Source organism: Telmatherina bonti (assembly GCF_933228915.1).
Source record: "Telmatherina bonti genome assembly, chromosome: 14".
NCBI classification, from domain to species: Eukaryota; Metazoa; Chordata; class Actinopteri; order Atheriniformes; family Telmatherinidae; genus Telmatherina; species Telmatherina bonti.
Genome location: NC_136612.1, coordinates 35,674,946 through 35,953,351, shown reverse-complemented (window position 1 = coordinate 35,953,351; position 278,406 = coordinate 35,674,946). Strand labels below are relative to the sequence as shown.

The following is a 278,406-nucleotide window of genomic DNA, read 5'->3' as shown; positions in this document are numbered from 1 at the left end:
AACTCTTGGAACTGGAAATTATTTCTGCTCAGGTGGGCATGTAGCTGAGCTGAAACTATTTTCTCCAGAATTTTGGACATCAACGGGAGATTAGATATAGGTCTAGAATTTGCTATCACCTCTGAATCCAGAGATTGCTTTTTAAGTAAAGGCTTGATTACAGCAGTTTTAAATGATTGTGGTACATATCCTGTCACTAAAGACATATTGATAAGATTTAATAGAGTTGTATCAACTAAAGGGAAAATGTCCTTAAAGAGGCTCGTTGGGAGAGGGTCTAAGATACAGGTGGATGGTCTAGATGAAGCTATTATTTTAGTTAATTCATGTTTTCTGCAGCCTGTCAGGATGTCTGATCAAAGAGGAAGGCTGTGCTTCTCTGGCCTCGGCTCTGACCTCTAACCCATCCCATCTGAAACATCTGGACCTGAGCTACAACCATCCAGGAGAGTCAGGAGTGAAGCTGCTGATGGCTGCACTGAAGGATCCACACAGACTCAGGTATGGAGACGCTGCTGCAGCCACACCATGTCTGATAGAGGAGGAAGATCTGTACATGTTTCTCTGTCCTTCACTCAGTCTGTCTGTCGGCTTCATGATGGACATGAGTGTCAGATGATGTCTGTTTTTATGGAAGTCATTTAACTGCAATTTAAAGTCCAGTTAATAGATGTTGTGACGCTGTGAGCAGAGTCCCGGCTGCTCTTACTGCATCAGTGTTTCCTGGAACGACTGAGGTTCCACCTGCATGTGTTTATTACATTACATGTGACAGCTATCAGTCACACACTAATGTATAATACAGAAGCTTACTTTCTCAGAAAACTTACTTCCGAAAAGTAATGCCACCTGCCATTTAACTGAAATTTAAAAAAATACAATAATACATAAAAATACAATGCAGATAAACTGTTAGACGTTTGACAAATGATGAAAAGGGTCTATTGTGGGCAACAGTTCATCATTAAGTCTGCAAGCAGGTTTTAATGTTTGAACAACAACCTTGCAAACATGAAGCTGAGTCTCCAATGGAAAACCTTTGCTCAGATGTAGCAGCACTCCACCTTAACTATTAGTTCCATCCAGTTAATAGATGTTGTGACGCTGTGTTTCAGTCAGCCTATCAAAACAAAAAAAAGTGACCATTAACAAGTTCAGCAGCTTTTTCTGGTGGCATCGGTCCAATATGGCGGCTGCATTTCTCCATCTCCAATAGCTAATGAAGCGTCTACAATATATTATGTCTATGCTGCTCACAACGCCGGCGCCTTTTAAAGATGTCCTCTGCACCAATACACCACCACGTCCTCCAAAGCCAAGATGCTTTCATTAGCTGGACAGCGTCAGTGGAGACGGTTACAGGACAAAGTGTAAAATGTGTCAGCGAGTGTTTGCATGGCGCATGGTGGTCTGTCTGATGTCACACATCATGCATCAGGAAGGCAACGCTGCAGACACGTAAGAACACAGAAGTGACCCGGTTCTGACTGATCCAGTGTGGGACATGACGTCCTTTTAGCAGAAGATGTCAGAACATGGTGGAGCTGCTGCAGGAGACTGTTGTGCTTTGATTGTTTACCATGTTGAGTTTTTACAGTTGATTAAATGATCATTTATTTAATATACAGTAGTATTCACCCATCTAAATATTATATATGTCCATTTTAACTATAAGTCAGACTCATGGATTAACAGTTAATAAATAAATGCTGTTCAGAGAAAACTTTTCTATTTTTAATAGAACTTTCATTTTAATAGTTTCATTAAGTTCTCAGATTTTTTGGATTCTAGTTTAAAAGTTCATTGTTGCTCCCTCCACACAAGCAGACCTGCTTTAGTTGCTGCTGCTGCTAGGGATGCACCGATACCAGTACCAGTATTGGTATTGGTGCATCCCTCAATTCCAAACGTGTGTACTCGTACCTGGTATTAATAAAAGTGTGCCGATACCACAACCAATACTGGTATCTGTATCGATACCAGTATCAAGCTAGCACAGATGTGTTTGATGACATGTTCCAGATGTGTTTTAAAAGAAATAAATGCCTTCAATGTTAAAATGTGACATTTTTTGTTCCACTAAAACAGTGATCCTCACTATTAATTCAACAAGAGCTGCACTCAATAAACTTAGACGAGGAGAACCGCGACACCCCCCCAGACAAACAGCGTTCCCACGCTACGTATCCTGCTACGTTGCCAAATCAGTAACATTCAGCTTTTTAGCAAGGAATGGTTATCCTAAATGTTGCACGGAGTAATGGTATTCTTATGCAACAGTATCTGGTGAAAATACAATAATGCCTCCAGAATGTGGGCGTTTCTTTTTCATTATATATACGGAGCTACCGACGGAGCAGCTCTTTGGTGGAGTTCGCTGCAGCTGAAATCAGCCAGAACTGGCAACTCTGACAGGGTCAGTTAGGGCCGTTAGGACAGCAAAGTTTCTGCAAACAGCCTGCAGCTCTTGTTTGTGGAGAGAACTGCAGCGTTGAGGATCATTATGACTTGTTTAGATGCATTTTCAGAAAGCCAGCGGCTGCTTCACGAGTCAGTGAGCCGCATGCGATGAGGAACACGACACTAAAAGCTGGATCTTTGTTTCAAAACCACACATTTATAGTTGTATTTAGGTAAAATGTGTCGAATCAGAATAAAACTTGTTGAAACTGTGAGACCTGTAATGTTATTATATTTGTATTGGTGAGGTAACTTCAGAAAGGATGGGTCATTTATTACAACCTCATGAAATCTTACACTGTTATAACAGCAGTAATAACCATAGTCACAATAATGTTCACATAAACACATCTGGTATCGGTAAATATTCAAAGGTCAGATATCGGTATCGGATCGGAACTCCCAAAAAGTGGATCAGTGCATCCCTAGCTGCTGCCAAATGCTCCATCATGCAGCTTCTCAGTAACCAGCTTCACTGATTCTGCAGTTTTTTCTTCTATATTTCCCTGTTATATATTAAATATAGAAGCATGTTATTACGGCTTTATGGAGCCTAATTAACAGCACTTTATAGACACAACATAAAAGCCAGCACTGCTGTGGGAGGGGGGCCGTGGTGGTCATGGCCCCGAGGAGCTGTGGTGGCCGTCCCTTATGTTCACTTCTGAAAGTTGGCAACGCTCGTAGATGTGAAGAGAGACGTTAAAACTGTGTCACTGACCAGTCTACTGGTGCACCGGGGTGTGGACTGGCCCCCGCTGGGTGGTCAGCTGTGGGTCCCAGTCCTCTGTGGGCGCTGTGTGGGCCCCCTACCTGTGGGGTAGGGAGGTTTAGGGGCCTGTGTCCTGTCCACCCTGGGTGCCTGGTACCCGGCAGGGTCTACATCTGCCAGTCTCGGCCCCCTGGGGCTTGTGCCCACTGACTGTGGGGGGGCTCTGGCCGGGGCCTCCCTCTGCCCCCTCGTGGCCGGGCGCCGGGCTGACTTCAGGGTGGGGGGCTGGGGTCTGTGGTCGGGGTGGCTACCGTTGGGTCTCAGGGTCCTCCTGGCCTGCCTCTGACCTTTGTGCAGGCGGGGTCACATTGGCATGATGACTCTTGTGTGAACACGTTTCACTCCGTGTGTTCTGCATGTGACACAGTCACTGAGTCGTCCTGCAGGTTTACTCACTAACACACATTTTCCCTTCCTTTACTTCTGTGTGTGTTTCTGCTTTTAGTTGAAATCCATTTTTCCACTTTGTTCATCTCTGGTGCTCCTTCAGTTGCTGACTTTGTCTTCCTGGGGGGGCCATGAGATGCCCTTTATGTCTCTGTACAGGTGCAGCAGATGGTCTAGAAGCTGTGATTGGATTGCAGTGTTTCCTTCCTGGTGTATTTCTGTCTCCTCTTTGTCTTCTGTTTACTTTCCTTTCTGTTCTCTTTCTATCCTTGTTCTGTCTTCTTCTCCGCTCAGGTCCAGCTGTACCATGGAAACTCAGTAAAACCAACATTTATTCTACATAAACTAATAAAATAAAAACTTAAATGATGAAGGGGATCTTTATATCTATGAAGCTCCTCTTTGCTCAGCAGAACACAGCAGCCAGACCATCATTCTGCTGCTTTCATGCTGGACAAGTTAAAAAAAAACTGTCAGTGAATGAGGCCGTCAGAAAAATGAACTTCTGAACGTGACTTTTTCTTTTCTTTTTTATAAAATCTATAGAATGAAAAGCTTTATCTGCATGACAAGCTCCTGCTTCTCACCGACAGAAAGATCCATCAAAGCTTGATCAGTTCCTAAATGTGTGATCTGGTTTTTCTGCTCTTCTTTCCAGAATTAGTGAGTTTTTTCTCCAACCTTTCTTCCATCGGTCGGCCTCTGCTGCAGCCTCAGTCCATCATGCTGCTTTTTATTTCCACAGCCTGTATTGTTGCCTGTTGGACACATTTCACTTCAGATTCCTTCTTCTAAAGTATTTCCATCATGTTTCTGTCACTACTTTATCCTCTTAACCTGTTTGCAGGTTTATTCCTGTCAGCGAACTGATCTTTCCATCAATGTGTGCCATTATTTCAGAGCCTGCATATGAGCTCCCGTCTCGTTCACACCAGACCCTCTTCACCCCCGTTCAGTCAGTTTCTTCTCTATACATGTGCTCCCAGAAATGACAAGCTGTCACTCATTTATTTAACCTTTATTTGAACTGGTTAGTCACTGAGGTTTCCCTCATTTACAGGGACGACGAGTTTACAGCAACACATCATAAACACAGAACAATAAAATCAGAACAAATCCAGATGACTTCACAAAGATAAATATAAATAAAAGTTTGAAGTCAATGACGTGGTTGTATAAAACTAATAAAAATACTTCACAACAACAATACCATGATGAATTTAAAAAGTCAGACATGAAACATTTAAAATCAGTAAAAGATGGGATGATCTCCAGTCCCAGAGATTACTGAAGTGTTCCATGTATCTGGAGCGTTAAAAGAGAAGGTCCAACTCAAACAAACGGGACTTTAAAGAGGTCAGGCTACTGGAACGACTGGGATCAAACCCACAGCTCCTCTCTGGTAGGGATGAAATGTATGGAGGCAGTTTTCCAGTCAGAGCCTTAAAAATAAAAAATAGCAGTGTTTCCTGCATCTGTCACTGAGAGAGGAGCAGCCAGCCTTCTGATAGAAGAGGCAGTGGTGGGTGTCATAGCTCTCCCCGGTAAGAAATCTGAGAGCAGAGAGGTAGATGGAGTCCAGAGGTTTGAGGGTTGTTGCTGCTGCATGTCTATAGATGATGTCGCCGTAATCCAACCCTGATAAAAAGACAGGCAACTGTTTTCTTCCTGCCAGTTAGGGATAGGTATGATTTGTTCCCATACAGGAAGCCGTAGAGTGTCGTAGAGTGGAGACAAGAGCATTGACATGGTACCTAAAGGTTCATTTTTCATCTCTCCAGAGGCCGACATACTTCTATTCAGTGACTCGCTGAATGCGAGAGCCGTCCCTGCTAGATAAAAATAAAAATGTGTTGCTGCCGTCCATGTTTCTGGAACGGGAAAATAACATCAATTTAGTCTTTTTGTCATTTAAAACCAGCTTTAAGCTGATAAGAGCCTCCTGAAGAATATTAAAAGAAAGCTGGAGTTTCTCTGTGGCCATGGAGTCAGCAGTACAATACAGGATAGTGTCATCTGCATATCAGCGGGCATGACAGTCACTAAGAGAAGGAATTATATTGTTAATATGTCACAAGTTGTGACTTCCAGTTGATCCCCGGGCCACACCAACACACACACGAATGACAGTGGAATTTAAAAACAAAGGAGTTTATTCACTCTCTTACTTAAAGCTAAAACGTGAATTTAAAAAGGATAAAAGAAATAAAATAGTCCAACCCAATAAATGGAGGGGACAGGGCACCCGGTCCTTATGAGTCCCTTGTAAGCCCCTGTCCACAATCCTCCTAGAAGGCGAACCAGCATCTTGAAAAAACCTATTTGTTACATGAAGAATTTAATAAAATCACAAAAAAAGATTTTGAAAGTAAATTTCTTGCTCATCCAAATTTGTATCTGCAATTCCAATCGCAATTACTGCGGTTGTGGATTAATTAATAACTAGGACATTTGTTAAAACTTTCATTTTGTGTCTCGTGTTTATTTTCAACTGTTCTTTACAGACCAAATTGTTGTTAGCTTTTGTCTTGCTGACTGAGTTTAAACCAGGTGTTGTACGAGACATCAAAACGAAAAATATGATCAGCCCACAACGTCAGAACTTAAAATTAGTAGTGTGACAAAGAAGCCTTGTGACACACCCTGCAGACCGACACCAAACACACACACACACACACACACCTGTACCTACCTGACGGTGGTCCTGAGGACCATCACGCCACCAGAGACACACCCACGGTACCGGTTAGCAGCCGCATTCCCGACGTTCCACCTACTGTTAGCAGATCATTAGGGGAGCACACCCAGTTGTCTCCTTACTAATACTGGGAATAAGCTGCTGGACAGTTACTTACCGTGCATCTCCAGGCCTGCTGGTAGTTTGTGAAAACCGAGGCAACGCTCGGGCCGCGTTTAAGACGTCAACCTGTCGCAATGCGGCAGTGACGTCACCGTCACGTGATGCACTGAAACGCCGTATCACATGAATAATCCTGTTTATTTTGACCTGTGTTATGATGATTCTACTGATGTTGGGAATGTTTAAATGTGTTTCCTTTGTGGAATGTTTTGGTATGCATATTTGTTATGGAGAACAAACGGTGTTTCAGAAAAAGCCTACTATCTGTGGTAACTGGGAAGCTTCCTGTTAGGGGAGGAGCTTGATGTTTATAAGGAGCTCATTTCTGAGCTGGCAGGGTGGCGAGTAGGTTGGAATGTGTATTGTGAAGCTGGCATCTAGAGAACTATTGGTGAGATCTTGTACATATTGTAAATATTGTACATACTGGGACGGGACACTGTATATATTGCTGCACTTTGGAGGAGTTAGGGCTGGAAGATGAATCAGATTTTAATCTCAGTGACGATCTGGGTTTCCAACGATGATAAAAATAAAAGGGTGTGATTTCTTTCCTCTCTGCAGTTTCCTCTCCTGCTGTCTTCAGCTGCTAATCGAGCGTCTCTGGCGTTGCAGCGCTGTGCTGTAAACTCCTCCCACAGCCGCTTTGCTTTCATTCAGACACTGTTGCCAACTTGGAGACTTTCTCTCTAAATCTGGAGACTTTCAAACCCCCTTGGTGACTTTTTTGTTCAAAGCGACAAATCTAGCGACTTTTACTGGAGTTATTGGAGACTTTTCTGGTGTTTTGGCGACTGACTTGAAGGCTCATATTGTTCTGCAGTTACTGTAAGGAAGGAGCAGCGGGAGCCTCTCCCCGTCCTAAAGCACCCGGCGGCCAGTCTCCCAGTCGCCTCCGGCTGCAGGTGCAATGTAGAATAATGGCAGTAGGTTGTGGAAGTTCACTACAGCATAGTTTAAATTTATCTATTGAGTTTACATCAGTATTTGAACTTTGTCAAGACAAAGCTTCATGTTGTTTGTTTTCTAAAAGATGTGGAATCCTAAAGACATTGTTTAAAAGCCTGTTTAATGTTAAATAAATTCATCTTGTTAAAGATAATGGAGAATTGTGTTAAATAATCCAGATCTCAGTTTCAGTCCAAATAATTGTGATGATTATTTTGACCATAATGGAGCAGCCCTAGGAGGAGTTGTAAATAAAGCACCTCAACGGAGCGATGACTGCACCATCATCCTTGTTAAGAGCACAGAACCGCGTGACAACCAGACTTTACACATTGACGCCTCGATGATAAGTAGTCAGAGAACCAATCACAGCCACTCGTATGGAAACCTAGATTGCGTAATCTATTCAGCAGAATATTGTGATCAACTGCAGATCCGGAGTGGGACTCATTTTCAGCCCTGGAGTTTTATGCCTCAGACCAGCCCACTATGACCTTTTAAAACCAACCAGTGATAACCTTACATGTTAAGTCTACACTTGCACACTGCTCTGCAACCCCTTTTAATCCAGTCTAGTTTTCTAAAATATCTCCAATTTAGTGCAAGTAAGGATTGTTTCATAATTCAGATTTATTTCAACTCAGATGTTGTTGAACATCTCCAACACATCTTTTAGAACAAAATCAGAATCTACATTCTGTTCAATAAATGTTCATAGATGTCCAAACCTTAAAGATAAAGTCATACATAAAATATTAAACATTAAATAGAAGATAATAGAAAGAGTTTTACTTTCTAATAACACTATAAACTCTTTTTTCACTGTAAGTAAACAGTTTCATCACAACTTCACAAAAATAAAAAGCAGAGTTAAAGGGGAAATCTCCAACTCTATTCTTTACATCAGAATTTCCTTTTCTGAATATTAAATATCAAGCAAATTAGTGTCCATGGAGATCTAATCCTTATGAATAAAGAATAAAAACTGCTCTGTTCTCTGCAGGTTTGTTATTAACAGTCTAATGATGCTTGGTGATAAACAAATGATAAATAAATAAATAGGAAAACCAGCGGCCCTTGCTGCCCAAACATAAGTCCGGCCCACCAGGAATTATCCCGGTCCTCCCGATCAGACACACACAATGCTTTTGATAAGTCAACAAATAAAGCAGCACAATAGTTTGTTCTGATCTAAAGCTGTGATTCTATCAGTAGTGATGAAGGTGATGGCTGAAGCAGTGCTGTGGTTGGGTCTAAATGAGAGACATGTCATGTCCATGTTAGCATGCTCTGACCCCCCTCCTCCTTTCAGGGTGGAGCCTGCTGGAGAAGCATGGTTGAGACCAGGTCTGAGGAAGTGTAAGTGTGTTTTTCACTGGATTCATCACATTCAACCATCTTCACACCGTCCCATCACTCATTCATCAGTCACATCAAAGTGTCAATAGATCAATAAGTGCAGCTGGATTGTGTTTGTTCTCTCCATCAGATTCCTGTCCACTCACCATCGACGTCAACACAGTGAGCAGAAGCCTCAAACTGTCTGACAACAACAGGAAGGTGATGCTTGTGGAGGAGCGTCAGTCATATCCTGGTCATCCAGACAGATTTAGTGATTTCTGTCCTCAGCTGCTGTGTGAAAATGTTCTGACTGGTCGCTGCTACTGGGAGGTGGAGTGGAGAGGAGTCGTTTATATAGCAGTGTGTTACAGAGAAATCAGCAGGAGGTCTAAGTTTGGACGTAATGATCAGTCCTGGAGTCTGATCTGCTCTGATGGTGGAGGCTACTCTGTCTGGCACAATAACAGATACACACCCATCTCCTCCTCCTCCTCCTCCTCCTCCTCCTCCTCCTCCTCCTCCTCCTCCTCCTCCTCCTCCTCCTCCTCCTCCTCCTCTGTCTCTAACAGAGTAGCAGTGTATGTGGACTGTCCAGCTGGCTCTCTGTCCTTCTACAGAGTCTCCTCTGACTCCCTGATCCACCTCCACACCTTCATCACCACATTCACTCATCCTCTCTATGCTGGGTTTAGAGTCTGGCCCTGGTCTGGTTCCAGGTCTGGTTCCTGGTCTGGTTCCAGGTCTGGTTCCTGGTCTGGTTCCTGGCCTGGTTCCTGGGTGTCTCTGTGTGGAGTGTAAAGACTCTGCTGGCAGCAGAGAAGCTGATGAACAGATGCTTCAGGCTGTACATGTCTGTCTCTTTCACTCAGAAACATCTTTTCAGATTCAGTTTGTGTGTGAAACTCTTCTAAATGATTCTTGGAAACTTCTTCCTCTTCAGTCCTTTAAAGATGGAAGCTGAGCTTCTTCCAGGATCCACATGTTGTTTTTCTGTCTGTTTCCAGTCAAAGCTTCACACTGAGTATCAGGATGTTGTGTTCAGCTCATGTCGGCTGCAGTTACATGTTGAATTAAAGATGCATTATTGATTTGTGTCACATTCTCCAAATGTTTCCTTTTATCTCAATAAAAACTCTCACAATCATTTCAGTCTTTATTTCTTCTAGTTTGCTCTTAATATCAGAAAGTGAAATGATTTCAGAGCATTTCATTCTAATGTTTGATGCTTCCTGGAATTACTTTCACTTTCATTTCTTCCTTTTTCTCAAATTCTACCTAAAGAAAGAAAAGAAAGGTTAGACGTCGTCATTAGCTTGGAAGTCAAACAAGTCAAAGTCCGTCCCACTTCTGGGACGTCCGTCTGTCCAGTTAGGACCTAACACTGATTGTGGATCAGTTCCACCTGATCAAACTGATCCACAATCTATGAAAGTATGAAACTACAAGTGTTGTGTTGTCAGTAAAAGCAGAAAGATCCAGCTGAAGATCTTAAGTCTTACTATTCCAGTACACATACTTAGTGGCCGATCACACGCACTTATCAATACTTTCCAGATGAAATCAGCAAACTGCCAGAAACATTCAAAGGGCTTTTATTGATTGAAAAGTGTCTTGTTTTAATGAGAAGGACAGGAGAGCGTCCGCTTGTCTGATGGCTGTGTTTAATGTTGTAGAAAAGGTGATCCAGACGCGACACGCTGGTTAGAACACACCGCTGCTGCAGAACACTGCTGCTGACGTTTTGTCATGTCTCAGTAAAGTGTGGGAGGAATTCCCAACAACATGACACAGCTGAGAGTTGAATGTGGACAAGAAGACAAAACAAAGGCCAACATTTCTAGCATCACTGACACAGACGCTACAAGCTGAGGAGCCTCCTCTCTGCTGACGTCTCTTTGTATTTCCAGCAGAAAAACATCCACAAGAGGAAAAGACTGGAAAGCCTTCTGAGAGGCTCGTCTCCTCCAGCTGATAGAAACAATCATAGTGAGCATCTGAAAAGAATCACTTTAGTGTACAAAGCATTGATGGGCCACCAGCTCTCATGTGAACGTGGAGTTGGGCTTTTCCAGTGTTTCCCTGCACGTCATTGGGGAGAGGCGTCCCGCCATGTGGCCTGTTTCTCTGGAACTTTGGCTGAAACTTTTAGCGCATATTTTCCAGGAATACGGCTTCTGGCCGCTGTGGCTTGGCATGTGGACGCTTCCCACTGAGACATTTTCCACAGGTGTGACAGGAAGAAGGCCTCTCACCTGTGTGGCTTCTCATATCAACAGTCAGATGACTTGTAGAAGAAAGCCGTTTTCCACAGGTAGTGCAGCTAAAAGGCTTTTTACCTGCATGGACTCTGCTGGGACAAGTCACTTTGCTACGCTGAGCCAAACTTTCACCACATATTCTGCATGAATATGTCTTCTGGCTTCTGCTGTGGGCCCACATGTTCTGTTCTGTGGAACGTTTAGCAGAGATTTTACAGGGAAACGCCGTCTCACCTGTGTGGATTCTTCTGTCTCATCATTTTAGATCTTCTAAAAACTTTTCCACCATCGTCACAGTTCACAAACTGTTCAGCCACGTCAGTCTGACATGGACTCTCTGTCATTCCAGAGTTTTCCACAGTCCTGCTGTGACTTCCATCACGCTCACTGTGGTTCCTGTCAATGTTCCAGTCCCGTCCTGTTCATCCAGATTCATTCATTACAAAGCCTGTTTCCAAGATTATTTTACGATTTAATTTGATTAAAATTCATTTAAGTGAAAAAAATGTTGCTTTTGGGACAAAATTTGTTCTGCCTTTAAAATGTAATTAATTGAGATTAATTAACTACAAAGTCTGCATTTAATTGGACAATTTCCTAATCAAGTCCCACCCCTATAAAAATATTTAAACTTTTGGTTAAATGTGTTCATAATTTTACACCTGAAGTTTTCCAGTTTTTTCCATTTCTTTGATTTTTTTTATATTTATATTAAAAAATTGTGTTTTTGATAATAATGAAACATATAAAGTGTCATGTTTATAACAATCTGCTGCTTGTGAGTTTTTCAGGTGAAATTTTTTTTCGCATTTTGTTCCAGATTCTGTTTTCTGTAATAAATAAAATAAACTCTTTTTTCTTCGATACAAATGAAGCTGAATCCTAAAGACTCAGGAAAGAAACATGTTTCAATTTATTTTACATAAATAAAAATAAAATGAAAAATACTTAATGTTTAAATATTTAGTAATATTTGATGACGTTACCGTCAGCTGCAGCGTTGATCTGGGACAGAACTGGACATGGTCCCTGCAGACCTGCAGGACCCGCTACCAGTCTGAGACTCCAGTGCTGGACTGTTGGATCCGGTCTGAGTCCCAGGAGCAGAAGGTGGACATAGAAAACCCGTCCAGGGGCCTCATTTATCAAACTGTGCGGAGCAACGCTGTCTACAGGTGGCGTACGTACGGAAAACAGGAAATGCGGCGCAAAAAAACTTCCCTTTACGAAGCAGTGTGCACCACATTCCACACCCGTTTCCCTTCATAAATCAGGATCAACACTAAATCTGGAGCAGGTGAGGAAGTGCATTCCTCTGCCCTCATGATGACTATAAAAGGTCAGTTAAACGCCTCAGATGAATATTCAGTATCTCATTTCCATGGTGGCTCAGCAGGGCAAAAGAACAAAAAATAGAAACTTCATGGAGTATGAGGTAGAGGTCATCATCAAAAACATTGAAAAACGTAAAAAGGTGTTATTTGACGGACATGGGACAGGCATCACCAATGCCAGAAAGGCAGAGAGATGGCAGCAGGTGGCCGATGCAGTAAATGCCGTCTCCTCAGAAGGCCGGACGGTCCCGGAGATAAAAAAAAAAGTGGTCCGACATCAAAGAGGAGGCAAAGAAGTGCATTGCTCTCCACAAACATAGTGTGTGCACCACAGGTGGAGGAAGGGAAATACCGCAGCTCACTCCCACAGCTGAGAAGCTGGCAGGGCTAATCGGAGAGTCCCTACTGAGTGGAGTGGTGTCTGAGGCAGAGGGGGACCCAGAAGCACACGTGCAACAGGCTCCGGATGATGCTGGTCATTTCAAATTATAAAATGAACATGTACAGACAACTTTTATATGAATGCCACCAGTTTATTTAGTGTCAATGCATTTCCACTATAGTTCCTGGGTGTTCAGCTAGAGCAGTAGTACCACAGCTGTGGTTGGAGATGGGGACGCCCCTGACGTCACGGCACCTCATGCGCCCCCTCGTAGCAGCCGTGTCCTCACAGAAGAAGTCCTGCAGGTGCAGAGGGACACAATCAGTGCCATAAAACAGGTGGCTACGGAGTTGAAAGAAAAATAAAGTCTGCCTTGAAAGACATAGGCACTGCACTAAAGAAACTTGTAAATAAATGAAAATTCTTTACCTCTTATGTCATAAGCATTGCATCACTTCCAGACGCTGTTGTACATCTGCAGCATTTGGTTCAAACACAAGGGGATGGGGTTCGAGGTCGGGGACAATAGTAGGGTCTGGTGTTGGCAGGGGAACGTTTGCATTTAGTGCCATGTTACGCAGCACAGCACATGCCCGCGCAATTTTTGACACATTTGCAGGTGAGTAGCACAAGCTGCCTCCTGATGCATCGATGGACCTCCACCTCCACTTTAGCAGCCTGATGGCCCGCTCCACAAGAGAGTGTGTCTGGTTGTGGCGCATGTTACATGCTTTACTTCATAAACCGGACTGTTTTCCCCTTTTTGGGAGACAACTATATGTATCTGTTTTTCCCAATGTGAGCGCAGTTTTCCAGGTCCTCCGCGCTCTGACATATTCCTTACAAGAACTCTATCACCTGGTAAAAGGACAGCACTTTGTCTTTTTTTATCATAGTACATTTTCCCTCTCGCTGTAGTCTTTTTGATGGTTTTGGATGCAATTTCATATGCCTCTTGCATTTGTTGTTGCCATTTCTGAGCATATTCCTGATGTGAGATGTACCCTTCCTTGTCATTGCTTTTTCCTGGATGGTACTTCAGCGTAATGTTGAAATCAGCTAACTCGGAGACCCAGCGATGGCCAGTTGCATTCAATTTAGCTGTGCTTTAGGACATAAGTGACAGGGTTATTATCACTGTACACTGTTACAGATGGAGCATAAAACAAATAGTCTCTAAACCTATCTGCAACAGCCCACTTGAGCGCTAGAAACTCCAGTTTTCCTGAATGCAGTCTGTAATTTTTTTCTGCTGGTGTCAATGTCCGTGAGCCATATCCAATGACTCTGAGTTTGCCCTCCTGTCTCTGATACAAGACTGCTCCGAGTCCCTCCTCTGAAGCGTCTACATGTAAAATAAATGGATCCTCAAATCTCGGGTAAGCCATTACTGGTGGGTTGGTCAACACATCAACTAGACGATTCAGGGCGTTCTGGTGGATTTCAGTCCACACTATTTTCTGATTTGTGAGGGACTGTCTCACCTTAGCTGAGTGGTAGCTGGTCTTTGAGTCCAAGTCTGGGGCTGCACCTGCTGACAGTAGATCATATAAACATTTTGCATGGCGAGAGAAATCTTGCACGTAACTTCTATAGTACCCCAGAAATCCCAGAAGTTTACGCAGCTCTCTGATATTAGTAGGAGGGGTTGTTTTTAATGCCACTTTGTCATCCATCTTGTAACCTTCAGCTGAAATCACTTTCCCAATGTAGCGCACCTCACTTTTAAAAAGGTCACATTTGTCTGGTCTCAGTTTAATGCCCCAGGCTTGCTGACGTTTTAGTACAGACCTCACATCCTCAACATGTTGTGCAAATGTCTTGCTATAAACTAAAACATCATCCAAGTATGGGATACATATTTTGTCCCTCAAACCTTCTAAGCTCTCCTCCATGCTCCGCTGAAAAGCTGAGGGGGTGTTTGTGAGTCCAAATGGAATTCTGTTCCATTCATACAGCCCCCATGGAGTTGTAAAGGCTGTGTATTTCTTGGAGTCCTCACTCACACTACCTTGATGGTAAGCTTTTCCTTGGTCCAACACACTGAACCATGCGTTTCCACCCAACCCATCAAGTATCTCCTGAATGCGTGGTATGGGGTGTCTATCTGGAATTGTCTTTTTATTTAGTCCCCTGTAGTCGATACAGAGTCTTAGACTGCCGTCTTTTTTCCTCACGCAAACTTCTGGAGACGCATACGGAGAGACGGATTTGCGGATGAAGCCCTTGTTCAGCAAGTCCTGGATGTGAGATTTTACCTCATCATACAACGGTCGGGGTATGGCATTATATGTTTTTGCCACTGGCACATTGTCAGTTAGTTTAATGTCCATTTTGAGGTTTTTAATATGCCCTACTTCGTCTTTGTCTCTGGCAAAAACACAAGATTCCTCTCTGAGCATTCTTTTAACCAGTGTTTGTTGTTCACTTGTCAGGTGGTCAACATTAACAGGTGGATCCCACAATTTGTCCAGGGGCTCATTCTGGGACTTTGCAGAGGTGGAGTTGGGCGTGGCCAATGAACTTTCAACTGTTACAGAGTTAACTTGTTGCTCCTCTGTAAGCAATGGAAAACAGTTTGTTATTCTCTGTATGCTACCAATCACGGTTCTACTAGGCACAGTTATATCATGGTGAGTGGTATTCCTGGCATAGATTTTCACTTTGCGGGACGAAGGTGGAATATCAATCAGTTGACAGGATATTTTGAGCCCCTCCTCCAAAGAAAGGTTCTCATCGGGTTCAAACAGCATTTCAGTGACCCCTTTAAGATCCGTGTTCACAGGACAGCTGATGCATTGTGTTTGACCTCCTGGAACTGCAACAGAAGTGCGTCCCGTCTTTACTGCATACGTTGCATTTTCATCTGTAACTTCCTGGATTAAGCTCAACAGTGTTTCTGCCTTTCTTGTGCCTAGTTTTAGTGAGTTTCTGAGCAAGGCTAGTCTTTCACTGGGCTGAACCCGGTCCTCCCTCTCTTTCATTATCTCTTCAATGGCATTAAACCCTATTATAGGTCTCTGTACAATGTCTCTACTCACTAATACTGGGACTAAAATATTATTTGACCCTGCGGATTTAGCCTTTGGGCCACACAGACTAAGATTAACCTCCACCCATCCCTCAAAAGGAATTTCTGAGCCATTTGCAGCTCTCAAGTCCAGGAGTTGAGTCTCGCTTAACAGATCACTGATAGGAAGGATTTTTGCATCAGGTAAGTTTTGGGACATCCATGCTTCACTCATTATAGTCACTTGTGCTCCTGTATCCCACAGAGCTTGAGTTTTAACATTGTTCATTTTGCACCAGACAAGACACTTCTTACCAATCAGTTGTGCAACCTTCATGTGTCTGGTGTGGGTGTTACATGAATTAGTTGATGGGTCTTTTTGTTTAATGTTCATGTTTGACTGTATGGGGGAAAGATTAACAGTAAGTTTATTTGTCTCCTTTTGAAGCATGTCTGCATTCCTGGTCATGGATTTTGGGATCAGTTTAGGACTTGGGTCACTATGGGACTGCAGCTCTCTGGTTGTGGCACGTCCCTCAGTCACAACCTCCGCCAGTTTCCCGACGGCTTCTGCTCTTTTGCCATCCTGCACCCTTTTGCTCAATGTGTTTCACTACCACACTTATAACAATGCTGACAATCAGTTTTGTCCTGTTGGCATGCTGCACATTGTCTCTTTGGTCTCTGGAAGCTATTTGCACGTGCTTTACTTTGGCTTTCATCAGAAGTCATTTTATCACGGTGGACACTTTGCAACAGGGAAGCTACTTGGCCTGTAAGTTCTCTTATTGCTGTATTATTCTCCTCTATTTTTTGTAAACAAGGGGTTTTCTTTAGTTGCCTTGTTTGGTTTTTCTGAGACTTGGGTGACTTGGGGGTTGTTTTCAACCCCTCCCTGCTCTACAGAGTTCAGACCTGCCTTGTACAAGGTCTTATTTGTGGTCTTTATCTTTTGAGCTCTCTCACTTTCATTATATTGAGCAATCTGCATCTTTTGTAGCAGCAGCTCATCACTGTTGTTCTCATCCTGTAAATACATCCACATCTCTGCTCTAATATTGGCGTTCGCCAAGCCTGTCATGATGGACTGAAAACACTGGCTCTGGACTAGCTCTTTGTTATATTTCAGGCCAGATTGTGCACGACCAGATGCACACAGGACTTTTTGATGCAGATCAAGCACTCGAATGAGGAAGTCAAGTGGTGTCTCACTAGGTCCTTGCACTGCTTTAGTCAGTTGATGATAAAGCATAGTTGCATCTTTCTCCACATAATGTGCTCTTAATATTTGTCTGAGGGTCATCAGAGTGAGATCTGGTTTACCTTCTAGATAGCTCCTTAGCTTCAGACCAGGACTCACAGATTGTATTACTGCTTCCACAATTTCCATTTCCGGATAGCCTTTCTTTAAACCGCTCACAATCTGATGTTCCAAGCTGCTGAAACTCAGGGTGTCTTTAGAAGTCAACTCACCAACATGTCCCTTTATTCTGAATTCTTTTCTGAATCCTGAAGGAATAGCACAGTATTGGTTGGTTAAGAATTCACTTTCTCCAACTCGAACCTCCTCGTTTTGAAGAGTTTCCTGGAGCGTCTGGTGCTCCAGCGATGACAAAGATGCTTTGCGGTCTTTCTGCTGTCCCCCGCATGAGAACACCGCTGACCGCGTCACCTCTGCCGCTTTCGCCGCTGCCGCCTCCTCCCCGGTGGATGAAGAGAAAGGTGCCGCTGCTCCCGCGACTTCACCCGCCGACCGGCCCTGCAGCAGATCCTCGAGCTTGTCATTCAGCTCCAAACGAACCGACACCCCTTCGTCCTCTCTTTCCAATAGTTCTTGCCGTTCACAAAACTTTATGACGTATTTAACGAGTGCACGACGAGTTTTGCTTTTAATGTCGTCATCTCCCGAAAGTCTGCAGAACTCACAAACATCGTGCAGTTCTTCCACTGACAGTTCAAACAGCTTCTTTTCAATTTCCAGAAGCAAATCCTCTCAGTGCTCCGACATCTCGTCGTTCGCTGATCTGTTCCAAGCTCTCCTGAAAATCACAGAAACGGTTCGGTGTCGTGCTCGGAATTAGCTCTATGCTACTTGCTTAGCTCTACACACACCGGTTGTTGCTTGTATTTCCAGTCTCTTCGTTGGTGATCTCGGTGGAACCTCCAAATTGTTACACCACTCAGACCAACGGCTCTGGGTGTATATATATAGTTCTTTATTCTTCACCGAACGAAGATTAAACATTTGACACGCTGTTAGATGCGACAGCACCGGGAGCATGCTTCAATCACCATTTTGTTCCACAGCGCACACACACACGCTTCTCTTCTTCTTCTTCGGTAATTATCACAGAACTGCTTGCCCTGCCCCCTAGCGGTAACATTGGTGAATCACATCACTAAGAAAGCAGATTACTGAGTGCAACAAACAGAAATAATTCTTATAAGGTGCTACACGCACATTGTAAATGTTTTCCTCTGCACTCTGAGGGTTGGGAAATGGAGTGAGCAGCCATCATTTCAGGGGATATCCAGTGTCACCTGCAAAGTTGGAGAATGTTAGATACTGCAGTAGTGTGCGGTAGTTATAACATGAATCCTTACCGATCAGCCAGCCATCCTGCACAGCTCCAATCTCAGGTCTGCATCCTACACTGCTGTTTCTTAGAATGAAAGAGTCATGGGTGGACCCAGGCCGACGGGCCACTACATTGGTGAGCAACATGTTTGCATCATATATGATTTGGACGTTTAGAGAATGAAAATGCTTACGATTAACGAAAGCAGATTCCTTCTCAGTTGGTGCCCTTATGGCAACATAAGTGCAGTCAATCACCGATTACATTTGGGAAACCGGACATTTCTGCAAATTGCATTTTTTGTTTGCTTGTTCACCCACAGTGTAAGGAAAGTTTATGTACCGTTGCGATAAGGTGATAATACCTTCCAACACCCCTGGTAGGATACGGCTGAAGGTGGGTTGTGATATCCCCGATCTATCAGCCACTTCCCTCTGGAAGGTGCCAGTTGCCAGGTAGCCCAGTGTTGTGAGCACTTGCAGAGGGACAGGTACTGCATGGCTCCTTCTGGTGCGTCTCTGTAAAGCCGGGCCCAACTCATCACATAGGCTCAACAGCACAGCACGAGGTAGACAAAACCTATGTAAGAGCCACTCATCATCATGAGCCAAAAATTCCTGTTGGTCTCTAAATAGTGCTCCCTCCGGAGACTTCCTGTTATGATGTGGTGGTTTGCTTTTTCCTTGGTTCTGGGTTCCTGTTTTATTTTGGTAGTATTTCCTGTTTGGTTCCCTTGTTTGTTTGTTTAGCTTTATTGATTTCCTGGTCATTGAGTTCACCTGCGTTCACTTAGTTAATTTGCTTCACCTGTTTCTTGTTTGGTTTTTCTGTGTATTTATACCCCTCGGTTTCAGTTGTGTTGGTTGGTTCATTGTCATTCTGTTAATTGTCAGTTTGTTGCTCTGCCCTGAGAATAAACCTGAGTTCTGTAGACTGGCGCCCCGACTCCTGCATTTGGGTCCACCTCCCTCCAGCCACCGTAACACTTCCATCCGCCACATCCTCCAGCAGTGCCAGGTATGCCATTGTGCATCTTTACGTTACTTTACGGTGTGTGCCTTTTATATCCAGTGAGTAAATCCTGAACAGCTACAGGTGGGAAAATAACCTTATTGTAGCATGATAAATGATGGGCATTTTGCCAGGTTACCGTGTGATTTAAATTGGATTTATTACCTCCACCAAGGACATTATGTTCTTACCGGTGCATATCTGTTTGTTTTTGTTCAAGATAACTCAGAAAGTTATGGATGGATTTTAATGAAATTTTCAGGATTTGTTGGAAATGTGAAGAGGAAAAACTGATTTAAATTTGGTAGTGATCCAGATCATCGTTTGGATGCAGGAATTTTTTAAATGCTTTGGCGGAGGTTTGGGCTCTCCGAGTGTTTGTCTAGTTGTTGATTTAGAACTTAATGTGTACCTTGTTTGGCGTCGAGTTGATTTGATAATATGTACTGTCGGCTTTGTTCCAGGAGGACAGACCATATTTTAGTGTTTCTTGATAACATGTAGGTTTTTGTTGTAAATCTTGATAATTTTTTATGTAACTTTTCCAAATTACTTTTACAACATTTAAGGGAAAACATATTAGATTTTACATTAATACCTTGCATATCACATCATTTTTATGGTTTTATTCCTCTGCCGTTGGTGTTGCCGTTTCCAGTTTCTCCAGATTTTGTGTGTACGCCAGGGTCAGAGTCGGCGTGGAGGTAGGGACATTTTACAACCAAGTCGTGTTTTGATAAATCCTAAAAGTTGACTTCAATTGGCGTGTGCTGGGTTTTGTGCATGTGACAGCTTCATAAATGAGGCCCCAGGTCTCTGAAGTCCTGCATCATGTGTAAAACTGCAGGTGGAAGCTGGATGGTGCGTTTCCTCCTGTGACCAGCAGAGGGCAGCATTTGTCTGAAAAATCGCCTCCAATGTTCCTCCAGTCAAGCACTGAGTTAAAACTTGAACCAAAGTGGCTTCAGTTTTCTTCCATTCATCATATTGGACTGATGTGTGACAGATTTGGGTTTGCAGAGCTGCACTCGATGCATCACTTTGTTTTGGATAAATGAGTGTCGGGCACAAAAACGGGAGGGTTTAAGAAAACTGTTAATACTTCATTTTTTATTAAGCTGAATGAAAGAGGACAAAACATTAATTAAATGTCTTATGTGTGATTTTTCCCGGTTCTCTCATTACACCGTGAAACCGTTGCATCAGGTTGGAAGATGCTCGTAATGAAGGATCCAAACTGAAAGCACTGACAACGAACACCATGCAGGATTAAAATCAGGCACTTTGTCAAATATATCAACATGCAATTAACTGCAAATTCATTAGAGCTGAAATGAAGTATAAATCCAAGATTTTATAACATGTTGGAGTTAAATGGACCCACTGATATCAGCCCACGTTTCAATCTGTATTTCTTCACAGAGAAAAGTAAAAATGTGCAGGTTTAAACCTGAATAGAAGCAGAAATCCCAGGTCAGTGGTCAAAAGGATGAATGTTTGGAGAAACATGTCAGTGAGGAATAAAGACAAGCAAGTCAGAAAACATGATGCTTCAAATTTAGCAGCATGTAACAAAACAGAAGATCAATGAGAGAAAAGAAACTGTTTCTGTTGGTATTTAAACCGTTGTTTTTCTTCTTCTGCAATGATCTGTTTATATCTACTAGCTGTGGGTCCACATACATGGCAGCCACCGCATTTATGTCACAGTTTCACTACGGTGTCTCTGGATGGACAAAATGTGTGAAGTGAGAACCCTCTGAGCTGTAAAAGTGCAGAACCTGCTGTGTGTGATGGGTGCTAGAGAAGCGTTGGGATAAGGGACCCTTAAAAAGGCACATAGAAGAACATATATACAGTTTTCAGGTCATCATGAAGACTTGAGCCTGGACACAACTAAGAGGGTCAATGACGCCTTTATTCCCAATAAATCTGTGCTATGATGTTGTCCAGTTTCTGTCCATACAGTTCCTTCCTCAGGTGATCTGCTAACCTGCAGCAGCATCATGTTACGGTCCATGTTTACAGGAAATGTCCACATATGAAGCAGAGGAGAAAGATGAAGACTGGATGGAAAGATGACAAGTCCTTGGCAGCTCTTTCTTTTTCCTTCTTACCTTGTTCTAATGAAATCAAAGAGAAAAGAAAGAGTCAGGTTTAGAACAATGTGATGGGGGGGGGGGTTCTATTGCTTGGTAAGGATGTTGGACTTTTATCACTATTACTAATTGTGGCCACCACGGGGCGTCTGGTAGAATCTATTGAGATGGACAACCAGAACCAGAGTTAACTTCAGCACAGATAACCTCCAACCTTGTTAGTCATCCAATAGCATCAACAGAACTTTCTCCTTTGTAGGCTGTGTGACATGGAACAGCTCACACACATCCTAAAGCAGCATCATGAACGAACACACAACTGTTCTGAGTAAACGTGTAATTAGATGTCAGACGTTCACTTCCTTTATTTCTAAAATAACACTCAGCCACTGAAACACATCGGTTGAGGAGGAACAAAATCTACTTTGAACATGACCTGAGTGTTTCCAGTTTGCAGTTTGGACTGATCTTCACAGCTTCTCTCTGAGAGACCACGTCTTTTATAGTTGATCCCAGCGACTCAAGGTGTTTTTCACACAATACAATTATTTCAGCGTAATCAGCGGAACTCATGTCCAGATGTTTCAGATGGGATGGGTTGGAGTTCAACGTCGAGGCCAGAGAAGCACAGCCTTCCTCTGTGATCAGACATCCTGACAGGCTGCAGAAAACACAAAAACTTTGAGAGAGTTGCATTGAAAATAAAGCTGACTGAAGAACAATGTTGTCTTTGTATTGCTGATAATTGTGGAGTGTTGTGGCCACCATAGATGTTCATACAAACAGCTTCTGTAGGTATCATGTTAGTCATGAATAAAATCTCCTTAAATACTCAGTGTGATGAATCCTGACCTGAGAGTTTCCAGTTTGCAGTTTGGACTCTTCAGTCCGCCGGACACTCCTGAATACTGCAGATTAAACAGTTCAGCAGCATAAAACACGATTCAACAGCCACCTTAGCACAACTTCCTCTATGGCAGCCAAAAGCAGACAGACACATAGAAAATCCTCATCTTACATATCCTGAAGCACAAGCTTTTTAAACGACATTTCCATCTCCTGCAAGTTTATTTTAATAGAAGAGCATCACACCACCAGATGAACACAGTTTTCTTTGAGAACAAATGCTGAAGTCATTAACAGCGTGCAGAAATAGCAAAAACAAAGCAAACATACCTGGAACAGAATGAGACCAAACACTTGAGCAGCATGAAAAATCTGCTGCAGCACACGTGGAGTCGGCTCAATGGGACACACACTGCTAACAAAGTCTAAAAGTCCATCATTTTGTAGGAAACAGCTTGGAATTATGCTAGCAAAGCAATTTAAGAAATGTTGCTCTTCTGACAGCTTCCAGGTGAGTTAGCAGGCGCTCTGAGCAAACTCCTCTTCCTCCACTGACAGAATGCAGGTTTACGTTGCAGCATTCGACAGAATGCCAAAGCCATTCAACAGAAAAGCAAAGATTTGAAATCATCTTCAAAGTGAAGCTTCTTTGCAGGCATTGCATCATTTTTCTACATGCTACATATAGAAATCCAGAAATAAGCAGCTGAGAATAGAAAAGTCTCCAGACAGATGAAAATGTTTGCAGCGCTTTAAAATCAGAAAGCCAAGCTGCAGGTTTTAGTGAAACCATCAACACCTGACCTGGACATCAAGAAGGTCAACAATGAGTCCATTGTTCAAGATAAAGCTGTGCTCCGATGAGCTGCTGTTTCCGTCCAGTTCCAAGCAGCTTTACAGTCCGTGTTGATGTGAAATGTCCACGTCTGATGATGACTAGATGAAGGAGGAGGCTGCTCTTCCAGCTGTGGACCACCTTCCTCGCTCCCTGCTGGAATGACACCATTTCAGCCATGCTTTCATAGATGGAGTAGGTAGTGTGTTCTGCTGACATCTGGAAATACTTCCAATCATGCTTTTCTTCATATTTAAGAAAGAATTTCATCACACAGTCTGAACTGATGGATTATTTCATCTCTATTTAGTAAATGAATATTAAGAGTAAAAAAACCAAGGAAAGGAAAATATCTTCCAGCCAGAGGGAAATGATGAACGGCTGCCTCTAAATACTGGAAGAATAATTTGCTTCTGCATGTATGTCATGTATTAAAGAAAAAAATCTCATCTATCATCTGTCTGCACATCTTTATGTCTTGGCTGAAGAAATAATCTGCTTGTTCTTCATCAGTGTCACAATATTAATAAAAGCAATTACTACTTTAAAGTAAAAACTAGGGCTGGGACTTTAACACCTTCATTAGCATTAATTCCAGAAAAGTGAAGACGTTAAAGCATTTAACTGCGGAACGTTTCAGTGCACGACAATTCCACTGATGCACACGGAAGACCTCCGTTAGTACTTTGGTGCTTCATGTTGGGATATTTCACATCCTTCCAGTGACTAAAGAAAAAGCAACTAACAAGTTGAGCAACTTTTTACAGTGTTATTGAAGACTTTTGGTGAGGAAGGTTTAAGTCCGAATGGTTTCCTCTTCTGTTAGCGGCAGCAACGGCTGCGTAAGCTCCTCCCCCGTCCAGAAGAACAGTCTAGAACAGGGGTCTCCAACTCCGGTCCTCGTGAGCTACCACCCTGCAGGTTTTAGTGTTTCCCCGCTGTGACACACCTGACGCAAATCAATGGCTCATTAACAGGCAGGTGCAGAAGATGAGAAGCTGCTGGAGAAGCTTTTCATTTGAATAAAGTGTGTTGTAGCAGGGAAACAGTAAAAGCTGCAGGATGAGCGCAGTTGGAGACGGCTGATCTAGAAGCTTGGTCCTCCTGCAGCATCCAGCTTCCAGCTGCAGGAAGAGCAGGAGGTGATGAGCTCTGCTGCAGGACCAGACTGAAGCCACAACACAGTGGGCTTTACTGTCACATGTTCATGTTTATTAATGAAGCGTGTGGACGGAAACATTTTACACCTTAAAAGTCCTGGAACATGTTTTACACTGGAGCGCTTAGATAAATGACTTCAAATGACTTTTTCATTTGAAGACTGTTCAGTTTTGCCAGGAAGATTTTCCTGTTTTTCTACTGTTGAACTGAAGCTGAATGAAATGGATTTCTTTGCAGACATTAATAGAGCCTGAGTTTACAATAATATTTGTGTCTATTTGAGTCAGTCGTCCACCAAAATCCAGTTCTATTAAAAAGATGCTGCTTTTGGGGGCAAGGACAATTTTACTGCTCAAAGGTTGCTCTTTTAGAGCTCAAGAGACAAATGTGAGATTCTCATCTCAGCCTCATTTTAGTTTCTATTTGCTGTAAAATGTTTCTCATATGTTTCTCCTAAAATTCACCAGGAGCAATAGGTGAGACAGAATAACTAGAGGGAGTCATACTGGAGACTTTAGGGAGATTCCTTGCTAGTTTCACTGCACTGCTTTTAATGGCTCCTTTATTTCTCCTTTGAAAAAGAAACTGAGCAATACTGGACACACACACACACACACACACACACACACCTGAGGTCCTACTATCAGGATGCTTAAATCATGTGACCTTCTCCTCCCACCTGACTGGATTTACCATCCTAAACACAGACCATGCACTTAATAACATCATGATAGAGCAATAAAACAACGGTGGTGAACTCTTTCTTTACCACACGACAGAGGGATGTAGCAGATGTACCCAACGCCATCAGGCTTTCTACTTCTACAGCACATGGCAGATGACTTCACATAAAAAAAGGAAGAAAGAAATCTGAAGCGGAGTCTTCATCTTTATTAAATTCCAACATAGTCATTGTACTTGAAAATTGACGACTGCTGAGTATTTGAAGTGGTTGCAAAGTTAACAATGACATGAACAACAAATGGAAGAAAGTTAAAGAGCGTTTACTGACAGCAAAAGCTCTTCTAACATTGTCATCATTATAAGATGGGAACTAGAAAGATGCATCTTCTTGGAAAGTTGTGTTTTGAAACAATTCTCTGAAAGCATTATGAGCAGTGTCAACAAGACTTTACAGCAATGCACAACACTGAACAGTCAAAGAGTCTCTGAGGCCAACATGCAGCATTTGCATTCAAGGGCTTTTCTGAACAGGCTCATTAAAAAAAGTCTCAGTATGCCACATTCTGTCATTTACAGTGTTGTGGCCCTTGTGCAGCGTTTGTTTATGAAGACTTTTATCAGCTTACTTTTCTCATCCGGTGTCCAACCATCCAGTGTACTACAGCGCATGATGTAAGCTGCAAGATTAAAGCAAAGAAAAAACACAAAGGACTCATTTTATCATGGAACAGCAGTTTCCACTAAGTATTAAGAACTTTTTTCCTCCATAGATCCAAAATTCACATTCTAATATGTTTCTGGTTCACACAGAAGGAAATCCAGTCAAACTGGGAGGACACTGAAACAATCCCAACATTAAAAGTAGGGATGTAATACTTGGAATACTTCAGAAACTCCATCAGATTTGGCCAGATATGGTGATTAATGTGAGAAGGGCCAGAAGAAGAAGAGGAAAACAAACTAGAAATAAACTCCAGGTCATGTTTGGAAAAGAAATGCTGCTTATTTGGCTTGAAAAAGCTGATGGTAGGATGCATGCTAAACAGTACATGGGGAAGGTAAAACATTGCTGAAAAACTAAATCTTATGTTGATGACAAACTGATTTTCTGCAGCTTCAACTATTAGCTGAGTACTTGTCAAGTAAAATGGTTTTATTTCCTGTTAGAAATATCACTCATGACGCCATGCAGACCATCTTCTGAGACGTTCTAAACTAAAGCAGTTGCCACGGTAACCAGTGGTTCTAGATGAGACTAAACTAAAAGTGGCAGAGTGAAAATATCAAGAATCAAGCTGAATAAAGCATTTGGAGAATGGTGACACCCCTATATGTAGGGCAGTGAAAAGCCATAGACAACTTAACTTCTGATCCCATGAACTGCATCAGCAGTTCCACATTATTCATATCCCTACAAATGCTTCCAGGATTAAAGAAAAAAGTCAGGTGAAACGGGCCAGTAAACTAAATGTAATCCTACACAATATGTGTGGCAGTCTGGGAAAAGCTGTCAGATGTGGCTGATGTTCATTTGTGGCAGCGAGACTAAATAGTTGCATGGTCACCACCAGGCATATATCATCCATCAGCATTAGCAGCCGAGCTCTGACGTGTTGATGCTGTGACAACTATTCTTTTTCAGCTGAAGCAAAGAAAAAACAGGGCTCAATGTGACCACATGGCGGAACAAAACACACAGGGTTTAGCGTTAACACTTGCTTCAGCAGCTCTGGGAAGAATGACGTTACTCAGGCACTTCTTGAGTGTGTGCTAACTTTTTTACTTGTAAATGTAGATTTTAAACTGAGAAATACGTGCCTGTGATGGACTGGCGACCTGTCTGGGATGAACCCCGTCTCTGGCCTGATGACTGCTGGGATAGGCTCCAGCTTAACTGGACTAAGCCGTGTAGAAAATGAAGGAAGAAAATCTAGATGTGGAATTCATGACAATTCAAGCAGGATCAAAACATTAATTGTCTCATGATTCACTGTCACACAGTTTTTTTCCACAATAAGATCCCAAGGGATCCTCTGTGGGGGGGACTTTGGCTCTCTATATTGGCTTCCCAGATATTTCTGCTGATGAATTTCCACAACTTTTCCACAACATTTCCAGAAATCATTCACTACCAAATGAGCCATATACTTCCTTCAAATTCCACTGACTTTGAACTGGTCCAGGACTGTCTTCCCATCTGGCACCTTCCGTGTTTCCCAAACGCCACAGCATGTCGGCACTCCGCTTCAGGAAAGAAGTTCTTGAAAAGAAGGTGGAATAAGCGAAGGCAGTCCTTTGCTTCTGCATGGATTGCAGAAGAAATATCACAGTGAGAGGAGGCGCAGATAAGTGAGAGAGGCGCAGGTAAGTGATGTGGCAGTGACGTAAATTTTGCGAGACGGCAGATTTAGTCAAGGCGCGTGAAAACAAATATTCATTCTACATCATATTCTTGCCAATATAATCTTAAAACTGTTTCTGGAAGCAAATAATTAAAAAGTCTTATTCAAGGTAAACTCTGGAGCAAAGCGAGGAGGATCTCACCAGCTTGTCGGAGTTTATTGACGAGTGTTTCAACCGCATCGTCATGGGCAAGACAAGCCAAACACCGACTCCGTCTGCGCCCAGATCCGCTTCAACCTCCAAGAGAAGCCGGAAAGAAGACTCACCCGGAGCGACGTCCTCTAACGGGGACGACACCTCGGACATCCTGATGTCCATTGACAAAAATCTCGCCAGCTTCGACGCTCGTCTGGGCCTGTTGGAAGTTCTCCACCGGGAGTTTCAGTCGCTGCGGGAGTCGCTGGAATTCAGCCAAAAGCAGGTGGAGTCTCTGGCCGCAGAGAACGCCAGCCTCAGGGAGACGGTGACTTCTCTCAACGAGGGAATGACTCGACTTACAGAGGAAAATAAAAAAATAAAGGAAACTGTGATCGATCTCCAGGCGCGCAGCATGAGGGACAACCTGGTCTTCGCAGGAATCCTGGAGCAACAAGAAGAGGATCCAGAGCAAACAATCAGATCCTTTATCCAAACCAAGCTGAAGCTACCCGAAGACGTGGTGAGGAACATCTCATTTCACCGAGTTCATCGCTTAGGTGGGAAAAGACCGGACAGCCGCAGACCCAGACCGATTGTAGCCAAGTTCGTGAGCTACAAGCAGAAAGAGCAGGTGAGGGATCGAGGTCCGGAACTCCGCGGGACCGATTTTAGTGTAAATGATCAGTTTCCCAAAGAGATTCTGGAGAGACGCAGGGTCCTGTTTCCCATCCGGAAGAAGCTCAGAGACGAAGGATCCCGTGCAGTCATCGCGGTGGACAAATTGTTCGTCAATGGACAGCTTTACCGTGACAAAAATACCACCCCCTGGCTCTACTAACCTCAGGTAATATCTATCACTCATACAGCTAATTATTGTTAAATTTCCATGTTAATCTGCTATAAGCACATTAATTATGGTAATTCAGAACTGTACATTTACTGCCAGTCTTTGTAAATTTGCTGTTGTTGTGTTCTGTTTTTGTTTTTTGGCCTTTTTTTTGAAGGTTGAAGGTGTTTAGCAGATTGAATGATCTACAGGCAGACATTGTCCTGCTACAGGAGACTCATTTATTAAAAACAACAGCTAACGTACTCTCTACAGTACAGTTCCCTCACGTGTACTCGGCCTGCTTCAACTCAAGACAAAGAGGAGTAGCCATTCTGATAAACAGGAAAATTCATTTTACTGCTAATAATATAATTTTAGACCCAGGTGGAAGATTCATAATAATGACATTATCTATCCTAAACATGAAGTTATGCATTGCAAATATTTATGGCCCAAACACTGATGACCCCTCCTTTTTTCATTCCTTCTTCTCCTTACTATATGATCACCTTGATAATACACTTATCATTGGGGGCGACCTCAACATGACCTTAAACTCTGGGATGGACAAGGGGGGCGGAGCAGGGAAACATAGGGTCTGGCAGTCAGCAAGAGTTGTTAAACAATATATGGAGGATTTTGGTCTTTGTGATGTCTGGCGCTCACAACACCTCACTGCTAGAGAGTACACTTACTTTTCATCTGTCCACCACTCATACTCCAGAATAGACTACTTCCTCACTAACAGCTCTATGATGAACAGTATCTCAGAAACTAAAATCCATTCCATCACTATCAGTGATCACGCACCAGTATCATTTACCCTAATGAATAAGAAAACTAAACCATCTTATAGCAAATGGAGACTTAATACATCATTACTTAAAGATCCTGATTTTATCAGTTACTTCAAACGGGAGTGGTCTTTGTATATAGAAAACAATGACATACCAGGAACATCAGCTTGTGTTCTTTGGGAGGCAGGAAAAGCAGTAATGAGAGGGAAAATAATTTCATTTTCATCACATAAGAAAAAGAAGGAGAGTTCAAAAATATCTGAACTAGAGCTTAAAATAAAATCACTAGAAGATGCCTACAAGGCTTCTCCAGAAGAGCAAGTGCTGAATCACATAAGAAAGGCTAAACTAGAGCTGAATGAAATAATTAACCAAAAAACCCAGTTTTTGCTACAAAGACTTCGCTTAGAGAATTTTGAACATAGCAACAAATCTGGAAGATTTCTCGCAAATCAATTAAAAGCAAACAAGGAGAAAACAACCATCTCCTCTGTTAAAGATTCAAGAGGAAATATCCTCCATGATCTTGATGGAATAAATGACACATTTAGGGATTTCTATAAAACATTATATTCCTCAGAAACAGATCCATCAGACAACAGCATTGAGGAATTTCTCAGCTACCTCAATCTTCCAAAGTTACAACAGGATCAGGAAATGGTTTTGGACGCACCCATTTCAGTAGGGGAACTACATGAAGCTTTAAAACACATGCCCAGCAATAAAGCTCCAGGACCAGACGCTTTTCCAGTTGAATATTATAAAGAATTTTGGTCTATACTAGCACCCACTTTTTATAAAATGGCTTCAGAAATTAAGGAAAAAGGTCGAATATCTCAAAACATGAATTTGGCTAGTATTACAGTAATACTAAAACCAGGAAAAGACCCCAAACTCCCATCTAGTTATCGTCCAATATCACTAATGAACGTAGATCTTAAAATAATCAGTAAAGTGCTTGCTACAAGACTAGAAAAAATAACTCCACTTATCATACATCCTGATCAAACAGGATTTATCAAGGGACGACATTCCACCACTAATACGCGCAGACTAATAAATCTAATTGATTATGCCACCATACATAACCTGGAAACTACAATAATCTCTCTAGATGCTGAAAAAGCATTTGACAGGGTGAACTGGAAAACAGAGATTTTCAGGAAGAGAACTTTTATTTTATTGAAATCCCATTTTTAAAATCTAATCCGAACCCCAAATGTAGCAATAATTGAACCAATATCTGTCAGTAAAACACATACAGTTCCAAGTGAGGGTTCCACTCCCTTTTCTTTAAAACATCCTGGAAATCAACATGTGGACCTCAAGCTGACAGTATATTAAGATTATTAATCCCAGTGATAAGAGACCACAGAGTGTTTAAGATGTTGCTTATTATAGTGTCCAAGGTAAGTTACAATATAACAATCAATATGAATTTAGAGCTAAATTGTGGATTGAAATAATAAGACAATTCCCAGCTGGGTTATCTCTTGGTGAGCCGCGGTCTGGTTCATAAAAACTGATCTTCTTCGGTGGCTTTCCCGCTCTTTTGGCCGTCTCTTTTTTATTATTTTCACATGCATTCATCCTGGAAAATAAAGAAGACATTTTCATTATTTAAACTGCTTTCACTGCATGACAAATCCACATTTTCCATGCACATACAATTTATGGAAGTGTCTAGAGGCCGCTGTAAACGCTCGCCATCTAAAATTTACCCAAACTGCGTTTAACAAAGATGCTGCTTCCCTTCTTTTTCCTCCTGCAAGATTCATTTCCTCCATTCCTTCTGCCAAAGACTCCACACGTTAAGCAAACAAAAAAAGAAGAAACGTACCACACGACCTGACGTTGTTAAGTCGCCTCACTACGTTGTGAAGTAACCAATCATGATACAGCATTAGCCACTGAGTAGCTCTCTTAACCAATGACCATGCAGCATTTGTGACTGATGGCTCTCTCCTAAATACTAAAGTTGGGTTGCATTACAGGGTTCAAAGTTCCGGGGTTTTGTGCCAAATGCAGTCAATATAATATAATATAATATAATATAATATAATATAATATAATATAATATAATATAATATAATATAATTTTTTATGTGGTTGATGAAACAAACTGTGAATTACATGCAATCTACTTCAAATTCTTTGTGGAAAACTGTTGGTTAATATAAAAGCAGATGCTATTTGCAGTAATTTTAATCAATTCATTCTGCATACAATCCAACATAGAAAAGAAATATTAATGTGGATTACAATAAAGTCAGCATGATATGAGATGATAGGAAAGAAGAAAACATTTCTCTAAGTGGGAGATTTCAGTGAGTGTTTGTGGAGAGCTCTTCCTTTGCTCTGTCTGAGATTAATATGAGAAGCATGAACTAAAGCCCGGATGAGAGGAGATTAAGTTCATAGAGAGAGCTCTCTGATTTCTCTGCCTGAGATCACAAAGAGAAACTAAAGTTGAGAAACTAGGAGAATCATATCAGAGCTTGTTGAGATCTCTTCTAAAACTTCAAATGAGACTACATTGAGATTTGGTGCATCTTATTTCTCCCGAGAGCAAACCGAGACGTAGGAGAAATAAACCTTAGTCTCAGTTTGCTTTCAAAGAAACCTCAGAGTTGTCTAGGAGAAAGAAATGAAACATTTTAGACATCTCTTTTCACATTTTCTTTTCCTCTTATGTGATCAAAAAAGATTTATTACAAAGCCTGGAATTTAATTTGTTAAAATAGATTTGCAGCCCTTATTAAAAGAAGCCATCATTTTTCTCCGTAGGTACATTTCAGTAGCTGACACATGCACCCTCACATGTTAAGCAGCAAGAAAAACCTGATAAATGTATCTCCCCTTGTAATGGAAGCAGAAAAACTGCTGCATTCACAGATGCTCATCACAACTTGCTCACAGTTCTGCGTATTATTCCTAAAAAAGGAGAGAAATTTCCACTGCAGTCCCGCATGTTTTAACACTTCCACAGGAAAACTGGCCAATTTGTGTCCAATAAGACGTATGAGGAGCTTCACTGCTAGCTTAGCAGCAAACAGATATGAGGAGAAAAGGGAGTTCTTTTGGTTTGGCGCTGTTGTCATTTCTCCTTTCCGAGGGGGGACGGTGGCGCATGACGAGGCACGTGCAGCCTGTCCAGACAGCTTAGCTTCCACGTGTACAAGCTTTAAACACAGAAAATAAAAGCACTCACTGTTCTTCGGCATAGTGCTTAATGATCAACATTCATATAAAGTAGGTCATTTAAATAAAGCTCACGTCATGAAAGCCCAGCACTCATGTACTTGATAAAACACGCTCACTTTTCTTCCCAAGTCTTCACTGCAGCTTGTCTTCACTCCTACTGATCCAGCAGCTCTGTCTGAATACCCATGATGCACTTCACGGTAGGGCTGCACCATTCATCGCAGTTTCATCCTCATCACGGTTTTAGTGGCCACCATTAAATAAACCTGATGGTCAACAATATTTCCATTCAGAAGGCCAGCTCTGCTGCATGCGTCTCTGATCAACTACCCCTGGCCGCAGTGTGCAGAGCGAGGCGTGTCTCAACGTGGGCGGGGTTAAACGCCTTCAGCTCCGCCCACTGGATGGGATTCTTCTTCCTCGCCGCAGTCGCCGTCTTCTTCTTCACATTTTACAAGTTTCCATGTGCCATATCTTCACCAAACCACCTGGAGATCATTTAATTAAGGCTCGTCGGCGACACAACGTCCAACTTTGCTAAATGGAGGTAAGCATCGATGAAAAAACGGCCAATTAATGACAATCAAAGTTTTATTGGGATTATTGCTGGATTTTCCAGCACATTTTCGCCTCACAGATGAGCTTATTTGCATCTTCAAATGTCTCCTGTTTGTTCTGCCGTTCTAATATTCACCTGGTTCAAGTTCTCCACGACGTTTTCCTCTGTTTTTTCCAGACACATTGCACACCTCCTCTCCCCTGGACCCCGGAGGACACTTGGCAGAAACGATGCTCCGCTTTGATATGTCATTGCATCCGCTAAAGTTTTCCATTTGCTGACTATCCTTTAATCCAAACCTTGTTTTCACACCTCCAGGGTCTGGCAAAGCAAGTGTGCTCAAACAACTGTGGCCTGTTCTAATGGTAAGACCAGGGCTGTTGTATTATTGTGAAGCAGGAGGATGAAGGAAAGTTAGCATGGTGGGTATTGGTAAGGGTGCATGAACCAAGAGATGGACTAAGGCTCAGGAAGCCCATGACTTATTGTCAAATGATTCAGTTAAATGCTCAACCAAAAATGGCTGTGAAAGAAAGCAAAGCAAGGATTAGAAATGATCAAGTCCATTAAATGTTCCCTTTGATAAAGATCAATACAATGTAGAGCTAACTTTATCAGAGTATCAATAATAAAGGTGCACATGTTGCCCTTAGCAGTGCTGCCGCCCTGTGAGAAGGACAAAGACTGAATAAATGTGTGTGCATGGCTTCCATAAGGAGGGGCTCAGGTGAGTGGGATGAAAAGCAATCAGGAGTGATTAGGAAGAAGGACAGGAAGGGAGGGAAGGGAAAGTGTGGAGAGATTCATTCCAATTAGAGCCTTTAATTCCACAGGATTTGCTTTTCTTTTCCATTAAAAAGCAGTTTAAAAGTCCCAACTATCTGATTGCTGATTTGTTCCTCTTATGCTGTACAAAGTGACAGCGAGGCAGCTACAGGGACAGGCAGGGTGTTTAACATGAATAAACTGATATACAGCAATGCAACTCTGGAGACAGGCAGGGGAAGTACAAGGATTGTGCAGACAAACAATAATACAGCAACAGAGACAGGCAGGATTATGCCTTGTATTATATATAGGTAACATTCAGAAATATGACATGTATACTAGGGATGTGGAGAAAATATTTCAACATGTACTTTTTGACTTTCAGTCCGCTCTCTACATTGTCATGGGGGCCAAATGTGATTCCAGTGAGGTATGTGGAAATTGGGATGAGTTTGTGCCCGGTGAATACAAGGCACTTTTGCTTCTGGCACAAATCAACCTATTGTGTTTTTATTTCTTCAAAGGAAAACATGCTGCAAATAAGAAGATGGTGGTGTCTTCTTCTGAGAAACTTTCCAATGCGGTAAATGCTCTTTACATGATCCTACTTTTCAAAGAGTTCTTTTAAACTCCACGTTTGACTGAAAACCCTGTGGATTGACTTTTCTTCAAGTTTTAATAGTGAACGTTCATTGTCATTGAATCAGCAAGGTGTGAAGAAGAGACTGCAGGCCAGAAAAAGGCATCGGGAGGAGCGGAAACTACAGGTAAGAGGAGCTTCATTAATTAGCCATGTATTTAAGCACTTGTTTGAAGACTACTGTTAATCCCTCTGCAAATTTCAGGATGTAGAAGATGCTCCAGTGAAAAAGATGCCTTCTGAATCCATCTCATCAGCTACTATTGAAGGTAGACTTGTTGTCCACACATACAGAAACTGCTTTTCCCTGCATGCTTTTATTCTCTGCTAGATTACCTCGGCTGACCTGAGATGCCCCTTCAAATATAATATTGGATTTCTTCTAAAAGTTGAAGAGGTGGGATGTCCAAGATCTTTTTTACTGTCATTTATCTCTTTTCATTCTATTCCCTCTGTAGGGGAAGGTGACATGAAGAGCAGCAGTGGGACAGGGAAGAGTGGATGCAGCCTTCCTACCTCAGCGTTTTGGGCCATCTCCAGTATCTACTTTGAGAATGAGCTTTTTTCTCTACAGGAAGAAGATGCTTTACTGCATGACACCATAAAGGCAGCCAAATGCTGCAGAACGCAGTCATTTCAAGGAAGAGATTCCCTGCCTGGAGTTGTTGAGATGGACGAAGGACAAGAAAAGGAAACAGTGAAAAAAGTCCAAAACTGTGACTTGATGAGTGAAGGTGAAGAGAGTCATGGAGCTGAGGGAGCCGTTCATGTTTTCCTTTCACTTCAGAATCCACTAGGAATCATTTGGTGCAGAAATGATGGATGTTCACAGCTTAAAGCTGTGTGTGTGTGTGTGTGTGTGTGTGTGTGTGTGTGTGTGTGTGTGTGTGTGTGTGTGTGTGTGTGTGTGTGTGTGTTTTGAGGAGCAATAAATCCAGTGTTTGCCGTTTCTGTTCCTTGAAAAAAAGTCTATATTATGTGTGTTGCATTCCAATGCTCCAGTCATTTCAATCTGTGAGAGCCTTTCAAATGTGCCTGTGGGACGGTGGTTAGATGTCCAGCATGGGGTGAGGGCTTTTACTGCTACTTTTAACTGGCCTGAGACCATGCACTCCTTGCTCAACTCAGCTCAAATACAGTTTGAAGGCCACAGAAATGATGACACAATATCTTGGTGGAACCTGGGTGTAATATAGGATCTATTTTATATCCTTATAGCCTTACTTTAATCATCTCAGGATACACTCCCGCATCGGGTAGGTGGCGGTTTTACATGTGGTCACGTGGAAAATGTGAAGAAAAAGACGGCCATGGTGGCGGCGAAGAAGAGTCAGAAAGTCAAAATAACATCATTTCCCACTTAAATCCGGTAGGTGGCGCTATTAAACGTGGAAAAAATGCAAAGAAGAAGAAAGCAGTTGCGGCGAGGAAGAAGAATCACATCCAGTGGGCGGAGCGGAACGCGTTTAACCCCGCCCACGTTGAGACACGCCTTGGTCTGCAGGAAGCTGCGTTCAGGACGCAGCTGGTTAACATGTCTGCCAGCTGCATGTGATGAAGCTGCTTAGTAAAGACTTTTCCTGCTAAAAGCCACACCTGACACACCTGAAGCCGTTTCTCACCTTTCAGGCTGGCGTGGAAGCTGAGCCACGTCAGCTTTGCGTGTTTAAGCTCCATCCCGCAGCAAACGCAGCTTTTCTGCAAGAACTGGAGCATGAGACTGAGTGTGGAAGTGGTGGAAAGCAGCTGTGGTGAGGCTGGAAAACTGACATCAGGAATGTGGAGCTTTCTGACCTGCTCACTGTTTTACACACACATGTGGACACATGTTGTCTTTCTTTCTAAATCAACCTGTTTCCATGTGATTTGCTGCTCTTCTTGGAAACATCTGCAGCTTTCCTGGAACACGCCTTTATGACTCCACTGGGGAAGAAACCAGTCTGACTGGATCTTTCAGAAGAAACAAGATGAGATTTGTGTTGACTGAAAGCTTCGAGCTGAAATCTGACCTTCGTCTCAACACGTCCCTCCTCAGCACAGAACACAAGAAAATAAAGCCAAAGCAACCAGATCCATCCATCCGCTTTCTGTCCCTGCTTAGACCAATGAAGGCTGGCAGGGGGCGGAGTCTGTCCCAGCAGCTAGCAGGTGAGAGGCAGGTACACCTGGACACATCACCTGTCCATCACAGAGACACAAACAAGCACTCGGTCCTGGAGAGGATCAGAAAAACTTTCCTGAAATGTAAAGATTCACTCAGAACTTTCTTCCTGTGAAGGAAGTAAAATGTAAAATAAAGAATAAAATATCTTGAATCTTTGCTTTTCTTTCCTCTGATGATTCTCTTTCCCCTAAATTCCTCATGATGAATGAAATGATGTGTTTTCCAGCTTTTCCAAGCAGATACGTTTTAGGATGGATGCTTCTGGCTCTTTGCTGCATCAGGACTCTGCTGCTTTTATTTTCCAGTCTGGCTTCCTAGTCCATGCCTTATTTGGTCATGTTTCCTCTCACCTCTCTCTGTTGGCAGCAACCAGACACTGATTCAGGTCTTCAGATAGAAACCATTGAAACGTTTGACCTCATGTCTGAGCAGAGTTTCTCCTCCAGCCTCAACAAGATCAATGTCCTGGTTTTAGATGGGAAAACATACTGAAAGACTGACAGCTGTAGAAGCCAGACAAGTGATGTGAGCTCAGTTTCCACATGATAAGATTACTCATGTAGAAAAAGTAGTTCAATACAAACATGTTGATGCATCATTTCAGCCCGGTGGTTCAAATCTAGGAACATGCAGAACAGGGTCCTGAAGAGCAGGATTTTGGAACACTGGTGGAAAATGTCTCAGTGCTGCAGCTGAAGCTGCTAAAGAGGAGGAGGAAGGTCTGATGTTGCTCCTCCTACCTGCCCTTCCTCCACAACAGGTAGGAATCTGCCTCAGAGCAGGAAGCAGCTCACCTGTGTGTCAGCTGTGTCTGTGGACCGTGTGTCCGTCTGTGGACCGTGTGACCGTCTGTGGACCGTGTGTCCGTCTGTGGAGTGGAGATTCTCCTTCTCTGAACAAACTGTAAGTGTCAACTTTCGTCGGTGTTTCTGAAATGTTTGGAACGTTTTCACTTCTGGTTTCAGCTGAAACTTTGATCTCTGCTGCTTGAAGACAAATCTCTTCCTGCTCTCGAAGAGGACGGACGCTTTTTCTCTCCCTCCCGTTCCCACTCTGACCTGCTGCTTCTCTGTATTGTCATCTATCTATCTGAGCCTTTTGCTCCATTTCCTTCTGAATTTAAATGGATCTGGTCTGCTGGTCTCTCAATGCAACTTTTAAAATCTTTTTTCCCAAAAGAATGGGCGAAGGGGAGCCCGCAGGTCCGGACGGAATGCATGCTGCTGGATACGTGATGAAGGTCATGTGCCTGCTGCTTCTTTCTGTGGAGGATTTCTACATGATTGGATTTATGATAAGTGGGTTTCTGCTGTTTGGTGTGTGCAGTTTCCTGGTGTCTCGCAAATTTTGGAAGATCTGTGATGGACTACGCCGAGTAACTAGCACTCGAACTCATGTGTGACAGCACTGGACCATGACTGGAGCTGGGCGTGGTTCTGGAGCTCATCCGTAAGTGGGAAACATCTTAGAGAAGCGGTTACTCGGTTTTGGTGGAAACTGATCCCCGATTCGGCTGTTTCAGAGTCCGACAGAGACCACTAAGGACTCAAAGCTGAGCCAAACGAAGCTTAGCTTGACCCAAAACAAAGTTATTATCTGAATCTGGCTCCCTGACTGGCCTTGGGCAGGCTGGTTATCACGTCTCCTGGAATGTAATGCTGTCTGATGCTCAGTCCCCTCCTAACCCCCCTCCCTCTCTCAGGTCTGTGGAACTTAAACTGAACTCAGCTCTCAAGGCCACATTTACATCAGGTGGTACAGATGAACTGGGGAAAGTTCACAGACTCACTCACTGAACACACACACTCACACTAGGGCTGGGCGATATGGCAAAAAAATAAAATCTCTGATTTTTTTTAAACCAAATCCGATTTCCGATTTTAATCGATTTTTTTTCACCTTTACTGTAAAGAAAAAAAATTACAAATGTCAAAAATGATTCTTTTTCAAAAATACTTTTATTGCAGTCAGCCTAAAATTTAAAGTGCAACTAAACAAACTGTTAAACAAGATTGTAAAAAGAGATGCAGGCGCTGCCACTGTAAATATTATAAGTAACAACATGTTTGTACTAAGTGCGTTTCCACTGTGAGATAGTTTTTAAGTTTTGATCATACATTTAAGAATAGGCCTCACTTCACTTGTGTAATTTTATTCTAAAATAAAAAACTGATAAATAAATAAATAAAAATGCCTCCTCTTGGAAGAAAAATAGTGATTCCTTTTAGAGTATTTTGACATTAAATAACCAAAACAATTTCCCACATTGGCAATGAGGTAATAAAAATGAATGTTTTTTTTACACTTAACATGTGTTTAGAGAAAATTTACCTCTTTGATACAAAATACTATTTTTAAAAAATCCCTGAATGTTATTAAAGCTATATTTCTAACATACCTGTATTATTACATTCTTGCTGTTTTTTTGTTTAATTTACACATTTTTGGCAGAAAGACGAGCCTGTCAGCTGCATCTGGCTTCAGACCCCAGTGGCATGTGACCCCTCCCACACTGAAAACCCTGCATTTCCATCACACTGTGGCAGAATAGGCCTCTACTAATTCTTAATTTATTAATTACCTCGGAGCACCACTCATCACTTTTAATTAACTTAAGATTCAGGCGGATGAGACACCTGAAATAAACTCAAATTCAATAAACAGTCTCAATTTAAAGGAGTAAATCCTAAGAACGAGCAAACCAGAAATTGTACATTCAGAAATTATGACAAGAACGGATGAATTGATTACATATTTATTGACAATGATGATAAACAACACAGTAGAAGAAACCAAACAATTAAAAAGGAGGTTATTAATGGAATGGGTTAATGGATGTCTGCATGGGTTTTCAATTCTGACATTGATAAGGAACGCTGAAATTAATTAAATGTGATGGAGCAGGAAGAAACTGGTTGGAATTAAGCAAATAAATCGGGATGATTATCTTACTTAAATCTTTGATAAGAGCGTGTTCAATAATTCTAAATTTGGATAAGAATTCAAATTTAATTATTTAGTTAGAATTTGATGTACTGGTTTGGGACATCACAAATGTCAGAGCGCTATCAGATCCTACTTGGACGCTGGATGTCCGGAGAGTGGGTCGAAACGGGTGGTTGATTCCCTATTCGGCGCGTTTCTGGGGGATTGGATCCCTGGAGCGTCAGGAGGAGTAGGTCTACGCAGCTACTCTGGGCTTCTGGGTCCGTTCAGCGGAGTTCCAGAGCGGCGTGATGATGATCCAGATGGTCCCAAAAATAGATAGTTCCAGATTTTACGTGTAAAGACGCAGTGGAAAAAGTTGGAGCTATGGTTCTAGTTAATTACTGATCTCGGGAAAAATGACTGGTTACAAATAAACACTTGTACTTTCTCCCGTTAGGAAGAACAGAGAGGTAAAAGGCTTATAACGAAATAAAACTAAAAAGGAAAAGAAGACGAAAGCTAAAAGAAGACAAAAAGCACAAAGAAGACTAAAACTAAAAAAAGACTAAAAAGACACTGAGGAAGTCAGGCTGCAAGTCTGATTTGAACAGACCCGCCTTTCGAACTTTCAGCCAATCATGAGTTGCTTCTGTCAGAGGCTGACCAACCTTATCCAATCAGGTCAGCTCTAGTTCCTTCCCTCTGCATCTTATTAATGTGAACATGATACTCAAAATTCTTTACTTTGTTTGACTCCAATACACATCAAATCACATATTTAAGAGTTATGCAGACTCCTAGTTTGGTGGGAAGAAAAGCATTAACTTATAGTATTACTTTCACACATGAAAAGATTGGCTACATGTATTTTTATTAAAGGTGGATTAATTAATTGTCACGACTCGTCTTCATTGGCAATAAATCCTAAAAAAGGAAACTCACATTTTATTCATTCACATTAGTAGCTTAAGAGAGGTCTGAAGCTTGGAAAACATAATCAAGAATATTTAATGCAGTGTTTTATGATTACTACACGTGTGTGATCAGTTCAAAGAATTAAATCACATATCAAGATAAAATAATGAAAAAGAAGAACTTCATCAAAACAATTAACCAAAGTCATTTAGACTAAGTTAAATCGGTTAGACAAACTTGTAAAATAAGATCAATCAGGTTAAGCATCTAAAGTTTCCTTTAATTGGGGAAAGAAGTTTGAATTTCTTTCCAGTCTCCTTCTCAGTCAGGGGAGGGGTTGTTCTGGCACCATGAAGTCTGGTACTTTGATGAAAGGTGTAATTTTTGACAAGAACCAGGGTTTGGTCAGATGCGACTCTCGGCATCCCCCCGACCTGCAACTATAAATTGCGTTAGATTTTCCACTTATGAACCTCCCTTTGTTGATGCAGCTGTATTCTGTAGAGAGGGGAGAAGGGTGTAAATCTCTGAGTGTCGTCCTCCTTTGGGTCAAATGGTCACCCTCCTGTTCTGTGTGGACCAGTCTTACTGCAGAGAGAAAGAGATGGGGACTATTGTTTAATCCAGTTCGAATGTCTTTTAATCCTGGAAGGCCAAGATCACTACAACAACTTCACAAAAGCTAAATATCACCATAAAACCCGCTGCTATAAAAGGTTTTAAGATCTCAAGAGTTGGTTTTTCAGACATTTCAATACAGAATGTTACATGTCTGTATGTCTGACCTTGGACGAGCTGGCTTGAACTCTGAATTTCCCCTCGGGGATGAATAAAGTATCTTTGATTGATTGATCACATTATTGATTATTGATCTGAAGAATCAAAGCGTCGTCTCCAGCAGTAAAGTCAGACACGTCAGCTTTCTCTGATACTTGTCCTGTTTAAATGTGAGTCCTGGGATCAAACTGGTTTCCAGTTGATGTGTAATGGATGGAGAATGCGGCTGTGGGGAGCAGCGTGAACTCTGAGCTTAGTTTTAGTTTTACAGTAACAGGAGTCGGACAGGTTTTTCAGGATTATTAAGTTCCACACTGAAATTTTTCTCCTTGATCATAATCCATCTTTCTGATATTTTACATTTAGTTTATGACAGGAAAGTAAATACTTGAACAGTTTGTCAACTAAATCCAGCTGAAAATGTCACCTGAATCTCAGGGAAATGATTCCAGACATTTTATTTCCAACATTTAATGAACAGTCAGTGTTGTGTCTGAAACATGATCAATATTTAAGCTCAATGATGAGAACATGTTTAATTGCCCCATTTTTTTCATCTCTGCATTTCTTCATGTATGATGTTGTATTTTGTCCTTGTAATCAACACTTGTATAGAAATAACATGTCTGTGTGAGAGAACTGAAGTAGATTGGAAGAAGAAAGCTCCACTGGTCAATGTGAGTGTTTTTAAACATCCAGGCTGGGTTTCATTTAGCCGACGTTGGCTGCTGCCTTTGTCTTGTTGTGTTTGGATAGTTGATCTCTGTTTGCTGTCTGCTACATCATGGACTTGGGATTGTTCTGCATTTCTTGGCCAGATCACTCTTAAAAAAGAGAAATGAATCAATCTGAGGCTGCACGGTGGCGCAGTGGTTAGCACTGTGGCCTCACAGCAAGAAGGTCACTGGTTCGATCCTTGGCTGGTTTGGTCAGTGGCCTTTCTGTGTGGAGTTTGCATGTTCTCCTCGTGTATGCGTGGGTTCTCTCCGGGTAGTCCGGCTTCCTCCCACCACCCAAAGACATGCATGTTAGGTTAATTGGTCACTCTAAATTGCCCCTAGGAGTGTGTGTGAGCATGAGTGTGGTTGTTCGTCTCTCTGTGTGTGGCCCTGCGATGGACTGGCGAGCTGTCCAGGGTGTATCCTGCCTGTCGCCCAAAGCCGGCTGGGATAGGCTCCAGCTTCCCCGCGACCCTGAATTGGAATAAGCGGTTCAGAAAATGAATGAATGACTGAATGAATCAATCTGACTCTGAGCCAATCAGAGGAGGAGATGATGGAGAGGAGGGCTTCAGCTGAATGATGTGTGTTTCCTCTGCAGGTGGAGGTAGAAAGTGTGTGTGAGCCGATGTGTGTTTCCTCTGCAGGTGGAAGTAGAAAGTGTGTGTGAGCCAATGTGTGTTTCCTCTGCAGGTGGAGGTAGAAAGTGTGTTTGAGCCAATGTGTGTTTCCTCTGCAGGTGGAGGTAGAAAGTGTGTGTGAGCCGATGTGTGTTTCCTCTGCAGGTGGAGGTAGAAAGTGTGTGTGAGCCGATGTGTGTTTCCTCTGCAGGTGGAGGTAGAAAGTGTGTGTGAGCCAATGTGTGTTTCCTCTGCAGGTGGAGGTAGAAAGTGTGTGTGAGCCAATGTGTGTTTCCTCTGCAGGTGGAGGTAGAAAGTGTGTGTGAGCCAATGTGAATCCAGCATCATGGATCAGGACAGAGAGGAGGGAGTCCCTCCCTCTAAAACCACTCAGAGGTCAGATATCCATCTCTAACTCTCCATGACTCTTCTCAGAAATCACAAAAACTCACATCAGCAAACATCTGGATTCACAGGAACCGACCTGGACCTGCACCTAAAGCCAGACCTGCACCTGGACCTGGACCTGGACCTGAGCCCAGCTGTGTGTCCATGAAGAGCGACTGGTCGATGGAGAAACTTATTGGTTTCAGCTCAGACCAGCAGTGAGTATCAGAGTCCAGTGGAGGTTCTGGATCAGGTTCCAGATGAAAACCAGTTTCTGTTGAATCATTTCTGGACGTCTGAGACGAATCTGCAGCATCATGTTTGTCGTGATGGATCTGATTTGTCCTCCAGAGTCTTCATCAAACTAAATGTTCAATTTCAGGATTCAGCTGTGAAACCATGAAACCATCTTTATTCACAGGAATCAACCTGGACCAGGACCAGAACCTAGACCTGGATCAGGACCTGGATCAGCACCCAGCTGTTTGTCCTTTAAGAGCAACGAGTCGAAGGAATTTTTTCTTGATTTTAAATCGGATCCAGAGAGGTGAGCTGTGTGTAAATGTTGCACCAGTTTGGTTTTATTCCAGCTTGTGTTTCACATCAATAATACCAGAGTATTATTCCGGATATACGGATCTATATATTAGTCCGGATATCTTCAGTATTTCCAGGTGAAATATCCAGATAAAGCTCTTATAATAAGCAGTTTTATGGGATGTTTCCTGTGAGCTGAGAATAAGCAGGAAGACTCTGTCTCAGTGCAGGAAACAGCATCTCCAGAATTCAGCTTTCTCATCTGTGGAACGTAGAAGCAAACGTCAGTTTTTCCTCCTCACATTCTGGACCTTTCCACAAGTTCTGCACATTCCCTGAAGCTCACTTACTAAGTGACCTGCAGTCACAACAAAGCAAACTTTTACTTGGTGAAAAACTCCAACATCAAACACATTTCTACTGGGAGCTGCCCAGTCTAACCAGTCTCATCCAAGCACATCCTGGCTGTGGCTGCCTTGCTCCAGGGCACCTCAGCACAGAGAGCACATCTCTCTGATACTGATTCCATCTTCCAGACCTGTAGTGTGCAGAAACAAAGCAAAACTAGAGCGTAGGGGTCTGGACCAAGAAGGCCACCGTATCTCTACAGGACTGCTTTGAGAGCACAGACTGGGAGGTTTTCTCTCAAGGATCTGGCTTGGAGGAGCACACCTCTGCTGCTTTGGATGACATCAGCTTTTCCACAGTGGAGCTACTGCCCACTAAAACAGTCCAGATCTTCCCAAAGCAGAAAGCTGCTTTAATGAGAGTGGGAGCTTCATGATGAAGGTGAGAGAGGCTGCTTGTAGGCCAGGAGATATGCTGACCTTTATGACCTCCCAGAAGAGCCTGGCAAAGAGTGTCAGAGAGGCAAAAGGCAGGTACAGGCAGCGGACTGAGGGGGACTTTGGAAACAAGGACCCCCGGGGCATGTGGAAGGGCATCAAACCCTTCATGACTGGAAGGACAACACCAACCTGGCCAGGTATGAGAGGGACCTTCCTGACACACTTCATGCTTTGGATGTTCTGATAAACAGCATTATGGGATGGAAATGGTGGGAGCTTCCACTCCAAACAGGACAAACAGTCATTTGTCCTTCAGAAGCATCAGGTGAGATCCACACTAAGGATTAACATCAATAAAGCAACTGGACCAGATGGACTTTCAGGCTGTGTGCTGAAAACCTGTGCTGACCAGCTAGCGGGGGTCTTTACCTCCATCTTTAACCTCTCCCTGCAACAAGCTGCACTTCCCTCCTGCTTCATATCCACCACCATTATTCCTGTGTCTAAACAGCCCTCCATCACATGCCTTCATGATGATTGTCCTGTTGGCCTCATCCTGCTCATTATGAAACGCTTTGAGAGGCTCATACTGGCTCACATCAACAGCAGCATCCCTGCAGACCTGGACAGTCCTCAGTTTGCATACAGAGCAAACAGATCTACAGAGGATGCATCTCCATCACACTCCACACAGCCCAGAAGCACCTGGACCAGCAGACAGCTACATCAGGATGCTCTTTGTGGATTCCAGCTCCGCCTCCAAGACTGTAATCTCCCATAAACTGCTCCAGAAACTCATCAGCCTTGGTCTCCTCACCTCACTCTGCATATGGATCATGGACTTCCTCACCAACAGGCCACAGGGGTGTGTTCTGGGTCTGGCCCTCTTCATCCAGGACTTGAAGCCCTCCATCCATTCCTCCAACACCATAGTAAAGTCTGCAGATGATAGCACAGTGGTTGGAGGCATCAGCAACAACGATGAGACCTCCTACAGCAGGAGGTCCAGCACCTGGTCGAGTGGTGTGCAGACAACAATCTGGCTCTCAACACGACCAGAACCAAAGAGCTTCTTGTGGATTTTAGAAGGACCAGTAGGACCATTCAGCACCCACTGTTCATCAAGGGAGAGGAGCTGGAAAGACCTGAATCTGTTCAGTTTCTTGGGAGCCACATAAGCAAAGACCTAACATGGTGGATTAACAGCTCCCATCTGGTGCAGAGAGCTCAGCAAAGACTCTTCTTCCTGAGGAAGCTGAAGCAAGCCGGTCTAGCAGCTCATCTCCTCACCAACAACAGAAAGCATCCTTTGTCAGGGCTGTACTGTGTGCTATGCAAGCTGCACGCCACAAAACAGATCTGTCCCGTGTGGTGAAGGCAGCACAGAGGATCATAGGAGCTGCACTCTGACCACAGAGGACGGCATGGTCCATCTTCAGAGACAAGACCCACCCTGCACACACTCACTTTGTTCCCCTTCCATCAAGGAAAAGATTTAGACATTTAAAACCCACAACCTCCAGATTGGCAAACAGCTTTTCCCCACAGAGCTGTTTCCTCCATCAAGCCTCTCCCCCCTCACTCCCCCACTCTCCCTCTTCATCCTCACTGAACTGCCAACATCATACTTGATCTGCTCCGTCTTCCTCTGGCCCACCTCAGCTTTTATTCCTCTCTTTTATTCTGATTTTCATTCTTCTATTGCTGTGTTTTACATTTAATGTCCATTTCATTCAATATGCATGTTGCTGTTTTTATTGCCGAGTGCCAACAAAATGCTGTTGCCATGGTGACGTTGATGCAATGACAATAAAGGTCCTGATGTCCTTACAGAGTGGAGCAGCAGAGCTCAGAGCTTCCCAGTGGTCAGTCTGCCCAGCAGCATCAGACACAGCTGGACTCCATATTTATGGTGTGTACATGTACAACAACTACTTCTCCATCTCTTCTGTTCACACTCATCTCCACGCTGCACTTTGTAGACCAGTGGATTGTCAGCGTGTCCAACATGGATCTGATGTTTGGCTCCATGCTTTCAGTCTGACTGTGTCCTTCATGTGGTTTTCTCTTCCAGCTGCTGGAGGACAACATCATCACTTTTGTGAAGAAGGAGCTGAAGAAGATCCAGAAGCTTCTGAGTCCAGATTACCCAGAATGCTCAGTGTTGGAGGGTGAGGATGAAGAGCAGAGGAAGAGCAGCAGAGAGGCATTAGTGAAGATCACAGTGGACTTCCTGAGGAGAATGAAGCAGGAGGAGCTGGCTGAGCGTCTGCAGAGCAGTAAGAGGATTTCTCTAAAGATTGAAGCTGCTGATAAATGAAACATTTACTGACGTCTCAACACGTGGAACATCACATGTTCACATCCTCCTTCTTCAGAGGCTTGAAATCTTTACTGACTCGTCTGATTTCTGCTTTTCATTCAGAACTTCTGGCTTCAGTTTGTGGCCGGAAACTAAAATCTTCTCTGAAGAAGAAGTTCCAGTGTGTGTTTGAGGGGATCGCTAAAGCAGGAAAGCAAACCCTTCTGAATGAGATCTACACAGAGCTCTACATCACAGAGGGAGGGGCTGCAGAGGTCAATGATGAACATGAGGTCAGACAGATTGAAGCAGCATCCAGGAAAGCAGACAGACCAGAAACAACCATCAGACTAGAAGACATCTTTAAACCCCCACCTGGAAGAGATGAACCAATCAGAACAGTGATGACAAAGGGAGTGGCTGGCATCGGGAAAACTGTCTTAACACAGAAGTTCACTCTGGACTGGGCTGAAGACGAAGCCAACCAGGACATCCAGTTGACATTTCCACTGACTTTCAGAGAGCTGAATGTGCTGAAAGAGAGAAAGTTCAGCTTGGTGGGACTTGTTCATCACTTCTTTACTGAAACTAAAGAAGCAAGAATCTGCAGCTTTGAAGACTTCCAGGTCGTCTTCATCTTTGACGGTCTGGATGAGTGTCGACTTCCTCTGGACTTCCACAACAATGAGATCCTGACTGATGTTACAGAGTCCACCTCAGTGGATGTGCTGCTGACTAACCTCATCAGGGGGAAACTGCTTCCATCTGCTCGCCTCTGGATAACCACACGACCTGCAGCAGCCAATCAGATCCCTCCTGACTGTGTTGGCATGGCGACAGAGGTCAGAGGGTTCACTGACCCACAGAAGGAGGAGTACTTCAGGAAGAGGTTCAGAGATGAGGAGCAGGCCAGCAGGATCATCTCCCACATGAAGACATCACGAAGCCTCCACATCATGTGCCACATCCCGGTCTTCTGCTGGATCCTTGCTACAGTTCTGGAGGATGAGCTGAAAACCAGAGAGGGAGGAGAGCTGCCCAAGACCCTGACTGAGATGTACACCCGCTTCCTGCTGGTTCAGACCAAAGTCAAGAAGGTCAAGTATGATGGAGGAGCTGAGACAGATCCAGTCTGGAGTCCAGAGAGCAGGAAGATGATTGAGTCTCTGGGAAAACTGGCTTTTGATCAGCTGCAGAAAGGAAACCTGATCTTCTATGAAGAAGACCTGAAAGAGTGTGGCATCGATATCACAGAAGCCTCGGTGTACTCAGGAGTCTTCACACAGATCTTTAAAGAGGAGAAAGGACTGTACCAGCAGGAAGAGAAGGTGTTCAGCTTCATCCATCTGAGTCTTCAGGAGTTTCTGGCTGCTCTTCATGTCCGTCGGACCTTCATCAAGTCTGGAGTCAATCTGTTCAGACAGAAGAGGTTTAAATTATTCAGAGATGATGTAAAAGATCTCCATCAGAGTGCTGTAGACGAGGCCTTACAGAGTCCAAATGGACACCTGGACTTGTTCCTCCGCTTCCTCCTGGGTCTTTCACTGGAGACCAATCAGAGACTCCTACGAGGCCTGATGACACAGACAGGAAGGAGCTCACAGACCAATCAGGAAACAGTTCAGTACATCAAGAAGAAGCTCAGTAAGAATGTGTCTGCAGAGAGAAGCATCAATCTGTTCCACTGTCTGAATGAACTGAATGATGGTTCTCTAGTGGAGGAGGTCCAACAGTCCCTGAGATCAGGACGTCTCTCCACAGATAAACTGTCTCCTGCTCAGTGGTCAGCTCTGATCTTCATCTTACTGTCATCAGAAGAAGATCTGGATGTGTTTGACCTGCAGAAATACTCTCCTTCAGAGGAGGTTCTTCTGAGGCTGCTGCCAGTGGTCAAAGCCTCCAACAAAGCTCTGTAAGTACATATATAGCAGGATGTGGAGAAACATACTGATGCTGCTTTTAATGGACATCATGGAACACATTACTGCTGGTCTATTTCCTCTCCAGACTGAGCAGCTGTTCCCTCTCAGATGGAGGATGTTCAGCTCTGTCCTCAGTTCTCAGCTCCCAGTCCTCCAGACTGAAGGAACTGGACCTGGACCTGAGCATCCAGGACTCAGGAATGAAGAAGCTGTGTGATGGTCTGCAGAGTCCACATTGTAACCTGGAACGTCTCAGGTCAGTTTCTCTGCTGCTCTCATGGTTTTCTCTGTGATGCAACAATCTGGAACATTTTCTAAACTACTTTGAAATATTGTGAATGAAATATGTGCAGAGTAACACATCATGCAACATGAAAGAAACATTTGTTTTATTTAGGACTTAAAGGAATAAATGAGCCTTTAGTTAATTAAAGATGTTCTACTTTATCTTCAGCTTTGGGTGAACCATGGCTCTGGTCCTGCTGCTTTATCACCTTGTTTCCATCCAGTGTTGCAGTCAGATAGTAAACAGAATGACCTCCAATGGTTTAGTCCAGGTTATTTTCCTTTTCCCTGATGGAAAACATGATGGAGTAAAGGAAAGGTGGTGGGATAAATTCAGAGGGAACCAAGAAAATATTCCAGCGTTGCATCGAGAATCCGACCACAATGACCCTCATCTGTGATTTTAGTCTGAAGCTCTTTAACGCAGATAAAAACCCATCAAATAAAACAGAAGAAAGTAGCGAAACAACATAAAGTATCATTTCAATAGAATATAGCAGAGAAGAATGTTTTAGTTACATGAAAACTGAAAATACTGAACATGGAAACAGGTGAGATCATATCTATCTGTATATAATTATAACTTTAGACGTGTGGTTGTTGTGAAACCAGCTGTACCTTTATACACTTTATCATTCCATGGTAAACTGAAGATGTATCATTGATTATTGATCAAATGAAAAATGTTTGCTGATTGTGAGATATTTGTAGCTGATGGGAGAAATTTGCACAATTTCGACAAAAAACTTGACTCAGTCCAATAAAACCTTCTGGATAAAGTAAAAACAGTGAAACTTTTCACAGCTCCTCATTAGAAGTTCAGCAGATATTCTGCCTTTACAGAACTTTTTTCTTTTTTAAAGGAATGTATCTTAGTTGTTCCTTAACATTAAATGTGGCAGAAATTTAACACAAATATTTTGTTCAATTCCTTCTCTTCAGACTGAGCAGCTGTTCCCTCTCAGATGGAGGATGTTCAGCTCTGTCCTCAGTTCTCAGCTCCCAGTCCTCCAGACTGAAGGAACTGGACCTGAACATCCAGGACTTGGAAATGAAGCAGCTGTCTGTTGGTCTGCAGAGTCCACATTGTAACCTGGAAACTCTCAGGTTGGTTTTACTTCTTCAGCTTCATAAAGTCTTTGTGATCCAATAATGTGAAACATTTCTGGACTATTTAGAAATAAACAGAATGGAATTTCTCCAGATGAACACATTAGCATGAAAAAGGTTCTTGTTATGTCAGTTCATTCAGCCTTACCTGATTTAGCTCATGTAGCTACTAACCGACTGGAAGATGGACAGAACAAGTCCAACATATCAACACTTATTCATTTAAAGGAAATACTACACAAAGCCCAAAATGTTGGCTGGTCTCTGGAATAAACTTAAAGCAATATTAGTCTTATATATGAAGAAAAGAATAGATGAGTGTTTGGCTTCATGTTCCTGTTTTTTCCTCCCAGAAGAAATTTTCATCATTTTTCTTTGTTGCATGAGTCTCTCAGCTCATCATCAGCATTTAATGTGGCATCATTTTAAGACAAATCTTCTTCATTTTCAGACTGAGCAGCTGTGTCCTCTCAGGTGAAGGGGTTGAGGTTCTGTCTTCAGTTCTCAGATCCCAGTCCTCCAGGCAGACAAGGCTCAACGTCCACGTTTCAAGGTTCCTTTCACACTCATTTGCATGTAAACATGAAACTAAATGTGTTCTCAGGACCAGCAGTGTAGAAAATCCTAAAATAACATCTACAATAGTTTAGTCCAGTGTTTGTCAGTCCTGGTCCTCCAGTACCACTGCCCTGCATGTCTTAGACGTGTTCCTACTCCAACACACCTGATTCAGATTCCTCAACTTCCTCATCAAGTTCTTTGCAGCCTGTAAATGAGCCGTTCATTTCATTCAGGTGTGTTAAAGTAGGGCTGCCTCTAAAACATGCAGGGCAGTGGAACTGGAGGAGCAGGACTGGAAACACTGGTTTAGATTTACACTGGTTCCCATCCATGTGACCCCACTCCACATCACCATGACAACCATGTAACACCAACCATCCACCCAGTGATGATTCCCCGTCTAAACTACATTTATGGCTCCTACAAATACCATCCTAGTGGGAGAATTTGGGCTTATTTGCAGACAAAAGTCTTCAGATCATTACTTGGTCAGTCTTCTCTATATATGACTCAGTTGCTTCAGCCTCAACATGCTGCCAAAGTCAGACCTCATCTGATCTTTTAATGCTCCCTTATACTTATTCCAGGACTTGACAAGACCTGTCTTTCCAGGCAGAAGCCCCCACTATAAGTCCCTGGAAGTACAGGCAGTATGTTTCAGTTATAAAAATGGAAATGCAAATAAAATAATTCATAAAGATCTTCAGTGATAACAAGAAAAGCAAGCCTTGTGTGGAGAACTTTATATTTGCTGCTTTGTTCGCTGCCTGTCTAGCTTCACATAGTCACGTGTTGTGAGGACAGCACACTGATGTCAGTTTGTTTTGGTTCATATTCACCTCCTATGTCTGTTTCTTTATTTTGTTTTTTCATTGTACTTGGAAAAAAAGTTAAAAAAATAGATTTATTTATGTACCAGATTTAAAACAAAACAGTGAAACATTTAAGATCCTAAACAGTAAAACCACAATGAAACTCTGCAGAGTTCAACCTGATTTTCTCTACAGGTGATCTTTGAGGAGACGTTCAACATGAGTCCTGATCTTGTCATCTTCTTCTCACATGTCTTATTTGCATTTTTCTCTGAAACTTTCTCGCCAGGCTGAGTGTGTGTGGTCTCTCAGAGAGAAGCTGTGAAGATCTGTCCTCAGTTCTCAGCTCCCAGTCCTCCAGTCTGACAGAACTGGACCTGAGTAACAACAACCTGCAGGATTCAGGAGGGAAGAAGTTGTCTGGTGGACTGAAGAGTCCAAACTGCAAACTGGAAACTCTCAGGTCAGGATTCATCACACTGAGTGTTTAAAGGAGTTTTTATTCATGACTAACATGATACCTGCAGAAGCTGTTTGTATGAATATCTACGGTGGCCCTGAAGTGTCATTGCAGTACAAAAACCACAACACTCCACAATAAGCAGCAACACAAAGGGAGCAATGTGAGACGGGTCCAGTTCTTCATTCAGCTTTACTTTCACTGCAAGTCTCTCTAGGTTTTTGTGTTTTCTGTTAAATTCAATTAAATTTAATTCAACTTTATTTATATGGCATCAAATCACAGCAATGCCATCTCAAGATGCTTTACAGACAGGAAAAAGAAAACATAATGAAAGCCAATTCATAACAGCTTATATAAGGAAACCAACAGATTGAGTTGAGTCCAACTCAATCTCCCATCCTGAGCAAGCACACTGGCGACAGTGGGAAGGAAAAAACTCTCCTTTAACAGGAAGGAAACCTCCGGCAGAACCCGGCTCAAGGACAGGCAGCCATCTGCCTCTGCTGTGTGGGGGGAAGAGGACAGAAAGACAACAGACAACAGGAACTGCTACTCCCGGCCAGGGAGACCTGCTGAGACGGGAGACATACATGTTAATGATGCAACACAGTTATTGGGGGGGATAGATCGAGACAGATAAAGAGAAAGAAGCTCAGTGTATCAGGAAATGTCCCTCAGCAGTCTAAACCTATAGCAGCATAACTAAGGGATGCTAACCATCACTAGCGATAGGACTTATCAAAAAGATAAGTCTTCAGCCAAGTCTTAAAGGTGGGGAGGGTGTCTGCTTCCCTAACACTAACTGGGAGCTTATTCCATAAGAGAGGGGCCTGATAACCAAAGGCTCTGCCTCCTGCTCGGTTCTTTGAGACTCTAAGAACCACAAGTAAGCCTGCAGTCTGCGAATGAAGTACTCCGCTTGGTATAGGATAAGTATATCTGAGTATCATCTGCATAACAATGAAAGTTTATTCCATGCTGTCTAATAATGTTGCCTCAAGGGAGCATATATAGTGTGAAGAGTATTGGTCCAAGTACAGAACCTTGAGGAGCTCCATGACTTACTGTAGTTTGTGAGGAGGACTTGTCATTTCCATGAACAAACTGAAGTCTATCAGATAAATATGATTTAAACCAGCTTAACGCTGTACCTGTAATTCCAACCACCTGTTCTAGTCTTTGTAACAGAATGTTATGACCGACTGTATCAAATGCAGCACTAAGATCAAGCAAGATAAGTACGGACAGAAGTCCTTTGTCTGAGGCCATAAGAAGGTCATTAGTAACTTTCACCAATGCCATCTCAGTGCTATGATGAGCTCTAAATCCTGACTGGAACTCTTGGAACTGGAAATTATTTCTGCTCAGGTGGGCATGTAGCTGAGCTGAAACTATTTTCTCCAGAATTTTGGACATCAACGGGAGATTAGATATAGGTCTATAATTTGCTATCACCTCTGGATCCAGAGATTGCTTCTTAAGTAAAGACTTGATTCCAGCAGTTTTAAATGATTGTGGTACATATCCTGTCACTAAAGACATATTGATAAGATTTAATAGTGATGTATCAACTAAAGGGAAAGTGTCCTTAAAGAGGCTCGTTGGGAGAGGGTCTAAGATACAGGTGGATGGTTTAGATGAAGCTATTATTTTAGTTAATTCATGTTTTCTGCAGCCTGTCAGGATGTCTGATCACAGAGGAAGGCTGTGCTTCTCTGGCCTCGGCTCTGACCTCTAACCCATCCCATCTGAAACATCTGGACCTGAGCTACAACCATCCAGGAGAGTCAGGAGTGAAGCTGCTGATGGCTGCACTGAAGGATCCACACAGACTCAGGTATGGAGAGGCTGCTGCAGCCACATCATGTCTGATAGAGGAGGAAGATCTGTACATGTTTCTCTGTCCTTCACTCAGTCAGATGGAGTGTTAGATGAACTATTACACACAGAATTTGTTTTTTCCTTCTACTCACAGCAGAAACATAAAATATCCATAGATGGTCTTGAAGAAGAATATCTGCAGGAGCAAGGAACAAGAGAGAAAGGAAGGAGAAAGAACATCAGATAGAAACTATTAAACATTATCAAGTTTAAAATAAAATCAAGTTTCTAATAAAACAGCAGATTTGGACTTTTAAATAAGAAATCTAGAAATGCAGCTGAGAACAGGAGGGTCTTTCACCTGGATGTTCCAGCTGATCTGAGGCTTTCTGGGAGTTTCTTCCAGACATGTAGAGCATAGAAGCTGAATGAAGCTTCTCCATCTGCTTGTGAAGGAAAAAAGAAAAAAAAAACGCCTGCACTAAATAAATATCTACATGCCTACATACCGTTACATTTAATCTGAAGCTGAGTCTCCAACGGAAAACCTTTGCTCAGGTGTAGCAGCACTCCACCTTAACTATTAGTTCCATCCAGTTAATAGATGTTGTGACGCTGTGAGCAGAGTCCCGGCTGCTCTTACTGCATCAGTGTTTCCTGGAACGACTGAGGTTCCACCTGCATGTGTTTATTACATTACATGTGATGGCTATCAGTCACACACTAATGTATAATACAAAATCTTACTTTCTCAGAAAACTTACTTCAAAGTAATCCCACCTGCCCTGTTTCCACCAGTCTGCAGACTGGAACAGGAATATGCTGCACAATACTCTGCCATCTTCTTGTTTGGCTGCTAGCTAGGAATGCTATCAGATTAGCTTCCGGTCCAATATGGTGGCTGCATTTCTCCCTCTCCAGTAGCTAATGCAGCGTCTACAATATATTATGTCTATGCTGCTCACAACACTGACGCCTTTTAAAGATGTCCTCTGCACCGATACGCCACCACGTCCTCCAAAGCCAAGACGCTTTCATTAGCTGGACAGCGTCAGTGGAGACGGTTACAGGACAAAGTGTAAAATGTGTCAGCGAGTGTTTGCATGGCGCATGGTGGGCTGTCTGACGTCACACATCATGCATCAGGAAGGCAACGCTGCAGACACGTAAGAACACAGAAGTGACCCGGTTCTGACTGATCCAGTGTGGGACATGACGTCCTTTTAGCAGAAGATGTCAGAACATGGTGGAGCTGCTGCAGGAGACTGTTGTGCTTTGATTGTTTACCATGTTGAGTTTTTACAGTTGATTAAATGATCATTTATTTAATATACAGTAGTATTCACCCATCTAAATATTATATATGTCCATTTTAACTATAAGTCAGACTCATGGATTAACAGTTAATAAATAAATGCTGTTCAGAGAAAACTTTTCTATTTTTAATAGAACTTTCATTTTAATAGTTTCATTAAGTTCTCAGATTGTTTGGTTTCTAGTTTAAACGTTCATTGTTGCTCCCTCCACACAAGCAGACCTGCTTTAGTTGCTGCTGCTGCTAGGGATGCACCGATACCAGTACCAGTATTGGTATTGGTGCATCCCTCAATTCCAAACGTGTGTACTCGTACCTGGTATTAATAAAAGTGTACCGATACCACAACCGATACTAGTATCTGTATCGATACCAGTATCAAGCTAGCACAGATGTGTTTGATGACATGTTCCAGACGTGTTTTAAAAGAAATAAATGCCTTCAATGTTAAAATGTGACATTTTTTGTTCCACTGAAACAGTGATCCTCACTATTAATTCAACAATAAACTCAATAAACTAAGACGAGGAGAACCGCCACACCCCCCCAGACAAACAGCGTTCCCACGCTACGTATCCTGCTACGTTGCCAAATCAGTAACATTCAGCTTTTTAGCAAGGAATGGTTATCCTAAATGTTGCACGGAGTAATGGCATTCTTATGCAACAGTATCTGGTGAAAATACAATAATGCCTCCAGAATGTGGGCGTTTCTTTTTCATTATATATACGGAGCTACCGACGGAGCAGCTCTTTGGTGGAGTTCGCTGCAGCTGAAATCAGCCAGAACTGGCAACTCTGACAGGGTCAGTTAGGGCCGTTAGGACAGCAAAGTTTCTGCAAGCAGCCTGCAGCTCTTGTTTGTGCAGCTGCAGCGTTGAGGATCATTATGACTTGTTTAGATGCATTTTCAGAAAGCCAGAGGCTGCTTCACGAGTCAGTGAGCCGCATGCGATGAGGAACACGACACTTAAAGCTGGATCTTTGTTTCAAAACCACACATTTATAGTTGTATTTAGGTAAAATGTGTCGAATCAGAATAAAACTTGTTGAAATTGTTAGATCTGTAATGGTATTATATTTGTATTGGTGAGGTAACTTCAGAAAGGATGGGTCATTTATTACAACCTCATGAAATCTTACACAGTTATAACAGCAGTAATAACCATAGTCACAATAATGTTCACATAAACACATCTGGTATCGGTAAATATTCAAAGGTCAGATATCGGTATCGGATCGGAACTCCCAAAAAGTGGATCAGTGCATCCCTAGCTGCTGCCAAATGCTCCATCATGCAGCTTCTCAGTAACCAGCTTCACTGATTCTGCAGTTTTTTCTTCTATATTTCCCTGTTATATATTAAATATGGAAGCATGTTATTACGGCTTTATGGAGCCTAATTAACAGCACTTTATAGACACAACATAAGCCAGCACTGCTGTGGGAGGGGGGCCGTGGTGGTCATGGCCCCGAGGAGCTGTGGTGGCCGTCCCTTATGTTCACTTCTGAAAGTTGGCAACGCACGTAGATGTGAAGAGAGACGTTAAAACTGTGTCACTGACCAGTCTACTGGTGCACCGGGGTGTGGACTGGCCCCCGCTGGGTGGTCAGCTGTGGGTCCCAGTCCTCTGTGGGCGCTGTGTGGGCCCCCTACCTGTGGGGTAGGGAGGTTTAGGGGCCTGTGTCCTGTCCACCCTGGGTGCCTGGTACCCGGCAGGGTCTACATCTGCCGGTCTCGGCCCCCTGGGGCTTGTGCCCACTGACTGTGGGGGGGCTCTGGCCGGGGCCTCCCTCTGCCCCCTCGTGGCCGGGCGCCGGGCTGACTTCAGGGTGGGGGGCTGGGGTCTGTGGTCGGGGTGGTTGGGTCTCAGGGTCCTCCTGGCCTGCCTCTGACCTTTGTGCAGGCGGGGTCACATTGGCATGATGACTCTTGTGCGAACACGTTTCACTCCGTGTGTTCTGCATGTGACACAGTCACTGAGTCGTCCTGCAGGTTTACTCACTAACACACATTTTCCCTTCATTTACTTCTGTGTGTGTTTCTGCTTTTAGTTGAAATCCATTTTTCCACTTTGTTCATCTCTGGTGCTCCTTCAGTTGCTGACTTTGTCTTCCTGGGGGGGCCATGAGACGCCCTTTATGTCTCTGTACAGGTGCAGCAGATGGTCTAGAAGCTGTGATTGGATTGCAGTGTTTCCTTCCTGGTGTATTTCTGTCTCCTCTTTGTCTTCTGTTTACTTTCCTTTCTGTTCTCTTTCTATCCTTGTTCTGTCTTCTTCTCCGCTCAGGTCCAGCTGTACCATGGAAACTCAGTAAAACCAACATTTATTCTACATAAACTAATAAAATAAAAACTTAAATGATGAAGGGGATCTTTATATCTATGAAGCTCCTCTTTGCTCAGCAGAACACAGCAGCCAGACCATCATTCTGCTGCTTTCATGCTGGACAAGTTAAAAAAAACTGTCAGTGAATGAGGCCGTCAGAAAAATGAACTTCTGAACGTGACTTTTTCTTTTCTTTTTTATAAAATCTATAGAATGAAAAGCTTTATCTGCATGACAAGCTCCTGCTTCTCACCGACAGAAAGATCCATCAAAGCTTGATCAGTTCCTAAATGTGTGATCTGGTTTTTCTGCTCTTCTTTCCAGAATTAGTGAGTTTTTTCTCCAACCTTTCTTCCATCGGTCGGCCTCTGCTGCAGCCTCAGTCCATCATGCTGCTTTTTATTTCCACAGCCTGTATTGTTGCCTGTTGGACACATTTCACTTCAGATTCCTTCTTCTAAAGTATTTCCATCATGTTTCTGTCACTACTTTATCCTCTTAACCTGTTTGCAGGTTTATTCCTGTCAGCTAACTGATCTTTCCATCAATGTGTGCCATTATTTCAGAGCCTGCATATGAGCTCCCGTCTCGTTCACACCAGACCCTCTTCACCCCCGTTCAGTCAGTTTCTTCTCTATACATGTGCTCCCAGAAATGACAAGCTGTCACTTATTTAACCTTTATTTGAACTGGTTAGTCACTGAGGTTTCCCTCATTTACAGGGACGACGAGTTTACAGCAACACATCATAAACACAGAACAATAAAATCAGAACAAATCCAGATGACTTCACAAAGATAAATATAAATAAAAGTTTGAAGTCAATGACGTGGTTGTATAAAACTAATAAAAATACTTCACAACAACAAGACCATGATGAATTTAAAAAGTCAGACATGAAACATTTAAAATCAGTAAAAGATGGGATGATCTCCAGTCCCAGAGATTACTGAAGTGTTCCATGTATCTGGAGCGTTAAAAGAGAAGGCCCAACTCAAACAAACGGGACTTTAAAGAGGTCAGGCTACTGGAACGACTGGGATCAAACCCACAGCTCCTCTCTGGTAGGGATGAAATGTATGGAGGCAGTTTTCCAGTCAGAGCCTTAAAAATAAAAAATAGCAGTGTTTCCTGCATCTGTCACTGAGAGAGGAGCAGCCAGCCTTCTGATAGAAGAGGCAGTGGTGGGTGTCATAGCTCTCCCCGGTAAGAAATCTGAGAGCAGAGAGGTAGATGGAGGCCAGAGGTTTGAGGGTTGTTGCTGCTGCATGTCTATAGATGATGTCGCCGTAATCCAACCCTGATAAAAAGACAGGCAACTGTTTTCTTCCTGCCAGTTAGGGATAGGTATGATTTGTTCCCATACAGGAAGCCGTAGAGTGTCGTAGAGCGGAGACAAGAGCATTGACATGGTACCTAAAGGTTCATTTTTCATCTCTCCAGAGGCCGACATACTTCTATTCAGTGACTCGCTGAATGCGAGAGCCATCCCTGCTAGATAAAAATAAAAATGTGTTGCTGCCGTCCATGTTTCTGGAACGGGAAAATAACATCAATTTAGTCTTTTTGTCATTTAAAACCAGCTTTAAGCTGATAAGAGCCTCCTGAAGAATATTAAAAGAAAGCTGGAGTTTCTCTGTGGCCATGGAGTCAGCAGTACAATACAGGATAGTGTCATCTGCATGTCAGCGGGCATGACAGTCACTAAGAGAAGGAATCATATTGTTAATATGTCACAAGTTGTGACTTCCAGTTGATCCCCGGGCCACACCAACACACACACGAATGACAGTGGAATTTAAAAACAAAGGAGTTTATTCACTCTCTTACTTAAAGCTAAAACGTGAATTTAAAAAGGATAAAAGAAATAAAATAGTCCAACCCAATAAATGGAGGGGACAGGGCACCCGGTCCTTATGAGTCCCTTGTAAGCCCCTGTCCACAATCCTAGAAGGCGAACCAGCATCTTGTGAATGTGTGTGGCGGCGTGCGACGGCGCTAAGTCCTTCCTCCTTCTGCATCAAGCGGAGGATCTCTTTGCTCTGCGGTGTCCGCGTTGCTTGGCCCCGCTGTGCCAAGAGTCTGAAGTCCTGCCAAGAGAAACCCGGAGTGAGATAATCGGCAACTGTTTGTCTCTTTTCTTAACGCATCCACACTATGTCCTAAGGGTTTGGTTCGTCCCTTTACTTATCCTGAAGGAGGCGTTTCCGTTTCTCCATTGCCGGTTGTCCACGCTCCAAGGGATCTCTTTCCGCTGATTGGTCTCACCTGTCGCTGAATCAGTCCTTTTTATTGTCCACCAATCCACCATAATTGGGAAAGGGGAAACGTAACAGGGCGGAGCTGCACTCCATTGTTCATAATCCATGGCCAAAAAGTCCATAAAAACAAACACTTAAACCACAGAAAAACATGCATTAAAAACACAAAGATAAAAACATGCGTTGGCCACAAACATCTAAAATACAAAGGCAGCTCCTATCGGCCCGAGACAGAAACGGTGAAAAGGTCCCGATACAGACCCTGGTGGTACACCTTTAGTTACAGGTACGATGTCAGAACTTAAAATTAGTAGTGTGACAAAGAAGCCTTGTGACACACCCTGCAGACCGACACCAAACACACACACACACACCTGTACCTACCTGACGGTGGTCCTGAGGACCATCACGCCACCAGAGACACACCCACGGTACCGGTTAGCAGCCGCATTCCCGACGTTCCACCTACTGTTAGCAGATCATTAGGGGAGCACACCCAGTTGTCTCCTTACTAATACTGGGAATAAGCTGCTGGACAGTTACTTACCGTGCATCTCCAGGCCTGCTGGTAGTTTGTGAAAACCGAGGCAACGCTCGGGCCGCGTTTAAGACGTCAACCTGTCGCAATGCGGCAGTGACGTCACCGTCACGTGATGCACTGAAACGCCGTATCACATGAATAATCCTGTTTATTTTGACCTGTGTTATGATGATTCTACTGATGTTGGGAATGTTTAAATGTGTTTCCTTTGTGCAATGTTTTGGTATGCATATTTGTTATGGAGAACAAACGGTGTTTCAGAAAAAGCCTACTATCTGTGGTAACTGGGAAGCTTCCTGTTAGGGGAGGAGCTTGATGTTTATAAGGAGCTCATTTCTGAGCTGGCAGGGTGGCGAGTAGGTTGGAATGTGTATTGTGAAGCTGGCATCTAGAGAACTATTGGTGAGATCTTGTACATATTGTAAATATTGTACATACTGGGACGGGACACTGTATATATTGCTGCACTTTGGAGGAGTTAGGGCTGGAAGATTAATCAGATTTTAATCTCAGTGACGATCTGGGTTTCCAACGATGATAAAAATAAAAGGGTGTGATTTCTTTCCTCTCTGCAGTTTCCTCTCCTGCTGTCTTCAGCTGCTAATCGAGCGTCTCTGGCGTTGCAGCGCTGTGCTGTAAACTCCTCCCACAGCCGCTTTGCTTTCATTCAGACACTGTTGCCAACTTGGAGACTTTCTCTCTAAATCTGGAGACTTTCAAACCCCCTTGGTGACTTTTTTGTTCAAAGCGACAAATCTAGCGACTTTTACTGGAGTTATTGGAGACTTTTCTGGTGTTTTGGCGACTGACTTGAAGGCTCATATTGTTCTGCAGTTGCTGTAAGGAAGGAGCAGCGGGAGCCTCTCCCGTCCTAAAGCACCCGGCGGCCAGTCTCCCAGTCGCCTCCGGCTGCAGGTGCAATATAGAATAATGGCAGTAGGTTGTGGAAGTTCACTACAACATAGTTTATATTTATCTATTGAGTTTACATCAGTATTTGCACTTTGTCAAGACAAAGCTTCATGTTGTTTGTTTTCTAAAAGATGTGGAATCCTAAAGACATTGTTTAAAAGCCTGTTTAATGTTAAATAAATTGATCTTGTTAAAGATAATGGAGAATTGTGTTAAATAATCCAGATCTCAGTTTCAGTCCAAATAATTGTGATGATTATTTTGACCATAATGGAGCAGCCCTAGGAGGAGTTGTAAATAAAGCACCTCAACGGAGCGATGACTGCACCATCATCCTTGTTAAGAGCACAGAACCGCGTGACAACCAGACTTTACACATTGACGCCTCGATGATAAGTAGTCAGAGAACCAATCACAGCCACTCGTATGGAAACCTAGATTGCGTAATCTATTCAGCAGAATATTGTGATCAACTGCAGATCCGGAGTGGGACTCATTTTCAGCCCTGGAGTTTTATGCCTCAGACCAGCCCACTATGACCTTTTAAAACCAACCAATGATAACCTTACATGTTAAGTCTACACTTGCACACTGCTCTGCAACCCCTTTTAATCCAGTCTAGTTTTCTAAAATATCTCCAATTTAGTGCAAGTAAGGATTGTTTCATAATTCAGATTTATTTCAACTCAGATGTTGTTGAACATCTCCAACACATCTTTTAGAACAAAATCAGAATCTACATTCTGTTCAATAAATGTTCATAGATGTCCAAACCTTAAAGATAAAGTCATACATAAAATATTAAACATTAAATAGAAGATAATAGAAAGAGTTTTACTTTCTAATAACACTATAAACTCTTTTTTCACTGTAAGTAAACAGTTTCATCACAACTTCACAAAAATAAAAAGCAGAGTTAAAGGGGAAATCTCCAACTCTATTCTTTACATCAGAATTTCCTTTTCTGAATATTAAATATCAAGCAAATTAGTGTCCATGGAGATCTAATCCTTATGAATAAAGAATAAAAACTGCTCTGTTCTCTGCAGGTTTGTTATTAACAGTCTAATGATGCTTGGTGATAAACAAATGATAAATAAATAAATAGGAAAACCAGCGGCCCTTGCTGCCCAAACATAAGTCCGGCCCACCAGGAATTATCCCGGTCCTCCCGATCAGACACACACAATGCTTTTGATAAGTCAACAAATAAAGCAGCACAATAGTTTGTTCTGATCTAAAGCTGTGATTCTATCAGTAGTGATGAAGGTGATGGCTGAAGCAGTGCTGTGGTTGGGTCTAAATGAGAGACATGTCATGTCCATGTTAGCATGCTCTGACCCCCCTCCTCCTTTCAGGGTGGAGCCTGCTGGAGAAGCATGGTTGAGACCAGGTCTGAGGAAGTGTAAGTGTGTTTTTCACTGGATTCATCACATTCAACCATCTTCACACCGTCCCATCACTCATTCATCAGTCACATCAAAGTGTCAATAGATCAATAAGTGCAGCTGGATTGTGTTTGTTCTCTCCATCAGATTCCTGTCCACTCACCATCGACGTCAACACAGTGAGCAGAGACCTCAAACTGTCTGACAACAACAGGAAGGTGACGCGTGTGGAGGAGCTTCAGTCATATCCTGATCATCCAGACAGATTTATTTATCCTCTGCTGCTGTGTGAAAATGTTCTGACTGGTCGCTGCTACTGGGAGGTGGAGTGGAGAGGAGGCGTTTCTATAGCAGTGAGTTACAGAGAAATCAGCAGGAGGTCTGGGTTTGGATGTAATGATCAGTCCTGGAGTCTGAGATGCTCTGATGATGAAGGCTACTCTGTCTGGCACAATAACAGAGAAACACCCATCTCCTCCTCCTCCTCCTCCTCCTCCTCCTCCTCCTCCTCCTCCTCCTCTGTCTCTAACAGAGTAGCAGTGTATGTGGACTGTCCTGCTGGCTCTCTGTCCTTCTACAGAGTCTCCTCTGACTCCCTGATCCACCTCCACACCTTCATCACCACATTCACTCATCCTCTCTATGCTGGGTTTGCAGTCTGGTCCTGGTCTGGTTCCAGGTCTGGTTCCAGGTCTGGTTCCAGGTCTGGTTCCAGGTCTGGTTCCAGGTCTGGTTCCTGGTCTGGTTCCTGGGTGTCTCTGTGTGGAGTGTAAAGACTCTGCTGGCAGCAGAGAAGCTGATGAACAGATGCTTCAGGCTGTACATGTCTGTCTCTTTCACTCAGAAACATCTTTTCAGATTCAGTTTGTGTGTGAAACTCTTCTAAATGATTCTTGGAAACTTCTTCCTCTTCAGTCCTTTAAAGATGGAAGCTGAGCTTCTTCCAGGATCCACATGTTGTTTTTCTGTCTGTTTCCAGTCAAAGCTTCACACTGAGTATCAGGATGTTGTGTTCAGCTCATGTCGGCTGCAGTTACATGTTGAATTAAAGATGCATTATTGATTTGTGTCACATTCTCCAAATGTTTCCTTTTATCTCAATAAAAACTCTCACAATCATTTCAGTCTTTATTTCTTCTAGTTTGCTCTTAATATCAGAAAGTGAAATGATTTCAGAGCATTTCATTCTAATGTTTGATGCTTCCTGGAATTACTTTCACTTTCATTTCTTCCTTTTTCTCAAATTCTACCTAAAGAAAGAAAAGAAAGGTTAGACGTCGTCATTAGCTTGGAAGTCAAACAAGTCAAAGTCCTTCCCACTTCTGGGACGTCCGTCTGTCCAGTTAGGACCTAACACTGATTGTGGATCAGTTCCACCTGATCAAACTGATCCACAGTCTATGAAAGTATGAAACTACAAGTGTTGTGTTGTCAGTAAAAGCAGAAAGATCCAGCTGAAGATCTTAAGTCTTACTATTCCAGTACACATACTTAGTGGCCGATCACACGCACTTATCAATACTTTCCAGATGAAATCAGCAAACTGCCAGAAACATTCAAAGGGCTTTTATTGATTGAAAAGTGTCTTGTTTTAATGAGAAGGACAGGAGAGCGTCCGCTTGTCTGATGGCTGTGTTTAATGTTGTAGAAAAGGTGATCCAGACGCGACACGCTGGTTAGAACACACCGCTGCTGCAGAACACTGCTGCTGACGTTTTGTCATGTCTCAGTAAAGTGTGGGAGGAATTCCCAACAACATGACACAGCTGAGAGTTGAATGTGGACAAGAAGACAAAACAAAGGCCAACATTTCTAGCATCACTGACACAGACGCTACAAGCTGAGGAGCCTCCTCTCTGCTGACGTCTCTTTGTATTTCCAGCAGAAAAACATCCACAAGAGGAAAAGACTGGAAAGCCTTCTGAGAGGCTCGTCTCCTCCAGCTGATAGAAACAATCATAGTGAGCATCTGAAAAGAATCACTTTAGTGTACAAAGCATTGATGGGCCACCAGCTCTCATGTGAACGTGGAGTTGGGCTTTTCCAGCGTTTCCCTGCACGTCATTGGGGAGAGGCGTCCCGCCATGTGGCCTGTTTCTCTGGAACTTTGGCTGAAACTTTTAGCGCATATTTTCCAGGAATACGGCTTCTGGCCGCTGTGGCTTGGCATGTGGACGCTTCCCACTGAGACATTTTCCACAGGTGTGACAGGAAGAAGGCCTCTCACCTGTGTGGCTTCTCATATCAACAGTCAGATGACTTGTAGAAGAAAGCCGTTTTCCACAGGTAGTGCAGCTAAAAGGCTTTTTACCTGCATGGACTCTGCTGGGACAAGTCACTTTGCTACGCTGAGCCAAACTTTCACCACATATTCTGCATGAATATGTCTTCTGGCTTCTGCTGTGGGCCCACATGTTCTGTTCTGTGGAACGTTTAGCAGAGATTTTACAGGGAAACGCCGTCTCACCTGTGTGGATTCTTCTGTCTCATCATTTTAGATCTTCTAAAAACTTTTCCACCATCGTCACAGTTCACAAACTGTTCAGCCACGTCAGTCTGACATGGACTCTCTGTCATTCCAGAGTTTTCCACAGTCCTGCTGTGACTTCCATCACGCTCACTGTGGTTCCTGTCAATGTTCCAGTCCTGTCCTGTTCATCCAGATTCATTCATTACAAAGCCTGTTTCCAAGATTATTTTACGATTTAATTTGATTAAAATTCATTTAAGTGAAAAAAAATGTTGCTTTTGGGACAAAATTTGTTCTGCCTTTAAAATGTAATTAATTGAGATTAATTAACTACAAAGTCTGCATTTAATTGGACTATTTTTCTAATCAAGTCCCACCCCTATAAAAATATTTAAACTTTTGGTTAAATGTGTTCATAATTTTACACCTGAAGTTTTCCAGTTTTTTCCATTTCTTTGATTTTTTTTATATTTATATTAAAAAATTGTGTTTTTGATAATAATGAAACATATAAAGTGTCGTGTTTATAACAATCTGCTGCTTGTGAGTTTTTCAGGTGAATTTTTTTTTCTCATTTTGTTCCAGATTCTGTTTTCTGTAATAAATAAAATAAACTCTTTTTTCTTCGATACAAATGAAGCTGAATCCTAAAGACTCAGGAAAGAAACATGTTTCAATTTATTTTCCATAAATAAAAATAAAATGAAAAATACTTAATGTTTAAATATTTAGTAATATTTGATGACGTTACCGTCAGCTGCAGCGTTGATCTGGGACAGAACTGGACATGGTCCCTGCAGACCTGCAGGACCCGCTACCAGTCTGAGACTCCAGTGCTGGACTGTTGGATCCGGTCTGAGTCCCAGGAGCAGAAGGTGGACATAGAAAACCCGTCCAGGGGCCTCATTTATCAAACTGTGCGGAGCAACGCTGTCTACAGGTGGCGTACGTACGGAAAACAGGAAATGCGGCGCAAAAAAACTTCCCTTTACGAAGCAGTGTGCACCACATTCCACACCCGTTTCCCTTCATAAATCAGGATCAACACTAAATCTGGAGCAGGTGAGGAAGTGCATTTCTCTGCCCTCATGATGACTATAAAAGGTCAGTTAAACGCCTCAGATGAATATTCAGTATCTCATTTCCATGGTGGCTCAGCAGGGCAAAAGAACAAAAAATAGAAACTTCATGGAGTATGAGGTAGAGGTCATCATCAAAAACATTGAAAAACGTAAAAAGGTGTTATTTGACGGACATGGGACAGGCATCACCAATGCCAGAAAGGCAGAGAGATGGCAGCAGGTGGCCGATGCAGTAAATGCCGTCTCCTCAGAAGGCCGGACGGTCCCGGAGATTAAAAAAAAAGTGGTCCGACATCAAAGAGGAGGCAAAGAAGTGCATTGCTCTCCACAAACATAGTGTGTGCACCACAGGTGGAGGAAGGGAAATACCGCAGCTCACTCCCACAGCTGAGAAGCTGGCAGGGCTAATCGGAGAGTCCCTACTGAGTGGAGTGGTGTCTGAGGCAGAGGGGGACCCAGAAGCACACGTGCAACAGGCTCCGGATGATGCTGGTCATTTCAAATTATAAAATGAACATGTACAGACAACTTTTATATGAATGCCACCAGTTTATTTAGTGTCAATGCATTTCCACTATAGTTCCTGGGTGTTCAGCTAGAGCAGTAGTACCACAGCTGTGGTTGGAGATGGGGACGCCCCTGACGTCACGGCACCTCATGCGCCCCCTCGTAGCAGCCGTGTCCTCACAGAAGAAGTCCTGCAGGTGCAGAGGGACACAATCAGTGCCATAAAACAGGTGGCTACGGAGTTGAAAGAAAAATAAAGTCTGCCTTGAAAGACATAGGCACTGCACTAAAGAAACTTGTAAATAAATGAAAATTCTTTACCTCTTATGTCATAAGCATTGCATCACTTCCAGACGCTGTTGTACATCTGCAGCATTTGGTTCAAACACAAGGGGATGGGGTTCGAGGTCGGGGACAATAGTAGGGTCTGGTGTTGGCAGGGGAACGTTTGCATTTAGTGCCATGTTACGCAGCACAGCACATGCCCGCGCAATTTTTGACACATTTGCAGGTGAGTAGCACAAGCTGCCTCCTGATGCATCGATGGACCTCCACCTCCACTTTAGCAGCCTGATGGCCCGCTCCACAAGAGAGTGTGTCTGGTTGTGGCGCATGTTACATGCTTTACTTCATAAACTGGACTGTTCTCCCCTTTTTGGGAGACAACTATATGTATCTGTTTTTCCCAATGTGAGCGCAGTTTTCCAGGTCCTCCGCACTCTGACATATTCCTTACAAGAACTCTATCACCTGGTAAAAGGACAGCACTTTGTCTTTTTTTTATCATAGTACATTTTCCCTCTCGCTGTAGTCTTTTTGATGGTTTTGGATGCAATTTCATATGCCTCTTGCATTTGTTGTTGCCATTTCTGAGCATATTCCTGATGTGAGATGTACCCTTCCTTGTCATTTAATCCAAATATCAGATCAATTGGAAGTCTGGGATTTCTTCCAAATAGCAGATAAAAAGGAGAGTAACCTGTTGCTTCGCTGATGGTGCTGTTGTAAGCATGTACAACTTTATTTACATAGTCACTCCAGTTCTCCTTTTTCTCCTCATCTAGGGTCCGCAGCATAGATAACAAGGTGCGATTAAATCTTTCTGCTGGGTTCCCCTGTGGATGGTAGGGAGTTGTCTTTGACTTTGCAACACCTGTGTATTCTTGCAGTTGTCTGAATAGCTGATTCTCAAATTCTTTGCCTTGATCGTGGTGTATTTTAGAAGGGAATCTGAATTTGAAGGCAAAATCATTAAAGATTTTATCAGCTGCTGTTTTGCCTGATTTGTTACGAGTCGGGTAGGCTTGAGCAAACTTAGTGAAGTTATCTAAGATCACTAAAATATATTCATACCCTCCCCTGCTCCTTTCAAGATGGAGGTAGTCTATTGAGACCATTTCGAATGGCGCAGTTGCATGTACATGACACATAGGTGCTCTGCTATGTACTGCAGGTTTCTTTTGAACGTTGCATTTGCAAACCTGGGTTATGAAAAACTCTACATCTGTTTGCATTCTAGGCCAATAAAACCTCTGCTTAGCTAGATGTAGAACCCTGTCTACCCCCAAATGACCCATCTCAGAATGGAGGTACTTATAAACCAAATCCTTGTACTGCTCTGGAAGCACAATTTGGGAACATGTTGCTGTTTTACGCTTTAATAAACCCTCTTGAGAGACATGCAGTCTTTTCCATTCATGTGACAGCTGCTTAACTTTTTCTGTTCTTATGTTACTGTCTCTCCTGTTTGGTTTTCCTCCCAACTTTTTCATTTGGAGAATATGGGATATTGCAGGGTCTTGCAACTGTGCCTGCAGTAAGTCCTGCTGAGTAACTTTAATGTCCAGATGACTATCCGCTGTCATCTCTTGAACATATGGGCTGCAGGAAATAGCTGAGATCCAGTCCACATCGCATTGATTGTGGGTTTCAGTTGCACTGAAAATGGCACCCAGCACTTCAGGAAGATACTTCTCTGTGCACTCAGACATGTAAGACTCCATACTCACAGGTGTCCGGGACAAGAAATCAGCATCTGCGTTGCTTTTTCCTGGATGGTACTTCAGCGTAATGTTGAAATCAGCTAACTCGGAGACCCAGCGATGGCCAGTTGCATTCAATTTAGCTGTGCTTTAGGACATAAGTGACAGGGTTATTATCACTGTACACTGTTACAGATGGAGCATAAAACAAATAGTCTCTAAACCTATCTGCAACAGCCCACTTGAGCGCTAGAAACTCCAGTTTTCCTGAATGCAGTCTGTAATTTTTTTCTGCTGGTGTCAATGTCCGTGAGCCATATCCAATGACTCTGAGTTTGCCCTCCTGTCTCTGATACAAGACTGCTCCGAGTCCCTCCTCTGAAGCGTCTACATGTAAAATAAATGGATCCTCAAATCTCGGGTAAGCCATTACTGGTGGGTTGGTCAACACATCAACTAGACGATTCAGGGCGTTCTGGTGGATTTCAGTCCACACTAATTTCTGATTTGTGAGGGACTGTCTCACCTTAGCTGAGTGGTAGTTGGTCTTTGAGTCCAAGTCTGGGGCTGCACCTGCTGACAGTAGATCATATAAACATTTTGCATGGCGAGAGAAATCTTGCACGTAACTTCTATAGTACCCCAGAAATCCCAGAAGTTTACGCAGCTCTCTGATATTAGTAGGAGGGGTTGTTTTTAATGCCAATTTGTCATCCATCTTGTAACCTTCAGCTGAAATCACTTTCCCAATGTAGCGCACCTCACTTTTAAAAAGGTCACATTTGTCTGGTCTCAGTTTAATGCCTCAGGCTTGCTGACGTTTTAGTACAGACCTCACATCCTCAACATGTTGTGCAAATGTCTTGCTATAAACTAAAACATCATCCAAGTATGGGATACATATTTTGTCCCTCAAACCTTCTAAGCTCTCCTCCATGCTCCGCTGAAAAGCTGAGGGGGTGTTTGTGAGTCCAAATGGAACTCTGTTCCATTCATACAGCCCCCATGGAGTTGTAAAGGCTGTGTATTTCTTGGAGTCCTCACTCACACTACCTTGATGGTAAGCTTTTCCTTGGTCCAACACACTGAACCATGCGTTTCCACCCAACCCATCAAGTATCTCCTGAATGCGTGGTATGGGGTGTCTATCTGGAATTGTCTTTTTATTTAGTCCCCTGTAGTCGATACAGAGTCTTAGACTGCCGTCTTTTTTCCTCACGCAAACTTCTGGAGACGCATACGGAGAGACGGATTTGCGGATGAAGCCCTTGTTCAGCAAGTCCTGGATGTGAGATTTTACCTCATCATACAACGGTCGGGGTATGGCATTATGTGTTTTTGCCACTGGCACATTGTCAGTTAGTTTAATGTCCATTTTGAGGTTTTTAATATGCCCTACTTCGTCTTTGTCTCTGGCAAAAACACAAGATTCCTCTCTGAGCATTCTTTTAACCAGTGTTTGTTGTTCACTTGTCAGGTGGTCAACATTAACAGGTGGATCCCACAATTTGTCCAGGGGCTCATTCTGGGACTTTGCAGAGGTGGAGTTGGGCGTGTCCAATGAACTTTCAGCTGTTACAGAGTTAACTTGTTGCTCCTCTGTAAGCAATGGAAAACAGTTTGTTATTCTCTGTATGCTACCAATCACGGTTCTACTAGGCACAGTTATATCATGGTGAGTGGTATTCCTGGCATAGATTTTCACTTTGCGGGACGAAGGTGGAATATCGATCAGTTGACAGGATATTTTGAGCCCCTCCTCCAAAGAAAGGTTCTCATCGGGTTCAAAAAGCATTTCAGTGACCCCTTTAAGATCCGTGTTCACAGGACAGCTGATGCATTGTGTTTGACCTCCTGGAACTGCAACAGAAGTGCGTCCCGTCTTTACTGCATACGTTGCATTTTCATCTGTAACTTCCTGGATTAAGCTCAACAGTGTTTCTGCCTTTCTTGTGCCTAGTTTTAGTGAGTTTCTGAGCAAGGCTAGTCTTTCACTGGGCTGAACCCGGTCCTCCCTCTCTTTCATTATCTCTTCAATGGCATTAAACCCTATTATAGGTCTCTGTACAATGTCTCTACTCACTAATACTGGGACTAAAATATTATTTGACCCTGTGGATTTAGCCTTTGGGCCACACAGACTAAGATTAACCTCCACCCATCCCTCAAAAGGAATTTCTGAGCCATTTGCAGCTCTCAAGTCCAGGAGTTGAGTCTCGCTTAACAGATCACTGATAGGAAGGATTTTTGCATCAGGTAAGTTTTGGGACATCCATGCTTCACTCATTATAGTCACTTGTGCTCCTGTATCCCACAGAGCTTGAGTTTTAACATTGTTCATTTTGCACCAGACAAGACACTTCTTACCAATCAGTTGTGCAACCTTCATGTGTCTGGTGTGGGTGTTACATGAATTAGTTGATGGGTCTTTTTGTTTAATGTTCATGTTTGACTGTATGGGGGAAAGATTAACAGTAAGTTTATTTGTCTCCTTTTGAAGCATGTCTGCATTCCTGGTCATGGATTTTGGGATCAGTTTAGGACTTGGGTCACTATGGGACTGCAGCTCTCTGGTTGTGGCACGTCCCTCAGTCACAACCTCCGCCAGTTTCCCGACGGCTTCTGCTCTTTTGCCATCCTGCACCCTTTTGCCCAATGTGTTTCACTACCACACTTATAACAATGCTGACAATCAGTTTTGTCCTGTTGGCATGCTGCACATTGTCTCTTTGGTCTCTGGAAGCTATTTGCACGTGCTTTACTTTGGCTTTCATCAGAAGTCATTTTATCACGGTGGACACTTTGCAACAGGGAAGCTACTTGGCCTGTAAGTTCTCTTATTGCTGTATTATTCTCCTCTATTTTTTGTAAACAAGGGGTTTTCTTTAGTTGCCTTGTTTGGTTTTTCTGAGACTTGGGTGACTTGGGGGTTGTTTTCAACCCCTCCCTGCTCTACAGAGTTCAGACCTGCCTTGTACAAGGCCTTATTTGTGGTCTTTATCTTTTGAGCTCTCTCACTTTCATTATATTGAGCAATCTGCATCTTTTGTAGCAGCAGCTCATCACTGTTGTTCTCATCCTGTAAATACATCCACATCTCTGCTCTAATATTGGCGTTCGCCAAGCCTGTCATGATGGACTGAAAACACTGGCTCTGGACTAGCTCTTTGTTATATTTCAGGCCAGATTGTGCACGACCAGATGCACACAGGACTTTTTGACGCAGATCAAGCACTCGAATGAGGAAGTCAAGTGGTGTCTCACTAGGTCCTTGCACTGCTTTAGTCAGTTGATGATAAAGCATAGTTGCATCTTTCTCCACATAATGTGCTCTTAATATTTGTCTGAGGGTCATCAGAGTGAGATCTGGTTTACCTTCTAGATAGCTCCTTAGCTTCAGACAAGGACTCACAGATTGCTTCCACAATTTCCATTTCCGGATAGCCTTTCTTTAAACCGCTCACAATCTGATGTTCCAAGCTGCTGAAACTCAGGGTGTCTTTAGAAGTCAACTCACCAACATGTCCCTTTATTCTGAATTCTTTTCTGAATCCTGAAGGAATAGCACAGTATTGGTTGTTTAAGAATTCACTTTCTCCAACTCGAACCTCCTCGTTTTGAAGAGTTTCCTGGAGCGTCTGGTGCTCCAGCGATGACAAAGATGCTTTGCGGTCTTTCTGCTGTCCCCCGCATGAGAACACCGCTGACCGCGTCACCTCTGCCGCTTTCGCCGCTGCCGCCTCCTCCCCGGTGGATGAAGAGTAAGGCGCCGCTGCTCCCGCGACTTCACCCGCCGACCGGCCCTGCAGCAGATCCTCGAGCTTGTCATTCAGCTCCAAAAGAACCGACACCCCTTCGTCCTCTCTTTCCAATAGTTCTTGCCGTTCACAAAACTTTATGACGTATTTAACGAGTGCACGACGAGTTTTGCTTTTAATGTCGTCATCTCCCGAAAGTCTGCAGAACTCACAAACATCGTGCAGTTCTTCCACTGACAGTTCAAACAGCTTCTTTTCAATTTCCAGAAGCAAATCCTCTCGGTGCTCCGACATCTCGTCGTTCGCTGATCTGTTCCAAGCTCTCCTGAAAATCACAGAAACGGTTCGGTGTCGTGCTCGGAATTAGCTCTATGCTACTTGCTTAGCTCTACACACACCGGTTGTTGCTTGTATTTCCAGTCTCTTCGTTGGTGATCTCGGTGGAACCTCCAAATTGTTACACCACTCAGACCAACGGCTCTGGGTGTATATATATAGTTCTTTATTCTTCACCGAACGAAGATTAAACATTTGACACGCTGTTAGATGCGACAGCACCGGGAGCATGCTTCAATCACCATTTTGTTCCACAGCGCACACACACACACACACACGCTTCTCTTCTTCTTCTTCGGTAATTATCACAGAACTGCTTGCCCTGCCCCCTAGCGGTAACATTGGTGAATCACATCACTAAGAAAGCAGATTACTGAGTGCAACAAACAGAAATCATTCTTATAAGGTGCTACACGCACATTGTAAATGTTTTCCTCTGCACTCTGAGGGTTGGGAAATGGAGTGAGCAGCCATCATTTCAGGGGATATCCACTGTCACCTGCAAAGTTGGAGAATGTTAGATACTGCAGTAGTGTGCGGTAGTTATAACATGAATCCTTACCGATCAGCCAGCCATCCTGCACAGCTCCAATCTCAGGTCTGCATCCTACACTGCTGTTTCTTAGAATGAAAGAGTCATGGGTGGACCCAGGCCGACGGGCCACTACATTGGTGAGCAACATGTTTGCATCATATATAATTTGGACGTTTAGAGAATGAAAATGCTTACGATTAACGAAAGCAGATTCCTTCTCAGTTGGTGCCCTTATGGCAACATAAGTGCAGTCAATCACCGATTACATTTGGGAAACCGGACATTTCTGCAAATTGCATTTTTTGTTTGCTTGTTCACCCACAGTGTAAGGAAAGTTTATGTACCGTTGCGATAAGGTGATAATACCTTCCAACACCCCTGGTAGGATACGGCTGAAGGTGGGTTGTGATATCCCCGATCTATCAGCCACTTCCCTCTGGAAGGTGCCAGTTGCCAGGTAGCCCAGTGTTGTGAGCACTTGCAGAGGGACAGGTACTGCATGGCTCCTTCTGGTGCGTCTCTGTAAAGCCGGGCCCAACTCATCACATAGGCTCAACAGCACAGCACGAGGTAGACAAAACCTATGTAAGAGCCACTCATCATCATGAGCCAAAAATTCCTGTTGGTCTCTAAATACTGCTCCCTCCGGAGACTTCCATCCGCCACATCCTCCAGCAGTGCCAGGTATGCCATTGTGCATCTTTACGTTACTTTACGGTGTGTGCCTTTTATATCCAGTGAGTAAATCCTGAACAGCTACAGGTGGGAAAATAACCTTATTGTAGCATGATAAATGATGGGCATTTTGCCAGGTTACCGTGTGATTTAAATTGGATTTATTACCTCCACCAAGGACATTATGTTCTTACCGGTGCATATCTGTTTGTTTTTGTTCAAGATAACTCAGAAAGTTATGGATGGATTTTAATGAAATTTTCAGGATTTGTTGGAAATGTGAAGAGGAAAAACTGATTTAAATTTGGTAGTGATCCAGATCATCGTTTGGATGCAGGAATTTTTTAAATGCTTTGGCGGAGGTTTGGGCTCTCCGAGTGTTTGTCTAGTTGTTGATTTAGAACTTAATGTGTACCTTGTTTGGCGTCGAGTTGATTTGATAATATGTACTGTCGGCTTTGTTCCAGGAGGACAGACCATATTTTAGTGTTTCTTGATAACATGTAGGTTTTTGTTGTAAATCTTGATCATTTTTTATGTAACTTTTCCAAATTACCTTTACAACATTTAAGGGAAAACATATTAGATTTTACATTAATACCTTGCATATCACATCATTTCTATGGTTTTATTCCTCTGCCGTTGGTGTTGCCGTTTCCAGTTTCTCCAGATTTTGTGTGTACGCCAGGGTCAGAGTCGGCGTGGAGGTAGGGACATTTTACAACCAAGTCGTGTTTTGATAAATCCTAAAAGTTGACTTCAATTGGCGTGTGCTGGGTTTTGTGCATGTGACAGCTTCATAAATGAGGCCCCAGGTCTCTGAAGTCCTGCATCATGTGTAAAACTGCAGGTGGAAGCTGGATGGTGCGTTTCCTCCTGTGACCAGCAGAGGGCAGCATTTGTCTGAAAAATCGCCTCCAATGTTCCTCCAGTCAAGCACTGAGTTAAAACTTGAACCAAAGTGGCTTCAGTTTTCTTCCATTCATCATATTGGACTGATGTGTGACGGATTTGGGTTTGCAGAGATGCACTCGATGCATCACTTTGTTTTGGATAAATGAGTGTCGGGCACAAAAACGGGAGGGTTTAAGAAAACTGTTAATACTTCATTTTTTATTAAGCTGAATGAAAGAGGACAAAACATTAATTAAACGTCTTATGTGTGATTTTTCCCGGTTCTCTCATTACACCGTGAAACCGTTGCATCAGGTTGGAAGATGCTCGTAATGAAGGATCCAAACTGAAAGCACTGACAACGAACACCATGCAGGATTAAAATCAGGCACTTTGTCAAATATATCAACATGCAATTAATTGCGAATTCATTAGAGCTGAAATGAAGTATAAATCCAAGATTTTATAACATGTTGGAGTTAAATGGACCCACTGATATCAGCCCACGTTTCAATCTGTATTTCTTCACAGAGAAAAGTAAAAATGTGCAGGTTTAAACCTGAATAGAAGCAGAAATCCCAGGTCAGTGGTCAAAAGGATGAATGTTTGGAGAAACATGTCAGTGAGGAATAAAAACAAGCAAGTCAGAAAACATGATGCTTCAAATTTAGCAGCATGTAACAAAACAGAAGATCAATGAGAGAAAAGAAACTGTTTCTGTTGGTATTTAAACCGTTGTTTATCTTCTTCTGCAATGATCTGTTTATATCTACTAGCTGTGGGTCCACATACATGGCAGCTGCCGGATTTATGTCACATTTTCACTACGGTGTCTCTGGATGGACAAAATGTGTGAAGTGAGAACCCTCTGAGCTGTAAAAGTGCAGAACCTGCTGTGTGTGATAGGTGCTAGAGAAGTTGTGGGATAAGGAACCCAAATTAAGGCACATAAGAACATATATACAGTTTTCAGGTCATCATGAAGACTTGAGCCTGGACACAACTAAGAGGGTCAGTGACGGCTTTATTCCCAATAAATCTGTGCTATGATGTTGTCCAGTTTCTGTCCATACAGTTCCTTCCTCAGGTGATCTGCTAACCTGCAGCAGCATCATGTTATGGTCCATGTTTACAGGAAATGTCCACATATGAAGCAGAGGAGAAAGATGAAGACTGGATGGAAAGATGACAAGTCCTCGGCAGCTCTTTCTTTTTCCTTCTTACCTTGTTCTAATGAAATCAAAGATAAAAGAAAGAGTCAGGTTTAGAACAATGTGATGGGGGGGGTTCTATTGCTTGGTAAGGATGTTGGACTTTTATCACTATTACTAATTGTGGCCACCACGGGGCGTCTGGTAGAATCTATTGAGATGGACAACCAGAACCAGAGTTAACTTCAGCACAGATAACCTCCAACCTTGTTAGTCATCCAATAGCATCAACAGAACTTTCTCCTTTGTAGGCTGTGTGACATGGAACAGCTCACACACATCCTAAAGCAGCATCATGAACGAACACACAACTGTTCTGAGTAAACGTGTAATTAGATGTCAGACGTTCACTTCCTTTATTTCTAAAATAACACTCAGCCACTGAAACACATCGGTTGAGGAGGAACAAAATCTACTTTGAACATGACCTGAGTGTTTCCAGTTTGCAGTTTGGACTGATCTTCACAGCTTCTCTCTGAGAGACCACGTCTTTTATAGTTGATCTCAGCGACTCAAGGTGTTTTTCACACAATACACGTATTTCAGTGTAATCAGCGGAGCTCATGTCCAGATGTTTCAGATGGGATGGGTTGGAGTTCAACGTCGAGGCCAGAGAAGCACAGCCTTCCTCTGTGATCAGACATCCTGACAGGCTGCAGAAAACACAAAAACTTTGAGAGAGTTGCATTGAAAATAAAGCTGACTGAAGAACAATGTTGTCTTTGTATTGCTGATAATTGTGGAGTGTTGTGGCCACCATAGATGTTCATACAAACAGCTTCTGTAGGTATCATGTTAGTCATGAATAAAATCTCCTTAAATACTCAGTGTGATGAATCCTGACCTGAGAGTTTCCAGTTTGCAGTTTGGACTCTTCAGTCCGCCGGACACTCCTGAATACTGCAGCTTAAACAGTTCAGCAGCATAAAACACGATTCAACAGCCACCTTAGCACAACTTCCTCTACGGCAGCCAAAAGCAGACAGACACATAGAAAATCCTCATCTTACATATCCTGAAGCACAAGCTTTTTAAACGACATTTCCATCTCCTGCAAGTTTATTTTAATAGAAGAGCATCACACCACCAGATGAACACAGTTTTCTTTGAGAAGAAATGCTGAAGTCATTAACAGCGTGCAGGAATAGCAAAAACAAAGCAAACATACCTGGAACAGAATGAGACCAAACACTTGAGCAGCATGAAAAATCTCCTGCAGCATACGTGGAGTCGGCTCAATGGGACACACACTGCTAACAAAGTCTAAAAGTCCATCATTTTGTAGGAAACAGCTTGGAATTATGCTAGCAAAGCAATTTAAGAAATGTTGCTCTTCTGACAGCTTCCAGGTGAGTTAGCAGGAGCTCTGAGCAAACTCCTCTTCCTCCACTGACAGAATGCAGGTTTACGTTGCAGCATTCGACAGAATGCCAAAGCCATTCAACAGAAAAGCAAAGATGTGAAATCATCTTCAAAGTGAAGCTTCTTTGCAGGCATTGCATCATTTTTCTACATGCTACATATAGAAATCCAGAAATAAGCAGCTGAGAATAGAAAAGTCTCCAGACAGATGAAAATGTTTGCAGTGCTTTAAAATCAGAAAGCCAAGCTGCAGGTTTTAGTGAAACCATCAACACCTGACCTGGACATCAAGAAGGTCAACAATGAGTCCATTGTTCAAGATAAAGCTGTGCTCCGATGAGCTGCTGTTTCCGTCCAGTTCCAAGCAGCTTTACAGTCCGTGTTGATGTGAAATGTCCACGTCTGATGATGACTAGATGAAGGAGGAGGCTGCTCTTCCAGCTGTGGACCACCTTCCTCGCTCCCTGCTGGAATGACATCAAGGAGAGAAAGAAATGGACCATTTCAGCCATGCTTTCTGGAGATGTCAAGTCATTTTACACACCTTGTCAGGTGTGTGTAGGAGCTGCGTCGTTACTGGAGGTGTGCAGATGAAGTCAGCTGAGGGGTCGGAGGTGTTCTGGCTTCGGTGGTCCCATTCTGGATCTCAGAGCGGCTGCCTCATCGCTGTCTGCACTTCTGGAATAAAAAAGACAAGATCTTTATGTCTTGGCTGAAGAAATAATCTGCTTGTTCTTCATCAGTGTCACAATATTAATAAAAGCAATTACTACTTTAAAGTAAAAACTAGGGCTGGGACTTTAACACCTTCATTAGCATTAATTCCAGAAAAATGAAGACGTTAAAGCATTTAACTGCGGAACGTTTCAGTGCACGACAATTCCACTGATGCACACGGAGGACCTCCGTTAGTACTTTGGTGCTTCATGTTGGGATATTTCACATCCTTCCAGTGACTAAAGAAAAAGCAACTAACAAGTTGAGCAACTTTTTACAGTGTTGTTGAAGACTTTTGGTGAGGAAGGTTTAAGTCCGAATGGTTTCCTCTTCTGTTAGCGGCAGCAACGGCTGCGTAAGCTCCTCCCCCGTCCAGAAGAACAGTCTAGAACAGGGGTCTCCAACTCCGGTCCTCGTGAGCTACCACCCTGCAGGTTTTAGTGTTTCCCCGCTGTGACACACCTGACGCAAATCAATGGCTCATTAACAGGCAGGTGCAGAAGATGAGAAGCTGCTGGAGAAGCTTTTCATTTAAATAAAGTGTGTTGTAGCAGGGAAACAGTAAAAGCTGCAGGATGAGCGCAGTTGGAGACGGCTGATCTAGAAGCTTGGTCCTCCTGCAGCATCCAGCTTCCAGCTGCAGGAAGAGCAGGAGGTGATGAGCTCTGCTGCAGGACCAGACTGAAGCCACAACACAGTGGGCTTTACTGTCACATGTTCATGTTTATTAATGAAGCGTGTGGACGGAAACATTTTACACCTTAAAAGTCCTGGAACATGTTTTACACTGGAGCGCTTAGATAAATGACTTCAAATGACTTTTTCATTTGAAGACTGTTCAGTTTTGCCAGGAAGATTTTCCTGTTTTTCTACTGTTGAACTGAAACTGAATGAAATGGATTTCTTTGCAGACATTAATAGAGCCTGAGTTTACAATAATATTTGTGTCTATTTGAGTCAGTCGTCCACCAAAATCCAGTTCTATTAAAAAGATGCTGCTTTTGGGGGCAAGGACAATTTTACTGCTCAAAGGTTGCTCTTTTAGAGCTCAAGAGACAAATGTGAGATTCTCATCTCAGCCTCATTTTAGTTTCTATTTGCTCTAAAATGTTTCTCATATGTTTCTCCTAAAATTCACCAGGAGAAATAGGTGAGACAGAATAACTAGAGGGAGTCATACTGGAGACTTTAGGGAGATTCCTTGCTAGTTTCACTGCACTGCTTTTAATGGCTCCTTTATTTCTCCTTTGAAAAAGAAACTGAGCAATACTGGACACACACACACACACACACACACACACACACACACACACACACACACACACACACACACACACACCTGAGGTCCTACTATCAGGATGCTTAAATCATGTGACCTTCTCCTCCCACCTGACTGGATTTACCATCCTAAACACAGACCATGCACTTAATAACATCATGATAGAGCAATAAAACAACGGTGGTGAACTCTTTCTTTACCACACGACAGAGGGATGTAGCAGATGTACCCAACGCCATCAGGCTTTCTACTTCTACAGCACATGGCAGATGACTTCACATAAAAAAAGGAAGAAAGAAATCTGAAGCGGAGTCTTCATCTTTATTAAATTCCAACATAGTCATTGTACTTGAAAATTGACGACTGCTGAGTATTTGAAGTGGTTGCAAAGTTAACAATGACATGAACAACAAATAGAAGAAAGTTAAAGAGCGTTTACTGACAGCAAAAGCTCTTCTAACATTGTCATCATTATAAGATGGGAACTAGAAAGATGCATCTTTTTGGAAAGTTGTGTTTTGAAACAATTCTCTGAAAGCATTATGAGCAGTGTCAACAAGACTTTACAGCAATGCACAACACTGAACAGTCAAAGAGTCTCTGAGGCCAACATGCAGCATTTGCATTCAAGGGCTTTTCTGAACAGGCTCATTAAAAAAAGTCTCAGTATGCCACATTCTGTCATTTACAGTGTTGTGGCCCTTGTGCAGCGTTTGTTTATGAAGACTTTTATCAGCTTACTTTTCTCATCCGGTGTCCAACCATCCAGTGTACTACAGCGCATGATGTAAGCTGCAAGATTAAAGCAAAGAAAAAACACAAAGGACTCATTTTATCATGGAACAGCAGTTTCCACTAAGTATTAAGAACTTTTTTCCTCCATAGATCCAAAATTCACATTCTAATATGTTTCTGGTTCACACAGAAGGAAATCCAGTCAAACTGGGAGGACACTGAAACAATCCCAACATTAAAAGTAGGGATGTAATACTTGGAATACTTCAGAAACTCCATCAGATTTGGCCAGATATGGTGATTAATGTGAGAAGGGCCAGAAGAAGAAGAGGAAAACAAACTAGAAATAAACTCCAGGTCATGTTTGGAAAAGAAATGCTGCTTATTTGGCTTGAAAAAGCTGATGGTAGGATGCATGCTAAACAGTACATGGGGAAGGTAAAACATTGCTGAAAAACTAAATCTTATGTTGATGACAAACTGATTTTCTGCAGCTTCAACTATTAGCTGATTACTTGTCAAGTAAAATGGTTTTATTTCCTGTTAGAAATATCACTCATGACGCCATGCAGACCATCTTCTGAGACGTTTTAAACTAAAGCAGTTGCCACGGTAACCAGTGGTTCTAGATGAGACTAAACTAAAAGTGGTAGAGTGAAAATATCAAGAATCAAGCTGAATAAAGCATTTGGAGAATGGTGACACCCCTATATGTAGGGCAGTGAAAAGCCATAGACAACTTAACTTCTGATCCCATGAACTGCATCAGCAGTTCCACATTATTCATATCCCTACAAATGCTTCCAGGATTAAAGAAAAAAGTCAGGTGAAACGGGCCAGTAAACTAAATGTAATCCTACACAATATGTGTGGCAGTCTGGGAAAAGCTGTCAGATGTGGCTGATGTTCATTTGTGGCAGCGAGACTAAATTGTTGCATGGTCACCACCAGGCATATATCATCCATCAGCATTAGCAGCCGAGCTCTGACGTGTTGATGCTGTGACAACTATTCTTTTTCAGCTGAAGCAAAGAAAAAACAGGGCTCAATGTGACCACATGGCGGAACAAAACACACAGGGTTTAGCGTTAACACTTGCTTCAGCAGCTCTGGGAAGAATGACGTTACTCAGGCACTTCTTGAGTGTGCGCTAACGAACTTTTTTACTTGTAAATGTAGATTTTAAACTGAGAAATACGTGCCTGTGATGGACTGGCGACCTGTCTGGGATGAACCCCGTCTCTGGCCTGATGACTGCTGGGATAGGCTCCAGCTTAACTGGACTAAGCCGTGTAGAAAATGAAGGAAGAAAATCTAGATGTGGAATTCATGACAATTCAAGCAGGATCAAAACATTAGTTGTCTCATGATTCACTGTCACACAGTTTTTTTTTCCACAATAAGATCCCAAGGGATCCTCTGTGGGGGGGACTTTGGCTCTCTATATTGGCTTCCCAGATATTTCTGCTGATGAATTTCCACAACTTTTCCACAACATTTCCAGAAATCATTCACTACCAAATGAGCCATATACTTCCTTCAAATTCCACTGACTTTGAACTGGTCCAGGACTGTCTTCCCATCTGGCACCTTTCCGTGTTTCCCAAACGCCACAGCATGTCGGCACTCCGCTTCAGGAAAGAAGTTCTTGAAAAGAAGGTGGAATAAGCGAAGGCAGTCCTTTGCTTCTGCATGGATTGCAGACAGGTGAGTGGAGGACAAGAAGAGGCCACTTCCTGGACACAGCTCTTGCTTCCCAGACCTGTTCTTTGGAGCCCAAGGACCAGCCTGAGGTTGGATCTGTTCCACTTTGTCCAGAAAAGCTTTTAATGCCTCCAGGTGCTCACCACCTGTAGCACAGCAGATGTTTTACCTTACAGGGACACAGCAGCAAGCACAAGTCAAGAAAAGGAAGAGACACGTTTAAAAAAGAAAAAACATCCCAATAATTACAGTTTTCATTTGTAAATAATGAGCAACTAAAACAGTTCAGCACATTGTCAACACAAGTATTCCATTCTAAAACCTGCAATGAAGTGAGAACAGAGTTTCTGCAGGGAACAACATTTTCAGACCCATTTTAAATCTAGTACCTGGAAAATAGAGATTTTCAGGAAGAGAACTTTTATTTTATTGAAATCCCATTTTTAAAATCTAATCCGAACCCCAAATGTAGCAATAATTGAACCAATATCTGTCAGTAAAACACACACAGTTCCAAGTGAGGGTTCCACTCCCTTTTCTTTAAAACATCCTGGAAATCAACATGTGGACCTCAAGCTGACAGTTATATTAATAATATTAATCCCAGTGATAAGAGACCACAGAGTGTCCAAGATGTTGCTTATTATACTGTCCAAGGTAAGTTACAATATAACAATCAATATGAATTTAGAGCTAAATTGTGGATTGAAATAATAAGACAATTCCCAGCTGGGTTATCTCTTGGTGAGCCGCGGTCTGGTTCATAAAAACTGATCTTCTTCGGTGGCTTTCCCGCTCTTTTGGCCGTCTCTTTTTTATTATTTTCACATGCATTCATCCTGGAAAATAAAGAAGACATTTTCATTATTTAAACTGCTTTCACTGCATGACAAATCCACATTTTCCATGCACATACAATTTATGGAAGTGTCTAGAGGCCGTTGTAAACGCTCGCCATCTAAAATTTACCCAAACTGCGTTTAACAAAGATGCTGCTTCCCTTCTTTTTCCTCCTGCAAGATTCATTTCCTCCATTCCTTCTGCCAAAGACTCCACACGTTAAGCACACAAAGAAAGAAGAAACGTACCACACGACCTGACCTCATTAAGTCGCCTCACTACGTTGTGAAGTAACCAATCATGATACAGCATTAGCCACCGAGTAGCTCTCTTAACCAATGACCATGCAGCATTTGTGACTGATGGCTCTCTCCTAAATACTAAAGTTGGGTTGCATTACAGGGTTCAAAGTTCCGGGGTTTTGTTCCAAATGCAGTCAATATAATATAATATAATATAATAAAACATAATATAATATAATCTTTTTTATGTGGTTGATGAAACAAACTGTGAATTACATGCAATCTACTTCAAATTCTTTGTGGAAAACTGTTAGTTAATATAAAAGCAGATGCTATTTGCAGTAATTTTAATCAATTCATTCTGCATACAATCCAACATAGAAAAGAAATATTAATGTGGATTACAATAAAGTCAGCATGATATGAGATGATAGGAAAGAAGAAAACATTTCTCTAAGTGGGAGATTTCAGTGAGTGTTTGTGGAGAGCTCTTCCTTTGCTCTGTCTGAGATTAATATGAGAAGCATGAACTAAAGCCCGGATGAGAGGAGATTAAGTTCATAGAGAGAGCTCTCTGATTTCTCTGCCTGAGATCACAAAGAGAAACTAAAGTTGAGAAACTCAGAGAATCATATCAGAGCTTGTTGAGATCTCTTCTAAAACTTCAAATGAGACTACATTGAGATTTGGTGCATCTTATTTCTCCCGAGAGCAAACCGAGACGTAGGAGAAATAAACCTTAGTCTCAGTTTGCTTTCAAAGAAACCTCAGAGTTGTCTAGGAGGAAGAAATGAAACATTTTAGACATCTCTTTTCACATTTTCTTTTCCTCTTATGTGATCAAACAAGATTTATTACAAAGCCTGGAATTTCATTTGTTAAAATAGATTTGCAGCCCTTATTAAAAGAAGCCCTCATTTTTCTCCGTAGGTACATTTCAGTAGCTGACACATGCACCCTCACATGTTAAGCAGCAAGAAAAACCTGATAAATGTATCTCCCCTTGTAATGGAAGCAGAAAAACTGCTGCATTCACAGATGCTCATCACAACTTGCTCACAGTTCTGCGTATTATTCCTAAAAAAGGAGAGAAATTTCCACTGCAGTCCCGCATGTTTTAACACTTCCACAGGAAAACTGGCCAATTTGTGTCCAATAAGACGTATGAGGAGCTTCACTGCTAGCTTAGCAGCAAACAGATATGAGGAGAAAAGGGAGTTCTTTTGGTTTGGCGCTGTTGTCATTTCTCCTTTACGAGGGGGGACGGTGGCGCATGACGAGGCACGTGCAGCCTGTCCAGACAGCTTAGCTTCCACGTGTACAAGCTTTAAACACAGAAAATAAAAGCACTCACTGTTCTTCGGCATAGTGCTTAATGATCAACATTCATATAAAGTAGGTCATTTAAATAAAGCTCACGTCATGAAAGCCCAGCACTCATGTACTTGATAAAACACGCTGACTTTTCTTCCCAAGTCTTCACTGCAGCTTGTCTTCACTCCTACTGATCCAGCAGCTCTGTCTGAATACCCATGATGCACTTCACGGTAGGGCTGCACCATTCATCGCAGTTTCATCCTCATCACGGTTTTGGTGGCCACCATTAAATAAACCTGATGGTCAACAATATTTCCATTCAGAAGGCCAGCTCTGCTGCATGCGTCTCTGATCAACTACCCCTGGCTGCAGTGTGCAGAGCGAGGCGTGTCTCAACGTGGGCGGGGTTAAACGCCTTCAGCTCCGCCCACTGGATGTGATTCTTCTTCCTCGCCGCAGTCGCCGTCTTCTTCTTCACATTTTACAAGTTTCCATGTGCCATATCCTCACCAAACCACCTGGAGATCATTTAATTAAGGCTCGTCGGCGACACAACGTCCAACTTTGCTAAATGGAGGTAAGCATCGATGAAAAAACGGCCAATTAATGACAATCAAAGTTTTATTGGGATTATTGCTGGATTTTCCAGCACATTTTCGCCTCACAGATGAGCTTATTTGCATCTTCAAATGTCTCATGTTTGTTCTGCCGTTCTAATATTCACCTGGTTCAAGTTCTCCACGACGTTTTCCTCTGTTTTTTCCAGACACATTGCACACCTCCTCTCCCCTGGACCCCGGAGGACACTTGGCAGAAATGATGCTCCGCTTTGATATGTCATTGCATCCGCTAAAGTTTTCCATTTGCTGACTATCCTTTAATCCAAACCTTGTTTTCACACCTCCAGGGTCTGGCAAAGCAAGTGTGCTCAAACAACTGTGGCCTGTTTGTTCTAATGGTAAGACCAGGGCTGTTGTATTATTGTGAAGCAGGAGGATGAAGGAAAGTTATCATGGTGGGTATTGGTAAGGATGCATGAACCAAGAGATGGACTAAGGCTCAGGAAGCCCATGATTTATTGTCAAATGATTCAGTTAAATGCTCAACCAAAAATGGCTGTGAAAGAAAGCAAAGCAAGGATTAGAAATGATCAAGTCCATTAAATGTTCCCTTTGATAAAGATCAATACAATGTAGAGCTAACTTTATCACAGTATCAATAATAAAGGTGCACATGTTGCCCTTAGCAGTGCTGCCGCCCTGTGAGAAGGACAAAGACTGAATAAATGTGTGTGCATGGCTTCCATAAGGAGGGGCTCAGGTGAGTGGGATGAAAAGCAATCAGGAGTGATTAGGAAGAAGGACAGGAAGGGAGGGAAGGGAAAGTGTGGAGAGATTCATTCCAATTAGAGCCTTTAATTCCACAGGATTTGCTTTTCTTTTCCATTAAAAAGCAGTTTAAAAGCGCCAACTATCTGATTGCTGATTTGTTCCTCTTATGCTGTACAAAGTGACAGCGAGGCAGCTACAGGGACAGGCAGGGTGTTTAACATGAATAAACTGATATACAGCAATGCAACTCTGGAGACAGGCAGGGGAAGTACAAGGATCGTGCAGACAAACAATAATACAGCAACAGAGACAGGCAGGATTATGCCTTGTATTATATATAGGTAACATTCAGAAATATGACATGTATACTAGGGATGTGGAGAAAATATTTCAACATGTACTTTTTGACTTTCAGTCCGCTCTCTACATTGTCATGGGGGCCAAATGTGATTCCAGTGAGGTATGTGGAAATTGGGATGAGTTTGTGCCCGGTGAATACAAGGCACTTTTGCTTCTGGCACAAATCAACCTATTGTGTTTTTATTTCTTCAAAGGAAAACATGCTGCAAATAAGAAGATGGTGGTGTCTTCTTCTGAGAAACTTTCCAATGCCGTAAATGCTCTTTACATGATCCTACTTTTCAAAGAGTTCTTTTAAACTCCACGTTTGACTGAAAACCCTGTGGATTGACTTTTCTTCAAGTTTTAATAGTGAACGTTCATTGTCATTGAATCAGCAAGGTGTGAAGAAGAGACTGCAGGCCAGAAAAAGGCGTCGGGAGGAGCGGAAACTACAGGTAAGAGGAGCTTCATTAATTAGCCATGTATTTAAGCACTTGTTTGAAGACTACTGTTAATCCCTCTGCAAATTTCAGGATGTAGAAGATGCTCCAGTGAAAAAGATGCCTTCTGAATCCATCTCATCAGCTACTATTGAAGGTAGACTTGTTGTCCACACATACAGAAACTGCTTTTCCCTGCATGCTTTTATTCTCTGCTAGATTACCTCGGCTGACCTGAGATGCCCCTTCAAATATAATATTGGATTTCTTCTAAAAGTTGAAGAGGTGGGATGTCCAAGATCTTTTTTACTGTCATTTATCTCTTTTCATTCTATTCCCTCTGTAGGGGAAGGTGACATGAAGAGCAGCAGTGGGACAGGGAAGAGTGGATGCAGCCTTCCTACCTCAGCGTTTTGGGCCATCTCCAGTATCTACTTTGAGAATGAGCTTTTTTCTCTACAGGAAGAAGATGCTTTACTGCATGACACCATAAAGGCAGCCAAATGCTGCAGAACGCAGTCATTTCAAGGAAGAGATTCCCTGCCTGGAGTTGTTGAGATGGACGAAGGACAAGAAAAGGAAACAGTGAAAAAAGTCCAAAACTGTGACTTGATGAGTGAAGGTGAAGAGAGTCATGGAGCTGAGGGAGCCGTTCATGTTTTCCTTTCACTTCAGAATCCACTAGGAATCATTTGGTGCAGAAATGATGGATGTTCACAGCTTAAAGCTCTGTCTGTGTGTGTGTGTGTGTGTGTTTTGAGGAGCAATAAATCCAGTGTTTGCCGTTTCTGTTCCTTGAAAAAAGGTCTATATTATGTGTGTTGCATTCCAATGCTCCAGTCATTTCAATCTGTGAGAGCCTTTCAATCTGTGTGTGTGTGTGTGTGTGTGTGTGTGTGTGTGTGTGTGTGTGTGTGTGTGTGTGTGTGTGTGTGTGTGTGTGTGTGTGTGTGTGTGTGTGTGTGTGTGTGTGTGTGTGTGTGTGTGTGGAGGAGCAATAAATCCAGTGTTTGCCGTTTCTGTTTCCTGAAAAAATGCTGGTGTCCAGCCTATAGGTGTACACCCCTTTTCTTCTTCTGTTTTGTTGTGGACAGTTGTGATTGGACGAAGAAGGCAACACCATCAATCTGTGTGTGTGTGGATTTTCTCTCCATGATGCAGATCCTCCATAGTTTCTCTCCAGGGTCTCTACCACAGTGGGGGCTTAGAGAAGCTTTAGTCCCGCCCACTGAGAATTAAAACTATGTATGAAAACAAACTTTGACTTTCATCAATATCAGTAACAGCAAGCGGCGTCTGACAGACGCTTTAGTTGCATCGTTACTTTACAGAAAATATGTCCGTGTACTGCTCTGTGTGTGTGTTTCAGCAGGGTGTGAACACAGATTAAACAGCAAGCCAAACTGGTATCTGACAGCCAGGAATGTGAGCGTCTTGCTCCTCTCCCAGATTGGAGCCTATCCCAGCAGTCTTTGGGCAGGAGGTGGGATCCACCCTGGACAGGTCTCCAGTCCATCACAGGGCCGCCACAAGGAGACAAACAACCACATTCATGAAGGAAACATTTTAAAACAAGCAAACTGCAATAAAATCAGGAGAGATTCTGCTGAAACAAATCATCATAAATAAAAAGTGGATTAATAACTAAGAACTATCAAGCTTCTAATAAATGATTAGAACTAAGTTTTCCAAACCTGCGACACACTTGTGGCCTTTTGCTTTAAAGTGAGGACACCCACAGGGAGGCAGGAAGCAGTGAACTGGTCAGCATCACATCTGGATTTCTAGCAGCTGGAGGGATTTGGACCAGATGGTCTCATAGAAACCCAGATGCAGCAGAAAAAGCCCAGAGTGAAGCTTTCCTCATCACACACTGACTCTGACCTGATGCTTGTGTTGAGGACATCTGCAGGAAAACAGGAAGTAAATCTGAGAGGAGGGAAGCGTTTTTAACTGAAGCAGCAGGAAAGAAAAACATCTGAATTCATCTGCATTCGTATTTCCATGCAAGCAGGAAGGTTTTCACTGTTTCAGCAGAACTTTCAGAGGAATCCTGCTTTTATTAGAGTGAAAAGAAAGGAAGAGAAAAGCCCTTCAGGCAGGTCAGGAGGAGAGTTTGGGCTTCTCTGTGGACACCATCCACCCTTTCTAGACGTAAAACTGCAGCTGCAAACTAAAGGACTGAGACTGGAACTTGGCAGCACTAAAGTCTGCATGAAGCATCAGCAGCATTAGTGTTGGTAAAAGCAAGCAGACGGAGGAAACACATCTCCTGTACGGACGCTTCACATGAGTGCTGTTGCTCCTCCTTCATCACACCACTGAGGAAGAATCCGGTCTGACTGGATCTTTCCAGAACAAACAGCCAGACTACGTTGCTATTGGCTGAAGCTTCAAGCTGCAGATCAGTGCAGATATGTGAACGTTCCTCACAGCACAGAACACAGGAAATAAGGCGAAACGCAGCAAAACACGGGAAGTCCATGTTAAAACACACATCCTGCAATCAGACTTTGAAGTGGCTTCCAGGTGAATTTCAGCACTTCTCTGAATTTCTACAGCGTCACTTCAGATTTTATCAGGAGAAAATGAAAGTCTGAAGATGTGTCTCATTTCCTGATGCTTTATTGAAGATGATAGAAAACATTTCTACATTTAACAGCCACATTTCCCAGCTTATCGGGGGATCCCGAGGCGTTGCAGCTCTCTCTGACAGGGACTCTGCCAGACCTTCCCAGCAGACCCTCACAACAGGTTTGGGCCTGCCAGACCTGACGGCTTCCTCCCCACCATCTGAGCCAACTCACCAGCAGGTGGGGGTCAGTTGAAGCTCCGCCCCCTCTTCACCCGAGTCTCCAGGACATGCGGCCGCAAGTCTGACGATACGACTGCAAAGTGGATCATCAACCTGCAGCTGAGAGTGTCCTGCTGCCCAGTGCACATATGGACACTCGTATGCTTCAGGCAAGTTTGTTACGTCACATTTCATGTACAAGACAAGTCAAAGTGCTTCATATAAAGCATGAAAGCCCCTAACAACAGCCCCAACCCCCCCAGATCACACTGCCTGCAGCCTTCAGGGGTCTGACCCCCCAGCAGCAGGTCAGCTGCTTAGTTCCAGGTTGCTCAGGTTCAGTCTTTCATCCTCACGTCTAAGTTAAAGCAGCAGGAATGAAGTGAACTGTCAACCACTTCCTGACAAACAGGAAGCTGCACAACGCTGCTGACGTGACTGGCAGTTGCCATGGTTACCTGATGCTTTTCATTCAGAATGAAGAATTCAGAATGAAATCATCAGGAATGACAGTTTTCTCCTTTGTGTTTCCATGGAAACACGTTGAATCCCCTTTATTCAGTTCAGCTGAAGATCTGGGGGTTGGGAAGGGTTCTGATTGGACAGGAGGCCACGTGACGTCAAACTTTCCACAGGAGTGAACGTTCAGGTAGAACAGGTAAGGCAGAAGGAAAGAGGAGAACTATGTGTGCATCAGTCAGTATCTGCAGCAGACAGAATGAAGTGGTCCATCTGTCAGAGCTCTGCACAGCCGCTCAGCAAACTCTCCAATCTTTGAGGAAAAGCAGGACTGAGTCCGTCAGCGTCTGCTGTGAGTCTTTCTCCTTTTCAGCTGCTTTTGTTGCCTTAACAGGAAATAAATGATCAGAATGACAGAAACTTTATTGGTCCCAGTTAAGAAAGGAGGAAACGGTGGAGGAAACAACATGACAGAATATGAAGCAGGAAAATAAACTGGATTGGGTTTCTTATTGTTTATTGGAACTTCCTTCAGTTAAATGAAGACGAGACGGAAATAATAGTTTCTGGATTAAAAGTCGGCTTCAAACGGCAACGTTAAAAACCAGAAACCAGACCACAGATCCTGGACTCTGACCTGGTCTCTGACCTGGACTCTGACCTGGACTCTGACCTGGACTCAGACCTGGACACAGACCTGGACTCTGACCTGGACTCAGACCTGGACTCTGACCTGGACTCAGACCTGGACTCAGACCTGGACTCAGACCAGGTCTCTGACCTGGACACAGACCTGGACTCAGACCTGGTCTCTGACCTGGACTGAGACCTGGACTCTGACCTGGACTCAGACCTGGACTCTGACCTGGTCTCTGACCTGAAACTCTGACCTGGACTCTGACCTGGACTCAGACCTGGACTCTGACCTGGACTCTGACCTGGACTCTGACCTGGACTCAGACCTGGACTCTGACCTGGACTCTGACCTGGACTCTGACCTGGACTCAGACCTGGACTCAGACCTGGACTCTGACCTGGACTCTGACCTGGACTCTGACCTGGACTCAGACCTGGTCTCAGACCTGGACTCTGACCTGGACTCTGACCTGGACTCAGACCTGGACTCTGACCTGGTCTCAGACCTGGACTCTGACCTGGACTCTGACCTGGACTCAGACCTGGACTCTGACCTGGACACAGACCTGGTCTCTGACCTGGACACAGACCTGGACTCAGACCTGGACTCAGACCTGGTCTCTGACCTGGTCTCTGACCTGGTCTCTGACCTGGACTCTGACCTGGACTCTGACCTGGACTCAGACCTGGACTCTGACCTGGACTCAGACCTGGTCTCTGACCTGGACTCTGACCTGGACTCTGACCTGGACTCAGACCTGGACTCTGACCTGGACTCAGACCTGGACTCTGACCTGGACTCAGACCTGGTCTCTGACCTGGACTCTGACCTGGACTCTGACCTGGTCTCTGACCTGGACTCTGACCTGGACTCTGACCTGGTCTCTGACCTGGACTCAGACCAGAACCAGGCTGATACTTGTCCTGTTTAAATGTGAGTCCTGGGATCAAACTGGTTTCCAGTTGATGTGTAATGGATGGAGAATGCGGCTGTGGGGAGCAGCGTGAACTCTGAGCTTAGTTTTAGTTTTACAGTAACAGGAGTCGGACAGGTTTTTCAGGATTATTAAGTTCCACACTGAAACTTTTCTCCTTGATCATAATCCATCTTTCTGATATTTTACATTTAGTTTATGACAGGAAAGTAAATACTTGAACAGTTTGTCAACTAAATCCAGCTGAAAATGTCACCTGAATCTCAGGGAAATGATTCCAGACATTTTATTTCCAACATTTAATGAACAGTCAGTGTTGTGTCTGAAACATGATCAATATTTAAGCTCAATGATGAGAACATGTTTAATTGCCCCCATTTTTTTCATCTCTGCATTTCTTCATGTATGATGTTGTATTTTGTCCTTGTAATCAACACTTGTATAGAAATAACATGTCTGTGTGAGAGAACTGAAGTAGATTGGAAGAAGAAAGCTCCACTGGTCAATGTGAGTGTTTTTAAACATCCAGGCTGGGTTTCATTTAGCCGACGTTGGCTGCTGCCTTTGTCTTGTTGTGTTTGGATAGTTGATCTCTGTTTGCTGTCTGCTACATCATGGACTTGGGATTGTTCTGCATTTCTTGGCCAGATCACTCTTAAAAAAGATTTTTCTCATCTAACTGAGACTTTTATCTGCTGAAATAAAGGAGAAATGAATCAATCTGAGGCTGCACGGTGGCGCAGTGGTTAGCACTGTGGCCTCACAGCAAGAAGGTCACTGGTTCGATCCTTGGCTGGTTTGGTCAGTGGCCTTTCTGTGTGGAGTTTGCATGTTCTCCTCGTGTATGCGTGGGTTCTCTCCGGGTACTCCGGCTTCCTCCCACCACCCAAAGACATGCATGTTAGGTTAATTGGTCACTCTAAATTGCCCCTAGGAGTGAGTGTGAGCATGAGTGTGGTTGTTCGTCTCTCTGTGTGACCCTGCGATGGACTGGCGAGCTGTCCAGGGTGTACCCTGCCTGTCGCCCAAAGCCGGCTGGGATAGGCTCCAGCTTCCCCGCCACCCTGAATTGGAATAAGCGGTTCAGAAAATGAATGAATGACTGAATGAATCAATCTGACTCTGAGCCAATCAGAGGAGGAGATGATGGAGAGGAGGGCTTCAGCTGAATGATGTGTGTTTCCTCTGCAGGTGGAGGTAGAAAGTGTGTGTGAGCCGATGTGTGTTTCCTCTGCAGGTGGAGGTAGAAAGTGTGTGTGAGCCGATGTGTTTCCTCTGCAGGTGGAGGTAGAAAGTGTGTGTGTGAGCCAATGTGTGTTTCCTCTGCAGGTGGAGGTAGAAAGTGTGTGTGAGCCAATGTGTGTTTCCTCTGCAGGTGGAGGTAGAAAGTGTGTGTGAGCCAATGTGTGTTTCCTCTGCAGGTGGAGGTAGAAAGTGTGTGTGAGCCGATGTGTGTTTCCTCTGCAGGTGGAGGTAGAAAGTGTGTGTGAGCCAATGTGAATCCAGCATCATGGATCAGGACAGAGAGGAGGGAGTCCCTCCCTCTAAAACCACTCAGAGGTCAGATATCCATCTCTAACTCTCCATGACTCTTCTCAGAAATCACAAAAACTCACATCAGCAAACATCTGGATTCACAGGAACCAGCCTGGACCTGGACCTGGACCTGGACCTGAGCCCAGCTGTGTGTCCATGAAGAGCGACTGGTCGATGGATGAACTTTTTGATTTCAGCTCAGACCAGCAGTGAGTATCAGAGTCCAGTGGAGGTTCTGGATCAGGTTCCAGATGAAAACCAGTTTCTGTTGAATCATTTCTGGACGTCTGAGACGAATCTGCAGCATCATGTTTGTCATGTGATGGATCTGATTTGTCCTCCAGAGTCTTCATCAAACTAAATGTTCAATTTCAGGATTCAGCTGTGAAACCATGAAACCATCTTTATTCACAGGAATCAACCTGGACCAGGACCAGAACCTAGACCTGGATCAGGACCTGGATCAGCACCCAGCTGTTTGTCCTTTAAGAGCAACAACTCGAAGGGTCTTATTGTTCATTTTAAATCAGATCCAGAGAGGTGAGCTGTGTGTAAATGTTGCATCAGTTTGGTTTTATTCCAGCTTGTGTTTCACATCAATAATACCAGAGTATTATTCCGGATATACGGATCTATATATTAGTCCGGATATCTTCAGTATTTCCAGGTGAAATATCCAGATAAAGCTCTTATAATAAGCAGTTTTATGGGATGTTTCCTGTGAGCTGAGAATAAGCAGGGAGACTCTGTCTCAGTGCAGGAAACAGCATCTCCAGAATTCAGCTTTCTCATCTGTGGAACGTAGAAGCAAACGTCAGTTTTTCCTCCTCACATTCTGGACCTTTCCACAAGTTCTGCACATTCCCTGAAGCTCACTTACTAAGTGACCTGCAGTCACAACAAAGCAAACTTTTACTTGGTGAAAAACTCCAACATCAAACACATTTCTACTGGGAGCTGCCCAGTCTAACCAGTCTCATCCAAGCACATCCTGGCTGTGGCTGCCTTGCTCCAGGGCACCTCAGCACAGAGAGCACATCTCTCTGATACTGATTCCATCTTCCAGACCTGTAGTGTGCAGAAACAAAGCAAAACTAGAGCGTAGGGGTCTGGACCAAGAAGGCCACCGTATCTCTACAGGACTGCTTTGAGAGCACAGACTGGGAGGTTTTCTCTCAAGGATCTGGCTTGGAGGAGCACACCTCTGCTGCTTTGGATGACATCAGCTTTTCCACAGTGGAGCTACTGCCCACTAAAACAGTCCAGATCTTCCCAAAGCAGAAAGCTGCTTTAATGAGAGTGGGAGCTTCATGATGAAGGTGAGAGAGGCTGCTTGTAGGCCAGGAGATATGCTGACCTTTATGACCTCCCAGAAGAGCCTGGCAAAGAGTGTCAGAGAGGCAAAAGGCAGGTACAGGCAGCGGACTGAGGGGGACTTTGGAAACAAGGACCCCCGGGGCATGTGGAAGGGCATCAAACCCTTCATGACTGGAAGGACAACACCAACCTGGCCAGGTATGAGAGGGACCTTCCTGACAAACTTCATGCTTTGGATGTTCTGATAAACAGCATTATGGGATGGAAATGGTGGGAGCTTCCACTCCAAACAGGACAAACAGTCATTTGTCCTTCAGAAGCATCAGGTGAGATCCACACTAAGGATTAACATCAATAAAGCAACTGGACCAGATGGACTTTCAGGCTGTGTGCTGAAAACCTGTGCTGACCAGCTAGCGGGGGTCTTTACCTCCATCTTTAACCTCTCCCTGCAACAAGCTGCACTTCCCTCCTGCTTCATATCCACCACCATTATTCCTGTGTCTAAACAGCCCTCCATCACATGCCTTCATGATGATTGTCCTGTTGGCCTCATCCTGCTCATTATGAAACGCTTTGAGAGGCTCATACTGGCTCACATCAACAGCAGCATCCCTGCAGACCTGGACAGTCCTCAGTTTGCATACAGAGCAAACAGATCTACAGAGGATGCATCTCCATCACACTCCACACAGCCCAGAAGCACCTGGACCAGCAGACAGCTACATCAGGATGCTCTTTGTGGATTCCAGCTCCGCCTCCAAGACTGTAATCTCCCATAAACTGCTCCAGAAACTCATCAGCCTTGGTCTCCTCGCCTCACTCTGCATATGGATCATGGACTTCCTCACCAACAGGCCACAGGGGTGTGTTCTGGGTCTGGCCCTCTTCATCCAGGACTTGAAGCCCTCCATCCATTCCTCCAACACCATAGTAAAGTCTGCAGATGATAGCACAGTGGTTGGAGGCATCAGCAACAACGATGAGACCTCCTACAGCAGGAGGTCCAGCACCTGGTCGAGTGGTGTGCAGACAACAATCTGGCTCTCAACACGACCAGAACCAAAGAGCTTCTTGTGGATTTTAGAAGGACCAGTAGGACCATTCAGCACCCACTGTTCATCAAGGGAGAGGAGCTGGAAAGACCTGAATCTGTTCAGTTTCTTGGGAGCCACATAAGCAAAGACCTAACATGGTGGATTAACAGCTCCCATCTGGTGCAGAGAGCTCAGCAAAGACTCTTCTTCCTGAGGAAGCTGAAGCAAGCCGGTCTAGCAGCTCATCTCCTCACCAACAACAGAAAGCATCCTTTGTCAGGGCTGTACTGTGTGCTATGCAAGCTGCACGCCACAAAACAGATCTGTCCCGTGTGGTGAAGGCAGCACAGAGGATCATAGGAGCTGCACTCTGACCACAGAGGACGGCATGGTCCATCTTCAGAGACAAGACCCACCCTGCACACACTCACTTTGTTCCCCTTCCATCAAGGAAAAGATTTAGACATTTAAAACCCACAACCTCCAGATTGGCAAACAGCTTTTCCCCACAGAGCTGTTTCCTCCATCAAGCCTCTCCCCCCTCACTCCCCCACTCTCCCTCTTCATCCTCACTGAACTGCCAACATCATACTTGATCTGCTCCGTCTTCCTCTGGCCCACCTCAGCTTTTATTCCTCTCTTTTATTCTGATTTTCATTCTTCTATTGCTGTGTTTTACATTTAATGTCCATTTCATTCAATATGCATGTTGCTGTTTTTATTGCCGAGTGCCAACAAAATGCTGTTGCCATGGTGACGTTGATGCAATGACAATAAAGGTCCTGATGTCCTTACAGAGTGGAGCAGCAGAGCTCAGAGCTTCCCAGTGGTCAGTCTGCCCAGCAGCATCAGACACAGCTGGACTCCATATTTATGGTGTGTACATGTACAACAACTACTTCTCCATCTCTTCTGTTCACACTCATCTCCACGCTGCACTTTGTAGACCAGTGGATTGTCAGCGTGTCCAACATGGATCTGATGTTTGGCTCCATGCTTTCAGTCTGACTGTGTCCTTCATGTGGTTTTCTCTTCCAGCTGCTGGAGGACAACATCATCACTTTTGTGAAGAAGGAGCTGAAGAAGATCCAGAAGCTTCTGAGTCCAGATTACCCAGAATGCTCAGTGTTGGAGGGTGAGGATGAAGAGCAGAGGAAGAGCAGCAGAGAGGCATTAGTGAAGATCACAGTGGACTTCCTGAGGAGAATGAAGCAGGAGGAGCTGGCTGAGCGTCTGCAGAGCAGTAAGAGGATTTCTCTAAAGATTGAAGCTGCTGATAAATGAAACATTTACTGACGTCTCAACACGTGGAACATCACATGTTCACATCCTCCTTCTTCAGAGGCTTGAAATCTTTACTGACTCGTCTGATTTCTGCTTTTCATTCAGAACTTCTGGCTTCAGTTTGTGGCCGGAAACTAAAATCTTCTCTGAAGAAGAAGTTCCAGTGTGTGTTTGAGGGGATCGCTAAAGCAGGAAAGCAAACCCTTCTGAATGAGATCTACACAGAGCTCTACATCACAGAGGGAGGGGCTGCAGAGGTCAGTGATGAACATGAGGTCAGACAGATTGAAGCAGCATCCAGGAAAGCAGACAGACCAGAAACAACCATCAGACTAGAAGACATCTTTAAACTCCCACCTGGAAGAGATGAACCAATCAGAACAGTGATGACAAAGGGAGTGGCTGGCATCGGGAAAACTGTCTTAACACAGAAGTTCACTCTGGACTGGGCTGAAGACGAAGCCAACCAGGACATCCAGTTGACATTTCCACTGACTTTCAGAGAGCTGAATGTGCTGAAAGAGAGAAAGTTCAGCTTGGTGGGACTTGTTCATCACTTCTTTACTGAAACTAAAGAAGCAGGAATCTGCAGCTTTGAAGACTTCCAGGTCGTCTTCATCTTTGACGGTCTGGATGAGTGTCGACTTCCTCTGGACTTCCACAACAATGAGATCCTGACTGATGTTACAGAGTCCACCTCAGTGGATGTGCTGCTGACTAACCTCATCAGGGGGAAACTGCTTCCATCTGCTCACCTGTGGATAACCACACGACCTGCAGCAGCCAATCAGATCCCTCCTGACTGTGTTGGCATGGCGACAGAGGTCAGAGGGTTCACTGACCCACAGAAGGAGGAGTACTTCAGGAAGAGGTTCAGAGATGAGGAGCAGGCCAGCAGGATCATCTCCCACATGAAGACATCACGAAGCCTCCACATCATGTGCCACATCCCGGTCTTCTGCTGGATCCTTGCTACAGTTCTGGAGGATGAGCTGAAAACCAGAGAGGGAGGAGAGCTGCCCAAGACCCTGACTGAGATGTACACCCGCTTCCTGCTGGTTCAGACCAAAGTCAAGAAGGTCAAGTATGATGGAGGAGCTGAGACAGATCCAGTCTGGAGTCCAGAGAGCAGGAAGATGATTGAGTCTCTGGGAAAACTGGCTTTTGATCAGCTGCAGAAAGGAAACCTGATCTTCTATGAAGAAAACCTGAAAGAGTGTGGCATCGATATCACAGAAGCCTCGGTGTACTCAGGAGTCTTCACACAGATCTTTAAAGAGGAGAAAGGACTGTACCAGCAGGAAGAGAAGGTGTTCAGCTTCATCCATCTGAGTCTTCAGGAGTTTCTGGCTGCTCTTCATGTCCGTCGGACCTTCATCAAGTCTGGAGTCAATCTGTTCAGACAGAAGTGGTTTACATTATTCAGAGATGATGTAAAAGATCTCCATCAGAGTGCTGTAGACGAGGCCTTACAGAGTCCAAATGGACACCTGGACTTGTTCCTCCGCTTCCTCCTGGGTCTTTCACTGGAGACCAATCAGAGACTCCTACGAGGCCTGATGACACAGACAGGAAGGAGCTCACAGACCAATCAGGAAACAGTTCAGTACATCAAGAAGAAGATCAGTAAGAATGTGTCTGCAGAGAGAAGCATCAATCTGTTCCACTGTCTGAATGAACTGAATGATGGTTCTCTAGTGGAGGAGGTCCAACAGTCCCTGAGATCAGGACGTCTCTCCACAGATAAACTGTCTCCTGCTCAGTGGTCAGCTCTGATCTTCATCTTACTGTCATCAGAAGAAGATCTGGATGTGTTTGACCTGCAGAAATACTCTCCTTCAGAGGAGGTTCTTCTGAGGCTGCTGCCAGTGGTCAAAGCCTCCAACAAAGCTCTGTAAGTACATATATAGCAGGATGTGGAGAAACATACTGATGCTGCTTTTAATGGACATCATGGAACACATTACTGCTGGTCTATTTCCTCTCCAGACTGAGCAGCTGTTCCCTCTCAGATGGAGGATGTTCAGCTCTGTCCTCAGTTCTCAGCTCCCAGTCCTCCAGACTGAAGGACCTGGACCTGAACATCCAGGACTCAGGAATGAAGAAGCTGTGTGATGGTCTGCAGAGTCCACATTGTAACCTGGAACGTCTCAGGTCAGTTTCTCTGCTGCTCTCATGGTTTTCTCTGTGATGCAACAATCTGGAACATTTTCTAAACTACTTTGAAATATTGTGAATGAAATATGTGCAGAGTAACACATCATGCAACATGAAAGAAACATTTGTTTTATTTAGGACTTAAAGGAATAAATGAGCCTTTAATTAAATATCAAATCAAATCAAACTTTACTTCTTGAGCACTTTTCATGCCTCAGGCAACACAAAGTGCTTTACAGGATAAAATCAGGTCAAAAGGAATAAAACAAACAGTGGATAAAAGGCATTTAAAAATAATAGACACAAGCTCTTTCCACACACTCACACACACACACACACACACACAAGGACATAGAGCAAAGAACCCCCCCCACACCCACCCACACACACACACCCACATTCCCTGAAAAACATCATTCCCTGAATGCTGTCTCTTTAACTGAATTCTGGTTAATAAAACAACTAAAAACATTAAGTAAGTGATAAAAATTCTGACTTGGTGATGATGTGAGGAGACAATACCTCGGGATCCATCCACACCAGGAGCCAGTCCCCTGTATGCTCATAGGGGCCGCCGCCACAGCAACCGCACAACTCCCAGGCAGCAACGGGGCCACCCCGCAGCCGTGAAGCTGCAGTGCTGGACCCCGCGCCACCCAAACAGCAGCGGTCGCCATGACAACAGCCCCCAGACCAAACAGGCAGGGCCCCCAGCGTGCTGGATCCCCATGAGGAAAACACTGGAGTTAAAACCAGAAGATGACTAACCTTAAGAAGCAGTAAGAAATAAGAGCAACAATAAAAGAAAATATACATATTTATATAGAAGGACTTCACAATAATGTATTAAAAATAAGAAATCTAATAAAACAATTTAAAAATAAATAAATTAATAAATGAAGTAAATGAAGATAAGTAAATAAAGTAAAATAAAATTCAGTTAAATGCTAAGCTAAAAAGGTGTGTCTTGAGCCTCTTCTTAAAAACATCAACAGTCTCCGCGGCCCTGAGGCTCTCTGGCAGGCGGGTCCACAGTCCAGGACCATAACAATGGAAAGAGGTCTCACCGTATGTCTTAGTTCTGACTTTAGGAACCACTAAAAGGCCGGTACCAGAGGACCTCAGGGTCCGCGAAGGCTCATAATTAAAAAGAAGGTCGGATAAATAAGAAGGCCCAGGACCATTAAGGCATTTATAAACAAGTCAAAGAATCTTAAAATCAATCCTGAAGCGCACAGGAAGCCAATGCAGCGATTTTAAAACTGGTGTAACGTGTTCCCGCCCTCTGGTCCTCTTCAGAACTCGTGCCGCCGAATTCTGTAGTAATTGTAGGCTGGAAAGAGACTTTTTAGGAAGACCAGAGAGCAGGACGTTACAGTAATCTAATCTACTGGAAATAAAAACATCAGCACCTCTGTGCTGGCAAGAGAGAGAAATGGGCGACTCTGGCAATATTTTTTAGATGATAAAAACCTGTTTTTGTTACATTTTTTATGTGTGGAATAAAATCCAGCTCAGAGTCAAGAAGAACACCCAGATTTCTCACACACTGGGAGGGATTAAAATGTTGCAATTTTGATAAAAGGATCTCTTTTTTGCCTTCAGGACCGATAATTAAAACTTCAGTTTTGTCCTGGTTGAGCTGTAAAAAGTTTGCTGCCATCCATGACTTTATATCTGAAAAACAATTTAAAAGAACATTTAGTGGCTCTAAGTCAGAGGTGTCCAGCTCCGGTCCTCGAGGGCCAGAATCCTGCAGGTTTTCTATGTATCCCTGCTCAGACACACCTGATTCAAATTAATTAGTAGTAGAGCTTAATCAGTTGTGCAGTCATTGGCTGTTTGATCCATTTAGTGGAAGCTAGATGTGTTGGAACAAGAATACATGGGAAACCTGCAGGACAGCGGCCCTCGAGGACCGACTTTGGACACCCCTGCTCTAAGTCATCAGGGGACACGGCGATGTAAAGCTGTGTATCATCGGCATAGCTGTGAAAATCAACGCCGTGTCTCCTGATGACATCCCCAAGTGGTAACATATACAGGTTAAAAAGTAACGGGCCTAAAATTGATCCTTGGGGAACCCCACATTTTATTTCATAGGTTCGTGAGGAGCATGTATCCATACTTACAAAAAATTGTCGATCCGAGAGGTAGGAATGAAACCACTTAAGAGCAGTTCCTGAGAGGCCCACCAGACTTCTGAGTCTGTTCAATAAAATCTGATGATCTACTGTATCGAATGCGGCACTCAGATCCAGTAGAACAAGAAGAGAAGGTTTCTGTGAGTCCAGGCTAAATATAAAGTCACTAACAATTTTTAAGAGGGCCGTCTCCGTACTGTGGTTCGTCCTAAAACCAGATTGATATTTTTCTAAAATGTTGTGTTTATTCAAAAACTTGTGTAATTGAGTAAAAACAACTTTTTCTATTATTTTACTTAAAAACGGTAAGTTGGATACAGGTCGGTAAATTATCAACCATGTTTGGATCTAAGCCACTCTTCTTCAGAAGGAGCCTTACCACAGCCGTTTTAAAAGCAGAAGGGAAGACACCCATCTGAAGAGTAGTTTACTATGTCTAAAAGCTCACACTCAAAGAAACCATAAAAAGTTTTTAAAAGCGATGTGGGAATCGGGTCTAAAGGCAGGTTGTTGGATTTAGCTGGGAGAAAACTTGACCAAGCATCTGTGCATCAACCAGAACAAAACTCTCCAGTGTTTCCTCAGATAAAAACAATGCTTCAGATCGATTAAAATCAACATTATGCTGAGATAAAAGATTGGATCTAATAGCATTGATCTTACTTCTGAAGTGGTCTGCAAAGGCCTCACATGCAGCGTCTGATGGCTGCATGGAGGACTTGTTGCTATCTGTGTTCATTAAAATATCAATGGTTTTAAAAAGAAATTTTGATTATTTTTGTTGTCTGTGATGAGGTTTGAAAAATAGTTTTCTTTCCAGTTTGATTTTGTTATGATAAATTTTAAGTTGTTTCTTTAAAATATCCTGATGGATTGTTAGTTTTGTTTTAACTGGAGCTGCTGAGTTAATTGCCGACTTTAATTTGTTGTTAAAATGGTCGACGATAAAATCACATGATGCAGGAAATAAAAATGTTCTACTTTATCTTCAGCTTTGGGTGAACCATGGCTCTGGTCCTGCTGCTTTATCACCTTGTTTCCATCCAGTGTTGCAGTCAGATAGTAAACAGAATGACCTCCAATGGTTTAGTCCAGGTTATTTTCCTTTTCCCTGATGGAAAACATGATGGAGTAAAGGAAAGGTGGTGGGATAAATTCAGAGGGAACCAAGAAAATATTCCAGCGTTGCATCGAGAATCCGACCACAATGACCCTCATCTGTGATTTCAGTCTGAAGCTCTTTAACGCAGATAAAAACCCATCAAATAAAACAGAAGAAAGTAGCGAAACAACATAAAGTATCATTTCAATAGAATATAGCAGAGAAGAATGTTTTAGTTACATGAAAACTGAAAATACTGAACATGGAAACAGGTGAGATCATATCTATCTGTATATAATTATAACTTTACACGTGTGGTTGTTGTGAAACCAGCTGTACCTTTATACACTTTATCATTCCATGGTAAACTGAAGATGTATCATTGATTATTGATCAAATGAAAAATGTTTGCTGATTGTGAGATATTTGTAGCTGATGGGAGAAATTTGCACAATTTCGACAAAAAACTTGACTCAGTCCAATAAAACCTTCTGGATAAAGTAAAAACAATGAAACTTTTCACAGCTCCTCATTAGAAGTTCAGCAGATATTCTGCCTTTACAGAACTTTTTTCTTTTTTAAAGGAATGTATCTTAGTTGTTCCTTAACATTAAATGTGGCAGAAATTTAACACAAATGTTTTGTTCAATTCCTTCTCTCCAGACTGACTGGACGTTCCCTCTCAGATGGAGGATGTTCAGCTCTGTCCTCAGTTCTCAGCTCCCAGTCCTCCAGACTGAAGGAACTGGACCTGGACCTGAACATCCAGGACTCAGGAATGAAGAAGCTGTGTGATGGTCTGCAGAGTCCACATTGTAACCTGGAACGTCTCAGGTCAGTTTCTCTGCTGCTCTCATGGTTTTCTCTGTGATGCAACAATCTGGAACATTTTCTAAACTACTTTGAAATATTGTGAATGAAATATGTGCAGAGTAACACATCATGCAACATGAAAGAAACATTTGTTTTATTTAGGACTTAAAGGAATAAATGAGCCTTTAGTTAAATAAAGATGTTCTACTTTATCTTCAGCTTTGGGTGAACCATGGCTCTGGTCCTGCTGCTTTATCACCTTGTTTCCATCCAGTGTTGCAGTCAGATAGTAAACAGAATGACCTCCAATGGTTTAGTCCAGGTTATTTTCCTTTTCCCTGATGGAAAACATGATGGAGTAAAGGAAAGGTGGTGGGATAAATTCAGAGGGAACCAAGAAAATATTCCAGCGTTGCATCGAGAATCCGACCACAATGACCCTCATCTGTGATTTTAGTCTGAAGCTCTTTAACGCAGATAAAAACCCATCAAATAAAACAGAAGAAAGTAGCGAAACAACATAAAGTATCATTTCAATAGAATATAGCAGAGAAGAATGTTTTAGTTACATGAAAACTGAAAATACTAAACATGGAAACAGGTGAGATCATATCTATCTGTATATAATTATAACTTTACACGTGTGGTTGTTGTGAAACCAGCTGTACCTTTATACACTTTATCATTCCATGGTAAACTGAAGATGTATTATTGATTATTGATCAAATGAAAAATGTTTGCTGATTGTGAGATATTTGTAGCTGATGGGAGAAATTTGCACAATTTCGACAAAAAACTTGACTCAGTCCAATAAAACCTTCTGGATAAAGTAAAAACAGTGAAACTTTTCACAGCTCCTCATTAGAAGTTCAGCAGATATTCTGCCTTTACAGAACTTTTTTCTTTTTTAAAGGAATGTATCTTAGTTGTTCCTTAACATTAAATGTGGCAGAAATTTAACACAAATGTTTTGTTCAATTCCTTCTCTTCAGACTGAGCAGCTGTTCCCTCTCAGATGGAGGATGTTCAGCTCTGTCCTCAGTTCTCAGCTCCCAGTCCTCCAGACTGAAGGAACTGGACCTGGACCTGAACATCCAGGACTTGGAAATGAAGCAGCTGTCTGTTGGTCTGCAGAGTCCACATTGTAACCTGGAAACTCTCAGGTTGGTTTTACTTCTTCAGCTTCATAAAGTCTTTGTGATCCAATAATGTGAAACATTTCTGGACTATTTAGAAATAAACAGAATGGAATTTCTCCAGATGAACACATTAGCATGAAAAAGGTTCTTGTTATGTCAGTTCATTCAGCCTTACCTGATTTAGCTCATGTAGCTACTAACCGACTGGAAGATGGACAGAACAAGTCCAACATATCAACACTTATTCATTTAAAGGAAATACTACACAAAGCCCAAAATGTTGGCTGGTCTCTGGAATAAACTTAAAGCAATATTAGTCTTATATATGAAGAAAAGAATAGATGAGTGTTTGGCTTCATGTTCCTGTTTTTTCCTCCCAGAAGAAATTTTCATCATTTTTCTTTGTTGCATGAGTCTCTCAGCTCATCATCAGCATTTAATGTGGCATCATTTTAAGACAAATCTTCTTCATTTTCAGACTGAGCAGCTGTGTCCTCTCAGGTGAAGGGGTTGAGGTTCTGTCTTCAGTTCTCAGATCCCAGTCCTCCAGGCAGACAAGGCTCAACGTCCACGTTTCAAGGTTCCTTTCACACTCATTTGCATGTAAACATGAAACTAAATGTGTTCTCAGGACCAGCAGTGTAGAAAATCCTAAAATAACATCTACAATAGTTTAGTCCAGTGTTTGTCAGTCCTGGTCCTCCAGTACCACTGCCCTGCATGTCTTAGACGTGTTCCTACTCCAACACACCTGATTCAGATTCCTCAACTTCCTCATCAAGTTCTTTGCAGCCTGTAAATGAGCCGTTCATTTCATTCAGGTGTGTTAAAGTAGGGCTGCCTCTAAACCATGCAGGGCAGTGGAACTGGAGGAGCAGGACTGGAAACACTGGTTTAGATTTACACTGGTTCCCATCCATGTGACCCCACTCCACATCACCATGACAACCATGTAACACCAACCATCCACCCAGTGATGATTCCCCGTCTAAACTACATTTATGGCTCCTACAAATACCATCCTAGTGGGAGAATTTGGGCTTATTTGCAGACAAAAGTCTTCAGATCATTACTTGGTCAGTCTTCTCTATATATGACTCAGTTGCTTCAGCCTCAACATGCTGCCAAAGTCAGACCTCATCTGATCTTTTAATGCTCCATTATACTTATTCCAGGACTTGACAAGACCTGTCTTTCCAGGCAGAAGCCCCCACTATAAGTCCCTGGAAGTACAGGCAGACACAAGTAGCTCTCTTGCTGCTGGTTTATTTGAAGACGTCTCCACAAATTATCCTGTAAAAACTGAAGGAAAATATTAAAAGAAAAAGATGCAGAGCCTGTCAGTCTTACAATAATATCACACACAGCTTGTAAAAAAGCTTTTACCAAGTAAAATCCAGACAAAAACCAAACTTAAAGATGGAATTGTTTACTTGGTGCAGAACAAGAACACAAACATCCAGTTATGGAAAGAAAAGAAGTATTTTAACAGTATGACTGTTGCAGCCACACTGTGGAAGGCTTTACCATTATTTCTACATAGTTTGGTCTCCATGGAAACTGAGACTCTGAAGCAGCAAAAGTCTTATTGTCATGTCTTTTGGCCAAAGACAGGAGTAATTTCATATTGTTAATGATGTACATAAAAAAGGTAAAAACAAGAGTTCATAGTTAATAAATATGAAGAGTAAGTTCAATGATAAAAGGATAAAATATGTTAAGATTAAAAACTAATCAGCGTGAGACATCTGTAAGGCAGTAATCTTTGTGATATGGAACGTGCAGTTACCTGAGCGAGTGAGCGTTCTTACATAGAATAGTTCTTTGACGTATCTCGCCTCGGACAACACAAGTGAAGAAGCAGCTCATGAACACTAAATGTATCCTTACACGCTTGTGTCTTGGAAAAACTTTAGTCTTTGTGAGTATTGTTGTGTTGAGAGAACACTGACATATGCGCTGGTATTATTGTCGTTGTTTAAAATGTGTTGGTAATGTGATACTCAATGTGATATGCACGTTATGCTTAAGCTAGGCCAACCAACTTCAACTGTGGCATTAGGATGTGTGTATTAGCTGGTAATTAGTTTTTTCTTTTCTGTAGGTTTCAGTTATAAAAATGGAAATGCAAATATAATAATTCATAAAGATCTTTAGTGATAACAAGAAAAGCAAGCCTTGTGTGGAGAACTTTATATTTGCTGCTTTGTTCGCTGCCTGTCTAGCTTCACATAGTCACGTGTTGTGAGGACAGCACACTGATGTCAGTTTGTTTTGGTTCATATTCACCTCCTATGTCTGTTTCTTTAGTTTTTTCTTTAATTTTAATTAGAAATGATGAAAAGTTTATAAATCAGTTAAACAGATTTAAAACAAAACAGTGAAACACTTAAGATCCTAAACAGTAAAACCACAATGAAACTCTGCAGAGTTCAACCTGATTTTCTCTACAGGTGATCTTTGAGGAGACGTTCAACATGAGTCCTGATCTTGTCATCTTCTTCTCACATGTCTTATTTGCATTTTTCTCTGGAACTTTCTCTCCAGGCTGAGTGTGTGTGGTCTCTCAGAGAGAAGCTGTGAAGATCTGTCCTCAGTTCTCAGCTCCCAGTCCTCCAGACTGAAGGAACTGGACCTGGACCTGAACATCCAGGACTTGGAAATGAAGCAGCTGTCTGCTGGTCTGCAGAGTCCACATTGTAACCTGGAAACTCTCAGGTTGGTTTTACTTCTTCAGCTTCATAAAGTCTTTGTGATCCAATAGTTTCAGTGTGCTAAGAGCATCATCATTCCTTTGTTTGTTATCAGCAGGCTGAAGCGGATGATGAATGAACACAACATTTGATAAGTTTGTAAAGTATTTTGGATCATCATCAACCAATATGATAACAGAAAATACAATACTGACAACACATGAAGTTGAGTTGAAACCAAGAGCACATTGTGATGGCCTGCCATCTTAGTTTGTTTGTATTAGGTGTGATTAGGAGAGAATGTAATGCACCTGCAGAGGTGGGAGTGGCTTAACTTATAAAGCCTGCTTTTGCCAGACTCACTCCCTGGGTTTTTTCCTCTGGCTGGGCAGCATTTCTCCCCCCATCACGGTAATTATAATTTGTTCAGCTTTGGGTTGCATTTTTGTACAACATTGCACACATGGTCACACAACCATTCACAGCATTTCAATACTGATATTTTACACACTCAGACCCCATTATGAGTTTGTTTTGAATAAGTTCTGTAAATAAAGAGAATGGGAATAGTTCATCCTATATTTGACTCCCTCTTTTGTTACCACTGTGAGCCAAGTTGGTAACAACATGTTGATAAGTACATTCCAAACAAAGCATTTTTCCCAACTAAATGACAAAACCTTTGGTTGGCTTATATCTGACTTTTATAACTATTTATGAACACATTTAAACAGAAGAAATGAACTATGTTTTACTGTGATTAACAATATTTAATGCATTTTAATAATGGTTTTAACATATTTATATTTTAGTCTTTTGGGTCTGTAATGAAATTTTAGACCGGGCTACACTTGTAATGACTCTTTCCATGGGGCAGGAGAATCCACAACTCACTTTAAGTGGGGTATTGTCAGGGGGAGAATATCTGGAGGCATGGCAATGCTATGGAGAAAAACGCTTGATAAAGTTGTCAGAATGGGCCTTGATTGGTGTAGTGGCATACACTTTACATGTACCAATAATGAATTTATTTTGCTAAATGTATACACTCCCTATGAATGCCAGCAGAATGAAGATGAATATTTGAATAAGCTTGTTTTCTTTTTTTTTAATTCATACATTAAAAGTAGTGCTTCCCATTATAAATGTGGAACAAGTAACTGTATTGACTAACAACGATGGTCTTATGAACAAAGGGAAGCTTGAATGGTCAGCTCTGTCTGAGGAAGACCTTACAACTTATATTAACACAAACTATTAAACAGCATCAGTTTGCCATATGAGGCATTTAGATGTACTGATGTAAATTCCACTAACATGGCCCATTAAAGAGATGTCTGTTCACTGTATGATGATATTGGAAAAGATGTAGTTGAATGTGGAAAACCCTTTCACAAAAACAGAACAAAGAAAAATCGTATGCTGCCTACATGGAAGAGGTATGTTGTGGTGTTTTATGAGCAGGCCCGGCAAGCCACTACAGAGAGGGCTTTGGTTGGTAGACCCCGGCAAGGCGCTGTCTATGAAAACAAAATGCTAACGAATACGAGGTACAAATATGCAGTCTGGTTCATCTGTCGAAATGAACAGAGTATGAGGTCAGATTTACTGGCTGGAAAACTGTTCACTAATAATGTCATTGACTTCTGGGAAAGAAATAAGAGTTCTCAACAGTAACAAGGCATCCCTGCCCTGTACTATAGATGGTATTACTGGAACTGATCAGATATTTGAATGCTGGCATCAGCACTACAGTGCCCCGTTTAATTGTATTCAAAGTGAGCAGGTTATTGACAGAAATATTGAAGAAAATGATTTATTATAGCACATGCTGCCGGACAACAAACCATGCGGTGAAGATGGTGTGTATGCTGAGCACCTGAAACATGCCAGTATTAGACTCTCTCCTCTCCTGGCTCTCTGCTTTACCAGCTGTATGGCACATACATGAACTCCGGTAGTTCTTTCGCGGAAGTGGGGAAGCTGAAATGGGACGAGCTACAGATCGGTTTCCACTCTGTTCTGTAGTTTTCCTCTTACAGCAACAAATGTTATGTAATTTGTAATATTGGTAACTATGTTCTTCATTTTCCCTGTGAGATGATTCACTCTTCAGTTTTGTTCCAAGAGCATTCCAGGGAGGACGATCAGTGGTAGAATTATTGTTCGGTTCAGTGTTCTCTGTTTCTTCCCAGTCATGTTTGTGCTAATTAGCTGCATGTTAGCAAGAACTTGTCCATCGGTTTTTGTCAGAGGAGGAGTTGTTGTTTCTACAAAATACACTCTCCTACATTCACCTCTAGCCTTTGAATCTTTGTTTCATCATCTGAAGAGGTTTGTAATAGTCATCTGTAGATACGGGAGCCATCTTGTAGCTAGTTAGCTTTAGTTAGCCTTACCTCCTGTGTAGCTGCAGATAGGGCTTCTGCTATTTGTAGGCCATGATGGCGTGGCCCTGACAATACTGTAAAAGACTTCAAATATAGTAGTATCCAGCCAAATCTAGCACAAAATATAGTCCCAGTGAGTCTCCAGGACCTGCTGTACATTAGTGTTCTTTTAGGAGATTGATGAGAATATTGGCAGAAAAATGCAGGCAGAGGGGAGAGCGATACAGCAAGTGTCTGCAAGACACAGAAGCAGGAAGTCCTTTAAAGTCTTGTTTCTGCTAGGTCGAGTTTATACTGAAATATTGTATTAAAACGATAGTCTGGTTTTATTTATCTGGTTTACATGCTGCATATCATAGCTGCTCTGAGGTGTTAACCTCTGAGTTTGGCTTTGCTGTGACCACACACAGATCCGTGCACGTACACACAGGTGAATACACTTCCACAAGCACTGCATACACGTTGGAAAAAACAGTAACCGCCATAAAATCAGACACAAATATCAGAGAATATATTAATAAACCTCTACCATGGAAGTGAATTTACTCTCCAGTGAAGAGCAGCCATAGTTTATCCTGCTGTGATGTTAGGCTGAGGACTTTGTGCACATCCCAGGAACGTGCACCGCTGAACAGGCTCGATCTACCGTTGTTGCAGGAAGTTCTGACTCTTATTACAGCTAAAACTTGATCCAATATTCTTTCTTTATTAATGATTAAGCAGCCTGACTTTGTTTATATTTACATCAAGTCTATTGAGCCTTTAAGTGAGACTGTAAATATCATGGTGAGTCACTACATGACACGTTTCCCCATCAGAGCTCATCTCATCTTCCAAAGTGACAGGATGTTACCATCAACCACTGGCCAAACGCCGGTGTCAGAGTCCAGGCTGCGACTACGACCGCGTCCCGCAGCCGTTCCAACAACCACAACATGTATCACATTATGTCTGAACACAATATTTTATCAACATAAAAACTCTTAAAAACTTCACATGCTTCAAGATTACATTAAGAATTTAGGACTTTAACATGTTTGGAACACAAACATGAATAAGTCATGGAAACTATATAAAATAAACATTAAAAAATTGTACAATGTCCCTATAGCCTTTTTTTTTTTTTTTTAGTGCTGATATGTGCTTTTATTTCTAGATTAAATTTTTGTCATGTCCTGCTCTCTGGTCTTCCCAAAAAGTCTATTTCCAGCTTAGTTTTTCAGGAACCCAGCAGCAGGAGTTCTGATGAGGACCAGAGGGCCAGACCACATTACACTGGTTTTAAAATGGCTGCATTGGCTCCCCATATGTTTCAATGTTGATTTTAAGTTTTTATTTAGTCATTTATAAATGTCTTAATGGTCTTGGGCCTTCTTATTTATCTGACCTCCTTTTAAGATATGAGTCCTGATGGACCCTGAGGTCCTCTGGTAGCGGCCTCTTACTGGTTCCTACAGAGAGAACCAAAACCTACAGCGAGGCCTCTTTTCATCACGACGCTCCCCGTCTGTGGAACAAACTGCCAGAGAAAATCAGGGCAGCTTTTTTCAGTGTTTTAGTCACCAAAGTTTATTAATTTATGTTTAGTAATTGTTTTTCATTGGTCCTAGTCTTGATTGATCTTGATAAACTTTGATAATTCCAGTGGTTTCCACATGGGAGACTCTGCACTGGGGGCGATGCCCACTCAGTCTGCAGGGTTGTTGCCATGGTAACGGCTTCTGACTGGGCGGCCACTACATTGCAGGCTTTTGGCAGTGGTGTGGATGGGGGCCCACCCCGAGTCATAATTGTTCCAATGGCAACGCCCTCTGTGGACATGGGTGGGTGGTCCCAGGAGAGAAAGGATCCCCAGCTGTGTGCCGAGCCAGATGTTCATTTATTTCTTTCTTTATTATCTGTTGGTGAAAGAGACAGGAGATATTCTTCTAGAGTTGTGTTATGCATCACAGACATGCGTGTGTGTGTGTGTGTGTGTGTGTGTGTGTGCGTGTGCGCGTGTGCGTGTGCGCGTGTGCGTGTGTAAATGGTCAAGTGTGTCCATATACTGCATTTGTAATCTTTGTTGTTTTAACAGAAGTAAAGCACATTGTGCTGCTCCAGGTATGAAAGGTGCTGTATAAATACATTTGATTTGATATGAATGGAAACTGTTGTGTTAAAACGTCCTAAATGTGACAGAAATTTAACACAAATATTTTGTTCAATTCCTTCTCTTCAGACTGAGCAGCTGTTCCCTCTCAGATGGAGGATGTTCAGCTCTGTCCTCAGTTCTCAGCTCCCAGTCCTCCAGACTGAAGGAACTGGACCTGGACCTGAGCATCCAGGACTCAGGAATGAAGAAGCTGTGTGATGGTCTGCAGAGTCCACATTGTAACCTGGAACGTCTCAGGTCAGTTTCTCTGCTGCTCTCATGGTTTTCTATGTTTCAGCTTCAAACTTTCTCTCTGTGATGCAACAATCTGGAACATTTTCTGAACTACTTTGAAATATTGTGATGAAATATGTGCAGAGTAACACATCATGCAACATGAAAGAAACATTTGTTTTATTTAGGACTTACAGCGTTGCTTCTCAAACCTTTTACAGTGTGTAATACCTGAGAAAATATCCAGGTCTCTAAGTACCATCATGACCAACCTGAACATGCAGTACTGAAGGCTTACCCTGTTAGCTATGTACACTTCACAAAGGAAGCATGTTTACTCCTAAAATGAGGATTATTTATTGATAATCGTTGCCAGCCACACATTACAAAACGGCAGCATTATAGCAGGCACTTAAACTCATCCTAACAAGGTGTGTGTACCAGCCTTTTCTAATTTAATTAAAGGCCGTGGGAGCGTAAACGGCATGTTTTCATGCACACTTCCAACAAAAGGCTTCATTAAAATAGAAATGATTTATTTTCCATTCATCAAAAACAAAAGAAAGTGAAACTAAACTTATATAAACTAAAAGTTACCAAACAGATTCTGTGTTTGATTTAATTTAACAAAAGTTAATAAAAGTAATTGAAAATGGTCAAAAACCAAAACCTTCCTAACGACAAGAAACCCGACATTGTCTGCCAAATCCCTCCATAAAACAGCGACCCGCTCCCCAGACATGACAGATGTCTAACAAAGCATCCAGTCACCAGGTGAAATGTCCACATTATCCATAACTCATTCCATAATTCATTACTGGGTAACTTAACACATAATACAGTTAATAAATGAAGTTAAATAATAACTAAGTTGTTCACTTTGGGCGTCATTGGGAAATATTTCCAGAACTGCTGTCTGAGGGAGGCGAGGTGTACAGTGATGCCGTTCCTGACACACCTTGGATTAACATGTCTCTTTGGTGACATTATTTTCAGTCTTTTCTAAGGGTACCATCATTTTATCCCCATGAGTTTATTTTTTATACAAATCTGTTGAAGCCTGGTTGAAAAGCAATGTCTGACTTTCATTGGATTCATTTTATAGATTTTTTATTATTACTTTTGTCAGATTCACATTTTTTCTGTGACCATGGTGAGTTTTTCTGTTGTTGACTGAAGGGAACCAATAATGTTGTTCATGTCTGTAATTCAATACTTACTGTGTATCATAACCATATTTATTAGCTACAGTGTGAGACATCACCCAACAGCTCCTCCTTGTCTCCCTCTGTACCTGGATAGTACCTCATAGTACCTGACATTACATGCATAGTACCTGACAGTACCTGATAGTACAAAGATAGTTCCTGATAGTACATGGATAGTACCTGGCCATACAAAGACAGTACATGCATAGTACCTGACAGTACCTAATAATACCTGAAAGTACCTGGAGGTACCTGATAGTACGTGCATAGTACCTTGGTAGTACATAGACAGTACCTGAGGTCCAGACCTCGCTGTCCTCAGTGGTATCTACACGGCCATGACAGCCAACCAGCTCTCTTTTCCCTCTTCATCATTCCAGCTCTACAGCCTCTGTAGAGATGCTAAATAAACATCAAAACATCTCTCAACCAACCAGTTTCAGTGTTCAGCTTCAATGCAGAGTGAAATAAAGAAACTAACAGCTAAAAGAAGCCAGATAAAAGTTAAAGGTACAGGAAGCGACAGCAGCAGGATGCACACAGGTTGGTCCATGTACATTTACTGTGTGGAAAACTTTCTCCATGATTTTCCTCTTTCTCTCCAGGCTGAGTGGGTGTGGTCTCTCAGAGAGAAGCTGTAAATATATGACCTCAGTTCTCAGCTCCCAGTCCTCCAGTCTGACAGAACTGGACCTGAGTAACAACAACCTGCAGGATTCAGGAGTGAAGAAGTTGTCTGGTGGACTGAAGAGTCCAAACTGCAAACTGGAAACTCTCAGGTCAGGATTCATCACACTGGGTGTTTAAAGGAGTTTTTATTCATGACTAACATGATACCTGCAGAAGCTGCTGTTGTTATTATGTGAAGCTTTCTGTGTGCTTCTGTTACACCTGTAATGACCACAGTTTAGGAATAATGTCGCAATGCTCTTTGTGCTGTTACCATGGAAACGTAATGCGCCGTTGTCAGTGTGATGGGCGGCGCCATCATCTGCTTGACTCTCTCCGTCTCTCCCCCCTGTAGGCGAAGCATCGCCCCAACGGTGCCGTCAGGTCGGGTGGGGGGGTGGGGGGGGGGGGGGGGGGTTGGGGAGCAGCTGCACTCAAACTATGAACCGTGTTTACCAAAGCAGGACTCCAAAGTTTTATTGATGTATCAGAGAACTGATTCAGACTGGGTATAAAGTGCATTCAATGTCCCCTGTAAGAGTTGAAACGGCAGAAATCTATTTCAGCATCATCAGTCGGATAAAACTAACCTGTCTCACCATGGTCTGGAACCAGCTCACGTTCACTATTAGTGGGTAAACAATCCAACGCTTGGTGAATTCTGCTTCAAAATCCGGATATAAGATGTAAAAAAGCCAGTAGCAAAAATCCCTTTTATATATATATATATATATATATATATATATATATATATATATATATATATATATATATATCCTGCTCCTTCACAGCTTTCCTCTCCTCCTGTTTTCTTGCTTTTCTTCTCCTGCTCCTCTCCTCCTCTTCATCTTCACGACCCTAACACCTTGTAACTTGAACTATTTTTGGTTATTGCTTTTCCTCCTCTTCCTCTTTTCTTGCTCCTCTCCTCCAGTCTTTTCATTTTTATTCCATTTCGTTTATCCAGTCCACTGGATTTACTGGGAAGTCCTGTGAAAAGACCGTTCCAGTAAACCAGTCCACTGGATTTACTGGGAAGTCCTGTGAAAAGACCGTTCCAGTAAACCAGTTTACTGGAGATGAATTATGGAGGGAAACAAAATGAAAGTAAATATCTACTATTTACTTACAAATAAACGGCTGGACTTTCCTGGTCAGACTGTTTTTAAAGCTTTCACCAGTCAGTCAAGCTCACCAAACATGACAACCTGCACATAATAAAACACTCATAATGTCAACATCATCCATCGTTCAGACGTGTAGGCTGGTGAGCTTTGCCTTGTTTGTAAGGGAGTAAGTCAGAGAGGAACCAAACCTGGGTAAATACTTGGTTTATAATAATAATAATAATAATATTAATAATATTGATGTTCCAACTATCCAAGACTACATCCGTAGCCTACTTACCAGGAGAGGGGCGTGTCACGTAGTCGTATTGTCTGGAGTTTCTCCTGTCTTTACGTCTATGAAATGATGTGACCAGAAACAGATTTACCTGGTCACGGCTCCTAAACGTGCTCCAACCGGCAGTAAGCAGCAGGAATCCAGCAGACATGTATTGTCAGTTCTGTGTCTGGATGGAACATTGTTTTGCACTTCCTGGCCACCGTATTGTTTCTGTATTTCTGTTTTATTAGTTTTGATTAAAATGAATTTATGGACCAGTTTAACACATTTAAAAAACAGTCAAACATGAATATCTCTATAAAGCAGGTAAAGCAGTCTGCAGTTAAACCTGCTGGTTGAACCAGGAAGTCTTTGAGTCGACGTTCAACGTTAGTTCTCATTCAATCTTCTCACATGTGTCATTTTCCTCTGGAACTTTCTCTCCAGGCTGAGTGTGTGTGGTCTCTCAGAGAGAAGCTGTGAAGATCTGTCCTCACTTCTCAGCTCCCAGTCCTCCAGTCTGACAGAACTGGACCTGAGTAACAACAACCTGCAGGATTCAGGAGTGAAGAAGTTGTCTGGTGGACTGAAGAGTCCAAACTGTAAACTGGAAACTCTCAGGTCAGGATTCATCACACTGGGTGTTTACAGGAGTTTTTATTCATGACTTACATGATACCTGCAGAAGCTGTTTGTATGAATATCTACGGTGGCCTTGAAGTGTCATTGCAGTACAAAACCACAACACTCCACAATTAGCAGCAACACAAAGGGAACAATGTGAGACGGGTCCAGTTCTTCATTCAGCTTTACTTTCACTGCAAGTCTCTCTAGGTTTTTGTGTTTTCTATTCAATTCAATTAAACTTTATTTATATAGTGTAAAAATAAAAAAAAAAAAACATAATGAATGCCAATTCATAAAAGCCTATATAAGGAAACCAACAGATTGAGTTGGAGGCTCCAACTCAATCTCCCATCCTGAGCAAGCACACTGGCGACAGTGGGAAGGAAAAAACTCCCTTTTAACAGGAAGGAAACCTCCGGCAGAACCCGGCTCAAGGACAGGCAGCCATCTGCCTCTGCTGTGTGGGGGGAAGAGGACAGAAAGACAACAGACAACAGGAACTGCTACTCCCGGCCAGGGAGACCTGCTGAGACAGGAGACATACATGTTAATGATGCAACACAGTTATTGGGGGGGATAGATCGAGACAGATAAAGAGAAAGAAGCTCAGTGTATCGGGAAATGTCCCTCAGCAGTCTAAACCTATAGCAGCATAACTAAGGGATGCTAACCATCCCTAGCTATAGGACTTATCAAAAAGATAAGTCTTCAGCCTAGTCTTAAAGGTGGGGAGGGTGTCTGCTTCCCTAACACTAACTGGGAGCTTATTCCATAAGAGAGGGGCCTGATAACCAAAGGCTCTGCCTCCTGCTCGGTTCTTTGAGACTCTAGGAACCACAAGTAAGCCTGTAGTCTGCGAACGAAGTACTCTGCTTGGTATAGGAGAAGTATATCTGAGTATCATCTGCATAACAATGAAAGTTTATTCCATGCTGTTTAATAATTTTGCCTAAAGGGAGCATATATAGCGTGAAGAGTATTGGTCCAAGTACAGAACCTTGAGGAACTCCATGACTTACTGTAGTTTGGGAGGAGGACTTGTCATTTCCATGAACAAACTGAAGTCTATCAGATAAATATGATTTAAACCAGCTTAACGCTGTACCTGTAATTCCAATCACCTGTTCTAGTCTCTGTAACAGAATGTTATGACCGACTGTATCAAATGCAGCACTAAGATCAAGCAAGATAAGTACGGACACAAGTCCTTTGTCTGAGGCCATAAGAAGGTCATTAGTAACTTTCACCAATGCTGTCTCAGTGCTATGATGAGCTCTAAATCCTGACTGAAACTCCTCGCATAAATTATTTCTGCTCAGGTGGGCATGTAGCTGAGCTGAAACTATTTTCTCCAGAATTTTGGACATCAACGGGAGATTAGATATAGGTCTATAATTTGCTATCACCTCTGGATCCAGAGATTGCTTTTTAAGTAAAGGCTTGATTCCAGCAGTTTTAAATGATTGTGGTACATATCCTGTCACTAAAGACATATTGATAAGATTTAATAGAGTTGTATCAACTAAAGGGAAAATGTCCTTAAAGAGGCTCGTTGGGAGAGGGTCTAAGATACAGGTGGATGGTTTAGATGAAGCTATTATTTTAGTTAGTTCATGTTTTCTGCAGCCTGTCAGGATGTCTGATCACAGAGGAAGGCTGTGCTTCTCTGGCCTCGGCTCTGACCTCTAACCCATCCCATCTGAAACATCTGGACCTGAGCTACAACCATCCAGGAGAGTCAGGAGTGAAGCTGCTGATGGCTGCACTGAAGGATCCACACAGACTCAGGTATGGAGAGGCTGCTGCAGCCACACCATGTCTGATAGAGGAGGAAGATCTGTACATGTTTCTCTGTCCTTCACTCAGTCTGTCTGTCGGCTTCATGATGGACATGAGTGTCAGATGATGTCTGTTTTTATGGGAGTCATTTAACTGCAATTTAGAAAAAATACAACAATAACACATAAAAATACAATGCAGATAAACTGTTAGAGACATTTGACAAATGATGAAAAGGGTCTATTGTGGGTCAAACATGGGGCTCAGGACCTTGTAGGGACAAGACATTACTCAGAATGGTCCTTGCAGTGTGAAATATTTCTGGGTTGGGGGCAACAGTCCATCATTTAGTCTGCAAGCAGGTTTTAATGTTTGAACAACATTGCAAACATGAAGCTGAGTCTCCAATGGAAAACCTTTGCTCAGGTGTAGCAGCACTCCACCTTAACTATTAGTTCCATCCAGTTAATAGATGTTGTGGGCAGAGTCCCGGCTGTTCTTACTGCATCAGTGTTTCCTGGAACGACTGAGGTTCCACCTGCATGTGTTTATTACATTACATGTGACGGCTATCAGTCACACACTAATGTATAATACAAAATCTTACTTTGTCAGAAAACTTACTTCAAAGTAATCCCACCTGCCCTGTTTCCACCAGTCTGCAGACTGGAACAGGAATATGCTGCACAATACTCTGCCATCTTCTTGTTTGGCTGCTAGCTAGGAATGCTATCAGATTAGCTTCCAGTCCAATATGGCGGCTGCATTTCTCCCTCTCCAGTAGCTAATGAAGCGTCTACAATATATTATGTCTATGCTGCTCACAACACTGACGCCTTTTAAAGATGTCCTCTGCACCGATACGCCACCACGTCCTCCAAAGCCAAGATGCTTTCATTAGCTGGACAGCGTCAGTGGAGACGGTTACAGGACAAAGTGTAAAATGTGTCAGCGAGTGTTTGCATGGCGCATGGTGGGCTGTCTGACGTCACACATCATGCATCAGGAAGGCAACGCTGCAGACACGTAAGAACACAGAAGTGACCCGGTTCTGACTGATCCAGTGTGGGACATGACGTCCTTTTAGCAGAAGATGTCAGAACATGGTGGAGCTGCTGCAGGAGACTGTTGTGCTTTGATTGTTTACTATGTTGAGTTTTTACAGTTGATTAAATGATCATTTATTTAATATACAGTAGTATTCACCCATCTAAATATTATATATGTCCATTTTAACTATAAGTCAGACTCATGGATTAACAGTTAATAAATAAATGCTGTTCAGAGAAAACTTTTCTCTTTTTAAAAGAATTTTTATTTTAATAGTTTCATTAAGTTCTCAGTTTGTTTGGATTCTAGTTTAAAAGTTCATTGTTGCTCCCTCCACACAAGCAGACCTGCTTTAGTTGCTGCTGCTGCTAGGGATGCACCGATACCAGTACCAGTATTGGTATTGGTGCATCCCTCAATTCCAAACGTGTGTACTCGTACCTGGTATTAATAAAAGTGTGCCGATACCACAACCGATACTGGTATCTGTATCGATACCAGTATCAAGCTAGCACAGATGTGTTTGATGACATGTTCCAGATGTGTTTTAAAAGAAATAAATGCCTTCAATGTTAAAATGTGACATTTTTTGTTCCACTAAAACAGTGATCCTCACTATTAATTCAACAATAAACTCAATAAACTAAGACAAAAGGAGAACCGCCAGACCCCCCAGACAAACAGCGTTCCCACGCTACGTATCCTGCTACGTTGCCAAATCAGTAACATTCAGCTTTTTAGCAAGGAATGGTTATCCTAAATGTTGCACGGAGTAATGGCATTCTTATGCAACAGTATCTGGTGAAAATACAATAATGCCTCCAGAATGTGGGCGTTTCTTTTTCATTATATATACGGAGCTACCGACGGAGCAGCTCTTTGGTGGAGTTCGCTGCAGCTGAAATCAGCCAGAACTGGCAACCCTGTCAGGGTCAGTTAGGGCCGTTAGGACAGCAAAGTTTCTGCAAGCAGCCTGCAGCTCTTGTTTGTGGAGAGAACTGCAGCGTTGAGGATCATTATGACTTGTTTAGATGCATTTTCAGACAGCCAGAGGCTGCTTCACGAGTCAGTGAGCCGCATGCGATGAGGAACACGACACTAAAAGCTGGATCTTTGTTTCAAAACCACACATTTATAGTTGTATTTAGGTAAAATGTGTCGAATCAGAATAAAACTTGTTGAAACTGTGAGATCTGTAATGTTATTATATTTGTATTGGTGAGGTAACTTCAGAAAGGATGGGTCATTTATTACAAGCTAATGAAATCTTACACAGTTATAACAGCAGTAATAACCATAGTCACAATAATGTTGACATAAACACATCTGGTATCGGTAAATATTCAAAGTTCAGATATCGGTATCGGATCGGAACTCCCAAAAAGTGGATCAGTGCATCCCTAGCTGCTGCCAAATGCTCCATCATGCAGCTTCTCAGTAACCAGCTTCACTGATTCTGCAGTTTTTTCTTCTATATTTCCCTGTTATATATTAAATATGGAAGCATGTTATTACGGCTTTATGGAGCCTAATTAACAGCACTTTATAGACACAACATAAAAGCCAGCACTGCTGTGGGAGGGGGGCCGTGGTGGTCATGGCCCCGAGGAGCTGTGGTGGCCGTCCCTTATGTCCACTTCTGAAAGTTGGCAACGCTCGTAGATGTGAAGAGAGACGTTAAAACTGTGTCACTGACCAGTCTACTGGTGCACCGGGGTGTGGACTGGCCCCCGCTGGGTGGTCAGCTGGGGGTCCCAGTCCTCTGTGGGCGCTGTGTGGGCCCCCTAACTGTGGGGTAGGGAGGTTTAGGGGCCTGTGTCCTGTCCACCCTGGGTGCCTGGTACCCGGCAGGGTCTACATCTGCCGGTCTTGGCCCCCTGGGGCTTGTGCCCACTGACTGTGGGGGGGCTCTGGCCGGGGCCTCCCTCTGCCCCCTTGTGGCCGGGCGCTGGGCTGACTTCAGGGTGGGGGGCTGGGGTCTGTGGTCGGGGTGGCTACCGTTGGGTCTCAGGGTCCTCCTGGCCTGCCTCTGACCTTTGTGCAGGCGGGGTCACATTGGCATGATGACTCTTGTGCGAACACGTTTCACTCCGTGTGTTCTGCATGTGACACAGTCACTGAGTCGTCCTGCAGGTTTACTCACTAACACACATTTTCCCTTCATTTACTTCTGTGTGTGTTTCTGCTTTTAGTTGAAATCCATTTTTCCACTTTGTTCATCTCTGGTGCTCCTTCAGTTGCTGACTTTGTCTTCCTGGGGGGGCCATGAGACGCCCTTTATGTCTCTGTACAGGTGCAGCAGATGGTCTAGAAGCTGTGATTGGATTGCAGTGTTTCCTTCCTGGTGTATTTCTGTCTCCTCTTTGTCTTCTGTTTACTTTCCTTTCTGTTCTCTTTCTATCCTTGTTCTGTCTTCTTCTCCGCTCAGGTCCAGCTGTACCATGGAAACTCAGTAAAACCAACATTTATTCTACATAAACTAATAAAATAAAAACTTAAATGATGAAGGGGATCTTTATATCTATGAAGCTCCTCTTTGCTCAGCAGAACACAGCAGCCAGACCATCATTCTGCTGCTTTCATGCTGGACAAGTTAAAAAAAACTGTCAGTGAATGAGGCCGTCAGAAAAATGAACTTCTGAACGTGACTTTTTCTTTTCTTTTTTTATAAAATCTATAGAATGAAAAGCTTTATCTGCATGACAAGCTCCTGCTTCTCACCGACAGAAAGATCCATCAAAGCTTGATCAGTTCCTAAATGTGTGATCTGGTTTTTCTGCTCTTCTTTCCAGAATTAGTGAGTTTTTTTCTCCAACCTTTCTTCCATCGGTCGGCCTCTGCTGCAGCCTCAGTCCATCATGCTGCTTTTTATTTCCACAGCCTGTATTGTTGCCTGTTGGACACATTTCACTTCAGATTCCTTCTTCTAAAGTATTTCCATCATGTTTCTGTCACTACTTTATCCTCTTAACCTGTTTGCAGGTTTATTCCTGTCAGCTAACTGATCTTTCCATCAATGTGTGCCATTATTTCAGAGCCTGCATATGAGCTCCCGTCTCGTTCACACCAGACCCTCTTCACCCCCGTTCAGTCAGTTTCTTCTCTATACATGTGCTCCCAGAAATGACAAGCTGTCACTCATTTATTTAACCTTTATTTGAACTGGTTAGTCACTGAGGTTTCCCTCATTTACAGGGACGACGAGTTTACAGCAACACATCATAAACACAGAACAATAAAATCAGAACAAATCCAGATGAAACATTTAAAATCAATAAAAGGTGGGATGATCTCCAGTCCCAGAGATTACTGAAGTGTTCCATGTATCTGGAGCGTTAAAAGAGAAGGCCCGACTCAAACAAACGGGACTTTAAAGAGGTCAGGCTACTGGAACGACTGGGATCAAACCCACAGCTCCTCTCTGGTAGGGATGAAATGTATGGAGGCAGTTTTCCAGTCAGAGCCTTAAAAATAAAAAATAGCAGTGTTTCCTGCATCTGTCACTGAGAGAGGAGCAGCCAGCCTTCTGATAGAAGAGGCAGTGGTGGGTGTCATAGCTCTCCCCGGTAAGAAATCTGAGAGCAGAGAGGTAGATGGAGTCCAGAGGTTTGAGGGTTGTTGCTGCTGCATGTCTATAGATGATGTCGCCGTAATCCAACCCTGATAAAAAGACAGGCAACTGTTTTCTTCCTGCCAGTTAGGGATAGGTATGATTTGTTCCCATACAGGAAGCCGTAGAGGGTCGTAGAGCGGAGACAAGAGCATTGACATGGTACCTAAAGGTTCATTTTTCATCTCTCCAGAGGCCGACATACTTCTATTCAGTGACTCGCTGAATGCGAGAGCCGTCCCTGCTAGATAAAAATAAAAATGTGTTGCTGCCGTCCATGTTTCTGGAACGGGAAAATAACATCAATTTAGTCTTTTTGTCATTTAAAACCAGCTTTAAGCTGATAAGAGCCTCCTGAAGAATATTAAAAGAAAGCTGGAGTTTCTCTGTGGCCATGGAGTCAGCAGTACAATACAGGATAGTGTCATCTGCATATCAGCGGGCATGACAGTCACTAAGAGAAGGAATTATATTGTTAATATGTCACAAGTTGTGACTTCCAGTTGATCCCCGGGCCACACCAACACACACACGAATGACAGTGGAATTTAAAAACAAAGGAGTTTATTCACTCTCTTACTTAAAGCTAAAACGTGAATTTAAAAAGGATAAAAGAAATAAAATAGTCCAACCCAATAAATGGAGGGGACAGGGCACCCGGTCCTTATGAGTCCCTTGTAAGCCCCTGTCCACAATCCTAGAAGGCGAACCAGCATCTTGTGAATGTGTGTGGCGGCGTGCGACGGCGCTAAGTCCTTCCTCCTTCTGCATCAAGCGGAGGATCTCTTTGCTCTGCGGTGTCCGCGTTGCTTGGCCCCGCTGTGCCAAGAGTCTGAAGTCCTGCCAAGAGAAACCCGGAGTGAGATAATCGGCAACTGTTTGTCTCTTTTCTTAACGCATCCACACTATGTCCTAAGGGTTTGGTTCGTCCCTTTACTTATCTTGAAGCAGGCGTTTCCGTTTCTCCATTGCCGGTTGTCCGCGCTCCAAGGGATCTCTTTCCGCTGATCGGTCTCACCTCTTGCTGAATCAGTCCTTTTTGTTGTCCACCAATCCACCATAATTGGGAAAGGGGAAACGTAACAGGGCGGAGCTGCACTCCATTGTTCATAATCCATGGCCAAAAAGTCCATAAAAACAAACACATAAACCACAGAAAAACATGCATTAAAAACACAAAGATAAAAACATGCGTTGGTCACAAACATCTAAAATACAAAGGCAGCTCCTATCGGCCCGAGACAGAAACGGTGAAAAGGTCCCGATACAGACCCTGGTGGTACACCTTTAGTTACAGGTACGATGTCAGAACTTAAAATTAGTAGTGTGACAAAGAAGCCTTGTGACACACCCTGCAGACCGACACCAAACACACACACACACACACACCTGTACCTACCTGACGGTGGTCCTGAGGACCATCACGCCACCAGAGACACACCCACGGTACCGGTTAGCAGCCGCATTCCCGACGTTCCACCTACTGTTAGCAGATCATTAGGGGAGCACACCCAGTTGTCTCCTTACTAATACTGGGAATAAGCTGCTGGACAGTTACTTACCGTGCATCTCCAGGCCTGCTGGTAGTTTGTGAAAACCGAGGCAACGCTCGGGCCGCGTTTAAGACGTCAACCTGTCGCAATGCGGCAGTGACGTCACCGTCACGTGATGCACTGAAACGCCGTATCACATGAATAATCCTGTTTATTTTGACCTGTGTTATGATGATTCTACTGATGTTGGGAATGTTTAAATGTGTTTCCTTTGTGGAATGTTTTGGTATGCATATTTGTTATGGAGAACAAACGGTGTTTCAGAAAAAGCCTACTATCTGTGGTAACTGGGAAGCTTCCTGTTAGGGGAGGAGCTTGATGTTTATAAGGAGCTCATTTCTGAGCTGGCAGGGTGGCGAGTAGGTTGGAATGTGTGTTGTGAAGCTGGCATCTAGAGAACTATTGGTGAGATCTTGTACATATTGTAAATATTGTACATACTGGGACGGGACACTGTATATATTGCTGCACTTTGGAGGAGTTAGGGCTGGAAGATGAATCAGATTTTAATCTCAGTGACGATCTGGGTTTCCAACGATGATAAAAATAAAAGGGTGTGATTTCTTTCCTCTCTGCAGTTTCCTCTCCTGCTGTCTTCAGCTGCTAATCGAGCGTCTCTGGCGTTGCAGCGCTGTGCTGTAAACTCCTCCCACAGCCGCTTTGCTTTCATTCAGACACTGTTGCCAACTTGGAGACTTTCTCTCTAAATCTGGAGACTTTCAAACCCCCTTGGTGACTTTTTTGTTCAAAGCGACAAATCTAGCGACTTTTACTGGAGTTATTGGAGACTTTTCTGGTGTTTTGGCGACTGACTTGAAGGCTCATATTGTTCTGCAGTTGCTGTAAGGAAGGAGCAGCGGGAGCCTCTCCCCGTCCTAAAGCACCCGGCGGCCAGTCTCCCAGTCGCCTCCGGCTGCAGGTGCAATGTAGAATAATGGCAGTAGGTTGTGGAAGTTCACTACAACATAGTTTAAATTTATCTATTGAGTTTACATCAGTATTTGCACTTTGTCAAGACAAAGCTTCATGTTGTTTGTTTTCTAAAAGATGTGGAATCCTAAAGACATTGTTTAAAAGCCTGTTTAATGTTAAATAAATTCATCTTGTTAAAGATAATGGAGAATTGTGTTAAATAATCCAGATCTCAGTTTCAGTCCAAATAATTGTGATGATTATTTTGACCATAATGGAGCAGCCCTAGGAGGAGTTGTAAATAAAGCACCTCAACGGAGCGATGACTGCACCATCATCCTTGTTAAGAGCACAGAACCGCGTGACAACCAGACTTTACACATTGACGCCTCGATAAGTAGTCAGAGAACCAATCACAGCCACTCGTATGGAAACCTAGATTGCGTAATCTATTCAGCAGAATATTGTGATCAACTGCAGATCTGGAGTGGGACTCATTTTCAGCCCTGGAGTTTTATGCCTCAGACCAGCCCACTATGACCTTTTAAAACCAACCAATGATAACCTTACATGTTAAGTCTACACTTGCACACTGCTCTGCAACCCCTTTTAATCCAGTCTAGTTTTCTAAAATATCTCCAATTTAGTGCAAGTAAGGATTGTTTCATAATTCAGATTTATTTCAACTCAGATGTTGTTGAACATCTCCAACACATCTTTTAGAACAAAATCAGAATCTACATTCTGTTCAATAAATGTTCATAGATGTCCAAACCTTAAAGATAAAGTCATACATAAAATATTAAACATTAAATAGAAGATAATAGAAAGAGTTTTACTTTCTAATAACACTATAAACTCTTTTTTCACTGTAAGTAAACAGTTTCATCACAACTTCACAAAAATAAAAAGCAGAGTTAAAGGGGAAATCTCCAACTCTATTCTTTACATCAGAATTTCCTTTTCTGAATATTAAATATCAAGCAAATTAGTGTCCATGGAGATCTAATCCTTATGAATAAAGAATAAAAACTGCTCTGTTGTCTGCAGGTTTGTTATTAACAGTCTAATGATGCTTGGTGATAAACAAATGATAAATAAATAAATAGGAAAACCAGCGGCCCTTGCTGCCCAAACATAAGTCCGGCCCACCAGGAATTATCCCGGTCCTCCCGATCAGACACACACAATGCTTTTGATAAGTCAACAAATAAAGCAGCACAATAGTTTGTTCTGATCTAAAGCTGTGATTCTATCAGTAGTGATGAAGGTGATGGCTGAAGCAGTGCTGTGGTTGGGTCTAAATGAGAGACATGTCATGTCCATGTTAGCATGCTCTGACCCCCCTCCTCCTTTCAGGGTGGAGCCTGCTGGAGAAGCATGGTTGAGACCAGGTCTGAGGAAGTGTAAGTGTGTTTTTCACTGGATTCATCACATTCAACCATCTTCACACCGTCCCATCACTCATTCATCAGTCACATCAAAGTATCAATAGATCAATAAGTGCAGCTGGATTGTGTTTGTTCTCTCCATCAGATTCCTGTCCACTCACCATCGACGTCAACACAGTGAGCAGAGACCTCAAACTGTCTGACAACAACAGGAAGGTGACGCTTGTGGAGGAGCTTCAGTCATATCCTGATCATCCAGACAGATTTATTTATCCTCTGCTGCTGTGTGAAAATGTTCTGACTGGTCGCTGCTACTGGGAGGTGGAGTGGAGAGGAGTCGTTCATATAGCAGTGAGTTACAGAGAAATCAGCAGGAGGTCTGTGTTTGGATGTAATGATCAGTCCTGGAGTCTGAGATGCTCTGATGTTAAAGGCTACTCTGTCTGTCACAATAACAGAGAAACACCCATCTCCTCCTCCTCCTCCTCCTCCTCCTCCTCCTCTGTCTCTAACAGAGTAGCAGTGTATGTGGACTGTCCTGCTGGCTCTCTGTCCTTCTACAGAGTCTCCTCTGACTCCCTGATCCACCTCCACACCTTCATCACCACATTCACTCATCCTCTCTATGCTGGGTTTAGAGTCTGGTCCTGGTCTGGTTCCTGGTCTGGTTCCTGGTCTGGTTCCAGGTCTGGTTCCTGGTCTGGTTCCAGGTCTGGTTCCTGGGTGTCTCTGTGTGGAGTGTAAAGACTCTGCTGGCAGAGTCAGAGATGAACAGATGCTTCAGGCTGTACATGTCTGTCTCTTTCACTCAGAAACATCTTTTCAGATTCAGTTTATGTGTGAAACTCTTCTAAATGATTCTTGGAAACTTCTTCCTCTTCAGTCCTTTAAAGATGGAAGCTGAGCTTCTTCCAGGATCCACATGTTGTTTTTCTGTCTGTTTCCAGTCAAAGCTTCACACTGAGTATCAGGATGTTGTGTTCAGCTCATGTCGGCTGCAGTTACATGTTGAATTAAAGATGCATTATTGATTTGTGTCACATTCTCCAAATGTTTCCTTTTATCTCAATAAAAACTCTCACAATCATTTCAGTCTTTATTTCTTCTATTTCGCTCTTAATATCAGAAAGTGAAATGATTTCAGAGCATTTCATTCGAATGTTTGATGCTTCCTGGAATTACTTTCACTTTCATTTCTTCCTTTTTCTCAAATTCTACCTAAAGAAAGAAAAGAAAGGTTAGACGTCGTCATTAGCTTGGAAGTCAAACAAGTCAAAGTCCGTCCCACTTCTGGGACGTCCGTCTGTCCAGTTAGGACCTAACACTGATTGTGGATCAGTTCCACCTGATCAAACTGATCCACAATCTATGAAAGTATGAAACTACAAGTGTTGTGTTGTCAGTAAAAGCAGAAAGATCCAGCTGAAGATCTTAAGTCTTACTATTCCAGTACACATACTTAGTGGCCGATCACACGCACTTATCAATACTTTCCAGATGAAATCAGCAAACTGCCAGAAACATTCAAAGGGCTTTTATTGATTGAAAAGTGTCTTGTTTTAATGAGAAGGACAGGAGAGCGTCCGCTTGTCTGATGGCTGTGTTTAATGTTGTAGAAAAGGTGATCCAGACGCGACACGCTGGTTAGAACACACCGCTGCTGCAGAACACTGCTGCTGACGTTTTGTCATGTCTCAGTAAAGTGTGGGAGGAATTCCCAACAACATGACACAGCTGAGAGTTGAATGTGGACAAGAAGACAAAACAAAGGCCAACATTTCTAGCATCACTGACACAGACGCTACAAGCTGAGGAGCCTCCTCTCTGCTGACGTCTCTTTGTATTTCCAGCAGAAAAACATCCACAAGAGGAAAAGACTGGAAAGCCTTCTGAGAGGCTCGTCTCCTCCAGCTGATAGAAACAATCATAGTGAGCATCTGAAAAGAATCACTTTAGTGTACAAAGCATTGATGGGCCACCAGCTCTCATGTGAACGTGGAGTTGGGCTTTTCCAGCGTTTCCCTGCACGTCATTGGGGAGAGGCGTCCCGCCATGTGGCCTGTTTCTCTGGAACTTTGGCTGAAACTTTTAGCGCATATTTTCCAGGAATACGGCTTCTGGCCGCTGTGGCTTGGCATGTGGACGCTTCCCACTGAGACATTTTCCACAGGTGTGACAGGAAGAAGGCCTCTCACCTGTGTGGCTTCTCATATCAACAGTCAGATGACTTGTAGAAGAAAGCCGTTTTCCACAGGTAGTGCAGCTAAAAGGCTTTTTACCTGCATGGACTCTGCTGGGACAAGTCACTTTGCTACGCTGAGCCAAACTTTCACCACATATTCTGCATGAATATGTCTTCTGGCTTCTGCTGTGGGCCCACATGTTCTGTTCTGTGGAACGTTTAGCAGAGATTTTACAGGGAAACGCCGTCTCACCTGTGTGGATTCTTCTGTCTCATCATTTTAGATCTTCTAAAAACTTTTCCACCATCGTCACAGTTCACAAACTGTTCAGCCACGTCAGTCTGACATGGACTCTCTGACATTCCAGAGTTTTCCACAGTCCTGCTGTGACTTCCATCACGCTCACTGTGGTTCCTGTCAATGTTCCAGTCCTGTCCTGTTCATCCAGATTCATTCATTACAAAGCCTGTTTCCAAGATTATCTTTTGTTTTTTGTTTTTTTACTAAATGATTGAAGTTAAAATTCTTAAAATCCATTTAAATAAAAAAAAAGTTTCTTTTTAGGCCATTTTTTTTCTGCCATTAAAATGTGATTATTTAAAATGAATTAATTACAGTCTGTATTCTGATTATTTTGTTTATTAAGTCCCACCCTCTAAAAAATATTGAAACTTTTGTTTAAATATGTTCATAATTTTACACCTGAATATTTCTGCAGTTTTCCAATTTTTTCCTTTTCTTTTGGATTTTTTAAAATAAATTGATTAAAAATGGTGTTTTTGATAAGAATCCAGCAGTTTAGATCCACAATGAAACATAGAAAGTGTCTTGTTTATAACAATCTGCTGCTTGTGAGTTTTTCAGGTGAAACTCTGGTTAATTTTTTTCTCATTTTATTCCAGATTCTGTTTTGATACAAATGAAGCTGAATCTTAAACAGTCTGGAAAGAAACATGTTTCACTTTATTTTACATAAATAAATATCAGTAAAAATAAATAAATAAAACAATGTTTAAATATTTAGTAATAATTGATGACGTGACCGTCAGCTGCAGCGTTGATCTGGACAGAACTGGACATGGTCCCTGCAGACCTGCAGGACCCGCTACCAGTCTGAGACTCCAGAGCTGGACTATCAGATCTGGTCTGAGTCCCAGGAGCAGAAGGTGGACTTAGAAAACCCGTCCAGGTCTCTGAAGTCCTGCATCATGTGGAAAGCTGCAGGTGGAAGCTGGAAGGTGCGTTTCCTCCTGTGACCAGCAGAGGGCAGCGTTTCTCTGAGCTGCAGTCTGAACAGAAGCCACTGATTTATTGGAAACTTGTCTTATTATTGCAGATCAATAATTATTATAAAGCTTGAAATCAGGGAAAAACTGACAAGATGAAATGATTTAAAAGAAAACAAATGAATAATTTTATCTTCATGAAGTCTTTCATGTAAAGTGTCACTGCAGTGGACACATTAACAAGATTTTTTCTGATGTATTCATTAATGAGGATGGTATATTCATACTGAATCATATCAGAGAACATTAGTGAGTCATCCAACACACTTTTCTCCTCTAAAGACTCATGCTGCGTGTTAAAAGCTGTGATTTTAAAGCCCCTGCTGGTCGCTGCAACCCTTCTGGAACTCTTCCAAACATCCACACCAAACGGTTCTGATCCATTTTAACCCACAAAACTGGACCAAATGTAGGAAAAATCACCTCCAATGTTCCTCCAATCAAGCACCGAGACAAAACATGAATCAAAGTGGCTTCAGTTTTCTTCCATCCATCATATTGGACTGATGTGTGACGGATTTGGGTTTGCAGGGATGCACTCGATGCATCACTTTGTTTTGGATAAATGAGCGTCGAGCACAAAAACGGGAGGGTTTAACAAAACTGTTAATACTTCATTTTTTATCTAGCTGAATGAAAGAGGATGAAACATGATGAAATGTCTTATTAGTGATTTTTCCCGGTTCTCTCATTTCACCGTGAAACCGTTGCAACAGGTTGGAAGATGCTCGTAATGAAGGATCCAAACTGAAAGCACTGACAAAGAACACCATGCAGGATTAGAATCAGACATTTTGTCACATATATTAACATGCAAATTCATTAGAGCTGAAATGAAGTGTAAATCCAAGATTTTATAACATGTTGGAGTTAAATGGACCCACTGATATCAGCCCATGTTTCAATCTGTATCTCTTCACAGAGAAAAGTAAAAATGTGCAGGTTTAAACCTGAATAGAAGCAGAAATCCCAGGTCACTGGTCAAAATGATGAATGTTTGGAGAAACATGTCAGTGAGGAATAAAGACAAGCAAACCAGAAAACATGATGCTTCAAATTTAGCAGCATGTAACAAAACAGAAGATCAATGAGAGAAAAGAAACTGTTTCTGTTGGTATTTAAACCGTTGTTTTTCTTCTTCTACAATGATCTGTTTATATCTACTAGCTGTGGGTCCACATACATGGCAGCTGCCGCATTTATGCCACAGTTTCACTACGGTGTCTCTGGAGGGACAAAGTGTGTGAAGTGAGAACCCTCTGAGCTGTAAAAGTGCAGAACCTGCTGTGTGTGATGGGTGCTAGAGAAGCGTTGGGATAAGGAACCCTTAAAAAGGCACATAGAAGAAGATATATACAGTTTTCAGGTCACCATTGTTAGCAGAATTCATCCACACAGCGTTCAACGTGAACATCAGCACAGCACACAAGTACTCTTTCTTTCTGTCAACCAAACATGTTTGCGGGAACGCAGCACTTTTATTTAGTCCACCTGACATTCATCATCTCATCAGGTGTGACACGTGATCATGGTGTCAAAACAAAAACAAACAAACATTGCTTAGAAAAAGGTTTGTGACAAGTTAGGATGGGAGCACATCTCAACACCCCCACTTGTTCACATACAAACAGAATCTATGATATAAACATACACATCATGTAGCCCAGTTGCAAAATAAAACATTTCAGACTCCAAACACAAACATCTCAAGCTTCATCAGCTTGACTTTAGTTGAAGGCTTTGTCAATATGTCTGCGACCACATCATTTGTTGGACAGTATTCCAAGGTAATCTGACCTCACAAAATGATATTTCACATCCACATGTTTCCAACGTTGTCTGTTTCCAGGACTCCTGGCTAAAGCTACAGCACCTTGATTGTCTTCATAAACAACACATGTGTAGTCCTGACCATCAAAAGCATGTAAAAGCTGTTTTAGGTAAAGGCACTCTTGGATAGTTGCAGCCGATGCCATATATTCAGCCTGACAGGTTGACGATGCCACTGGAGGTTGTCCTTTAGTTCTCCATGATACCAGTGGGCCATTGTTGTTTAAGCTAACACAATACCCTGTGGTCCTTTTCTGATCATCTACATCAGCAGCCCAACTGGCATCACTGGAAGCATATTTTAGGCTCTCGTCTTTGCTTTTCCCAAAACAGAGTTCTTTGTTTTGAGTTCCTTTAACATACCTTAAAACATGCTGAACAGTTGTCCGTTGTTCAGTACTTGGTTCAGTGAAGTACTGGGACAGTTTACTCACTACAAAGCTTAAGTCTGGCCTTGTACAGGTTGCATGATAGATTCAACTTCCTACTGCTTCTCTATATTTTCTCACATCACTCATTTGTTCAGCATCATCGCTGTAGTAAAGCTTCTGCTCACATGGGGGCGCTCTCGGCTTGCAGTGTAACATAAAGAATCTCTCCAGTATTTTCTGGATGTATTTACATTGTGACATCTTCAGGCATCCATCACTTTGTTCAAATCAATGCCTAGAAAATATGTTCATTTACCAAGATCTTTCATTCTAAACTTGAATTTCAACATTTCTTTAACATCTTTCAAAACGTCTTCATCACTGGCAGCAATAATCAGGTCGTCTCCCCGTATGACGATGTGAACCGTCTCTTTTCCAGTAACTTTCTATAAACACAATGATCATCTGGGTTTTGTACAAACTGCGTCTCACACAAGCAGTCATGCAACAACTTGTTCCAATTTCACTCTGACTGTTTTAGGCCAGACAGAGATTTCTTCCATTTCTACACAAGTTTACCACTTCCTTCACGTATGCCTTCTTAACCTTCAGGTTTTCCACATAAATCTCACACTCCATTGGTGCATGTAAATATGCTGTTTTTACATCCATTTGGTGAACAATCAGACTTTCCTGTGCTGCTTTTTGTGCAACAACTCTAATGCTGGTCATGGAGAGAAAGTTTCATCATAGTTCACGCCTCTCTTTTGACGCTAACCTTTAGCAACATCTCGCTTTGTATTAGTCAGTCCCATCATCGTTCTTTTTCATGGCATTTCCCCCCCACTACATCTCTGCCCTCAGGAAGAGTGGTCAGGGTGAATGTTGCATTGTCTTTCAGTGACTGCATTTCCTCATTCATAGCATTAACCCATTATCAGCATCAACTGAAGTGGTCGCTTCTTTGTATGTCTGTGGTAGATCACATAGAAGTCTAGAACAGGAGTCAACATTAGCCATGTCATCTTCAAAACAACAAGTATAGTCCCCATAATAATCCGGCTTGGTCCTCTTACAGGATAGCTCCTAACTTCAGATTTGTCTTTGTCTTCTTTCTTCTACCTCAGTTTTTATTTGGTCTGAATCCCACTCCACTGTACTGTGTTCAATGACCACCTTTTGGTTTTCTGCTTTTTGTGGGTCAATGACTGGTGGGCTTTTTACTGAGTGTCTTTTACTTTGGATAACAAAATCATCCTCCTCAGCATCCAACATGTCTTCAGTGATGTCATTTATTCTCCGTTCAAACTTTACAAGTCTGTGTTTTTGGATTTATCTGTTACTAGGATAGTAAACCAGCTAGGCTGGACTGTTTTTGTCGTATCCAACAAAAATGCCTTTTTTCACATCTAGAGTCCAGTTTGCCTCTATGATGCTTGTATGCATAACACACTTGTCCGAACTTCTGCATGCTGGCAATGTTGGCTTTTCTACCTGTTAACATATAGAAAGGAGTTTGTTTGGTACGATTGTTAAAGCACCTATTCCTCACTACTACAGCTGTCTGGACAGCAGCGTAGGTCCACAACATCTTTGGCAACCCGCTCTCGATGAGCATGCAACGGGCCATATCAACCAGGGCTCTACAGTTGCGTTCAGCTGTACCATTTTGGTGTGGTGAATATGGGGCTGAAGTCTCATGCCTAATACCACTCCTGCTCATTAATGCTTGATACCGTTTGCTCATGTATTCTGTTGTCAGACCTCCTTCGTCTTGTTTTGCCATAAGGAGCCGTATCGGCTAAGAATTTCTCTGTGGCTTGTACCGTGTCACTTTTATTTTCCAGGAAATAAACAAATGTTGCACTGGAATAATCATCTGTGAACGATAGTGCATATCTATGACCATCTGGAGACACTGGATCTCTAGGACCAGCGAAATCTGTGTGTACCATGTCAAGTGGCCCCTTAGCCCTTACATCAGGTCCCCTGTTTCTTGTCTGGACAAACTTCCCTTGAGTACAAACTTCACAAAATGGGGTATGCTTACTCCCCTCTTCCTTAACATCCATCCCATTCACAACATTTCTTTGGTTCATTACATCTGCCTTTCATCTCATTCTCTGCTGTGTGCAGATAGTGTAATTTGTTGTGGACGTGTACGAGGAATTTGGTCCCGTCTTTATAAAGAACACTGTCACCCTCTCTGAAAACCACTGTGGCACCGCTTGAGGCAGCAGCTTTCACAGAGAAGATATCCTGGGGGTACGTAGGAATGTAGAGAGCGTTCCTCAGTGTTGTCTGTAAGCTCCTCCCATTGCTGTCACGCAGCCACACCTCTGTGTCGCGTCTCCCCTTGGCAACTCCGTTTTTCCTGGAGCCGTCAGCCAACTCCATGCAGTGCGTCCCCGCCAGGAAACTGCTGTCAAACTCCTTAAACTTGGCAATGTCTGTGATGATGTGTGACGTGGTACCCGCGTCGACCATCAGACCTCTTCTCTTGGAATGCGACACCGGCATCTCTGTGTCACTTATACGGAATGCATATTCATTTCTCCCCATCTCCTCGGATGCTTTCCGTGCGTTATCCTGACGTGTCATCGGTCTACAGCTTGCATTGTTGTGCGTGTTCATATTGCAGTGATTGCACCATTTCTTACGCAAACAAAAAATATTCAGCAACCTCAGATGTCATCACAACCAACCCCAGCACAGCTCCACCATCACCGGGATCGGCACAAACCCCCAAAGCCACAGTGCAGGACGAGACGACAAGGTTTTAGGCTCTTTTTACTCACTGAATTATTAGGAAGAATTATCTTTGGTCAATATTTTCATTTGAAGAAGTCAGTTCATACAGTCATGCTTACTTCTGTCATGTCGGTCATTTCCTGGATTCTTTGCCAAAAAGTAGAGATGGTTCAATGAAGCCTTGTGAAGCTTTTAAGGCTTCTATTTGATTGTGTTGAAAAAAAGAGTCAAAGCTTCAAAGCCTTATAAAATAAAAGACCATACCAGTGACATCTGGTGGTCAGCTGTAGTTATTACAGGTGACGATCTAATCATTTCTCCAACTTGATTTAACTTCCAACAGAGAAAATCCAGTCAGTCTTGCAGCTGTCTTCACCCTGAGGGGTCGTCATCTCTAAGTGTTGTAACATTCTATATTCTCAGTGTATTAGTTATGGCTCAACGTGTTGTCCTGTTATTCATTAGATTTTCCAACATGATGTAGACAGTGTGTGTGCTGTGAAATAAGATGATAGACAGGGATGTCAAAATGAGTTTGTTGGGAGATATGATGGTTTGGAAGAAGTGCTTAGAACAATCTTAAATTTTGTTCAGATGCTTTTTCCTGATTTCTGAATGATAGATTACACTTCCTGATTAGTCAGTCTTGTCATTTTTTTCTCTTAAATCTAATATCAGATTTGTTCAGACAGTGCAGCCACTGTCCTTGACTTCTCTCATCAGGAACTCTGTTTCTGCTTCTTCTGTGTTCTCTTTGTGGTAAATGGTAAATGGACTTGTACTTCTATAGCGCTTTTCTAGTCATACAGACCACTCAAAGCGCTTTACACTACTTGTCACATTCACCCATACACTCACTCAACACACTCATACCCCGATAGGCACATCGGGGGGCAGTTTGGGGTTCAGTGTCTTGCCCTAGGACACTTCGGCATTTCAGGGGAAGCCTGGAATCGATCCCCCAACTTACCAGTTGAAGGACAACTGCTCTTCCGCCGTTTTTACTTCAGTTATAGAGTCACATCAGGTCAAAATAAAAGAATCTATTGATTATATGATTAATAAGAATAAATGAAAGAATATACCTTTGATGAAAAATGACAGAATATGTAAAATATACTTCAGTCAGCAACACCATCAATATGATGAAATTTTATATTTTAATATGAACTAATCTTCTGTTGTCCGTTATCCTAGCCAATGTGGAAGAGAAATATTTAGCAATACCATATAATACAATACTACATGACTACAATTATACTAAGTACAATGTAATCTAATACTATTTCATCTTTTGCCATATTACTCTCCTCCTTCCTTTGTGGGTGACACAAGGTGGAAGTTTTTCCATACACGTGATGGTTTTCTTCCACTAGAACTCTCCATACTAAAAGTTTTTTCTTTATCTTAATGCTCTCTTGGCCTGTAAAGCGGCGAGCAGGAGGGACCACCGGGCGTTTCTCGTTCCGACAGACAACACGGCACCAGTACCGCCAAGGCTTTGAATCAGTTACATCATTTCCGGTGTTTCGTTGGAGCGTATGAAGAGCCACACATCATCGGTCATGTGACGGCAGAGTTTTCACGGGGCTTCAATGCAGCGTTTCGACCAAGTCCGTCTCATTTGAAGGAAACAAGCTTCGGTGCTTCCGTTTCAAACATCCCATCTCTACCAAACAGAAAAGGAAAAAATGGTTTTTCTCCCTTACAAACGACTCAACGGAAGCCCAAAAGCTCAAAGCCAGTCAGTGTGTGTGTGTATTTAGTGAATAAAGGCTGCAGCAACACTCCTCCTGCTACTGAAGAGCTTCAGCTGAGCCAAGCAGGCCTGGGAAAGAGCTCCCTCATCTTGACAGAGGATATGGATCATACAATGCTACTGGAACAACTAGATTTCCATTTGAAATGAACCATCATATACTTTAGAGCAAGTCTGCACATTTGTAGAGCATTTTCTGTGTGAAATGACCAGGAGGTGTTTAACTAAAGCATTATTCTGTTCTACTGTTGGAACTGATGGGAATGTCTGTGAAATGTGAATATGTTGTGAAATGTTAGGAAATCTTTGGACTTGAAGCACATTATCCTCTATATGTGCTGCTTTTAGATCAATAAAATCCTCATTGAAGAATATTCCAGAGTGGAGGAGTGGAAGGTTGGCTGTTGCACAAAGCCTCAGGTCTGAAATGGGACTTTTTTTGAAAGAAACTTCTTGCCTGTATGAGGTTGAAACATGCTCACTATGGATGTTGTTTCTATAGTTCTACAGCACTTTGAGCAACAGTTTCTGAAGAGAGCTGCAGAAATTCATTCAGTTCTTCATGTATTCATAGATGCTAAAGTGTCTGTTTAAAAAGGTGGCCATGGTGGAAGCAAACTGCTTGCAGTTCCTCCTGATGGTGATGGTTATACTGGAAGACTTATCCGGAGTGTTTCAGGTGTTGGGAAGACCCTTTTGCACATTGTTCCACTTCAGCAGGACCTTCATCTTCCTCCTCTGCCTCCTGATGCAACTGAATGGAAAAACATGGCCGATGTGCAAAGAGAGCATGCCTCTGCATATCCTAGCTCTCCATGTCAAGGACTGCATGGAGCATCTGTCTGCAGCAGAGGAACATGATGAGGTGAGGCCATATTTCTCATTCTGCTTCATATGTCTTATTGGACCTGGACTTTTCCATGCAACCTAAAATGTATCTCTATCAGTGTTGTGTCCATGTGTCTCCTTCATATACATCCCACATAGTTACAGAATGGAACATACAGTATCAGATAAAGGTCTGGAAAATTCTGCTGATTCCAAAGAAATTCTACATGTGTCCAAAAGTTTTTACTGGACAAAACTTTGAACATTTTAGTAAATCTAACTTGACTGTCAGACTCTTCCAGGCTGAATTTGTTCTTAGAAAGTGACAAGAAGATGAATGAAATGACTTTTTCCACTTTTATCAGGGGTCCAATGTTGCACACAGAACATTTCTATCACACAAAACAACACAGTTAAGTGGAAATAAAAAGCATGTGAGGCTTTTTTAAAGGCTGTGTTCAAGTTATTTATGTTGGGAAAGAAATGTCACTCATCAAGTCTTCATGTCAACCATGCAACACACTCACACACACTCTGATAGTTCTTTTCTTCATGTTAACAGTACTTCTTGTGTTCTGCTGTGTGTACTCTACAGGACTGGCAGAGTGATGTCCACCTTCTGTCAGTAGTTAATTCACCATTTGTGAAGAAAGAGTCCAGCCACTTGGAGCAGCTGTGATCACATATCTCTATTCTGTCTCCACTTTTATATACTTGTCATATTTCTGCACTTCATTAAAAATCTCATCCTGCATCATGTTTCCAGGATAGTATAAAGTACCTTTTGCTACGTGCAGTTTAGGTATTTAAGTGGAGGACAAGGGCAGTATTGTTGGAGCCCAAAACGGTAACATTGATGTGTGTATGTGATGAATCTGTTGTGCACATTTATAATGGTGATACTTAACTGCAACTGACTTGGTTAGGTTTGCTTCTTTCATAGATGGAGTAGGTAGTGTGTTCTGCTGACATCTGGAAATACTTCCAATCATGCTTTTCTTCATATTTAAGAAAGAATTTCATCACACAGTCTGAACTGATGGATTATTTCATCTCTATTTAGTAAATGAATATTAAGAGTAAAAAAACCAAGGAAAGGAAAATATCTTCCAGCCAGAGGGAAATGATGAACGGCTGCCTCTAAATACTGGAAGAATAATTTGCTTCTGCATGTATGTCATGTATTAAAGAAAAAAATCTCATCTATTCCCAGATAAAGAAGGAAAAGATGAGGAATAATTTTCTGTGTTGACTTTTAATCCCAGACAGCTGATTGGAAGGCAGTTTATGGAGAGAAAGCTCAGAAGACTTGATGAAGTTCTGCAGCGCCAGCCTGTGGATCTGGACTATTTCAACTCTGTTAGAAGTCAGAAAGTAGAACTTCTAGGCTCATGTTGTTGCACTGCCTCAACATGTTGTTCCTGCCATCTCTCATCTTTTTCCACTAACTCAGTTGCAAGAGGCAAGAAGAGCTGTTTCCTCTCCTGTGGAGATTTTCCACACTGCTAGTGGACAGCCTAAAGTTGCCATATCAAAGGACAATCTGCAAACCCTCATCAGCATGAACCTTTCTGTCCCCTGTATAGCTAAACTCCTGGCTGTCTGCAAAAGGACAGTGTTTGGAAGGAACTTTGATCACATTTCATTTGGCTTCACTCGTCCCACCTTTACTCAGCAGTTTTAGCTTCATTACAGCATAGAAAGCTGAGTTTTAGTGCTGCTGGGCTTCGTCTTCACAAGTTCCAAGTCCAAGATGCAGATAAGATCAAGACGTCTCGCTTGCTTTGCTTTTACCTTTGACTAAACGCTGAATTCCAACTCTTCATTTGTGTCACTTCCTACAGTATATGTGACAGCTGGAAGCCTTTCCTGCTTTAACTGCATGTTTTGAAGAGTATCAGACATGTTCAGGTGATTTTTTCTCCACATAACTGATGCAGAGCAGATGTGCAGGCAAACTTCAGAGACTGGACAAAGCTGGAAATGAGCTGCTTTTCCAGAGACATGACATTAATTCCAGGATGAAATGAAAAGTGGAAAGCCAGCAGGATCCACCCTGAGAGGATGAAGCTTGTCAGAGCAGCATGGTCTTACAGCATGCAGACATGGACATTGTAGGACTCATACACACTTTGTTCTACACTAAGAAAGGACAAGTCCAACATGTGGACACGTCCACCTGAACAGAGCGTCTCCAGACTAGAAGGAGCAGAGCCACAACGTTGTTTCATGACACTGAAGCCACAGAAGTGCTTTGGAGACAGCAGTTGTTTCTTTCTATCTTCTCCTTCTCATCTCTTCAGAGAGAGAAAAGTGTCAAAAGAGCCGTAATCCTCCATTTGCTCTGATGTCTTCCTGAAGGACTCGGACTCAGCTGGGAAACGTCCACATGCTTTTTTCCACCGTCTACATGAAGCTAATGGACACCAAGAGATGCTGTTTGAGGCCACATTGTGTCCTTCATCCTGTTTGGAGCTGCTACTTGTCATTTCTGCTGCTGATCAATAGAGATTTAGAGCTTTGAATGTCTCTGACACAGAAGATGCAGCAGTGATCACCAACATCATGGACTCCAGAGGCATTTAGCAGTCAGGCTCATATCAAGCTATGTGGAGCTCAGAGGATTGTTGAACTTTGCTCTGGTGGCTTTATCCTCATGGGGGGATGAGGGCTGTCCACCTGGAATGGATCACATTATGATGACCTTATAATGGAAAGCACTTTGTGTTGCCCTGTGCATGAAAATCACTTTAGAAAGTTTCATTTCTCATTAAAATCTGATGTGTAAAGTTTCTACTATATGAATAAAAACAAGGGAAATCCATCAGATAAAAATGGATGTAAATGTTGTTGATTTCATGTCTTCTAATCATCTGCAATAATAAGACAAGTTTCCAATAAATCAGTGGCTTCTGTTCAGACTGCAGCTCAGAGAAACGCTGCCCTCTGCTGGTCACAGGAGGAAACGCACCTTCCAGCTTCCACCTGCAGCTTTCCACATGATGCAGGACTTCAGAGACCTGGACGGGTTTTCTAAGTCCACCTTCTGCTCCTGGGACTCAGACCGGATCTGACAGTCCAGCTCTGGAGTCTCAGGCAGGATTTTACCGCCAGAGTACTTTTAAATGTGTATCTAACTGTGTCCAGTATCCCACTGGGACCACAGCTGCCCCTCTGCGTTGTGCCATTAACCAGGACGCCGACGTTCAGGTTCCGCCCAGCAGGTGGCGAATTTATTCTGGCACAGACCAGATGAAACAGTTCAGCAGCATGAAACAAAGATCCAACAGCCTTCTCAGCACAACTTCCTGGCAGCCAAAAGCAGACAGACACATAGAAAATCCTGGTCTTACATATCCTGAAGCACAAGCTTTTTAAACGACATTTCCATCTCCTGCAAGTTTATTTTAATAGAAGAGCATCACACCACCAGATGAACACAGTTTTCTTTGAGAAGAAATGCTGAAGTCATTAACAGCGTGCAGAAATAGCAAAAACAAAGCAAACATACCTGGAACAGAATGAGACCAAACACTTGAGCAGCATGAAAAATCTGCTGCAGCACACGTGGAGTCGGCTCAATGGGACACACACTGCTAACAACGTCTAAAAGTCCATCAGTTTGGAGGAAACAGCTTGGAATTATGTTAGCAAAGCAATTTAAGAAACGTTGCTCTTCTGACAGCTTCCAGGTGAGTTAGCAGGAGCTCTGAGCAAACTCCTCTTCCTCCACTGACAGACTGCAGGTTTACGTTGCAGCAACTTAAAGTTCCCAAAGCCATTCAACAGAAAAGCAAAGATGTGAAATCATCTTCAAAGTGAAGCTTCTTTGCAGGCATTGCATCATTTTTCTACATGCTATATATAGAAATCCAGAAATAAGCAGCTGAGAATAGAAAAGTCTCCAGACAGATGAAAATGTTTGCAGTGCTTTAAAATCAGAAAGCCAAGCTGCAGGTTTTAGTGAAACCATCAACACCTGACCTGGACATCAAGAAGGTCAACAATGAGTCCATTGTTCAAGATAAAGCTGTGCTCCGATGAGCTGCTGTTTCCGTCCAGTTCCAAGCAGCTTTACAGTCCGTGTTGATGTGAAATGTCCACGTCTGATGATGACTAGATGAAGGAGGAGGCTGCTCTTCCAGCTGTGGACCACCTTCCTCGCTCCCTGCTGGAATGACATCAAGGAGAGAAAGAAATGGACCATTTCAGCCATGCTTTCTGGAGATGTCAAGTCATTTTACACACCTTGTCAGGTGTGTGTAGGAGCTGCGTCGTTACTGGAGGTGTGCAGATGAAGTCAGCTGAGGGGTCGGAGGTGTTCTGGCTTCGGTGGTCCCATTCTGGATCTCAGAGCGGCTGCCTCATCACTGTCTGCACTTCTGGAATAAAAAAGACAAGATCTTTATGTCTTGGCTGAAGAAATAATCTGCTTGTTCTTCATCAGTGTCACAATATTAATAAAAGCAATTACTACTTTAAAGTAAAAACTAGGGCTGGGACTTTAACACCTTCATTAGCATTAATTCCAGAAAAGTGAAGACGTTAAAGCATTTAACTGCGGAACGTTTCAGTGCACGACAATTCCACTGATGCACACGGAGGACCTCCGTTAGTACTTTGGTGCTTCATGTTGGGATATTTCACATCCTTCCAGTGACTAAAGAAAAAGCAACTAACAAGTTGAGCAACTTTTTACAGTGTTATTGAAGACTTTTGGTGAGGAAGGTTTAAGTCCGAATGGTTTCCTCTTCTGTTAGCGGCAGCAACGGCTGCGTAAGCTCCTCCCCCGTCCAGAAGAACAGTCTAGAACAGGGGTCTCCAACTCCGGTCCTCGTGAGCTACCACCCTGCAGGTTTTAGTGTTTCCCAGCTGTGACACACCTGACCCAAATCAATGGCTCATTAACAGGCAGGTGCAGAAGATGAGAAGCTGCTGGAGAAGCTTTTCATTTAAATAAAGTGTGTTGTAGCAGGGAAACAGTAAAAGCTGCAGGATGAGCGCAGTTGGAGACGGCTGATCTAGAAGCTTGGTCCTCCTGCAGCATCCAGCTTCCAGCTGCAGGAAGAGCAGGAGGTGATGAGCTCTGCTGCAGGACCAGACTGAAGCCACAACACAGTGGGCTTTACTGTCACATGTTCATGTTTATTAATGAAGCGTGTGGACGGAAACATTTTACACCTTAAAAGTCCTGGAACATGTTTTACACTGGAGCGCTTAGATAAATGACTTCAAATGACTTTTTCATTTGAAGACTGTTGAGTTTTGCCAGGAAGATTTTCCTGTTTTTCTACTGTTGAACTGAAACTGAATGAAATGGATTTCTTTGCAGACATTAATAGAGCCTGAGTTTACAATAATATTTGTGTCTATTTGAGTCAGTCGTCCACCAAAATCCAGTTCTATTAAAAAGATGCTGCTTTTGGGGGCAAGGACAATTTTACTGCTCAAAGGTTGCTCTTTTAGAGCTCAAGAGACAAATGTGAGATTCTCATCTCAGCCTCATTTTAGTTTCTATTTGCTGTAAAATGTTTCTCATATGTTTCTCCTAAAATTCACCAGGAGAAATAGGTGAGACAGAATAACTAGAGGGAGTCATACTGGAGACTTTAGGGAGATTCCTTGCTAGTTTCACTGCACTGCTTTTAATGGCTCCTTTATTTCTCCTTTGGAAAAGAAACTGAGCAATACTGGACACACACACACACACACACACACACACCTGAGGTCCTACTATCAGGATGCTTAAATCATGTGACCTTCTCCTCCCACCTGACTGGATTTACCATCCTAAACACAGACCATGCACTTAATAACATCATGATAGAGCAATAAAACAACGGTGGTGAACTCTTTCTTTACCACACGACAGAGGGATGTAGCAGATGTACCCAACGCCATCAGGCTTTCTACTTCTACAGCACATGGCAGATGACTTCACATAAAAAAAGGAAGAAAGAAATCTGAAGCGGAGTCTTCATCTTTATTAAATTCCAACATAGTCATTGTACTTGAAAATTGACGACTGCTGAGTATTTGAAGTGGTTGCAAAGTTAACAATGACATGAACAACAAATGGAAGAAAGTTAAAGAGCGTTTACTGACAGCAAAAGCTCTTCTAACATTGTCATCATTATAAGATGGGAACTAGAAAGATGCATCTTCTTGGAAAGTTGTGTTTTGAAACAATTCTCTGAAAGCATTATGAGCAGTGTCAACAAGACTTTACAGCAATGCACAACACTGAACAGTCAAAGAGTCTCTGAGGCCAACATGCAGCATTTGCATTCAAGGGCTTTTCTGAACAGGCTCATTAAAAAAAGTCTCAGTATGCCACATTCTGTCATTTACAGTGTTGTGGCCCTTGTGCAGCGTTTGTTTATGAAGACTTTTATCAGCTTACTTTTCTCATCCGGTGTCCAACCATCCAGTGTACTACAGCGCATGATGTAAGCTGCAAGATTAAAGCAAAGAAAAAACACAAAGGACTCATTTTATCATGGAACAGCAGTTTCCACTAAGTATTAAGAACTTTTTTCCTCCATAGATCCAAAATTCACATTCTAATATTTTTCTGGTTCACACAGAAGGAAATCCAGTCAAACTGGGAGGACACTGAAACAATCCCAACATTAAAAGTAGGGATGTAATACTTGGAATACTTCAGAAACTCCATCAGATTTGGCCAGATATGGTGATTAATGTGAGAAGGGCCAGAAGAAGAAGAGGAAAACAAACTAGAAATAAACTCCAGGTCATGTTTGGAAAAGAAATGCTGCTTATTTGGCTTGAAAAAGCTGATGGTAGGATGCATGCTAAACAGTACATGGGGAAGGTAAAACATTGCTGAAAAACTAAATCTTATGTTGATGACAAACTGATTTTCTGCAGCTTCAACTATTAGCTGATTACTTGTCAAGTAAAATGGTTTTATTTCCTGTTAGAAATATCACTCATGACGCCATGCAGACCATCTTCTGAGACGTTTTAAACTAAAGCAGTTGCCACGGTAACCAGTGGTTCTAGATGAGACTAAACTAAAAGTGGCAGAGTGAAAATATCAAGAATCAAGCTGAATAAAGCATTTGGAGAATGGTGACACCCCTATATGTAGGGCAGTGAAAAGCCATAGACAACTTAACTTCTGATCCCATGAACTGCATCAGCAGTTCCACATTATTCATATCCCTACAAATGCTTCCAGGATTAAAGAAAAAAGTCAGGTGAAACGGGCCAGTAAACTAAATGTAATCCTACACAATATGTGTGGCAGTCTGGGAAAAGCTGTCAGATGTGGCTGATGTTCATTTGTGGCAGCGAGACTAAATAGTTGCATGGTCACCACCAGGCATATATCATCCATCAGCATTAGCAGCCGAGCTCTGACGTGTTGATGCTGTGACAACTATTCTTTTTCAGCTGAAGCAAAGAAAAAACAGGGCTCAATGTGACCACATGGCGGAACAAAACACACAGGGTTTAGCGTTAACACTTGCTTCAGCAGCTCTGGGAAGAATGACGTTACTCAGGCACTTCTTGAGTGTGTGCTAACGAACTTTTTTACTTGTAAATGTAGATTTTAAACTGAGAAATACGTGCCTGTGATGGACTGGCGACCTGTCTGGGATGAACCCCGTCTCTGGCCTGATGACTGCTGGGATAGGCTCCAGCTTAACTGGACTAAGCCGTGTAGAAAATGAAGGAAGAAAATCTAGATGTGGAATTCATGACAATTCAAGCAGGATCAAAACATTAGTTGTCTCATGATTCACTGTCACACAGTTTTTTTTCCCACAATAAGATCCCAAGGGATCCTCTGTGGGGGGGACTTTGGTTCTCTATATTGGCTTCCCAGATATTTCTGCTGATGAATTTCCACAACTTTTCCACAACATTTCCAGAAATCATTCACTACCAAATGAGCCATATACTTCCTTCAAATTCCACTGACTTTGAACTGGTCCAGGACTGTCTTCCCATCTGGCACCTTTCCGTGTTTCCCAAACGCCACAGCATGTCGGCACTCCGCTTCAGGAAAGAAGTTCTTGAAAAGAAGGTGGAATAAGCGAAGGCAGTCCTTTGCTTCTGCATGGATTGCAGACAGGTGAGTGGAGGACAAGAAGAGGCCACTTCCTGGACACAGCTCTTGCTTCCCAGACCTGTTCTTTGGAGCCCAAGGACCAGCCTGAGGTTGGATCTGTTCCACTTTGTCCAGAAAAGCTTTTAATGCCTCCAGCTGCTCACCACCTGGAGCACAGCAGATGTTTTACCTTACAGGGACACAGCAGCAAGCACAAGTCAAGAAAAGGAAGAGACACGTTTAAAAAAGAAAAAACATCCCAATAATTACAGTTTTCATTTGTAAATAATGAGCAACTAAAACAGTTCAGCACATTGTCAACACAAGTATTCCATTCTAAAACCTGCAATGAAGTGAGAACAGAGTTTCTGCAGGGAACAACATTTTCAGACCCATTTTAAATCTAATACCTGGAAAATAGAGATTTTCAGGAAGAGAACTTTTATTTTATTGAAATCCCATTTTTAAAATCTAATCCGAACCCCAAATGTAGCAATAATTGAACCAATATCTGTCAGTAAAACACACACAGTTCCAAGTGAGGGTTCCACTCCCTTTTCTTTAAAACATCCTGGAAATCAACATGTGGACCTCAAGCTGACAGTATATTAAGATTATTAATCCCAGTGATAAGAGACCACAGAGTGTCTAAGATGTTGCTTATTATAGTGTCCAAGGTAAGTTACAATATAACAATCAATATGAATTTAGAGCTAAATTGTGGATTGAAATAAGACAATTCCCAGCTGGGTTATCTCTTGGTGAGCCGCGGTCTGGTTCATAAAAACTGATCTTCTTCGGTGGCTTTCCCGCTCTTTTGGCCGTCTCTTTTTTATTATTTTCACATGCATTCATCCTGGAAAATAAAGAAGACATTTTCATTATTTAAACTGCTTTCACTGCATGACAAATCCACATTTTCCATGCACATACAATTTATGGAAGTGTCTAGAGGCCGCTGTAAACGCTCGCCATCTAAAATTTACCCAAACTGCGTTTAACAAAGATGCTGCTTCCCTTCTTTTTCCTCCTGCAAGATTCATTTCCTCCATTCCTTCTGCCAAAGACTCCACACGTTAACCACACAAAAAAAGAAGAAACGTACCACACGACCTGACCTCGTTAAGTCGCCTCACTACGTTGTGAAGTAACCAATCATGATACAGCATTAGCCACCGAGTAGCTCTCTTAACCAATGACCATGCAGCATTTGTGACTGATGGCTCTCTCCTAAATACTAAAGTTGGGTTGCATTACAGGGTTCAAAGTTCCGGGGTTTTGTTCCAAATGCAGTCAATATAATATAATATAATATAATATAATATAATATAATATAATATAATATAATATAATATAATTTTTTATGTGGTTGATGAAACAAACTGTGAATTACATGCAGTCTACTTCAAATTCTTTGTGGAAAACTGTTGGTTAATATAAAAGCAGATGCTATTTGCAGTAATTTTAATCAATTCATTCTGCATACAATCCAACATAGAAAAGAAATATTAATGTGGATTACAATAAAGTCAGCATGATATGAGATGATAGGAAAGAAGAAAACATTTCTCTAAGTGGGAGATTTCAGTGAGTGTTTGTGGAGAGCTCTTCCTTTGCTCTGTCTGAGATTAATATGAGAAGCATGAACTAAAGCCCGGATGAGAGGAGATTAAGTTCATAGAGAGAGCTCTCTGATTTCTCTGCCTGAGATCACAAAGAGAAACTAAAGTTGAGAAACGAGGAGAATCATATCAGAGCTTGTTGAGATCTCTTCTAAAACTTCAAATGAGACTACATTGAGATTTGGTGCATCTTATTTCTCCCGAGAGCAAACCGAGACGTAGGAGAAATAAACCTTAGTCTCAGTTTGCTTTCAAAGAAATCTCAGACTTGTCTAGGAGAAAGAAATGAAACATTTTAGACATCTCTTTTCACATTTTCTTTTCCTCTTATGTGATCAAACAAGATTTATTACAAAGCCTGGAATTTCATTTGTTAAAATAGATTTGCAGCCCTTATTAAAAGAAGCCCTCATTTTTCTCCGTAGGTACATTTCAGTAGCTGACACATGCACCCTCACATGTTAAGCAGCAAGAAAAACCTGATAAATGTATCTCCCCTTGTAATGGAAGCAGAAAAACTGCTGCATTCACAGATGCTCATCACAACTTGCTCACAGTTCTGCGTATTATTCCTAAAAAAGGAGAGAAATTTCCACTGCAGTCCCGCATGTTTTAACACTTCCACAGGAAAACTGGCCAATTTGTGTCCAATAAGACGTATGAGGAGGTTCACTGCTAGCTTAGCAGCAAACAGATATGAGGAGAAAAGGGAGTTCTTTTGGTTTGGCGCTGTTGTCATTTCTCCTTTACGAGGGGGGACGGTGGCGCATGACTAGGCACGTGCAGCAAGTCCAGACAGCTTAGCTTCCACGTGTACAAGCTTTAAACACAGAAAATAAAAGCACTCACTGTTCTTCGGCATAGTGCTTAATGATCAACATTCATATAAAGCAGTGGTCCCCAACCTTTTCTGTACCGCGGACCGGTTTAATGTCTGACAATATTTTCACGGCCCAATCTAAAGGTGAAGCTTATAAAAACTAAATAAAATGACAAGATCGGCATTAAAAACTGTTGTATTTTCCTCTGTAGTAATAATAATAATGAACGTAAATCCACTGTGGTATCATGTGCAACTTTATTAGCGGTGTCCTCGTAACGTCACACCAACAACAAAACATCACATGAGCAACATCGTTTCTACCCGACACAATGCAACACACTCTGGTCGCTATGATAATGTTTCAACATACCTTCAAAATAAGACACAACACAAAAACAAACTTCATTATTTCGCTCGCGTATCACAGCGGCACTGAATCAGTGGGAGCCCTGAGCTTGTTTTGCTGCAACGAGACAGTCCCATCTTGGGGTTATGGGAGACAATGACACCCGAAGTGTGCTACTTAGATCCAGTCTGCTCCGTAATTTGGTTTTGGTTGCCGTCACTGCAGAAAACCCAGCTTCACACAGATACGATGTTGGAAATGGCAACAGGGTTTTCAGTGCTGTTGTGGCGATCTCGGGGTATTCTGCCATAACTTTCATCCAGAATAACGGCAGAGTTGATGTCTCAAACAGATGCTTAAGGCCCCCGTCATTTGCGATCTCCAGCAGTTGATCTTCTTCACACATCGACATGCTGGACTGTCCCGGTTTGTTGACAAATGGGTTGCGGATCCATTCCTTGGCAGTTCTTGGATCTTCTGTGGTTGGGAAGTAGCGCTCAAACTCTTCTGACAGCAAGGACAGGTGTTCTTGCACCAGCTGGGAGAACGAAGGCGCAAGCTGATTCTCATCCAAAATCCCTGCCAGTGTATGAAACATGCCAAATGCGCCTCTGCTCACACGCCGTCCCCACAAATTCAGTTTAGCTTTGAATGCAGCTACTTTATCTGCTAACTTGAAGACAGTTGTCATCTTTCCTTGAAGGGACAAGTTCAGTTCATTGAGCAGGTTGAATATGTCGCACAAGTAAGCCAGTTTTGCGATCCATTCCTCATCAGTGAAGTGTGGCGCCAGCGGTGATTCTTTTTCAGAGAGAAATCTCTGCAGCGGCTCTCGTAATTCAAATACTCTGGCCAGCGATCTCCCTCGTGATAACCATCTTATCTCCGTGTATAAAAGGAGGCGTTTGTGGTCCGCATCCATCTCTTCACAAAGCTGTTCAAACAGGCGCAAATTAAGGGCGTGTGCTTTAATGTGGTTGATGACTTTAACCACATCGTTCAGTACGCCGCTCAACTCCAGTGGCATTTTTCGGCTAGCCAGCATTTCCCTGTGAATGACACAATGCGTAGACTCGCATTCAGGTGCAACCTCCTTGATCCGAGCAGTTAAACCAGACAGCCATCCAGTCATGGCAGCAGCTCCATCCGTGCATATGCCGACACAAAAGGACCATTTTAGTTTTCCTGACATATATTCATTCAGCGACTTGAATAGTTCTGCACCTGTAGTTTTAGTCGGCAACGATAGTGCACACAACATATCTTCGTGCGTATCCTCCTGATAAAGATATCGCACATAAACAAGAAGTAGTGCATTGTTGTCAATATCTGTTGACTCGTCAACCTGGAGAGCATACCAAGGTGAATTATTAATTCTCTCCAACAACTGTGTCTCAATGTCCTCTGCTATTTCTTCAATGCGCCGGGTGACGGTGCTCGCCGAAAGAGGCACCTTTGCAATCTTTTTAACAGCAGACTCTCCTAGAATTTCATGGCAAATGTCTTTGGCAGCGGGTAGAATAAGGTCTTCACCAATAGTGAATGGCTTCTTGGCCTTAGCAATACGGTTAGCCACCAAATATGATGCTCTCAGTGCACTCGAATTTGTTGACGTGGTGGCCATCAGTAACTGCTTCTGCCCTTCATTTTCACGTTTTTTCCTTTGAAAATACTCTAAAGGCTTGTCTTTTACCATGGGGTGCTTGCTCTCCAAGTGGCGAACAAATTTTGAAGGCTTCATCGCCTCATTAGAGAGCCGGTCACCACATATAACGCACAGTGGGTTTGGTGCGTGGGAGTCGCCCGTGGCGATAAATCCATATTTTAAATATGTTTCTTGATACTGCCTGTTAAAGGCAGCTTTCCCTTTTTTAGCGGGTGCAGGTTCCTCTTTTGTCCCTTCATTGGACCGTTTTCCCTTTGCAAAGAAACTATCTAAAGAAGTTTGTTTTTTGCTCATTTTGCGAGCTTGGGATTAAATTTAGCGGGATGTATTACGTGAAGTGTGGTGTCGCGGCCTTGACTTGCATAGAGTGAGACGGAAGCAACAGAAAAAAAAACTGGTCACTTTTCAAAATAAAACATCATTTGTGTAAAAATGAAATAAAATAATGGAAATTATTTTTTCTTTCTTTGCGGCCCGGTACCAAATGACCGACGGCCCGGTATCGGGCCGTGGCCCGGGGGTTGGAGATCACTGATATAAAGTACGTCATTTAAATAAAGCTCACGTCATGAAAGCCCAGCACTCATGTACTTGATAAAACACGCTGACTTTTCTTCCCAAGTCTTCACTGCAGCTTGTCTTCACTCCTACTGATCCAGCAGCTCTGTCTGAATACCCATGATGCACTTCACGGTAGGGCTGCACCATTCATCGCAGTTTCATCCTCATCACGGTTTTGGTGGCCACCATTAAATAAACCTGATGGTCAACAATATTTCCATTCAGAAGGCCAGCTCTGCTGCATGCGTCTCTGATCAACTACCCCTGGCTGCAGTGTGCAGAGCGAGGCGTGTCTCAACGTGGGCGGGGTTAAACGCCTTCAGCTCCTCCCACTGGATGTGATTCTTCTTCCTCGCCGCAGTCGCCGTCTTCTTCTTCACATTTTACAAGTTTCCATGTGCCATATCTTCACCAAACCACCTGGAGATCATTTAATTAAGGCTCGTCGGCGACACAACGTCCAACTTTGCTAAATGGAGGTAAGCATCGATGAAAAAACGGCCAATTAATGACAATCAAAGTTTTATTGGGATTATTGCTGGATTTTCCAGCACATTTTCGCCTCACAGATGAGCTTATTTGCATCTTCAAATGTCTCATGTTTGTTCTGCCGTTCTAATATTCACCTGGTTCAAGTTCTCCACGACGTTTTCCTCTGTTTTTTCCAGACACATTGCACACCTCCTCTCCCCTGGACCCCGGAGGACACTTGGCAGAAATGATGCTCCGCTTTGATATGTCATTGCATCCGCTAAAGTTTTCCATTTGCTGACTATCCTTTAATCCAAACCTTGTTTTCACACCTCCAGGGTCTGGCAAAGCAAGTGTGCTCAAACAACTGTGGCCTGTTTGTTCTAATGGTAAGACCAGGGCTGTTGTATTATTGTGAAGCAGGAGGATGAAGGGAAGTTAGCATGGTGGGTATTGGTAAGGATGCATGAACCAAGAGATGGACTAAGGCTCAGGAAGCCCATGATTTATTGTCAAATGATTCAGTTAAATGCTCAACCAAAAATGGCTGTGAAAGAAAGCAAAGCAAGGATTAGAAATGATCAAGTCCATTAAATGTTCCCTTTGATAAAGATCAATACAATGTAGAGCTAACTTTATCACAGTATCAATAATAAAGGTGCACATGTTGCCCTTAGCAGTGCTGCCGCCCTGTGAGAAGGACAAAGACTGAATAAATGTGTGTGCATGGCTTCCATAAGGAGGGGCTCAGGTGAGTGGGATGAAAAGCAATCAGGAGTGATTAGGAAGAAGGACAGGAAGGGAGGGAAGGGAAAGTGTGGAGAGATTCATTCCAATTAGAGCCTTTAATTCCACAGGATTTGCTTTTCTTTTCCATTAAAAAGCAGTTTAAAAGTGCCAACTATCTGATTGCTGATTTGTTCCTCTTATGCTGTACAAAGTGACAGCGAGGCAGCTACAGGGACAGGCAGGGTGTTTAACATGAATAAACTGATATACAGCAATGCAACTCTGGAGACAGGCAGGGGAAGTACAAGGATTGTGCAGACAAACAATAATACAGCAACAGAGACAGGCAGGATTATGCCTTGTATTATATATAGGTAACATTCAGAAATATGACATGTATACTAGGGATGTGGAGAAAATATTTCAACATGTACTTTTTGACTTTCAGTCCGCTCTCTACATTGTCATGGGGGCCAAATGTGATTCCAGTGAGGTATGTGGAAATTGGGATGAGTTTGTGCCCGGTGAATACAAGGCACTTTTGCTTCTGGCACAAATCAACCTATTGTGTTTTTATTTCTTCAAAGGAAAACATGCTGCAAATAAGAAGATGGTGGTGTCTTCTTCTGAGAAACTTTCCAATGCCGTAAATGCTCTTTACATGATCCTACTTTTCAAAGAGTTCTTTTAAACTCCACGTTTGACTGAAAACCCTGTGGATTGACTTTTCTTCAAGTTTTAATAGTGAACGTTCATTGTCATTGAATCAGCAAGGTGTGAAGAAGAGACTGCAGGCCAGAAAAAGGCGTCGGGAGGAGCGGAAACTACAGGTAAGAGGAGCTTCATTAATTAGCCATGTATTTAAGCACTTGTTTGAAGACTACTGTTAATCCCTCTGCAAATTTCAGGATGTAGAAGATGCTCCAGTGAAAAAGATGCCTTCTGAATCCATCTCATCAGCTACTATTGAAGGTAGACTTGTTGTCCACACATACAGAAACTGCTTTTGCCTGCATGCTTTTATTCTCTGCTAGATTACCTCGGCTGACCTGAGATGCCCCTTCAAATATAATATTGGATTTCTTCTAAAAGTTGAAGAGGTGGGATGTCCAAGATCTTTTTTACTGTCATTTATCTCTTTTCATTCTATTCCCTCTGTAGGGGAAGGTGACATGAAGAGCAGCAGTGGGACAGGGAAGAGTGGATGCAGCCTTCCTACCTCAGCGTTTTGGGCCATCTCCAGTATCTACTTTGAGAATGAGCTTTTTTCTCTACAGGAAGAAGATGCTTTACTGCATGACACCATAAAGGCAGCCAAATGCTGCAGAACGCAGTCATTTCAAGGAAGAGATTCCCTGCCTGGAGTTGTTGAGATGGACGAAGGACAAGAAAAGGAAACAGTGAAAAAAGTCCAAAACTGTGACTTGATGAGTGAAGGTGAAGAGAGTCATGGAGCTGAGGGAGCCGTTCATGTTTTCCTTTCACTTCAGAATCCACTAGGAATCATTTGGTGCAGAAATGATGGATGTTCACAGCTTAAAGCTGTGTGTGTGTGTGTGTGTGTGTGTGTGTGTGTGTGTGTGTGTGTGTGTGTGTGTGTGTGTGTGTGTGTGTGTGTGTGTGTTGAGGAGCAATAAATCCAGTGTTTGCCGTTTCTGTTTCCTGAAAAAATGCTGGTGTCCAGCCTATAGGTGTACACCCCTTTTCTTCTTCTGTTTTGTTGTGGACAGTTGTGATTGGACGAAGAAGGCAACACCATCAATCTGTGTGTGTGTGTGGATTTTCTCTCCATGATGCAGATCCTCCATAGTTTCTCTCCAGGGTCTCTACCACAGTGGGGGCTTAGAGAAGCTTTAGTCCCGCCCACTGAGAATTAAAACTATGTATGAAAACAAACTTTGACTTTCATCAATATCAGTAACAGCAAGCGGCGTCTGACAGACGCTTTAGTTGCATCGTTACTTTACAGAAAATATGTCCGTGTACTGCTCTGTGTGTGTGTTTCAGCAGGGTGTGAACACAGATTAAACAGCAAGCCAAACTGGTATCTGACAGCCAGGAATGTGAGCGTCTTGCTCCTCTCCCAGATTGGAGCCTATCCCAGCAGTCTTTGGGCAGGAGGTGGGATCCACCCTGGACAGGTCTCCAGTCCATCACAGGGCCGCCACAAGGAGACAAACAACCACATTCATGAAGGAAACATTTTAAAACAAGCAAACTGCAATAAAATCAGGAGAGATTCTGCTGAAACAAATCATCATAAATAAAAAGTGGATTAATAACTAAGAACTATCAAGCTTCTAATAAATGATTAGAACTAAGTTTTCCAAACCTGCGACACACTTGTGGCCTTTTGCTTTAAAGTGAGGACACCCACAGGGAGGCAGGAAGCCGTGAACTGGTCAGCATCACATCTGGATTTCTAGCAGCTGGAGGGATTTGGACCAGATGGTCTCATAGAAACCCAGATGCAGCAGAAAAAGCCCAGAGTGAAGCTTTCCTCATCACACACTGACTCTGACCTGATGCTTGTGTTGAGGACATCTGCAGGAAAACAGGAAGTAAATCTGAGAGGAGGGAAGCGTTTTTAACTGAAGCAGCAGGAAAGAAAAACATCTGAATTCATCTGCATTCGTATTTCCATGCAAGCAGGAAGGTTTTCACTGTTTCAGCAGAACTTTCAGAGGAATCCTGCTTTTATTAGAGTGAAAAGAAAGGAAGAGAAAAGCCCTTCAGGCAGGTCAGGAGGAGAGTTTGGGCTTCTCTGTGGACACCATCCACCCTTTCTAGACGTAAAACTGCAGCTGCAAACTAAAGGACTGAGACTGGAACTTGGCAGCACTAAAGTCTGCATAAAGCATCAGCAGCATTAGTGTTGGTAAAAGCAAGCAGACGGAGGAAACACATCTCCTGTACGGACGCTTCACATGAGTGCTGTTGCTCCTCCTTCATCACACCACTGAGGAAGAATCCGGTCTGACTGGATCTTTCCAGAACAAACAGCCAGACTACGTTGCTATTGGCTGAAGCTTCAAGCTGCAGATCAGTGCAGATATGTGAACGTTCCTCACAGCACAGAACACAGGAAATAAGGCGAAACGCAGCAAAACACGGGAAGTCCATGTTAAAACACACATCCTGCAATCAGACTTTGAAGTGGCTTCCAGGTGAATTTCAGCTCTTCTCTGAATTTCTACAGCGTCACTTCAGATTTTATCAGGAGAAAATGAAAGATCAGGAAAAGTCTGAAGATGTGTCTCATTTCCTGATGCTTTATTGAAGATGATAGAAAACATTTCTACATTTAACAGCCACATTTCCCAGCTTATCGGGGGATCCCGAGGCGTTGCAGCTCTCTCTGACAGGGACTCTGCCAGACCTTCCCAGCAGACCCTCACAACAGGTTTGGGCCTGCCAGACCTGACGGCTTCCTCCACCATCTGAGCCAACTCACCAGCAGGTGGGGGTCAGTTGAAGCTCCGCCCCCTCTTCACCCGAGTCTCCAGGACATGCGGCCGCAAGTCTGACGATACGACTGCAAAGTGGATCATCAACCTGCAGCTGAGAGTGTCCTGCTGCCCAGTGCACATATGGACACTCGTATGCTTCAGGCAAGTTTGTTACGTCACATTTCATGTACAAGACAAGTCAAAGTGCTTCATATAAAGCATGAAAGCCCCTAACAACAGCCCCAACCCCCCCAGATCACACTGCCTGCAGCCTTCAGGGGTCTGACCCCCCAGCAGCAGGTCAGCTGCTTAGTTCCAGGTTGCTCAGGTTCAGTCTTTCATCCTCACGTCTAAGTTAAAGCAGCAGGAATGAAGTGAACTGTCAACCAGTTCCTGACAAACAGGAAGCTGCACAACGCTGCTGACGTGACTGGCAGTTGCCGTGGTTACCTGATGCTTTTCATTCAGAATGAAGAATTCAGAATGAAATCATCAGGAATGACAGTTTTCTCCTTTGTGTTTCCATGGAAACACGTTGAATCCCCTTTATTCAGTTCAGCTGAAGATCTGGGGGTTGGGAAGGGTTCTGATTGGACAGGAGGCCACGTGACGTCAAACTTTCCACAGGAGTGAACGTTCAGGTAGAACAGGTAAGGCAGAAGGAAAGAGGAGAACTATGTGTGCATCAGTCAGTATCTGCAGCAGACAGAATGAAGTGGTCCATCTGTCAGAGCTCTGCACAGCCGCTCAGCAAACTCTCCAATCTTTGAGGAAAAGCAGGACTGAGTCCGTCAGCGTCTGCTGTGAGTCTTTCTCCTTTTCAGCTGCTTTTGTTGCCTTAACAGGAAATAAATGATCAGAATGACAGAAACTTTATTGGTCCCAGTTAAGAAAGGAGGAAACGGTGGAGGAAACAACATGACAGAATATGAAGCAGGAAAATAAACTGGATTGTGTTTCTTATTGTTTATTGGAACTTCCTTCAGTTAAATGGAGACGAGACGGAAATAATAGTTTCTGGATTAAAAGTCGGCTTCAAACGGCAACGTTAAAAACCAGAAACCAGACCACAGATCCTGGACTCTGACCTGGTCTCTGACCTGGACTCTGACCTGGTCTCTGACCTGGTCTCTGACCTGGACTCAGACCTGGTCTCTGACCTGGACTCTGACCTGGACTCTGACCTGGACTCTGACCTGGACTCTGACATGGACTCTGACCTGGACTCTGACCTGGACTCTGACCTGGACTCAGACCTGGTCTCTGACCTGGACTCTGACCTGGTCTCTGACCTGGTCTCTGACCTGGACTCTGACCTGGACTCTGACCTGGACTCTGACCTGGACTCTGACCTGAAACTCTGACCTGGACTCAGACCTGGTCTCAGACCTGGACTCAGACCTGGTCTCAGACCTGGACTCAGACCTGGTCTCTGACCTGGACTCTGACCTGGTCTCTGACCTGGACTCTGACCTGGACTCTGACCTGGTCTCTGACCTGGACTCTGACCTGGACTCTGACCTGGACTCTGACCTGGACTCTGACCTGAAACTCTGACCTGGACTCAGACCTGGTCTCAGACCTGGACTCAGACCTGGTCTCAGACCTGGACTCAGACCTGGTCTCTGACCTGGACTCTGACCTGGTCTCTGACCTGGACTCTGACCTGGACTCTGACCTGGTCTCTGACCTGGACTCTGACCTGGACTCAGACCTGGACTCTGACCTGGTCTCAGACCTGGACTCAGACCTGGACTCAGACCTGGTCTCTGACCTGGTCTCTGACCTGGTCTCAGACCTGGACTCTGACCTGGACTCAGACCTGGACTCTGACCTGGACTCAGACCTGGACTCAGACCTGGACTCTGACCTGGACACAGACCTGGTCTCAGACCTGGACTCTGACCTGGACTCTGACCTGGTCTCTGACATGGACTCTGACCTGGTCTCTGACCTGGACTCTGACCTGGACTCTGACCTGGACTCTGACCTGGACTCTGACCTGAAACTCTGACCTGGACTCAGACCTGGTCTCAGACCTGGACTCAGACCTGGTCTCAGACCTGGACTCAGACCTGGTCTCTGACCTGGACTCTGACCTGGTCTCTGACCTGGACTCTGACCTGGACTCTGACCTGGTCTCTGACCTGGACTCTGACCTGGACTCAGACCTGGACTCTGACCTGGTCTCAGACCTGGACTCAGACCTGGACTCAGACCTGGTCTCTGACCTGGTCTCTGACCTGGTCTCAGACCTGGACTCTGACCTGGACTCAGACCTGGACTCTGACCTGGACTCAGACCTGGACTCAGACCTGGACTCTGACCTGGACACAGACCTGGTCTCAGACCTGGACTCTGACCTGGACTCTGACCTGGTCTCTGACATGGACTCTGACCTGGACTCTGACCTGGACTCTGACCTGGACTCTGACCTGGTCTCTGACCTGGACTCTGACCTGGACTCAGACCTGGACTCTGACCTGGACTCTGACCTGGACTCTGACCTGGACTCTGACCTGGACTCTGACCTGGACTCAGACCAGAACCAGGCTGATACTTGTCCTGTTTAAATGTGAGTCCTGGGATCAAACTGGTTTCCAGTTGATGTGTAATGGATGGAGAATGCGGCTGTGGGGAGCAGCGTGAACTCTGAGCTTAGTTTTAGTTTTACAGTAACAGGAGTCGGACAGGTTTTTCAGGATTATTAAGTTCCACACTGAAATTTTTCTCCTTGATCATAATCCATCTTTCTGATATTTTACATTTAGTTTATGACAGGAAAGTAAATACTTGAACAGTTTGTCAACTAAATCCAGCTGAAAATGTCACCTGAATCTCAGGGAAATGATTCCAGACATTTTATTTCCAACATTTAATGAACAGTCAGTGTTGTGTCTGAAACATGATCAATATTTAAGCTCAATGATGAGAACATGTTTAATTGCCCCCATTTTTTTCATCTCTGCATTTCTTCATGTATGATGTTGTATTTTGTCCTTGTAATCAACACTTGTATAGAAATAACATGTCTGTGTGAGAGAACTGAAGTAGATTGGAAGAAGAAAGCTCCACTGGTCAATGTGAGTGTTTTTAAACATCCAGGCTGGGTTTCATTTAGCCGACGTTGGCTGCTGCCTTTGTCTTGTTGTGTTTGGATAGTTGATCTCTGTTTGCTGTCTGCTACATCATGGACTTGGGATTGTTCTGCATTTCTTGGCCAGATCACTCTTAAAAAAGATTTTTCTCATCTAACTGAGACTTTTATCTGCTGAAATAAAGGAGAAATGAATCAATCTGAGGCTGCACGGTGGCGCAGTGGTTAGGACTGTGGCCTCACAGCAAGAAGGTCACTGGTTCGATCCTTGGCTGGTTTGGTCAGTGGCCTTTCTGTGTGGAGTTTGCATGTTCTCCTCGTGTATGCGTGGGTTCTCTCCGGGTAGTCCGGCTTCCTCCCACCACCCAAAGACATGCATGTTAGGTTAATTGGTCACTCTAAATTGCCCCTAGGAGTGTGTGTGAGCATGAGTGTGGTTGTTTGTCTCTCTGTGTGTGGCCCTGCGATGGACTGGCGAGCTGTCCAGGGTGTACCCTGCCTGTCGCCCAAAGCCGGCTGGGATAGGCTCCAGCTTCCCCGCAACCCTGAATTGGAATAAGCGGTTCAGAAAATGAATGAATGACTGAATGAATCAATCTGACTCTGAGCCAATCAGAGGAGGAGATGATGGAGAGGAGGGCTTCAGCTGAATGATGTGTGTTTCCTCTGCAGGTGGAGGTAGAAAGTGTGTGTGAGCCAATGTGTGTTTCCTCTGCAGGTGGAGGTAGAAAGTGTGTGTGAGCCAATGTGTGTTTCCTCTGCAGGTGGAGGTAGAAAGTGTGTGTGAGCCGATGTGTTTCCTCTGCAGGTGGAGGTAGAAAGTGTGTGTGAGCCAATGTGTGTTTCCTCTGCAGGTGGAGGTAGAAAGTGTGTGTGAGCCGATGTGAATCCAGCATCATGGATCAGGACAGAGAGGAGGGAGTCCCTCCCTCTAAAACCACTCAGAGGTCAGATATCCATCTCTAACTCTCCATGACTCTTCTCAGAAATCACAAAAACTCACATCAGCAAACATCTGGATTCACAGGAACCAGCCTGGACCTGGACCTGGACCTAAACTCGGACCTGCACCTGGACCTGGACCTGGACCTGAGCCCAGCTGTGTGTCCATGAAGAGCGACCGGTCGATGGAGAAACTTATTTATTTCAGCTCAGACCAGCAGTGAGTATCAGAGTCCAGTGGAGGTTCTGGATCAGGTTCCAGATGAAAACCAGTTTCTGTTGAATCATTTCTGGACGTCTGAGACGAATCTGCAGCATCATGTTTGTCATGTGATGGATCTGATTTGTCCTCCAGAGTCTTCATCAAACTAAATGTTCAATTTCAGGATTCAGCTGTGAAACCATGAAACCATCTTTATTCACAGGAATCAACCTGGACCAGGACCAGAACCTAGACCTGGATCAGGACCTGGATCAGCACCCAGCTGTTTGTCCTTTAAGAGCAACAGGTCGAAGGATCTTATTGTTCATTTTAAATCAGATCCAGAGAGGTGAGCTGTGTGTAAATGTTGCATCAGTTTGGTTTTATTCCAGCTTGTGTTTCACATCAATACCAGAGTATTATTCCGGATATACGGATCTATATATTAGTCCGGATATCTTCAGTATTTCCAGGTGAAATATCCAGATAAAGCTCTTATAATAAGCAGTTTTATGGGATGTTTCCTGTGAGCTGAGAATAAGCAGGAAGACTCTGTCTCAGTGCAGGAAACAGCATCTCCAGAATTCAGCTTTCTCATCTGTGGAACGTAGAAGCAAACGTCAGTTTTTCCTCCTCACATTCTGGACCTTTCCACAAGTTCTGCACATTCCCTGAAGCTCACTTACTAAGTGACCTGCAGTCACAACAAAGCAAACTTTTACTTGGTGAAAAACTCCAACATCAAACACATTTCTACTGGGAGCTGCCCAGTCTAACCAGTCTCATCCAAGCACATCCTGGCTGTGGCTGCCTTGCTCCAGGGCACCTCAGCACAGAGAGCACATCTCTCTGATACTGATTCCATCTTCCAGACCTGTAGTGTGCAGAAACAAAGCAAAACTAGAGCGTAGGGGTCTGGACCAAGAAGGCCACCGTATCTCTACAGGACTGCTTTGAGAGCACAGACTGGGAGGTTTTCTCTCAAGGATCTGGCTTGGAGGAGCACACCTCTGCTGCTTTGGATGACATCAGCTTTTCCACAGTGGAGCTACTGCCCACTAAAACAGTCCAGATCTTCCCAAAGCAGAAAGCTGCTTTAATGAGAGTGGGAGCTTCATGATGAAGGTGAGAGAGGCTGCTTGTAGGCCAGGAGATATGCTGACCTTTATGACCTCCCAGAAGAGCCTGGCAAAGAGTGTCAGAGAGGCAAAAGGCAGGTACAGGCAGCGGACTGAGGGGGACTTTGGAAACAAGGACCCCCGGGGCATGTGGAAGGGCATCAAACCCTTCATGACTGGAAGGACAACACCAACCTGGCCAGGTATGAGAGGGACCTTCCTGACACACTTCATGCTTTGGATGTTCTGATAAACAGCATTATGGGATGGAAATGGTGGGAGCTTCCACTCCAAACAGGACAAACAGTCATTTGTCCTTCAGAAGCATCAGGTGAGATCCACACTAAGGATTAACATCAATAAAGCAACTGGACCAGATGGACTTTCAGGCTGTGTGCTGAAAACCTGTGCTGACCAGCTAGCGGGGGTCTTTACCTCCATCTTTAACCTCTCCCTGCAACAAGCTGCACTTCCCTCCTGCTTCATATCCACCACCATTATTCCTGTGTCTAAACAGCCCTCCATCACATGCCTTCATGATGATTGTCCTGTTGGCCTCATCCTGCTCATTATGAAACGCTTTGAGAGGCTCATACTGGCTCACATCAACAGCAGCATCCCTGCAGACCTGGACAGTCCTCAGTTTGCATACAGAGCAAACAGATCTACAGAGGATGCATCTCCATCACACTCCACACAGCCCAGAAGCACCTGGACCAGCAGACAGCTACATCAGGATGCTCTTTGTGGATTCCAGCTCCGCCTCCAAGACTGTAATCTCCCATAAACTGCTCCAGAAACTCATCAGCCTTGGTCTCCTCACCTCACTCTGCATATGGATCATGGACTTCCTCACCAACAGGCCACAGGGGTGTGTTCTGGGTCTGGCCCTCTTCATCCAGGACTTGAAGCCCTCCATCCATTCCTCCAACACCATAGTAAAGTCTGCAGATGATAGCACAGTGGTTGGAGGCATCAGCAACAACGATGAGACCTCCTACAGCAGGAGGTCCAGCACCTGGTCGAGTGGTGTGCAGACAACAATCTGGCTCTCAACACGACCAGAACCAAAGAGCTTCTTGTGGATTTTAGAAGGACCAGTAGGACCATTCAGCACCCACTGTTCATCAAGGGAGAGGAGCTGGAAAGACCTGAATCTGTTCAGTTTCTTGGGAGCCACATAAGCAAAGACCTAACATGGTGGATTAACAGCTCCCATCTGGTGCAGAGAGCTCAGCAAAGACTCTTCTTCCTGAGGAAGCTGAAGCAAGCCGGTCTAGCAGCTCATCTCCTCACCAACAACAGAAAGCATCCTTTGTCAGGGCTGTACTGTGTGCTATGCAAGCTGCACGCCACAAAACAGATCTGTCCCGTGTGGTGAAGGCAGCACAGAGGATCATAGGAGCTGCACTCTGACCACAGAGGACGGCATGGTCCATCTTCAGAGACAAGACCCACCCTGCACACACTCACTTTGTTCCCCTTCCATCAAGGAAAAGATTTAGACATTTAAAACCCACAACCTCCAGATTGGCAAACAGCTTTTCCCCACAGAGCTGTTTCCTCCATCAAGCCTCTCCCCCCTCACTCCCCCACTCTCCCTCTTCATCCTCACTGAACTGCCAACATCATACTTGATCTGCTCCGTCTTCCTCTGGCCCACCTCAGCTTTTATTCCTCTCTTTTATTCTGATTTTCATTCTTCTATTGCTGTGTTTTACATTTAATGTCCATTTCATTCAATATGCATGTTGCTGTTTTTATTGCCGAGTGCCAACAAAATGCTGTTGCCATGGTGACGTTGATGCAATGACAATAAAGGTCCTGATGTCCTTACAGAGTGGAGCAGCAGAGCTCAGAGCTTCCCAGTGGTCAGTCTGCCCAGCAGCATCAGACACAGCTGGACTCCATATTTATGGTGTGTACATGTACAACAACTACTTCTCCATCTCTTCTGTTCACACTCATCTCCACGCTGCACTTTGTAGACCAGTGGATTGTCAGCGTGTCCAACATGGATCTGATGTTTGGCTCCATGCTTTCAGTCTGACTGTGTCCTTCATGTGGTTTTCTCTTCCAGCTGCTGGAGGACAACATCATCACTTTTGTGAAGAAGGAGCTGAAGAAGATCCAGAAGCTTCTGAGTCCAGATTACCCAGAATGCTCAGTGTTGGAGGGTGAGGATGAAGAGCAGAGGAAGAGCAGCAGAGAGGCATTAGTGAAGATCACAGTGGACTTCCTGAGGAGAATGAAGCAGGAGGAGCTGGCTGAGCGTCTGCAGAGCAGTAAGAGGATTTCTCTAAAGATTGAAGCTGCTGATAAATGAAACATTTACTGACGTCTCAACACGTGGAACATCACATGTTCACATCCTCCTTCTTCAGAGGCTTGAAATCTTTACTGACTCGTCTGATTTCTGCTTTTCATTCAGAACTTCTGGCTTCAGTTTGTGGCCGGAAACTAAAATCTTCTCTGAAGAAGAAGTTCCAGTGTGTGTTTGAGGGGATCGCTAAAGCAGGAAAGCAAACCCTTCTGAATGAGATCTACACAGAGCTCTACATCACAGAGGGAGGGGCTGCAGAGGTCAGTGATGAACATGAGGTCAGACAGATTGAAGCAGCATCCAGGAAAGCAGACAGACCAGAAACAACCATCAGACTAGAAGACATCTTTAAACCCCCACCTGGAAGAGATGAACCAATCAGAACAGTGATGACAAAGGGAGTGGCTGGCATCGGGAAAACTGTCTTAACACAGAAGTTCACTCTGGACTGGGCTGAAGACGAAGCCAACCAGGACATCCAGTTGACATTTCCACTGACTTTCAGAGAGCTGAATGTGCTGAAAGAGAGAAAGTTCAGCTTGGTGGGACTTGTTCATCACTTCTTTACTGAAACTAAAGAAGCAGGAATCTGCAGCTTTGAAGACTTCCAGGTCGTCTTCATCTTTGACGGTCTGGATGAGTGTCGACTTCCTCTGGACTTCCACAACAATGAGATCCTGACTGATGTTACAGAGTCCACCTCAGTGGATGTGCTGCTGACTAACCTCATCAGGGGGAAACTGCTTCCATCTGCTCGCCTCTGGATAACCACACGACCTGCAGCAGCCAATCAGATCCCTCCTGACTGTGTTGGCATGGCGACAGAGGTCAGAGGGTTCACTGACCCACAGAAGGAGGAGTACTTCAGGAAGAGGTTCAGAGATGAGGAGCAGGCCAGCAGGATCATCTCCCACATGAAGACATCACGAAGCCTCCACATCATGTGCCACATCCCGGTCTTCTGCTGGATCCTTGCTACAGTTCTGGAGGATGAGCTGAAAACCAGAGAGGGAGGAGAGCTGCCCAAGACCCTGACTGAGATGTACACCCGCTTCCTGGTGGTTCAGACCAAAGTCAAGAAGGTCAAGTATGATGGAGGAGCTGAGACAGATCCAGTCTGGAGTCCAGAGAGCAGGAAGATGATAAAGTCTCTGGGAAAACTGGCTTTTGATCAGCTGCAGAAAGGAAACCTGATCTTCTATGAAGAAGACCTGAAAGAGTGTGGCATCGATATCACAGAAGCCTCGGTGTACTCAGGAGTGTTCACACAGATCTTTAAAGAGGAGAAAGGACTGTACCAGCAGGAAGAGAAGGTGTTCAGCTTCATCCATCTGAGTCTTCAGGAGTTTCTGGCTGCTCTTCATGTCCGTCGGACCTTCATCAAGTCTGGAGTCAATCTGTTCAGACAGAAGTGGTTTACATTATTCAGAGATGATGTAAAAGATCTCCATCAGAGTGCTGTAGACGAGGCCTTACAGAGTCCAAATGGACACCTGGACTTGTTCCTCCGCTTCCTCCTGGGTCTTTCACTGGAGACCAATCAGAGACTCCTACGAGGCCTGATGACACAGACAGGAAGGAGCTCACAGACCAATCAGGAAACAGTTCAGTACATCAAGAAGAAGATCAGTGAGAATGTGTCTGCAGAGAGAAGCATCAATCTGTTCCACTGTCTGAATGAACTGAATGATGGTTCTCTAGTGGAGGAGGTCCAACAGTCCCTGAGATCAGGACGTCTCTCCACAGATAAACTGTCTCCTGCTCAGTGGTCAGCTCTGATCTTCATCTTACTGTCATCAGAAGAAGATCTGGATGTGTTTGACCTGCAGAAATACTCTCCTTCAGAGGAGGTTCTTCTGAGGCTGCTGCCAGTGGTCAAAGCCTCCAACAAAGCTCTGTAAGTACATATATAGCAGGATGTGGAGAAACATACTGATGCTGCTTTTAATGGACATCATGGAACACATTACTGCTGGTCTATTTCCTCTCCAGACTGAGCAGCTGTTCCCTCTCAGATGGAGGATGTTCAGCTCTGTCCTCAGTTCTCAGCTCCCAGTCCTCCAGACTGAAGGAACTGGACCTGGACCTGAACATCCAGGACTTGGAAATGAAGCAGCTGTCTGTTGGTCTGCAGAGTCCACATTGTAACCTGGAAACTCTCAGGTTGGTTTTACTTCTTCAGCTTCATAAAGTCTTTGTGATCCAATAATGTGAAACATTTCTGGACTATTTAGAAATAAACAGAATGGAATTTCTCCAGATGAACACATTAGCATGAAAAAGGTTCTTGTTATGTCGGTTCAATTGTTGACATGCTGATCCCCAGCCAAACCTGCCTGGTGCTGTTACTGCTAAGATGGTCCTCCATCTTCCTCTTCAATGCGGCCTGAGCCTCTGTGATGCCTCTCCTCAGGCTGGCTCTGGCAACACTATATCGTGTAGCATCACCAGTCCTAAAAGCTGTGTTCCAATCAGTGTCTTTACTACCTCAGTCATCCATGGCTTCTGGTTAGGCTTTATTCACAGTGACAGTGTCCATACAGAACTTGATGTAGCCCAGGACAGCTGCAGTGTAATCCTCCAGGTTGTGTTGTTGAAAGACATCCCAGTTTGTTCTCTCAAAGCAGTCCTGGGGCTGATGAGAGGTCCCTTCAGGCCATGTTTTTATATTCCTACATGAGATGGGAGCCATTTTCCTAAGGGGATATAGGTGGGAATTAAGAGCAGGGACAGGCGATCGGACTGACCCAGATGTGGTGGTGGCTTAGCCCTGTAGACACTCTTGATATTAGAGTACTGTTAATGGTGTTATACAAAAGCCCAACAGCCGAGCTAGCATTAGTGTCTGGTGGTACATAAACAGCAGTCTCCATGATGATATTAAACTTCCGGGCAAGGCACATAGATCTGCATTTCATGGTCAAATGCTCCAAGTCTGGGGAGCAGTGTCTGGCTACAGTCTTAGTGTTAATACACCAGCTGTTGTTAATATACATGCATTGGCCACCTCCTCTGTTTTTCCAGAGTTGTCAGTTCTGTCATGCCGATGTGCTGTCTGGCCTGCAAGCTTGATAGCTGTACCTAGGAAGAATGAATGAAGCCAAGCCTCAGTTATGAGCAAAACCCAGCAATCCCCGATGGTCTTATTCGTTGTCATCTTCAGCTCATCTAATTTGTCGGCGAGGGATCTTGCATTTGTCAAAAAAATGCTGGGAAGCAGTGGTCTGTTTGGCTGTTTACATAGCCTCGCTAGCCCGCCGGCTCTACAGCCCCACTTCTGCTTCCTTTCTCTGTGCCGCCACTTCCTCCTCCCCGCGGTAATGGTGATCCATGGGGCGTCCTGGCTACATCTGCTGGTATGTCATGCAATCGGCAAGACTCCACTCTAACGCGGTGCTCATACCGTATTCCTAATAACAGAAGGTTGTGTCAAAACAGAACATCGCTGTTGCTCTTACTTTAATACCCTGAGGTCTGTGGGTCATGGAGGAGGTTTGGCTATAGTCTATAAATCAAGTTTGGAGTTTAAGCAGGTGGCTCTTCAGACTATTTTCTCCAACTTTGAACAGAGTCCTTTTGGACTGGGTCGCGCTCCTCCACTGCTAAGTGCAGTGATTTATCCGCCTCTAAAGTACAACAAGAACTTTTAATGACACTTTTCTGTCTTCTTGGGCTAAATTTGATCAAAGTATCACCAAGTTTTAGTCATTGGGGACTTTAATATCATGTGTTGCTTATAGAAGCCTCTTGTGAAGGACTTTTTAGACTTAATAGATGCCTTTGGACTTTGTCGGTGAAAAGACCTACTCACCAATCTAGTCACACATTGGACCTTGTCTTATCATGTGGCTTATCCATCTGTAATGTTAAAATTAGGGATGCAGTGTTTTCAGATCACATGCCTGTTTTAGTTGATTTTATTCCCTCTGCTCAATCATTTAAAACCCCCGTCTGGCCCGGTGCGGCCGTGTTTTTAACTCCTCCACTGCGGCTCTTTTCGCCGCCATTTTTAATGACGCTGATTTGCAGCCTTCTGTGTCTTTAAGCACTGAGGGTGTCCTTGCTAGTTTCAATTAATTGTGCCTTACTGTACTAAATCCTATGGCACTGGTCAAAACAAGGTGATTAAAGCCCAGACCCGACCCCTTGTTAAGTGATCATACCCGTGCCATTAGATGGGAGTGCAGGCGATACGAGCAAAAGTGGAAAAAGGACAAACTAGTGTTTTTTGTATGATGCTGAGAGAGAGCTGGTACCGCTATCAAAGAAGTGTGAAATGTGCAAGAGCAAAATATTTCTTTTAATAGCAGCAAACGCATACAATCCCCGTGTTTTATATCACACAATAAAACCGCTCTCAATGCCCCACTGGAAGCTTCCAGGAATTATGTGATAAGTTTCTAAGTTTTTTCCTGGATAAGGTTGTGATCACTAGGAATTCTATCTGTTCTCCTTCTCACAAGCCATCTTTTCTGGTGTCCTGCCCTGCTGTTTCTGTCAACTTTTTGTCAAACTGACAGCAAGTCATGAATGGAGTATCAGCACTTATTTTGTTCCACTTAAAGCACTGGTGCTCATACATATAGGCTACAGAATGAACAGAAAACTATATCAGCCCACAACTGTCCCGTTTAGCAGTTTCCACAAACCCAAGGTGAGTCCTTCCTACATTTATGATAGGTAAACTTTTTGCAAGGCACAGAACGCTCACTGCTTTGGTTTCTGTAGCAGAGCTTGCGAACCTGGCACTGCAATGTTTTTCCTTGAGAAAGTCTTGTCGCCTCATGATGCTGACTCAGGTTTTCTTCCTGCTGTGCAGGGTTTTATGTTTCAGTAGAAGTCACATCCTCATCCGATGAAGAATCTGCATCTGTGTTGTATGTTTCATCTTCAAATGTAAAGTCCTCATTTCCACCATCAGAGTCTCAATCTTGCATTTCTTGTAACATAGCCAAAGCTTCCAAAGCAGTCATTCTACTCCTTGATTGTGTTGTGGGCCGAGACACGGTGAAATCCAGGTCGTCTCCAGGTAGAAAAACTCTTGAATCTGTGTGTCAGGCCTATTTATTCTGGGAGTCAGACTTCACAACCACAACATTTACAGTTTTTTACATCACTCCCATCCCCACTTGCACATGAAGACCCTTTTCTCTCTAGCTACTTCAATTTTATTTTCAACTGGTCTTCAATAAACGTTTCACATTGTTCATTCAAATTTCTAAATGTTCCCTTTGAGAACAAGGTCAGTTTCCATTTTGAAAATTCTGTTTGTGAGACGTTTTGTGTATAATTATTTTTGATCCACTCTGACCTTCTACACCGTTATTTACTGTCTGTCTATTTGTCTGTCTGTCTGTAAATGGTTAAACAGATTGTATATAATTATCACTTTACACGTGTGGTTGTTGTGAAACCAGCTGTAAATTTATACACTTTATCATTCCATGGTAAACTGAAGATGTATTATTGATTATTGATCAAATGAAAAATGTTTGCTGATTGTGAGATATTTGTAGCTGATGGGAGAAATTTGCACAAAGTCCAATAAAACCTTCTGGATAAAGTAAAAACAATGAAACTTTTCACAGCTCCTCATTAGAAGTTCAGCAGATATTCTGCCTTTGCAGAACTTTTTTCTTTTTTAAAGGAATGTATCTTAGTTGTTCCTTAACATTAAATGTGGCAGAAATTTAACACAAATGTTTTGTTCAATTCCTTCTCTTCAGACTGACTGGACGTTCCCTCTCAGATGGAGGATGTTCAGCTCTGTCCTCAGTTCTCAGCTCCCAGTCCTCCAGACTGAAGGAACTGGACCTGGACCTGAACATCCAGGACTTGGAAATGAAGCAGCTGTCTGTTGGTCTGCAGAGTCCACATTGTAACCTGGAAACTCTCAGGTTGGTTTTACTTCTTCAGCTTCATAAAGTCTTTGTGATCCAATAATGTGAAACATTTCTGGACTATTTAGAAATAAACAGAATGGAATTTCTCCAGATGAACACATTAGCATGAAAAAGGTTCTTGTTATGTCGGTTCATTCAGCCTTACCTGATTTAGCTCATGTAGCTACTAACCGACTGGAAGATGGACAGAACAAGTCCAACATATCAACACTTATTCATTTAAAGGAAATACTACACAAAGCCCAAAATGTTGGCTGGTCTCTGGAATAAACTTAAAGCAATATTAGTCTTATATATGAAGAAAAGAATAGATGAGTGTTTGGCTTCATGTTCCTGTTTTTTCCTCCCAGAAGAAATTTTCATCATTTTTCTTTGTTGCATGAGTCTCTCAGCTCATCATCAGCATTTAATGTGGCATCATTTTAAGACAAATCTTCTTCATTTTCAGACTGAGCAGCTGTGTCCTCTCAGGTGAAGGGGTTGAGGTTCTGTCTTCAGTTCTCAGATCCCAGTCCTCCAGGCAGACAAGGCTCAACGTCCACGTTTCAAGGTTCCTTTCACACTCATTTGCATGTAAACATGAAACTAAATGTGTTCTCAGGACCAGCAGTGTAGAAAATCCTAAAATAACATCTACAATAGTTTAGTCCAGTGTTTGTCAGTCCTGGTCCTCCAGTACCACTGCCCTGCATGTCTTAGACGTGTTCCTACTCCAACACACCTGATTCAGATTCCTCAACTTCCTCATCAAGTTCTTTGCAGCCTGTAAATGAGCCGTTCATTTCATTCAGGTGTGTTAAAGTAGGGCTGCCTCTAAAACATGCAGGGCAGTGGAACTGGAGGAGCAGGACTGGAAACACTGGTTTAGATTTACACTGGTTCCCATCCATGTGACCCCACTCCACATCACCATGACAACCATGTAACACCAACCATCCACCCAGTGATGATTCCCCGTCTAAACTACATTTATGGCTCCTACAAATACCATCCTAGTGGGAGAATTTGGGCTTATTTGCAGACAAAAGTCTTCAGATCATTACTTGGTCAGTCTTCTCTATATATGACTCAGTTGCTTCAGCCTCAACATGCTGCCAAAGTCAGACCTCATCTGATCTTTTAATGCTCCCTTATACTTCTTCCAGGACTTGACAAGACCTGTCTTTCCAGGCAGAAGCCCCCACTATAAGTCCCTGGAAGTACAGGCAGTATGTTTCATTTATAAAAATGGAAATGCAAATATAATAATTCATAAAGATCTTCAGTGATAACAAGAAAAGCAAGCCTTGTGTAAAGAACTTTATATTTGCTGCTTTGTTCGCTGCCTGTCTAGCTTCACATAGTCACGTGTTGTGAGGACAGCACACTGATGTCAGTTTGTTTTGGTTCATATTCACCTCCTATGTCTGTTTCTTTATTTTGTTTTTTCATTGTACTTGAAAAAAAGTTAAAAAAAATAGATTTATTTATGTACCAGATTTAAAACAAAACAGTGAAACATTTAAGATCCTAAACAGTAAAACCACAATGAAACTCTGCAGAGTTCAACCTGATTTTCTCTACAGGTGATCTTTGAGGAGACGTTCAACATGAGTCCTGATCTTGTCATCTTCTTCTCACATGTCTTATTTGCATTTTTCTCTGAAACTTTCTCTCCAGGCTGAGTGTGTGTGGTGTCTCAGAGAGAAGCTGTGAAGATCTGTCCTCACTTCTCAGCTCCCAGTCCTCCAGTCTGACAGAACTGGACCTGAGTAACAACAACCTGCAGGATTCAGGAGTGAAGAAGTTGTCTGGTGGACTGAAGAGTCCAAACTGCAAACTGGAAACTCTCAGGTCAGGATTCATCACACTGGGTGTTTAAAGGAGTTTTTATTCATGACTAACATGATACCTGAGAAGCTGTTTGTATGAATATCTACGGTGGCCCTGAAGTGTCATTGCAGTACAAAAACCACAACACTCCACAATAAGCAGCAACACAAAGGGAACAATGAGAGACGGGTCCAGTTCTTCATTCAGCTTTACTTTCACTGCAAGTCTCTCTAGGTTTTTGTGTTTTCTGTTAAATTCAATTCAATTAAATTTAATTCAACTTTATTTATATGGCATCAAATCACAGCAATGCCATCTCAAGATGCTTTACAGACAGGAAAAAGAAAACATAATGAAAGCCAATTCATAACAGCCTATATAAGGAAACCAACAGATTGAGTTGAGTCCAACTCAATCTCCCATCCTGAGCAAGCACACTGGCGACAGTAGGAAGGAATAAACTCCCTTTTAACAGGAAGGAAACCTCCGGCAGAACCCGGCTCAGGACAGGCAGCCATCTGCCTCTGCTGTGTGGGGGGAAGAGGACAGAAAGACAACAGACAACAGGAACTGCTACTCCCGGCCAGGGAGACCTGCTGAGACAGGAGACATACATGTTAATGATGCAACACTGTTATTGGGGGGGATAGATAGAGAGAGATAAAGAGAAAGAAGCTCAGTGTATCAGGAAATGTCCCTCAGCAGTCTAAACCTATAGCAGCATAACGAAGGGATGCTAACCATCCCTAGCTATAGGACTTATCAAAAAGATAAGTCTTCAGCCTAGTCTTAAAGGTGGGGAGGGTGTCTGCTTCCCTAACACTAACTGGGAGCTTATTCCATAAGAGAGGGGCCTGATAACCAAAGGCTCTGCCTCCTGCTCGGCTCTTTGAGACTCTAGGAACCACAAGTAAGCCTGCAGTCTGCGTACGAAGTACTCCGCTTGGTATAGGATAAGTATATCTGAGTATCATCTGCATAACAATGAAAGTTTATTCTATGCTGTCTAATAATGTTGCCTCAAGGGAGCATATATAGCGTGAAGAGCACTGGTCCAAGTACAGAACCTTGAGGAACTCCATGACTTACTGTAGTTTGTGAGGAGGACTTGTCATTTCCATGAACAAACTGAAGTCTATCAGATAAATATGGTTTAAACCAGATTAACGCTGTACCTGTAATTCCAACCACCTGTTCTAGTCTTTGTAACAGAATGTTATGACCGACTGTATCAAATGCAGCACTAAGATCAAGTAAGATAAGTACGGACAAAAGTCCTTTGTCTGAGGCCATAAGAAGGTCATTAGTAACTTTCACCAATGCCGTCTCAGTGCTGTGATGAGCTCTAAATCCTGACTGGAACTCTTGGAACTGGAAATTATTTCTGCTCAGGTGGGCATGTAGCTGAGCTGAAAATATTTTCTCCAGAATTTTGGACATCAGCGGGAGATTAGATATAGGTCTATAATTTGCTATCACCTGTGGATCCAGAGATTGCTTCTTAAGTAAAGACTTGATTCCAGCAGTTTTAAATGATTGTGGTACATATCCTGTCACTAAAGACATATTGATAAGATTTAATAGAGTTGTATCAACTAAAGGGAAAATGTCCTTAAAGAGGCTCGTTGGGAGAGGGTCTAAGATACAGGTGGATGGTTTAGATGAAGCTATTATTTTAGTTAATTCATGTTTTCTGCAGCCTGTCAGGATGTCTGATCACAGAGGAAGGCTGTGCTTCTCTGGCCTCGGCTCTGACCTCTAACCCATCCCATCTGAAACATCTGGACCTGAGCTACAACCATCCAGGAGAGTCAGGAGTGAAGCTGCTGATGGCTGCACTGAAGGATCCACACAGACTCAGGTATGGAGAGGCTGCTGCAGCCACATCATGTCTGATAGAGGAGGAAGATCTGTACATGTTTCTCTGTCCTTCACTCAGTCAGATGGAGTGTTAGATGAACTATTACACACAGAATTTGTTTTTTCCTTCTACTCACAGCAGAAACATAAAATATCCATAGATGGTCTTGAAGAAGAAAATCTGCAGGAGCAAGGAACAAGAGAGAAAGGAAGGAGAAAGAACATCAGATAGAAACTATTAAACATTATCAAGTTTAAAATAAAATCAAGTTTCTAATAAAACAGCAGATTTGGACTTTTAAATAAGAAATCTAGAAATGCAGCTGAGAACAGGAGGGTCTTTCACCTGGATGTTCCAGCTGATCTGAGGCTTTCTGGGAGTTTCTTCCAGACATGTGGAGCATAGAAGCTGAATGAAGCTTCTCCATCTGCTTGTGAAGGAAAACAGAAAAAAAAACCGCCTGCACTAAATAAATATCTACATGCCTACATACCGTTACATTTAATCTGAAGCTGAGTCTCCAATGGGAAACCTTTGCTCAGGTGTAGCAGCACTCCACCTTAACTATTAGTTCCATCCAGTTAATAGATGTTGTGAGCAGAGTCCCGGCTGTTCTTACTGCATCAGTGTTTCCTGGAAGGACTGAGGTTCCACCTGCATGTGTTTATTACATTACATGTGACGGCTATCAGTCACACACTAATGTATAATACAAAATCTTACTTTGTCAGAAAACTTACTTCAAAGTAATCCCACCTGCCCTGTTTCCACCAGTCTGCAGACTGGAACAGGAATATGCTGCACAATACTCTGCCATCTTCTTGTTTGGCTGCTAGCTAGGAATGCTATCAGATTAGCTTCCAGTCCAATATGGCGGCTGCATTTCTCCATCTCCAGTAGCTAATACAGCGTCTACAATATATTATGTCTATGCTGCTCACAACACCGGCGCCTTTTAAAGATGTCCTCTGCACCGATACGCCACCACGTCCTCCAAAGCCAAGACGCTTTCATTAGCTGGACAGCGTCAGTGGAGACGGTTACAGGACAAAGTGTAAAATGTGTCAGCGAGTGTTTGCATGGCGCATGGTGGGCTGTCTGATGTCACACATCATGCATCAGGAAGGCAACGCTGCAGACACGTAAGAACACAGAAGTGACCCGGTTCTGACTGATCCAGTGTGGGACATGACGTCCTTTTAGCAGAAGATGTCAGAACATGGTGGAGCTGCTGCAGGAGACTGTTGTGCTTTGATTGTTTACCATGTTGAGTTTTTACAGTTGATTAAATGATCATTTATTTAATATACAGTAGTATTCACCCATCTAAATATTATATATGTCCATTTTAACTATAAGTCAGACTCATGGATTAACAGTTAATAAATAAATGCTGTTCAGAGAAAACTTTTCTATTTTTAATAGAACTTTCATTTTAATAGTTTCATTAAGTTCTCAGTTTGTTTGTTTTCTAGTTTAAAAGTTCATTGTTGCTCCCTCCACACAAGCAGACCTGCTTTAGTTGCTGCTGCTGCTAGGGATGCACCGATACCAGTACCAGTATTGGTATTGGTGCATCCCTCAATATCAAACGTGTGTACTCGTACCTGGTATTAATAAAAGTGTGCCGATACCACAACCGATACTGGTATCTGTATCGATACCAGTATCAAGCTAGCACAGATGTGTTTGATGACATGTTCCAGATGTGTTTTAAAAGAAATAAATGCCTTCAATGTTAAAATGTGACATTTTTTGTTCCACTAAAACAGTGATCCTCACTATTAATTCAACAAGAGCTGCACTCAATAAACTAAGACAAGAGGAGAACCGCCACACCCCCCCAGACAAACAGCGTTCCCACGCTACGTATCCTGCTACGTTGCCAAATCAGTAACATTCAGCTTTTTAGCAAGGAATGGTTATCCTAAATGTTGCACGGAGTAATGGCATTCTTATGCAACAGTATCTGGTGAAAATACAATAATGCCTCCAGAATGTGGGCGTTTCTTTTTCATTATATATACGGAGCTACCGACGGAGCAGCTCTTTGGTGGAGTTCGCTGCAGCTGAAATCAGCCAGAACTGGCAACTCTGACAGGGTCAGTTAGGGCCGTTAGGACAGCAGAGTTTCTGCAAGCAGCCTGCAGCTCTTGTTTGTGGAGAGAACTGCAGCGTTGAGGATCATTATGACTTGTTTAGATGCATTTTCAGAAAGCCAGCGGCTGCTTCACGAGTCAGTGAGCCGCATGCGATGAGGAACACGACACTAAAAGCTGGATCTTTGTTTCAAAACCACACATTTATAGTTGTATTTAGGTAAAATATGCCAAATCAGAATAAAACTTGTTGAAACTGTGAGATCTATAATGTTATTATATTTGTATTGGTGAGGTAACTTCAGAAAGGATGGGTCATTTATTACAACCTCATGAAATCTTACACAGTTATAACAGCAGTAATAACCATAGTCACAATAATGTTCACATAAACACATCTGGTATCGGTAAATATTCAAAGTTCAGATATCGGTATCGGATCGGAACTCCCAAAAAGTGGATCAGTGCATCCCTAGCTGCTGCCAAATGCTCCATCATGCAGCTTCTCAGTAACCAGCTTCACTGATTCTGCAGTTTTTTCTTCTATATTTCCCTGTTATATATTAAATATGGAAGCATGTTATTACGGCTTTATGGAGCCTAATTAACAGCACTTTATAGACACAACATAAAAGCCAGCACTGCTGTGGGAGGGGGGGCCGTGGTGGTCATGGCCCCGAGGAGCTGTGGTGGCCGTCCCTTATGTTCACTTCTGAAAGTTGGCAATGCTCGTAGATGTGAAGAGAGACATTAAAACTGTGTCACTGACCAGTCTACTGGTGCACCGGGGTGTGGACTGGCCCCCGCTGGGTGGTCAGCTGTGGGTCCCAGTCCTCTGTGGGCGCTGTGTGGGCCCCCTAACTGTGGGATTGGGAGGTTTAGGGGCCTGTGTCCTGTCCACCCTGGGTGCCTGGTACCCGGCAGGGTCTACATCTGCCAGTCTCGGCCCCCTGGGGCTTGTGCCCACTGACTGTGGGGGGGCTCTGGCCGGGGCCTCCCTCTGCCCCCTCGTGGCCGGGCGCCGGGCTGACTTCAGGGTGGGGGGCTGGGGTCTGTGGTCGGGGTGGTTGGGTCTCAGGGTCCTCCTGGCCTGCCTCTGACCTTTGTGCAGGCGGGGTCACATTGGCATGATGACTCTTGTGCGAACACGTTTCACTCCGTGTGTTCTGCATGTGACACAGTCACTGAGTCGTCCTGCAGGTTTACTCACTAACACACATTTTCCCTTCATTTACTTCTGTGTGTGTTTCTGCTTTTAGTTGAAATCCATTTTTCCACTTTGTTCATCTCTGGTGCTCCTTCAGTTGCTGACTTTGTCTTCCTGGGGGGGCCATGAGATGCCCTTTATGTCTCTGTACAGGTGCAGCAGATGGTCTAGAAGCTGTGATTGGATTGCAGTGTTTCCTTCCTGGTGTATTTCTGTCTCCTCTTTGTCTTCTGTTTACTTTCCTTTCTGTTCTCTTTCTATCCTTGTTCTGTCTTCTTCTCCGCTCAGGTCCAGCTGTACCATGGAAACTCAGTAAAACCAACATTTATTCTACATAAACTAATAAAATAAAAACTTAAATGATGAAGGGGATCTTTATATCTATGAAGCTCCTCTTTGCTCAGCAGAACACAGCAGCCAGACCATCATTCTGCTGCTTTCATGCTGGACAAGTTAAAAAAAACTGTCAGTGAATGAGGCCGTCAGAAAAATGAACTTCTGAACGTGACTTTTTCTTTTCTTTTTTATAAAATCTATAGAATGAAAAGCTTTATCTGCATGACAAGCTCCTGCTTCTCACCGACAGAAAGATCCATCAAAGCTTGATCAGTTCCTAAATGTGTGATCTGGTTTTTCTGCTCTTCTTTCCAGAATTAGTGAGTTTTTTCTCCAACCTTTCTTCCATCGGTCGGCCTCTGCTGCAGCCTCAGTCCATCATGCTGCTTTTTATTTCCACAGCCTGTATTGTTGCCTGTTGGACACATTTCACTTCAGATTCCTTCTTCTAAAGTATTTCCATCATGTTTCTGTCACTACTTTATCCTCTTAACCTGTTTGCAGGTTTATTCCTGTCAGCTAACTGATCTTTCCATCAATGTGTGCCATTATTTCAGAGCCTGCATATGAGCTCCCGTCTCGTTCACACCAGACCCTCTTCACCCCCGTTCAGTCAGTTTTTTCTCTATACATGTGCTCCCAGAAATGACAAGCTGTCACTTATTTATTAACCTTTATTTGAACTGGTTAGTCACTGAGGTTTCCCTCATTTACAGGGACGACGAGTTTACAGCAACACATCATAAACACAGAACAATAAAATCAAAACAAATCCAGATGACTTCACAAAGATAAATATAAATAAAAGTTTGAAGTCAATGACGTGGTTGTATAAAACTAATGAAAATACTTCACAACAACAATACCATGATGAATTTAAAAAGTCAGACATGAAACATTTAAAATCAGTAAAAGATGGGATGATCTCCAGTCCCAGAGATTACTGAAGTGTTCCATGTATCTGGAGCGTTAAAAGAGAAGGTCCAACTCAAACAAACGGGACTTTAAAGAGGTCAGGCTACTGGAACGACTGGGATCAAACCCACAGCTCCTCTCTGGTAGGGATGAAATGTATGGAGGCAGTTTTCCAGTCAGAGCCTTAAAAATAAAAAATAGCAGTGTTTCCTGCATCTGTCACTGAGAGAGGAGCAGCCAGCCTTCTGATAGAAGAGGCAGTGGTGGGTGTCATAGCTCTCCCCGGTAAGAAATCTGAGAGCAGAGAGGTAGATGGAGTCCAGAGGTTTGAGGGTTGTTGCTGCTGCATGTCTATAGATGATGTCGCCGTAATCCAACCCTGATAAAAAGACAGGCAACTGTTTTCTTCCTGCCAGTTAGGGATAGGTATGATTTGTTCCCATACAGGAAGCCGTAGAGGGTCGTAGAGCGGAGACAAGAGCATTGACATGGTACCTAAAGGTTCATTTTTCATCTCTCCAGAGGCCGACATACTTCTATTCAGTGACTCGCTGAATGCGAGAGCCATCCCTGCTAGATAAAAATAAAAATGTGTTGCTGCCGTCCATGTTTCTGGAACGGGAAAATAACATCAATTTAGTCTTTTTGTCATTTAAAACCAGCTTTAAGCTGATAAGAGCCTCCTGAAGAATATTAAAAGAAAGCTGGAGTTTCTCTGTGGCCATGGAGTCAGCAGTACAATACAGGATAGCGTCATCTGCATATCAGCGGGCATGACAGTCACTAAGAGAAGGAATTATATTGTTAATATGTCACAAGTTGTGACTTCCAGTTGATCCCCGGGCCACACCAACACACACACGAATGACAGTGGAATTTAAAAACAAAGGAGTTTATTCACTCTCTTACTTAAAGCTAAAACGTGAATTTAAAAAGGATAAAAGAAATAAAATAGTCCAACCCAATAAATGGAGGGGACAGGGCACCCGGTCCTTATGAGTCCCTTGTAAGCCCCTGTCCACAATCCTCCTAGAAGGCGAACCAGCATCTTGTGAATGTGTGTGGCGGCGTGCGACGGCGCTAAGTCCTTCCTCCTTCTGCATCAAGCGGAGGATCTCTTTGCTCTGCGGTGTCCGCGTTGCTTGGCCCCGCTGTGCCAAGAGTCTGAAGTCCTGCCAAGAGAAACCCGGAGTGAGATAATCGGCAACTGTTTGTCTCTTTTCTTAACGCATCCACACTATGTCCTAAGGGTTTGGTTCGTCCCTTTACTTATCCTGAAGGAGGCGTTTCCGTTTCTCCATTGCCGGTTGTCCGCGCTCCAAGGGATCTCTTTCCGCTGATCGGTCTCACCTGTTGCTGAATCAGTCCTTTTTATTGTCCACCAATCCACCATAATTGGGAAAGGGGAAACGTAACAGGGCGGAGCTGCACTCCATTGTTCATAATCCATGGCCAAAAAGTCCATAAAAACAAACACTTAAACCACAGAAAAACATGCATTAAGAACACAAAGATAAAAACATGCGTTGGTCACAAACATCTAAAATACAAAGGCAGCTCCTATCGGCCCGAGACAGAAACGGTGAAAAGGACCCGATACAGACCCTGGTGGTACACCTTTAGTTACAGGTACGATGTCAGAACTTAAAATTAGTAGTGTGACAAAGAAGCCTTGTCACACACCCTGCAGACCGAAACCAAACACACACACACACACACACACACTTGTACCTACCTGCCGGTGGTCCTGAGGACCATCACGCCACCAGAGACACACCCACGGTACCGGTTAGCAGCCGCATTCCCGACGTTCCACCTACTGTTAGCAGATCATTAGGGGAGCACACCCAGTTGTCTCCTTACTAATACTGGGAATAAGCTGCTGGACAGTTACTTACCGTGCATCTCCAGGCCTGCTGGTAGTTTGTGAAAACCGAGGCAACGCTCGGGCCGCGTTTAAGACGTCAACCTGTCGCAATGCGGCAGTGACGTCACCGTCACGTGATGCACTGAAACGCCGTATCACATGAATAATCCTGTTTATTTTGACCTGTGTTATGATGATTCTACTGATGTTGGGAATGTTTAAATGTGTTTCCTTTGTGGAATGTTTTGGTATGCATATTTGTTATGGAGAACAAACGGTGTTTCAGAAAAAGCCTACTATCTGTGGTAACTGGGAAGCTTCCTGTTAGGGGAGGAGCTTGATGTTTATAAGGAGCTCATTTCTGAGCTGGCAGGGTGGCGAGTAGGTTGGAATGTGTATTGTGAAGCTGGCATCTAGAGAACTATTGGTGAGATCTTGTACATATTGTAAATATTGTACATACTGGGACGGGACACTGTATATATTGCTGCACTTTGGAGGAGTTAGGGCTGGAAGATTAATCAGATTTTAATCTCAGTGACGATCTGGGTTTCCAACGATGATAAAAATAAAAGGGTGTGATTTCTTTCCTCTCTGCAGTTTCCTCTCCTGCTGTCTTCAGCTGCTAATCGAGCGTCTCTGGCGTTGCAGCGCTGTGCTGTAAACTCCTCCCACAGCCGCTTTGCTGTCATTCAGACACTGTTGCCAACTTGGAGACTTTCTCTCTAAATCTGGAGACTTTCAAACCCCCTTGGTGACTTTTTTGTTCAAAGCGACAAATCTAGCGACTTTTACTGGAGTTATTGGAGACTTTTCTGGTGTTTTGGCGACTGACTTGAAGGCTCATATTGTTCTGCAGTTGCTGTAAGGAAGGAGCAGCGGGAGCCTCTCCCCGTCCTAAAGCACCCGGCGGCCAGTCTCCCAGTCGCCTCCGGCTGCAGGTGCAATGTAGAATAATGGCAGTAGGTTGTGGAAGTTCACTACAACATAGTTTATATTTATCTATTGAGTTTACATCAGTATTTGCACTTTGTCAAGACAAAGCTTCATGTTGTTTGTTTTCTAAAAGATGTGGAATCCTAAAGACATTGTTTAAAAGCCTGTTTAATGTTAAATAAATTCATCTTGTTAAAGATAATGGAGAATTGTGTTAAATAATCCAGATCTCAGTTTCAGTCCAAATAATTGTGATTATTATTTTGACCATAATGGAGCAGCACTAGGAGGAGTTGTAAATAAAGCACCTCAACGGAGCGATGACTGCACCATCATCCTTGTTAAGAGCACAGAACCGCGTGACAACCAGACTTTACACATTGACGCCTCGATGATAAGTAGTCAGAGAACCAATCACAGCCACTCATATGGAAACCTAGATTGCGTAATCTATTCAGCAGAATATTGTGATCAACTGCAGATCCGGAGTGGGACTCATTTTCAGCCCTGGAGTTTTATGCCTCAGACCAGCCCACTATGACCTTTTAAAACCAACCAATGATAACCTTACATGTTAAGTCTACACTTGCACACTGCTCTGCAACCCCTTTTAATCCAGTCTAGTTTTCTAAAATATCTCCAATTTAGTGCAAGTAAGGATTGTTTCATAATTCAGATTTATTTCAACTCAGATGTTGTTGAACATCTCCAACACATCTTTTAGAACAAAATCAGAATCTACATTCTGTTCAATAAATGTTCATAGATGTCCAAACCTTAAAGATAAAGTCATACATAAAATATTAAACATTAAATAGAAGATAATAGAAAGAGTTTTACTTTCTAATAACACTATAAACTCTTTTTTCACTGTAAGTAAACAGTTTCATCACAACTTCACAAAAATAAAAAGCAGAGTTAAAGGGGAAATCTCCAACTCTATTCTTTACATCAGAATTTCCTTTTCTGAATATTAAATATCAAGCAAATTAGTGTCCATGGAGATCTAATCCTTATGAATAAAGAATAAAAACTGCTCTGTTCTCTGCAGGTTTGGTATTAACAGTCTAATGATGCTTGGTGATAAACAAATGATAAATAAATAAATAGGAAAACCAGCGGCCCTTGCTGCCCAAACATAAGTCCGGCCCACCAGGAATTATCCCGGTCCTCCCGATCAGACACACACAATGCTTTTGATAAGTCAACAAATAAAGCAGCACAATAGTTTGTTCTGATCTAAAGCTGTGATTCTATCAGTAGTGATGAAGGTGATGGCTGAAGCAGTGCTGTGGTTGGGTCTAAATGAGAGACATGTCATGTCCATGTTAGCATGCTCTGACCCCCCTCCTCCTTTCAGGGTGGAGCCTGCTGGAGAAGCATGGTTGAGACCAGGTCTGAGGAAGTGTAAGTGTGTTTTTCACTGGATTCATCACATTCAACCATCTTCACACCGTCCCATCACTCATTCATCAGTCACATCAAAGTGTCAATAGATCAATAAGTGCAGCTGGATTGTGTTTGTTCTCTCCATCAGATTCCTGTCCACTCACCATCGACGTCAACACAGTGAGCAGAGACCTCAAACTGTCTGACAACAACAGGAAGGTGACGTGTGTGGAGAAGCTTCAGTCATATCCTGATCATCCAGACAGATTTATTAATCCTCAGCTGCTGTGTGAAAATGTTCTGACTGGTCGCTGCTACTGGGAGGTGGAGTGGAGAGGAGACGTTTCTATAGCAGTGAGTTACAGAGAAATCAGCAGGAGGTCTAAGTTTGGACGTAATGATCAGTCCTGGAGTCTGATCTGCTCTGATGTTAAAGGCTACTCTGTCAGGCACAATAACAGAGAAACACCCATCTCCTCCTCCTCCTCCTCCTCCTCCTCCTCCTCTGTCTCTAACAGAGTAGCAGTGTATGTGGACTGTCCTGCTGGCTCTCTGTCCTTCTACAGAGTCTCCTCTGACTCCCTGATCCACCTCCACACCTTCATCACCACATTCACTCATCCTCTCTATGCTGGGTTTGGAGTCTGGTTCCAGGTCTGGTTCCTGGTCTGGTTCCTGGGTGTCTCTGTGTGGAGTGTAAAGACTCTGCTGGCAGCAGAGAAGCTGATGAACAGATGCTTCAGGCTGTACATGTCTGTCTCTTTCACTCAGAAACATCTTTTCAGATTCAGTTTGTGTGTGAAACTCTTCTAAATGATTCTTGGAAACTTCTTCCTCTTCAGTCCTTTAAAGATGGAAGCTGAGCTTCTTCCAGGATCCACATGTTGTTTTTCTGTCTGTTTCCAGTCAAAGCTTCACACTGAGTATCAGGATGTTGTGTTCAGCTCATGTCGGCTGCAGTTACATGTTGAATTAAAGATGCATTATTGATTTGTGTCACATTCTCCAAATGTTTCCTTTTATCTCAATAAAAACTCTCACAATCATTTCAGTCTTTATTTCTTCTAGTTTGCTCTTAATATCAGAAAGTGAAATGATTTCAGAGCATTTCATTCTAATGTTTGATGCTTCCTGGAATTACTTTCACTTTCATTTCTTCCTTTTTCTCAAATTCTACCTAAAGAAAGAAAAGAAAGGTTAGACGTCGTCATTAGCTTGGAAGTCAAACAAGTCAAAGTCCGTCCCACTTCTGGGCCGTCCGTCTGTCCAGTTAGGACCTAACACTGATTGTGGATCAGTTCCACCTGATCAAACTGATCCACAATCTATGAAAGTATGAAACTACAAGTGTTGTGTTGTCAGTAAAAGCAGAAAGATCCAGCTGAAGATCTTAAGTCTTACTATTCCAGTACACATACTTAGTGGCCGATCACACGCACTTATCAATACTTTCCAGATGAAATCAGCAAACTGCCAGAAACATTCAAAGGGCTTTTATTGATTGAAAAGTGTCTTGTTTTAATGAGAAGGACAGGAGAGCGTCCGCTTGTCTGATGGCTGTGTTTAATGTTGTAGAAAAGGTGATCCAGACGCGACACGCTGGTTAGAACACACCGCTGCTGCAGAACACTGCTGCTGACGTTTTGTCATGTCTCAGTAAAGTGTGGGAGGAATTCCCAACAACATGACACAGCTGAGAGTTGAATGTGGACAAGAAGACAAAACAAAGGCCAACATTTCTAGCATCACTGACACAGACGCTACAAGCTGAGGAGCCTCCTCTCTGCTGACGTCTCTTTGTATTTCCAGCAGAAAAACATCCACAAGAGGAAAAGACTGGAAAGCCTTCTGAGAGGCTCGTCTCCTCCAGCTGATAGAAACAATCATAGTGAGCATCTGAAAAGAATCACTTTAGTGTACAAAGCATTGATGGGCCACCAGCTCTCATGTGAACGTGGAGTTGGGCTTTTCCAGCGTTTCCCTGCACGTCATTGGGGAGAGGCGTCCCGCCATGTGGCCTGTTTCTCTGGAACTTTGGCTGAAACTTTTAGCGCATATTTTCCAGGAATACGGCTTCTGGCCGCTGTGGCTTGGCATGTGGACGCTTCCCACTGAGACATTTTCCACAGGTGTGACAGGAAGAAGGCCTCTCACCTGTGTGGCTTCTCATATCAACAGTCAGATGACTTGTAGAAGAAAGCCGTTTTCCACAGGTAGTGCAGCTAAAAGGCTTTTTACCTGCATGGACTCTGCTGGGACAAGTCACTTTGCTACGCTGAGCCAAACTTTCACCACATATTCTGCATGAATATGTCTTCTGGCTTCTGCTGTGGGCCCACATGTTCTGTTCTGTGGAACGTTTAGCAGAGATTTTACAGGGAAACGCCGTCTCACCTGTGTGGATTCTTCTGTCTCATCATTTTAGATCTTCTAAAAACTTTTCCACCATCGTCACAGTTCACAAACTGTTCAGCCACGTCAGTCTGACATGGACTCTCTGACATTCCAGAGTTTTCCACAGTCCTGCTGTGACTTCCATCACGCTCACTGTGGTTCCTGTCAATGTTCCAGTCCTGTCCTGTTCATCCAGATTCATTCATTACAAAGCCTGTTTCCAAGATTATTTTACAATTTAATTATCGATAAAAATCGATTTAAGTGAAAAAAAAAATGTTGCTTTTGGGACAAAATTTGTTCTGCCTTTAAAATGTGATTAATTGAGATTAATTAATTACAAAGTCTACATTTAATTGGATTATTTTTCTAATCAAGTCCCACCCTCTAAAAAATATTTAAACTTTTGGTTAAATATGGTCATAATTTTACACCTGAATATTCCTGCAGTTTTCCAATTTTTTACATTTCTTTTGAATTTTTAAAATGTATTAAAAATTGTGTTTTTGATAAAAATCCAGCAGTTTAGATCCATAATGAAACATAGAAAGTGTCGTGTTTATAACAATCTGCTGCTTGTGAGTTTTTCAGGTGAAACTGATTAATTTTTTTCTCATTTTGTTACAGATTCCGTTTTCTGAAATAAATAAAAGAAACTCTTTTTTTCAATACAAATGAAGCTGAATCCTAAACAGTCAGGAAAGAAACATGTTTCACTTTATTTTACATAAATAAATAAAAATTCATTCACTCATTCCGAACTGCTTAATCCATTCCAGGTCGCGGGGAAGCTGGAGCCTATCCCAGCTGGCTTTGGGCGACAGGCAGGGTATAAATAAAAATAAAATCAAAAATACTTAATTTTTAAATATTTAGTAATATTTGATGACGTGACTGTCAGCTGCAGCGTTGATCTGGGACAGAACTGGACATGGTCCCTGCAGACCTGCAGGACCTTCTGAGACTCCAGTGCTGGACTGTCAGATCCGGTCTGAGTCCCAGGAGCAGAAGGTGGACTTAGAAGACCCGTCCAGGGGCCTCATTTATCAAACTGTGCGTAGCAACAGGTGGCGTACATACGGAAAACAGGAAATGTGGCGCAAAAAAACTTCCCGATTTACAAAGCAGTGCGTCCCACGCCTGTTTCACTTCATAAATCAGGATCAACACTAAATGTTGCGCACATCTTGTCACGCCCACATGTTGGCCATAAAAGGTCAGGTGAACACCCCTGATAAATATTAATCCATCTCATTTCCATGACGGTTCTGCACAGAAAAAGCCACAAAGAGGAATTCTTTGGAAAATGAGGAAGAAATTCTAATCGATGAGGTTGTAAAATGTCAATATTTTATCTGGTGGAGACGGGATGGACATCAGCACCACCAGAAAGGCAGAGGAGGTCAGCAGGGGACAGATGCTGTCAGCGCGTCTCATCAGCGATCTGACTTATCCTGAAAGGACAAATAAAGCGGTCAGACAATAAAATGTAGGGAGAAAGTGCATCTTGGTCCACAGGAGGAGGAAGGGGGGGGCCGCTGACCACTCCCACAGATTAGAAGCTGGCGGAAAATGAAGGAGTCCAGAGATACGCTGGAACAAAATGCTCCAGATGATGCTGGAAGTGCTTCATTCCTTTGTTTCAGATTATTCAGGTGAAGGGCTGACGCCATTTAGTACCATGTTATGTAGCGTCTCCACTATCTGCACACATTTTACAGCTGTACAACAGGTTTCCTCCTGTGCATGGAGGTACCTCCACCTGCCTCCATCTGCCCGATGGCCGCTACACCACGGTGTGTCTGGTTGTGAAGAACATAGTTCTGTTCTGCGCTCTGGGTTGGAAAAAGGCCGCAACTTGTCAGTCACTTTCCTTTGGAAGGACACCGGCTCGACTCCAGGGTCTCCATGCGCCATGTTCATCCGCAGGGACAGATAAGCCACTGTGCGCCTTTACGCATTTGGGTGCATTTTATATCCAACCATTACTTCATGTTCTGTGTCTGCAGGTTGGGGAAACACCCTGATCAGCCTAATGATGGGCAATCACGTCATTTTAATGCAATTATTCATTTAGACTTTTATCATTATGGCTGCTTCTGTATGACTTAACTGTGTGAAATGGTTTTTATAACACGTAGAACTGCTTCATTTCAGAAAAGATTTTAGTGGTTGATGTTTTAGTGGTGGAGGAACAATATCAAATGTGCGTTGTTTTGTTTTGTTTTTTGTTTTTTTTCTTTGCTTTGTTTTTTGTTTTTTTTGCAAATGCTGTTAATGTACGGCATTCTGCATAAAGGTTTATATTTGATTTTGAATAAATGTATCAAATTTCACACAATTTCTTTGGTTTTATTTTCTGCCTTTGGATTTTGTGTGTACGCCAGGGTCAGAGTTGGCGTGGAGGTAGGGACGTTTTACCGCCAGGTCGTGTTTTGATAAATCCCAAAATTTGACTATAATTGGCGTACACCAGGTTTTGTGCGTGCGACAGCTTCATAAATGAGGACCCACGTCTCTGAAGTCCTGCATCATGTGTAAAACTGCAGGTGGAAGCTGGATGGTGCGTTTCCTCCTGTGACCAGCAGAGGGCAGCATTTCTCTGAAAAATCGCCTCCAATGTTCCTCCAGTCAAGCACCGAGACAAAACGTGAACCAAAGTGGCTTCAGTTTTCTTCCATCCATCATATTGGACTGATGTGTGAGGGATTTTGGTTTGCAGAGCTGCACTTGATGCATCACTCTGTTTTGGATAAATGAGTGTCGGGCACAAAAATGGGAGGGTTTAAGAAAACTGTTCATACTTCATTTTTTATTAAGCTGAATGAAAGAGGACAAAACATTAATTAAATGTCTTATTTGTGAATTTTCCCGGTTCTCTCATTGCACCGTGAAACCGTTGCATCAGGTTGGAAGATGCTCATAATGAAGGATCCAAACTGAAAGCACTGACAATGAACACCATGCAGGATTAAAATCAGACACTTTGTCAAATATATCAACATGCAATTAACTGCGAATTCATTAGAGCTGAAATGAAGTATAAATCCAAGATTTTATAACATGTTGGAGTTGAATGGATCCACTGATATCAGCCCACGTTTCAATCTGTATTTCTTCACAGAGAAAAGTAAAAATGTGCAGGTTTAAACCTGAATAGAAGCAGAAATCCCAGGTCACTGGTCAAAAGGATGAATGTTTGGAGAAACATGTCAGTGAGGAATAAAAACAAGCAAATCAGAAAACATGATGCTTCAAATTTAGCAGCATGTAACAAAACAGAAGATCAATGAGAGAAAAGAAACTGTTTCTGTTGGTATTTAAACCGTTGTTTTTCTTCTTCTACAATGATCTGTTTATATCTACTAGCTGTGGGTCCACATACATGGCAGCTGCCGGATTTATGTCACATTTTCACTACGGTGTCTCTGGATGGACAAAATGTGTGAAGTGAGAACCCTCTGAGCTGTAAAAGTGCAGAACCTGCTGTGTGTGATAGGTGCTAGAGAAGTGGTGGGATAAGGAACCCAAATTAAGGCACATAAGAACATATATACAGTTTTCAGGTCATCATGAAGACTTGAGCCTGGACACAACTAAGAGGGTCAATGACGGCTTTATTCCCAATAAATCTGTGCTATGACGTTTTCCAGTTTCTGTCCATACAGTTCCTTCCTCAGGTGATCTGCTAACCTGCAGCAGCATCATGTTACGGTCCATGTCTACAGGAAATGTCCACATATGAAGCAGAGGAGAAAGATGAAGACTGGATGGAAAGTTGACAAGTCCTTGGCAGCTCTTTCTTTTTCCTTCTTACCTTGTTCTAATGAAATCAAAGAGAAATGAAAGAACCAGCTTTAGAAGAATGTGATGCCCATGGGGGGGGGGGGGGGGGGGGGGTTCTATTGCTTGGTAAGGATGTTGGACTTTTATTACTATTACTAATTGTGGCCACCAGGGGGCGTCTGGTAGAATCTATAGAGATGGACAACCAGAACCAGAGTTAACTTCAGCACAGAAAATGACTGATAACCTCCAACCTTGTTAGTCATCCAATAGCATCAACAGAACTTTCTCTTTTGAAGGCTGTGTGACATGGAACAGTTCACACACATCCTAAAGCAGCATCATGAACACACACACAGCTGTTCTGAGTAAACATGTGTAATTAGATGTCAGACGTTCACTTCCTTTATTTCTAAAATAACACTCAGCCACTGAAACACATCGGTTGAGGAGGAACAAAATCTACTTTGAACATGACCTGAGTGTTTCCAGTTTGCAGTTTGGACTCTTCAGTCCGCCAGACAACTTCTTCAATCCTGAATCCTACAGGTTGTTGTTACTCAGGTCCAGTTCTATCAGACTGGAGAACTGGAAACTGAGAAGTGAGGACAGATCTTCACAGCTTCTCTCTGAGAGACCACGTCTTTTATAGTTGATCCCAGCGACTCAAGGTGTTTTTCACACAATACAATTATTTCAGCGTAATCAGCGGAACTCATGTCCAGATGTTTCAGATGGGATGGGTTGGAGTTCAACGTCGAGGCCAGAGAAGCACAGCCTTCCTCTGTGATCAGACATCCTGACAGGCTGCAGAAAACACAAAAACTTTGTGAGAGTTGCATTGAAAATAAAGCTGACTGAAGAACTGGACCCGTCTCACAATGTTGTCTTTGTATTGCTGATAATTGTGGAGTGTTGTGGTTTTTGTACTGCTGCAACACTTCAGTGCCACCATAGATGTTCATACAAACAGCTTCTGTAGGTATCATTTTAGTCATGAATAAAATCTCCTTAAACACTCAGTGTGATGAATCCTGACCTGAGAGTTTCCAGTTTGCAGTTTGGACTCTTCAGTCCGCCGGACACTCCTGAATACTGCAGCTTAAACAGTTCAGCAGCATGAAACAAAGATTCAACAGCCATCTTAGCACAACTACCTCTATGGCAGCCAAAAGCAGACAGACACATAGAAAATCCTCATCTTACATATCCTGAAGCACAATATTTTTAAAAGACATTTCCATCTCCTGCAAGTTGATTTTAATAGAAGAGCATCACACCACCAGATGAACACAGTTTTCTATGAGAACAAATGCTGAAGTCATTAACAGCGTGCAGAAATAGCAAAAACAAAGCAAACATACCTGGAACAGTATGAGACCAAACACTTGAGCAGCATGAAAAATCTGCTGCAGCACACGTGGAGTCGGCTCAATGGGACACACACTGCTAACAAAGTCTAAAAGTCCATCATTTTGTAGGAAACAGCTTGGAATTATGCTAGCAAAGCAATTTAAGAAATGTTGCTCTTCTGACAGCTTCCAGGTGAGTTAGCAGGAGCTCTGAGCAAACTCCTCTTCCTCCACTGACAGAATGCAGGTTTACGTTGCAGCATTCGACAGAATGCCAAAGCCATTCAACAGAAAAGCAAAGATGTGAAATCATCTTCAAAGTGAAGCTTCTTTGCAGGCATTGCATCATTTTTCTACATGCTACATATAGAAATCCAGAAATAAGCAGCTGAGAATAGAAAAGTCTCCAGACAGATGAAAATGTTTGCAGCGCTTTAAAATCAGAAAGCCAAGCTGCAGGTTTTAGTGAAACCATCAACACCTGACCTGGACATCAAGAAGGTCAACAATGAGTCCATTGTTTAAGATAAAGCTGTGTTCCGATGAGCTGCTGTTTCCGTCCAGTTCCAAGCAGCTTTACAGTCCGTGTTGATGTGAAATGTCCACGTCTGATGATGACTAGATGAAGGAGGAGGCTGCTCTTCCAGCTGTGGACCACCTTCCTCGCTCCCTGCTGGAATGACATCAAGGAGAGAAAGAAATGGACCATTTCAGCCATGCTTTCTGGAGATGTCAAGTCATTTTACACACCTTGTCAGGTGTGTGTAGGAGCTGCGTCGTTACTGGAGGTGTGCAGATGAAGTCAGCTGAGGGGTCGGAGGTGTTCTGGCTTCGGTGGTCCCATTCTGGATCTCAGAGCGGCTGCCTCATCGCTGTCTGCACTTCTGGAATAAAAAAGACAAGATCTTTATGTCTTGGCTGAAGAAATAATCTGCTTGTTCTTCATCAGTGTCACAATATTAATAAAAGCAATTACTACTTTAAAGTAAAAACTAGGGCTGGGACTTTAACACCTTCATTAGCATTAATTCCAGAAAAGTGAAGACGTTAAAGCATTTAACTGCAGAACGTTTCAGTGCACGACAATTCCACTGATGCACACGGAGGACCTCCGTTAGTACTTTGGTGCTTCATGTTGGGATATTTCACATCCTTCCAGTGACTAAAGAAAAAGCAACTAACAAGTGGAGCAACTTTTTACAGTGTTATTGAAGACTTTTGGTGAGGAAGGTTTAAGTCCGAATGGTTTCCTCTTCTGTTAGCGGCAGCAACGGCTGCGTAAGCTCCTCCCCCGTCCAGAAGAACAGTCTAGAACAGGGGTCTCCAACTCCGGTCCTCGTGAGCTACCACCCTGCAGGTTTTAGTGTTTCCCCGCTGTGACACACCTGACGCAAATCAATGGCTCATTAACAGGCAGGTGCAGAAGATGAGAAGCTGCTGGAGAAGCTTTTCATTTGAATAAAGTGTGTTGTAGCAGGGAAACAGTAAAAGCTGCAGGATGAGCGCAGTTGGAGACGGCTGATCTAGAAGCTTGGTCCTCCTGCAGCATCCAGCTTCCAGCTGCAGGAAGAGCAGGAGGTGATGAGCTCTGCTGCAGGACCAGACTGAAGCCACAACACAGTGGGCTTTACTGTCACATGTTCATGTTTATTAATGAAGCGTGTGGACGGAAACATTTTACACCTTAAAAGTCCTGGAACATGTTTTACACTGGAGCGCTTAGATAAATGACTTCAAATGACTTTTTCATTTGAAGACTGTTCAGTTTTGCCAGGAAGATTTTCCTGTTTTTCTACTGTTGAACTGAAACTGAATGAAATGGATTTCTTTGCAGACATTAATAGAGCCTGAGTTTACAATAATATTTGTGTCTATTTGAGTCAGTCGTCCACCAAAATCCAGTTCTATTAAAAAGATGCTGCTTTTGGGGGCAAGGACAATTTTACTGCTCAAAGGTTGCTCTTTTAGAGCTCAAGAGACAAATGTGAGATTCTCATCTCAGCCTCATTTTAGTTTCTATTTGCTCTAAAATGTTTCTCATATGTTTCTCCTAAAATTCACCAGGAGAAATAGGTGAGACAGAATAACTAGAGGGAGTCATACTGGAGACTTTAGGGAGATTCCTTGCTAGTTTCACTGCACTGCTTTTAATGGCTCCTTTATTTCTCCTTTGAAAAAGAAACTGAGCAATACTGGACACACACACACACACACACACACACACACACACACACACACACACACACCTGAGGTCCTACTATCAGGATGCTTAAATCATGTGACCTTCTCCTCCCACCTGACTGGATTTACCATCCTAAACACAGACCATGCACTTAATAACATCATGATAGAGCAATAAAACAACGGTGGTGAACTCTTTCTTTACCACACGACAGAGGGATGTAGCAGATGTACCCAACGCCATCAGGCTTTCTACTTCTACAGCACATGGCAGATGACTTCACATAAAAAAAGGAAGAAAGAAATCTGAAGCGGAGTCTTCATCTTTATTAAATTCCAACATAGTCATTGTACTTGAAAATTGACGACTGCTGAGTATTTGAAGTGGTTGCAAAGTTAACAATGACATGAACAACAAATGGAAGAAAGTTAAAGAGCGTTTACTGACAGCAAAAGCTCTTCTAACATTGTCATCATTATAAGATGGGAACTAGAAAGATGCATCTTCTTGGAAAGTTGTGTTTTGAAACAATTCTCTGAAAGCATTATGAGCAGTGTCAACAAGACTTTACAGCAATGCACAACACTGAACAGTCAAAGAGTCTCTGAGGCCAACATGCAGCATTTGCATTCAAGGGCTTTTCTGAACAGGCTCATTAAAAAAAGTCTCAGTATGCCACATTCTGTCATTTACAGTGTTGTGGCCCTTGTGCAGCGTTTGTTTATGAAGACTTTTATCAGCTTACTTTTCTCATCCGGTGTCCAACCATCCAGTGTACTACAGCGCATGATGTAAGCTGCAAGATTAAAGCAAAGAAAAAACACAAAGGACTCATTTTATCATGGAACAGCAGTTTCCACTAAGTATTAAGAACTTTTTTCCTCCATAGATCCAAAATTCACATTCTAATATGTTTCTGGTTCACACAGAAGGAAATCCAGTCAAACTGGGAGGACACTGAAACAATCCCAACATTAAAAGTAGGGATGTAATACTTGGAATACTTCAGAAACTCCATCAGATTTGGCCAGATATGGTGATTAATGTGAGAAGGGCCAGAAGAAGAAGAGGAAAACAAACTAGAAATAAACTCCAGGTCATGTTTGGAAAAGAAATGCTGCTTATTTGGCTTGAAAAAGCTGATGGTAGGATGCATGCTAAACAGTACATGGGGAAGGTAAAACATTGCTGAAAAACTAAATCTTATGTTGATGACAAACTGATTTTCTGCAGCTTCAACTATTAGCTGATTACTTGTCAAGTAAAATGGTTTTATTTCCTGTTAGAAATATCACTCATGACGCCATGCAGACCATCTTCTGAGACGTTCTAAACTAAAGCAGTTGCCACGGTAACCAGTGGTTCTAGATGAGACTAAACTAAAAGTGGTAGAGTGAAAATATCAAGAATCAAGCTGAATAAAGCATTTGGAGAATGGTGACACCCCTATATGTAGGGCAGTGAAAAGCCATAGACAACTTAACTTCTGATCCCATGAACTGCATCAGCAGTTCCACATTATTCATATCCCTACAAATGCTTCCAGGATTAAAGAAAAAAGTCAGGTGAAACGGGCCAGTAAACTAAATGTAATCCTACACAATATGTGTGGCAGTCTGGGAAAAGCTGTCAGATGTGGCTGATGTTCATTTGTGGCAGCGAGACTAAATAGTTGCATGGTCACCACCAGGCATATATCATCCATCAGCATTAGCAGCCGAGCTCTGACGTGTTGATGCTGTGACAACTATTCTTTTTCAGCTGAAGCAAAGAAAAAACAGGGCTCAATGTGACCACATGGCGGAACAAAACACACAGGGTTTAGCGTTAACACTTGCTTCAGCAGCTCTGGGAAGAATGACGTTACTCAGGCACTTCTTGAGTGTGTGCTAACGAACTTTTTTATTTGTAAATGTAGATTTTAAACTGAGAAATACGTGCCTGTGATGGACTGGCGACCTGTCTGGGATGAACCCCGTCTCTGGCCTGATGACTGCTGGGATAGGCTCCAGCTTAACTGGACTAAGCCGTGTAGAAAATGAAGGAAGAAAATCTAGATGTGGAATTCATGACAATTCAAGCAGGATCAAAACATTAGTTGTCTCATGATTCACTGTCACACAGTTTTTTTCCACAATAAGATCCCAAGGGATCCTCTGTGGGGGGGACTTTGGCTCTCTATATTGGCTTCCCAGATATTTCTGCTGATGAATTTCCACAACTTTTCCACAACATTTCCAGAAATCATTCACTACCAAATGAACCATATACTTCCTTCAAATTCCACTGACTTTGAACTGGTCCAGGACTGTCTTCCCATCTGGCACCTTTCCGTGTTTCCCAAACGCCACAGCATGTCGGCACTCCGCTTCAGGAAAGAAGTTCTTGAAAAGAAGGTGGAATAAGCGAAGGCAGTCCTTTGCTTCTGCATGGATTGCAGAAGAAATATCACAGTGAGAGGAGGCGCAGATAAGTGAGAGAGGCGCAGGTAAGTGATGTGGCAGTGACGTAAATTTTGCGAGACGGCAGATTTAGTCAAGGCGCGTGAAAACAAATATTCATTCTACATCATATTCTTGCCAATATAATCTTAAAACTGTTTCTGGAAGCAAATAATTAAAAAGTCTTATTCAAGGTAAACTCTGGAGCAAAGCGAGGAGGATCTCACCAGCTTGTCGGAGTTTATTGACGAGTGTTTCAACCGCATCGTCATGGGCAAGACAAGCCAAACACCGACTCCGTCTGCGCCCAGATCCGCTTCAACCTCCAAGAGAAGCCGGAAAGAAGACTCACCCGGAGCGACGTCTTCTAACGGGGACGACACCTCGGACATCCTGATGTCCATTGACAAAAATCTCGCCAGCTTCGACGCTCGTCTGGGCCTGTTGGAAGTTCTCCACCGGGAGTTTCAGTCGCTGCGGGAGTCGCTGGAATTCAGCCAAAAGCAGGTGGAGTCTCTGGCCGCAGAGAACGCCAGCCTCAGGGAGACGGTGACTTCTCTCAACGAGGGAATGACTCGACTTACAGAGGAAAATAAAAAAATAAAGGAAACTGTGATCGATCTCCAGGCGCGCAGCATGAGGGACAACCTGGTCTTCGCAGGAATCCTGGAGCAACAAGAAGAGGATCCAGAGCAAACAATCAGATCCTTTATCCAAACCAAGCTGAAGCTACCCGAAGACGTGGTGAGGAACATCTCATTTCACCGAGTTCATCGCTTAGGTGGGAAAAGACCGGACAGCCGCAGACCCAGACCGATTGTAGCCAAGTTCGTGAGCTACAAGCAGAAAGAGCAGGTGAGGGATCGAGGTCCGGAACTCCGCGGGACCGATTTTAGTGTAAATGATCAGTTTCCCAAAGAGATTCTGGAGAGACGCAGGGTCCTGTTTCCCATCCGGAAGAAGCTCAGAGACGAAGGATCCCGTGCAGTCATCGCGGTGGACAAATTGTTCGTCAATGGACAGCTTTACCGTGACAAAAATACCACCCCCTGGCTCTACTAACCTCAGGTAATATCTATCACTCATACAGCTAATTATTGTTAAATTTCCATGTTAATCTGCTATAAGCACATTAATTATGGTAATTCAGAACTGTACATTTACTGCCAGTCTTTGTAAATTTGCTGTTGTTGTGTTCTGTTTTTGTTTTTTGGCCTTTTTTTTGAAGGTTGAAGGTGTTTAGCAGATTGAATGATCTACAGGCAGACATTGTCCTGCTACAGGAGACTCATTTATTAAAAACAACAGCTAACGTACTCTCTACAGTACAGTTCCCTCACGTGTACTCGGCCTGCTTCAACTCAAGACAAAGAGGAGTAGCCATTCTGATAAACAGGAAAATTCATTTTACTGCTAATAATATAATTTTAGACCCAGGTGGAAGATTCATAATAATGACATTATCTATCCTAAACATGAAGTTATGCATTGCAAATATTTATGGCCCAAACACTGATGACCCCTCCTTTTTTCATTCCTTCTTCTCCTTACTATATGATCACCTTGATAATACACTTATCATTGGGGGCGACCTCAACATGACCTTAAACTCTGGGATGGACAAGGGGGGCGGAGCAGGGAAACATAGGGTCTGGCAGTCAGCAAGAGTTGTTAAACAATATATGGAGGATTTTGGTCTTTGTGATGTCTGGCGCTCACAACACCTCACTGCTAGAGAGTACACTTACTTTTCATCTGTCCACCACTCATACTCCAGAATAGACTACTTCCTCACTAACAGCTCTATGATGAACAGTATCTCAGAAACTAAAATCCATTCCATCACTATCAGTGATCACGCACCAGTATCATTTACCCTAATGAATAAGAAAACTAAACCATCTTATAGCAAATGGAGACTTAATACATCATTACTTAAAGATCCTGATTTTATCAGTTACTTCAAACGGGAGTGGTCTTTGTATATAGAAAACAATGACATACCAGGAACATCAGCTTGTGTTCTTTGGGAGGCAGGAAAAGCAGTAATGAGAGGGAAAATAATTTCATTTTCATCACATAAGAAAAAGAAGGAGAGTTCAAAAATATCTGAACTAGAGCTTAAAATAAAATCACTAGAAGATGCCTACAAGGCTTCTCCAGAAGAGCAAGTGCTGAATCACATAAGAAAGGCTAAACTAGAGCTGAATGAAATAATTAACCAAAAAACCCAGTTTTTGCTACAAAGACTTCGCTTAGAGAATTTTGAACATAGCAACAAATCTGGAAGATTTCTCGCAAATCAATTAAAAGCAAACAAGGAGAAAACAACCATCTCCTCTGTTAAAGATTCAAGAGGAAATATCCTCCATGATCTTGATGGAATAAATGACACATTTAGGGATTTCTATAAAACATTATATTCCTCAGAAACAGATCCATCAGACAACAGCATTGAGGAATTTCTCAGCTACCTCAATCTTCCAAAGTTACAACAGGATCAGGAAATGGTTTTGGACGCACCCATTTCAGTAGGGGAACTACATGAAGCTTTAAAACACATGCCCAGCAATAAAGCTCCAGGACCAGACGCTTTTCCAGTTGAATATTATAAAGAATTTTGGTCTATACTAGCACCCACTTTTTATAAAATGGCTTCAGAAATTAAGGAAAAAGGTCGAATATCTCAAAACATGAATTTGGCTAGTATTACAGTAATACTAAAACCAGGAAAAGACCCCAAACTCCCATCTAGTTATCGTCCAATATCACTAATGAACGTAGATCTTAAAATAATCAGTAAAGTGCTTGCTACAAGACTAGAAAAAATAACTCCACTTATCATACATCCTGATCAAACAGGATTTATCAAGGGACGACATTCCACCACTAATACGCGCAGACTAATAAATCTAATTGATTATGCCACCATACATAACCTGGAAACTACAATAATCTCTCTAGATGCTGAAAAAGCATTTGACAGGGTGAACTGGAAAACAGAGATTTTCAGGAAGAGAACTTTTATTTTATTGAAATCCCATTTTTAAAATCTAATCCGAACCCCAAATGTAGCAATAATTGAACCAATATCTGTCAGTAAAACACATACAGTTCCAAGTGAGGGTTCCACTCCCTTTTCTTTAAAACATCCTGGAAATCAACATGTGGACCTCAAGCTGACAGTATATTAAGATTATTAATCCCAGTGATAAGAGACCACAGAGTGTTTAAGATGTTGCTTATTATAGTGTCCAAGGTAAGTTACAATATAACAATCAATATGAATTTAGAGCTAAATTGTGGATTGAAATAATAAGACAATTCCCAGCTGGGTTATCTCTTGGTGAGCCGCGGTCTGGTTCATAAAAACTGATCTTCTTCGGTGGCTTTCCCGCTCTTTTGGCCGTCTCTTTTTTATTATTTTCACATGCATTCATCCTGGAAAATAAAGAAGACATTTTCATTATTTAAACTGCTTTCACTGCATGACAAATCCACATTTTCCATGCACATACAATTTATGGAAGTGTCTAGAGGCCGCTGTAAACGCTCGCCATCTAAAATTTACCCAAACTGCGTTTAACAAAGATGCTGCTTCCCTTCTTTTTCCTCCTGCAAGATTCATTTCCTCCATTCCTTCTGCCAAAGACTCCACACGTTAAGCAAACAAAAAAAGAAGAAACGTACCACACGACCTGACGTTGTTAAGTCGCCTCACTACGTTGTGAAGTAACCAATCATGATACAGCATTAGCCACTGAGTAGCTCTCTTAACCAATGACCATGCAGCATTTGTGACTGATGGCTCTCTCCTAAATACTAAAGTTGGGTTGCATTACAGGGTTCAAAGTTCCGGGGTTTTGTGCCAAATGCAGTCAATATAATATAATATAATATAATATAATATAATATAATATAATATAATATAATATAATATAATATAATATAATTTTTTATGTGGTTGATGAAACAAACTGTGAATTACATGCAATCTACTTCAAATTCTTTGTGGAAAACTGTTGGTTAATATAAAAGCAGATGCTATTTGCAGTAATTTTAATCAATTCATTCTGCATACAATCCAACATAGAAAAGAAATATTAATGTGGATTACAATAAAGTCAGCATGATATGAGATGATAGGAAAGAAGAAAACATTTCTCTAAGTGGGAGATTTCAGTGAGTGTTTGTGGAGAGCTCTTCCTTTGCTCTGTCTGAGATTAATATGAGAAGCATGAACTAAAGCCCGGATGAGAGGAGATTAAGTTCATAGAGAGAGCTCTCTGATTTCTCTGCCTGAGATCACAAAGAGAAACTAAAGTTGAGAAACTAGGAGAATCATATCAGAGCTTGTTGAGATCTCTTCTAAAACTTCAAATGAGACTACATTGAGATTTGGTGCATCTTATTTCTCCCGAGAGCAAACCGAGACGTAGGAGAAATAAACCTTAGTCTCAGTTTGCTTTCAAAGAAACCTCAGAGTTGTCTAGGAGGAAGAAATGAAACATTTTAGACATCTCTTTTCACATTTTCTTTTCCTCTTATGTGATCAAAAAAGATTTATTACAAAGCCTGGAATTTAATTTGTTAAAATAGATTTGCAGCCCTTATTAAAAGAAGCCATCATTTTTCTCCGTAGGTACATTTCAGTAGCTGACACATGCACCCTCACATGTTAAGCAGCAAGAAAAACCTGATAAATGTATCTCCCCTTGTAATGGAAGCAGAAAAACTGCTGCATTCACAGATGCTCATCACAACTTGCTCACAGTTCTGCGTATTATTCCTAAAAAAGGAGAGAAATTTCCACTGCAGTCCCGCATGTTTTAACACTTCCACAGGAAAACTGGCCAATTTGTGTCCAATAAGACGTATGAGGAGCTTCACTGCTAGCTTAGCAGCAAACAGATATGAGGAGAAAAGGGAGTTCTTTTGGTTTGGCGCTGTTGTCATTTCTCCTTTACGAGGGGGGACGGTGGCGCATGACGAGGCACGTGCAGCCTGTCCAGACAGCTTAGCTTCCACGTGTACAAGCTTTAAACACAGAAAATAAAAGCACTCACTGTTCTTCGGCATAGTGCTTAATGATCAACATTCATATAAAGTAGGTCATTTAAATAAAGCTCACGTCATGAAAGCCCAGCACTCATGTACTTGATGAAACACGCTCACTTTTCTTCCCAAGTCTTCACTGCAGCTTGTCTTCACTCCTACTGATCCAGCAGCTCTGTCTGAATACCCATGATGCACTTCACGGTAGGGCTGCACCATTCATCGCAGTTTCATCCTCATCACGGTTTTAGTGGCCACCATTAAATAAACCTGATGGTCAACAATATTTCCATTCAGAAGGCCAGCTCTGCTGCATGCGTCTCTGATCAACTACCCCTGGCCGCAGTGTGCAGAGCGAGGCGTGTCTCAACGTGGGCGGGGTTAAACGCCTTCAGCTCCGCCCACTGGATGTGATTCTTCTTCCTCGCCGCAGTCGCCGTCTTCTTCTTCACATTTTACAAGTTTCCATGTGCCATATCTTCACCAAACCACCTGGAGATCATTTAATTAAGGCTCGTCGGCGACACAACGTCCAACTTTGCTAAATGGAGGTAAGCATCGATGAAAAAACGGCCAATTAATGACAATCAAAGTTTTATTGGGATTATTGCTGGATTTTCCAGCACATTTTCGCCTCACAGATGAGCTTATTTGCATCTTCAAATGTCTCATGTTTGTTCTGCCGTTCTAATATTCACCTGGTTCAAGTTCTCCACGACGTTTTCCTCTGTTTTTTCCAGACACATTGCACACCTCCTCTCCCCTGGACCCCGGAGGACACTTGGCAGAAACGATGCTCCGCTTTGATATGTCATTGCATCCGCTAAAGTTTTCCATTTGCTGACTATCCTTTAATCCAAACCTTGTTTTCACACCTCCAGGGTCTGGCAAAGCAAGTGTGCTCAAACAACTGTGGCCTGTTCTAATGGTAAGACCAGGGCTGTTGTATTATTGTGAAGCAGGAGGATGAAGGAAAGTTAGCATGGTGGGTATTGGTAAGGATGCATGAACCAAGAGATGGACTAAGGCTCAGGAAGCCCATGATTTATTGTCAAATGATTCAGTTAAATGCTCAACCAAAAATGGCTGTGAAAGAAAGCAAAGCAAGGATTAGAAATGATCAAGTCCATTAAATGTTCCCTTTGATAAAGATCAATACAATGTAGAGCTAACTTTATCAGAGTATCAATAATAAAGGTGCACATGTTGCCCTTAGCAGTGCTGCCGCCCTGTGAGAAGGACAAAGACTGAATAAATGTGTGTGCATGGCTTCCATAAGGAGGGGCTCAGGTGAGTGGGATGAAAAGCAATCAGGAGTGATTAGGAAGAAGGACAGGAAGGGAGGGAAGGGAAAGTGTGGAGAGATTCATTCCAATTAGAGCCTTTAATTCCACAGGATTTGCTTTTCTTTTCCATTAAAAAGCAGTTTAAAAGTCCCAACTATCTGATTGCTGATTTGTTCCTCTTATGCTGTACAAAGTGACAGCGAGGCAGCTACAGGGACAGGCAGGGTGTTTAACATGAATAAACTGATATACAGCAATGCAACTCTGGAGACAGGCAGGGGAAGTACAAGGATTGTGCAGACAAACAATAATACAGCAACAGAGACAGGCAGGATTATGCCTTGTATTATATATAGGTAACATTCAGAAATATGACATGTATACTAGGGATGTGGAGAAAATATTTCAACATGTACTTTTTGACTTTCAGTCCGCTCTCTACATTGTCATGGGGGCCAAATGTGATTCCAGTGAGGTATGTGGAAATTGGGATGAGTTTGTGCCCGGTGAATACAAGGCACTTTTGCTTCTGGCACAAATCAACCTATTGTGTTTTTATTTCTTCAAAGGAAAACATGCTGCAAATAAGAAGATGGTGGTGTCTTCTTCTGAGAAACTTTCCAATGCGGTAAATGCTCTTTACATGATCCTACTTTTCAAAGAGTTCTTTTAAACTCCACGTTTGACTGAAAACCCTGTGGATTGACTTTTCTTCAAGTTTTAATAGTGAACGTTCATTGTCATTGAATCAGCAAGGTGTGAAGAAGAGACTGCAGGCCAGAAAAAGGCGTCGGGAGGAGCGGAAACTACAGGTAAGAGGAGCTTCATTAATTAGCCATGTATTTAAGCACTTGTTTGAAGACTACTGTTAATCCCTCTGCAAATTTCAGGATGTAGAAGATGCTCCAGTGAAAAAGATGCCTTCTGAATCCATCTCATCAGCTACTATTGAAGGTAGACTTGTTGTCCACACATACAGAAACTGCTTTTCCCTGCATGCTTTTATTCTCTGCTAGATTACCTCGGCTGACCTGAGATGCCCCTTCAAATATAATATTGGATTTCTTCTAAAAGTTGAAGAGGTGGGATGTCCAAGATCTTTTTTACTGTCATTTATCTCTTTTCATTCTATTCCCTCTGTAGGGGAAGGTGACATGAAGAGCAGCAGTGGGACAGGGAAGAGTGGGACAGGGAAGAGTGGATGCAGCCTTCCTACCTCAGCGTTTTGGGCCATCTCCAGTATCTACTTTGAGAATGAGCTTTTTTCTCTACAGGAAGAAGATGCTTTACTGCATGACACCATAAAGGCAGCCAAATGCTGCAGAACGCTGTCATTTCAAGGAAGAGATTCCCTGCCTGGAGTTGTTGAGATGGACGAAGGACAAGAAAAGGAAACAGTGAAAAAAGTCCAAAACTGTGACTTGATGAGTGAAGGTGAAGAGAGTCATGGAGCTGAGGGAGCCGTTCATGTTTTCCTTTCACTTCAGAATCCACTAGGAATCATTTGGTGCAGAAATGATGGATGTTCACAGCTTAAAGCTGTGTGTGTGTGTGTGTGTGTGTGTGTGTGTGTGTGTGTGTGTGTGTGTGTGTGTGTGTGTGTGTGTGTGTGTGTGTGTATAGGAGCAATAAATCCAGTGTTTCTGTTTCCTGAAAAAATGCTGGTGTCCAGCCTATAGGTGTACACCCCTTTTCTTCTTCTGTTTTGTTGTGGACAGTTGTGATTGGACGAAGAAGGCAACACCATCAATCTGTGTGTGTGTGTGGATTTTCTCTCCATGATGCAGATCCTCCATAGTTTCTCTCCAGGGTCTCTACCACAGTGGGGGCTTAGAGAAGCTTTAGTCCCGCCCACTGAGAATTAAAACTATGTATGAAAACAAACTTTGACTTTCATCAATATCAGTAACAGCAAGCGGCGTCTGACAGACGCTTTAGTTGCATCGTTACTTTACAGAAAATATGTCCGTGTACTGCTCTGTGTGTGTGTTTCAGCAGGGTGTGAACACAGATTAAACAGCAAGCCAAACTGGTATCTGACAGCCAGGAATGTGAGCGTCTTGCTCCTCTCCCAGATTGGAGCCTATCCCAGCAGTCTTTGGGCAGGAGGTGGGATCCACCCTGGACAGGTCTCCAGTCCATCACAGGGCCGCCACAAGGAGACAAACAACCACATTCATGAAGGAAACATTTTAAAACAAGCAAACTGCAATAAAATCAGGAGAGATTCTGCTGAAACAAATCATCATAAATAAAAAGTGGATTAATAACTAAGAACTATCAAGCTTCTAATAAATGATTAGAACTAAGTTTTCCAAACCTGCGACACACTTGTGGCCTTTTGCTTTAAAGTGAGGACACCCACAGGGAGGCAGGAAGCAGTGAACTGGTCAGCATCACATCTGGATTTCTAGCAGCTGGAGGGATTTGGACCAGATGGTCTCATAGAAACCCAGATGCAGCAGAAAAAGCCCAGAGTGAAGCTTTCCTCATCACACACTGACTCTGACCTGATGCTTGTGTTGAGGACATCTGCAGGAAAACAGGAAGTAAATCTGAGAGGAGGGAAGCGTTTTTAACTGAAGCAGCAGGAAAGAAAAACATCTGAATTCATCTGCATTCGTATTTCCATGCAAGCAGGAAGGTTTTCACTGTTTCAGCAGAACTTTCAGAGGAATCCTGCTTTTATTAGAGTGAAAAGAAAGGAAGAGAAAAGCCCTTCAGGCAGGTCAGGAGGAGAGTTTGGGCTTCTCTGTGGACACCATCCACCCTTTCTAGACGTAAAACTGCAGCTGCAAACTAAAGGACTGAGACTGGAACTTGGCAGCACTAAAGTCTGCATGAAGCATCAGCAGCATTAGTGTTGGTAAAAGCAAGCAGACGGAGGAAACACATCTCCTGTACGGACGCTTCACATGAGTGCTGTTGCTCCTCCTTCATCACACCACTGAGGAAGAATCCGGTCTGACTGGATCTTTCCAGAACAAACAGCCAGACTACGTTGCTATTGGCTGAAGCTTCAAGCTGCAGATCAGTGCAGATATGTGAACGTTCCTCACAGCACAGAACACAGGAAATAAGGCGAAACGCAGCAAAACACGGGAAGTCCATGTTAAAACACACATCCTGCAATCAGACTTTGAAGTGGCTTCCAGGTGAATTTCAGCACTTCTCTGAATTTCTACAGCGTCACTTCAGATTTTATCAGGAGAAAATGAAAGATCAGGAAAAGTCTGAAGATGTGTCTCATTTCCTGATGCTTTATTGAAGATGATAGAAAACATTTCTACATTTAACAGCCACATTTCCCAGCTTATCGGGGGATCCCGAGGCGTTGCAGCTCTCTCTGACAGGGACTCTGCCAGACCTTCCCAGCAGACCCTCACAACAGGTTTGGGCCTGCCAGACCTGACGGCTTCCTCCACCATCTGAGCCAACTCACCAGCAGGTGGGGGTCAGTTGAAGCTCCGCCCCCTCTTCACCCGAGTCTCCAGGACATGCGGCCGCAAGTCTGACGATACGACTGCAAAGTGGATCATCAACCTGCAGCTGAGAGTGTCCTGCTGCCCAGTGCACATATGGACACTCGTATGCTTCAGGCAAGTTTGTTACGTCACATTTCATGTACAAGACAAGTCAAAGTGCTTCATATAAAGCATGAAAGCCCCTAACAACAGCCCCAACCCCCCCAGATCACACTGCCTGCAGCCTTCAGGGGTCTGACCCCCCAGCAGCAGGTCAGCTGCTTAGTTCCAGGTTGCTCAGGTTCAGTCTTTCATCCTCACGTCTAAGTTAAAGCAGCAGGAATGAAGTGAACTGTCAACCACTTCCTGACAAACAGGAAGCTGCACAACGCTGCTGACGTGACTGGCAGTTGCCATGGTTACCTGATGCTTTTCATTCAGAATGAAGAATTCAGAATGAAATCATCAGGAATGACAGTTTTCTCCTTTGTGTTTCCATGGAAACACGTTGAATCCCCTTTATTCAGTTCAGCTGAAGATCTGGGGGTTGGGAAGGGTTCTGATTGGACAGGAGGCCACGTGACGTCAAACTTTCCACAGGAGTGAACGTTCAGGTAGAACAGGTAAGGCAGAAGGAAAGAGGAGAACTATGTGTGCATCAGTCAGTATCTGCAGCAGACAGAATGAAGTGGTCCATCTGTCAGAGCTCTGCACAGCCGCTCAGCAAACTCTCCAATCTTTGAGGAAAAGCAGGACTGAGTCCGTCAGCGTCTGCTGTGAGTCTTTCTCCTTTTCAGCTGCTTTTGTTGCCTTAACAGGAAATAAATGATCAGAATGACAGAAACTTTATTGGTCCCAGTTAAGAAAGGAGGAAACGGTGGAGGAAACAACATGACAGAATATGAAGCAGGAAAATAAACTGGATTGTGTTTCTTATTGTTTATTGGAACTTCCTTCAGTTAAATGAAGACGAGACGGAAATAATAGTTTCTGGATTAAAAGTCGGCTTCAAACGGCAACGTTAAAAACCAGAAACCAGACCACAGATCCTGGACTCTGACCTGGTCTCTGACCTGAAACTCTGACCTGGACTCAGACCTGGACTCAGACCTGGACTCTGACCTGGACTCAGACCTGGTCTCTGACCTGGACTCTGACCTGGACTCTGACCTGGTCTCTGACCTGGACTCTGACCAGGTCTCAGACCAGGTCTCAGACCTGGACTCAGACCTGGACTCTGACCTGGTCTCAGACCTGGACTCTGACCTGGACTCTGACCTGGACTCTGACCTGGACACAGACCTGGACTCTGACCTGGACTCTGACCTGGACTCTGACCTGGACTCTGACATGGACTCTGACCTGGACTCTGACCTGGACTCTGACCTGGTCTCAGACCTGGACTCTGACCTGGACTCTGACCTGGACTCTGACCTGGACTCAGACCTGGTCTCTGACCTGGACTCTGACCTGGACTCAGACCTGGACTCAGACCTGGACTCTGACCTGGACTCAGACCTGGTCTCTGACCTGGACTCTGACCTGGACTCTGACCTGGACTCTGACCTGGACTCAGACCTGGACACAGACCTGGACTCTGACCTGGACTCTGACCTGGTCTCTGACCTGGACTCAGACCTGGACTCTGACCTGGACTCTGACCTGGACTCTGACCTGGACTCAGACCTGGACACAGACCTGGACTCTGACCTGGACTCTGACCTGGTCTCTGACCTGGACTCTGACCTGGACTCTGACCTGGACTCTGACCTGGACTCTGACCTGGACTCAGACCTGGACTCTGACCTGGTCTCTGACCTGGACTCAGACCTGGACTCTGACCTGGACTCTGACCTGGACTCAGACCTGGACACAGACCTGGACTCAGACCTGGACTCTGACCTGGACTCAGACCTGGTCTCTGACCTGGACTCTGACCTGGACTCTGACCTGGACTCTGACCTGGTCTCTGACCTGGACTCTGACCTGGACTCAGACCTGGTCTCAGACCTGGTCTCTGACCTGGACTCTGACCTGGACTCTGACCTGGACTCTGACCTGGACTCAGACCTGGACTCTGACCTGGACTCTGACCTGGTCTCAGACCTGGACTCAGACCTGGACTCAGACCTGGACTCTGACCTGGACTCTGACCTGGACTCAGACCTGGACTCTGACATGGACTCTGACCTGGTCTCTGACCTGGACTCAGACCAGAACCAGGCTGATACTTGTCCTGTTTAAATGTGAGTCCTGGGATCAAACTGGTTTCCAGTTGATGTGTAATGGATGGAGAATGCGGCTGTGGGGAGCAGCGTGAACTCTGAGCTTAGTTTTAGTTTTACAGTAACAGGAGTCGGACAGGTTTTTCAGGATTATTAAGTTCCACACTGAAACTTTTCTCCTTGATCATAATCCATCTTTCTGATATTTTACATTTAGTTTATGACAGGAAAGTAAATACTTGAACAGTTTGTCAACTAAATCCAGCTGAAAATGTCACCTGAATCTCAGGGAAATGATTCCAGACATTTTATTTCCAACATTTAATGAACAGTCAGTGTTGTGTCTGAAACATGATCAATATTTAAGCTCAATGATGAGAACATGTTTAATTGCCCCCATTTTTTTCATCTCTGCATTTCTTCATGTATGATGTTGTATTTTGTCCTTGTAATCAACACTTGTATAGAAATAACATGTCTGTGTGAGAGAACTGAAGTAGATTGGAAGAAGAAAGCTCCACTGGTCAATGTGAGTGTTTTTAAACATCCAGGCTGGGTTTCATTTAGCCGACGTTGGCTGCTGCCTTTGTCTTGTTGTGTTTGGATAGTTGATCTCTGTTTGCTGTCTGCTACATCATGGACTTGGGATTGTTCTGCATTTCTTGGCCAGATCACTCTTAAAAAAGATTTTTCTCATCTAACTGAGACTTTTATCTGCTGAAATAAAGGAGAAATGAATCAATCTGAGGCTGCACGGTGGCGCAGTGGTTAGCACTGTGGCCTCACAGCAAGAAGGTCACTGGTTCGATCCTTGGCTGGTTTGGTCAGTGGCCTTTCTGTGTGGAGTTTGCATGTTCTCCTCGTGTATGCGTGGGTTCTCTCCGGGTACTCCGGCTTCCTCCCACCACCCAAAGACATGCATGTTAGGTTAATTGGTCACTCTAAATTGCCCCTAGGAGTGTGTGTGAGCATGAGTGTGGTTGTTCGTCTCTCTGTGTGTGGCCCTGCGATGGACTGGCGAGCTGTCCAGGGTGTACCCTGCCTGTCGCCCAAAGCCGGCTGGGATAGGCTCCAGCTTCCCCGCCACCCTGAATTGGAATAAGCGGTTCAGAAAATGAATGAATGACTGAATGAATCAATCTGACTCTGAGCCAATCAGAGGAGGAGATGATGGAGAGGAGGGCTTCAGCTGAATGATGTGTGTTTCCTCTGCAGGTGGAGGTAGAAAGTGTGTGTGAGCCAATGTGTGTTTCCTCTGCAGGTGGAGGTAGAAAGTGTGTGTGAGCCAATGTGTGTTTCCTCTGCAGGTGGAGGTAGAAAGTGTGTGTGAGCCAATGTGTGTTTCCTCTGCAGGTGGAGGTAGAAAGTGTGTGTGAGCCAATGTGTGTTTCCTCTGCAGGTGGAGGTAGAAAGTGTGTGTGAGCCAATGTGTGTTTCCTCTGCAGGTGGAGGTAGAAAGTGTGTGTGAGCCAATGTGTGTTTCCTCTGCAGGTGGAGGTAGAAAGTGTGTGTGAGCCGATGTGAATCCAGCATCATGGATCAGGACAGAGAGGAGGGAGTCCCTCCCTCTAAAACCACTCAGAGGTCAGATATCCATCTCTAACACTCCATGACTCTTCTCAGAAATCACAAAAACTCACATCAGCAAACATCTGGATTCACAGGAACCAGCCTGGACCTGGACCTAAAGCCAGACCTGGACCTGGACCTGGACCTAAAGCCAGACCTGGACCTGGACCTGGACCTGAGCCCAGCTGTGTGTCCATGAAGAGCGACTGGTCGATGGATAAACGTATTGATTTCAGCTCAGACCAGCAGTGAGTATCAGAGTCCAGTGGAGGTTCTGGATCAGGTTCCAGATGAAAACCAGTTTCTGTTGAATCATTTCTGGACGTCTGAGACGAATCTGCAGCATCATGTTTGTCATGTGATGGATCTGATTTGTCCTCCAGAGTCTTCATCAAACTAAATGTTCAATTTCAGGATTCAGCTGTGAAACCATGAAACCATCTTTATTCACAGGAATCAACCTGGACCAGGACCAGAACCTAGACCTGGATCAGGACCTGGATCAGCACCCAGCTGTTTGTCCTTTAAGAGCAACAACTCGAAGGGTCTTCCTCTTGAGTTTAAATCAGATCCAGAGAGGTGAGCTGTGTGTAAATGTTGCATCAGTTTGGTTTTATTCCAGCTTGTGTTTCACATCAATAATACCAGAGTATTATTCCAGATATACGGATCTATATATTAGTCCGGATATCTTCAGTATTTCCAGGTGAAATATCCAGATAAAGCTCTTATAATAAGCAGTTTTATGGGATGTTTCCTGTGAGCTGAGAATAAGCAGGAAGACTCTGTCTCAGTGCAGGAAACAGCATCTCCAGAATTCAGCTTTCTCATCTGTGGAACGTAGAAGCAAACGTCAGTTTTTCCTCCTCACATTCTGGACCTTTCCACAAGTTCTGCACATTCCCTGAAGCTCACTTACTAAGTGACCTGCAGTCACAACAAAGCAAACTTTTACTTGGTGAAAAACTCCAACATCAAACACATTTCTACTGGGAGCTGCCCAGTCTAACCAGTCTCATCCAAGCACATCCTGGCTGTGGCTGCCTTGCTCCAGGGCACCTCAGCACAGAGAGCACATCTCTCTGATACTGATTCCATCTTCCAGACCTGTAGTGTGCAGAAACAAAGCAAAACTAGAGCGTAGGGGTCTGGACCAAGAAGGCCACCGTATCTCTACAGGACTGCTTTGAGAGCACAGACTGGGAGGTTTTCTCTCAAGGATCTGGCTTGGAGGAGCACACCTCTGCTGCTTTGGATGACATCAGCTTTTCCACAGTGGAGCTACTGCCCACTAAAACAGTCCAGATCTTCCCAAAGCAGAAAGCTGCTTTAATGAGAGTGGGAGCTTCATGATGAAGGTGAGAGAGGCTGCTTGTAGGCCAGGAGATATGCTGACCTTTATGACCTCCCAGAAGAGCCTGGCAAAGAGTGTCAGAGAGGCAAAAGGCAGGTACAGGCAGCGGACTGAGGGGGACTTTGGAAACAAGGACCCCCGGGGCATGTGGAAGGGCATCAAACCCTTCATGACTGGAAGGACAACACCAACCTGGCCAGGTATGAGAGGGACCTTCCTGACACACTTCATGCTTTGGATGTTCTGATAAACAGCATTATGGGATGGAAATGGTGGGAGCTTCCACTCCAAACAGGACAAACAGTCATTTGTCCTTCAGAAGCATCAGGTGAGATCCACACTAAGGATTAACATCAATAAAGCAACTGGACCAGATGGACTTTCAGGCTGTGTGCTGAAAACCTGTGCTGACCAGCTAGCGGGGGTCTTTACCTCCATCTTTAACCTCTCCCTGCAACAAGCTGCACTTCCCTCCTGCTTCATATCCACCACCATTATTCCTGTGTCTAAACAGCCCTCCATCACATGCCTTCATGATGATTGTCCTGTTGGCCTCATCCTGCTCATTATGAAACGCTTTGAGAGGCTCATACTGGCTCACATCAACAGCAGCATCCCTGCAGACCTGGACAGTCCTCAGTTTGCATACAGAGCAAACAGATCTACAGAGGATGCATCTCCATCACACTCCACACAGCCCAGAAGCACCTGGACCAGCAGACAGCTACATCAGGATGCTCTTTGTGGATTCCAGCTCCGCCTCCAAGACTGTAATCTCCCATAAACTGCTCCAGAAACTCATCAGCCTTGGTCTCCTCACCTCACTCTGCATATGGATCATGGACTTCCTCACCAACAGGCCACAGGGGTGTGTTCTGGGTCTGGCCCTCTTCATCCAGGACTTGAAGCCCTCCATCCATTCCTCCAACACCATAGTAAAGTCTGCAGATGATAGCACAGTGGTTGGAGGCATCAGCAACAACGATGAGACCTCCTACAGCAGGAGGTCCAGCACCTGGTCGAGTGGTGTGCAGACAACAATCTGGCTCTCAACACGACCAGAACCAAAGAGCTTCTTGTGGATTTTAGAAGGACCAGTAGGACCATTCAGCACCCACTGTTCATCAAGGGAGAGGAGCTGGAAAGACCTGAATCTGTTCAGTTTCTTGGGAGCCACATAAGCAAAGACCTAACATGGTGGATTAACAGCTCCCATCTGGTGCAGAGAGCTCAGCAAAGACTCTTCTTCCTGAGGAAGCTGAAGCAAGCCGGTCTAGCAGCTCATCTCCTCACCAACAACAGAAAGCATCCTTTGTCAGGGCTGTACTGTGTGCTATGCAAGCTGCACGCCACAAAACAGATCTGTCCCGTGTGGTGAAGGCAGCACAGAGGATCATAGGAGCTGCACTCTGACCACAGAGGACGGCATGGTCCATCTTCAGAGACAAGACCCACCCTGCACACACTCACTTTGTTCCCCTTCCATCAAGGAAAAGATTTAGACATTTAAAACCCACAACCTCCAGATTGGCAAACAGCTTTTCCCCACAGAGCTGTTTCCTCCATCAAGCCTCTCCCCCCTCACTCCCCCACTCTCCCTCTTCATCCTCACTGAACTGCCAACATCATACTTGATCTGCTCCGTCTTCCTCTGGCCCACCTCAGCTTTTATTCCTCTCTTTTATTCTGATTTTCATTCTTCTATTGCTGTGTTTTACATTTAATGTCCATTTCATTCAATATGCATGTTGCTGTTTTTATTGCCGAGTGCCAACAAAATGCTGTTGCCATGGTGACGTTGATGCAATGACAATAAAGGTCCTGATGTCCTTACAGAGTGGAGCAGCAGAGCTCAGAGCTTCCCAGTGGTCAGTCTGCCCAGCAGCATCAGACACAGCTGGACTCCATATTTCTGGTGTGTACATGTACAACAACTACTTCTCCATCTCTTCTGTTCACACTCATCTCCACGCTGCACTTTGTAGACCAGTGGATTGTCAGCGTGTCCAACATGGATCTGATGTTTGGCTCCATGCTTTCAGTCTGACTGTGTCCTTCATGTGGTTTTCTCTTCCAGCTGCTGGAGGACAACATCATCACTTTTGTGAAGAAGGAGCTGAAGAAGATCCAGAAGCTTCTGAGTCCAGATTACCCAGAATGCTCAGTGTTGGAGGGTGAGGATGAAGAGCAGAGGAAGAGCAGCAGAGAGGCATTAGTGAAGATCACAGTGGACTTCCTGAGGAGAATGAAGCAGGAGGAGCTGGCTGAGCGTCTGCAGAGCAGTAAGAGGATTTCTCTAAAGATTGAAGCTGCTGATAAATGAAACATTTACTGACGTCTCAACACGTGGAACATCACATGTTCACATCCTCCTTCTTCAGAGGCTTGAAATCTTTACTGACTCGTCTGATTTCTGCTTTTCATTCAGAACTTCTGGCTTCAGTTTGTGGCCGGAAACTAAAATCTTCTCTGAAGAAGAAGTTCCAGTGTGTGTTTGAGGGGATCGCTAAAGCAGGAAAGCAAACCCTTCTGAATGAGATCTACACAGAGCTCCACATCACAGAGGGAGGGGCTGCAGAGGTCAGTGATGAACATGAGGTCAGACAGATTGAAGCAGCATCCAGGAAAGCAGACAGACCAGAAACAACCATCAGACTAGAAGACATCTTTAAACCCCCACCTGGAAGAGATGAACCAATCAGAACAGTGATGACAAAGGGAGTGGCTGGCATCGGGAAAACTGTCTTAACACAGAAGTTCACTCTGGACTGGGCTGAAGACGAAGCCAACCAGGACATCCAGTTGACATTTCCACTGACTTTCAGAGAGCTGAATGTGCTGAAAGAGAGAAAGTTCAGCTTGGTGGGACTTGTTCATCACTTCTTTACTGAAACTAAAGAAGCAGGAATCTGCAGCTTTGAAGACTTCCAGGTCGTCTTCATCTTTGACGGTCTGGATGAGTGTCGACTTCCTCTGGACTTCCACAACAATGAGATCCTGACTGATGTTACAGAGTCCACCTCAGTGGATGTGCTGCTGACTAACCTCATCAGGGGGAAACTGCTTCCATCTGCTCGCCTCTGGATAACCACACGACCTGCAGCAGCCAATCAGATCCCTCCTGACTGTGTTGGCATGGCGACAGAGGTCAGAGGGTTCACTGACCCACAGAAGGAGGAGTACTTCAGGAAGAGGTTCAGAGATGAGGAGCAGGCCAGCAGGATCATCTCCCACATGAAGACATCACGAAGCCTCCACATCATGTGCCACATCCCGGTCTTCTGCTGGATCCTTGCTACAGTTCTGGAGGATGAGCTGAAAACCAGAGAGGGAGGAGAGCTGCCCAAGACCCTGACTGAGATGTACACCCGCTTCCTGCTGGTTCAGACCAAAGTCAAGAAGGTCAAGTATGATGGAGGAGCTGAGACAGATCCAGTCTGGAGTCCAGAGAGCAGGAAGATGATAAAGTCTCTGGGAAAACTGGCTTTTGATCAGCTGCAGAAAGGAAACCTGATCTTCTATGAAGAAGACCTGAAAGAGTGTGGCATCGATATCACAGAAGCCTCGGTGTACTCAGGAGTGTTCACACAGATCTTTAAAGAGGAGAAAGGACTGTACCAGCAGGAAGAGAAGGTGTTCAGCTTCGTCCATCTAAGTGTTCAGGAGTTTCTGGCTGCTCTTCATGTCCGTCGGACCTTCATCAAGTCTGGAGTCAATCTGTTCAGACAGAAGAGGTTTACATTATTCAGAGATGATGTAAAAGATCTCCATCAGAGTGCTGTAGACGAGGCCTTACAGAGTCCAAATGGACACCTGGACTTGTTCCTCCGCTTCCTCCTGGGTCTTTCACTGGAGACCAATCAGAGACTCCTACGAGGCCTGATGACACAGACAGGAAGGAGCTCACAGACCAATCAGGAAACAGTTCAGTACATCAAGAAGAAGATCAGTGAGAATGTGTCTGCAGAGAGAAGCATCAATCTGTTCCACTGTCTGAATGAACTGAATGATGGTTCTCTAGTGGAGGAGGTCCAACAGTCCCTGAGATCAGGACGTCTCTCCACAGATAAACTGTCTCCTGCTCAGTGGTCAGCTCTGAGCTTCATCTTACTGTCATCAGAAGAAGATCTGGATGTGTTTGACCTGCAGAAATACTCTCCTTCAGAGGAGGTTCTTCTGAGGCTGCTGCCAGTGGTCAAAGCCTCCAACAAAGCTCTGTAAGTACATATATAGCAGGATGTGGAGAAACATACTGATGCTGCTTTTAATGGACATCATGGAACACATTACTGCTGGTCTATTTCCTCTCCAGACTGAGCAGCTGTTCCCTCTCAGATGGAGGATGTTCAGCTCTGTCCTCAGTTCTCAGCTCCCAGTCCTCCAGACTGAAGGAACTGGACCTGGACCTGAGCATCCAGGACTCAGGAATGAAGAAGCTGTGTGATGGTCTGCAGAGTCCACATTGTAACCTGGAACGTCTCAGGTCAGTTTCTCTGCTGCTCTCATGGTTTTCTCTGTGATGCAACAATCTGGAACATTTTCTAAACTACTTTGAAATATTGTGAATGAAATATGTGCAGAGTAACACATCATGCAACATGAAAGAAACATTTGTTTTATTTAGGACTTAAAGGAATAAATGAGCCTTTAGTTAAATACAGATGTTCTACTTTATCTTCAGCTTTGGGTGAACCATGGCTCTGGTCCTGCTGCTTTATCACCTTGTTTCCATCTAGTGTTGCAGTCAGATAGTAAACAGAATGACCTCCAATGGTTTAGTCCAGGTTATTTTCCTTTTCCCTGATGGAAAACATGATGGAGTAAAGGAAAGGTGGTGGGATAAATTCAGAGGGAACCAAGAAAATATTCCAGCGTTGCATCGAGAATCCGACCACAATGACCCTCATCTGTGATTTTAGTCTGAAGCTCTTTAACGCAGATAAAAACCCATCAAATAAAACAGAAGAAAGTAGCGAAACAACATAAAGTATCATTTCAATAGAATATAGCAGAGAAGAATGTTTTAGTTACATGAAAACTGAAAATACTGAACATGGAAACAGGTGAGATCATATCTATCTGTATATAATTATAACTTTACACGTGTGGTTGTTGTGAAACCAGCTGTACCTTTATACACTTTATCATTCCATGGTAAACTGAAGATGTATTATTGATTATTGATCAAATGAAAAATGTTTGCTGATTGTGAGATATTTGTAGCTGATGGGAGAAATTTGCACAATTTTGACAAAAAACTTGACTCAGTCCAATAAAACCTTCTGGATAAAGTAAAAACAGTGAAACTTTTCACAGCTCCTCATTAGAAGTTCAGCAGATATTCTGCCTTTACAGAACTTTTTTTCTTTTTTAAAGGAATGTATCTTAGTTGTTCCTTAACATTAAATGTGGCAGAAATTTAACACAAATATTTTGTTCAATTCCTTCTCTTCAGACTGACTGGACGTTCCCTCTCAGATGGAGGATGTTCAGCTCTGTCCTCAGTTCTCAGCTCCCAGTCCTCCAGACTGAAGGAACTGGACCTGAACATCAAGGACTTGGAAATGAAGCAGCTGTCTGTTGGTCTGCAGAGTCCACATTGTAACCTGGAAACTCTCAGGTTGGTTTTACTTCTTCAGCTTCATAAAGTCTTTGTGATCCAATAGTTTCAGTGTGCCAAGAGCATCATCATTCCTTTGTTTGTTATCAGCAGGCTGAAGCGGATGATGAATGAACACAACATTTGATAAGTTTGTAAAGTATTTTGGATCATCATCAACCAATATGATAACAGAAAATACAATACTGACAACACATGAAGTTGAGTTGAAACCAAGAGCACATTGTGATGGCCTGCCATCTTAGTTTGTTTGTATTAGGTGTGATTAGGAGAGAATGTAATGCACCTGCAGAGGTGGGAGTGGCTTAACTTATAAAGCCTGCTTTTGCCAGACTCACTCCCTGGGTTTTTTCCTCTGGCTGGGCAGCATTTCTCCCCCCATCACGGTAATTATAATTTGTTCAGCTTTGGGTTGCATTTTTGTACAACATTGCACACATGGTCACACAACCATTCACAGCATTTCAATACTGATATTTTACACACTCAGACCCCATTATGAGTTTGTTTTGAATAAGTTCTGTAAATAAAGAGAATGGGAATAGTTCATCCTATATTTGACTCCCTCTTTTGTTACCACTGTGAGCCAAGTTGGTAACAACATGTTAAGTACATTCCAAACAAAGCATTTTTCCCAACTAAATGACAAAACCTTTGGTTGGCTTATATCTGACTTTTATAACTATTTATGAACACATTTAAACAGAAGAAATGGACTATGTTTTACTGTGATTAACAATATTTAATGCATTTTAATAATGGTTTTAACATATTTATATTTTAGTCTTTTGGGTCTGTAATGAAATTTTAGACCGGGCTACACTTGTAATGACTCTTTCCATGGGGCAGGAGAATCCACAACTCACTTTAAGTGGGGTATTGTCAGGGGGAGAATATCTGGAGGCATGGCAATGCTATGGAGAAAAACGCTTGATAAAGTATTAAAGTTGTCAGAATGGGCCTTGATTGGTGTAGTGGCATACACTTTACATGTACCAATAATGAATTTATTTTGCTAAATGTATACACTCCCTATGAATGCCAGCAGAATGAAGATGAATATTTGAATAAGCTTGTTTTCTTTTTTTTTAATTCATACATTAAAAGTAGTGCTTCCCATTATAAATGTGGAACAAGTAACTGTATTGACTAACAACGATGGTCTTATGAACAAAGGGAAGCTTGAATGGTCAGCTCTGTCTGAGGAAGACCTTACAACTTATATTAACACAAACTATTAAACAGCATCAGTTTGCCATATGAGGCATTTAGATGCACTGATGTAAATTCCACTAACATGGCCCATTAAAGAGATGTCTATTCACTGTATGATGATATTGGAAAAGATGTAGTTGAATGTGGAAAACCCTTTCACATAAACAGAACAAAGAAAAATCGTATGCTGCCTACATGGAAGAGGTATGTTGTGTTTTATGAGCAGGCCCGGCAAGCCACTACAGAGAGGGCTTTGGTTGGTAGACCCCGGCAAGGCGCTGTCTATGAAAACAAAATGCTAACGAATACGAGGTACAAATATGCAGTCTGGTTCATCTGTCGAAATGAACAGAGTATGAGGTCAGATTTACTGGCTGGAAAACTGTTCACTAATAATGTCATTGACTTCTGGGAAAGAAATAAGAGTTCTCAACAGTAACAAGGCATCCCTGCCCTGTACTATAGATGGTATTACTGGAACTGATCAGATATTTGAATGCTGGCATCAGCACTACAGTGCCCCGTTTAATTGTATTCAAAGTGAGCAGGTTATTGACAGAAATATTGAAGAAAATGATTTATTATAGCACATGCTGCCGGACAACAAACCATGCGGTGAAGATGGTGTGTATGCTGAGCACCTGAAACATGCCAGTATTAGACTCTCTCCTCTCCTGGCTCTCTGCTTTACCAGCTGTATGGCACATACATGAACTCCGGTAGTTCTTTCGCGGAAGTGGGGAAGCTGAAATGGGACGAGCTACAGATCGGTTTCCACTCTGTTCTGTAGTTTTCCTCTTACAGCAACAAATGTTATGTAATTTGTAATATTGGTAACTATGTTCTTCCTTTTCCCTGTGAGATGATTCACTCTTCAGTTTTGTTCCAAGAGCATTCCAGGGAGGACTATCAGTGGTAGAATTATTGTTCGGTTCAGTGTTCTCTGTTTCTTCCCAGTCATGTTTGTGCTAATTAGCTGCATGTTAGCAAGAACTTGTCCACCGGTTTTTGTCAGAGGAGGAGTTGTGTTGTTTCTACAAAATACACTCTCCTACATTCACCTCTAGCCTTTGAATCTTTGTTTCATCATCTGAAGAGGTTTGTAATAGTCATCTGTAGATACGGGAGCCATCTTGTAGCTAGTTAGCTTTAGTTAGCCTTACCTCCTGTGTAGCTGCAGATAGGGCTTCTGCTATTTGTAGGCCATGATGGCGTGGCCCTGACAATACTGTAAAAGACTTCAAATATAGTAGTATCCAGCCAAATCTAGCACAAAATATAGTCCCAGTGAGTCTCCAGGACCTGCTGTACATTAGTGTTCTTTTAGGAGATTGATGAGAATATTGGCAGAAAAATGCAGGCAGAGGGGAGAGCGATACAGCAAGTGTCTGCAAGACACAGAAGCAGGAAGTCATTTAAAGTCTTGTTTCTGCTAGGTCGAGTTTATACTGAAATATTGTATTAAAACGATAGTCTGGTTTTATTTATCTGGTTTACATGCTGCATATCATAGCTGCTCTGAGGTGTTAACCTCTGAGTTTGGCTTTGCTGTGACCACACACAGATCCGTGCACGTACACACAGGTGAATACACTTCCACGAGCACTGCATACACGTTGGAAAAAACAGTAACCGCCATAAAATCAGACACAAATATCAGAGAATATATTAATAAACCTCTACCATGGAAGTGAATTTACTCTCCAGTGAAGAGCAGCCATAGTTTATCCTGCTGTGATGTTAGGCTGAGGACTTTGTGCACATCCCAGGAACGTGCACCGCTGAACAGGCTCGATCTACCGTTGTTGCAGGAAGTTCTGACTCTTATTACAGCTAAAATTTATCCAATATTCTTTCTTTATTAATGATTAAGCAGCCTGACTTTGTTTATATTTACATCAAGTCTATTGAGCCTTTAAGTGAGAATGTAAATATCATGGTGAGTCACTACATGACACGTTTCCCCATCAGAGCTCATCTCATCTTCCAAAGTGACAGGATGTTACCATCAACCACTGGCCAAACGCCGGTGTCAGAGTCCAGGCTGCGACTACGACCGCGTCCCGCAGCCGTTCCAACAACCACAACATGTATCACATTATGTCTGAACACAATATTTTATCAACATAAAAACTCTTAAAAACTTCACATGCTTCAAGATTACATTAAGCATTTAGGACTTTAACATGTTTGGAACACAAACATGAATAAGTCATGGAAACTATATAAAATAAACATTAAAAAATTGTACAATGTCCCTATAGCCTTTTTTTTTTTTTTTTTAGTGCTGATATGTGCTTTTATTTCTAGATTAAATTTTTGTCATGTCCTGCTCTCTGGTCTTCCCAAAAAGTCTATTTCCAGTTTAGAGTTTTTCAGGAACCCAGCAGCAGGAGTTCTGATGAGCACCAGAGGGCCAGACCACATTACACTGGTTTTAAAATGGCTGCATTGGCTCCCCATATGTTTCAATGTTGATTTTAAGTTTTTATTTAGTCATTTATAAATGTCTTAATGGTCTTGGGCCTTCTTATTTATCTGACCTCCTTTTAAGATATGAGTCCTGATGGACCCTGAGGTCCTCTGGTAGCGGCCTCTTACTGGTTCCTACAGAGAGAACCAAAACCTACAGCGAGGCCTCTTTTCATCACGACGCTCCCCGTCTGTGGAACAAACTGCCAGAGAAAATCAGGGCAGCTTTTTTCAGTGTTTTAGTCACCAAAGTTTATTAATTTATGTTTAGTAATTGTTTTTCATTGGTCCTAGTCTTGATTGATCTTGATAAACTTTGATAATTCCAGTGGTTTCCACATGGGAGACTCTGCACTGGGGGCGATGCCCACTCAGTCTGCAGGGTTGTTGCCATGGTAACGGCTTCTGACTGGGCGGCCACTACATTGCAGGCTTTTGGCAGTGGTGTGGATGGGGGCCCACCCCGAGTCATAATTGTTCCAATGGCAACGCCCTCTGTGGACATGGGTGGGTGGTCCCAGGAGAGAAAGGATCCCCAGCTGTGTGCCGAGCCAGATGTTCATTTATTTCTTTATTTATTATCTGTTGGTGAAAGAGACAGGAGATATTCTTCTAGAGTTGTGTTATGCATCACAGACATGCGTTTGTGTGTGTGTGTGTGTGTGTGTGTGTGTGTGTGTGTGTGTGTGTGTGTGTGTGTGTGTGTGTGTGTGTGTGTGTGTGTGTGTGTGTGTGTGTGTGTGTAAATGGTCAAGTGTGTCCATATACTGCATTTGTAATCTTTGTTGTTTTAACAGAAGTAAAGCACATTGTGCTGCTCCAGGTATGAAAGGTGCTGTATAAATACATTTGATTTGATATGAATGGAAACTGTTGTGTTAAAACGTCCTAAATGTGACAGAAATTTAACACAAATATTTTGTTCAATTCCTTCTCTTCAGAGTGACTGGATGTTCCCTCTCAGATGGAGGATGTTCAGCTCTGTCCTCAGTTCTCAGCTCCCAGTCCTCCAGACTGAAGGAACTGGACCTGGACCTGAACATCCAGGACTCAGGAATGAAGAAGCTGTGTGATGGTCTGCAGAGTCCACATTGTAACCTGGAACGTCTCAGGTCAGTTTCTCTGCTGCTCTCATGTTTTTCTCTGTGATGCAACAATCTGGAACATTTTCTAAACTACTTTGAAATATTGTGATGAAATATGTCCAGAGTAACACATCATGCAACATGAAAGAAACATTTGTTTTATTTAGGACTTACAGCGTTGCTTCTCAAACCTTTTACAGTGTGTAATACCTGAGAAAATATCCAGGTCTCTAAGTACCATCATGACCAACCTGAACATGCAGTACTGAAGGCTTACCCTGTTAGCTATGTACACTTCACAAAGGAAGCAGGTTTACTCCTAAAATGAGGATTATTTATTGATAATCGTTGCCAGCCACACAGTACAAAATGGCAGCATTATAGCAGGCACTTAAACTCATCCTAACAAGGTGTGTGTACCAGCCTTTTTTAATTTAATTAAAGGCCGTGGGAGTGTAAACGGCATGTTTTCATGCACACTTCCAACAAAAGGCTTCATTAAAATAGAAATGATTTATTTTCCATTCATCAAAAACAAAAGAAAGTGAAACTAAACTTATAGAAACTAAAAGTTACCAAACAGATTCTGTGTTTGATTTAATTTAACAAAAGTTAATGAAAGTAATTGAAAATGGTCAAAAACCAAAACCTTCCTAACGACAAGAAACCCGACATTGTCTGCCAAATCCCTCCATAAAACAGCGACCCGCTCCCCAGACATGACAGATGTCTAACAAAGCATCCAGTCACCAGGTGAAATGTCCACATTATCCATAACTCATTCCATAATTCATTACTGGGTAACTTAACACATAATACAGTTAATAAATGAAGTTAAATAATAACTAAGTTGTTCACTTTGGGCGTCATTGGGAAATATTTCCAGAACTGCTGTCTGAGGGAGGCGAGGTGTACAGTGATGCCGTTCCTGACACACCTTGGATTAACATGTCCCTTTGGTGACATTATTTTCAGTCTTTTCTAAGGGTACCATCATTTTATCCCCATGAGTTTATTTTTCATACAAATCTGTTGAAGCCTGGTTGAAAAGCAATGTCTGACTTTCATTGGATTCATTTTATAGATTTTTTATTATTACTTTTGTCAGATTCACATTTTTTCTGTGACCATGGTGAGTTTTTCTGTTGTTGACTGAAGGGAACCAATAATGTTGTTCATGTCTGTAATTCAATACTTACTGTGTATCATAACCATATTTATTAGCTACAGTGTGAGACATCACCCAACACTCCTCCTTGTCTCCCTCTGTACCTGGATAGTACCTCATAGTACCTGACATTACATGCATAGTACCTGACAGTACCTGATAGCACAAAGATAGTTCCTGATAGTACATGGATAGTACCTGGCCATACAAAGACAGTACATGCATAGTACCTGACAGTACCTAATAATACCTGAAAGTACCTGGAGGTACCTGATAGTACGTGCATAGTACCTTGGTAGTACATAGACAGTACCTGAGGTCCAGACCTCGCTGTCCTCAGTGGTATCTACACGGCCATGACAGCCAACCAGCTCTCTTTTCCCTCTTCATCATTCCAGCTCTACAGCCTCTGTAGAGATGCTAAATAAACATCAAAACATCTCTCAACTAACCAGTTTCAGTGTTCAGCTTCAATGCAGAGTGAAATAAAGAAACTAACAGTTAAAAGAAGCCAGATAAAAGTTAAAGGTACAGGAAGCGACAGCAGCAGGATGCACACAGGTTGGTCCATGTACATTTACTGTGTGGAAAACTTTCTCCATGGTTTTCCTCTTTCTCTCCAGGCTGAGTGTGTGTGGTCTCTCAGAGAGAAGCTGTGAAGATCTGTCCTCAGTTCTCAGCTCCCAGTCCTCCAGTCTGACAGAACTGGACCTGAGTAACAACAACCTGCAGGATTCAGGAGTGAAGTTGTCTGGTGGACTGAAGAGTCCAAACTGCAAACTGGAAACTCTCAGGTCAGGATTCATCACACTGAGTGTTTACAGGAGTTTTTATTCATGACTAACATGATACCTGCAGAAGCTGTTATTGTTATTATGTGAAGCTTTCTGTGTGCTTCTGTTACACCTGTAATGACCACAGCTTAGGAATAATGTCGCAATGCTCTTTGTGCTGTTACCATGGAAACGCAATTCGCTGTTGTCAGCGGAGTGGTGTGATGGGCGGCGCCATCATCTGCTTGACTCTCTCCGTCTCTCCCCCTTGTAGGCGAAGCATCACCCCAACGGTGCCGTCAGGTCGGGTGGGGGGTGGGGGGGGGTTGGGGAGCAGCTGCACTCAAACTATGAACCGTGTTTACCAAAGCAGGACTCCAAAGTTTTATTGATGTATCAGAGAACTGATTCAGACTGGGTATAAAGTGCATTCAATGTCCCCTGTAAGAGTTGAAACGGCAGAAATCTATTTCAGCATCATCAGTCGGATAAAACTAACCTGTCTCACCATGGTCTGGAACCAGCTCACGTTCACTATTAGTGGGTAAACAATCCAACGCTTGGTGAATACTGCTTCAAAATCCGGATATAAGATGTAAAAAAGCCAGTAGCAAAAATCTCTTTCATATATATATATATATATATATATATATATATATATATATATATATATATATATATATATATATATATCTATATATCCTGCTCCTTCACAGCTTTCCTCTCCTCCTGTTTTCTTTCTTTTCTTCTTCTGCTCCTCTCCTCCTCTTCATCTTCACGACCCTAACACCTTGTAACTTGAACTATTTTTGGTTATTGCTTTTCCTCCTCTTCCTCTTTTCTTGCTCCTCTCCTCCAGTCTTTTCATTTTTATTCCATTTCGTTTATCCAGTCCACTGGATTTACTGGGAAGTCCTGTGAAAAGACCGTTCCAGTAAACCAGTTTACTGGATTTACTGGCAAGTCCTGTGAAAAGACCATTCCAGTAATCCAGTTTACTGGAGATGAATAATGGAGGGAAACAAAATGAAAGTAAATATCTACTATTTACTTACAAATAAACGGCTGGACTTTCCTGGTCAGACTGTTTTTAAAGCTTTCACCAGTCAGTCAAGCTCACCAAACATGACAACCTGCACATAATAAAACACTCATAATGTCAACATCATCCATCGTTCAGACGTGTAGGCTGGTGAGCTTTGCCTTGTTTGTAAGGGAGTAAGTCAGAGAGGAACCAAACCTGGGTAAATACTTGGTTTATAATAAAAATAATAATAATGATGTTCCAACTATCCAAGACTACATCCATAGCCTACTTACCAGGAGAGGGGCGTGTCACGTAGTCGTATTGTCTGGAGTTTCTCCTGTCTTTACGTCTATGAAATGATGTGACCAGAAACAGATTTACCTGGTCACGGCTCCTAAACATGCTCCAACCGGCAGTAAGCAGCAGGAATCCAGCAGACATGTATTGTCAGTTCTGTGTCTGGATGGAACATTGTTTTGCAGTTCCTGGCCACCGTATTGTTTCTGTATTTCTGTTTTATTAGTTTTGATTAAAATGAATTTATGGACCAGTTTAACACATTTAAAAAACAGTCAAACATGAATATCTCTATAAAGCAGGTAAAGCAGTCTGCAGTTAAACCTGCTGGTTGAACCAGGAAGTCTTTGAGTCGACGTTCAACGTTAGTTCTCATTCAATCTTCTCACATGTGTCATTTTCCTCTGGAACTTTCTCGCCAGGCTGAGTGTGTGTGGTCTCTCAGAGAGAAGCTGTGAAGATCTGTCCTCACTTCTCAGCTCCCAGTCCTCCAGTCTGACAGAACTGGACCTGAGTAACAACAACCTGCAGGATTCAGGAGTGAAGAAGTTGTCTGGTGGACTGAAGAGTCCAAACTGCAAACTGGAAACTCTCAGGTCAGGATTCATCACACTGGGTGTTTACAGGAGTTTTTATTCATGACTTACATGATACCTGCAGAAGCTGTTTGGATGAATATCTACAGTGGCCCTGAAGTGTCATTGCAGTACAAAAAACACAACACTCCACAATTAGCAGCAACACAAAGGGAACAATGTGAGACGGGTCCAGTTCTTCATTCAGCTTTACTTTCACTGCAAGTCTCTCTAAGTTTTTGTGTTTTCTGTTCAATTCAATTCAATTCAATTAAACTTTATTTATATAGCGTAAAAAAAAAATAAAAAAAAACCTAATGAAAGCCAATTCATAAAAGCCTATATAAGGAAACCAACAGATTGAGTTGGAGGTCCACCTCAATCTCCCATCCTGAGCAAGCACACTGGCGACAGTGGGAAGGAAAAAACTCTCTTTTGACAGGAAGGAAACCTCCAGCAGAACCTGGCGCAAGGACAGGCAGCCATCTGCCTCTGCTGTGTGGGGGGAAGAGGACAGAAAGACAACAGACAACAGGAACTGCTACTCCCGGCCAGGGACACCTGCTGAGACAGGAGACATACATGTTAATGATGCAACACTGTTATTGGGGGCGATAGATCGAGAGAGATAAAGAGAAAGAAGCTCAGTGTATCGGGAAATGTCACTCAGCAGTCTAAACCTATAGCAGCATAACGAAGGGATGCTAACCATCCCTAGTTATAGGACTTATCAAAAAGATAAGTCTTCAGTCTAGTCTTAAAGGTGGGGAGGGTGTCTGCTTCCCTAACACTAACTGGGAGCTTATTCCATAAGAGAGGGGCCTGATAACCAAAGGCTCTGCCTCCTGCTCGGTTCTTTGAGACTCTAAGAACCACAAGTAAGGCTGCAGTCTGCGAATGAAGTACTCCGCTTGGTATAGGATAAGTATATCTGAGTATCATCTGCATAACAATGAAAGTTTATTCCATGTTGCCTCATAATTTTGCCTAAAGGGAGCATATATAGCGTGAAGAGCACTGGTCCAAGTACAGAACCTTGAGGAACTCCATGACTTACTGTAGTTTGGGAGGAGGACTTGTCATTTCCATGAACAAACTGAAGTCTATCAGATAAATATGATTTGAACCAGATTAACGCTGTACCTGTAATTCCAACCACCTGTTCTAGTCTCTCTAACAGAATGTTATGATCGACTGTATCAAATGCAGCACTAAGATCAAGCAAGATAAGTACGGACACAAGTCCTTTGTCTGAGGCCATAAGAAGGTCATTAGTAACTTTCACCAATGCCGTCTCAGTGCTATGATGAGCTCTAAATCCTGACTGGAACTCTTCCAATAAATTATTTCTGCTTAGGTGGGCATGTAGCTGAGCTGAAACTATTTTCTCCAGAATTTTGGACATAAATGGGAGATTAGATATAGGTCTATAATTTGCTATCACCTCTGGATCCAGAGATTGCTTCTTAAGTAAAGACTTGATTGCAGCAGTTTTAAATGATTGTGGTACATATCCTGTCACTAAAGACATATTGATAAGATTTAATGGAGTTGTATCAACTAAAGCCCTGCGATGGACTGGCGAGCTGTCCAGGGTGTACCCTGCCTGTCGCCGAATGCCAGCTGGGATAGGCTCCAGCTTCCCCGCGACCCTGAATTGAATTAAGCGGTTTAGAAAATGGATGGATGGATGGATGGATGGATGGATGGTATCAACTAAAGGGAAAATGTCCTTAAAGAGGCTCGTTGGGAGAGGGTCTAAGATACAGGTGGATGGTTTAGATGAAGCTATTATTTTAGTTCATGTTTTCTGCAGCCTGTCAGGATGTCTGATCACAGAGGAAGGCTGTGCTTCTCTGGCCTCGGCTCTGACCTCTAACCCATCCCATTTGAAACATCTGGACCTGAGCTACAACCATCCAGGAGAGTCAGGAGTGAAGCTGCTGATGGCTGCACTGAAGGATCCACCCAGACTCAGGTATGGAGAGGCTGCTACAGCCACATCATGTCTGATAGAGGAGGAAGATCTGTACATGTTTCTCTGTCCTTCACTCAGTCTGTCTGTCGACTTCATGATGGACATGAGTGTCAGATGATGTCCGTTTTTATGGGAGCCATTTAACTGCAATTTAGAAAAAATTCAACAATAACACATAAAAATACAATGCAGATAAACTGTTAGAGACATTTGACAAATGATGAAAAGGGTCTATTGTGGGTCAAACATGGGGCTCAGGACCTTGTAGGGACAAGACATTACTCAGAATGGTCCTTGCAGTGTGAAATATTTCTGGGTTGGGGGCAACATTCCATCATTTAGTCTGCAAGCAGGTTTTAATGTTTGAACAACAACCTTGCAAACATGAAGCTGAGTCTCCGATGGAAAACTTTTGCTCAGGTGTAGCAGCGCTCCACCTTAACTCTTAGTTCCATCCAGTTAATAGATGTTGTGAGCAGAGTCCCGGCTGCTCTTACTGCATCAGTGTTTCCTGGAAGGACTGAGGTTCCACCTGCATGTGTTTATTACATTACATGTGATGGCTATCAGTCACACACTAATGTATAATACAAAATCTTACTTTGTCAGAAAACTTACTTCAAAGTAATCCCACCTGCCCTGTTTCCACCAGTCTGCAGACTGGAATACACATCTTCTTGTTTGGCTGCTAGCTAGGAATGCTATCAGATTAGATCCCGGTCCAATATGGTGGCTGCATTTCTCCCTCTCCAATAGCTAATACAGCGTCTACAATATATTATGTCTATGCTGCTCACAACACTGACGCCTTTTAAAGATGTCCTCTGCACCAATACACCACCACGTCCTCCAAAGCCAAGACGCTTTCATTAGCTGGACAGCATCAGTGGAGACGGTTACAGGACAAAGTGTAAAATGTGTCAGCGAGTGTTTGCATGGCGCATGGTGGGCTGTCTGACGTCACACATCATGCATCAGGAAGGCAATGCTGCAGACACGTAAGAACACAGAAGTGACCCGGTTCTGACTGATCCAGTGTGGGACATGACGTCCTTTTAGCAGAAGATGTCAGAACATGGTGGAGCTGCTGCAGGAGACTGTTGTGCTTTGATTGTTTACCATGTTGAGTTTTTACAGTTGATTAAATGATCATTTATTTAATATACAGTAGTTTTCACCCATCTAAATATTATATATGTCCATTTTAACAATAAGTCAGACTCATGGATTAACAGTTAATAAATAAATGCTGTTCAGAGAAAACTTTTCTATTTTTAAAAGAATTTTTATTTTAGTAGTTTTAAGTTCTCAGTTTGTTTGGTTTCTAGTTTAAACGTTCATTGTTGCTCCCTCCACACAAGCAGACCTGCTCTAGTTGCTTCGGCTGCTAGGGATGCACTGATACCAGTATTGGTATTGGTGCATCCCTCAATTCCAAACGTGTGTACTCATACCTGGTGTTAATAAAAGTGTACCGATACCACAACCGATACTGGTATCTGTATCGATACCAGTATCAAGCTAGTGCAGATGTGTTTGATGACATGTTCCAGACGTGTTTTAAAAGAAATAAATGCCTTCAATGTTAAAATGTGACATTTTTTGTTCCACTGAAACAGTGATCCTCACTATTAATTCAACAATAAACTCAATAAACTAAGACAAGAGGAGAATCGCCAGACCCCCCAGAAAAACAGCGTTCCCACGCTACGTATCCTACTACGTTGCCAAATCAGTAACATTCAGCTTTTTAGCAAGGAATGGTTATCCTAAATGTTGCACGGAGTAATGGCATTCTTATGCAACAGTATGTGGTGAAAATACAATAATGCCTCCAGAATGTGGGCATTTCTTTTTCATTATATATACGGAGCTACCGACGGAGCAGCTCTTTGGTGGAGTTCGCTGCAGCTGAAATCAGCCAGAACTGGCAACTCTGACAGGGTCAGTTAGGGCCGTTAAGACAGCAAAGTTTCTACAAGCAGCCTGCAGCTCTTGTTTGTGGAGAGAACTGCAGCGTTGAGGATCATTATGACTTGTTTAGATGCATTTTCAGACAGCCAGAGGCTGCTTCACGAGCCGCAAGTCAAGAGTCAGTGAGCCGCATGCGATGAGGAACATGGCACTAAAAGCTGGATCTTTGTTTCAAAACCACACATTTATAGTTGTATTTAGGTAAAATGTGCCAAATAAGAATAAAACTTGTTGAAATTGTTAGATCTGTAATGTTATTATATTTGTATTGGTGAGGTAACTTCAGAAAGGATGGGTCATTTATTACAACCTCATGAAATCTTACACAGTTATAACAGCAGTAATAACCATAGTCACAATAATGTTCACATAAACACATCTGGTATCGGTAAATATTCAAAGTTCAGATATCAGTATCAGATCGGAACTCCCAAAAAGTGGATCAGTGCATCCCTAGCTGCTGCCAAATGCTCCATCATGCAGCTTCTCAGTAACCAGCTTCACTGATTCTGCAGTTTTTTCTTCTATATTTCCCTGTTATATATTAAATATAGAAGCATGTTATTACGGCTTTATGGAGCCTAATTAACAGCACTTTATAGACACAACATAAAAGCCAGCACTGCTGTGGGAGGGGGGGCCGTGGTGGTCATGGCCCCGAGGAGCTGTGGTGGCCGTCCCTTATGTCCACTTCTGAAAGTTGGCAACGCATGTAGATGTGAAGAGAGACGTTAAAACTGTGTCACTGACCAGTCTACTGGTGCACCGGGGTGTGGACTGGCCCCCGCTGGGTGGTCAGCTGTGGGTCCCAGTCCTCTGTGGGCGCTGTGTGGGCCCCCTACCTGTGGGGTAGGGAGGTTTAGGGGCTTGTGTCCTGTCCACCCTGGGTGCCTGGTACCCGGCAGGGTCTGCATCTGCCGGTCTTGGCCCCCTGGGGCTTGTGCCCACTGACTGTGGGGGGGCTCTGGCCGGGGCCTCCCTCTGACCCCTCGTGGCCGGGCGCCGGGCTGACTTCAGGGTGGGGGGCTGGGGTCTGTGGTCGGGGTGGCTACCGTTGGGTCTCAGGGTCCTCCTGGCCTGCCTCTGACCTTTGTGCAGGCGGGGTCACATTGGCATGATGACTCTTGTGCGAACACGTTTCACTCCGTGTGTTCTGCATGTGACACAGTCACTGAGTCGTCCTGCAGGTTTACTCACTAACACACATTTTCCCTTCATTTACTTCTGTGTGTGTTTCTGCTTTTAGTTGAAATCCATTTTTCCACTTTGTTCATCTCTGGTGCTCCTTCAGTTGCTGACTTTGTCTTCCTGGGGGGGCCATGAGATGCCCTTTATGTCTCTGTACAGGTGCAGCAGATGGTCTAGAAGCTGTGATTGGATTGCAGTGTTTCCTTCCTGGTGTATTTCTGTCTCCTCTTTGTCTTCTGTTTACTTTCCTTTCTGTTCTCTTTCTATCCTTGTTCTGTCTTCTTCTCCGCTCAGGTCCAGCTGTACCATGGAAACTCAGTAAAACCAACATTTATTCTACATAAACTAATAAAATAAAAACTTAAATGATGAAGGGGATCTTTATATCTATGAAGCTCCTCTTTGCTCAGCAGAACACAGCAGCCAGACCATCATTCTGCTGCTTTCATGCTGGACAAGTTAAAAAAAAAAACTGTCAGTGAATGAGGCCGTCAGAAAAATGAACTTCTGAACGTGACTTTTTCTTTTCTTTTTTATAAAATCTATAGAATGAAAAGCTTTATCTGCATGACAAGCTCCTGCTTCTCACCGACAGAAAGATCCCTCAAAGCTTGATCAGTTCTGTAGTGGAAAATACTCTGGTCTTGAGAAGTTGTAATACATCTAAGAGTCAACTGTCTTCTTACAATGAACATTTTATTATAAACTAATACAAGCACACGCTGGAGCTTGGAGAGAGAACGCTCTCTCTGCAGATGCTGAAGTAACACCCAATTATAAACCATGCTTAACTCCTCCTAGTTGCTGGGCAGACCATATGAAACAATCATTCTCTCCTCTGAAGCTAAACTGAGCTCACTAAGCATCAGTCACTCACTATATTACTTTATTACCTTTAACCTTTAGACAACTGGTCAACCAAGCAGTTGACAAAAACAGATGCGCTGCAGGAAACTCTTCCTGTCTCAGACTTTGTCTGCACATTCCAGACAAGGATCATATAACTTAAAGAAAGCTTTGTGCATAGACACAAAACACAGCAGGATCACAGCAAATCAATGCATATATGTCTAATACTTAATTCAAACCAAACTCATAACAATTTTCCCCAACACTCTCCCTCCTCTTGGTCCTACAGGACCAACAATAAGAAGAGAAATTATCAGAACGCAAAAATACATACAGAAGACAACATTCTCAAAACATCAGGAGCCTCATGCCTATAAGGTTTTAAAAGAATCTTTCAGAAATTACAATAGTGAGGAGCCATTTGCTTCAGCTTCAAAATCTGAGTCTAACAATAAATGTAAGAAAAGTGGAAACAAATCATTCCTCTTCGGGGGTGACAGAGGTGTAGTGAAGACACTGTCGGCGTTCTGGTGGGACTTGGCATGTCACAGTGGCAGTGGAGCGCTTTTTTCTCACCTCTCACTGATCTTGCTTGAGAGCGAAGGCTGGTCTTCAGGTGTGAGAGTAGACTATCTCACTTACCCATGCAACCACAGGGATTATTCTGCCCTTTGTTGGGTGGTGCGTTATTCTTCTGTAATTTCAGACTGAAGCGCTTCAGGAGGTTCAAGCAATCTGTAGTGCCAAGCAGCTCACTCTGCAACCTTTACCGCTGTCTGGGTCGTCAGGAAAACCTGAAATGGCCTAAACCATCGATGGTTGGTTCCAGCGCTGATGTTTAAAGCTTCTCATCAGGACAAAATCTCCAGGCTGAAGTGAATAGAGCTGCGTAGATGCTGATTCATGAAGGCTAGCTTTCACCTGTGTGCAAATGCCTGAAAAGGGTTCTTATGAGGTTAGGACAGTATGTTAAAACATTACTTTCACACAGAGCTGTGTCTGAACAGGCAGTCTTGGAAGGAACCATGCCCGCTTGGGTGAGGGTCCTGCAAAAAGAATCTCAAAAAGGCCCATGTTTCCATGTTACGCATGCGCATCAGAACCAGAAAAAGTACTTTTGGTCCAAGGAAGATCTGAAAAGAGAGCCAGAAGGAAATTTCCCCGTCTGCAACCTGTGGGAGGAAAACATTCAGGAAAATGGCATCCAGAAAGTCATTCATAAGAGAGCGCCAAAACATGGACTTGTTTTCAGCTAAAGAGTAAGCTCAAGTAATGAGAACTGAGACGGGAGAGCTGCAGCCTCCACCGTGTTACAGTCAGAGCAAACAGCATCAAAAGGAAAATCAAGTCAGGGTCAACTAGAGGTCGGTCAGGGGCCAGGCCTGGGGGGTGCAGAGGATAGTCAGTTTCAGCTAAACAGTCAAAGAGTAAATCATGAACAATACAAAGCAACAGTTAGGGCCACTCAGTTATCTGGTATGTAAGCATTCAAAGTAACCAAATTCATTTAATTACTTATTGCAAAGTTCCTATCAGGTAGTCTCATCTTAACCAACAACCAGAAAAATCCTCTAGTACTGCATAGCAGGACATGTGTCAAACTGGACTCCCAGCAGTCTGACCAACACTTATCCATGCTGGAATTTCCTTTCTGATTTACTGCTCGTGTTGTTTATGTCATGTCTGCTAAATGACAGAAGCAGAACCAAACTGAAGAATCTCTGCATATATTAAATAAAGCTCATTCAGAACTGTTGATTTAATCAGTAATGTAGTCTAGTTTAGTCTCATGGTTTACTCTGGTTTGTCTCTCTCAGACTCCAACAGACCCATTCAGGAGCAACACACACAAAACTGAGATCATGATAAGACTGGCTTTCTATTCCAAATATATTGTAAACATAAGCATAAAGCAACAAGATGTAAACCCATCTTTAACAGCTGGACTTCAGGTACTGAACAGCCAGAGACCTTCAGGTCATAATAAAGCTGTTTGTTTTCTATCTATTTGAACTAAAGCAGCATTTAGAAACAAACTTCTAATACTGATGGTAAAACTGTTTTCATCTACAACAACACGACGCACACATGTACATGCACACACTCACAGCAGCACTTCTTCCTTAATGATTTTAATGCAAACGTGTGTAACAGAAAAGGCCAAGACTAACGGTTTAGCATAGTTAGCTTAACTTTGGAAGTATCAATACTGTTACAAATAATCTGCCTCATATTCATGTTATTTTGAGGACATACAGGGCTTAAATGACTTGTTTGTTTACTTATTAAGCGTGTTAACTAAGAGACTGGTCTGTTTACTGGCAGCCATCGCAAGAGTTGGTTCTACTCTTTAAACAAAAGTCATCTGATGTGTATTTTAACCGCTGAGCATGTCTGCTTTAATTCAAAATAATGAATTCAGATTAGGGATGAAACACCAGCTGTCAGCAAATAAAACACGGAGATTGTTGTACCTGTGTTGCATTCACTGAAGTCGGGAAATTACAAAGCTACCTTCTTATGTAATGTCATATAGCGGCTTATTTTTTCTCTTTTGACATCTATTCTGTCTCAAACATTAAAAACTTAGTATTCATCACTTTTTTTTTTAATCTATTTATTTTCCTATAAAGCATAGCGTGCCAGAAGTTGACTTGTCTGTATGAACTGTTCAGCTTCCCTGCAGCAGAGCAGAGATGTCTGTGACATTGTTCAGTTGCAGAAGTCTGCAGGAGTGCAAAATTTTATGCATGCTCATAAATGTGGTATAAAGCTAAGCAGAAACAGTGAGTAAATGTTTGGTTGTAGGGCCTCATTTCTTGGCCTGGTCTTGTGGATAATCATTCAGCTCGTATCACTCGATCTGCTCAGGAGTCAGACGTGCCACAGCCACCATGCTCTCCTCCAATCAGCATACAATCAGAAATTCATGCCAGGAAGTGCCCGACACATGTTCATCAAAGCTTCCTGGTAGATAAATCAGATTCATATGTGTAATTAATTAAGAGTAACATGTAAAGGATCAGAGAGTGGGCAAAAGTTCCAGGAAGCAGATCCAGGTTTTCCACAGAGAACTGAGTGAACACAACAGTCTTTCTGACAGAATCAGGGTGCAGCTTATTCCAGAAAACATCATCTGACTCTGTAGTCGGGGTGGGACTTGTGCTGCCTGCCGGCCACATTCGTTAGTCTTTTACTTCCAGAAAATTCCACAACTGAAACATAGTCTGAGGACAAGGAGGATCCATCACCTCCAGAGGTCAAAGGTGAAAATCCAGCTCAAATGTCCACCATAGGAGCCATATCCACACTGTTCACAGTCACAACCAACAGGGCTCTGCCAGACCCTCTGGTTCTGGGATCTCCGGGCCCCATCAGCAGCGGCCAGGTCCATGCAGCCACATCTGCATATCAGGTTCTGCTCCAGGACTCAGAGCTGACACAGGAGGGAGGTGGAATGATGCTGTAGGTTGTAGGGACCGTTTCTGCTCCAGTTTCCTGACTGACCACGCGTGACACCCAGAACTCTGCGGTGACCCGGATCAAGAACTCACTCTCCCCCAGCCCCTCCTCTGAATCCCCTCAGGCAGGATAGACAATTTTAGGACCCTGTGGACCAAGCTGCATGCTGACAAGGGTTTAGAAGGGAACGCTGCAATGTGTCCAACACCATACAGCAGACGAGCTTTTGAGACTGAACCATTTGGTCATGTGGTGTATTTTCTTCTCCAGTACGGGGAAAATAAAGATCATAGCCTCATAATTATAATAGTTTTCTTCTGAATCCTGTGGCAAACATATTATGTGGACCATGTTCTGTGCTGTGAACATCATGTAACTTGAATATTACATTGTAATTGTGTGTGTGAGACTATATTGTCAGTGGATTCATAACTCAGTTCTCTCCTGGGAAAGCTGAACATGATCTTGCTAAGAAGATACACTTGTTCTGAGAACTTCTCTTCTCGCCGTTAGCTCACATTTAGTTAAAGTGAATTTATTGCAAGGGAAATTTACTCTAGCAAAGTTACGTTGGTTCACCATTCCTGTTTTAAGGTCAAGAATTTTCTTTTTTTCCTAACATTATGCTTAGTTTCAGCATCCTTCAGCTGCATTATTTATTTCCAGTCTATCTAAATTTATTTAGACATGCTAGGTGTAAATTTATAATAGCAGTAGTAAAGGAATAAAAATCACCTTATGAATGTCTGAAAGGGAACAGACAAAAACCTAAGCTTATTGCCTACACAATGTACAGTAATTTAACATAGTAAGTTCCTAGTACTATAAATCACATCTCTCACATTTCAGATTTTTCATTCTTAATATGTTGTTGCTCTTTAAAATGTTCTCAGGTGATAATAAAGAATTGCTTTTCCTTTAGGAAAAGGTTCCACATTCATACAGGGAGTGGCTTTTATGCTCTTATAAAAGCTTTAGGAAGAAAAGCACAAGCAGCTATTTTACACAGGATTTATATGTTTGTTTCTGCCTAACATGCTATGACATCATCCCCTTCAGTGAGCAGAAGGCCTTTAATGAACACACTCTTTTCCTCACTTCCCTCTCTCATACATTTTTTGTTGTTTGTTTTTTTTTCTTACTGCAGTAAATTAGATTTTACACAAACAATTCACTTCAACAGTTGGATGAATGCATGTGAATGGGTCGTGCCCCCACGTTTGTCTACCCCCACACAAGCTTCTAGGCTCTCCTGCGAGAGTCCGGTGTGGCTTCACAAGACGTGGTTTTAATTCTCCACACAATCAGTCCAATCAAGTTTAACACAGGAAATTTTACACAACCACCCCAGTTTCCCCTCACATGAAGACAGAGATTTCAACTCTTTAATGGTGCTGTACATCAACCTCCTACTGCAAAGGAACTAGTTCTGTTTGCAGCGGATGTACACAGAGGGTCAATCCCACACCTTTGTAGAATTATCAGGCAAAATTCTCAATGTCTCCAGAAACCAGCCCACACAGTTTCTTCTCTGTTCCTCCTCACTCAAGATGGCTTTCCTCTCAATTTTCTAACTCAAGGTTGGCCTGGTCTTGCTTCTCGAGCTCACAGGACTTACTGACTAATTTACTGGTCTCGGTCTTGTAACTCACAAGATTTACTGGTCTGGTCTTGCTACGTCTAGCTCACAGCACTTACGACTTGGTCTTGTTACTCACGATTTTTAACTTAAACTTTAACCTAAACTTAACTTAAACTCACAGGATTTTATTTATGACGTCAACCTGATCTCGTCTTAAGTTATTCTCTTATCCCTTGAGTTATTCTTTCGATGAGGAGGTGAGGAGGAGAATCCCTGTCACAATGAGAATAATGAAGACAATTGACCACAAAACAGAAAAATATTGTGATTATTAATTAAAATATTGATTATTAATTTGTGATAAATTTCTAGTAATGTTTGACTCCAGTTTGAGTCTGAAAATTAATGTAAATTTAGAATAACACTTCTCACCATTGCCTTTTCACACTGGTTCAGAAGGAGTCCTGGCGTAGTCGACCACGGGTGGGAGAAAGACGTCCTGTCCTCTGAAATTCTCTAATTGAGGTTCTTAGGATGAATCTGTGGATTCAGGTGGCCAACCCGTCTATCCCCAACCTGGGCGGACTGACGCAGGATCCCGGACGAGCCCCCAAAAACTGTGGTGGAAAATACTCTGGTCTTGAGAAGTTGTAATACATCTAAGAGTCAACTGTCTTCTTACAATGAACATTTTATTATAAACTAATACAAGCACACGCTGGAGCTTGGAGAGAGAACGCTCTCTCTGCAGATGCTGAAGTAACACCCAATTATAAACCATGCTTAACTCCTCCTAGTTGCTGGGCAGACCATATGAAACAATCATTCTCTCCTCTGAAGCTAAACTGAGCTCACTAAGCATCAATCACTCACTATATTACTTTATTACCTTTAACCTTTAGACAACTGGTCAACCAAGCAGTTGACAAAAACAGATGCGCTGCAGGAAACTCTTCCTGTCTCAGACTTTGTCTGCACATTCCAGACAAGGATCATATAACTTAAAGAAAGCTTTGTGCATAGACACAAAACACAGCAGGATCACAGCAAATCAATGCATATATGTCTAATACTTAATTCAAACCAAACTCATAACAATTTTCCACAACAGTTCCTAAATGTGTGATCTGGTTTTTCTGCTCTTCTTTCCAGAATTAGTGAGTTTTTTCTCCAACCTTTCTTCCATCGGTCGGCCTCTGCTGCAGCCTCAGTCCATCATGCTGCTTTTTATTTCCACAGCCTGTATTGTTGCCTGTTGGACACATTTCACTTCAGATTCCTTCTTCTAAAGTATTTCCATCATGTTTCTGTCACTACTTTATCCTCTTAACCTGTTTGCAGGTTTATTCCTGTCAGCTAACTGATCTTTCCATCAATGTGTGCCATTATTTCAGAGCCTGCATATGAGCTCCCGTCTTGTTCACACCAGACCCTCTTCACCCCCGTTCAGTCAGTTTCTTCTCTATACATGTGCTCCCAGAAATGACAAGCTGTCACTTATTTATTTAACCTTTATTTGAGCTGGTTAGTCACTGAGGTTTCCCTCATTTACAGGGACAATGAGTTTACAGCAACACATCATAAACATAGAACAATAAAATCAAAACAAATCCAGATGACTTCACAAAGATAAATATAAATAAAAGTTTGAAGTCAATGACGTGGTTGTATAAAACTAATAAAAAATACTTCACAACAACAAGACCATGATGAATTTAAAAAGTCAGACATGAAACATTTAAAATCAGTAAAAGATGGGATGATCTCCAGTCCCAGAGATTACTGAAGTGTTCCATGTATCTGGAGCATTAAAAGAGAAGGCCCAACTCAAACAAACGGGACTTTAAAGAGGTCAGGCTACTGGAACGACTGGGATCAAACCCACAGCTCCTCTCTAGTAGGGATGAAATGTATGGAGGCAGTTTTCCAGTCAGAGCCTTAAAAATAAAAAATAGCAGTGTTTCCTGCATCTGTCACTGAGAGAGGAGCAGCCAGCCTTCTGATAGAAGAGGCAGTGGTGGGTGTCATAGCTCTCCCCGGTAAGAAATCTGAGAGCAGAGAGGTAGATGGAGTCCAGAGGTTTGAGGGTTGTTGCTGCTGCATGTCTATAGATGATGTCGCCGTAATCCAACCCTGATAAAAAGACAGGCAACTGTTTTCTTCCTGCCAGTTAGGGATAGGTATGATTTGTTCCCATACAGGAAGCCGTAGAGGGTCGTAGAGCGGAGACAAGAGCATTGACATGGTACCTAAAGGTTCATTTTTCATCTCTCCAGAGGCCGACATACTTCTATTCAGTGACTCGCTGAATGCGAGAGCCGTCCCTGCTAGATAAAAATAAAAATGTGTTGCTGCCGTCCATGTTTCTGGAACGGGAAAATAACATCAATTTAGTCTTTTTGTCATTTAAAACCAGCTTTAAGCTGATAAGAGCCTCCTGAAGAATATTAAAAGAAAGCTGGAGTTTCTCTGTGGCCATCGAGTCAGCAGTACAATACAGGATAGTGTCATCTGCATATCAGCGGGCATGACAGTCACTAAGAGAAGGAATTATATTGTTAATATGTCACAAGTTGTGACTTCCAGTTGATCCCCGGGCCACACCAACACACACACGAATGACAGTGGAATTTAAAAACAAAGGAGTTTATTCACTCTCTTACTTAAAGCTAAAACGTGAATTTAAAAAGGATAAAAGAAATAAAATAGTCCAACCCAATAAATGGAGGGGACAGGGCACCCGGTCCTTATGAGTCCCTTGTAAGCCCCTGTCCACAATCCTCCTAGAAGGCGAACCAGCATCTTGTGAATGTGTGTGGCGGCATGTGACGGCGCTAAGTCCTTCCTCCTTCTGCATCAAGCGGAGGATCTCTTTGCTCTGCGGTGTCCGCGTTGCTTGGCCCCGCTGTGCCAAGAGTCTGAAGTCCTGCCAAGAGAAACCCGGAGTGAGATAATCGGCAACTGTTTGTCTCTTTTCTTAACGCATCCACACTATGTCCTAAGGGTTTGGTTCGTCCCTTTACTTATCTTGAAGCAGGCGTTTCCGTTTCTCCATTGCCGGTTGTCCGCGCTCCAAGAGATCTCTTTCCGCTGATCGGTCTCACCTGTTGCTGAATCGGTCCTTTTTATTGTCCACCAATCCACCATAATTGGGAAAGGGGAAACGTAACAGGGCGGAGCTGCACTCCATTGTTCATAATCCATGGCCAAAAAGTCCATAAAAACAAACACATAAACCACAGAAAAACATGCATTAAGAACACAAAGATAAAAACATGCGTTGGTCACAAACATCTAAAATACAAAGGCAGCTCCTATCGGCCCGAGACAGAAACGGTGAAAAGGTCCCGATACAGACCCTGGTGGTACACCTTTAGTTACAGGTACGATGTCAGAACTTAAAATTAGTAGTGTGACAAAGAAGCCTTGTGACACACCCTGCAGACCGACACCAAACACACACACACACACTTGTACCTACCTGACGGTGGTCCTGAGGACCATCACGCCACCAGAGACACACCCACAGTACCGGTTAGCAGCCGCATTCCCGACGTTCCACCTACTGTTAGCAGATCATTAGGGGAGCACACCCAGTTGTCTCCTTACTAATACTGGGAATAAGCTGCTGGACAGTTACTTACCGTGCATCTCCAGGCCTGCTGGTAGTTTGTGAAAACCGAGGCAACGCTCGGGCCGCGTTTAAGACGTCAACCTGTCGCAATGCGGCAGTGACGTCACCGTCACGTGATGCACTGAAACGCCGTATCACATGAATAATCCTGTTTATTTTGACCTGTGTTATGATGATTCTACTGATGTTGGGAATGTTTAAATGTGTTTCCTTTGTGGAATGTTTTGGTATGCATATTTGTTATGGAGAACAAACGGTGTTTCAGAAAAAGCCTACTATCTGTGGTAACTGGGAAGCTTCCTGTTAGGGGAGGAGCTTGATGTTTATAAGGAGCTCGTTTCTGAGCTGGCAGGGTGGCGAGTAGGTTGGAATGTGTATTGTGAAGCTGGCATCTAGAGAACTATTGGTGAGATCTTGTACATATTGTAAATATTGTACATACTGGGACGGGACACTGTATATATTGCTGCACTTTGGAGGAGTTAGGGCTGGAAGATTAATCAGATTTTAATCTCAGTGACGATCTGGGTTTCCAACGATGATAAAAATAAAAGGGTGTGATTTCTTTCCTCTCTGCAGTTTCCTCTCCTGCTGTCTTCAGCTGCTAATCGAGCGTCTCTGGCGTTGCAGCGCTGTGCTGTAAACTCCTCCCACAGCCGCTTTGCTTTCATTCAGACACTGTTGCCAACTTGGCGACTTTCTCTCTAAATCTGGAGACTTTCAAACCCCCTTGGTGACTTTTTTGTTCAAAGCGACAAATCTAGCGACTTTTACTGGAGTTATTGGAGACTTTTCTGGTGTTTTGGGGACTGACTTGAAGGCACATATTGTTCTGCAGTTACTGTAAGGAAGGAACAGCGGGAGCCTCTCCCCGTCCTAAAGCACCCGGCGGCCAGTCTCCCAGTCGCCTCCGGCTGCAGGTGCAATGTAGAATAATGGCAGTAGGTTGTGGAAGTTCACTACAACATAGTTTATATTTATCTGTTGAGTTTACATCAGTATTTGCACTTTGTCAAGACAAAGCTTCATGTTGTTTGTTTACTAAAAGATGTGGAATCCTAAAGACATTGTTTAAAAGCCTGTTTAATGTTAAATAAATTGATCTTGTTAAAGATAATGGAGAATTGTGTTAAATAATCCAGATCTCAGTTTCAGTCCAAATAATTGTGATTATTATTTTGACCATAATGGAGCAGCCCTAGGAGGAGTTGTAAATAAAGCACCTCAACGGAGCGATGACTGCACCATCATCCTTGTTAAGAGCACAGAACCGCGTGACAACCAGACTTTGCACATTGACGCCTCGATGATAAGTAGTCAGAGAACCAATCACAGCTACTCGTATGGAAACCTAGATTGCGTAATCTATTCAGCAGAATATTGTGATCAACTGCAGATCCGGAGTGGGACTCATTTTCAGCCCTGGAGTTTTATGCCTCAGACCAGCCCACTATGACCTTTTAAAACCAACCAATGATAACCTTACATGTTAAGTCTACACTTGCACACTGCTCTGCAACCCCTTTTAATCCAGTCTAGTTTTCTAAAATATCTCCAATTTAGTGCAAGTAAGGATTGTTTCATAATTCAGATTTATTTCAACTCAGATGTTGTTGAACATCTCCAACACATCTTTTAGAACAAAATCAGAATCTACATTCTGTTCAATAAATGTTCATAGATGTCCAAACCTTAAAGATAAAGTCATACATAAAATATTAAACATTAAATAGAAGATAATAGAAAGAGTTTTACTTTCTAATAACACTATAAACTCTTTTTTCACTGTAAGTAAACAGTTTCATCACAACTTCACAAAAATAAAAAGCAGAGTTAAAGGGGAAATCTCCAACTCTATTCTTTACATCAGAATTTCCTTTTCTGAATATTAAATATCAAGCAAATTAGTGTCCATGGAGATCTAATCCTTATGAATAAAGAATAAAAACTGCTCTGTTCTCTGCAGGTTTGTTATTAACAGTCTAATGATGCTTGGTGATAAACAAATGATAAATAAATAGGAAAACCAGCGGCCCTTGCTGCCCAAACATAAGTCCGGCCCACCAGGAATTATCCCGGTCCTCCCGATCAGACACACACAATGCTTTTGATAAGTCAACAAATAAAGCAGCACAATAGTTTGTTCTGATCTAAAGCTGTGATTCTATCAGTAGTGATGAAGGTGATGGCTGAAGCAGTGCTGTGGTTGGGTCTAAATGAGAGACATGTCATGTCCATGTTAGCATGCTCTGACCCCCCTCCTCCTTTCAGGGTGGAGCCTGCTGGAGAAGCATGGTTGAGACCAGGTCTGAGGAAGTGTAAGTGTGTTTTTCACTGGATTCATCACATTCAACCATCTTCACACCGTCCCATCACTCATTCATCAGTCACATCAAAGTGTCAATAGATCAATAAGTGCAGCTGGATTGTGTTTGTTCTCTCCATCAGATTCCTGTCCACTCACCATCGACGTCAACACAGTGAGCAGAGACCTCAAACTGTCTGACAACAACAGGAAGGTGACACGTGTGTTGGAGTTTCAGTCATATCCTGATCATCCAGACAGATTTATTTATCCTCTGCTGCTGTGTGAAAATGTTCTGACTGGTCGCTGCTACTGGGAGGTGGAGTGGAGAGGAGACGTTCATATAGCAGTGAGTTACAGAGAAATCAGCAGGAGGTCTGGGTTTGGATGTAATGATCAGTCCTGGAGTCTGAGATGCTCTGATGATGGAGGCTACTCTGTCAGGCACAATAACAGAGAAACACCCATCTCCTCCTCCTCCTCCTCCTCCTCTGTCTCTAACAGAGTAGCAGTGTATGTGGACTGTCCTGCTGGCTCTCTGTCCTTCTACAGAGTCTCCTCTGACTCCCTGATCCACCTCCACACCTTCATCACCACATTCACTCATCCTCTCTATGCTGGATTTAGAGTCTGGCCCTGGTCTGGTTCCTGGTCTGGTTCCAGGTCTGGTTCCTGGTCTGGTTCCTGGGTGTCTCTGTGTGGAGTGTAAAGACTCTGCTGGCAGCAGAGAAGCTGATGAACAGATGCTTCAGGCTGTACATGTCTGTCTCTTTCACTCAGAAACATCTTTTCAGATTCAGTTTGTGTGTGAAACTCTTCTAAATGATTCTTGGAAACTTCTTCCTCTTCAGTCCTTTAAAGATGGAAGCTGAGCTTCTTCCAGAATCCACATGTTGTTTTTCTGTCTGTTTCCAGTCAAAGCTTCACACTGAGTATCAGGATGTTGTGTTCAGCTCATGTCGGCTGCAGTTACATGTTGAATTAAAGATGCATTATTGATTTGTGTCACATTCTCCAAATGTTTCCTTTTATCTCAATAAAAACTCTCACAATCATTTCAGTCTTTATTTCTTCTAGTTTGCTCTTAATATCAGAAAGTGAAATGATTTCAGAGCATTTCATTCTAATGTTTGATGCTTCCTGGAATTACTTTCACTTTCATTTCTTCCTTTTTCTCAAATTCTACCTAAAGAAAGAAAAGAAAGGTTAGACGTCGTCATTAGCTTGGAAGTCAAACAAGTCAAAGTCCGTCCCACTTCTGGGACGTCCGTCTGTCCAGTTAGGACCTAACACTGATTGTGGATCAGTTCCACCTGATCAAACTGATCCACAATCTATGAAAGTATGAAACTACAAGTGTTGTGTTGTCAGTAAAAGCAGAAAGATCCAGCTGAAGATCTTAAGTCTTACTATTCCAGTACACATACTTAGTGGCCGATCACACGCACTTATCAATACTTTCCAGATGAAATCAGCAAACTGCCAGAAACATTCAAAGGGCTTTTATTGATTGAAAAGTGTCTTGTTTTAATGAGAAGGACAGGAGAGCGTCCGCTTGTCTGATGGCTGTGTTTAATGTTGTAGAAAAGGTGATCCAGACGCGACACGCTGGTTAGAACACACCGCTGCTGCAGAACACTGCTGCTGACGTTTTGTCATGTCTCAGTAAAGTGTGGGAGGAATTCCCAACAACATGACACAGCTGAGAGTTGAATGTGGACAAGAAGACAAAACAAAGGCCAACATTTCTAGCATCACTGACACAGACGCTACAAGCTGAGGAGCCTCCTCTCTGCTGACGTCTCTTTGTATTTCCAGCAGAAAAACATCCACAAGAGGAAAAGACTGGAAAGCCTTCTGAGAGGCTCGTCTCCTCCAGCTGATAGAAACAATCATAGTGAGCATCTGAAAAGAATCACTTTAGTGTACAAAGCATTGATGGGCCACCAGCTCTCATGTGAACGTGGAGTTGGGCTTTTCCAGCGTTTCCCTGCACGTCATTGGGGAGAGGCGTCCCGCCATGTGGCCTGTTTCTCTGGAACTTTGGCTGAAACTTTTAGCGCATATTTTCCAGGAATACGGCTTCTGGCCGCTGTGGCTTGGCATGTGGACGCTTCCCACTGAGACATTTTCCACAGGTGTGACAGGAAGAAGGCCTCTCACCTGTGTGGCTTCTCATATCAACAGTCAGATGACTTGTAGAAGAAAGCCGTTTTCCACAGGTAGTGCAGCTAAAAGGCTTTTTACCTGCATGGACTTGTGGTGGAAAATACTCTGGTCTTGAGAAGTTGTAATACATCTAAGAGTCAACTGTCTTCTTACAATGAACATTTTATTATAAACTAATACAAGCACACGCTGGAGCTTGGAGAGAGAACTCTCTCTGCAGATGCTGAAGTAACACCCAATTATAAACCATGCTTAACTCCTCCTAGTTGCTGGGCAGACCATATGAAACAATCATTATCTCCTCTGAAGCTAAACTGAGCTCACTAAGCATCAATCACTCACTATATTACTTTATTACCTTTAACCTCTAACCTTTAGACAACTGGTCAACCAAGCAGTTGACAAAAACAGATGCCCTGCATGAAACTCTTCCTGTCTCAGACTTTGTCTGCACATTCCAGACAAGGATCATATGACTTAAAGAAAGCTTTGTGCATAGACACAAAACACAGCAGGATCACAGCAAATCAATGCATATATGTCTAATACTTAATACAAACCAAACTCATAATAATTTCTCCAACACTCTCCCTCCTCTTGGTCCTACAGGACCAACAATAAGAAGAGAAATTATTATCAGAACGCAAAAATACATACAGAAGACAACATTCTCAAAACAACAGGAGCCTCATGCCTGTCGGGTTTTAAAAGAATCTTTCAGAAATTACAATAGTGAGGAGCCATTTGCTTCAGCTTCAAAATCTAACAATAAATGTAAGAAAAGTGGAAACAAATCATTCCTCTTAGGGGGTGACAGAGGTGTAGTGAAGACACTGTCGGCCTTCTGGTGGGACTTGGCATGTCACAGTTGCAGTGGAGCGCTTCTTTCACCTTTCACTGATCTTGCTTGAGAGCGAAGGCTGGTCTTCAGGTGTGAGAGTAGACTATCTCACTTACCCACGCAACCACAGGGATTATTCTGCCCTTTGTTGGGTGGTGCGTTATTCTTCTGTAATTTCAGACTGAAGAGCTTCAGGAGATTCAAGCAATCTGTAGTGCCAAGCAGCTCACTCTGCGACCTTTACCGCTGTCTGGGTCGCCAGGAAAACCTGAAATGGCCTAAACCATCGATGTTGGTTCCAGCGCTGATGTTTAAAGCTTCTTATCAGGACAAAATGAAGTGAATAGAGCTGCGTAGATGCTGATTCATGAAGGGCAGCTTTCACCTGTGTGCAAATGCCTGAAAAGGGTTCTTATGAGGTTAGGACAGTATGTTAAAACATTACTTTCACACAGAGCTGTGTCTGAACAGGCAGTCTTGGAAGGAACCATGCCCGCTTGGGTGAGGGTCCTGCAAAAAGAATAACAAAAAGGCCCATGTTTCCATGTTACGCATGCGCATGTACATCAGAACCAGAAAAAGTACTTTTGGTCCAAGGAAGATCTGAAAAGAGAGCCAGAAGGAAATTTCCCCGTCTGCAACCTGTGGGAGGAAAACATTCAGGAAAATGGCATCCAGAAAGTCATTCATAAGAGAGCGCCAAAACATGGACTTGTTTTCAGCTAAAGAGTAAGCTCAAGTAAGCACGAGAACTGAGACGGGAGAGCTGCAGCCTCCACCGTGTCACAGTCAGAGCAAACAGCATCAAAAGGAAAATCAAGTCAGGGTCAACTAGAGGTCGGTCAGGGACCAGGCCTGGGGGGTGCAGAGGATAGTCAGTTTCAGCTAAACAGTCATGGAGTAAAACATGAACAATACAAAGCAACAGTTAGGGCCACTCAGTTATCTGGTAGGTAAGCATTCAAAGTAACCAAATTCATTTAATTACTTATTGCAAAGTTCCTATCAGGTAGTCTCATCTTAACCAACAACCAGAAAAAAATCCTCTAGCACTGCATAGCAGGACATGTGTCAAACTGGACTCCCAGCAGTCTGACCAACACTTATCCATGCTGGAATTTCCTTTCTGATTTACTGCTCGTGTTGTTTATGTCATGTCTGCTAAATGACAGAAGCAGAACCACACTGAAGAATCTCTGCATATATTAAATAAAGCTCATTCAGAACTGTTGATTTAATCAGTAATGTAGTCTAGTTTAGTCTCATGGTTTACTCTGATTTGTCTCTCTCAGACTCCAACAGACCCATTCAGGAGCAACACACACAAAACTGAGATCATAATAAGACTGGCTTTCTATTCCAAATATATTGTGAACATAAGCATAAGCATAAAGCAACAAGATGTAAACCCATCTTTAACAGCTGGACTTCAGGTACTGAACAGCCAGAGACCTTCAGGTCATAATAAAGCTGTTTGTTTTCTATCTACATTTGAACTAAAGCAGCATTTAGAAACAAACTTCTAATACTGATGGTTACATCTACAACAACACGACGCACACATGTACGTGCACACACTCACAGCAGCATTTCTTCCTTAATGATTTTAATGCAAAGAAAAGGCCAAGGCTAACTGTTTAGCATAGTTAGCTTAACTTTGGAAGTATCAATACTGTTCAAATAATCTGCCTCATATTCATGTTATTTTGAGGACATACAGGGCTTAAATGACTTGTTTGTTTACTTATTAAGCGTGTTAACTAAGAGACTGGTCTGTTTACTGGCAGCCATCGCAAGAGTTGGTTCTACTCTTTAAACAAAAGTCATCTGATGTGTATTTTAACCGCTGAGCATATCTGCTTTAATTCAAAATAATGAGTTCAGATTAGGGATAAAACACCAGCTGTCAGCAAATAAAACACAGAGATTGTTGTACTTGTGTTGCATTCACTGAAGTCGGGAAATTACAAAGCTACCTTCTTATTTAATGTCATATAGCGGCTTATTTTTTTCTCGTGTTTTTGTTTTCTCTTGACATCTATTCTGTCTCAAACATTAAAAACTTAGTATTCATCACTTTTTTTTTTTTTTTTTATAAGGCACAGCGTGCCAGAAGTTGACTAGTCTGTATGAACTGTTCAGCTTCCCTGCAGCAGAGCAGAGATGTCTGTGTCATTGTTCAGTTGCAGAAGTCTGCAGGAGTGCAAAATTTTATGCATGCTCATAAATGTGGTATAAAGCTAAGCAGAAACAGTGAGTAAATGTTTGGTTGTAGGGCCTCATTCCTTGGCCTGGTCTTGTGGATAATCATTCAGCTCGTATCACTCGATCTGCTCAGGAGTCAGACGCGCCACAGCCACCATGCTCTCCTCCAATCAGCATACAATCAGAAATTCATGCCAGGAAGTGCCCGACACATGTTCATCAAAGCTTCCTGGTAGATAAATCAGATTCATATGTGTAATTAATTAAGAGTAACATGTAAAGGATCAGAAAGTAGGCATAAGTTCAAGGAAGGAGATCCAGGTTTTCCACAGAGAACTGAGTGAACCCAACAGTCTTTCTGACAGAATCAGGGTGCAGCTTATTCCAGAAAACATCATCTGATTCTGTAGTTGTGGTGGGACTTGTGCTGCCTGCCGGCCACATTCGTTAGTCTTTTACTTCCAGAAAATTCCACAACTGAAACACAGTCTGAGGACAAGGAGGATCCATCACCTCCAGAGGTCAAAGGTGAAAATCCAGCTCAAATGTCCACCATAGAAGCCATATCCACACTGTTCACAGTCACAACCAACAGGGCTCTGCCAGACCCTCTGGTTCTGGGATCTCCGGGCCCCATCAGCAGCGGCCGGGTCCATGCAGCCACATCTGCATATCAGGTTCTGCTCCAGGACTTAGATCGGTCACAGAGGGGAGGTGGAATGATGCTGTAGGTTGTAGGGACCGTTTCTGCTCCAGTCTCCTGACTGACCACGCGTGACACCCAGAACTCTGCAGTGACCCGGATCAAGAACTCACTCTCCCCCAGCCCCTCCTCTGAATCCCCTCAGGCAGGATAGACAATTTTAGGACCCTGTGGACCAAGCTGCATGCTGACAAGGGTTTAGAAGGGAACGCTGCAATGTGTCCAACACCATACAGCAGACGAGCTTTTGAGACTGAACCATTTGGTCATGTAGTGTATTTTCTTCTCCAGTAAGGGGAAAATAAAGATCATAGCCTCATAATTATAATAGTTTTCTTCTGAATCCTGTGGCAAACACATTATGTGGACCATGTTCTGTGCTGTGAACATCATGTAACTTGAACATTACATTGTAATTGTGTGTGTGAGACTATATTATCAGTGGATTCATAACTCAGTTCTCTCCTGGGAAAGCTGAACATGATCTTGCTAAGAAGATACACTTGTTCTGAGAACTTCTCTTCTCGCCGTTAGCTCACATTTAGCTAAAGTGAACTTATTGCAAGGGAAATTTACTCTAGCAAAGTTACGTTGGTTCACCATTCCTATTTTAAGGTCAAGAATTTTCTTTTTTTCCTAACATTATGCTTATTTTCAGCATCCTTCAGCTGCATTATTTATTTCCAGTTTATCTAGATTTATTTAGACATGCTAGGCATAAATTAATAATTGCAGTAGTAAAGGAATAAAAATCACCTTATGAATGTCTGAAAGGGAACAGACAGAAACCTAAGCTTATTGCCCACACAATGTACAGTAATTTAACATAGTAAGTTCCTAATACTATAAATCAAATCTCTCACATTTCAGATTTTTCATTCTTAATATGTTGTTGCTCTTTAAAATGTTCTCAGGTGATAATAAAGAATGCTTTTCCATTAGGAAAAGGTTCCACATTCATACAGGGAGTGGCTTTTATGCTCTTATAAAAGCTTTAGGAAGAAAAGCACAAGCAGCTATTTTACACAGGATTTATATGTTTGTTTCTGCCTAACATGCTATGACATCATCTCCTTCAGTGAGCAGAAGGCCTTTAATGAACACACTCTTTTCCTCACTTCCCTCTCTCATACATTTTTTATTTTTGTTGTTGTTGTTTTTTCTTACTGCAGTAAATTAGATTTTACACAAACAATTCACTTCAACAGTTGGATGAATGCATGTGAATGGGTCGTGCCCCCACGTTTGTCTACCCCCACACAAGCTTCTAGGCTCTCCTGCGAGAGTCCGGTGTGGCTTCACAAGACGTGGTTTTAATTCTCCACACAATCAGTCCAATCAAGTTTAACACAGGAAATTTTACACAACCACCCCAGTTTCCCCTCACATGAAGACAGAGATTTCAACTCTTTAATGGTGCTGTACATCAACCTCCTACTGCAAAGGAACTAGTTCTGTTTGCAGCGGATGTACACAGAGGGTCAATCCCACACCTTTGTAGAATTATCAGGCAAAATTCTCAATGTCTCCCACACAGTTTCTTCTCTGTTCCTCCTCACTCAAGATCGCTTTCCTCTCAATCTTCTAACTCAAGGTTGGCCTGGTCTTGCTTCTCAAGCTCACAGGACTTACTGACTAATTTACTGGTCTCGGTCTTGTAACTCACAATATTTACTGGTCTGGTCTTGCTACGTCTAGCTCACAGCACTTACGACTTGGTCTTGTTACTCACGATTTTTAACTTAAACTTTAACCTAAACTTAACTTAAACTCACAGGATTTTATTTATGACGTCAACCTGATCTCGTCTTAAGTTATTCTCTTATCCTTTGAGTTATTCTTTCGATGAGGAGGTGAGGAGGAGAATCCCTGTCACAATGAGAATAATGAAGACAATTGACCACAAAACAGAAAAATATTGTGATTATTAATTAAGATATTGATTATTAATTTGTGATAAATTTCTAGTAATGTTTGACTCCAGTTTGAGTCTGAAAATTAATATAAATTTAGAATAACACTTCTCACCATTGTCTTTTCACACTGGTTCAGAAGGAGTCCTGGCGTAGTCGACCACGGGTGGGAGAAAGACGTCCTGTCCTCTGAAATTCTCTAATTGAGGTTCTTAGGATGAATCTGTGGATTCAGGTGGCCAACCCGTCTATCCCCAACCTGGGCGGACTGATGCAGGATCCCGAGACGAGCCCCCAAAAACTGTGGTGGAAAATACTCTGGTCTTGAGAAGTTGTAATACATCTAAGAGTCAACTGTCTTCTTACAATGAACATTTTATTATAAACTAATACAAGCACACGCTGGAGCTTGGAGAGAGAACTCTCTCTGCAGATGCTGAAGTAACACCCAATTATAAACCATGCTTAACTCCTCCTAGTTGCTGGGCAGACCATATGAAACAATCATTATCTCTTATTTAAGACTAAACTGAACTCACTAAGCATCAATCACTCACTATATTACTTTATTACCTTTAACCTCTAACCTTTAGACAACTGGTCAACCAAGCAGTTGACAAAAACAGATGCCCTGCATGAAACTCTTCCTGTCTCAGACTTTGTCTGCACATTCCAGACAAGGATCATATGACTTAAAGAAAGCTTTGTGCATAGACACAAAACACAGCAGGATCACAGCAAATCAATGCATATATGTCTAATACTTAATACAAACCAAACTCATAATAATTTCTCCAACAGACTCTGCTGGGACAAGTCACTTTGCTACGCTGAGCCAAACCTTCACCACATATTCTGCATGAATATGTCTTCTGGCTTCTGCTGTGGGCCCACATGTTCTGTTCTGTGGAACGTTTAGCAGAGATTTTACAGGGAAACGCCGTCTCACCTGTGTGGATTCTTCTGTCTCATCATTTTAGATCTTCTAAAAACTTTTCCACCATCGTCACAGTTCACAAACTGTTCAGCCACGTCAGTCTGACATGGACTCTCTGTCATTCCAGAGTTTTCCACAGTCCTGCTGTGACTTCCATCACGCTCACTGTGGTTCCTGTCAATGTTCCAGTCCTGTCCTGTTCATCCAGATTCATTCATTACAAAGCCTGTTTCCAAGATTATTTTACTATTTAATTTGATTAAAATTCATTTAAGTGAAAAAAATGTTGCTTTTGGGACAAAATTTGTTCTGCCTTTAAAATGTAATTAATTGAGATTAATTAACTACAAAGTCTGCATTTAATTGGACAATTTTTCTAATCAAGTCCCACCCCTATAAAAAATATTTAAACTTTTGGTTAAATGTGTTCATAATTTTACACCTGAAGTTTTCCAGTTTTTTCCATTTCTTTGATTTTTTAAATATTTATATTAAAAAATTCTGTTTTTGATAATAATGAAACATATAAAATGTCGTGTTTATAACAATCTGCTGCTTGTGAGTTTTTCAGGTGAAATTTTTTTTCTCATTTTGTTCCAGATTCTGTTTTCTGTAATAAATAAAATAAACTCTTTTTTCTTCGATACAAATGAAGCTGAATCCTAAAGACTCAGGAAAGAAACATGTTTCAATTTATTTTACATAAATAAAAATAAAATGAAAAATACTTAATGTTTAAATATTTAGTAATATTTGATGACGTTACCGTCAGCTGCAGCGTTGATCTGGGACAGAACTGGACATGGTCCCTGCAGACCTGCAGGACCCGCTACCAGTCTGAGACTCCAGTGCTGGACTGTTGGATCCGGTCTGAGTCCCAGAAGCAGAAGGTGGACATAGAAAACCCGTCCAGGGGCCTCATTTATCAAACTGTGCGGAGCAACGCTGTCTACAGGTGGCGTACGTACGGAAAACAGGAAATGCGGCGCAAAAAAACTTCCCTTTACGAAGCAGTGTGCACCACATTCCACACCCGTTTCCCTTCATAAATCAGGATCAACACTAAATCTGGAGCAGGTGAGGAAGTGCATTTCTCTGCCCTCATGATGACTATAAAAGGTCAGTTAAACGCCTCAGATGAATATTCAGTATCTCATTTCCATGGTGGCTCAGCAGGGCAAAAGAACAAAAAATAGAAACTTCATGGAGTATGAGGTAGAGGTCATCATCAAAAACATTGAAAAACGTAAAAAGGTGTTATTTGACGGACATGGGACAGGCATCACCAATGCCAGAAAGGCAGAGAGATGGCAGCAGGTGGCCGATGCAGTAAATGCCGTCTCCTCAGAAGGCCGGACGGTCCCGGAGATTAAAAAAAAAGTGGTCCGACATCAAAGAGGAGGCAAAGAAGTGCATTGCTCTCCACAAACATAGTGTGTGCACCACAGGTGGAGGAAGGGAAATACCGCAGCTCACTCCCACAGCTGAGAAGCTGGCAGGGCTAATCGGAGAGTCCCTACTGAGTGGAGTGGTGTCTGAGGCAGAGGGGGACCCAGAAGCACACGTGCAACAGGCTCCGGATGATGCTGGTAATTTCAAATTATAAAATGAACATGTACAGACAACTTTTATATGAATGCCACCAGTTTATTTAGTGTCAATGCATTTCCACTATAGTTCCTGGGTGTTCAGCTAGAGCAGTAGTACCACAGCTGTGGTTGGAGATGGGGACGCCCCTGACGTCACGGCACCTCATGCGCCCCCTCGTAGCAGCCGTGTCCTCACAGAAGAAGTCCTGCAGGTGCAGAGGGACACAATCAGTGCCATAAAACAGCTGGCTACGGAGTTGAAAGAAAAATAAAGTCTGCCTTGAAAGACATAGGCACTGCACTAAAGAAACTTGTAAATAAATGAAAATTCTTTACCTCTTATGTCATAAGCATTGCATCACTTCCAGACGCTGTTGTACATCTGCAGCATTTGGTTCAAACACAAGGGGATGGGGTTCGAGGTCGGGGACAATAGTAGGGTCTGGTGTTGGCAGGGGAACGTTTGCATTTAGTGCCATGTTACGCAGCACAGCACATGCCCGCGCAATTTTTGACACATTTGCAGGTGAGTAGCACAAGCTGCCTCCTGATGCATCGATGGACCTCCACCTCCACTTTAGCAGCCTGATGGCCCGCTCCACAAGAGAGTGTGTCTGGTTGTGGCGCATGTTACATGCTTTACTTCATAAACCGGACTGTTTTCCCCTTTTTGGGAGACAACTATATGTATCTGTTTTTCCCAATGTGAGCGCAGTTTTCCAGGTCCTCCGCGCTCTGACATATTCCTTACAAGAACTCTATCACCTGGTAAAAGGACAGCACTTTGTCTTTTTTTTATCATAGTACATTTTCCCTCTCGCTGTAGTCTTTTTGATGGTTTTGGATGCAATTTCATATGCCTCTTGCATTTGTTGTTGCCATTTCTGAGCATATTCCTGATGTGAGATGTACCCTTCCTTGTCATTTAATCCAAATATCAGATCAATTGGAAGTCTGGGATTTCTTCCAAATAGCAGATAAAAAGGAGAGTAACCTGTTGCTTCGCTGATGGTGCTGTTGTAAGCATGTACAACTTTATTTACATAGTCACTCCAGTTCTCCTTTTTCTCCTCATCTAGGGTCCGCAGCATAGATAACAAGGTGCGATTAAATCTTTCTGCTGGGTTCCCCTGTGGATGGTAGGGAGTTGTCTTTGACTTTGCAACACCTGTGTATTCTTGCAGTTGTCTGAATAGCTGATTCTCAAATTCTTTGCCTTGATCGTGGTGTATTTTAGAAGGGAATCTGAATTTTAAGGCAAAATCATTAAAGATTTTATCAGCTGCTGTTTTGCCTGATTTGTTACGAGTCGGGTAGGCTTGAGCAAACTTAGTGAAGTTATCTAAGATCACTAAAATATTTTCATACCCTCCCCTGCTCCTTTCAAGATGGAGGTAGTCTATTGAGACCATTTCGAATGGCGCAGTTGCATGTACATGACACATAGGTGCTCTGCTATGTACTGCAGGTTTCTTTTGAACGTTGCATTTGCAAACCTGGGTTATGAAAAACTCTACATCTGTTTGCATTCTAGGCCAATAAAACCTCTGCTTAGCTAGATGTAGAACCCTGTCTACCCCCAAATGACCCATCTCAGAATGGAGGTACTTATAAACCAAATCCTTGTACTGCTCTGGAAGCACAATTTGGGAACATGTTGCTGTTTTACGCTTTAATAAACCCTCTTGAGAGACATGCAGTCTTTTCCATTCATGTGACAGCTGCTTAACTTTTTCTGTTCTTATGTTACTGTCTCTCCTGTTTGGTTTTCCTCCCAACTTTTTCATTTGGAGAATATGGGATATTGCAGGGTCTTGCAACTGTGCCTGCAGTAAGTCCTGCTGAGTAACTTTAATGTCCAGATGACTATCCGCTGTCATCTCTTGAACATATGGGCTGCAGGAAATAGCTGAGATCCAGTCCACATCGCATTGATTGTGGGTTTCAGTTGCACTGAAAATGGCACCCAGCACTTCAGGAAGATACTTCTCTGTGCACTCAGACATGTAAGACTCCATACTCACAGGTGTCCGGGACAAGAAAACAGCATCTGCGTTGCTTTTTCCTGGATGGTACTTCAGCGTAATGTTGAAATCAGCTAACTCGGAGACCCAGCGATGGCCAGTTGCATTCAATTTAGCTGTGCTTTAGGACATAAGTGACAGGGTTATTATCACTGTACACTGTTACAGATGGAGCATAAAACAAATAGTCTCTAAACCTATCTGCAACAGCCCACTTGAGCGCTAGAAACTCCAGTTTTCCTGAATGCAGTCTGTAATTTTTTTCTGCTGGTGTCAATGTCCGTGAGCCATATCCAATGACTCTGAGTTTGCCCTCCTGTCTCTGATACAAGACTGCTCCGAGTCCCTCCTCTGAAGCGTCTACATGTAAAATAAATGGATCCTCAAATCTCGGGTAAGCCATTACTGGTGGGTTGGTCAACACATCAACTAGACGATTCAGGGCGTTCTGGTGGATTTCAGTCCACACTATTTTCTGATTTGTGAGGGACTGTCTCACCTTAGCTGAGTGGTAGTTGGTCTTTGAGTCCAAGTCTGGGGCTGCACCTGCTGACAGTAGATCATATAAACATTTTGCATGGCGAGAGAAATCTTGCACGTAACTTCTATAGTACCCCAGAAATCCCAGAAGTTTACGCAGCTCTCTGATATTAGTAGGAGGGGTTGTTTTTAATGCCAATTTGTCATCCATCTTGTAACCTTCAGCTGAAATCACTTTCCCAATGTAGCGCACCTCACTTTTAAAAAGGTCACATTTGTCTGGTCTCAGTTTAATGCCCCAGGCTTGCTGACGTTTTAGTACAGACCTCACATCCTCAACATGTTGTGCAAATGTCTTGCTATAAACTAAAACATCATCCAAGTATGGGATACAGATTTTGTCCCTCAAACCTTCTAAGCTCTCCTCCATGCTCCGCTGAAAAGCTGAGGGGGTGTTTGTGAGTCCAAATGGAATTCTGTTCCATTCATACAGCCCCCATGGAGTTGTAAAGGCTGTGTATTTCTTGGAGTCCTCACTCACACTACCTTGATGGTAAGCTTTTCCTTGGTCCAACACACTGAACCATGCGTTTCCACCCAACCCATCAAGTATCTCCTGAATGCGTGGTATGGGGTGTCTATCTGGAATTGTCTTTTTATTTAGTCCCCTGTAGTCGATACAGAGTCTTAGACTGCCGTCTTTTTTTCCTCACGCAAACTTCTGGAGACGCATACGGAGAGACGGATTTGCGGATGAAGCCCTTGTTCAGCAAGTCCTGGATGTGAGATTTTACCTCATCATACAACGGTCGGGGTATGGCATTATATGTTTTTGCCACTGGCACATTGTCAGTTAGTTTAATGTCCATTTTGAGGTTTTTAATATGCCCTACTTCGTCTTTGTCTCTGGCAAAAACACAAGATTCCTCTCTGAGCATTCTTTTAACCAGTGTTTGTTGTTCACTTGTCAGGTGGTCAACATTAACAGGTGGATCCCACAATTTGTCCAGGGGCTCATTCTGGGACTTTGCAGAGGTGGAGTTGGGCGTGGCCAATGAACTTTCAACTGTTACAGAGTTAACTTGTTGCTCCTCTGTAAGCAATGGAAAACAGTTTGTTATTCTCTGTATGCTACCAATCACGGTTCTACTAGGCACAGTTATATCATGGTGAGTGGTATTCCTGGCATAGATTTTCACTTTGCGGGACGAAGGTGGAATATCGATCAGTTGACAGGATATTTTGAGCCCCTCCTCCAAAGAAAGGTTCTCATCGGGTTCAAACAGCATTTCAGTGACCCCTTTAAGATCCGTGTTCACAGGACAGCTGATGCATTGTGTTTGACCTCCTGGAACTGCAACAGAAGTGCGTCCCGTCTTTACTGCATACGTTGCATTTTCATCTGTAACTTCCTGGATTAAGCTCAACAGTGTTTCTGCCTTTCTTGTGCCTAGTTTTAGTGAGTTTCTGAGCAAGGCTAGTCTTTCACTGGGCTGAACCCGGTCCTCCCTCTCTTTCATTATCTCTTCAATGGCATTAAACCCTATTATAGGTCTCTGTACAATGTCTCTACTCACTAATACTGGGACTAAAATATTATTTGACCCTGTGGATTTAGCCTTTGGGCCACACAGACTAAGATTAACCTCCACCCATCCATCAAAAGGAATTTCTGAGCCATTTGCAGCTCTCAAGTCCAGGAGTTGAGTCTCGCTTGACAGATCACTGATAGGAAGGATTTTTGCATCAGGTAAGTTTTGGGACATCCATGCTTCACTCATTATAGTCACTTGTGCTCCTGTATCCCACAGAGCTTGAGTTTTAACATTGTTCATTTTGCACCAGACAAGACACTTCTTACCAATCAGTTGTGCAACCTTCATGTGTCTGGTGTGGGTGTTACATGAATTGGTTGATGGGTCTTTTTGTTTAATGTTCATGTTTGACTGTATGGGGGAAAGATTAACAGTAAGTTTATTTGTCTCTTTTTGAAGCATGTCTGCATTCCTGGTCATGGATTTTGGGATCAGTTTAGGACTTGGGTCACTATGGGACTGCAGCTCTCTGGTTGTGGCACGTCCCTCAGTCACAACCTCCGCCAGTTTCCCGACGGCTTCTGCTCTTTTGCCATCCTGCACCCTTTTGCCCAATGTGTTTCACTACCACACTTATAACAATGCTGACAATCAGTTTTGTCCTGTTGGCATGCTGCACATTGTCTCTTTGGTCTCTGGAAGCTATTTGCACGTGCTTTACTTTGGCTTTCATCAGAAGTCATTTTTATCACGGTGGACACTTTGCAACAGGGAAGCTACTTGGCCTGTAAGTTCTCTTATTGCTGTATTATTCTCCTCTATTTTTTGTAAACAAGGGGTTTTCTTTAGTTGCCTTGTTTGGTTTTTCTGAGACTTGGGTGACTTGGGGGTTGTTTTCAACCCCTCCCTGCTCTACAGAGTTCAGACCTGCCTTGTACAAGGCCTTATTTGTGGTCTTTATCTTTTGAGCTCTCTCACTTTCATTATATTGAGCAATCTGCATCTTTTGTAGCAGCAGCTCATCACTGTTGTTCTCATCCTGTAAATACATCCACATCTCTGCTCTAATATTGGCGTTCGCCAAGCCTGTCATGATGGACTGAAAACACTGGCTCTGGACTAGCTCTTTGTTATATTTCAGGCCAGATTGTGCACGACCAGATGCACACAGGACTTTTTGACGCAGATCAAGCACTCGAATGAGGAAGTCAAGTGGTGTCTCACTAGGTCCTTGCACTGCTTTAGTCAGTTGATGATAAAGCATAGTTGCATCTTTCTCCACATAATGTGCTCTTAATATTTGTCTGAGGGTCATCAGAGTGAGATCTGGTTTACCTTCTAGATAGCTCCTTAGCTTCAGACCAGGACTCACAGATTGTATTACTGCTTCCACAATTTCCATTTCCGGATAGCCTTTCTTTAAACCGCTCACAATCTGATGTTCCAAGCTGCTGAAACTCAGGGTGTCTTTAGAAGTCAACTCACCAACATGTCCCTTTATTCTGAATTCTTTTCTGAATCCTGAAGGAATAGCACAGTATTGGTTGGTTAAGAATTCACTTTCTCCAACTCGAACCTCCTCGTTTTGAAGAGTTTCCTGGAGCGTCTGGTGCTCCAGCGATGACAAAGATGCTTTGCGGTCTTTCTGCTGTCCCCCGCATGAGAACACCGCTGACCGCGTCACCTCTGCCGCTTTCGCCTCTGCCGCCTCCTCCCTGGTGGATGAAGAGAAAGGCGCCGCTGGTCCCGCGACTTCACCCGCCGACCGGCCCTGCAGCAGATCCTCGAGCTTGTCATTCAGCTCCAAAAGAACCGACACCCCTTCGTCCTCTCTTTCCAATAGTTCTTGCCGTTCACAAAACTTTATGACGTATTTAACGAGTGCACGACGAGTTTTGCTTTTAATGTCGTCATCTCCCGAAAGTCTGCAGAACTCACAAACATCGTGCAGTTCTTCCACTGACAGTTCAAACAGCTTCTTTTCAATTTCCAGAAGCAAATCCTCTCGGTGCTCCGACATCTCGTCGTTCGCTGATCTGTTCCAAGCTCTCCTGAAAATCACAGAAACGGTTCGGTGTCGTGCTCGGAATTAGCTCTATGCTACTTGCTTAGCTCTACACACACCGGTTGTTGCTTGTATTTCCAGTCTCTTCGTTGGTGATCTCGGTGGAACCTCCAAATTGTTACACCACTCAGACCAACGGCTCTGGGTGTATATATATAGTTCTTTATTCTTCACCGAACGAAGATTAAACATTTGACACGCTGTTAGATGCGACAGCACCGGGAGCATGCTTCAATCACCATTTTGTTCCACAGCGCACACACACGCTTCTCTTCTTCTTCTTCGGTAATTATCACAGAACTGCTTGCCCTGCCCCCTAGCGGTAACATTGGTGAATCACATCACTAAGAAAGCAGATTACTGAGTGCAACAAACAGAAATAATTCTTATAAGGTGCTACACGCACATTGTAAATGTTTTCCTCTGCAGTCTGAGGGTTGGGAAATGGAGTGAGCAGCCATCATTTCAGGGGATATCCACTGTCACCTGCAAAGTTGGAGAATGTTAGATACTGCAGTAGTGTGCGGTAGTTATAACATGAATCCTTACCGATCAGCCAGCCATCCTGCACAGCTCCAATCTCAGGTCTGCATCCTACACTGCTGTTTCTTAGAATGAAAGAGTCATGGGTGGACCCAGGCCGACGGGCCACTACATTGGTGAGCAACATGTTTGCATCATATATAATTTGGACGTTTAGAGAATGAAAATGCTTACGATTAACGAAAGCAGATTCCTTCTCAGTTGGTGCCCTTATGGCAACATAAGTGCAGTCAATCACCGATTACATTTGGGAAACCGGACATTTCTGCAAATTGCATTTTTTGTTTGCTTGTTCACCCACAGTGTAAGGAAAGTTTATGTACCGTTGCGATAAGGTGATAATACCTTCCAACACCCCTGGTAGGATACGGCTGAAGGTGGGTTGTGATATCCCCGATCTATCAGCCACTTCCCTCTGGAAGGTGCCAGTTGCCAGGTAGCCCAGTGTTGTGAGCACTTGCAGAGGGACAGGTACTGCATGGCTCCTTCTGGTGCGTCTCTGTAAAGCCGGGCCCAACTCATCACATAGGCTCAACAGCACAGCACGAGGTAGACAAAACCTATGTAAGAGCCACTCATCATCATGAGCCAAAAATTCCTGTTGGTCTCTAAATACTGCTCCCTCCGGAGACTTCCATCCGCCACATCCTCCAGCAGTGCCAGGTATGCCATTGTGCATCTTTACGTTACTTTACGGTGTGTGCCTTTTATATCCAGTGAGTAAATCCTGAACAGCTACAGGTGGGAAAATAACCTTATTGTAGCATGATAAATGATGGGCATTTTGCCAGGTTACCGTGTGATTTAAATTGGATTTATTACCTCCACCAAGGACATTATGTTCTTACCGGTGCATATCTGTTTGTTTTTGTTCAAGATAACTCAGAAAGTTATGGATGGATTTTAATGAAATTTTCAGGATTTGTTGGAAATGTGAAGAGCAAAAACTGATTTAAATTTGGTAGTGATCCAGATCATCGTTTGGATGCAGGAATTTTTTAAATGCTTTGGCGGAGGTTTGGGCTCTCCGAGTGTTTGTCTAGTTGTTGATTTAGAACTTAATGTGTACCTTGTTTGGCGTCGAGTTGATTTGATAATATATACTGTCGGCTTTGTTCCAGGAGGACAGACCATATTTTAGTGTTTCTTGATAACATGTAGGTTTTTGTTGTAAATCTTGATAATTTTTTATGTAACTTTTCCAAATTACTTTTACAACATTTAAAGGAAAACATATTAGATTTTACATTAATACCTTGCATATCACATCATTTCTATGGTTTTATTCCTCTGCCGTTGGTGTTGCCGTTTCCAGTTTCTCCAGATTTTGTGTGTACGCCAGGGTCAGAGTCGGCGTGGAGGTAGGGACATTTTACAACCAAGTCGTGTTTTGATAAATCCTAAAAGTTGACTTCAATTGGCGTGTGCTGGGTTTTGTGCATGTGACAGCTTCATAAATGAGGCCCCAGGTCTCTGAAGTCCTGCATCATGTGTAAAACTGCAGGTGGAAGCTGGATGGTGCGTTTCCTCCTGTGACCAGCAGAGGGCAGCATTTGTCTGAAAAATCGCCTCCAATGTTCCTCCAGTCAAGCACTGAGTTAAAACTTGAACCAAAGTGGCTTCAGTTTTCTTCCATTCATCATATTGGACTGATGTGTGACGGATTTGGGTTTGCAGAGATGCACTCGATGCGTCACTTTGTTTTGGATAAATGAGTGTCGGGCACAAAAACGGGAGGGTTTAAGAAAACTGTTAATACTTCATTTTTTATTAAGCTGAATGAAAGAGGACAAAACATTAATTAAACGTCTTATGTGTGATTTTTCCCGGTTCTCTCATTACACCGTGAAACCGTTGCATCAGGTTGGAAGATGCTCGTAATGAAGGATCCAAACTGAAAGCACTGACAACGAACACCATGCAGGATTAAAATCAGGCACTTTGTCAAATATATCAACATGCAATTAACTGCGAATTCATTAGAGCTGAAATGAAGTATAAATCCAAGATTTTATAACATGTTGGAGTTAAATGGATCCACTGATATCAGCCCACGTTTCAATCTGTATTTCTTCACAGAGAAAAGTAAAAATGTGCAGGTTTAAACCTGAATAGAAGCAGAAATCCCAGGTCAGTGGTCAAAAGGATGAATGTTTGGAGAAACATGTCAGTGAGGAATAAAGACAAGCAAGTCAGAAAACATGATGCTTCAAATTTAGCAGCATGTAACAAAACAGAAGATCAATGAGAGAAAAGAAACTGTTTCTGTTGGTATTTAAACCGTTGTTTTTCTTCTTCTACAATGATCTGTTTATATCTACTAGCTGTGGGTCCACATACATGGCAGCCACCGCATTTATGTCACAGTTTCACTACGGTGTCTCTGGATGGACAAAATGTGTGAAGTGAGAACCCTCTGAGCTGTAAAAGTGCAGAACCTGCTGTGTGTGATAGGTGCTAGACAAGTGGTGGGATAAGGAACCCAAATTAAGGCACATTGAAGAACATATATACAGTTTTCAGGTCATCATGAAGACTTGAGCCTGGACACAACTAAGAGGGTCAATGACGGCTTTATTCCCAATAAATCTGTGCTATGATGTTGTCCAGTTTCTGTCCATACAGTTCCTTCCTCAGGTGATCTGCTAACCTGCAGCAGCATCATGTTACGGTCCATGTTTACAGGAAATGTCCACATATGAAGCAGAGGAGAAAGATGAAGACTGGATGGAAAGATGACAAGTCCTTGGCAGCTCTTTCTTTTTCCTTCTTACCTTGTTCTAATGAAATCAAAGAGAAAAGAAAGAGTCAGGTTTAGAACAATGTGATGGGGGGGGGGTTCTATTGCTTGGTAAGGATGTTGGACTTTTATCACTATTACTAATTGTGGCCACCACGGGGCGTCTGGTAGAATCTATTGAGATGGACAACCAGAACCAGAGTTAACTTCAGCACAGATAACCTCCAACCTTGTTAGTCATCCAATAGCATCAACAGAACTTTCTCCTTTGTAGGCTGTGTGACATGGAACAGCTCACACACATCCTAAAGCAGCATCATGAACGAACACACAACTGTTCTGAGTAAACGTGTAATTAGATGTCAGACGTTCACTTCCTTTATTTCTAAAATAACACTCAGCCACTGAAACACATCGGTTGAGGAGGAACAAAATCTACTTTGAACATGACCTGAGTGTTTCCAGTTTGCAGTTTGGACTGATCTTCACAGCTTCTCTCTGAGAGACCACGTCTTTTATAGTTGATCTCAGCGACTCAAGTTGTTTTTCACACAATACACGTATTTCAGCGTAATCAGCGGAGCTCAGGTCCAGATGTTTCAGATGGGATGGGTTGGAGTTCAACGTCGAGGCCAGAGAAGCACAGCCTTCCTCTGTGATCAGACATCCTGACAGGCTGCAGAAAACACAAAAACTTTGAGAGAGTTGCATTGAAAATAAAGCTGACTGAAGAACAATGTTGTCTTTGTATTGCTGATAATTGTGGAGTGTTGTGGCCACCATAGATGTTCATACAAACAGCTTCTGTAGGTATCATGTTAGTCATGAATAAAATCTCCTTAAATACTCAGTGTGATGAATCCTGACCTGAGAGTTTCCAGTTTGCAGTTTGGACTCTTCAGTCCGCCGGACACTCCTGAATACTGCAGATTAAACAGTTCAGCAGCATAAAACACGATTCAACAGCCACCTTAGCACAACTTCCTCTATGGCAGCCAAAAGCAGACAGACACATAGAAAATCCTCATCTTACATATCCTGAAGCACAAGCTTTTTAAACGACATTTCCATCTCCTGCAAGTTGATTTTAATAGAAGAGCATCACACCACCAGATGAACACAGTTTTCTTTGAGAAGAAATGCTGAAGTCATTAACAGCGTGCAGAAATAGCAAAAACAAAGCAAACATACCTGGAACAGAATGAGACCAAACACTTGAGCAGCCTGAAAAATCTGCTGCAGCACACGTGGAGTCGGCTCAATGGGACACACACTGCTAACAAAGTCTAAAAGTCCATCATTTTGTAGGAAACAGCTTGGAATTATGCTAGCAAAGCAATTTAAGAAATGTTGCTCTTCTGACAGCTTCCAGGTGAGTTAGCAGGAGCTCTGAGCAAACTCCTCTTCCTCCACTGACAGAATGCAGGTTTACGTTGCAGCATTCGACAGAATGCCAAAGCCATTCAACAGAAAAGCAAAGATGTGAAATCATCTTCAAAGTGAAGCTTCTTTGCAGGCATTGCATCATTTTTCTACATGCTACATATAGAAATCCAGAAATAAGCAGCTGAGAATAGAAAAGTCTCCAGACAGATGAAAATGTTTGCAGTGCTTTAAAATCAGAAAGCCAAGCTGCAGGTTTTAGTGAAACCATCAACACCTGACCTGGACATCAAGAAGGTCAACAATGAGTCCATTGTTCAAGATAAAGCTGTGTTCCGATGAGCTGCTGTTTCCGTCCAGTTCCAAGCAGCTTTACAGTCCGTGTTGATGTGAAATGTCCACGTCTGATGATGACTAGATGAAGGAGGAGGCTGCTCTTCCAGCTGTGGACCACCTTCCTCGCTCCCTGCTGGAATGACATCAAGGAGAGAAAGAAATGGACCATTTCAGCCATGCTTTCTGGAGATGTCAAGTCATTTTACACACCTTGTCAGGTGTGTGTAGGAGCTGCGTCGTTACTGGAGGTGTGCAGATGAAGTCAGCTGAGGGGTCGGAGGTGTTCTGGCTTCGGTGGTCCCATTCTGGATCTCAGAGCGGCTGCCTCATCGCTGTCTGCACTTCTGGAATAAAAAAGACAAGATCTTTATGTCTTGGCTGAAGAAATAATCTGCTTGTTCTTCATCAGTGTCACAATATTAATAAAAGCAATTACTACTTTAAAGTAAAAACTAGGGCTGGGACTTTAACACCTTCATTAGCATTAATTCCAGAAAAGTGAAGACGTTAAAGCATTTAACTGCGGAACGTTTCAGTGCACGACAATTCCACTGATGCACACGGAGGACCTCCGTTAGTACTTTGGTGCTTCATGTTGGGATATTTCACATCCTTCCAGTGACTAAAGAAAAAGCAACTAACAAGTTGATCAACTTTTTACAGTGTTATTGAAGACTTTTGGTGAGGAAGGTTTAAGTCCGAATGGTTTCCTCTTCTGTTAGCGGCAGCAACGGCTGCGTAAGCTCCTCCCCCGTCCAGAAGAACAGTCTAGAACAGGGGTCTCCAACTCCGGTCCTCGTGAGCTACCACCCTGCAGGTTTTAGTGTTTCCCCGCTGTGACACACCTGACGCAAATCAATGGGTCATTAACAGGCAGGTGCAGAAGATGAGAAGCTGCTGGAGAAGCTTTTCATTTAAATAAAGTGTGTTGTAGCAGGGAAACAGTAAAAGCTGCAGGATGAGCGCAGTTGGAGACGGCTGATCTAGAAGCTTGGTCCTCCTGCAGCATCCAGCTTCCAGCTGCAGGAAGAGCAGGAGGTGATGAGCTCTGCTGCAGGACCAGACTGAAGCCACAACACAGTGGGCTTTACTGTCACATGTTCATGTTTATTAATGAAGCGTGTGGACGGAAACATTTTACACCTTAAAAGTCCTGGAACATGTTTTACACTGGAGCGCTTAGATAAATGACTTCAAATGACTTTTTCATTTGAAGACTGTTCAGTTTTGCCAGGAAGATTTTCCTTTTTTTCTACTGTTGAACTGAAACTGAATGAAATGGATTTCTTTGCAGACATTAATAGAGCCTGAGTTTACAATAATATTTGTGTCTATTTGAGTCAGTCGTCCACCAAAATCCATTTCTATTAAAAAGATGCTGCTTTTGGGGGCAAGGACAATTTTACTGCTCAAAGGTTGCTCTTTTAGAGCTCAAGAGACAAATGTGAGATTCTCATCTCAGCCTCATTTTAGTTTCTATTTGCTCTAAAATGTTTCTCATATGTTTCTCCTAAAATTCACCAGGAGAAATAGGTGAGACAGAATAACTAGAGGGAGTCATACTGGAGACTTTAGGGAGATTCCTTGCTAGTTTCACTGCACTGCTTTTAATGGCTCCTTTATTTCTCCTTTGAAAAAGAAACTGAGCAATACTGGACACACACACACACACACACACACACACACACACACCTGAGGTCCTACTATCAGGATGCTTAAATCATGTGACCTTCTCCTCCCACCTGACTGGATTTACCATCCTAAACACAGACCATGCACTTAATAACATCATGATAGAGCAATAAAACAACGGTGGTGAACTCTTTCTTTACCACACGACAGAGGGATGTAGCAGATGTACCCAACGCCATCAGGCTTTCTACTTCTACAGCACATGGCAGATGACTTCACATAAAAAAAGGAAGAAAGAAATCTGAAGCGGAGTCTTCATCTTTATTAAATTCCAACATAGTCATTGTACTTGAAAATTGACGACTGCTGAGTATTTGAAGTGGTTGCAAAGTTAACAATGACATGAACAACAAATGGAAGAAAGTTAAAGAGCGTTTACTGACAGCAAAAGCTCTTCTAACATTGTCATCATTATAAGATGGGAACTAGAAAGATGCATCTTCTTGGAAAGTTGTGTTTTGAAACAATTCTCTGAAAGCATTATGAGCAGTGTCAACAAGACTTTACAGCAATGCACAACACTGAACAGTCAAAGAGTCTCTGAGGCCAACATGCAGCATTTGCATTCAAGGGCTTTTCTGAACAGGCTCATTAAAAAAAGTCTCAGTATGCCACATTCTGTCATTTACAGTGTTGTGGCCCTTGTGCAGCGTTTGTTTATGAAGACTTTTATCAGCTTACTTTTCTCATCCGGTGTCCAACCATCCAGTGTACTACAGCGCATGATGTAAGCTGCAAGATTAAAGCAAAGAAAAAACACAAAGGACTCATTTTATCATGGAACAGCAGTTTCCACTAAGTATTAAGAACTTTTTTCCTCCATAGATCCAAAATTCACATTCTAATATGTTTCTGGTTCACACAGAAGGAAATCCAGTCAAACTGGGAGGACACTGAAACAATCCCAACATTAAAAGTAGGGATGTAATACTTGGAATACTTCAGAAACTCCATCAGATTTGGCCAGATATGGTGATTAATGTGAGAAGGGCCAGAAGAAGAAGAGGAAAACAAACTAGAAATAAACTCCAGGTCATGTTTGGAAAAGAAATGCTGCTTATTTGGCTTGAAAAAGCTGATGGTAGGATGCATGCTAAACAGTACATGGGGAAGGTAAAACATTGCTGAAAAACTAAATCTTATGTTGATGACAAACTGATTTTCTGCAGCTTCAACTATTAGCTGATTACTTGTCAAGTAAAATGGTTTTATTTCCTGTTAGAAATATCACTCATGACGCCATGCAGACCATCTTCTGAGACGTTCTAAACTAAAGCAGTTGCCACGGTAACCAGTGGTTCTAGATGAGACTAAACTAAAAGTGGTAGAGTGAAAATATCAAGAATCAAGCTGAATAAAGCATTTGGAGAATGGTGACACCCCTATATGTAGGGCAGTGAAAAGCCATAGACAACTTAACTTCTGATCCCATGAACTGCATCAGCAGTTCCACATTATTCATATCCCTACAAATGCTTCCAGGATTAAAGAAAAAAGTCAGGTGAAACGGGCCAGTAAACTAAATGTAATCCTACACAATATGTGTGGCAGTCTGGGAAAAGCTGTCAGATGTGGCTGATGTTCATTTGTGGCAGCGAGACTAAATAGTTGCATGGTCACCACCAGGCATATATCATCCATCAGCATTAGCAGCCGAGCTCTGACGTGTTGATGCTGTGACAACTATTCTTTTTCAGCTGAAGCAAAGAAAAAACAGGGCTCAATGTGACCACATGGCAGAACAAAACACACAGGGTTTAGCGTTAACACTTGCTTCAGCAGCTCTGGGAAGAATGACGTTACTCAGGCACTTCTTGAGTGTGTGCTAACGAACTTTTTTACTTGTAAATGTAGATTTTAAACTGAGAAATACGTGCCTGTGATGGACTGGCGACCTGTCTGGGATGAACCCCGTCTCTGGCCTGATGACTGCTGGGATAGGCTCCAGCTTAACTGGACTAAGCCGTGTAGAAAATGAAGGAAGAAAATATAGATGTGGAATTCATGACAATTCAAGCAGGATCAAAACATTAATTGTCTCATGATTCACTGTCACACAGTTTTTTTCCACAATAAGATCCCAAGGGATCCTCTGTGGGGGGGACTTTGGCTCTCTATATTGGCTTCCCAGATATTTCTGCTGATGAATTTCCACAACTTTTCCACAACATTTCCAGAAATCATTCACTACCAAATGAGCCATATACTTCCTTCAAATTCCACTGACTTTGAACTGGTCCAGGACTGTCTTCCCATCTGGCACCTTTCCATGTTTCCCAAACGCCACAGCATGTCGGCACTCCGCTTCAGGAAAGAAGTTCTTGAAAAGAAGGTGGAATAAGCGAAGGCAGTCCTTTGCTTCTGCATGGATTGCAGACAGGTGAGTGGAGGACAAGAAGAGGCCACTTCCTGGACACAGCTCTTGCTTCCCAGACCTTTTCTTTGGAGCCCAAGGACCAGCCTGAGGTTGGATCTGTTCCACTTTGTCCAGAAAAGCTTTTAATGCCTCCAGGTGCTCACCACCTGGAGCACAGCAGATGTTTTACCTTACAGGGACACAGCAGCAAGCACAAGTCAAGAAAAGGAAGAGACACGTTTAAAAAAGAAAAAACATCCCAATAATTACAGTTTTCATTTGTAAATAATGAGCAACTAAAACAGTTCAGCACATTGTCAACACAAGTATTCCATTCTAAAACCTGCAATGAAGTGAGAACAGAGTTTCTGCAGGGAAAAACATTTTCAGACCCATTTTAAATCTAATACCTGGAAAATAGAGATTTTCAGGAAGAGAACTTTTATTTTATTGAAATCCCATTTTTAAAATCTAATCCGAACCCCAAATGTAGCAATAATTGAACCAATATCTGTCAGTAAAACACACACAGTTCCAAGTGAGGGTTCCACTCCCTTTTCTTTAAAACATCCTGGAAATCAACATGTGGACCTCAAGCTGACAGTTATATTAAGATTATTAATCCCAGTGATAAGAGACCACAGAGTGTCTAAGATGTTGCTTATTATAGTGTCCAAGGTAAGTTACAATATAACAATCAATATGAATTTAGAGCTAAATTGTGGATTGAAATAATAAGACAATTCCCAGCTGGGTTATCTCTTGGTGAGCCGCGGTCTGGTTCATAAAAACTGATCTTCTTCGGTGGCTTTCCCGCTCTTTTGGCCGTCTCTTTTTTATTATTTTCACATGCATTCATCCTGGAAAATAAAGAAGACATTTTCATTATTTAAACTGCTTTCACTGCATGTCAAATCCACATTTTCCATGCACATACAATTTATGGAAGTGTCTAGAGGCCGCTGTAAACGCTCGCCATCTAAAATTTACCCAAACTGCGTTTAACAAAGATGCTGCTTCCCTTCTTTTTCCTCCTGCAAGATTCATTTCCTCCATTCCTTCTGCCAAAGACTCCACACGTTAAGCACACAAAAAAAGAAGAAACGTACCACACGACCTGACGTTGTTAAGTCGCCTCACTACGTTGTGAAGTAACCAATCATGATACAGCATTAGCCACCGAGTAGCTCTCTTAACCAATGACCATGCAGCATTTGTGACTGATGGCTCTCTCCTAAATACTAAAGTTGGGTTGCATTACAGGGTTCAAAGTTCCGGGGTTTTGTGCCAAATGCAGTCAATATAATATAATATAATATAATATAATATAATATAATATATTTTTTATGAGGTTGATGAAACAAAATGTGAATTACATGCAGTCTACTTCAAATTCTTTGTGGAAAACTGTTGGTTAATATAAAAGCAGATGCTATTTGCAGTAATTTTAATCAATTCATTCTGCATACAATCCAACATTGAAAAGAAATATTAATGTGGATTACAATAAAGTCAGCATGATATGAGATGATAGGAAAGAAGAAAACATTTCTCTAAGTGGGAGATTTCAGTGAGTGTTTGTGGAGAGCTCTTCCTTTGCTCTGTCTGAGATTAATATGAGAAGCATGAACTAAAGCCCGGATGAGAGGAGATTAAGTTCATAGAGAGAGCTCTCTGATTTCTCTGCCTGAGATCACAAAGAGAAACTAAAGCTGAGAAACGAGGAGAATCATATCAGAGCTTGTTGAGATCTCTTCTAAAACTTCAAATGAGACTACATTGAGATTTGGTGCATCTTATTTCTCCCGAGAGCAAACCGAGACGTAGGAGAAATAAACCTTAGTCTCAGTTTGCTTTCAAAGAAATCTCAGAGTTGTCTAGGAGAAAGAAATGAAACATTTTAGACATCTCTTTTCACATTTTTTTTTCCTCTTATGTGATCAAACAAGATTTATTACAAAGCCTGGAATTTCATTTGTTAAAATAGATTTGCAGCCCTTATTAAAAGAAGCCCTCATTTTTCTCCGTAGGTACATTTCAGTAGCTGACACATGCACCCTCACATGTTAAGCAGCAAGAAAAACCTGATAAATGTATCTCCCCTTGTAATGGAAGCAGAAAAACTGCTGCATTCACAGATGCTCATCACAACTTGCTCACAGTTCTGCGTATTATTCCTAAAAAAGGAGAGAAATTTCCACTGCAGTCCCGCATGTTTTAACACTTCCACAGGAAAACTGGCCAATTTGTGTCCAATAAGACGTATGAGGAGCTTCACTGCTAGCTTAGCAGCAAACAGATATGAGGAGAAAAGGGAGTTCTTTTGGTTTGGCGCTGTTGTCATTTCTCCTTTACGAGGGGGGACGGTGGCGCATGACGAGGCACGTGCAGCCTGTCCAGACAGCTTAGCTTCCACGTGTACAAGCTTTAAACACAGAAAATAAAAGCACTCACTGTTCTTCGGCATAGTGCTTAATGATCAACATTCATATAAAGTAGGTCATTTAAATAAAGCTCACGTCATGAAAGCCCAGCACTCATGTACTTGATAAAACACGCTGACTTTTCTTCCCAAGTCTTCACTGCAGCTTGTCTTCACTCCTACTGATCCAGCAGCTCTGTCTGAATACCCATGATGCACTTCACGGTAGGGCTGCACCATTCATCGCAGTTTCATCCTCATCACGGTTTTGGTGGCCACCATTAAATAAACCTGATGGTCAACAATATTTCCATTCAGAAGGCCAGCTCTGCTGCATGCGTCTCTGATCAACTACCCCTGGCTGCAGTGTGCAGAGCGAGGCGTGTCTCAACGTGGGCGGGGTTAAACGCCTTCAGCTCCGCCCACTGGATGTGTGAAGGTGTGAAGAAGAGACTGCAGGCCAGAAAAAGGCGTCGGGAGGAGCGGAAACTACAGGTAAGAGGAGCTTCATTAATTAGCCATGTATTTAAGCACTTGTTTGAAGACTACTGTTAATCCCTCTGCAAATTTCAGGATGTAGAAGATGCTCCAGTGAAAAAGATGCCTTCTGAATCCATCTCATCAGCTACTATTGAAGGTAGACTTGTTGTCCACACATACAGAAACTGCTTTTCCCTGCATGCTTTTATTCTCTGCTAGATTACCTCGGCTGACCTGAGATGCCACTTCAAATATAATATTGGATTTCTTCTAAAAGTTGAAGAGGTGGGATGTCCAAGATCTTTTTTACTGTCATTTATCTCTTTTCATTCTATTCCCTCTGTAGGGGAAGGTGACATGAAGAGCAGCAGTGGGACAGGGAAGAGTGGATGCAGCCTTCCTACCTCAGCGTTTTGGGCCATCTCCAGTATCTACTTTGAGAATGAGCTTTTTTCTCTACAGGAAGAAGATGCTTTACTGCATGACACCATAAAGGCAGCCAAATGCTGCAGAACGCTGTCATTTCAAGGAAGAGATTCCCTGCCTGGAGTTGTTGAGATGGACGAAGGACAAGAAAAGGAAACAGTGAAAAAAGTCCAAAACTGTGACTTGATGAGTGAAGGTGAAGAGAGTCATGGAGCTGAGGGAGCCGTTCATGTTTTCCTTTCACTTCAGAATCCACTAGGAATCATTTGGTGCAGAAATGATGGATGTTCACAGCTTAAAGCTGTGTGTGTGTGTGTGTGTGTGTGTGTGTGTGTGTGTGTGTGTGTGTGTGGCAATAAATCCAGTGTTTGCCGTTTCTGTTCCTTGAAAAAAAGTCTATATTATGTGTGTTGCATTCCAATGCTCCAGTCATTCCAATCTGTGAGAGCCTTTCAAATGTGCCTGTGGGACGGTGGTTAGATGTCCAGCATGGGGTGAGGGCTTTTACTGCTACTTTTAACTGGCCTGAGACCATGCACTCCTTGCTCAACTCAGCTCAAATACAGTTTGAAGGCCACAGAAATGATGACACAATATCTTGGTGGAACCTGGGTGTAATATAGGATCTATTTTATATTGTGATATAATTTTACATATAATACCAGTAAAGCATTGATCAATAACTAATGTTACAGTCAGCAGTTTTGTTCAGTCTGCCTTTCTTCTTCCTGTAGCCGTGTAGAAATGGGAGCATTTAAAAAAACTTCTTAAAGCAAGAGTGTTCACATCCTAAAATGAAAATAACTAATCATGTCCCAAATGATAAAAGATGTACATGGCGAGCCTTACTTTAATCATCTCAGGATACACTCCCGCATCGGGTAGGTGGCGGTTTTACATGCGGTCACGTGGAAAATGGGAAGAAAAAGACGGCCATGGTGGCGGCGAAGAAGAGTCAGAAAGTCTAAATAACATCATTTCCCACTTAAATCCGGTAGGTGGCGCTATTAAACGTGGAAAAAAGGCAAAGAAGAAGAAAGCAGTTGCGGCGAGGAAGAAGAATCCCATCCAGTGGGCGGAGCTCAACGCGTTTAACCCCGCCCACGTTGAGACACGCCTTGGTCTGCAGGAAGCTGCGTTCAGGACGCAGCTGGTTAACATGTCTGCCAGCTGCATGTGATGAAGCTGCTTAGTAAAGACTTTTCCTGCTAAAAGCCACACCTGACACACCTGAAGCCGTTTCTCACCTTTCAGGCTGGCGTGGAAGCTGAGCCACGTCAGCTTTGCGTGTTTAAGCTCCATCCCGCAGCAAACGCAGCTTTTCTGCATGTTTTACTGTCCTGGAAGAAGCGCAGCTTCCTTCTCCACGCGGCTGTTTGCGCCAATGAGGAAGAAGAGGCGCAGCTGCTGCACATACCTGCTGATCAGCAGCACACCTGTTCTAATCAAGACACAGCACCAGGCCTCAACAGCCAATCAGGCTTCATCACTGCTTCCTGCATCAGTCGTCCATTTCATTCCATTCAAAGGAGAAATGAATGAAAATGAGAAGAAAAACACAACAATCAGCTTGTTTTTCATTGCGTTCATGTAAAGGAGAAACTTTGTGCCACCAGGAATCTGAATTCTTTCTATCTGAATATGAATTGTTCAATGTGAATCTGAACACGCCTGTTTGAAGAATTGCTTTAAAAACTGAATCTGAATGACTGGATTGGAAACTGAATCTTTCTTCTTTTTTGTCTTTATTCAACTGAAACTTTTCTTTCCTGAATTCATTCTCATCATTCAGTTTCAGTTCAGATTCAGATGTGAAATCCAGACTTTTGTGCCGCACATCCGGGACCTGACATGAGGCCAAACTAGCCGATGGCAGATGGCGGAACCTCAGTTTGAGAGGCTGACATCCAAAAGCAGCCAACAGCAAATGCTCTTTATGTTTCAGTAACATTGCTGATAAAATAAGAAGAAGTTGTGTCCTTGTAGTTGTTTTAGCTTTAGCATAGCCCGCCCTGGGTGTTAATCCATTTCCATGTGAGTGATCAGCGATGGATCTATCCATCTATTTGGAGAAAACAGGATTTGCTCTTCTGTATCAGCAGCACTTGCAGTTGTCAAACGGTCAAGCCGGTGGAAACGGGTCAGACACTTGTTTTCTGCTAGAAAGCTCCAGATGCATTCCACTTTATTAGTCAGAATTCATCAAGTTATGGTCTCATTTATTTCTAGAAGAAAGAAAGAAAGACAGAAAGACGGGGACAGACGTGCTTTTGGATTTGCCAGCATGACAGAAGTGACTGAGCAGTATCGTCCTCAGTTCTTCCCAATATTTTCTAAATTCTTCTCAAAGTCGAAGCTCTTGGTGAGCGAGCTCTGTCACATCTTCCAGCTCAGTATGATCTCTTTACTGTAGTGCTACAACATGGCATGCTTCTTCCACTTCTTCCACATATGAACCAGCAGCAAATATTTGAATGCAAGCTTGAAAAATCCAAGCAAATAAAGAATGAAAGCTTTCCTGGGATATATTCTGGAAGCCGAGAGCAGCTGTGCTGCTTCTCTTTAGAAAAGAGCTGTTCTGTCCTCAGCACAGTCAAGCCAGCAATGAAGCCAAGCTGATGTCAGATGGAGGAACATTCATCACTGATCAATACAAAAGGCTGAAATTGTCACATGTCTGACAAGTAACTTTTACAAATCACTACTTCACATCCAAATCTATGTGTCCAATCCAATGAAAGGGAATGATGTCTTTCTCTATTCCTGCTACATTGTCCCACATTTTTCCATCATGTCCAGAAAAGAAATTCACCCAAATGATTCAGAAAATATTGGACTAAAAATTCCACATATCAAGTCAGCTGGAAAGTCCAACATGTGATGGACTGGCGACCTGTCCAGGTGGACCTGCCTCTCGCCCAGTGCTTGCTGGGAGAGACTCCAGCTTCCCCGCCACCCTTAATGGGACCAAGCGCTTGGGAAAATCAACCAATGAATGGAAAGTGAAACATTTGGAGATGAAACAAGTTTGATGGAAAAATCTCCCAGAAATCCCATTTTAATGTGAAATATGCAGCTGAACATGTGAGAAAGAGGAAAAGCCCAAATCTAAACAGCATGAGCCAAACAAACATGTGAATGTTGGAAGAATGCACATTTAAAGACATGCATTTGGGGAGGGGGGTGCTGTTGTGTTCCTCATGCTTAGTGACACCCCCATTCTGTGGAGCAGGACGGGGAAAATGTTTGTGCCATCCATTTGTCATCTCTCAGTGTGGCTGAACACATTCTGTGTGACTGTTCCAACCTGGAGTCATTATTGATCCGGATCAGTGCAGACTAGATATTTATTGTGCACAATCACGCCTCACTTATTGACAGGAGCATCATTTTTATTGCTAGATGAGCGTTCATCTTCATCTCAACTCCACTCAAACCAGCGTGATTTCTAAAGGACTTGAACACAACGGCAGCTGCAACAAAGTGCTGAACAAAGAAGTAAAACATGGAGAAAGTGCAGAGTGAAAAGAGTGGAAAGTGAGTCCATGGCAGGAAGAAAAGGAATTCTTCTTCTTTCTTCTAGTTTTTCAGCCATTGCAGCCATCAGTCTTTTTTGGGCCCTTGTCAGGGGGCCGGTGACATGCAGGGGCCTGGGGCCCCGCTACAGCTTTGTTCCGTTGGTCCCAGCTCTCTGCAGCTCTTCACTCGCTCCCCCGTGTGCTTCTGGGACTGTTCTTGTCATCATTGTGACCCCATGGGGTGAGATGCTGCGTGGAGGCCCAGATGGAGGGAGATTATCAGTGCTTTTCTAATAATTGCTCCCACAGCTGATTTCTTCACACCAAGCTGCTTACCTACTGCAGATTCCCTCTTCCCATCCAGCTGCAGGTCCACCACTGGCTTTCTGCTGTCCTTTGGCAGCTCTTTGCTCTTGGCCACAGTGGAGTTTGGAGTCTGACTGGTGGAGCTTGTGGACAGCTGTCTTTTATACTGGGAACCAGTTCAAACCGGTGCCATTAATCCAGGTAAGGAGTGGAGGAAGAGGAGCCTCTTAAAGAAGACGTTCCAGGTGTGTGAGAGGCAGAAATCTTGCTGCTTTGTAGGAGAACAAATCCTTATTTTCCAGAGGAATTTACCAATGAATTCCTTCCAAATCCTACAATGGGATTTCCTGGATTCTGTCTCTCATAGTTGAAGTGGAGCCATGATGAAGATTCCAGGCCTCTTCATGGTTTTCACTGGGAGAACTTGCACAGTTGCTGGCTGATGGAATCTTTTCCTGCTGTCTGAAGGAAAGACTAATTGCTGTTCTGATCAGATGGAATCAAGTGAAATGATGAAGTACAAGGGCTGCTTCCAGCTTGTCTGGAGCTGCGTCTGCTTCATGTATTGATCATATTGATACAAATGCCAGTGAATTGTGTCCATCCAGTGGCTTTTAGTGATCCCAGCTTAGCCGCCACAGGAAGGAAACTAAAGTCCAGACGTTTGTGGCTCAGATCATCATGCAGAGATCTTCCATGGATTTCAATGAAGATCCATTTCTAGAGGACATAAAGCATAGAAAGTGGGAACAAACTGATGCTCTGAATGATCCCAACATTGCAGTGAATCAGTGGAGAGAAATGCCAGAAAAGATGGCTGATAAACATGCAGCTAGAAAAAGCATGGAGAGAAAAGAAGATTTGCTCCGTGGCTTGATGATGAAATAAAAACCTGGATGATCCAGCAGGATGTGACAAAACGGGCGGCTGGAAAAAACTAGCGCTCACTTAGAAACAAGGCCGGTAAAATGCAGAAAGAGAAGAAAAAAAGCTGCTTCCAAAACAAATGACATGAAGTAAGGCATGATGGGAAGAAGCTCTGGCAGACCTTCAGTCATAGTTTGTGGAGGATTCCTGATAATATTCCCTCTTTCACTGAAGCAGAAGGAAGTTTCAAAGTAAAGCAGCCGACACTGCAGATTCTTTCCAGAAGGTTTTTCATTGAGAAGGTAAAGAGCATTAGATCCAGTGTGAAGGATTTCACTCTGAAAGGAAAGTGAACTGATTGAAAAACATCTTCTAGCAGATAGAAAGTGGAACGTCCCATTTGGGCCAATAGAAGTGGAAGAGGTGGAAAAGCTCCTGCAGACACTTCAAACTGATGAAGAGTCTGGACGGATGATCTTGATGGGAAATGAACTGGACGTATTGCGGATTCCATTTCTCAACCTGTGTGTCATATTTCCAAGCTCAGTTTGAAAGAAAGGATTTTTCCTCAGACATGGAAAGAAGCTAAAGTTTTACTGGGACCTAAAAATAATCCCAAACCTTTCCAGGATCAAACTGCAGGCCCGTCAGCATGATTCCAACTCGGAGGAAAGTTGTGGAAAAACTCTCCGGTTTCTCCTGATTTGCTGCTAAATAACCTGGGTTCCGAGCTGCAAGGCGCCTAGAAAGCGTCTCGCTCAGCCTGGACAGCATCAACACAAAGGACTGAAGACTGCTTGTGTCAAAGTGATGAGAGGAAAATGGCTGCTAGCTTTTTATTTGACTCCTCTGACCAACAGCAGAGTTAAACTAAGTGCAGAAATGCTGCTTGAAGAGCTGAGTCTTCAGCTGGATCTTAAAAGTACATCAGGACTCTCAAGGATGTGAGGAAGCTTGGCCAAAAGTGTCCAGAAATCCCTTTGGTGTCCATTAGAGCTCAAGTCTTTGAAGGTGTGGATGGAGTTCATCTTCTGGTCACATTCATCCGGCTCTCCAACTCGTCCACATGAGTGGGCCAGAAAACTCCCGAGCCAATCAGAAGTCAGGAGCTGTTTGGAAAAAGGTGAATCCTAAAAGGGCCCTGCCATGATGTTCCAGCTCGGACTTGTTTTCTGACAAGTCTCTGCAGCCCAAAGCACAGAGATGCTAGCTCCTTCCAGAGCCCATAGGAAGAAGACATCCTGGCAGTTTGCAAGCGCTTTTATCACACCTGCTTCCACATCATCATCACTGGACATTTGGAGTCCCTTTCCATCATCTTTGACAGACATTTTGTCGTTTTTTAGCCTTCCTCTCAACAACACATCATATGTTGACCTGATGGTTTACTAATGATGTCAGCACCTTTAAGCCTGCTGAGCTCCCATGCTATCTGACTGAACTTTCTAACCCTCCGCTCTTACAAAGTCAGCATGAAGAAATGGAAGAAGTGGCTTCTTAACAGAGTAAAACAAATTCTGCAAGCCAACACAATATAACTCATTAACTATCAACACATGTAGCTCACATAGTAATCAATTACTGAAACCGGAGCTTCTTTGTTTTTTTTTCCTTTTTGTCACTCACTTGTCCTGCTAGTTCCATATGAGAAATGTATTGCTTCGCGCAGCTGTTCAATTCAATTCAATTCAATTCAATTCAATTCAATTCAATTCAATTCAATTCAATTCAATTCAATTCAATTCAATTCAATTCAATTCAATTCAATTCAATTCAATTCAACTCAATTCAATTAAATTACATTTAATTCAACTTTATTTATATAACGTCAATTCACAGCAATGCCATCCCAAGACGCTTTACAGACAAAGAAAACATAATGAAGCCAATTCATAACAGCCTATATAAGGAAACCAACAGACTGAGTTGAGTCCAACTCAATCTCCCATCCTGAGCAAGCACACTGGCGACAGTAGGAAGGAAAAAAGTCCCTTTTAACAGGAAGGAAACCTCCGGCAGCCACAGGGAGAGTGTACAGACTTCTAATCCTGGATATGAATTTAAACCAAATCTAAAACACTAGAAATTTAAAAAGATCATCCCACTCCACCTGATTAAAGGCTTTCTCAGCATAAAGTAAAATTATAATCTCTCCATTAATGTGGGTGGATGGAGATGGGCAGTATAGAGTATTACACAGGCGTCTAACAGTGAAAAAAGAACAGAGACCTTTTATAAATCCTGTCTGACTGGGGGAAATGGTTGTTGGTATTACCTTCTCAACAACGTGCCAACAATAGCAACAATTTTAGCATCAATGTCGAGGAGAGAAACAGGGTGATGTAAGCTACAGCCAACCAGGACAGATATAACTGCTTCACGCATGGACAGTGGCATGGCATTGAAGGCCAAAGACTCCTCAAACACTGACAGTCGTATAAAGGAAAGTAGTTTTCATTTTTTGTTTGGATTGCTGATGTTATTTCTGTAACTAAAGTGTTGGGGGGGGGACGGTTAGTGGGTAACATCTTTTCAGGAACATCTGGGCTTATTTCAGCAGGACAACATGAAGCCACATCCTGCAGATGTTCCAGCTGCTTCACAGTAAAAGATTGGGGTCCTGGACTGTCCGGCCTGCAGTCCAGACCTCTCCCTGTGAAAATGTGGCGCATTATGAAGCCCAGAATTCCTGAACAGAGAGCCGGACTGTTGAGCAGCTGAAGTTGGACATCAAGCCAGAATGAGAAGGAATTCCACCAACAAAGCTTCAACAATCAGTGTGGTCAGTTCCCAGATGCTGACTGAGTTTTAAAAGGAAAGGTGATGTAACACAGAGGTAAACATGATCCTGCTGCAGCTTTACTGGGTCCTGTTGCTGCAGGAAATTCCACATGACTCAATATTAGTAAAATGTTGATCAGTTTGAACATTAATATCTGGACTTTGTCGTGTTTTCAGTAGAATAAAACTTTAAAGGGATATAAAACCATTATATTCTGTGTTTATGTTTTAAGGTCTGAAGTTCATCAGAACTGAGGTTGTACCTGATACGATGAGTTGAAACTTCTGAGACAATAAATAGACATAAAGTTGATTATTAACTGTGATTCAGTTGCTGTTTTATGCTGATATCACTGCTGTTATCAAGGGATTTTTCCTTCCTCAGAACTGAGGAATAAACTGTGTGATGAACGCTGGTAACGTCTGCCAGACTGTTTATGACAAGTCGTTTCCAGCTGAGGGGTCTCCATGAGGATAAAACTGATGCCCAAACAAGGATGTGCATGTTGGGATTCTGGTTGCTACTGGTTTTCTGCTGCTGGGATAGTGGTGGTGCTGGTTGGAGGTTCCACTCAGCTGGTGTTAATGGTAGACGCCGTTCAGCTGCTGCTGATTGGCTCAGCCTACTGAAGAGCCAATCAGCAGTTGGCAGATGGTTGTCTTATCCAGGTGAAGGACTCCATGTCCAGTCAGAAAGAAGATCTGGTTGTTTGGTCTGCTGCACTGCCGACACCTCCGTTTGTTGGGACGCCTCTGAGGACTTTGGACTCTTTCTGTCCTGCTGTCTGGTCCGTCCTGCTTCCTGCCTGATTACCTGCAAACCTTAACAGAGGACTCTGGACTCTGGACTCTCCATGTGCCAAACTGGTTTGAGAGACCAGAACCAGAACTAAAGGCTTCCAGAGCTCCAGTTCCAGGTCCAGGATCAGTTTTCTGTCTCTTGGTGGAAACCTCCAGCAGTGCTGAACAGTTCAGCTCCAACAGGACCGTGAATTCCTCCATCTGAAGGTAAAACTGAAGACTTTCACCTGCTTTCATTGATCAGACTGAGGTTCCAGAATAATCCAGAACCACAGGGAGGACAGGAGGTCCAGCAGAACCACAGGTAGGACAGGAGGTCCAGCAGAACCGCAGGTAGGACAGGAGGTCCAGCAGAACCGCAGGGAGGACAGGAGGTCCAGCAGAACCGCAGGGAGGACAGGAGGTCCAGCAGAACCGCAGGGAGGACAGGAGGTCCAGCAGAACCGCAGGGAGGACAGGAGGTCCAGCAGAACCGCAGGGAGGACAGGAGGTCCAGCAGAACCGCAGGGAGGACAGGAGGTCCAGCAGAACCGCAGGGAGGACAGGAGGTCCAGCAGAACCGCAGGGAGGACAGGAGGTCCAGCAGAACCGCAGGGAGGACAGGAGGTCCAGCAGAACCGCAGGGAGGACAGGAGGTCCAGCAGAACCGCAGGGAGGGCAGGAGGTCCAGCAGAACCACAGGGAGGGCAGGAGGGAACAAAGACCAGAAGAATCAGAGAGAAGCAGGAAGTCCAGAAAAACAAGTGGATCAACAGCAGCAAAGTAAATGTGAGAAGCTGAAAAGTCGGTCATGTCAGAATCTTCCTATAATGTCTGATTATGTGGAAAAGATGAAGAGTTTATCTGAACGTTTGGAATCCGGCTTTCCTACATGCAGGTACAGGTAGAGACACATTTCCTCCTGAAGTCTCCGTTCAGACTAAACCTCTGACAATATTTTACACTTGGCATCAGATATCGACTGGTTCTGCTTCAAAGTAGGAATTTCTTCTTCTATGGAGGAGTAAGAGCCTCCTTATTAAAATATGTCATGAAATAATCACTTAAATGTCTCATTAATTCATTAAAATAGGAATTAAACACATAAATGTCTCAAACTGTTTAAAATACATTCATCTTATGAAAAAAACTTCATAATTATTTTGCTATTTTATAGTTTCATGTTCTGGTGTTCAGTTCATCATGAATTCATTTTATCTGTCAGTCCATCAAAGTGGGCGGGGCTAGCACTAATCTAGTCCAATCAGAAGCTTTGGTAGAGACGTGGAGAGAAACATGGAGGATGTGCATTATGGAGAGGAGACAGACAGACGGACCAGGTCTCTATACTGGTCACATATGCCAGCATCAAACTGTTGAGTGGACTCAGTGTTTTTCATGGTGTGTGTGTGTGTGTGTGTGTATTGGAAGTGTGCTTCGTCTGCATTTCTCTAGTATGTGAAGTTTCTGAAGTATTTCATTTGCCACACTGGACCAGATGACTGAACAGTAATGCAAGTTGGAAAAGATGAATGATGGGTAAAAATGTTGCTTTTCTTCTAAGTGCTGTTATTATTCCTTCCTTTCTCTCTGTAATTTATCATCATGTTTGTTCCACCTTCATCTGGAATCTATAATAATAGCAAGAAGTTTGGTTCCTTGTACTTGTTCGATGGCGATGTGGTTTATTTTCAGGTTTAGTTTTGGATTCAAGCTGATTGAATGTTTTCAGCTGATGATCATCTTTTGGTTTTTGTTGTGTTAAGAACTGGTTGATTTTCTCCAACTCACTGAGTCACAACATTCACCACATTATTTATGACTCTGTTCACTTCAATAATAATAATAATAATAATAAAGCAAGTCTATAAATGTATGGCTGTATTTTGAGGCGATGTGGTGTGAAAATGCTCCCAAACTGCTGCGGAGCTTTGCTTTGTAGGTGATTCTCCTCTCTAGGCAGTGCTGTCAGTCAGTCTCCTGCAGGCATTGATCCTGCACGTTGCTTCTGATCACGCAGGACACTTCCGCTTTTTCCCGACACATTTGCAGTGACTCAGATTGCTCCCCGAGGCATCACATGACTTCAGAGAAACTGGAACTCCTTGCTTTTTGGTCATGTGATTATTTTAAAAAAGCAGTCTGGACCTGGAAGCGGGCTCCATTTGGCCACGCCCCCTTTGCTTGATGCAGGTTTCAGACGTGACATGACGAGTTAAAGCTCCCCTCTGCATCTCAGGTGAATGTTTCCAGAGTTTTCCAGCTTTCCAGGGGAGCCGGGCTGTCTGTAGACCCCCTCAGGTTCCTGCTGAACTGAGTCACATGTGCAGTTTAACGGCAACACTGCTGACAGAAACACACCCATCTGCTGTTTGGCTCCACAACCTCTTCATTTTACACACCTGCATTTTAAACACACACCTTGAACCTTGGAGTTCAACAAATCTTCTCTTTTATACGGGATTTTTCTTGAAACCACGCCTGTGTCTGCTTCGCCCTGAGCAGTAAACAGCGTGACCTTCGTCAGGACTCAGCTGCTGTTAGATTGTAGAGAGAAGAGCTGACAGAGTTCAACACCTGCAGTGGAAACAAGACAGAAAGTCCAGCAGCGACTCATCTAAACTGACTGAACCACAACCACTGTTGAAGCTGGATTTCATTTGTTTTGTTTGATTCAAACTTTATTATTTCAGTTTGCAGAAGATTATCGATGAATCATCTCTTCTTCTTTAAGTCGAGCTGCTGCAGGAAGATCTCAGTGTGTGCAGCTGTGATGGAGTGTGTGAAAACCATGAAGACGAGGGCTGACTAACAGGAAGTAGTTTACCGGATCAGAACCTACAGGGTGTGATTCTGCTGCTCCTTCAGTCAGACTTTCCATCCAAACTACAATCACTTCAAACCAATCAGCTGAACCTGCTGGTGTGTGTTGTGTTGCCTCCCTGGAGACCCGGAGTGGACCACGTCTGCTACACACACATCCTCTCCTGGTTTCTGTTCTCGGGCTTCCAATAAACAATCAGGCTGATGCTGATCACACTGTGTATGCTGGTCTGCAGCGCCATCTGCTGTCCTGATGGAAGTCCTGCAGCTGAAGGCAGCTTCCTCTTCCTCACTGCATCCATCTGACTCTGATATGAAGCAGAAACTCTGAGCCAATCAGAGGAGGAGATGATGGAGAGGAGGGCTTCAGCTGAATGATGTGTGTTTCCTCTGCAGGTGGAGGTAGAAAGTGTGTGTGAGCCAATGTGTGTTTCCTCTGCAGGTGGAGGTAGAAAGTGTGTGTGAGCCAATGTGTGTTTCCTCTGCAGGTGGAGGTAGAAAGTGTGTG

At 43.0% G+C, this 278,406-nt stretch overlaps 5 protein-coding genes across 5 annotated transcripts; 4 read left to right on the top strand and 1 right to left on the bottom strand.

Annotated features, from left to right (window-relative positions):
• Positions 1 to 34,068: 34,068 nt before the first annotated feature.
• LOC306765687 (uncharacterized protein) lies at positions 34,069 to 66,223 on the top strand (the record flags this gene model as incomplete). The annotated part of the gene is made up of 22 exons (XM_079253171.1): positions 34,069 to 34,095; positions 34,373 to 34,432; positions 34,511 to 34,574; positions 34,764 to 35,112; positions 35,935 to 36,056; positions 37,230 to 37,372; positions 43,963 to 44,121; positions 44,196 to 44,337; positions 44,392 to 44,465; positions 44,553 to 44,776; positions 44,892 to 45,143; positions 45,974 to 46,052; positions 46,215 to 46,419; positions 46,566 to 48,354; positions 48,450 to 48,620; positions 49,592 to 49,756; positions 51,422 to 51,595; positions 53,271 to 53,432; positions 62,133 to 62,179; positions 62,310 to 62,841; positions 64,210 to 64,364; positions 66,066 to 66,223. 22 exons carry the CDS (start codon positions 34,069 to 34,071, stop codon positions 66,221 to 66,223), a joined length of 5,253 nt encoding a protein of 1,750 aa, XP_079109297.1.
• Positions 66,224 to 82,042: 15,819 nt separating this feature from the next.
• LOC306765686 (uncharacterized protein) lies at positions 82,043 to 127,144 on the top strand (the record flags this gene model as incomplete). Its single annotated transcript, XM_079253170.1, has 23 exons — positions 82,043 to 82,066; positions 84,716 to 84,766; positions 85,877 to 85,936; positions 86,015 to 86,078; positions 86,268 to 86,543; positions 93,462 to 93,580; positions 93,655 to 93,796; positions 93,851 to 93,924; positions 94,012 to 94,235; positions 94,351 to 94,602; positions 95,433 to 95,511; positions 95,674 to 95,878; positions 96,025 to 97,813; positions 101,986 to 102,156; positions 103,128 to 103,298; positions 105,822 to 105,992; positions 110,579 to 110,749; positions 112,539 to 112,712; positions 114,436 to 114,609; positions 116,242 to 116,403; positions 124,879 to 124,925; positions 125,056 to 125,554; positions 127,081 to 127,144. The coding sequence occupies 23 exons, from the start codon at positions 82,043 to 82,045 to the stop codon at positions 127,142 to 127,144; spliced, it is 5,163 nt and encodes a 1,720-aa protein (XP_079109296.1).
• A 19,736-nt stretch (positions 127,145 to 146,880) lies between these two features.
• On the bottom strand, positions 146,881 to 148,530 carry LOC306765685 (SCAN domain-containing protein 3-like; the record flags this gene model as incomplete). Its single annotated transcript, XM_079253169.1, has 1 exon — positions 146,881 to 148,530. One exon carries the CDS (start codon positions 148,528 to 148,530, stop codon positions 146,881 to 146,883), a length of 1,650 nt encoding a protein of 549 aa, XP_079109295.1.
• Positions 148,531 to 150,682: 2,152 nt separating this feature from the next.
• On the top strand, positions 150,683 to 207,564 carry LOC306765684 (uncharacterized protein; the record flags this gene model as incomplete). Its single annotated transcript, XM_079253168.1, has 26 exons — positions 150,683 to 150,709; positions 150,987 to 151,046; positions 151,125 to 151,188; positions 151,378 to 151,653; positions 158,893 to 159,011; positions 159,086 to 159,227; positions 159,282 to 159,355; positions 159,443 to 159,666; positions 159,782 to 160,033; positions 160,864 to 160,942; positions 161,105 to 161,309; positions 161,456 to 163,244; positions 163,340 to 163,510; positions 167,074 to 167,244; positions 168,910 to 169,083; positions 170,762 to 170,923; positions 179,644 to 179,690; positions 179,821 to 180,326; positions 198,599 to 198,796; positions 198,921 to 198,980; positions 199,059 to 199,122; positions 199,312 to 199,602; positions 206,646 to 206,764; positions 206,839 to 206,980; positions 207,035 to 207,108; positions 207,196 to 207,564. The coding sequence occupies 26 exons, from the start codon at positions 150,683 to 150,685 to the stop codon at positions 207,562 to 207,564; spliced, it is 5,859 nt and encodes a 1,952-aa protein (XP_079109294.1).
• Positions 207,565 to 207,619: 55 nt separating this feature from the next.
• LOC306765683 (NACHT, LRR and PYD domains-containing protein 3-like) lies at positions 207,620 to 248,358 on the top strand (the record flags this gene model as incomplete). Its single annotated transcript, XM_079253167.1, has 14 exons — positions 207,620 to 207,786; positions 208,617 to 208,695; positions 208,858 to 209,062; positions 209,209 to 210,997; positions 211,093 to 211,263; positions 212,236 to 212,400; positions 217,029 to 217,199; positions 218,964 to 219,134; positions 220,860 to 221,033; positions 222,829 to 222,990; positions 237,951 to 237,997; positions 238,128 to 238,612; positions 247,929 to 248,103; positions 248,201 to 248,358. 14 exons carry the CDS (start codon positions 207,620 to 207,622, stop codon positions 248,356 to 248,358), a joined length of 4,119 nt encoding a protein of 1,372 aa, XP_079109293.1.
• Positions 248,359 to 278,406: the final 30,048 nt, after the last annotated feature.